At 42.9% G+C, this 288358-nt stretch overlaps 2 protein-coding genes, 1 long non-coding RNA gene and 1 other non-coding gene across 4 annotated transcripts in view; 1 reads left to right on the top strand and 3 right to left on the bottom strand.

Annotated features, from left to right (window-relative positions):
• The window catches only part of CKAP5 (cytoskeleton associated protein 5), a 124713-nt gene extending 25785 nt beyond the window's left edge, over positions 1 to 98928 (bottom strand). Inside the window, exons 1-36 of the mRNA XM_054971137.1 lie at positions 98877 to 98928; positions 73855 to 73971; positions 72089 to 72282; positions 70493 to 70699; positions 69055 to 69226; positions 61650 to 61782; positions 61332 to 61435; positions 49397 to 49510; positions 48524 to 48628; positions 42054 to 42143; positions 41804 to 41968; positions 40854 to 40982; positions 40213 to 40395; positions 39053 to 39166; positions 38371 to 38481; positions 37544 to 37636; positions 37198 to 37383; positions 36863 to 36957; positions 35900 to 35957; positions 35687 to 35812; positions 34566 to 34705; positions 33351 to 33525; positions 31219 to 31332; positions 28964 to 29092; positions 26007 to 26201; positions 25499 to 25631; positions 23950 to 24038; positions 19237 to 19362; positions 16273 to 16422; positions 15694 to 15897; positions 15404 to 15539; positions 14115 to 14308; positions 5290 to 5462; positions 3251 to 3424; positions 2159 to 2279; positions 1 to 84 (exon numbers count right to left, since the gene is read on the bottom strand). The exon at positions 1 to 84 is cut by the window's left edge and continues 96 nt beyond it. Of these exons, the coding sequence (XP_054827112.1) occupies positions 1 to 84; positions 2159 to 2279; positions 3251 to 3424; positions 5290 to 5462; positions 14115 to 14308; positions 15404 to 15539; positions 15694 to 15897; positions 16273 to 16422; positions 19237 to 19362; positions 23950 to 24038; positions 25499 to 25631; positions 26007 to 26201; positions 28964 to 29092; positions 31219 to 31332; positions 33351 to 33525; positions 34566 to 34705; positions 35687 to 35812; positions 35900 to 35957; positions 36863 to 36957; positions 37198 to 37383; positions 37544 to 37636; positions 38371 to 38481; positions 39053 to 39166; positions 40213 to 40395; positions 40854 to 40982; positions 41804 to 41968; positions 42054 to 42143; positions 48524 to 48628; positions 49397 to 49510; positions 61332 to 61435; positions 61650 to 61782; positions 69055 to 69226; positions 70493 to 70699; positions 72089 to 72282; positions 73855 to 73911 (4773 nt within the window). The 5' untranslated portion in view covers positions 73912 to 73971; positions 98877 to 98928. The remainder of the gene's footprint in view (positions 85 to 2158; positions 2280 to 3250; positions 3425 to 5289; positions 5463 to 14114; positions 14309 to 15403; positions 15540 to 15693; positions 15898 to 16272; positions 16423 to 19236; positions 19363 to 23949; positions 24039 to 25498; positions 25632 to 26006; positions 26202 to 28963; positions 29093 to 31218; positions 31333 to 33350; positions 33526 to 34565; positions 34706 to 35686; positions 35813 to 35899; positions 35958 to 36862; positions 36958 to 37197; positions 37384 to 37543; positions 37637 to 38370; positions 38482 to 39052; positions 39167 to 40212; positions 40396 to 40853; positions 40983 to 41803; positions 41969 to 42053; positions 42144 to 48523; positions 48629 to 49396; positions 49511 to 61331; positions 61436 to 61649; positions 61783 to 69054; positions 69227 to 70492; positions 70700 to 72088; positions 72283 to 73854; positions 73972 to 98876) is intronic.
• On the bottom strand, positions 1986 to 2097 carry LOC129325373 (small nucleolar RNA SNORD67). The gene has a single exon (XR_008596619.1). It is a non-coding gene; the product is annotated as a small nucleolar RNA SNORD67 (small nucleolar RNA).
• Positions 98929 to 120882: 21954 nt separating the features above from the next.
• Positions 120883 to 278177, bottom strand: LRP4 (LDL receptor related protein 4). The gene is made up of 38 exons (XM_054970370.1): positions 277868 to 278177; positions 219934 to 220080; positions 190918 to 191034; positions 190395 to 190508; positions 189643 to 189759; positions 175249 to 175377; positions 174507 to 174626; positions 174228 to 174353; positions 172334 to 172459; positions 169534 to 169668; positions 169085 to 169210; positions 168111 to 168341; positions 167726 to 167882; positions 167148 to 167365; positions 166490 to 166666; positions 164967 to 165092; positions 160001 to 160209; positions 159304 to 159385; positions 158455 to 158560; positions 153122 to 153323; positions 149886 to 150075; positions 149514 to 149645; positions 149029 to 149169; positions 146218 to 146304; positions 145799 to 145970; positions 145515 to 145677; positions 143288 to 143513; positions 141928 to 142231; positions 141556 to 141774; positions 140738 to 140872; positions 140410 to 140518; positions 139858 to 140002; positions 139120 to 139233; positions 136604 to 136727; positions 135950 to 136017; positions 134811 to 134898; positions 132931 to 133072; positions 120883 to 128684 (listed from the first exon to the last, which is right to left on the bottom strand). Exons 1-38 carry the CDS (start codon positions 277944 to 277946, stop codon positions 128352 to 128354), a joined length of 5736 nt encoding a protein of 1911 aa, XP_054826345.1. The 5' UTR covers positions 277947 to 278177; the 3' UTR covers positions 120883 to 128351.
• Positions 278178 to 278302: 125 nt separating this feature from the next.
• Positions 278303 to 282034, top strand: LOC129324800 (uncharacterized). The gene is made up of 3 exons (XR_008596559.1): positions 278303 to 278454; positions 278603 to 278938; positions 280521 to 282034. It is a non-coding gene; the product is annotated as an uncharacterized LOC129324800 (long non-coding RNA).
• Positions 282035 to 288358: the final 6324 nt, after the last annotated feature.

Below are 288358 nucleotides of genomic sequence, written 5' to 3'. Positions count from 1 at the left end.
TTGCATGAATGTAGCTATTAAGAACTGGTCAATGTGGCCAGACATAGCTTCTGCTTTATCCTCTTGTCTCAGAACTTCATCAATCTGCAGACAAAACCCCAAACATTTTTCCCCATCAAACTGCAGAAGTTTGTAATAGCGGTATAAGTATGTTTTCACATAAAACAGTTTTAACTTCCATTCCAGTAGTAGCACTATTCACTTTCTTAATCTACAAAACCAGACTTTTAAAGGCAAGCTCACTGGCACATGTAAATTGCAGCAGTTGCTGTACAGAATTTTAACTAAGAGCCCACTACATTATCTTGCTGTGTTTCATTTTCTCCATCTATAAATGTTGCTACACAATTATCACACATGGTATTTAATTTGTTCATAGCCTGTTACTGAGACTCAAGGAAGATTTTAAAATATGACAGTATGTGACCACCCCAATGGGAGTCTGACTTTCCATAATACATTTATAGTCTGAAATAGAGATGGGCACGATCGGAATCACGATGTGAAACCCCCCCCCCCGATAATGGCGTTTGCGCCATCGGGACTCAGCTAATCGGTTCCGTCCACGGCAACCGATCCAGAGTTCGGGGGGGGGGCGGGGCTTGATCGGGGGGCCATCGTGATTTAATCTGAGAGCCAGACACTCAGGCGCCAATAATCTATTCCCCTAGCAATGGAGCCAGGGGAATGCCTGAGCTGTGTTTGCCCTCCTTCTGTCACTCTGGAAAACCGAATGGAAGCCCAGCTTTCCTTGATTAGCAGGCTTCCTTCCAACCATGGAACAGCGACCCAGGGGAGGGAGGGGGAAGGGGGTGTTCTGAAGCCATGGGCACAAAGTTTTTTTGCTTTTTAAAAAAACGGGGTTTGTAGGAGGAATGGGTGTTTTTCTGTCTGTCACTCTCTGCAAAAGGCAGCGCAGGTGGCTGGGAGCCCGTCTGCGCCGTTCGTCTTTCCCCAAGACAAGGGGCACACGGGCAAGCCAGCCACCCCTTGTCCTGGGGAAAGGCAAAAGGCAGCACTGATGGCTGGGAGGGCCGCCCGCGCCACTGGACAAGGGGCGCGCAGGCAAGCCGGCCGCCCCTTGTCCTGGGGAAAGGCAAAAGGCAGCGCGGGAGGCTGGGAGGCTGCCCGCGCCGTTTGCCTTTCCCCAGGACAAGGGGCGTGCGGGCAAGCCGGCCGCCCCTTCTCCTGGGGAAAGGCAAAAGGCAGCGCGGGAGGCCGCCTGCGCCGTTAGCCTTTCCCCAGGACAAGGGGCGCACGGGCAAGCCAGTGGCCCCTTGTCTTGCGGGGCAGGTGAACGGCGCGGGCAGCCTCCGAGCCACTCATGCTGCTGCCAGCTCCGCAGCGCACCAGCACAGCCGGCTTGCTGCGTGAGCGGGGGGCAACCCATTAGCGCACGTGCACAAGAGCCTGACTATGGTTGCCCTGGGCGCTGGCAACTGTAAATCCAGCCCCAGTGTGAACGTCCCCTCCCTGAGGGGAGGCAGCTCGTTGCTGGGTTAAAAACTCCCCCCGCTCTGTGTGTGTGTGTGTGTGTGTGTGTGTACACGTCCCCTCCCTCCCCATGCCCGCTGGGCCTGGCAGCCACTGCCACCAACCACCGTTCCTATATCGCTGGAAACAGTGGGGCGCCCTCCCGCTTTGGCCTCCCCGATCGGAAACGGGACTTGATCGGTTAGAATTGGTGACCTGGGTTTGGCGGCAGCCTGGATCCACGAACGGCTTGATTGGTATTTTTTTTTGGATCATGCCCACCTCTAGTCTGAAACATCACTAAAGAGGACAATAGCAGATAGAGAGTAAGTGAACTAATTTTAAGAACTCCTATCCTAGAAGTACAGAAAGTGTCTTCCTACCCAGTCTTCCTCTCAGGATGAAAGAAGTCTCCCCTCTCTGCGGCATGAGGGGAGGAACTAGGTCTACATGGAAATGGAAAGTACTATCCTATCAGCACTTAACATCCTCCTACTTTTCTTGTTGACAGCAGCGAGTCAGATGGCCCCTGTGCACCTTGTTGTGTCATCAGGGAGGTTCTGAGTGGTGCTTGCATCACCTGACACTCCAGCTCCACCAAATGTGCAACTCATCATTCTCGCAAGCTACTTGGCTGGTCCTTTTCAATGGTGTGTACTTGCCAGCCAGAAGTACCTCCACTTACCTGAGCTAGAGCTTGGATACTTGTATTGATATCACCACTGGCTACCTGAGAAATAACGAAGTTGATGGTAGATGCTGTGTTACTGTGCATATCATCAAAGTGTGGAGACACAGCACGCATCCTGGGTGGCAGGAGGAAAAAAAGATGTTAGTGCTCTTCAAGAAGCAGCAGTTTCAATACGCATTTACCTGATGCCTTTGAATTAAAATTTTAAAATCACTAAGGCAGCCAAGAAATCATCCTCAGCCCTTTCAGATCCAAGTCTTATCCCTACTTTTTACACAGTAGAACAACACAGTGATTTGTGGGGAAACAGGCACACACCATAGATCAGACTGAATGAACAGCTCATGGCTTTGGAGTAGATTTATCATTGTAGGAAGATATTCAGGTCTCACCTGTGGCACAAAGTGCCAGCTCCATCACTTCATCGGAAACATATATAACCACAGTTATTTACGTTCTGTCCACATCTAGATTAGATTTATATGGGATTGCCTAGAAAGATTGCTTGGATACTTCAACTGGTAAAGTATGGAACTGCAAGACTACAAACTGATTATTACTGACTAACATCTTCGCTAGCTTTTAACTGCTTCTTTTACTTTAGCTTTTGTTGCTTCTGTTATGTGAAGTGCACAAACCAGAAGCAGAATTTTGAAAACCATTCTAGTTTGAGACATAGTTTAAAAATGGTGGAGCATTTAACTGCCTCTTCCCGCAACCAGTGGAGCTTAAAACTTGTCTTATAACAATAATAATAGCAGTGTGCTTATATACTGCCTTTCTGGACCTGAGAGGACTGGCTTACCCAAGGCTACCTGCAGAGTTCATGACAGTAGTGGGAGTCGAACCAGCAGAGTGCTGACTTGGACTCTGCTGGTTCGACTCCCACTACTGTCATGACCTTGGGTAAGCCAGTCCTCTCAGGTCCAGAAGGGCAGTATATAAGCACACTGCCAATTAACTGCACTGTGCTATAGCACTATGCTACAAACAGCTTCTCCATATGGGAGGAGGAAAAGAAATACTTGAACATAAGCAGACTCACAACAGCCCTAGAGTGCTGCCCTCTTAGTTAACTTTACTCACTTGGGTTCAGGGATCAAGACTGGTTCCAAGATATCATCCAGTTTGTGCTGGACAAGTGCTGGCATTTCACACCGAACCGTACCATTATCATTTTCTATCTCATCTAGATCCAGCTGGAACTCCCGTGGAACTGTGTGTGTTGCTTCAGAGTGGCCGCTCATATTACGGGCTTGGCTATGGAAATCAATGAAGACATTATTGTTGTTGTTACGGTTCTCCGAGCCATGTTAACAGTGGCATCTGCTTCTTCCCTCCCCAGACAAATACTCCTGCCATATATACTCAAAGAACCCTTCCTTGAATTCTCCATGAATTGCAGAGAACATAGAAAGAGAAGGGTGGTTTCTCCTCCTTCTTGCTGGGATTTTACAGAAGTAGCACCTGGTTTGCTTCCACCATACTCTGCTGTTCATGGAGAAAAGAGAGAAGGAGATGTCACTCCTTTCCTGACAAGCTTTTGCAGTACTAAGAGGGGAGGTAACCACAAATGATACCTAGCCATTAAGCAAAGCCTAAAATTGTGCACTTACTTATTTGTAAATTTATTACAGGTGGAACAATCCAAAATAAGAACACTAGTATCCACTGATACTCTCTCATAAATACAGCTGAAGAATTTTATTTAGCCCCCTTATAAATTATCCCCAATGTTGGTGCAGTGCACAACTTCTAGCAACTTTGCCAAGGAGCTGCTAGTTTCCTTCTACAATTGTGCGCCCTTCAGTGGGTGATATGTAAATTATGTACTACGGGAACGTGTCAAACTAAAGAAAATCTGAGCCATATTATTGTCACATTATACAAATCTTTTTTCATAGCTTTCCATAGCTTCACATCAAGCAATAATCCCCAGGGTTCAAATACATCTTCTGTTATGCCTATTTTGCTAGTCCTATCCTACTCAGAAGGCAGTTTAGAATGGCACTGGACACAACAATAAACATAGTTTCCAGAATTTCAAGATCAGAGTCATACCTTGATTTCATTAGTGTGGTTAAATTTTTAAATATCTAGGACTTGGGGTACTATCATATATACTGCCTTTATTTCACACTATTAAGCAACCTTTGTTTTATCTTCGTAAGAGCCCTGAGACAGGTAACTTGCCACCATTTCAAAAAGATGAGACATAATAACTTGCCCAATACCACATAACGTTTTGGTTTCCATGGAAACTTTGTACTAAGGAAAGGGGGAGGAGTCACCAACTCCCCCCTCATGTTGTTTCTATCCTATTATGACCAGTCCCCCTGGAGCAAAATTAAGATTTGTTTTAAGCTGTGGGGAGGGGGAATGCAAGGCAATCCTGTTTCACCAGCAGAAATCCCTTCCAACAGCAGTCACTTACTACAGATTCCAGATCATTCAAATCACTATAGAAATAAGAATCTGAACTAGACTCCTAGATCCAATTTGAACCCTTTTACCTGGCTTTGGAATCTGAGAGCCAGTGTGGTGTAGCAGTTAGGGTACCGAATTAGCAGTGAGGAGACTGAGGTTCATTCACTCATAATTTCACTGGCTGCCTTTGGGAAAGTCACTGTTTACTCGCCTAATCAACCTCATAAGCTCTTGGTGAGCATAAAACCTAGAAAGAGAAAACCACATATGCTACCCTGAGATCCCCAAAGGAAGGATGGGATAAAAATGAGACAGATCTGAAGCACACCTAGTAGATATCGCTTCACTTAAATCAATGGGACTTATTCCCCAGCATGAGAAACCCAACTCCATAATAGACTTGCTCCCAAGCATTTAGTGGTCAGTACTTACATCCTATAAGTGCGATACATAATTCTGTCCATGGAGAAGCAGTGAAAAAAGGCACAAGACGATTTAGAAAGCATTAAAGCCACAACAAAACAAATGAAGCAAGGTTCAAACATTTTGATTTGCAGTATTTGCTCTGAGGGTTTGTGATAAATGCAGACACTGATGATTTAAAAAAAAACACGCACACACAAAGAAAATAGCAAGGTATGTTCTTAGCACTCACTGTGAAAATGTCAGACACATACTGCATATTTTTCATTACATACTTGAGTTTGGAAGACATGTCTTCGGCTGTTCCCTTCCGCAGCATATTAGTGTTGGCACTGACACTCTGAATCCGCTGTGGTTTCTCTTCTACCTGCCTTGCCAAAGCAGCATTTGGCCTCTTAGCAGATCGTTTTATTCGCTCTTCCAACATGCTCATGTCTTTTTCAGAAAGCTGTGCAAATGGACCAATTATTTAGTCTGCTGTGATAGTTTTTTTGTTCCTAAATTAAAGACTCCAATGACAATAAAAGGGCTCCAAAGCTGCACCATTATTGCATATCCTAAGAAGCCTTCAGACTCAAATCAACAATGGTCTGTGCATAAAAACAAGCCTCTGAAGTCCTCAGTGTCGTGGGCACCTCTCCACTGCTGTCTCCCACACTTTGATACTGATGCTTTTCAATTCTCAAGAAACCACCATTTGGAATCCTGATTTGTAGGCATGAGGACACAAGTTTGTTGTTTCATCTGACTCTGATGTCATAACAAACTACAGTTTCTTGGGAACCTAAGAACCTTCAGTACTCAAGTCGCTCATGAGGGAAGGGTAAGAATAGCATGATTACTTAAAGCTTGTCTTCATAATGAATGCAGTTCTAAACTTAGTTCAAAGACTAGTTGCTATGTTCTGCAATGACTCACATTGTGGTTCTTTTGGTATGCTATGATCTTCTAAACACAAAGTATGATTCAGGAAGAGTATGGCATTTAATATCTTTTTACGTTACTAAGGGGGCAATACTGTAGAATGGAAAACAAGTTAAAAGAAGCCAAAAGAGGAAGCCACAGTATAAGACTACTTAGATTCCAGGGACCACTGCTTACTGAAGGTCATAGAGTTTGAGCCAATGAAATAAGTCAATTTTTCTCTGGCTGAACCTGCAGCCTACAATTGGCAACAGTCATATCTAAAGGGACTGCTTCTTTATTGATTTTTTAAAAAAACCCAATGCTCACTTTTTCCAAAGTTAACCTCATCTCTCCTTTACCCCTTGTGCTGTAAATGCTTTAGACTAATCATGCAGTAAATAAATATCCACAATAGAAAAACAGTGTTTCGCTTACCGTAACTGTTGTTCATCTAGGTCTTCCATGCAGGCACACATGGGACTGCACACGTGCAGGCCTGCCGATTCTGGAGATTTTCATAGTTCAATATCCATAGGGGGGGCTCTCGCCTCTCAGCGCGCATGCGCGGCCGCTTTCCCGCCAAAACGGCCGCTGAAGAGACGGAGCGCCCCTAACATACCCTCAGTCCTCTTTCGCCGCCCTACAGCAAGGTAAGTACCAAGAGAGTTAGCGGGGAAGGAGGGAGGGCATGTGTGCCTGCACGGAAGACCTAGATGAACAACAGTTACGGTAAGCGAAACACTGTTTTTCATCTACGGTCTTCCTGTGCAGTCCCACATGGGAAGATTACAAAGCTTAATACCTGGATGGAGGTGCTGCAGATGCATCACATAAAAATCGAATGTAGAAATGCTGTGCCCACTGCTGTCTCCTTTCTATCTAGGATATCCAGTGCGTAGTGCTTCACAAAGGTATCTGCTGAGGCCCATGTCGCCGCTCTGCAGATGTCGTGGAAGAGGGACACCCTTGAGAAGAGCCGCTGGTGATGCCTGGGACCTGGTGGAATGGGCATGCACCTCCAGAGGACAAGGTAGGTTAGCAGTAGTATAACATGTCAATATAGCCTGGACTACCCATCTCGATATACTCTGAGATGTCGCCCTCCTACCCTTCTTACGTCCCGCAAAACAAACGAACAGGTTGGAATCTAGTCTAAAAGGCTTTATCCTATCTAAATAAAAAAGGATAGCCCGACGGACATCCAGAGAATGGAGGGCTTTCTCTGCCTCTGAGGTCTGAGCAGGAAAGAAAACAGGTAAGGCCAGTTCCTGTGACAGGTGAAACCTAGACACGACCTTCAGCAAAAAATCAATTTTGGCTCTAAGAACAACCTTCTCGGGATGGAGTTTCAAATAAGGGGGCTCGCAGGACAACGCCGCTAATTCCCCCACCCTCCTAGCCAAGGTGACAGCCACCAGGAAAGCCACTTCCATGGACAAATAACGTAAGGGACACGTGGCCAGAGGTTCGAAAGGTCTAGACATTGAACGAGTTAACACCAATGGTAGGGATCAATGAGGAACAAGAGCCTGTACCGGGGGAAACAGGTTATTCAACCTTTCAAAAATAATTTTGCAGAATAATGGGGAAAAAACGACTTTCTGTCTATAGGTGGGTGAAAGACAGAGATAGCTGCCAGATAAACTTTAACAGAAGTTAGCTAACCCCTTCTGTTTGACCTCCCACAAAAACTCCAGTATCTCAGAAAGGGAGGAAAGAAAAGGGTCCAAGTACCTCTGCCGACACCAAGCAGAAAATTTATCCCACTTAAAAGCGTAGGACTGTCGGGTGGACAGACGCCAAGCATTCAGTAACACATGAGTCACTGCTGAGGAGAAGTCATGACCTGTCTGATCAGCCAAGCTGTCAGTCTGAGTCTATCGATGTTGTGGTGAAGGACCCCTTTCCAGGATAGGAGGTCCGGAGCCACCAGGAGATTGATCGATTGACTCTGCAGCTGCAAGAGGGTGTGGAACCAAGGTTGCCTCGGCCAGAACGGGGCCACCAGGATAACAGATGCCCTGTCCCTCTGGATTTTGCTGAGGACTCTGGCCAGGAGAGGAAACGGGGGAAAGGCGTAACACAGGGGTCCCGACCACCTGAGTTGAAACGCATCCCCACGAGATTTTAGGCCTACTCCTCCTCTGGAGCAATAAAGTCGAGCCTTGCGATTCTCCTCAGACGCAAAGAGGTCTAGGTCCGGGAACCCCCACCTGGAGAAGATCGGGATCAGATATTTGTCTTGGAGGGACCATTCGTGATTGTCCCTGTGGAGTCTGCTCAGATGGTCTGCCATGGAATTCTCTACCCCTGGGATATGCACCGCTTGGAGCCATACGGAATGTTCTATGGCCCACTTCCAAAGTTTCAGTGTTTCAGTGCATAGAGCAATAGATGCCGTGCCACCCTGTTTGTTTATATAAAACATCGCTGTCGTGTTGTCCGTCAGGATCTGGACGGACTTGTTCCACACGGCATCTGAAAAGGAGATCAGTGCATATAAAACGGCCCTCAACTCAAGAAGATTAATATGCTCCTTGAGTTCCGACTCGGTCCACACACTGTGTGCATAAGACCCTTCACAATGAGCCCCCCAGCCGAATAGGGAGGCATCAGAAGTGACAGACAGGTGAGTCTGCTGATGACCAAATTCTACCCCTTTGAACAGGTTAGAATCATCCAACCACCACTCTAAAGAGGTCACCACCCTCCTAGGGACCGAGAGCCTCTTATTTTGGGAATCATGGCCTGGGGAAAAAGCTGAATTAAACTACAGTTGTAGCGGTCTCATAAACAGTCTTGCCAGTGGAATCACTGCAGTCGTGGAGGCCATGCAACCTAGAACAGTCTGGATAAACCGGACAGACTGGAAGCGACACCTCCTAAGTTTGGTAACGAGAGCCTTAATTTTAGATGCACGTTCAGTGGGCAAAAAACGCGCATTCCTGATCCCATCCAAAACGACCCGTATAAATTGGATGGATCACACAGGGACCAATTTCGATTTCTTTTGGCTAATGAAAAGTCCCAAACGGAGACACAATGTTAGAGTGATGGACACCTGTCTAGAAACATCTGCTGGTGAAGTGGGCAATAAACTTTCATAAAGAAATAACAATGGAGGCATGGGAGTACCTATGGAAAAATACAGTGAAGATTTCAACTTGTATGAACATTAAAGAGAATGTGTACAAAATGATTTACAGATGGTATTTAACACCAAAGAAAATTGTGCTAGGAAATACTAATATGTCAGACAAATGCTGGAAATGTAAAAAGCATGAAGGATCATTTTATCATATGTGGTGGACATGTGAAGTAGCTAAACAATACTGGGGAGAAATAATTGAAGCAATAAATGAGATTTTACAAATACAAATAAACAAGAACCCAGAATTGTTGCTACTGAACTTGGGAATGGAGGCAGTTCCAACGCAGTATAGAACATTGTTATTTTACATGACTGCAGCGGCTAGACTTTTGTATGCGCAGAAATGGAAGACACAAGAAATACCAACTGTAGAAGACTGGATTTATAAATTGCTGTACATGGCAGAAATGGATTAAATGACAAGGAAACTTAAAGATCTTGACCTAGGGCAATATATTGTTGATTGGGGGAAATTGAAACAATTTTTGGAAAAAAAGTGGGATGTAAAAGGAGAACTGTGGCAGTTTGAAAATTTTTAAAAAAACAATGTTGCAATGAGAAGAGAGAAGGGATCTTACCATTTAGGGGGAATGTAAGTATAATCTAAGCTAATATAATATTTAAGGGAATTTTACATTGAATATATGAGATAATGAGAAGGGGTAAATAGATATCTCAATGAGATATACTATATATGATATATAACATAAAGGGTTAGTGGATCAGACTTTACATTATAACATATTATGTGGTTATGCTATATGGTGTTGTGTGCTGTGCTACATTGGTGGCATAGCATACAATATATATATATATATAATATATTACTATAATATATACTATATTGATAGTGTATTTGATGGATTATATGCCTAGAAGAAAAGAAATAGAATAAGTTTAAAGTAAGAGATGGTGCAATCCCTGCTATATATTATACTATATTGTTATGTTATATTGATATGAGATATACTATATTGATAGTATGTTTGATAGAGTTTATGTAAAAGAATAAGAATGCGCTTAGAGTAAGAGATATTATGATTCAAAGTTGGTAGGAAAATATAAATGAAATAGATTTAAGTAATAAGAAGGGTTAAGAGTTGGAAAGCTGTTGGAAGTCAATAAGGAGGGGGGAGGAAAAGGGTAGGGGACAGAGTAAGGGGAAAAATGGGATTATATGTGTTAAATTTGGAAAATTTTCTTTTGTTTTTCCACTCACCAATAAAATTTTATTAAAAAAAATAGAAACATCTGCTGCAGAATTGCCAACAAGTAGCCAATCATCTAGATACGGAAATATGCAGCACCCCTGGAGCCTCAAATGGGCCACCACCACTGCTATGCATTTAGTAAACACTCTCGGGGCAGTGGCCAACCCAAAAGGTAAGACTCTATATTGAAACACCTGCTGACCATAAACAAAACATAAACAAATTTTATGTTCAGGGAAGACAGAAATATGAAAGTAAGTGTCCTTCAAGTCAAGGACCGCAAACCAGAAGTGTAGGGGTAACAAGGTCAACACCATCTGCAAGGTGACCGTTTTAAATTTTCGAACCCGAATAAACTTGTTCAGGCCCCTAAGGTCTAGGACAGGCCTAAGCCCCCCATCTTTCTTCTCCACCAAAAAGAGATTGGAGTAAATTGCCCTTTTCTGTAAAAGAGCAGTAAGCTCTGCCAAGATCTCCGTTCGTGAAGGTTCAGAAGGAAAAACAGGGAGTCGTAAATAAGGTAATTCCAAAAATTCAACTTTATAACCAAACTGAACTATAGAAGAAACCCAAACATCAGAACAAACGGAACACCATTCACTCCAGTATACACTAAGCCTGGCCCCAAATGTGGGGTCAGGGCCCAGTAGTTGTCAGAATTGTTTGTGCATCTGGGGTTGGTCCTTAGCCTGTTGTTGTTGAGAGCCAGGCTTGGGACGTTGGCCTTGCCTCCGTCTGGAAAAAGCAGACTGTGGGCTCTGGTAGCTCCTATGGGGTTGGTAAGCATACCCTTGATAGGGTTGGTACCATTGTTGTCTGCCGTGCTGAAAAGACCTATAATACGGTCTAGAAGAATGTTGCGGAGCTTGATGGAGAACCCCATACGAGCGTGCAGTGAGACGATCAGTTCTCTTTTTAGAGAGGTATTCATCAGTTTTCTCCAAAAAGAGTGTGGCTCCTTTGAAGGGTAGGTCCTCCACCCGGTTCCTCGTCTCTGTTGGGAGAGCTGTCATACGAAGCCACGCATATCGGCGCAGAATAACTGCTGAGAGGAGTGATCTAGCGGAAGTGTCTGCCATGCTTCTGCCAGCGATAATCTGATGACGGAAAAGGCGGGTCGCTTCCTCCTGTATAACCCTGAGAAGGGTTCTCTGATCTTCAGGGAGCCTCGGGAGGAAGGTCGCCACCTTCTTCCACAAGAAGAGCTGGTAGGCAGCCATCACAGCCGTGTAATTTGCCACCTTGATGCCAAACGTGGCTGAAGTGTAAAGTTTTCTCCCCATGGCATCGATTTTCCTGCTGTCCTTGTCAGCAGGGGTAGACATAGATCCTTGTCTGGGTCGCGCTTGCATTTCCTCCGTCACCAACGAGGACGGAGGTGGATGGGCTGCAAGAAACGGATGAGCATCATCCTTTGTGCGGTAAAGGTTCTCCACCTTCCTGTTGGTGGCTGGAGCTGATGCGGGTCTAGCATTCAACTTGTTCCATAGACCGATGAAGCCTTCGATCAAGGGAAAGGCAACAGAGGGTGTAGATCCCGAATAAATGTGTTGCAAGATTTTATCCGTAAATTTGGACTCTGTGGACGTGACTTCCAGGTCCAATGCCTTAGCCATGCGCTGGAGGAGCTCATTATATGCCCTGAAATCATCGGTGGGCGATGCCTCCTCCGAAGAGCCGATTTCTTTCTCAGGCGAATCAGATAAAGGAGATTCGCTATATCTAGCCCGGTTCCGACTAAAGTCGACCTCAGACGGGTGTGGTGTTCGTTTTAACTTGTCATAGGAGCCAGCCTGAGGAGAAGGAAATAGAGAGACCCTCCTATATGGGCCCTTCCGAGAAGTAAGAGACTTCTCTCTCATAGTATGGGATGGCCGTGTCGTCACCGAGTTGGCGTTCCCTTGAACAGCTCTGATAGGAGTACGGGCTATAACGGCGTCCAGATCTGCTCCGACGGCTGCTAGCGGAACGTATTGAGCCCAATTCATAAGATGCTGATCGTGGCCTACCCGATGGAGTGGGGGGCTTATCGATCAAGATCACATCCTCCTCCTGCATCGCCCTCGAGGGGGGAGTCTTAAGAGAAGAGCGTTCCGCGGATTCCTTCCATCTCTTATCTGGAGGATCGGAACCAATCATCTCCGTCAGAACCGACGGGGGAGCCGAGATCAGGGTCTCCAATACAGCTTTATCGTGCTTAGCTGAATGTTTACGCTTTTTCTTCTTCTTTTCCAGCTTGGTCACCCACTTAGAAATCGAAGGTGGATCCGAAGTCTTCGGATACGAAGTCTTCGGATCCAAAGAAGTTGCGTCCTGAGATGACGGCGGGGTCGCTTTTGGAATCGAGGGCGTTCAACTCCGAGGGACAGCACGTTCCGGTGAAGAAGGAGCGACGGACGAAGTCGAAGGGGGTCGACTCAAAGAGACTCTCGGAAACAAAGGAGCCGGTTCCGACGAACTCTGTGCCAACGCCAACTTTCCAGGTCTCGACTCCGAGCGCCTTGGGGACGGCTGGGAACACGGAGTCTTGGATCCTGTAGATTCGGGAGCAGGTCGAGAGGAAAAGCCGGATGAGGCAGATGGTGGTGCCTTTGCCGGGGGATCCGTCATGGCCATCGCGCGCTGCCAGAGGGAGGCATGTAAACGACCCGCCCACTCTGCTCTGGCCTTGGAGGTAAAGCACGGCAATGTTTGCACGCTTGGGTATTGTGAGTCTCTCCAAGGCAATACAAACAATTTGAATGGCCATCTGACCTTGTCATTTTACGATCACAGGTCTCGTATCGCTTGAACAACGCAGTTTCCGACATCGCGTCTCGAAGAGAAGAGCTATAAACCTCAACCATCGGCAGTGAAAGAGAAACTGAAGGTATGTTAGGGGCGCTCCGCCTTTTCAGGGGCCGTTTCGGCAGGAAAGCGGCCGCACATGCGCACTGAGGCGAGAGCGCCCCCTATGGATATTGAGCTATGAAAATCTCTGGAATCGGCAGGCCTGCGCGTGCACAGTCCCATGTGGGACTGCACAGGAAGACCGTAGATGAATAATAAAATAGAAAGTAAAAATAAAACAAACAAATAAATGTCCCCAATAGAGTAATACTCTCAGTACACTTACACAACTGGAAAGAGCTTATTTAAGCAAATCTTTCTGACCTTCCTCTTCTCACAACAGAGTCAACTGTGCCTCCAAAACCAAGCACTGAAGGTCATAGGACCCTCAAAAAAGCTCTACCACAGCACTGGAGGCCAGTGAGGAGAGGAAATCAGGTGAAACTGTATCTTTCATTAGTGTAAAAAACTTGAGTTTGTGCAAGAGTAGGGAAGACCACCTGTATCCCTATGCAATGGTGTATTTGTTAGCGAGAGTCCTAACCCTCTGCCCCCATTTTTTTGGAATGCATTGATGACTGCTGTAGAAAGGGAAAGGCAAGTTCCTTCTGCATACATAAGTCTAGACCCAGCTCACTGTTAAGAGAACAAACAATGGTTATGGAGTAGTGAACCCAACTCAGAGGACATTCACTTTCTCTGGACACTGACACTCACTCAACAGTTCTCTCTGGACAGCATTTGGACACAGCTGAGAACTGGCTTTTGCAGTACTATGCCATTCACAGCCACCACAACTAGGGATTTTATAGTCTGGAATTAACTAGTGTTTTTGAAGTGGCTATGTTATATAATTCTTGACAAATTGAGTAGACTTCCTGTCATTCACTCCAGCTACTGGGCAGGTTTACTGCGGTTGATGATCAGTCCCATCATGAGAGAGTGTGTTATATTTAAATAAATATTATTAAGAGTTTTAAATATGCTATTTCCATTTACTCACATTTCCAATCAGCTTGAACACCTGATCCCCATGTACATTGTAAACAGTTACAATGGTGTTAAGTGCAGCATTTCTGACAGTGTTGTCCCTGTCACCAATGTGAACTGCCATTTCCTTTAAAGCTTTGCCAGGAGTTGGCTGACACACATTCATACCATAGGATTCAACAAGACACCCCAATTCTTCCAAGCACTCTATAGAAAGAAAGGAAAAAGTGGAGGCACACATAAAAACCAAAGGCTATGCCCATCAGATATAAAATGTATTGTCTCCTTTATTATAATTCATTCAGCAAAGACACTGTGAGGGCAAGCTTTCTTCAAAGGGACAGTGGCAGCCTCTAGGAATGCTATGCTTGATTTGTTAATAAAGAATTGAGCAAATAAGGGCTGCTTTAAGAACACGATAAGCACTGATGGCCATGAGCAAAGATGGCTTTAAAGACAACATTATTAAGACTCATGGAGGAGAGGTCCATCAATGGCTACTAGCTATGGTGATTAGAGGGAACCTCCACATAAAGCAGCAGCAAATCTCTGAATACAAGTGCTAAGAGGCAACATCAGGTCTTGGCTTCTATGCCCTGTTTGCTGGCCGTCAAGGACAACTAGTTGGCCACTGTTTGAAACAGGAAGTCAGACTATATGGACCACTGGTCTGATCCAGCAGGGCTCTTCTTTTGTTCACATATATTGTGGTGTGCCTTGGAAGAGCACGACTGGAAGCAGCAACTATTCTCCCCACCCCAAATCCTCTGCAATGATACCAGGTGACAGATCATACAAACTGCTCACTCTGATGGTCTCACTAATCTATCAGTTATGTGGATAGGAAGCAGCAGGCATTTATAAGACTGGAGTAACGCAGTGGTTAAGTACTTGAGCTGTGATGCAGCATTTAGTTGGTTCAAACCTCACTATTGCTATGAACTCACCAGGTGGCCTTGAGTAAGCCACTTCTCTCAGCACCAGCTCCCCAGCTGTATTGTGGGGATACTAATAACACGGATTTTGTTCACTGCTCTGAGTGTGCACTGCTCTGTCCAGAAGAACAGTATATAAATGAACATTAATTATTATATGTCACCAGTAACAGAACAGTAGTCTCACGACATCAGCTGAGGTGTCTGCTGGCATAGTGTCTTCAAGTTTCTGAAGGATTTCAAGAAAGCATTCTGCTTGTTTTACAGCGCACCTCATTCAAATGACTGGCAAAACTGCATGCTAGATATACCATAATCTGACCTGAAGCACATTTTAGTAATCTGTAGTTCAAATTGAAGTTCCTACCTGCCCGCTGTTTTGAATTCTTTGATTTTGTCCCTTCCATGATAAAAGTAAACATCTTGCTAGCTGGATATACAAGGCACATCCTATTCAGAATGGCACGAACATCCCTGCGGATAACGTCTTTTGGTTCCCCAACCTGGAGGATAAAAAAAGGAAATACTGGTGGAGACTTATAAAAGCTTGAAAGAACCACCAGAATTCTTAGCCTGCTGGGCATAATACAAGCTACATTTAAGGCAAATGCTGGGATGAAGGTAAAGCAGACATTCAGTTTTGTCAGATATGAATACCTTTAATACTAGATAAGGGATGAAAGAGGTTGCTTCATTCTCAGTCAGATGATATTCTTCTTGGTTCAACATAATAAAAAGCAGTTTGAGATACTCCAAGGCCTTCATGAGGACACTTGTGTTGGTGTCAAAGAACCTCAAGGTGAGCCATTTTAGGATAAGGTCCAAGCAGCTGATAACTCCATCCTTTTCACTTTCCAAGTGCTTAAGAGATAAAGCAGACCTCAGTGTCAATTTTGGCCAAAAAGGCAATTTTAAGTAAAATGAATAAAGCACAGATCCATCTGATTAATCAAACTAAATACCAGCTGGTATTCCTAGCACCACAAGCATTGGAAGATGGCTGTTTCATGCATGCATAATAGCAAGTTGCATCATCTCCTGCAATTAGCTTCATTTCATAGACCTATTGTCATTGCATTGATGGGAATACTAGGAGGCAAAAAGTAATTGCACTGTTCTTAAGAGAATACAGCATAGCACTCTAAACTGAGCGTGAAGTTTTCAAATTTGTTTGCTCAGGGAAACTTCGTCACCAGTGTTGCTGCTGTACTCACATCACAAATCCATTCCTCTCACCTCAACCATTACAGCAAGTGCTTTATTGTGGTGTTGAAAATCTGAATGAAACATCTCATCTTGTAACCACTTGGCAACACAGCTGGACATCTGAGTCTTCAGTTGCTCAATGTATTCATCACGAGGAGTAGTAAAATTCCATTTCAAAATCTGAGAGAAACATGTGGAAGCAGATCATTTTTTCTAACATACACAGATCTCTTGATTTATGTATGAACAAAATACCGACATTCTTAGTGCAATCTGGGGAGGGCGGGAATGGGGGACACACTCAGGGAGCAGACTAGCCTAATGCTGACGTATCTTCCACATATGTCAATATAAGTTGGTTATTCCAGCACAGCACCCCATTGGCACCCCATCAGTCACCGTATACTGGTGCTGCCAGACTGCAGCTACCTGCTGGCAGCCACAGGCAGAAACCCCTACACTAGCAGGGAAGCAGGCAGGCTGGTGGTTATACCAAGAGTTAGTTGGCACTCAAAGCTGCTGCAGCCTGGGAATGCCTCACAACAGCATGGAAAGTTATGCCATGGAAAAAGATGTTGTCGCCCATAGCTGCCTGTGGAAAGGGATAGACAACTTCCCACACACATGTGCAGCCCTACCCAAATAACCCAGGGAGCACAGGATGCTTGCTGACCACAGCCACAACCAATCCCCTTACATCCCTGCAGCAGCCAAGACCTCTCCCCAGCATCTAATCACAGCCTCCCTCCGCCAGGATGCCCTAAAACTCATTAAGTAGGTCATGAAGTATGGGATATTCTCTGTCTCAGAACTTCCTGTGAGGCCCTTTCAGTGGGGGAGGGGCAGCATAGAATGGGCACTGAGCAATACTAGGCAAGCACTTTGTACTAACACCCCAGGGGAAGAAGCAAAGTCCCAACTGTGTAGCTAACATCTCTCATTGCAGACCCCTAACAGACATCCCATCTTTGGAGGCTCTGCTTGAAGAGGCAATGAGGCTCCAGCCCAACAGTTTACATTCTATGCCTCTGTTCCCTAAAGGGGCCAGGCACCCCCCCTCCCCCAAAAAGCGCTGGCTTCCACAACAAAGAGATCAATCTCTGCAGCACCCTATTAGCTAAGCCATCCTGTTCTTATTTTTTTCCTGTTTGCAGGGTACAAAAAAATCAACTCTGGCCTTTAGGAGACCTTCACCTTCTCTCCATATGGGAACTGAACCAGGAGCCCCAACCATGCTATCTCAGTGCCTTTCCACTGAGCCATGCCTATCTGTATGATATTTGCTGGCCAGCCCCATGTGGCTGGTGGTGACATCAGGGATGCAGTGGGTTGTCAAAAGTCTGCTACTGTATCTTCTTGGAACCTCCTCTCCTGGTCCCAAGGTTAAAGGACAGTGATTTGAGCCTGGTCAAGAGTAAGTCTACTTTCTGTTTTTACTTTTCCAGAGGAGAGGTGTGTGACTCAGAGCAAGGGTGTTTGCGTGTACGAAGCACTTCTGCTGCCAGTCTGTGTGGCTAACATCTCTGGCCCTTGCTAAGAAAGGGATGAGCATCCTGTCTCCTACTGGAGTAGGTGTCTCCCACAGGCTGAGGAGGGACCCCTTGAGCAGTGTGCTTCTGTTGGGGTGCTGCTGTTGCAGGGTCTTTCTTCTCTGTCTGCTGGCTCTCCACAGGGAAGAAGTAGCATTGAGGGGCAGGGACTGGATTGGCAGATAGTGATTGGCTGTGCCTGTGAGTGCTGCTTAAAGGGCTGCCATCAGCTGCCATTGCATGACTGGTGGATGCTGCTGGTGTTACTTTAGATTACAACTCACTTGCTCTGCTGTCTGTGCCTGGGAGTGGGGCATGCATTGGCGTATCCCCCTGTGGAATGTCAATACAGAGCAGACTAGCACGGCCATACTTATGCATCCAGTCATACCCACCCTCGGGGCCCTCAAGATTGCACTGCCCATGTTGCCTTTTTGTGTATATAGTAATTCAGATCAGATCGCAGTATTACACCCTCATAACCACTTTTTAAAATGCTGTAGGCCGAGCATATACCAAGTTATTTGTAAATCAGTCCCACTGAGGTTAACAGGACTTCTAGCAAGACCCATACCACATAGCAACTTTCACTGAGATCATGTGCTCCATTCAAAACACCTCTGCTTACTGTATGCTACAACACTGATAGAAATGCGCAAGTTAGGTAAACCTATAATTACATTAATGTGCACAGACAGCTCTATATTTAAAATATTTAATAAAATATTGAATAAGTAATTATATTTTAGAATCTTCTACACTTAACTTTGATCCAACATTAAAGAAATACTTTCACAACAAAATTCACTTCTACAATTATAGATATTTTAGCTTTTTAAATGTAAAATATGCCAAAATTACTGTGTGAGATCCTATTAATCACCAACATAAGACAATCATGAAAGTAGATTTTTCTCCCCACCACTTCCTTCCACCAGCAGCCACCGATGTGCCTCAAAACTATTATGCCAGAGGTTTGAAGAGCTTCAGGGCTGAAGCGTCATATATACAACATGGGTGGCTACACTAAGGACAAACATGGGGACAACTGCCCTTCCTTGTCTATACTGCCACTTCTGTTTGGCACCAGAAGATCAGATTACAGGAAGAGCAATATTGCTCATTTTTCCCTCCTCAATGCTTCTATCCATGTTTTGAGGCTTTTCATCGACACCATCGCCTCTACCACCATCCCTACTGTCAGCAACTCAGCATTGTCTTTTCAAGGCTCACAAGTGGTTTCTGGGAAAGGTAGGGAAGGTCCACTTTACCACTGTCATCCATTGAAGCTGCACAAGATCCAACCCACTGCTTACAAAAGCGTATATTCTTCTATGTATTGCCACCAGGAATCTAAAGATCTCTTGTCACTCTCACAAATCATCATCATAATAAACTTGAGCTTAAAATAGTTCTGTTTATTCAGTACAACCCTGGAGATCAAATATTAGCTAGTTTCCCTCACCTTCAATCCTTTTTCATCTTTCATCCTTTGCTCTTTCCCACCTGGAACGATAACAAAAATTGGACCAGAACGATCATCATCTTCCTTCAAGTTGGACTTGCTTGGTACCTTCTTCCCCTGTATACCCTAAAAAGCAAAATAATACTGAGCACATTCCTTCAAACCAAGTTTAAATCTCCAGCTCTTGTAATTTTTAGTTAAGAATAAATCACTATTCTACTAACATGCAAAGAACGATCATGACTCATCTAGAAGTGATGTTAGAATGTGCACTGAAACAATCAGGTGTATTTTAGTACTGTGGAGAGAGAGCCCACAGTGCACAATAGCTTTTAGTTCAACAAGATCTGCTGCTTGGTTGTCAATGTGCTAGTCATTATAAATGGTACCTGTTAGTTACCTGTTTGGTAGGCTTGACCTTTGTTAGACTGCTATGGTCTTTGATGAGGCCTGTACTAGTATCTGAAAGCTGAAATAAGTCATAACATGCTCAGTGATTAACAGCTACCTTTAATCATACTACTCAATCTAGAGACCTCAAGTATATTGTATATGCTGCAACACTTTTTTTCAATAACCCCTTCTGAGGGATTACTGCAGCATAAAGGACAATATGGAGCTTTGCTTGTGACATATATAAACATGACATCTTATAAATTCACTATCAAAGTTACTGTAATGTAAGAACAGTAACACATCATCATCATCATCATCATCATCAAGTTCAACTAGTCTCACAATATCAAATGCTCTCTTCCTCCTCTGATTACGCTCACTGCCCACCAGATCAGAATACTGGACCTGCTTTGACTGTTCATCCTACTAGGATACATCATCCCTGAAGTCCTCCTCTTCTGAGAACAGAACCTTCATCTCTTAGAGGAATGGAACTCTGTACATTTTAACTTGACTGTTTCTGAAAGGATAAGCAGATTGCTCGACTCTCCGTCCACTAGTTAACGATGTTCAAAACCTGTTATTTACCAACAACTAATTCACCAACAACTAATCTTCTTTGGGATGTGCTTCTTTATCTATAGACGTCAAGTTTCACAACAGTCTCAAGATCATTAGAGACTAATCAAACAATATGTTCTTTTTAACACCTTTAGCTGATTTAAACTACAGTTTTCTTCTCAGCATCAGGAGGGTCTATGGGCTTTTGAAACAGGTTGGCTGCAGCTATTCCTTCAATACCTTTCACTGGGAGACCAAGAAGCCTTCAGGACCTGCCCAGCTCCACTATCCACCAAGAAAGATGTTATTAGAGCATGTCAAGTAAGATTTTAAGCACATTTAAGCACATTTTGGCCCTTCAGAATCAGCCACAACTTATTTCAAATTAGCCTCTTTTTTAAAAAAGCTACACCTTGGGGGGGGGGCTCCTCAGTCTCCATTACAGGTTTTAGCAGCAGCAATTCTAACTTACTTTTTTCACCTCCCAAGCTCACAGTGAGGTGGCTGAATCCCCTAAAAACTCCCATTAATATCAGAAAACAAATAGAGGTAGATACCACAAAACAGGGAAATCATCAATGACTTTTTAAAAAGTAATTAATTTGTTACAGCTTTGTAAGCTACCTCAGGTGCCAGTATTAGAATAGTTTCTATCATCTAAACACACTCTTGCACTACTGGAACTAACCAAGAAATAGTGGTAGCTTTACAGGTCCTTAGAGAAGCAAGGATGACAAGGAGAGAGATAAAGCATTACAACCAGAAAGAACTGGATCTTAATGCATTAAAAGGAAAAGCTTTTGGATGAGAACACACTCAGCTTTTGTTTTCAGATTTTCCTGTGGATCAATGCAGCTACCTATCACTTGTCTACGTTGGGGAACATTTAACTAGCCCTTAATAACGAATTGCAACCCAATTGCAAAATTTTGGCACAAAAAAAAGGGGGGAGGGAGGGAGAGAAAAGGTTGGAATATTAAATGCTGTTAGGGTAGAGGTAGTACGATATGAAGTTTGACCAGTGTGGTCTCTGCCCCAACCTCCACCTGACAGTCTGAATTCCATTGGCTTTTAAATGTAGTTATTTCAGATGAGAATTAAAGTAAACAATAAAAAATAACCTTTATACTTTCTTGCTGGAACAAAGTTGTTCAATAAAGAAACTTGCAACTATTTACAGGTATAGCACAGTATTTGCTGGGCTCATATGGTTAAAGTGTTTCAGCTGTCAAGTTGGGAGCACAACAAACAGTTACCAGCAAAGCTTTTATCCTTGAGGTGAAGCTTTACCCTGTCCCCAGCCTTAAGAGTTTCATAGTATTAAGGTACCCCTCCTTTCCGAAATTCCAGTTCTTCACCTACCTTTCCCTAGTGACTAAACTCTGAGACAACACAGTCTCGAGACAGGATCCCTCCCCACTCACTCTCTGAAAGGTCAAACCCTACCTGTCAAGAGCTGACAGTGTAACTGACCTTACTATTTCACTCCCCTCTCCCCTCTAGTGAGTTCAGCCTTCCATAGGTTCTGTTTAGTAAGTTAGATTTGAAGATGCCTCCTATCTCCCTCTCTGCTAGATTTACAGAAAAGCTTCCCATGAGATAGGTGGCCAAAAATAATGTTAAGGAAGGACATCCTACCTAAGTGCACACCCCTCCTCAAGGATCTACCAGAAATAATGTAACAACTAAGAAAGGTTTCCTGGTCAGACAGAAGAAGGTATAAGTCTGTCATCTCTCAATATGAGCAAGAGCTTCTTAGACCAGGACAGTAAGGAAAAAGCAGTTACAGATGTTAGTAAAATTCTGCATAAAAGGAATGATGTTCCTCCAAATCTTCAGATGCTAGGGAGACGGAAGTACAGGAGACTTCAAAACAGAAGAACTCAAAACATTATAGTCCTGTGCATACCTTCTTTCTGAAACAGCATACTTAGTCTATAAACCCTCAAAAATACACTGAACCATTATGTTGTTTCCAAAGAATTTTGCCAACACTTCCTAAAGTAGCCAAATCTTTTTCTACAATAGCAAGCATTACTAGTAGATTAAGAAAATTATTGGATAGTTCAGTATGACAAAAGGTTTGATAAGCGTATTCCTGAAAGCTTTCTGGACATCGCCTTTAAGAGGGTGGTTGTATCAGCTTTGATGTAGGTTCAAACAGTTACTATAGAAATCCCAACATCCTTTAGGGAATTCAAGCCAATAATCAAAACACTTCTCCAAGTTATCTAGAAATGAGACTACTTTGGAAAAGTGCAAAATGTTTGGAGTTCTTTGGAAAAAGTGCAGGATATAATAAAACAAGCCCCACTTCCTCTGAAACCCTGGGGGCTTCATTATTGGGATCCCCTAATCAAGATGACAGCAAAGAAATGTTGCTCTATCCTCTCATATGCTAACCAGAAGAAGAATTTGAAAAAATCCTTCCATCCATACAAATCATGGCAATGAAAGTTAGCCTTTTTTTGGTGGTAGAAACATCAAAAACCTTCAAAAATGTGGCTCAAGCTGTCACCCCCAAGCAATACTCTGCGAGAAGAAATTTAGATCTGGGGATAGGTGGAATGTGGCAGTGATTTTAGAAGCGCAATCCCAGAGAGTAGAGTTTAGATAATAGTAAATCCCTGGACATAAATTTCACCAGCAGCTGCCAAAAAGATTCAAGCTCCCATCAAGTCTCTGTAATGCGTACTAAATCACATCCTTCTGTCTGCATTAGTAGATCAAGTTCCTCCTTCTTATTGCTCAAGCTTTGGGCATTGGTATATAGGCACTGGAAGCCCTGCAACATTTCCCCTCTTTGACCTGGCCATCCCAGGTAGGCCTCTGCTTTTTGCTCTCCTCCTTTCTTGAAATTCCTCTGTCAGTCTCCCTTCCCCTGTGATGTCTGTTTAAAGCCCTCCCAAGGAATCTCCCCAGGTTCCTTCCAAACACATTCTTTCTGTCCTTGACAGGTGGAGTCGATCGCATGCAAGAAAATGTAGTCCATGGTCAATAGTCAATAGATGTAAACCTACAAAAGCCAAGTATCTGATTTTCCATTGTCTTTTCTCACTTATATTGGCTGGTATTCTACCACCACAAAGAGCTAAGGACAGGCTGTACCTGTGGACTTTATAGTGTTTACATTAGCAATATCTGCCAACAGGACACAGGCCTTGCAATAGGATACAATCCATACTTAAAACTTATTTGGATACTTTCCCCAGCTTTTCTCCACTGAGTGTGAAAACAGCTTACAGCATGAAAAAACAGCCCATAAATACAACAAATCTACCTGGCAACAACTCATTTATCCACAGGGTAAAGAAAGGGAACAGAGTAACTTGTAAAAGCTCTTCCTCTGACAGCAACAGTGCAACTCCCTTCAAGCTTCTAGGAGTGGAGGAGAGGAGCAGAGCAGGGGATAAAATATTCGCTTCATGGCAACAGTCTTTCTTCAGGTTGAGCCCTTTCCATACTATACAGAAAGATGGATTAAGTAAACCCTTATCCGTGCCCAGACTGCACTAAACAGCTCCAAATGCCACAATGACGTGAATGCTACAGAGCTACAGTAGAATAAAATGTATTTTATTCTACTGAAGTTTGCTAATAGTAATAAGAGTTTTTCCCACTCATATATAAAATGCCCTCATGACTGAAGATGGATGATAGATAGTACATAATTATGTTACCTGGCATATCATAACTAAACAACTTTAGAGAACCAATCCTGTTCACCACTTCCATTGTGTGAAAGACATGCTATACCTTGGTTTTAGGGGCAGTTCCCCCTGTTTTGGCCTTTTTGGGATCAGGCTTGGTCTCCACAGAACCGGCCATAAAATCTTCACCAGAACCTTAAGAGAAAGAGATGCAGTGCGATAAGATCACGATAAAAACAACAACAAACAAATAGTTCTGCAAATCCAAAGGAACTTCAGGCTTCTGTTTTTCCAACAGCTTGTCCTACCCCTAACTGCAAATTACTTCTGAAACGGAAGTGACTTCCAAAAAGAAGGCGTGACACAACAGGAGATATGGTTTAAAAGGGGGGGGGGAGTTAACAGAACTACTGGCATGCTGAAGCACTCTGTCATGCCTGAAGTAGTCATTCTGTTCCCAGTCCATGTCTAGTTTCATTAATCTTCTCAAAAAAGGAAACAATCACATGAAGACAATACAGCTTCCAAACACACTGCAGATTAGAGATGGGCACGAAACGAACCACGGAACAAAATTCTGTACGGAATGGCTAGTTCATTTGCACCAAAAAATATCCGAATTTTTGCAGCCGTTCTGTAGCCGGGTTCGGAGTTGCACAGACCCCGTGCCCGTTTCAGCCCATCAGCTGAACCCAGCACAGGGTCTGTGAAACTGATAGCCTCTTTCTCCTGCTGCCCTGGCTGTCACAGACCCCCGTGCTGAAACAGTGCGGGGTCTGTAAAATTGACAGCCTGGGCAGCAGGAGAAAGAAGCTGTCATTTTACAGCCCCCATGCCGATTCCACCATAGGGTCTGTGAAATGACAGCCTCTTTTCCTGCTGCCTGGGCTGTCAGTTTTACAGACACCCCAGGCAGCAGAAGGAAGGGGCTGTCTGTTTCAAATGCCCCACACCAGCTTCAGCAGCCTGTGCAGGGAGGTTGAAATGCCACAGAATCACGAACTGGGAAAAGGTCGGAAGTTCATGGTTCGAGGTTCTATGGAATGCTACGAATCATGAATCACGTGGTTCGAGGTTTTTAGTTTGTTTGTGCCCATCTCTACTGCAGATCTGAAGTAATAAAAGTTTATTTAACAGGCACGTCAATAGCCAGCCAATGGTATATTTAAGATTGAAACAGTGCATTAAGCGTCCTCACACAATCCTTATCTGAACCCAAAGCAAAAATTTATAATTCCTTTGGCATAGTTTAAAGTGTTAGCGAGAATAAGCTGGCACATTCCCATTCTTGGCAAATCAACTCTATCAAAATCAAGTAGCTTACAGTAGCACTGAGTATATGAGTGCTTTATTCCTCCGGCATATATTCTGGGGAGACCACTGATGTATGGCATTTGTAACTTCCCCCTTGTCTTCTGCTCAAAGACTCTAGGTAGGAATAATAGGCTAAAAGGATTAAGAGGAGAAGGGGAAGAAACTCTCACACTGAAAACAGGCCATTTCAGGCTTTTCTTCTACCAACCGTTAGCTCAGTGTAGTAACTGAACTCAGATACTACTGCTTACCCTCAAATTGTGCATGTAGTTATTAAAACTTCAGTTCATTTTACTTTTGATATTTTAAAATGAGACAATTTAGTAGACGAGGAACATTACCTGACGAAGTTTGACATTTGGCAGGAGCTGTTCCTATGGCTCTGGAAGAAGTCTTAGTAAGCGGAGCAGGTTTGGCAGGCATATTGGCTTTGGCTTTTTCAAGCATGGCCAGTACTTGGTCTTTGGAGGCTGGCTAGAGAGCAAGAGTAAGAGCTTCAAGGCATCTGTTGAAGTCCATTTTAACAAGTTCAATTACTACCTGCCACATTTCATGTAGCAACTTGTGAAACAGAAGAAGAGTATTCCTGAACAATCCTGTAGCTATCAATGTGGGATATCCAAGTACTACCTATATATTTATCATAGTCACTCAATACCCAAAAATATATGATGCAAGTTGTTAATTCATTGTTATTTATAACATTTTGAAAATTGTTCTACTATTCTGAATTGTTTCAAATTTCTCAGAAACTAACTGCTGAAATTTCTTATACATAGTATTACTGCATTCATATTATCTCTTGGTGATAATCAAGGGGAAAAAATTAATTCACAGCATTTGCAATACCTTCAGCTTCCCTGTGGCTTTGGCCATCTTCTCAAACCCCAGATGCATCATAAAGAATGGCAAAGCATCCTGGGCCTTTTTACGGACATCTCCATTTCGATCCTCCAGGCAAGAGTACAGGTGAGGGACACAAAAAAACAGATCTGAGGGGACAGTACGGAGAGTGGGCAACTTTTCAGCCAGCCAACCTAAAAGCTGAAAAAAGTATAAATCTTATGTTTGGCAAAAGGTAAACATTTTGGATATCACAAGACTCAGTCTCATAAGCAACTGAAATTGTACATTTACATTCATAATTCATCACACCTGTATTCTAAAACAGAATACTAGCAGTTTACCAACAAGACATGCAGAATTTATTATCCTACTATATAAAAGGCAAGCTGTATTGGCGAGGATTCACTTTTTATCGTCATGCAAGCGCACTCTGGCCTTGAGGCCGCTGCGAAGCACCCGCCTGCCGCCAGGAGGGGGCACACCAAATCGACGGCCTAAGCACTCCCCCCTGCACCTCTCCTCAATGCCTTCCCGCTCTGGCCTCCAGGCTGCTACGAAGCACCCACTTGCCACTGGGAGGAGTGCTCAGGCTGTCAATTTGCCAGGCCCCCCGCAGCGGGAAGTGGGTGCTTCGCAGCCACCCCCAGGCCTGAGCCGGAGGGCGCCAAGGGGAAGAAGAACAGAATACAAATTAATCTTCATGCAGGCACATGCTGGGAGGGGACCCACCAAATTGGCAGTCTAAACACTCCTCCCTGGGCCTCACCTGAGGGTCACTGAGGAAAAGACGGAAGCCCAGCAGTGCTGGACACCAGTCCACGCTTGCCTAGGAGGGGTCCCTGCTGGATCCTGTGGAGCTTATTCTCCCCCTCCCCCCCAAAGAAGCCTGGCAACAATCCTGAAGGCAGTTTCCTCAGAGTAAGCTCTACTGATTGTTACGTTTCATGAAAAATAAAAAAGACCAATGATTTTCTAAAGCCCATTGTATTTTTTCACACAATGAGCTCCATTGCTACTTAATTATAAATTTGATACACAAACACCTACTAGCCAGAGTTACAAGAATTTCTATCTGGGAAACCAAGAGATTTTCTATAATCCCAAGATTCTCAATTTATTTTAGAGTAGAACTTCCAAGTCAGGACTCATGTTTTATGAAAACATTTCTCAAAAGCATGCTCTGTGCCAGAATGCAGCTTAGTCAAGTTGTGGAACAGATTTTAAGAGTCAGGGAACAGTGAGGGCACCATAGGGGAGGATCCAAAATCCCTCCCCCAAGACCCTTGTCTTTTGTACTCTGAAAGCCTCTTGCCTTCCAAAGTCAGACACAGATGATCTCTAGATTAAGGCATGTGTTTCTCCAGGTGTTTTGTAAGAGGATGCAGCTCAACTGCCTGAATATTCCAGGGGGACATTACTCAAGAATCTTTTAACTGACCCTTCAAAACTCCTCACCCTCATGGCCATGAATAATAACCCAGGCATTCAGGATAATAATGACAGGAAGAGCCTGGCCCTTGTACGAATGGGATCTTCAATCCTAAAATTACACCAATCTCATTGCAACCTAAATTCCACCAATGGGAAACTGAATTCTGTGCTTTCGGTCCAATGCCACTGCAAATTCTAACTCTCCAACCAATTTGGCCAATACCAGCACTTTTCCTATTTGTATCCAGCAGCATAGATCCAGGGGCATAAGGAAAGCCCTCCATTTTGTAGCTGGCTCTTCTTCCAAGCAGCCTTCTACTGCTGAAATCACAGGACCCCATCCCAATCTGGTAGAAAGTTCTGTTCACTGGGCTTCAAGATAGGCAAGAGTACATTTTTCTTTCTCAGCTTCACCATTACCTCGTTCTCAGTAAGTCTGTCCCATAGCACCCTCACCTGGCTAGGGACTCATTTCCCCCAAGATTCTTACCTGTTTATCTCACTGCACCTTTAGGGGCAATCCTTCACTTGTCTCTATACTGGGGGGTTGGTTCCTCTGGACTAGCTAGCCATGTGGAAGAAACATGGCTTGAACTAAAAGTAATTTTAATTTAATTATTTAGATTAAAGTAACATAAATGAACACTAGGATTGTACTCAAATGATGATTTTCACTGGATTGTCACACGTAAACTGCTGCTGTATTGTTGCCATTGAATAGCTCAGTTTCACTGTCTTGTACTACTGTCTTGCTCCTCCTCATTCTATCCCGTACTTTGGACCAGATAACAGTTATTTGCTAGTTGTGTATTATCATTGCTTCCCTGACAAATAAGTGTACAACTGCCTCAAACAATCCCCTTTTATCCCAGAATGAGTGTCCTAATTCTTCATGAGAAGGGGGTATGCTTTTCACATGACAGCCATGACATGGGGACTGATTTTGGATAACACTAGCACTATTCAAGTTACCATGAGAAGTAGCTTCCAAGGAATAACGAAAGAACACAGAGGTGAATGGTGGAACACAGAAGGAACGAGAGGCTTGCTGCCTGACTGCACTATTCAGCAGCCACCAACCAACAGAAATGAGAAAAGAAAGCTCAGTGCAGCTACAAGAGTTTGTCTATAAGCTAGGGCACAGGGGGCCAAGGATGCAGTTATCCAGCAGATATACAGGCTATGTCGAGCACTACACAAATGCTGTTTGGGTGGTATGTTGCAACATCTGCATTAAAGGGTCCCAGATGAGATCTCCAGTAATGATCCTCAGTTGCCATTCAGTATAATCGCACAACACATGCCCTGATGGTTAGAAATTATGAGATACACAAACAAGGAAACAGAAGAAATGTGACTGAGAATATACATAAATTGAGACAGTTGTGAGCACTATATTTTAGGAAACTCTTTCCACTACTTTTGAAAAGCTAAGCTAAAAAAAAAACCCTTGTGACACATGTTGCTCCTGCAACGGCTACAGAAAGGGGGGTTGAAGGGATCCATTTCTCCACACAGAGGGGGATTACCTCTTGCCTTAGGAAAGGATTCTCTTTCTTGAGCTCTTCAGACAGATCCTCACCTTCCAACCATTCTTTCATGCCAGTTTGTTCTGTCCAAGCATTTACAGTAGCTAGGGAAGCTGCTCGCACATTGCTCTGTAGCAAAAACAACACACATATTCTAATTCTCAAGAGGGATATGAAAAATCAATTGTGAATCTTTAGAATCTTTCAGTGTTCAAACTTACAATCTGAAATGTCAGACAATCTTGTGTTGACTGCCTCATGCCAATTTAATGTAACAAGGAATCCAGGAGCCTTTTTCAAAGTATTTTGTCTTTTATTCCAAATATATTTTTTCAAAATTTGTTGTAAAATTTATTGTTACCTGTTTATCTCACTGCACCTTTAGGGGCAATCCTTCAAAAAAGTGTAAAGGCACAAAGGCTTCTCAAAATAGATAGAACCATAGATCTACTTCATTCTCTCCACCCTAAACTAACTAGAGATATCTGGGAACAGAAGTAGCCACTTGAACATGCATCAACTGCAGGATGTATTTTTTAAAAAAACGTTTTACGCCATTTATAGTTCACCTTTCTTGCCAAAAATCAAGACAGATTACATAGAGTGAGTACAATCAATATCACAATATTTCAATATACATGTAACACATGCTATTTGCAAGATTTAAAGAGAAAGTAAGAAAGAATGAAAAGAAGTCCCTCATTATTTACAGCAATAGTAGTGAAGTCTGTGATCCCTCTTTATCCCTTTACTGATGGATCTCTTGAGGCCACTTTTTTACAGTACAGCCTTCCCATCTGAGCAAAAGCCCCTCTTGAACATTTCGGTTTTGCATAGTTTATGGAAAGCCAGGAGAGTGGGAGCATTCCAAACCTCCTCAAGTAGACCATTCCGTAAAGTGGAGGCCACCACAGAGAATGCTCATATACAGGCAGCTGTTAATTTTGCCCATGTGAAGGGGCTGTTCAGCCAAAGAAGGCCCTGTTCAGATAAGTGAAGTTGCCATGGTGGAATATAGAAAGAGAAGCAATCCCATAGATACAATGGGCTACAGCTGTGGAGAGATTTATAGGTGATAGTTAATACCTTGAATTGGGCTCGGTAACTGACAGGAAGCCAAAGAAGTGACACTAGAATGGAAGTAATATTCATGATTTTCCTAGTTCCCAATAATAGCTGAGCTGCAGCGTTCTGCACCAACTGGAATCCCCGCGTTAATTTAGAGGGGAGACCAATGTACAGTGCATTGCAGTAGTCAAATCTTGATGTTATCATGGCATGGATCCAGGTAGCCAGATCAGCCACGTAGGGGGTCATCTTTCAAGCTAGGCTGAATTTGTGGAAAGCATTTTTTGCAGCCACCTTAATTTGCTTTTCTAGCAGAAGCACTGGAACCAGAATAACCCCTGGGCTCTTGATTGAGTCTGCACAGGTCAGATGAACTCCTGATGTGTGTTCAAATGAGCTTCTGAGTATGAATGCAGTCTCTCCAAACTTAATACCATTGCTTTCAACAGCTTTCTAATACTGCTTCCCATTGAAAGCAGTGCAAGGCATGAGTAGACTGCATGTACACTCAGATATACAGATGACTTACCCAAGTTCCTAATTCTGCAAGCAATAAATGCATTGGAGCTTATTTCTACATGTGGATCTCCAATCTTTGATGTTACTTGCACCCTGCTCTCTCTTGACAGTGTTTGAAGGCAGCACAAGACCAACAATGCTTGTCCAACTTCAATTCTTGCCATTTTCTGGGGGCCAGAAATTGAGCCTTGACTCTCAAAAGCTTGTAACCTGGAAATCTAGTTGATCTTTAAGGTGCTACTGGACCCATAACTTGCTCTACAGTATGTCTCTCCATTATGCAAGAAGCCCCCCTGACCTTCATAAGAATACTTCTGGTGCCCAGCATACATGCGCACAGAATACCTACACAAGGAAGCAGCACTCAGTTATCTGAACATGCTGCATTCATACAAGAATGTTCCTTCAGAAAATTGTTCTGAGAGGAATCATACATAAGATTGAATGCAACACAGGAGCACCGATATAAAAAAGACTTGAAGCTTGTTAGGTTTTTTGAACTGTTGAGACTGCAGAGCTTAGACTTTGAACACAATCTTTACCACTAACAGGCTTACCAAAAGGGACATCAATGTTGCTTATAATGTCTTATCACATGCATATATTTAGAAACTGGGAACATATGCATTTCACTCCTCAGTGCTGTCTTGAGAAGTATGTCAACCAACCTTGCTGTCTCCAAGGACTGTGATGATAGAAATGCCCAAATTTTTTACATGTTGCTTGATATTTGGGCCCATTGCAGAAGCTAGTTGCTGGAGAATGGACAATGTTTGTTGAACCTGAAGGGAAAATGAAATATTAAAAAACTGACTACCTTTGCACAACATCTACAGTTTTAAAGTAGAAAGATAGATGATTCAAGCCTGCCTATTAAAGTTACCATAATTTCTAAAGTTACCATCTTCCAACCCAAGTAGTAGTCTGATTAATTTTGTAGATGTTTAGTCCTTCCTGGAATTCTTAAATGTTAAGTTGCACTGTCTAGCAGATGCATGAGTAAGTCAATTCTTGCTTTATGATTTCCATCTTACCCAAGTAGTGAAAAAATGTGAACTTTATTTTGCTACTTTAAAGTTATTTAGCTATATAAGCACATTATTTAAAAACTGTTCTGTCCATTGGTATCCACGTTTTATGCAAGAGATCGTTCACATGCTTGCTTGAAAAGGGTTTTATATCTTGGGGAAACTAGAATGGGCTCTCCTTCCTATGGCAGATGATTACTCAAGGCTTTCAGCCCAGCCCATTTTTAAGGCTCTGCATCCAAGACTGTCTCCCACTCGAGGCAGGCTAATGACATCTATTAAGGAACAGTTCTTGGCAGCAAGTTAAGACATGCAGGTTTGCACTGATTTACTGCTGAGTAAAATACTAGTGAGTTTAAGGGCAATAAAAAGCATGAAAAACCATTACACAACAACTAAATGATAGCTATTCCAAAGCATGTAAGAAAGAAAGCCTGTTTCTACGACAATTAATAGCTCTGTCAGCTTTTCTTTCAAACATATGCTATAGGCATATGGACCAAACCACAAACATTTTAAGGGAATTTATATTCAAACTACAGCACCAGCTTAAGTTTCCATTTGTTTTAAACACAAAAGGACTATTATCTGTAATGGGCTTTCAGGAAAACAGAAGCGCCATTAACATGGAGTTCTAAAATCTGCCCAGCTGTGCTTTGGAGCACAGGCCACAGTGCAATTACAAAGCCTCTTTGTGCTCTTGTTGTGATTTCTGCAGTCGAGTACATTTCTTTTGCTTTGACGGCGACAAAAGATATATCTCTCAGGTGCACAGTCCACCTTTGGCTCTACCAGTTCTCCTCTTTACCTGGAAAGATCACACACTAATAGACAAACCAGAAATGGTGGAGATGTAGAGCTCTTTGTTGCATAGAACCATTAGGAGACATTAAATCCCACATGTGAACAAACTACTTGCTTTGACCAAAGTTCTCTAAAAGTTCAAGCCTGCATTGACAAGAGTCTAAATGCATTATGGGAATCCTTGTTAATTCTGAGGGAGCTTATTTCCAGAAACTTGCTGAGATTACTTATCTGCCCCAGGTGCAAATATGAATCAGTTACAGTGGGAGGATGGGAGAGCCAATGCTGAAGCATTCAATTCAGTTAGCTTAACTGGATTTAGTTTCAGTTCTCAAGGGAAGCTGCTGCAATGGTATCTGGGCGTGACACACCTACAGAGTGTGATCCTCATGTCATTGCTGAGCCCTGATTGGTCAATCAAATTTCCCAATGCTGCTGGTCAATATGGGATAAAAATGGTCACTTCAGTTATGCTTTTATTTTGAGCCAAGGGTCCAGCCTGGATCTCTACTCTTGGCCCCTTGGATATGTCACTATGCCATGAAACCTGCAAACTCTGATGTTATGTTAAACTGACAAAGAGATTCTGTCAGGAATGTTTAGGTTATCTAGCTATTTTATTTATCCTTTTCCCATGATCTCTAATAATTAATATTTTACGTACCATACTAATAAGCAAAATATTCCTTACAACTGTGTGGTTTTTCATGGGCTTATGTCTTCAATCTGAAATAGTGTCTAGGCCAATTCTGGCCCCTGCTACCTTTTTAACTTTTGTTTGGAACTCACCCTACTTAACTCCCATTCTGTTCCCTAACTTCTGGTTAGGACTTAATTATTTACACCACATTGAATAATACAATTGTTTTCAATTCTGCTTACAAGATATAAAGGGAACTGGAATGGAGGGACTGGGAGGTATTGGATTCAACAAACTTATTCTGAGTTCTGCAACTGAATTAACGTACCAGGATTTTATTGGAGTCATTAAGACGACTCTTTAATGCAGGTGCAAGCTCGCCTATGTTTGGCTGTATGAATTTGGCTTCATTAATGATGCTTGTCACTTCATCTAGACCCTCCTTTCGGATCTTCCAGTTTTTATCACCAATCTTGGACACTAATTCAGAGGTGATCTTATCACTACAAAGAAGATGCAGAATTAGCAACATACACCCTAGCTTCTCTTTAAAGAAACCACCGTACAGATTAACAGTAAATTCAGGTAAGATATATAGCTGTCATTATTCATTTGTAAGGTATTTACAAGTTCGCAGAAAGCAAGCAGAAAGAAAGTAGGTCCTTAGTAGACATGGGCACGAACCGAAAAAATTTAATGAACCAGCGGTTCGCAGTTCGGTGCCGACGACGATCCCGAGATCGTGAACCGCAACTAACATTTTCCGTTACCGAACCGGTTCACCGTGCACAGAACGGCCCCCGTGGCACTTAGAGAGCCCATATTCCCAGGGAGTCTTTTGCAGGCTCTCCTACAGCCATCACCCAAGTTTGGACAAGATTGCAAAAGGGATCTTGGAGTTATACCCTTTCCAATCCAAGGCCCCCAGGAAACTGCCACAAAAATCCAAGCTCAATTATACTCTCAGTCTCTCTCCCCAAAGGCTAGCAAGTGGCAAGCAAGAGCTCTGTCCCACTCCACTGCTCGCTGAAAGTGAAACCCAGCCTGGGAGCCCACAGCTATTCAATAAACACAGGTCCCATTGAGCAACGCAGGAGGTCTGTTTGGCCATCAGAGCTGCCTACCAGAGTTTGCAGGGATGAGATTGGAGTGCCCGTGGCTACAGAACACCCCTTCCCCCTCCCTCCCCTGGGTGTCTTCTCCCAACTTGTAACCGCTTTGCAGCTCCGTGGTTGGAAGGAAGACCTGCCGATCAAGGTAAGCTGGGCTTCCATTCGGGTTTCCAGGGCGACAGAAGGAACACTGACAGGAGTTCAGGCATTCCCCCGGCTCCGTTGCCAGGGGAATTGATTGCTGGTGCCTGACTGTCTGGCTTCCCGAACCGCGGCCAAATGCACCGAACCAGGCCTTTCCTGAACGCTGGTTCGTTGGTCATGGACAATCACGAACCGCTGGATCGCGATCGCCAATTTCGTGGGTTTTTGAAGTTCGTAATGCGGTTCATGCCCATCTCTAGTCCTTAGCATGCTGAACTCAAACATACCTGATATCAGCTCTTGGCAACAGATCCACTACATCATTTCCTGCTTCCTCCTGATCTTCTCCTTCCTCACCATCATCTCCACTGCCAACAGTGTGTCTGGAAGTGCCTCGAGTTGGAGCAGGTGGTGTTTGTCCTTGCATCTAAAGTGTAGAAAGAGGTCAGATGACTGAGGGAGAAAATTGTAGTCAGGTATTTCATATAGAGGCTTGCATGTCATGCAAGCTAAGGCCAAAATGCAAACCTGAAAGAAATTTGTCACATATGCAGCAAAGCAAGGCACTAAATGCCTATGCATTCGAAACTGTTGCTAACTCAATTTGGTATATCCAAATGGAGTCATCCAATGCCTTCTACATTTGGTGACAAATTAACTAATTAGCAAACATTTTGACTCCTCTTCAAATGACTAATTGCATTTTTTTTTTTTACAAAACTCACTTAAACAGTTATCCTACTTCACACTTAACGTTCAATTTAGTTTGAAGTGCTATAATTTCCTTTGTTTGAGAGCATGTGTTATTTGTATTTTAAGGAGACCATACTCATCCTAATTCAGTAAATAAAGGGTAAAAAACATACTAAAAGCACATCACTGATGTGATGACAGAACATAGTGAAAACAAAGTACATCTCTTCCCTGAGGACAATCAGTGATTCTTATTTATTTACAGTCTGCATTTCTCACTGAGACCCAAGGCAGATTACACAGTTCATGACATTATGAAGTTAATGCTGTGAGAAGATAGGAAATCACATACCTGTATAAATGAAACAGAGCAACTAATTACATGACATAGAGGAAGACAGAGGGATGTTATACTCCTAACTTGTCTAACCACCATGCAACACTAGTAATGGTTGTTGTGGGTTTTCCGGGCTGTATTGCCGTGGTCTTGGCATTGTAGTTCCACAGCTGCTGGCAAAACGTCAGGAACTACAATGCCAAGACCACGGCAATACAGCCCGGAAAACCCACAACAACCATCGTTCTCCGGCCGTGAAAGCCTTCGACAATACATCGAACACTAGTAATATTTATTAAGTTGTTGATGATTCTACAAGCTAGTAAGTGCTCATCTGCATCAAGTAAGAAAACTATCAGCACCTTGAGAACAGCTTACTTTTTCAAATTCTGCATCTATTTGGGACAGAAGAGCAGGTTTCTCATCCTCAAAGAACATTCGCAAAGAAGGACCCACATAAAGATACAGGACACCCAATAAGGTAATGGCAGATGTTCGCACAGCCTATTATGATAAGAAAGAAAACAGTTTTATTCCAATCTAATCAGCTACAGTTGAGATCTTAACTTGAACAGAGATTTTATTACTCACTGGATTTGTAGCTGCAAGAGCAGTCTTAACGTTGCTGATGAAAGCCTTTACATTCAATCTAAGAGAGAACACACAAAGTTCCTTAGCTGAGAATGGCCCAGCAAGCAGCTCAAACACTGCATACAGCAGCAATACTTGCTTATCCTGGAAAAGACAACTAAAACAGAACCTAAATATAAAATAAAGGCATTTAATTTGATGTCTCGTAAGACCAGCGCAAGGCACTTCTCCTCCAATGTTTTCAAAGGTACAAGATTTAGGCCTAGTTCTCAGTAGGTAAAAGGGCACTGAGTCATTACTGACCCATGGGGGGTGTCACGTCACAACGTTTTCTTGGAAGACTTTTTATGGGGTAGTTTGCCATTGCCTTCCCCAGTCATCTATACTTTACCCCCAGGAAACTGGGTACTCATTTTACTGATCTCGGAAGGATGAAAAGCTGAGTCAACCTTGAGCCAGTTAGTTGAACCCAGCTTCCGCCAGGATTGAACTCAGGTTGTGAGCAGAGCTTGGGCTGCAGTACTGCAGCTTACCACTCTGCGCCATGGGACTCTTAGTTCTCAGTGAGATGGTAAATTTATGTCTGAGCTGTACAGTTTACATTCCTTAATGCTCTTTGAAACAAAAAACAATCATTAGTATAATACTATTCCCTATTCAAACTTCTCAGAAGTAAAATATCTACGTGTCCCATTACTGTGTTTTTATATTAGAAGTTAGATATGAGCCAAAACGTGTACATCCAGCAAGTCCATTAACACCAGTAACAACCTTCTGCTTTTTGAGCCACATTTTCCCTATTAAATTGTCCATTACTTAATCCTCTTCCCAATACTAGGGGGTTGAGTATAAAATAATGGCACACAAGTGAAGGCAAAAGCTGTTTCAGCTGAAAATTATGTGCTGTCATACCACGTTGGCTCATACTATAACAGTGGCTTACTCCGTCACTTTGAGACTCACCCTGAAAACCCAAACTCCTTAATTGCATTTGAGAGCCAGTTCAGGGTTTCTGATTGGTTCTTTGGATTCTTCTGAGAGAAAGCCATTGACATTATCTAGAATGAAAACAAAAGATTTTAATTCTGCCTGCAAAATCCAAAAATCAAAAATGTGCAGGAAGCTGAACTAGAAAGCAGACAACATATAACATTGGAAGATAATTACTGTTAAACTGAAGCTTTAAAGACACAGCTACTTCCCCTAGACACAATAAATAATAAATAAATAAAACCCAATTACATAATAATTAATATGTAATACAATTGCTTTTATTGTACTGCAAGTATTTATCACACCTGTTCAGCAGTCCAGGGCAACTGACACGCCTCTGCTATTGCTGTCAGTGCTTCTTTAGCATTGTTTCCGCACTTCACATCACCCATCTTATCCACAAGTCCATCCAGAACAATTTGTGCTGATGTTTTGGAGAAGGTTCCTTTCTGAGCAACCAAGGCAACAATGTGAAGCTTTATCTGCATCACCTGCAAAAGAGAATTACCAAACCTTAGCAATAAGCTTATCTAACCCTTGAATACACTGGGCTTTAAAGATTTAAATCATGCCATGTTATAGCATTTATAGCAACAAATGCTACTGCTTTTGCTACTATTTTTTCAATAGCCAAACAGACTGGTCAATTACCTGAAAGTTGGTCTCCTTCCATCCAGGTTTCTTAGCCAACATCCTTACTAGAGCCTGGCACGGCATTTCAGTTTTATCCATCAATTCAACAGCCTTAAAGATTAACACAAGACAGTTAACTCCAGAAAATGAAGAGAGTCAAACAAAGCTTCCTCGGTCTCAAAGCCAAAGGCAATACGGGAACTCTTGACAGTCTGAAATTTTGAAGAGTGCTAAGTCAGGAAAATGACTTACAAAACAAAAATTCCTGAGCGTTTGCAAAATGACACTGGCAAAGGATAGGGAAGCATGCTCTTCTTTTGGGAAGAAACAAGACTAGATAATGGTGTGTAGTTAAGACAGAATATTGGCTTTACCAGTAACAATACACAGGACTGGACTACCTTTGGCTTTCCACCAGCAGAACTCTCTGCCTTCCCCAGCAGCACCCTTCAATCCCCAGAAGCTGGTGCTGTAGGTCATAGGACCCTCAAAGATAAAAAGTCACAGGGGCAGCAGGCTGAAGTAAGAAAGGCAACTGGGTAAAACTTTCTCCCCAATATCAGCAGCTCATCGACTGCATACAACTCTCTTTGCATTTTCCCAGCATTCAATAGATTTCCTTCCCTTAGCTAATGTATTTGTTCAGTTATCATAGGAAGCCCAAACAAGGCCATTCTATGTTTTTATGGCTTGTTTGTGGTTGCAGTATTAAAGAGAAACCTGATAATATCCCCATGTATAGTTTGTTATCACAAGCTTCTTGTGCATAGTAGCAGTTTCAAGTAAGTGTTTTACAGCTGTAACAGAATACCTTTCAGATTACCTTCCATGCAGTTATGACTTACTTTTTGAAATTCTTCCATACAAGCCAGCCTCTCTTTCCAGTTGCTGCTATCTAGCTGCTGTACACAAGAAGCTGGCAAGACAGCTGAAGCTTTCTCTTCACATACTTCTATCTGTTAGCAGAAAAGAGTTCATCTTTTGGGACCTATTCTTGTGGTAAACACACGTTTTGATCTGTGCTAATTAAGCATTCGATATTGTTCCATAAAGAAAGTATAGATAAGGACAGATATAGATAAGTTAGAAGACAACACCAGATGTGAACAGGAAGTACATAGAGAGGAAGAGGGCATAAAGATTAACATTTCACAGTGGAACACTCACAAGTTCTGTTTAAACTGACAGATATGTCCATTTTGTAGGGCAGCTATAAAACAGCTCTTTCTAATAATTGTTGAACTGGAGTTCAGTTGCCCTTTTTTAAAAGCAACTTAAGGAGACAAACTCATGAACTTAGTACAATAAGAAGCTGCAACATTACCCATTTTCTGTCTCAGCTGAAATTATTCTCCATCTTCTCATCAACTCTTTAAATATAAAAGTGTCTCCAATAACCTGAGTTTTTGTTAGAAAAAAAGGCAGGCCAAAAATGTCCTAAATAAATAAATATCAAACTGAGTGACACTCTGATTGGTTTTAAAACAGCATTTTATATTAGGTTCCAACAAACAGCTGAGTATTTACCGAGAGCTCAGGTTCAAATATCTCCTTTGTTTCAGCTCCTTTTTTGCCTTTTGTTCCAGCACTTCCTCCACCTCCAGCTGCAGCTTGTTTGCCCTTCTTAGGGGGACCACCAGCCTAAGTAGGAGGAAGAAAGCAGGGCAAAGCTTCATGTGTCAATTAGAATGCAGAACTAATTTAAGCATGCTTTTAACACTGGCCATGACAAAAGTATCTTGGAATTAAACATGTTTTTCATAAATATGACCATAAAAACTAGCAGCTTTCTTTTTTTACAACTGAGAATAGAATGAGAAGGGAAGATAGAAGTGTTACTGCACAGGTTTTCAAAAAACTGTTTGTGCAAGAGAATTAGAAAAGATGTTGTGGGTATGGGGATGCTTGTTTCCTGGGTGCTAAAGTAAACAATGACTGAGAGGAAAAATTAAGTCCATGCCTCTGACTTCATCTCTAACCATCAGGATGCTACCATGATACTGCCCCTGCTGTTACAGGGTACTGTGTAATGGTGCCCTCCAATAAATGGTTTAATTTCTATCAGTAACACCTGCATTTTAAACACATAAAATGTGTTTTAACTGTCTGTTTTATACTATGTATTTCCAAAGCTTGTTTGGTTGAAAGGGAGTATAGATATGTTTAAAATAAATAGAATAAACACATCTTGGAGCCTGTATTCCTATGGGCAGTCACAAACCCTCTGGGTGATAGAAACTAGTAGCAGCAGATGCTTCCTGCTAATTAACCAAGTGTGATCCAACTATCATGTAAAGAAACAACAGCAAAAAGTCCAAAATATTTTTGTAGAATTTGAAGATCTTTAAAAATTTCCTATCATAATCATAAAAAATGTTAAGATAGCATTAAAATTGCACTTTTGACCTCCTAAGGTGCTTTCCAACAGAAACAATTTTTGCACAAAACCTGATTTTCGTAGAGTTTGACCTTTAAAATTTCTGTTATAATGATAAAAAGATAAGATTGTATTAAAATTGTACTCTTGACTCCCTGAGGAGTAGCTTTCCAAAAGTAACAGATACCATTTTTGCACTCATACTGCACTCTTAAGGATATACAATAAACTGGAAGATCTCAGTATTAATGTGTCACTGTTTGTAAGAATGCAGTACTACCACTACCACTTTAGATACAGTTTCCCTTACCTTTGCAGCAGGTACTTTTTTCAGTGGACCAGATTTGACCACATTTTCTTTTGTATCTTTGTCTCCTGCAGCCCCTGAAAGAACAGGAGCCTTCCCAGCCATGGGTCTGTTCTCTTTTCTATCAGGTCCTCCACCAGCTTTACCACCAGCAGCCAACTCCACTTTTTCAGCACACTCTTTAATCTGGTGGACACAAGACGACCAAAGATGTGTAAGTAAATGTTCAGAATGTAACCACTAATCCAATTTTATATCCTCTAATCACTACAGGTCTGAAGTGCTTTATAAGCATTAAAAGTTATATTACCGCCAACATACAGAGCCACTGAACTCTAGGAACTAAATTGCTCATATTTCAGTATTTGTTTTAGGTCTACAACTAACATCCTAAAGAAAATCAAAATTAAAAATATAGAGACACTTATAAAATACATGCACAAAAGGTTAAATGACTAAAGTCAATACCAATTTAAAAACATGTGCTTCACTGGCCATGCTGTTTACAACAGAACTCAAAGCCTGTACCAAAATTACAAACTAAAGTTCAAGCTCCAGATGCTCAAGAAAGCAGCAGCCAACCCATTCACACAACTCACTCAATGCTGCTGTTCAGAAGTTCGGTATGAAACACTGAGGCTTACCCGATCAAGTTTCAGTTTATCAACATCTGTTAGGAAAGGGTTCACAGCTTTCTCTCCTGCCACCTTCAGGGCAGTAGCCAGGGCTTCAAATGCAGCATCTCTTACTTCAGGTGCTGAGTCATTAATATGCTGTAGCAAAGCAAAAAAAAAAAAACCTGGCTGGGTCAACAAACATTTAAGTTTATGATCTAACTAGATTTCTAGTTCACTTTAAGTTTCTTCTAAAAACATTATACTGGTAATAATCAGTATTTTGGGGGGTGCGAGGGGATGCGAGGGAATTATTTTGACTCAGTTTGTCTGAAATGCTAGGTTGTGTGTTTAAAAATCAAACAGAATGAGTCGAAGCACATAACAAAGTAGCCTGTATAACAAATAGGTATCGCAATATGAGCATATGAAAAGTTCAGAGACTTAAAAAAAAACTTTGTATACCATATATTAAGAAGAAAGCTATAAAATGAATCAGAATTTACATATGGTATAAAATAGTTTGGAAAGCTAGTTCTTTTTGAGGGGAAGCAAAATAGCAACCACTTCTAAAACATCTTTCCCATCTTTACAGGAGAGTTTACTGTATTCTAGAATCCAAATTGACTCTCAACATGTTTTCCAGGTTCAACTATGCATCAAACTTAAGAAGCAATTATAGTAACTAACTACAACTGAGATTCTTTACCAGGTTACTTGAGCTCTTCTTACAAGCATGAGAGCAGTAGCTCTGTCACTACGCTTTCCTTCTTCCAGTTTCCAAGGACATGAAAACTTCCTGCACTCCTTCCTGGAGGAACCAAAAGCCTTCCACAACTCTTACTTTGTTTCAGTACAGCACAAAAATGGCTATATTACTACCAAAAATAAGATTCCTTTAACCTAATGCAAGATTCCACAACATTATTCAGAGAGCGTGCCCCACTGAAGAACCTTTTTGGGGTTTGTTTGTTTTTTACCTTGAGTAGAGCAGCACAGAATGGTTTTAGCAGGCTTTTGGGAAGGGTAGATGGAGTACAGTGACGAAAACTTCTTGCAATGAAGAGAGACGTCTGTTGCTTGATGGTTGGGTTTTTGTTATCCATCACAGCCAATATATCTTCACTAAGGTTTTGTAACGTTGTCTGAAATAAGAGAAATAAACAAGGTTAGGTTTTGTTAAAGAAGTCTGCTGACCTTTTTTTAGAATACTGTGAACCACACACTTACTGTAAGGAAGACTGCGTCAATGGCTTCTTGCAAGGCTTGTACCACCTGAGACTTTTTTTCCTTGAACTTCTCTAATATTGTCGGGACAACCTATGAAAAAGTAATGAAGCAGTATCACAAAAAAGTTAGAACGCTCTGTGCTCCAAGAATGTGTGAAGAAAGAAATTATCACCTGTGCTATGTGCAGGTGAGGGAAAGTAGTTATTACATGGACTTTGTGCTATATTAAGCAATGCTATGAAGCTGGAGGTCAAAGAACCCTTTAAAGCAAGGCCAAATAGTAGAAGTGACCTCTACTCTTTGCTAAGGAAAGAGGATCACCTATTTCTTCCAAATGTCCAGAAATCCATCAAATTTACTGGCAAAGCAACAGATGCTTTTCTTCACTTTTCTGTCAAGATGCTTAATCTCACTCCAAAATCCCTTTCAGTTTTAACAAAGGAGCAAAACATGGGACATACTGTAAAAAAGCTGTCAGCCCAAACCCAGGTTTTGGTGAAAATGGCTGAACTTATGTTCAGAATTGTAGACATTTTCAGGCTCTGGCCTAGTTCAGATATGATTAATAGCACCTGTGAAGCTTCTCAGTTCACCCACAGCCCCGATTCTTTGCCACTCGGAAGATGCAAATATGCCAGAAAGAAGCTGAAGGCAGTATGCTTTTATCACCTTAGCATGTCCGTATGCTAGACCAGCTAGGCATGGGAGAGGGCTCGCGTTCTAATGAATGGGTATGATGAGCAACAAATGGATGCCAAACAGAGATGCTAAGGTAGACACTGCTCTCAAGTTTTTAGATAGGCAGATTTTATGTAGCAAGGTTTTCTTGTTTTAATGTCTGTTGCATGTGTAAGAGTGCTTTATGCTTTTTGTGAACACTCCTTAAGCTAATTAGCCTTAACTTTTATTTAAGCTGAATCTAGAATTCATGACTTAGGTGTAGGTCCACCCCAGAACATACTCAGAGACTGGAAAGCAAAGGCCTTCAGAAAGGCAGAGCTTTCAATCTCACAAAAACACATACCGCCTGCCTGACTGCTGAAGTGGCTGTGATCAGCACTCAGAATTAGAAGGTAGAGAGGAAGCATTCCCTTCACATACCACAAGGGTTTCTTCTCATCCATAGATTAAAAGATTTCCTTGATTGTGCCTCCTGCTTGCTGTGTGGGTAGGGCATATGCAAATTTTTGGAAAGGCTTCCTCTATCCTGAAGAGGCCTCAGGAAAATGGATTCACCTCTAGCATCTCAATTGCAGCTGAAGACTGACTTTTCCATGGAGACCAGTAACTAGAGGTACTGAGAGTCTGAATCCACTAATGAGAAGAAACACAATAAATCCAGTATTTCATTCTCCATTGATGGAGGAAAGTATCCTTGTATGAGATACTGAAAAGTTCTATTATCCTGAGGGGGCAACCACAGAGAGTAGAGGAATTACTGATGGACTATGTCTTGGAAGACTCTTCTGCCAACTACCTCAGCTGAAGCAAATGTGTTTATTCTACACAAAGGTAGAGCTGATGTTTAAATAGCTGCCCTACAGATTTCTGCAATGATGGAGAGGGCTGCAGAAGCAGTGGTCACTCTTGGAGAGTAGGCAGTGACCTTTAAGGGCAGTGGAAGATGCTGTACGTCTTATGCCAAGGAAATGCACACTTGGATCCACCTGACTATGGTCAACAAAGATATCTTCTTCTCCATGGTACTGGGTAAAGAGAAGACGAATAAGACTTCTCTGCCTTTGGGCTAAGCAAATGTAGTATCAAGAAGAGGGCACATAAAGATCGCATAGCTGTTGTTCTCTTAATATAGATGCAGCAAACTCTCCAGACATCTAATTTATGCCAGTCACATTCCTTTAGATTGCTTGGATGGGGACAGAATGAAAAAAGATGGATCTCCTGACCCCTCTGGAACAAAGAATTTACCTTCGGTATAAAGGAGGGATTCTTAAGCTGCTGCTATGTTCAACTGCACTGTTGCACTTTTTGTAATCAACGGTATTGCCGCCATCAAGAAAAGAGTGCTGCTAATGTTTTAAAATGTTTTATATGAAATGTTTTAAATGTTTTAATGTTGTTATCCACCCTGAGCCTGCTTGTGGGGAGGGCAGAATATAAATACGATAAAATAAAATAAATAAAATTAGTGTGCAAGGTCACCAAATCTTCCAGAAAGGAACACAGTTAAAAGGCAGCAACTTCTGAAATCTTCCTGTCTATGGCTATTAGAAAAGCTACTTTGAAAGATGAACTTCTCAGTGGAATTGACACATCAAGGGTTCGAATGGAGGTTTACATAGAACTCTGAACACCTTGGGGAGTTCCTACAAGGGAAAATGATGCTGGATTGGAGGACTGGATAGCACTGCACCTCTTAGGAAATGCTATATATAACTACATCGGGAAAGAGGCTGTCCTGTGGCAGACAGGTGATAGGGCTACCACTTGGCACCCAAAAAACTGTTGAGTCTGATGATCCAGACCATCCTGGAGCAAGTGAAGAATCTGTGGTATGTCTGCTGCAGGTGCACTGGTTTTCTTCTGTGGCACCATATGTGGAAAACTTTCCATGTGGTTTTTTAGATTCTGTTGGTACTGGGTCTCATAGAAACCAAGAACACTCAAATGACCTTTTCTAGGTAGCCACAATAGTCTGGTGCTCTTTATCAAGATGCTACACCATCACCAAATTGGAGAACCAGGTTCTCCTTAGCTAGCAGAGTGTGATAAAAGTGACCTCTGCTGCATCTTTTCAAACCCTGTTTAGTGTGGTGGCTACAAGCAGTGTTGGGGGGGAAAGGCGTAGGACAGATCCTTTGGCCAGGGGGCTGAAATGTCTACCCCGCCCGCCTCTTTCAAAGGAAATTTGGACAGGAATCTCAGTACCTTACTCTTGATGCAAAGTGGTCCAGGCAAGGGGCTCATCCTCCTGGTTACCACACAGAAGATCCTGAGACTGATAGCCCATTCGCCTGGATCCATGCCCTGCCAACTGAACCAGTCTGCCTGTAGGATGTATACTCTCTGCTGATGTCGAACTCAAAGAGAGGCTAGATGGGACTCTAACAGCTTGAATAGAAGAGTCACTTCCTTCTGGAGGGAGTGAAACCTCATGCCTCCCTGATGGCTGACATGAGCCTTTGTCATCATGATGTTGGTGAGAACAAGAACACGAGTGTTCTATCAACTGTGCGACAAGATGGTGACAATGTGGTCCCCAGCCAAAGTGACTGGCATCTATGCTGGTTTCCACTCTGGGTGGTTCTAGAAAGGGGATGCCTTCCTACAGACAGGAGCTCCTGAGACACCACTGGAAGGAGTGGTGTATATTGGGTGGAACAGTTATGTCCTTGTGAAGACACTGAAGGATGTCCCTTTGATAGGGCAATAGGAGCAATTCAACAGGATGAGAACGGAACTGGGCCCATGGCACAATTTCCTGGCAGGAGATCATGAGACTTAGCACATGAGTCTGAGCCATCAGATCTACTGCTGTCACATGCGGAAGGGGAACAATTGCTGTCCATTATTCTGGAAGGTAGAGAATGGATCAAGCAGTGTTGAGCAGTGTCCCTAGATGGGTGTCTGTGAAGGTGTGAGGATGCTCTTCTGGTGCTTTACCAGAAATTTATGGGAACTGAGGTGCATGGATGTCCTAGAGGCCATGTGATATGGACAGTGACCTAATTAGAAAGTCACCCATGTAAGGATAAATGTGCGCACTTTGTGCCTGGTGCTGGGCCACTACTGCATCCATTAGCTTGGTGAAGACTGAGAGGGCAGGGTACTTCCCTGTATTTAAAGTGTTAGTGATTGTGGGCAAAGTGAAGGTATTGTAAGGAGCTTGCTATACAGGGATGCATAAGTAATAAGCCTCCTGGCAGTCTACAAAGTATTCCCCTGCCTGGAGAACCTCTACTACAGATTGGACGGTCCCCCTGTGAAATTTCCTTTTTTCTAATAAGCCTATGCCTAGAACTGCTGTCCAACTGCTGTTTTTCTTGAGCACAACAAATAAGATATAGCAAGTCCCAATTTTTTTTCCTCCTCTGGTCCCTATTCTATGGATTGGATCTCCAGCTGATGACTGGTAGTTTACACTGATGTCATTGAAGCTTGTTGGATCTTGGGAAAGGCAGAAACCTGTTCTTTGGGGAGTGGCGGAAGTCTATGAGATACCTCTGACTGATAATCTGGGGCACCCACCTGACCTGAGTGGAATGAAACCAAGTGGGGCTGAAGGCTTTAAGTCGGCCTCCTACTATGGCATCTGGAATTGAAGGGCTTATTTCCAGTTTGGTTAGCCTGATATACAGAGGTGGTCTTGGAGGTAAATCGGGCTCTGTTCCAGGTCTACTTGTGGAATTTGGAAACTCTGGAGCCGCTGTGCTCAAATGATCATCCAGAGATACAAAAGGACCCTTGACCTGACCTGCTGGATATCTTCTTTGGATGAGGATGCTGTAAGCTTTCTTCTTTTCCTTGTTCTCCACCAGGATTTCATTAGTGCTGTGTTCCCAAAGAGTTTCTCTCCCTAGCTTCAAAGGGAGATTGCTGAACTGGAGTTTATTCACTCATTTAGAACAATGGATACCCTGGGGCTGAATAGGAACATAGCATTCTTATCTCACTATAGAAGCTAATTTTCTGCATTTCCTCCACTGCTCTAATCAAGCAGCTCTAATGAAGCTGATTTTGCATTGTACCTTTGCACCCTAACTCTCTTCTTTGCAACACCTCTCCCTCCTTCTGACTGGAATATAAGAGCTCAGGGATCTCCCTGCTTGTATCTGACAAAGGGAGCTTGACTCTCAAAAGCTTATAACCTGGAAATCTTGTTGGTCTTTAAGGTGCTACCAGACTTGAATCTTGTTCTTCTACTGCAGACCAGCATGGCTGCCCATCTGAAATGATCTCCCTGGTATGGGACGTGAGAGCTTATTCTTGGAAAGGTGAGCCACTTTCCAGTGTTTCAGCCATAAGTTACAGCAAATGATGATGCTGGAGACGAAGGAGCATGTGGAAAATTTGCACAGCATCAAGGCTGGTGTTGCAGAGAATTCAGATGATTTTTAGGAGATTTTGCTTGGGTCTGACTGAGCCAGAAGTTGAATCCTGTAACAGAATTCAACTTGCTCAGAGAGTGGAGGCTCTGGAGAAGATCAATGAAGTTGTACTTGCACTGAAAGTGAGAGCTAAGGCCTTGAGTACCTTCTTGAGGGAGAACTTGTATTTTCTATTGTCCTCATCCTTGGGGATAATAGCCCCTGACACAAGGCAGAAAACCAGAGCATCCACTAGAAGTACCATAAGCACTTTCACAGTGGAGAAAAGGTGTATATTCTCTTCACAACCGAGGTTAAGCCTCTCCCCCTTCAACTGTGGAGGCCCACTTGCTTCTGAGGACCTTGTTCAAAGGAATCTGGAGAAGGAATGAGGGTGGGAGCTAGAGTCAGGTAGCTAAATAGCCTAGCATGTCCTCTGTTAGAGGTATCTTGATGAGCTTCTGGGGCAACTTGTCAAGAAAATCTTAGACCAATGCAACCTTCCCCAGAAGGCATGGAAATTGCACAGCTTTGTAGAGGCTGAGCAGGGAAAGAAGACCAACCCTCTGAGGGTAAATGAACTTGGTTCTCCCTTCTAGCAGCAGAGGCAGGAGGTGTGAGGGAGGGAACAAGCCCTTTCAGTGCTGGTACCTGCCAGTTCTTACTGGCCTTGCAAAGTTGACAGGATAAGAGGCACCAGCTCAAATGAGTTGTGTGTGTCTTCACTGAGGGGCCTGTCCACCACTAGTGCTTCAGAGTTGGAGGGGGCCTGCTGTCTACTCCGAGGCCCTGCCAGTGCTTTGGCAGGTGAGAGGAGAGCAGCAGCTGAGAGGCATGGTTACCATTGCGGAGGCTTGTCCAGAGGCCTTGGACAGCAAAGCTGCCATGTTCTGCTGTAGTGGTTGCTCAGTTCCAGTTGCTGTCTTGGGCCATTCAATCCAAGACAGATTCTTTCTCTTTGTCCCTGCCACCACTGCTAGCAAACAAGAGGTAGAGGAAGCTGCTCTGATTTCTTCAGATGTTTCAGTATTTTCTCTTCCTTTATTTACCTATGAGGCAAGAGAGCTAAAGAAGCTTATCCATCCATCCATGGAGCAGAGAGGGCATGGATTGTTGGGAGAGGGCAGGTCAAGCACCTCCTTAGGACAGTGGATGCCTTTGTGAAAAATTTACATATGCCTTGCCCATAGAGCAAGGAAGAGGCACAACCTATACAAGGATACCTTGCTCCACTGAAGAACCACCCAATGTTCCCAGAAAATTATGCTGATGTTACTTCTAATGATGTTTAGCAAAAGAAAGCTTCCAAATGCAGGAAGTAGAAACTTGTACTACCCCATTACCAAATCCTATCAAATCTAGTCCTCAGTCAGTAGTTTTAAGGCTTGTTGAGCAACTGAGTATATGAACATTACTACTTACTTGACTTGCATATTGCCCAAATTTCTTTCTGAGACCAGTAGCCAGTCCAGCAAGGCATTTTGCAGCCAAAGCGACCAACATTACATTGGTATCCTTTCCAACAACCTATAAAGGAAAAAAACACCTTGTAAGCTAATGCATTAGAATATCAATATAAGATACATACACAATTCTTTAAAGATTGCTCATGGCTAAAGTGCAGCAAGGAACTTCTCTAAACTTAAAAAAAAAGAAACTGAGTGCTTCCCCACCCCTTAACTCAATCTCAATCTATATCACCTATGTAAATAGTACTTCCATAACCTCAGAACATGTGAATGCTATTCTCTAATTTACTGGAGCATATTGTTTTGTATGCATAAAAGGCACCAATACTTATAAAATGACACTATATTCCCATGAAGACAATTAACTAAGTCAGAGGTATTTACTTTGCTGTTTGCAGAAAGCAATATTGACTATTAACTCAACAAAAGCAGACACATTTACTTCCACGTTGGCATGAGGCTTGCTCCTCAGGGAGTCTCATAGCTTAAACATTCCTCTGGAAGCAGCTGTTTCAAGGTAGAAACCTCCTGTCAACTCCAAGCCCCACCAGGCAAGGGCCCTGCCAACTTTCCTGAAACTTGGGGCAGATGCCACATTGGGGAACAGTGCTCAGAAGACTTACAGATGACATGTCAAAAAGCCACAAGGCTCTCAAGTCACTGAGTGTGTATCACTGAACTAAAACTTCTGCCATGACCAGCCCCCTCACATCTTTGAATAAACTTTTTATCACACATAATCAAAACTTCCTTTTAACGATTAAGTCCAACAGTGAGTTCCCAAATTTATATCTAAAAGGTCCATTGGAATGGTAGAGTTTCTTGCCTTCTTAAGTGCTTTCACCAAGTCTGCATAATCTCCAGCTTCTAGTTTGGGATTTTTTACCAGTACTTCTACAGCTTCTAAAGCTTCTTTCCTTTCCTGCCATTTTTTGGCCTCCTAAAATTAAGCAAATATTCAAAGTTAAGAGATTTTGAAAAAAATGTGTAACATAAGCCAAAATGTAAGAAAACAGACCTAGAAAAATAGCCAACTCATTACATTTACAACATGTTTTTTACAACATAAACTGGCATGATGTGACTACTTCTGAAAAACGTGCCTCCAAAACCATGCTTTTAAGTGACATGTCTTCATATCTATGTTTTAGGTAACGCACTGGGACATGACTCACCTTCATTTCATGAAGGGGGACAGCATCCTCATGATGATGAAAATAATAAACCAAGAAATAAACAGGTTGTTTACTTGCAGCTGTTTTTCCAATGAACCTCTATGCATTTACACTGATGGGCTCTATGCCAGTTCAGAACAGTCATTCAGAAACTCCAACAGCTGTCATAACCCCCTCTGACCAGTCTAGCAACTCAGAGTGCTCAGAGGAAGAGCCCGAGGAGCCAAGGCTAGGGAACAAGGAGTTGCAGCAGGAGCAGGGAAGACCTAATGCTGCAGAGGCACCTCCTGACCACGCTCCAGCAGCAGCAGAGGCCATCATGCCAAAGGCTGCAAGTGAGCCCTTGCCACCAGCCCCTGAGAGGTCCACTAGGCCTCAACCAGGCAGGACAAGTATTTGGCCCCGTAACCCCACAGGAACCTCAACAATGGAAGACCTAGGCTGAGGTGGCACAAAGGAGAAATGCCAGACTGGCTGTACATAGCCTCCTTGTAGATCCAGGGCAGAATGCTGAGAGTGATACCTACTTGCAGGATCATAGCCAGAGCACAGTGAAGTCTCAAGAGGTTCTGCACCTGACAGCAAGTGCAGCTGAGCCTGATTAATACCCAGCCTATTTAGGCTGAGGCTTGAGAAGGCTGCCTTGCAGCATCAATTAGTCCACTAGGTGCAAGCCCTCTGCTCCAGCTTCCATCCCTCTGCTGCTCTATGATCCTGAGCCTAGCCAGTCAAGCAGTTGGCTCTACTCCAGAGAACTCAAGACCTAACCAGGCTGCCAAGCACAGGACAAACTCTTAGGTATGAAAACCTCCCTCTTAAAAATGCAGACTTGGACTACAAATGTTCTAAAGGGGAGGAATCACACCTTCCTGCTCAATTCCTTTCAAAATGCAAAAGTACTCCACAACAAGTAAAAAACACCTAATGTGGGGAAGGCAAGCAGATAACAGGAATGCATAAACAACCACTCAAAGAACAGTTACAAGTAAGCAATCAGCTTTCGCTTATTTAGGGTCTCTATGCATCACCATAATGGGTACCGATTAGGAGCCTGAAAGTGGGTATGGTGCTTCAGTTGAAAAAAGTGGAGAATTGTCTTTGTACAGACACCCACAACATAAAGGGGGATGACTGGGCCCAGGTAGCTGCTCAACACATTTCTGAGAAAAGCACCCATTTACAGAATGCAAACAATGTGTCCAATGCCCTGGTGCAATAGGTCTTGACTCTGTGAGGAACAGGTTTGAGAGCTAGCTGGTAACAGCTCTATGGTCTATGTGACCCATGGCTCTTTCCACCTCAAAAAGGGAAGTAGAAAAAAAAAGACCAAGTCCTGATTTAAATGGAATGGTGACACTACCTTTGGTAGGAAGAACAGATCTGGTGCGAAGCCCACTTTCCCTTTGTGGAAACACAGAAACAGTGGATCAGATTTGAGTGCTGCCAACTCAGATATCTTGCTAGCCAAGCAAATCATTACAAAGAATACCATTTTCAGGAAGAGCAGAAAAAGGTCACAAATTGCAAATAATTTGAAAGTCTTCTCCATTAGTTATATCAGGAGAAGCCGAAGAACCAAAACTGGAATAACAGACTGGAGAATACAGCTGAATGTGACCCTGGAATAACTGCTTCTCCACAGGTTAAAAGAATGGTCATGTTCTTAGAGGAGGGGTTGAAAAGGAGAGATGATAGCCAGATGGGTCCTAACAGATGATTGAGCCAATCCTAGGGACTGAAAATGAAAAAGGTACTGTAAGATGGAAAGCAGAGGAAAGGTGAGGGATCCCATCTATGCTGGGATGAAAAGGTGGTAAACTACTTACACTCAAGGGACCGCCTGATGGATGGCTTCTAACATTGAATAAGATCTCTTAGCAACTGGTGGGCTGACTCCTCCAGGCCATGAGGCGGTCTTTAATGATGGGAGAACAGGTGTTTCAACTATAGCAGGCTGCTGTATTGGCTTCAGGACAACTGCAGGACCTTTGTAAACCACAGCCATTCTGACCACGCTCAAAGGAAAGTATCTCCCTTGGAGCACTGACCTTTGCCTGCTCTGGAGCAGAAGCAGCTGCATTTCCTGTTGCAGCTGGTGGCAAAGAGACAGATACATTGCTGGAACACAAGACATTGATACGCATCCTTGCTTTTTCTATCCATGTTCTCTGACACACTCTGATGTTGTCTTCTCCTGTAACATGGACAGTGATGGGTGTCTTGTTAAAGTTGATCCATCTCTCCCACAGGCAATGTTCAAGATGCATGAGGTTATTCCACCCTACTCACTTGTGCAGTAAACAATGGAAGCACTATCAGCACCATTTGCACTACTCTGCACTGCATCTTAGGGAGAAAGGCATCAATGGATTAGTACACTGCCAGAAGCTCCAAATGTTGATGCAAAGTTTCCTTCATAACTCATTCATGGTCAGCTGATCAAATCCATGTTATAGTGGGCACCCAAATTCCAGAAGAAGTGTATGTTGTCAGGCTCTGAGCAGAAGAGTGAATGGACCATTGGATATTCACTGTGAAGGGTCCTTCTCCTCTGAGGAAAGGAGGGCATCTTGAGGGGTGATTCCCACCCTCTAATCACGGAGGCAGGAAAAAGTTTTCTACTTACTGTCTTCCTAGTGGGAGTCACCCTTTCTTTCAGTTTTGGCAACTCCAAAAGCAGTTATAGCGTCATAATTATGAATATGACACTCTAGAATTGGATAACAAGGAGAAAGGTGAGAACACACATGTTAAGGGGAAACATCAAGACAGGAAGTAAATTTGTCAGGCAGAAGAGAGTAAAGAGAGGATGACTTCGGGAGGGACAAGATGTCCTCCTTTCCTCAGAGGAGAAGGACCCTTCACGGTGAGTATCCAATGGTCCATTCTCCCTCTGAGGCAGAGGACATCTTGATGGGACCCCCCAGAGCAGTGTCCCTATTTTCTGGGTGGGTCATTGTCATCTGGTCATATGTTGTAATACTCTTCTGCCAAACGCTGCATCAGCAGAGTCGTAAGTGTTCAACTTACAGTGTTTAACAAAGGTAGATACAGACGACCAAGTAGCTGCCTTGCAAATCTCTTAACTGTGGCATGTCTGACAAATGCTGTGCTGGTGCAGCACTTCATATAGAGTGAGTAGTAATCCTGGCTGGTGTATCTAGTTTTTGAATTTTGTGTGTCTCAATAATGCATGCCTTCAAGTTACTGCTAATGGCAGATTTAGACATCCTCATTCCTTTATTTGGTGAGGATATAGAGATAAATAAGGAAGTGGTTTTCCAAATTTGCTCTGTTCTATAAAGAAATGCTTTTAGATTAAGTCTTATGTCCAGAGTATGCCACATTTCTTCTGTGGGATGAAAAGGATTTGGTGAACTGATAGTAGACTTAATTCCAGTGATCTGTGGGAGAGGTCACTTTTGGTATGAAGGTAGGATCTGTTCTCAGGACCACTTTGTCCTTGTGTAAGATACATAGCTCAAGCTAATTAACAGGATACCCAGTTCCAATACCCTTCTTGCGGATTTAACTGCGGAGAGGGATAAGGTCCTCAAGCACATAAGAGGAATTTCCTTGACAGGCTCTCAAAGAGGTGTCCAGTAACAGCATACAGAACTGTATGCATTTTCCAAGTCAGAAATTGGTGAACCTGTGGCGGATCCTTCAAAGTATCACACTAGAGAGAGCTACATACATGAGGTGTCTGGACAGACTCAAACTCTAGTACCGTGGCAGTACTGTTGTTAAGACTGTGACCTGACATCTTAAGAATGAGGCTCTGAGACTGCTTGCATGACCAACTGTAAGAAGTATAGAATGGATCTAGTTTTGGGTTTCATGACATTAACCTCTTTTTCTTTTGCATCTCCTCTGAAGGCTTTTTATGATGCTTTATATATATCCTGTTAGTGGACTGTCTCCTAGAGGTCAGTTGCATGTTGTTTACTTCTTGAAAGTAACCTAGCCAAGAGAGTCTCGGTCAATCTCCATGCAGTTAAATGTAGCTATTCCAGATGTGGACGCGGAACTTGGCATCGCTGGAGCATATCCAGAGATATTGGAGAAGTCAATGGTGGAAGTGTTGACAGCTGTTGAAGAGCAGAGAGCTGTGGAAGCTGAGGGCAGTAGGATGCTACCAATATGATTTCTGCTTTTTGTTTGTTTTTTTTCTCTTATCTTCCTATTGGCTTCAAGAAAATCAGAGTGGTTGGAAGGCAAACAGCAGAAGGCTTGGCCACTGTGAAGTCAACACTTCAGTTACTTTGGCCTTGGGATGGAAACACCTGGTAAAATTGGTCGATATGCCCTCTGTTCTGATTAGAACGTGTTTGTCTAGTATTTGTGGTCTGAAGTGTAGTAGGGCTAGATAAATTGCCGAAAGTTCCAGTAGGTTGACAGAGGGCCTCATCTCACTGCTGGACTACCAACCTTGCACTGGTGGATCTTCTAGTGCAGCTCCCCATCTGGATAGGCTGGTGTCCATGGAACCTATTCCATTACTGGAATGCAGTATTGCTTTCTTTGCAGAAGGCTGGTCATAGTCGTCCACCATACGAGGCTTTATTTATTTATTAAATTATTGTTATTATATTTATTTTTACTGTGAAGGAGAACTGAATGCAAAGACCCTTCTTGTTCATAATTTGTAGTTGGAAGGGTCTCAGAAGTCTGTAAGGGTCTTGTATGTAGTCGACCTCACTGGATGGCGGCGATACAATCAGTAGACCCATCAGTTTTGCAAATGTCATCAATAAATACCTGGCCTTGGCAATCCCTTGTGACATCTCCTATCTCTTCTTTGCCACTGCTTCAGTTAGAAACAAACAATTGTTTGTTGTTCTAATAGGGCTTCCAGATGTTCTAGTCACTGTTTGGATTATAAAGAACTTGTCTGTAAGTTGATCAGGAACTGTAAGCTTGTAGGCATGCAGAGCTTAACCTGATCAGCAAGTCATCCAGGTAAGTGTGTAGATTAATGCTTTTCCTCCCTTAGCTTTACACTTCATTGATCAAATTCTTTGTGAAGGCCCTCGGTGCCCTAGAGGGGCCAAAATGGAAGTACTCTGAACTGTAGATGGAGCCCTGTTGCGCAGAAATGGAGGAGTCTTTGATGCCTGGACAAGATCCATTAGATCTAGTATCATAAGGTACTCCTTTGGTGTAGATCGGCCCTGAGATCCATGAACAATTGACGCCAGGATCTGAACCTGGGTCCTTCTGTATGCAAGGCTGGTGATCTGCCACTGTGCCATGGGCCCTCCATTAGTAGGGATTCTGTGATGGATCTCATTGTCTTCAAATTGAGATGCCTAAGTCTTATGAACTTGTTGACTATTTTAAGCCTAGTTATCACCCTCCAATCTCCGTTCTTTTTTTCTTGGCACTATGAAGAATATAGTATACATGCTTTTTCCTCTTGTCCTGGAGGAGTGGAGGCATGAGAAAGGAGGGATGCACTTACCTGTAACAAGAGTGCTGTCTATTTGGACTAAAGAACTCAGAGTCTCTGTAAGTTCACAGCAACAGTCACTATGAAACACGCAGATAGCTGAAAAGGTAAACTGAACTCACAAAAAACACAGCAAATAAACGTTAGTTCTTAGGGAGCCACTGGGCTTTTATTTTTTCCTACAAGGATGTAATCTGCTATTAGAGATTATCAATGGCCTCAATTCAAAGCACTTTGGCCCATACCCTGTATGCCCTAGGATAGGGTTAAACACGTTTCATGCTCCCTTCAAGGGGATGGCAGAGAGATCATAATGACCTGTTCATCAGCATCTTAAAGGAAAAATTGCAACAGGTAATTCTGGTTCTCACATAGACTAACAGTTTATAGCATTTGCTGTCTAGAGAGAGTGAAATAAGAGATGAGGTGCAGTTTAATCTGTAGATCGTCAACACCAATAATAATGACCACTGGAACTAAGAATATATTTGCCAAGGGTTACAGCAAAGGCCCTGCCAGGAGCCAATTCAATGAAAGTTTGTTCATCAAGGACTTCTTGGCCCGGGGCACCTTTCTGAGCATAAAGATGGTTGTGTTTATCTAATCCCAGCTTTCAGCCCCAGTGGGGGCTCCAAGGTGTATACAACATTTCATATCTTTCCATTCTAGCCACACAACAAACCCAAAGGTGAGCCAGGCCTAGAGAATGCCACAGGCCCAAGGCCACAGCCAGGTCTCCCAAGGAGAATGGCACGAGAATCTGGATCTCCTAGATCCCAGCCCAACACTCCAGCTATAACACCAAACTGTCTCTTGTTAAAAATGATGTCATACAGGAAGATGCCAGAGACAGGATGAACACAATTGCAGCAAGAACTCTCTCAGCACAGGCAATTGTAATGCTGTGGAGTCTGTTTCATGTTTTATATTGGTCCCAGGATACTAAAAACTGGAGCAGTTTCACTCCAGTCCAGGGTTTACTTTTGTCTGCAATAGCTGGCTGAAGGCCTGCTAGGCCTCTGAAGGCCTGCTAGGCCTTGTGCTCTTTTCTTTGTTTCTACAGAATAAAGTTACTCTGTGCTGATTAACAGAGATTGAGAACCCTGGAGAGAGCTGGCCCCATTCCCTGAAGGAAAAAAGGGGCGTGTGGGCAGATATGGAACCAACAGGGAGGAAAACGTCACTCTCTGCATAAGTTTCACTTTCCCTTTCTTTTTCTGGTACAGGTTTCCTTTCTAGCTGCCTCAGAGGGCCTGCTAGGATTCCCTTTGTAAGAAATGGCCCCTTCCACAGTTCCCTGTTTAGGGGGTGGAAGGCCTGGAGGAAGGCCCAGAGGGAGGCCTCTCTCTTCCGGGAAGAGAAGAGGCCTCAGCACTCTGACAAAAATTGGCAGTCTCACTTTATGTTAATCACGTTTAGGAAATCTGGGAATAGCACTGCAGTGCCTGGCCCAATTGCTTTACTCACAAGTAGACCATCAGCAGCACTGGGGCCATTGCTATTTGGAGCTCTCACTGGGTCTTGCGCCTATTGACTGCTTTGGATGTAGGAAACCACTCCGCAGCCACTGGTCTGTTGGCAAGGTTGCCAGCTTTGGCAAGGCCAGAAATGGCTGCCGTAGCTTTCTGAGGTAAGATTTTTTTTTTAAAGCTACTTTATCTGTCTAATGACATTTAGGCATTCCTAAGGTACTACCACAAGTCCCGATCCCATCGCATTACTCACGAGTAGCCCTCCTTTGTTCGCCATGGGCTCTGGAGGCATGAATGATTGCTGAATCTCAGACCGGCTTGGCTGCCCCGCACTGGGTCTTACGCCATTAGACTGGCTTAGGGATGTGGAGAAATCCACTCCATAGCTGCCTCCCAGTTGGTGGGCAATGTTGCTCTCATTTGCAAGGCCAGAAATGGCTGCCGTGTTTCCTTTGCCCAGGGAGGAATAGCGCCTTTTGCGCTTCTGGTCTCTTCGCAATATGAGTGGCCACAGCTGCAGCTTCCTCGCAGTTTTCCCCACTGTCTCTGGGGTTGTTGCCAGGAAGCAGCGGTGAGGGGGGCTTCTGATTCTGTCTTGCCATGAAATGGCTGCCACAGCCAAAGGAAGGAAGGAGAAAGCTTCCCCTGCAAGCCTTCTACGAGGCGTGCAGGGAGAAAGAGAATAGCAAGGAGGTAGAGTAGAAAGAAGTAAACGAGGCAAGAATCAGGTTCTGAAAGGCAGAAGTGAAGGAAGAAAAACAGTAGAAAGGCAAGGCAGTGCACGGAAGAAGCTGCTCTCCCTGTTGAGGCAGGAATGAAACTGAAAGAAAGGGTGACTCCCACTAGGAAGACAGGAAGTAGAAAACTTGTTCCTGCCTCCCTGACTAGAGGGTGGGAATCACCCATCAAGATGTCCTCCGCCTCAGAGGGAGAAAGGCATAACCTAGACCAGATGGTGCAGACAGATCCACCACAGAAGCAATTGTAATACTCTTGGAAGTAGGCTAAGAGGTTTGTCTTGTGATCCACAACAGCTGGAGAGCTGCAGAAACCAATGCTGTAGTGGCTCCATTTATACTACTGATAAGGTTGCAGCATTACGTACCAATAGACTGTGAGAAGATATTTCAGGTCAGATTGAACACAGAGTAAACACGAGAGCCATTACAGCAATTCTCCAATCCGGTGGGAGGTATGCCATGCCAGTTGCGAGAGCCCAGTACACCTCCAATGAATTAAAGATGACTTGAAAAATACTAAGTGTGTGACCTCTCTCATTTAACACACAGACCCAATAAAGGTAAGGTAAATAGGATTGCACTTACCTGTAACGGGTGTTCATCAAATGGTCTTCTGTGCAGTACCATACTGGGACTGCGCACACAGAGGCCAGCCATGGAGAACATTTCCAGAGCTTTCTAGAAGATTAGGAGTGCCCCTCCTCCTTTTGGCACTTTTCCACCAAAAATATCACATGACCAGGAGGGGCATTATTCCCTCGGTTCTCTCCATGCCACCACCAGAGACTTCATCCCCCAGAAACTAAGATTCTAAAGACTTCACAGCAGGGCAGGAGGAAGAGATGTGTCCCTGCACAGAAGACCAGAGATCTGTTATGCTATTCCTCCGGGTGCCTCCCTCTCAGAGCTGACACAGCCAAAGAGGGAAAAGGACTTTATCCAGGCAGGCATATAGGCAAAAGCTTTGGGAAAGTCTTGGAAAAAGTCAGGCCCTATTTCCAGGTTTCTTCCCTCAGAACTGAGGGGACAGATGCCTTTAATAAGGCTGGTGTGCCTCTACAGCCTTAAAGGAAGAGCCACTGTGAGAAGGCTCTGACAGGACACACCTCTAGACTTAATTGGGATTTACCTTTAATCAGGCTGCCATTGAGCCACAGCCTTGGAGAAGAGCTGTTGTGGGGAGGCTCTGACAGGCCACACCTCTGGACTTAGCCCTTTGTCCTCAAGGGTGTCAGGGTAACAATCAGGCTGGCACAAAGATACAGCTTTGGAGAAGAGCTGTTGTGGGGAGGCTCTGACAGGCCACACCTCTGGACTTAGCCCTTGGTACTCAAGGGTGTCAGGGTAACAATCAGGCTGGCACAAAGATACAGCTTTGGAGAAGAGCTGTTGTGGGGAGGCTCTGACAGGCCACACCTCTGGACTTAGCCCTTGGTAATCAAGGGTGCCAGGGAGGGAGCAGATGCCTTTAATCAGGCTGGTATTTTTCAGTATATTGAGGAAACCTCTCTTGAGCCATAACAACAAAGGGAAACACAGAAACTTTTCTTCTTTAAATGAAGCACCAAAGGGAGCACACAAACATGGCTCACAGTGCCAAAAGGGACAGGGTGGAAGCCACAGTCATCACTGAGAACTTCTTGGTCTCAATAAATCCAATGATGTTCCTATAGTTGATGGAGTGGAGACCTCCATCTTTTTTCAGAACACTGAAGTACTGAGAGGACTCTTTGGGAATGAGGTTCTATCACTTCTTTTAGCAGAAGAGAGTTTAGCTCCAGACAGAAAACAGGGGAAAGAGGGCTAAACAGAAACATTCTGAATGGGAAAAGAGAACTGAACTCATTCACATATCCGAGGCTTATGATAATCAGTGTCTGGTGGTAGGTTGATATCAACTCCCAGATAGCCAGCTACTGGCGGGGATAGGGGGTGATCATGCAGCCCTACTGGATCAGAATAGTGGTCCATCTCATCCAGGATCCTGTTTCATGCAATAGCCAACCAGTTGCCCTGGAGGGCCAATGAACAAGGCATAGAGGCCAAGGTCATCCCTGCTGCTGCCTCATAGGGCTGGTATTCAGAGGCTTGCTGCCTTTTATATGGAGGTTCCCTTTAGTCATCTTGCCTAGCAGCAATTGATTGACCTAACTTCTATGAATCTGTCTAATCCCCTTTTAAAGGCAGCTATAATTGTGGCCATTGGTACCACTCACTGACAGTAAATTCCACAATTTAATAATCTGTTGAGTAAAGAAGTATTTCCTTTTATCTGTCTGGAACCTATTGCCCATCGACTTCATTTGCAGATGATACCAAATTATTAAGGGTGGTGACATACCTTTAAAAACATCATTTTGATCCCAAAGAGGCCTGTGATTACAAAGAGTGTTAAAACCATGGAAGAAGAACTTGCGGGAAGAGGACTTGTGAAACACTGAAGAGCAAGATGGCCTGAAGCTCCGGAACCAGGGTTACTGTTTGAGGCCTTGCACTTAGCCAAAGAGAAACCCACAAACCTAGCAACTGATCTGAGCTTCTGCAGATGCTTCAGCAAGCCCTCCTCCTCAAAAGGCAAATCCTCAATCTTAATCACTGGGAGGCAAAGATGTACACCTTAGCCAGGCATGATGTCTCAAAGTGATGCTTGTGGACATCTGTTTGGATTCACATTTGGAATAAGTTTTGCTGTTAAGACACTGTTGCTTAAATGATCCAAGCACTTGTTTTCTGAATGTGGGGGCAACAAGCTTAACAGGTGCTGTCTATGCTGAAGATAATAGATGAAGTTAATACCAGGGAAGGCTGTATTTTTATCAGTACTGAATTAGGTATCGGAAGAGGACATCTTCAAACTCTTTCTTCAAGAGAGGTTCTACAAGGCACCTCTACCAGTAAGTGTGGTTCTCAGAATTGTAGACAAGGTCACATGAAAGTTAGGTTGTCTATCAATAGAACTTCAGGATCTCCAGAATCAGAAAACCACAACTCTCTCTGGACAGCACTGAAGTCAGTATCAAAACCACTGATTTTATGCTGTTTCTGTAGTTCTTTTGGTCTCTCAAATTTCAGTGCTTTCAGTTTCTCAAGGTATGAACAACAGTTCTGTCAGAGGAAGAACAGCAGACAGTCTTAAAAGAACTGGAATCCACCTGCTGAGCAGGATCAAACACACCAGTAGCAATGTGGGCCCCTGAGTTGGTGGTCTTTCTCCCACAAGAGAATGCCAAGACTCCATTGCTTATTTCTCCTTGTCTGAATGGTGATGTGAAGGCAACGGAAACAGAATTCTACCTAGTGGGTCTCTTCCAAGTGCAAAAGCTTGGGCAAGTGGCTGTGGCAAACAGTGAATGGAATTTTGCTATTCCAAGACCTATACAATTTAATGGTGATCAGCTGTACCGTGGGCACCATGAAAACTATACACAACCATCTCACTACTATAGCAATGTTTTAAAATAAAAGACGTTCAACATTGCTCTGAACAGTGTGACATATAAAGAAGGAACTGCGCAGCAAGTCACAACTCCCTCCTCCCCCCAAGCATCTGTACTCCAAGGCTGCATTTCTAAGGGAGAGGTCTTTGCACCAAAAAGCTAGCTCTAGAATCTAGTGCCTGACTTGTTACTCTGTGCAGGTGAAAAGCCCACTGGTCTAGTGCATGGAGACCATGAAGTAGGAACAAAATTAGTTTAATTCAGTTGTTATTCAACAATGAACTGAAAAATTCTCCCAAACATTAAACTGTCTGTAAGATATGAAGCCATTTTGAATCAGACAGCTGAAAAAAGTGTGGTTAATTACTAGACTTCTATTATAGAGCAGGACCATTGATCGTGCAAGAAAAAACTGTACAGAATACAGCAGCTATGGTTAAACAAAGATTACAGAAAATCTAAGGATTAACTGTATTATCACTTACTATTTTGTCATAGAAGTCTTTAGGAAGCTTGGAGAGAATTTCCACAGCTTCCAGGAGTTCATAAGCATCTACCTGAGGAACAGCTTCATCACCATCATCTCCTCCTGCAGAAAAAGATATAGCCAGATATGGGTGAGCTGTACCACTATTTTCACTTTATTGTATGAATCATCAAGAGTCAGAGAGGAAAGAATATTAATTACATAAATAACATTTCTGGAATAACAGTGTTTTTAGGTCTTCTTACGTTTTGTGACAGGTTTAATCTTAGCCTAACCAATAAAATTATCAAGAGTAAAGTTTCACATCAAACATTACCTCCATCTGCATCTCCACCAGCAGCTTGTTGCTGCTCAAATTTTGCTTTCATTTCTTGCTGGGAACGGAGGAATCTGGTCTGCTTGGGAACAGATGATGGTAGTTTGACCCATTCTTCTTCCAGGTCTTTTAACTGCAAGAACCAAAACAGACTGTAAGCTGCAGGAAATACAATTAGGGGAGTGTGATTCAGGTTTCAGATTTGGGTTAAATACTAGATTCTGACACAATTTGGAAATCCTGAAGCAAAGTTTTCCAAAGCAATTCAGACTGTTTTGGAAAGCTTCATGCAAACAGCCAGCAAAGTGCTTTTGATTTTAAGCTTCCCGCCTTTTTTTTTACCAGAGGGGAGGGGGAGTGACTCACTACTCTTTCCCCCTCCCATCTGGTTAAAAAAAAGGTGAGAAGCTTGAAAGCAGTAGTTTTCTTGCTGCTTACAAAGTTGCAAACAGCAAGAGCTGCTTTCAGAAATCACTGCCTCTTTTTACTTGAGGGGAGGGGGAGGGAGGGTTGACAAAGTACAAGTGGGAGGAGGATCAGAGAAGGGAGGGGGGAGTTAGGAGTGTCCAATCTCTGCAGCTTCTCTCCTTCCAGCCCATGGGGATTCTCTGGAAGGAGTGTACCTTTCTTGAAATGCTGCAAGGATTTAAATTGGAGGCTTGGTCTTTGGTCAGCTTCCATTTTTCTCTGGCCTAGAGAGGCATTGATACTTCCTGCTGGATTCTCTGTCTTTGTGGCGGTCTGGGACTTGTCTGGCTTCTGGACTCATCTGGACTGACTGCAAGGATTGGTGACTCACCGCTGGACCTGTGCTTCTGGACCTGAGTTGACTTGCAGCTGAAGACTGGTAAGGAGAGTCACTGACTCACTGGATTTTCTCTTTGGGGGGAGAGAGTTGGTTGGTTGTCTTGGTGGGGGGAAGGGAAGGGAAATTTTTTAAAGCTTTTAATTATTCTTTAATTTTTTCTGACTGAGTTGTTTCTTGCTGCCTTGAGTGAGTGTGTGTTGTGGCCTTCTGTCTGAGTTACTGCTGGCTAGGGCATTTGTTTGCAAGGGTTACTTGGCTTGCTAGGGGAGTGCTCTTGCTTGGCTACAGTTTGTGTGAATTTGGTTTTAAACTGGTTTACTTTTTTCTGATATCTGTGCTTTTTAAGTTTTCTGTGTCTCTGGGTTGTTTGGAGGTGGCTTTCTGGATTTGTCTGTGCTTGTCTAGAGTATGTGAATTTGGTTGAAAACTGGTGTTTTGGGGTATCTGTGCTTTAAGTTTTCTGTCTCTCTGGGTTGTCGGGGGTTAGTTCTGGGCCTGTGTGTTTGGGGGGGGGATGCTTGCTTTGCTGATTGTTCCTATTTCTTTTGGGGGGAGGGGTTTGGTGAGTTGTTTTTTGGGGGGGACTGCAGTGGACTAGTTTGGAAGTTCTTGTTGGGGGGCTGTGGGCTGGCTTTGAAGTTCTTTTGGAGGGATGTTCTGAGCTAGTTTGGAAGTTCTTGTTGGGGGGCTGTTGGCTGATTTTGAAGTTGGACTTTGGAGACTTGGTGTTTAGAGTTGTTGTTCAGTTTACAGCTGTGTTTTACAATTTGGGGTTGTTGTTAATTGTTGTTTTGTTGGATGGGGGTAGTGTTTGTAGGTATAGTGGTGTTTGGGTAGTGTTCTTTGGGTTTCTGAAAGTTCTGTTCTCACTAAGTTTTAAATAGTGTTTTTATAAGGTGGGCTAGTTGTAGGCCTCTGTCATTGTACATTTATCCTCCAAACTAAATTGTTAGGAACCAAAGGCTACTTTTCCCTGTTTAATAGGCTTGTATAGGAAAGGATTTAGTGAGAGTTCAGGTTCTGGTCATATTATATTCATAAATAGGCTGCCCCCTTAGTACTCACTTAACTAGAGTTTCCCTGCTCACCTCTGGTACCCTTGGAACCAGGCCGGGCACATTTTTTTTGTTATAGGCTTACCTGTATATTGGGGTTTATGGTGAGCTTGATTCCTGAAGAGGAATTCAGCTGTTTGCTACAGTAGGTACACAAAACTACATTGCCCAAATCCAAAGCTAAATTTGGCCTTTTAAAAAGAGATTTCTGTGACAATCTCCAAGAATAGAGCCACAAAACTAAACAAACTCTACCTTTTGGCTGAATGGGGTGGGGGGTTTAAAAAGTTACCGGCTGGTAGTTAGTGTAGGTTCAAGGGAGCATAAGAATGAGTGACAGGAAAATCAAATGAGTGAGAAAGGCCCCGAGGGAAAGGCCAGGGCTAAGACTATAGGGGTGGAGGGGAGGGGGAGTGCTGCGGCTATCCCTCCATCTGAGCTGAGGAGGCCCTCCTCAGCGCTGCTGCCATTCACCAGCCTGGCTTTTAGTGACAGCAAGAGGGTTCGCAAGGCCCTTTTTGCTGAGGTAGCTGCTGGAGTGCCACCTCCAGCCCAGGTGTCTGAAGTAGGAGCTTGCACTGGGAGGGGGCCTGCTGCTGAGTCTCTCACTGCTCCAGCTGATTAAACCCAGCAGCTGGAAAAAGGGCAACATGAGAAATCTTTTGGGATGGGTGTAGAGAACATGACTTTTCCATCCCTCACGCTCACCCCAGGGACCCTGAGGATGTTGGAGCAACTAGCGGAGAGCCCCACCATCAGTGGGACTTCCGCAGTGTTCTCTGAGGCCAGCAGCAGGCCTTTCATGGCTATGCAGGAGGAGAGGGTGGTGGAAGAAGAGGAAGAGACTGTGGTGGAGAAGCCCACATCTCTATCACTTCATCCTCAGCCATCTTTGACTGCCAAGCCGAGGCATGGTGTGTCTGCCCTGAGCAGTTCACAAAAGGTGTCTCCTGCGGTGGCCATAAGTGCAGGCCCTGTATGGCATGGGGCCCCCATTACCTCCAATATCTGGGAGCACTTCCAGAGAGTGACCCCACGGTTTGCCCAGTGCAAGCATTGTAGGGCGTAGATCAGTCGAAGGAGGGATGTGAACCATCTCTCCACGTCTCGCATGAGGAACCACATAAAGAGGCAACACCAGGTGGTGCTTCTTTGGGGGGAAAGATGTAGTGGAACCACACGGCTGGCTGTCAGCTAGCCAGCAGGAGGCAGGCTCCTCTGGTGCTCTCCCTTCATGGTTTCCTGTAGGGCAGAGACGCCAAGCCTCTCTTACGGAGAGGCTTGGTACGCAGGGCACTAGTGTGCCCAAAGGGAAGATCCAGAAGGTGAGCACCTGATCTTGGACATGATTGCCATAGATGGGCAGCTATTCTCCATAGTGGATGACTTCGACTTCCAAGGGCTACTCCATGATGCCTATCCCTGGTCACGATCCCTACTCGCACAATGTTGAGCATGACCATGGTGCCCTCATTTACGGGGCTGCCAGGGATTACATGAAGGCACAGTTGTCCCGTGCTGCCAGGAGAGCTGTGCACTTCACATTTGACATATGGACCTGTCATAGTGTGCAGCATACATACCTGTTACTTACTGTTCACTGGTAGCAACCTGAGCTCGTTCAGGGTGGGGGTGGGATGCCCAGTGTTAGGAAGGGACAGATGGGAGATCACTGGGCCAGCTACTGCAAGGCTCTGCCACATGTCAAGGTTCTCCGTGTGTCGCACACAGTGGAGATCATTGCAGCCACCTTGAGGAAGGAGTTAGAAGACTGGGTAGGCCAGGGTAGTGTCACCATGGGATGCATGGTGACAGGCAGTGGTGCAAACATGAGGGCAGAGGTGGCACAGGTGGGCAAGGAGCATGTTTACTGCACGGCCCACAAACTTCATCTCCTGGTGAAGGGTGCGCTTGGTTTGGGCTCCTCCAGGGTACCCCAGGACCCCACAACTCGTGACCTCCAGTATCTCCCGCAGATATGTCAGAGACTCACGAGTCACTTCTCGTGCAGTGTGAGATCCACTCATGAACTTCACCAGAAGCAGGACAGGACAGGCGTGCCAGAGCATCACCTGATCTCTGACATCGTCACTCACTGGAACTTCACCTGTGTCATGCTTGAGCGCTTGGTGGAGTAGCAGGCTGCCCTCAAGGCATGGCTCACAGAGAATGATGTTTGAAGGAAGGAAGAGTTCAGCCAAGAGGACTGGTTCACTATCTCCCAGACAGTGGAAGTCCTGAAGCTCTTCAAGAACTTCACTGTGGAGGTCTCGTCTGACATGGCGACCCAGGGTCTGGTCATTACCTTGGTACATATGCTCCAGAGTTCAATGGCCTCCTTTGTGGACCCAGATGCACCACGTGCAGATTTGGTTCCAGGAGTGTGTACACTTGTGAAAAGACTGCAGCACGGCATCGCTGCCAGGCTAAAGCCTCTCACCGAGAAGGAGCCATATATGTTGCCGACCATGTGAGACCCACGCAACAAGGGCACTTTTGCCGAAATGGACAGGAACCTCACAAGCACCAGAGATGTCTGCGGGTGAGGCGTAGGCAGGCCAAGAGGGGCCACCTGCCAACAGAGGGGATGGGCAGAGGGCCCAGCTCTTTGGGTCCCCCTCACACCCCTTCTGAGCAGGCTCCCCCCACAGCCACCACTGGGATGTCCGTGGAGATGGAGATGCTCCGGCGGGCCCTTTGGCCCTCTGGAATGAGTCGTGTGAGACAGGTTCGGCGGAGGCAATGGTCAGGGACTACCTTGCAGAGCCCTGCAAGTTACTGTCCACCGATCCGCTGAGCTACTGGGACAAGGAGAAGACAGTCTGGGCAAACCTCTCGCTTGAAGCACAGAGGCTCCTCTCACGCCTTCCAACGAGCGTGGAGAGCGAGCACCTGTTTTTCTATGTGGGCAACATTGTCAGCCCACTTCACGCTCGCCTTCTCCCATGGAGAACTGAGCAGTTGGTCTTCCTGAAGGTCAACATACAGCTTTTAGATTTCTCGGGATTGGACTTCCAGAATGCATGAGATGAGCCCTCCTTGTGGCCTGCATCCTCTGAGAGTCTAGGACCTGGGAAATAATGCTCTTCCCCAAAGTAAAATTAGGTAGAACAACAGCAGGAGGAAAGCGGAACTCAGTGGCAAAAGGAATGCACCCTGCAATTTGGCCGTCCCCAACCACACACGCACACAATGCAAAACTGCTCCAATCCCTGAGGGCACAAATTTAGGCTACTATTTGAGAACAGAGGCAGAGAGGTACACACAACATGTGTCAGAGGAAACCCAGAGAAGTAGCCAAACTGAGCTATGCTGAGTAAACTTAAGTTTACTCACTGTATGTGTTAGAGCATGTTGTTAAGCGCTGTTGCGTTACTGTTAAATGTTCTCATTGCAGGGAGGAATAGTGTGGGCACTGGCTGATGATGAAGGCTAGATCCCAACATTGTCTCACAGACAGTTTCAGCCTGAAGCTAGCAAGGGGTGGGGAGACTTCTCTGCAACTGTGCTCCGCAAATGCCATTGCTGTTAAATGTTCTCACTGCAGGGAGGAATAGTGTGGGCACTGGCTGATGATGAAGGCTAGATCCCAACACTGTCTCACAGGCAGTTTCAACCTGAAGCTAGCAGGGGCAGGGGAGGAGACTTCTCTGCAACTGTGCTCCGCAAATGCCATTGCGTTGTGCTTGTGGCTTGGTACTGTCAGGTTCTGCTTTGTGGTGTTTCCTCACTGACTGGACTCAGAACCTGGCAGCAGCAAATGACAATGGTTCTACTGGACTAAGTTGCAAAGAGAGTCCCTTACTTCAAAGATTTCAATTCTTTGCATTTTGTATTTGTGTGTAATCAAGTAAATGTATGTTGTATGCTGTTACCCACCCTCAGCCCACATGTGGGGAGGGCGGGCAAAAAATCTAAAAAATATTTTTTTAAAAAATTAACTTTGTTGTATGTGTGATTCTCTGGTGTGATGGTTGGCCCTCATAGGGAAGAACAGAGAGTGACTGGCCAGCCTGCTCTGGGAGTGCTGGGGAATTTTGGAGAGTGAATGTCTTGGTATTGTTGTGCTTTCTCAGGGATTAGCTTGCATTCAGGAGTGTGCCTCTACTGTGGCACCCTTGGTCTGTGCCTAAGTGCCTCTCAGAAAGAAATTTTAAAAGTTCTTGGCATAGAGAACAATGGAGAGTGCCTGGCCAGCCTGCTCTGAGGGTGCTGGGGGAATTTAGGGGCATGTGTGTTTGGTTCTGTTCGGCTGTTGGGGGGTAGATTGTAAGCAGGACTGTGGCTGCGGCCATTGGCAGCCACGATCCATGCGTTTCTGCTGCGTGGGAGTCTTCCCCTGCAGCAGAAATAAATGGTGTGGCAGGGGAACCACCTTTGGGGGGGGCATAAAATGGCCCCACAAAGTCCAATCTCCCTGAAACTTGGGGTGGCATGGGAGGACAGGAATGAGTAGGTCCACTGAACATTTAGTGCATTTTGCTTGCAAAATGCCACCCGAAGCCACCTAGAAAGGCCCCTTGTTTTTCGCCATTGGGAATAATGGAGAGTGCAGGTGGATAAGGGCACGTTTGGGGGGGGCTATAACATGCCCCCCCAAGTCTTATTGTTCTGAAACTTGGGGGGGGGGTCATTAGGGAATAGTTAGGAGAAGGTCCCCACCAACTTTGGTATGATTCAGAAAGAAGACTGCCCCCCTCCCAGTCCAGGCCCTCAGAAAGCCAGGAGCAGCATCCCCATTGAAAATAATGGCCAAATCTTTCCGGATCATATCAAAGCAGCTTGTTTCCAGATCTTTTCCCCACTTTGGAAATACTGAAGCGGGAAACCCAAATCTTTCTGGCACTGCACCTCCCTAAATACAATCCCACATTGCAAGTCAATATTGTTCCTAAGGCCATAAGATGAGTTGCAGACCTCCCAACCAACTGCAAAGTTAACTAGAGGTGGAAGAACAACATGGTTATGCGGTTGCTAAAATGCTTTCAATCGATCACATTGGGTGCAGATGATACTAAATACACGTACTGATTGAGAACTTAACAGCAGCACTCTTTTTTGACCATATATCAACAATAATTTGAGCTGCTCCATGTACATGTCTAGCAGTTGCACTTCATACAATTAGTATTACTTGCTAACCTGAATATACAAAACTGCTACCACACATCATTTCTACACCATTTTATCAAATCTAGGAAACAACAAAGAAGCAAGCTAAATGTGATGTCTTATTATGAAACTGCTATGATTTCAATCGAATGTGTGAATTCGTTATACAGTTAAAAGATGAAGGCACTGATTCAAATACTTCATTACATACAACTGATTTTTTTTTGCTTGTGGATAACATCCCCACTAGCACAATAGTACAAGCAGGAATTAAGTAAGCATCTAAGTTTTGAAGGCTGACTGGTTGGAGCTGGACCTAGAAATTATTCTTCTGGGACAAAACTTTCATTGTCACAAGATCATGAGGAAATGTATGGCTTATGACATCTTCTTGCTAAGAATGGCAGAGCAGGAAACTTGCCAAGCTTACCTGAACAGAGTTTATATTTTGTAATGGGGGTCTAAGTGCATCTCTTATCCATCGATAGATCTCTACGGCAAGAAGTTTGGCTTCATCTCGAACTGCTTTCTCTCGAGATTCAAAGAGTTTTGGCAACACTTTGATCATTGGCTTCAATGAGATTATTTTTGAACCAAATTCACTGAAATGTAAATAGATTTAGTTTACCACTGCACAATTATGGCACAAACCTGCTTTGTCTCAAAGTCAAGTACTGGTAATGCATTAAAATAAGCTGTCATCAGTCTGAAGTGGCTTGTGAAATACTATTGCACAGAACTTGAAAAAAGAAACAGTGAGCCCTTGGTATTTATTTTAAAAGCATATTATCCAGCTTGTTATATAAACAGCTCTCTGTACATCCCTCGCTTATGGAACTTTTAGGATGACTCATTTTGGGTCACACTAAAATCTCAATTGATTATCATTAGCAAAGCAGTAATATTTTCTTTGTGCTATAAAAAAGGTATGATGCAACATAAAACTTCAACAACAGCTTGGAAATAAACTGGTAAGAGCTACAAAACATACAGAATATCATGATACTCTTATAATCAATTTTTCATTAAAAACTACAAGATTTGTAAACATGTAACTAAATTTAAATTTGAAATAGGTAACAAGATGGAAATCATTATCTCATTAAACATTACTCTAGCACAGATTCACTCATTAAACACTATACAAATGGAAACCTTTTTATTAACAAGATTTAAATTAATTTAAATTAACTGAGGCTCAGTTAATTCAAAGTTTCAAGCAGCAAGGGCTGCAGGGCAAAGGCTCAGGGAGACAGTCCGGCATGCCAGAGGCAGTGGAGAGCTATGAGAGAATCTGTCACCTCTGGAGCGATCTATGCTGGCTCTGACTTTTAAAACTACACTTCTCAGCTAACCCTGCATCTCCCAGCACTTGAACTTGTGTCCAGGCATCTCCTATAGAGAGACTAAGTGGAATTTGATTCCTTTCTTTAATCAAAATGTCTCCACCAAAAATCAACCTGAAAAGGGGTGGGGAGAATTGGAGCTGATATGCTGCCATTTTAGAAACAAATGCAAAACTCTTGGGTGTCTGTAACTGAGATGTAATTTTTTTTTAACCATGGCCAAAGATTTTACAGTTCCTGTAGCATGTCATTTCAACTCTTTCCATAATCTGAAAAGCAACAACATAAGGCATGCAATCTCTGAACTACTCTGCTATTATTAGGAAATCCTTTAAGATATCCTTGCCTTGGCAGTACAACAAACTACTATCGAATCTGATGGAGTAATAACATCAATGATCTGTTTTCTAGAAATCAGAGTGAGTGCAATTTTACTGCACTTTAAAATAGACTGCAATACCAATATCCATTAATCATCATCTCCTCCCCATGAGTATGGCAGTTTCTTCCACATGATCTTACCTTAGTGCTCTCCTTAGTGTCTCTATACATGCTACTATGATCTTGGGGTTCTTGTTGTCTAAGCCTTTAAGTAGCTCTTCTTGTACCACTTCCCCTTTTTCGATTTCAACAAACATAAGACATATGTCTATACCTAGCTCCTTGGCTCTTGCTTTAGGCTGGTTGAAAACTTTATTTACAACTCCAGAGACCACTTCTCCTGTTGTTCTTTTAAAATAAGAACAGTATGCAGTTAGGCAACACTAGTTTATATCAAAGTCAACAGCCCTATTATTTACTTAGCACATTTAAGAATGTCCTCTTTTTCCAAACATCTTATTTCTGCTGCTAATTTCCATGTATATGGGCTTCTTTTAGTGCTGGACTTTTGTAAGCATTGTTAAAAGGCCTAAAACATATACTTAACTATATATTATGATGATGATTGGTTCTGTGCACAACAGTACACAGTTTAATGGAACCTGACCATACAGTTTTGAAATTCAATTAGTGAGTCATACCCACCCTAAGAAATATGCGAAAGATCTTGAAATATGGAGTCCTTTTATATTTTACAGGTTCATAGTAAGGGCTAGTTCACACACATGCATGTGCATCACTGACAGGTGAATGTATGAACCAACTCCAGTGAAAAATACTGCATCAGAGACTTGGAAGTTCAGTTTCCCAAGGCCGATTCAAACATTCATGCTATATCTTTATGTAACAGTCATTAAAATGCATTTACGTAAATGAGATTATGTAAATACCACCCTTTATATTACTGTTTTAATTAACTACTTTAATTTTGTTCTATTTTTACTAATAATTTTAACTCTGTAATTTTGCAGTATTTCTTTTATGCTGGTCTTTGACCATATAATAAATTTGAATTTAACTGACTGCGTAACTTCATTGCGTCAACCAGCCCACACACATGAAACTACTTCCAGAGAGGTAGCTGGATTTTGTACCCCTATTTTGAAATATGAGTTGTTATAATTTAAAAATTTATAATTTAAAAACTCCAAAGATACTATGCTACTCTAGAACATACAACATGTTATTTTACAGGTCAAAGAGTTAACCAACTGCAGTTTGATCTGACATATGTATAACAGGATAAAGTAATTATCTGCTTGAGGCTCAAAAGACACAAGGTGCAACATGCCATGATCAGTTACTATTCGATATTTTATTTAGAATTTTTCAAACAGATCTTAGTTCCAAAACAGCATGTCAAGAACCTAGTTACCTCAAACAAATCTAGATTTTAAATGTGACCTGGTTATTTTCTATAACCCTGAGAATGTCTGTTTCATTTCAAAATTTTAATCTATCAGGGACTAGAAAAACTCTTCAAAATATGGCAATAACATGAAGTCTGAGCAATTTATTTCAAGCATAAATGCTCAAGGCACTGAGCAAGAGAAGTAAACTCCTAGAATAAAGAGATAAGGGCACAAAGTCAAAACAAGTGTTTTGCAGGAATATTTCGTGAATACCGGAAGTGTTCACCATTTAGTTAAAACTTCCAGTCCAGTAATTTATAGGCAAGATCAATGCAAAAGATGGTACAGTTCCCTTCAAAAGAAACATATTGAATGATAAACTTACTTTCCTGCTACATGAGCATTTTCAACATAGGCAAGTGCTGCTTCTAATCCTTTCAGTTGAGCTACTGCATTGGAATCTATTACAAATTTCTTTATAAGTCCAAGGTACTTGGACCATTCAGGGCTCTTCTCATCATCTATTTTCTCAAACAGCTTCAAGGCTTCTTCATAGCCATTTAACCTGGCTTTCCACAACTAGGAAAAGAAGATTAGATCTCTGCTTTAGTCAAATAACATCTTGGCAATGTTGATTTTCTTTCATTCAAACAAGTATAGAAAAGCAGCGACTTAACTGATAGCTATGGATATAAATGCCAGCCATTCTCTTATTGCCTTCTACCTCAAAACATTTCAGTTTGAAGCATTAATCATTTATAACACAAAAAGTTAATTTTGTTTATAGCCTCAAGAAAACAACTGAACAGCGGGTCCCAAACTGCCACAGTACAGCAATATGGTATAAGTACCAAAAAAAGAAAAATCATAATGTATCTGAGAAGCCATGCACTATATCATCATTCATTTTATCACCTCCAACAATTAGAATGTGTATAAAATTATTTTGAAGTTATCCATGAACAAATAAACAAAAAGCAGCTAATAAAACAAAGCAAATGACTACTTGGAATAAATGGCCATTTTTAAAGGGAGAGCTTGCTTGCTTAGCATAAGACTAAAACTGTATAGAAAAAGCACAGTATAAGTACACCCAGACCTCATTCCTTCCAATACCACCATTGTAATTTATACCACCTTCCTCTTACTCCAAAAATATCAGACCAAAAGGTATTCAAGGAGAAAGACATAATGCATTTAGAATTTGCTCAGAAAACCTAAGAAGCATCCAAGTGCTTCTGCATATTTATATGTAAAGCACTATATCACATCATTATATCACCATATCACATCACAAATGCTTGTCTGGGTCTCTTGCGCAGCTGCAATACTTGTACTCAAACCAGTATCAGAGTCAAATTTCTCAACTCTAAACTATCAAAACTTTACCTAGATTTTGAAAACAAACAGAATTTGGGGGAAAAAACTTTACCTAGATTGAATTATAATCTTTACATTCCACATGGGAATTATTTGGACAGAAAACATCTAATAATCTACGGACAAGGGTCCCCAACTTTGTTGAGCCAGTGGACAGTTTTGAATTTTGAAAGGAAGCAGTGAGCACCATCACAAAATGGCTTCCATATAGCCAATCACAGAATATTGAGAAGTTTCACGAAAAGTTTCCTCATATGATAGAGGTGACTGTTTCCTAAATGGCAACTCCCTACAGATAAAAGTGATGGTTCTTCTGAAGCATCATACTAGCTTTTTGTTTTGGGGAAGGAAAGCTTTCAGGGAGAAGGAAGTAGACTCACAGGCACCACATTGGAGATTACTACTATAGATGAAGCAGAAAAAACACTTTTACCACAAATAAAAGTTACAATGAAATACTGTGTTGTGTATAGCAGCTGCCTGTAAGAACAGCTTCGCATCTCTCTGTTTCCTAGGATTTGATCAGTTTTCTCAATCTATGAGGTTTAACAGGCCAGAAAAGTTCTTCTCAAGTAATTGGGGTGTATTTTGACCCTGGAAATCATGAGAAAAAAATGATTTACCCATTTAAAACTTTCTACAAACACTACACTCCTGATATGATTTCTCCCTTATGAGGTGAAGTTCTCTGAAGTGTTTCTCGCACATCCCCAAAACATTTTTTTATTTGAGATTTATTATTTTACGTGTTGGGGTCATTCTAACTCTTACCTTGTGTTCACATTTCTGATCAATGGGTAATTTCATCCATTCACTATCATCCCCCATGATGCTTCAAGCTTTGTTATAAAATCACAGTAATTCCTGAGAAAAGAAAGGTTAAATTTCCTAGAATGAGAAGAGCAAAGAAAACATAATTGATTGAGAATGAGATAGTCTGAAGGTGTATAAAGACCAATCCTTCCTTCATCACCCTCCAAACTGACACACAGCAACAACATTTAGATGCAAACTGACTCATAACAACAGAATTTAGATGAGGTGGAAATTTAAATAAAATATTTTAAAAAGAGAGAGAGAATTTAGATGAGGCTTGGCATATTCTGCATGCATTTTTGGCATACTCCAAGGGAAAATTCTAAGCTCAAGTTCACTCTCATTTTTATCCCATCTTGCCTCCAAGGAGCTTGGGGAAGTGCACAGAGGATTCTCTTTGTGTAAATTATCCTGATGAATCTGCACTGAACCCAGTGGGACGCTGGACCCACTAGTTCAAGTCCAGGCCACTATCTACATTACAGGACAGGGTCTGATATATATTCTGATGGAAATAACTGTCACTTCATAGGACTGAAAGAAATAAATGAGACAAAATGAAAAGTAGGAAAGAGAGAGAATGCCAGTTTGCAAGAACAGAGATTGTCCCAAGGCACTGAAAAGAACATAAAAAAAGCTGTGTGATGCCAGCAAACAGTGCCACTATGTTTAATGGCAAAGTACTAGGGGTGTGGAGTTCAGTTCACAATTCAGATTAAAATTCCGAATTCTGGCTGATTCAGTAAAATCCAGGTATTCTGAATCAAAAATCAGATATCTCTAATTTTTACCCAATTCCCACCCCCAAAAAAGGGGGGGATAAAATTCAGCCATTGTTTTCTATGAGAAAAAATCACTCTCAAAGTTATCTGGTGGGCTAGATGGGTCATTTTTCAACCAAACTTCACCAAATTTGGTGGGAACCTTCTCCTGGCTATTCTCTAAAGACTTCCCAAGTTTCATGAAGATTGGACTTTGTGTCAACCCCCCACTAAAGTCCATTGTTTTCTGTGCCTCATAGTAGACTACCTGTAAGATAAACATTGCTTGTGAAGCAACCTGAAAACCCCTGATTTAGCTTTATATAGCTCTTTTCTGTGTAAAAGTTCGTAATGTAACAGACTCACCTGAATGTTTTAACAGTGAACATGTAAGAAGTAATTTTGAGAATGTTCTCAGAGACACGGAGTTATATTAATATAACTTGAAACTTGACTCCAAATCCCCAGATGATTTCTCCCATAGGTTTCATGTGGATGTTAAATAGCAAGAAAGATAAGAGGACTCCATAATACACATTCCAAAGGTCCAAGCAAAAATGTTCTAACAGCATCTTCTGATACCAGCTAGCTAGACAACCTAAATCTGGAATAGACCTTTGGACAGTTACCATGAAGGGTCCTTCTCCTCTGAGGTCAGGAGGACATCTTTTTTTTTTTTTTTACATTTTTTGTTTTTAGGTTTGGATCTGTCTAATTTTGGGTTTACTATGTAGTTCAGGTCTCCTCCCAAGATCAGTTCACCTTCCTGAAAAGAAGTCAATTTGTTTAAACTGTCTTCCAAGAACACAATTTGATTTGAATTTGGGGCGTAAATTGAAGCTAGGGTGTAAGTTTGTGATCCTATTTTGCCCTTTACAAAAATGAATCTACCTTTGGGATCACTTAATGTGCTTTGATGTTGAAAAGAAATGGTTCTAGAGATTAGGATAGCTACTCCCCTCGCCTTAGAAGTGCCTTTTGCATGGTATTGAAGGTGTATCCAGCTTGCTTTTAGATTTTGACTATTTATGGGGTGGAGATGTGTTTCTTGAAGAAAGATGATGTCTGACCTTGTTTTAGCTAAGTTTGCCAAAATGCGTTTTCTTTTAATGGGGTTACCTAGACCACGAACATTAAAAGAGGTGATTTTAATATTTGATGACATATTGAATCTAATGAATTGTTCAGATGAATTCCCCCCCTCTTTTTAAAATGTATTTTAATTAATTATTTGGTAATAGCACTATCTCAAGGTAGATTGATAAAATCGAGAATAAGGGTTTAATTAATTGATGATGTGGTATTTCTCCCCCCAATCAATTTTCTTCCAATTATGGCAATTAATTTATAGGTGGTAGTTTTGTACTGTTTGGTAGGATTCAATTTATAGAAGAACTTGCTAGCTTTATATGAAGGATCTTTAGTAGCTAAGATGAATTGTGGATACTTAGTATTAAAGGTTTTAATAGATTAGTAAATTCCTGTTCACTTGAAAAGTTTTATTTTGACTTGTTAAGCTTGGTGTATATACTTTCCCTTCTAACCTTGTCTGAAGAGATCACAGATTGCTGCAGTAGTGACTATATCAATAGGATCTATAAATAATCTTTAGAGTGTTCTTTGGTACAGGTATCAAGTAAATTTAAACAAGTAAAAGTTAAATGATTTTCTGTGTTTATAACTTATGAAGATTTTTATTAACTTGAGCAATGAATTCAGCTTTATATAACTTAGCAATTACCCTTGAACGTTTCTAAGCTTTGCCTCTTTCTCTTTTCTCTCTTTTGTTTATTTTAAGACAAAAATAGGCCAAAATAAAATAAGAGAAATGATTCTATTGGTGAAGTGTTTTATTCACACTTCAAATAGTTATTGAAAATAAATTGTTTGATTTCCTTTCCACTGACCTCTTACCCTTTTCTTTCCCTCTTTTTTGCAGTGTTGTAGTTTCACACTAAGTAGTTTGAATGTAATATAGAAGGATTTATTTGATTTTCCCTAGCTGTCCACTCCTTTTCTCTAACTCCTTACTCTGTTCTATTTTCTTATATCCTTTGTTTAGATAAATCAACTTATTTCGTTTAATTTTCCCCCTTTCCCCCCTCCTTTCCCACCTCTCTTTTCCTTTCTATTCCCTCCTCCTCCCTAACCCACCCAACTTTGCCCTTTAAGTCTGAATTAGCAATACAAATGAGCTTTAGAAATTTCTCCCCCTCCCTTGATGTTTCCCTTTCCCCTTTCCCTAGTTATCTTATCTTTCCCTCCCACGGAACTCTTGGTTGATTAGCTCTAAGATCACAATAATGGGAGATCTATTTCAAATCCTTTCCCTCCCACAAATCCCCTGGCCAGTTGTTACAAACTGCACAAAAATAATAAGATTTGTTCCCCAAAGCCCTTTTAGCTAGTGTGTTCTATTCACACACTAGTTTGGTATATACCAAAACTTACCAGGCTTAACTAAAAAAGGAGTTACATTGAAAGGACCGAACTCCCCCCTCCCTTTCTTACCCCGTTTTGAATCTTCAATAAAGAGTATTATGATAACGCTTCCCTTAAATTTTAGCATTGTGGCTAAGTGTCTAAATCAATTGTCTCTTATTGAAATTTTACTTCCCTTCTGAGGGGATGAAGATGTTGACTGAGAAAATTTTCTTTTTTGACTTGGTTTGCTTGTTTCCATCGGTTCTTCTAGGTTCAGTTCATTTAACATTGATGCTGCAGAGTCGTAGTCCGAAGCAATAAGACGATGTCCTTTGTGATAGACCAGTAGTTTCGTGTAATTCCACCATTTGTATTGTACTTTCGCTCTCCTCAAAGTCTCGGTTGTGGGTTTAAGTTCTTTTCTCTTTAAGAGAACTTCATTAGGCAGGTCACTGTATACTTGTATCTGGGTGTTATTGAATAATAGAAAGCCTTTGGATCTTGCTTCATTGATTATTTTCTTCCTGATGTTAGTATCTGGTACTTCAATAATGATATCTCTCGGCATATTTCTTTTTTTCTGCTGGCTTAAAGATCCGATGCGATAAGCTTTTGTTATGAGTTGGTTTGTGCCTTCCTTAATGCCCAGCAGCTTAGATAGCCAAGGTGTTAATGTTCTGATTATATTTTCATTTTCTATAAGGGACTCTTCAATCCCACGGAGCTTGAGATTTCTGTAACGAGCTGACACTTCCAGGTGAAGAATTCTTTCCTCCTGCTGTTCTAGTTTATTATATATTTCTCTTACGTCTCTTTGAGACATGATACTAAGTTCCATAGCACTTTCAGCTGTTTGATTTGTCTTTTGAAGTTCTAATTTGATTTCTGTTAATTGTGTAGATAGCGGTTGGATGAGCAGCGTCATTTGCTTGAGCAGGTTTTCTTCAAATTTTGCGAACTGTGCCTCGAGGGAGTGGTTATTAGTTTTTGCTGCTGCATTTGTTTCTACAAGTTTCCTGTCGGCCATTTTGGATAGCTCAGCCTTGCTGCGTTCCTGAGGCATAGTTTGAGTTGTGCTGTAAAAGAGCTGCTGCAAATTTCTTGCCGATTTTGGATAGATCTTCTTTTCCCTCTGCGTCTGCTTTCTCAAATATATAATGCAGGGTAAGCGATATCAGCTGTTTTCCGGGGTTTACAGGGAGGAAGGAGACAGAGATCTTTCAATGTGCGTCCATACCCGAAGGCTCCGACGCCACGCCCCCAGGAGGACATCTTGAGTGATTCCCACCATCTAATCATGGAGGCATGAAGTTGAAATCTTCCTCTTCCTTGGTGTGTGGGACCACCCTCTCTTCTCTCAGTTCGGGTGACTCCCCACAGCAGTGTAACTTAAGACCTTGAAGCCCAACCTGAAACTACAACTATGAACTACATTCCTAAATGGAACTGTTAAAGAACAGAACAAACGAACAAACAAGCAAGATTAGAATAGAAATGTAGTCAGAAGAAAACAGGTGAAGATCTTGGGAGGGCAAGATCTCCTCCTGACCTCAGAGGAGAATGACCCTTCATGGTAAATGTCCAAAGGTCCTTTCTCCCTGTGAGGCAGAGGACATCTTGGGAACTCCCAAAGCAGTTTGCTATGATCTGGGTGAGATAAGATCTTCATCTTCTACTACGTGCTGGAGCACCCTTCTGCTGAAGGCTGCGTCTGTCGATGCATAAGTGTGTAGGTGGCAATGTTTCATGAAGGTAGACAAGGATGACCATGTGGCTGCTTTGCAAATATCTTCTACTGACGCATTCTTATGAAGAGCTGCGTTGGTCGCGGTGCTTCTGGCCGAATGTGCTGTAACAACAGATGGAATGGTAAGTTTGTGAGCTTTGCAAGCCTCTCTGATGCAAGTCGTGATACTGCAGGCAATTGTCGCAGAAGACATACACTGATGTAGTTTTGGAGGAGCAACACTGATGAGCAGTGCATCTGTCTGTCGTATATTCTCTGTTCTAATTAAGTAGGCTTTCAGAGTTCTCCTCACATCTAGGGTGTTTTGGATTTGGGCAAAAAAACGGCACGACAATTTCTTGGGAACGATGAAATTTAGAATATACTTTTGGTAAGAAGGTTGGATCTGTCCTCAGTATGACTTTGTCCTTACGGAAGACGCATAGATCTGATCGAATAGATAGAGCACCCAGTTCAGAGATGCGATGTGCCAACATTATGGCTACTAAGAAAATAACCTTCAGTTTTAACCATCTCAAGATGTCCGTTACTGGTTCAAAAGCAGCTTTTTAGTAAGGGCTGCCAGAACTACCTGCAATCGTCATGTAGGAAAACAGTGAATTGATGGTGGATTCAGTAATGAGGCACCTTGAAGAAATTTCCAGACATGGGGATGAAGGGCGAGAGGCTCCTTCTCCACATTAGGAACGACATTACTGATTGCCGTTACTTGTTTTTTCAGTGTGGCAGGCTTAAGTCTTCTGTTTAGTCCCTCTTGTAGAAATTCTAGAATGCTTCCCAGGGATGATCTCAGTGGGTCTATCCTCTTATATCTAGACCACTGGGTGAAGGCTTTCCAAGTTGAATTGTATATTTTAATGGTGGATTTCTTTCTGGAGGCTAAGATGGTATCAGTGATCTCTGTTGAGTATCCCTTCCATTGGAGACACTCCCACTCAATCTCCAAACTGTCAGAGCCAGCCACTCGGGATGCAGGTGCCATATGGGACCCTGAATTAGTAGGTCCTGTTGAATTGGAAGACGAAACGGAGGGGTGATGGACATTAGCTGTAAAGTTGAGAACCACGGCCTCCAGGGCCACCATGGAGCTATCAGGATGACCTCTGACATTGTATCTTCCAGAGTAGCCTGGAGATCGTTGGAATAGGCAGGAAGGCATACAGTACTCCCTGTGGCCACTGTGAGGTTAGCGCGTCGGTGCCTTCTGCCTTCAGATGAAAATACATTGAAAGGAACCATGGAACTTGATGATTCATATGTGAGGCGAACAGATCCACCTCCGGTGTCCCAAAGTGGTTTGAGATGAGACAGAACATCTCCCTGTTGAGAGACCATTCCCCCAGATGGAAAGACTCTCGACTCAGCCAGTCTGCTTGGACATTGTGTATTACCCTGATATGTTCCACCTGAATCAACAGAAGGTTGGATTCTACCCAGTTGACAATCCTGTGTGACTCCTGCTGTAACCGTGAGGATCTGGTTCCTCCCTGCTTGTTGATGTAGGTCTTTGCAGTGAGGTTGTCTGTACGAATCAGAACATGGTTCCATGATATCTGTTCTCTGAAGTGTGTCAGTGCCAGGTAAATGGCCCTCATTTTCAGTACGTTGATCGGTAGCCTTTTTTCCTTTATAGATCACCATCCCTGGATCAGAGTCCCGTTTAGTGTGGCACCCCATCCTATCAAGCTGGCATTAGTAAAGATCTGAGTAAGACGTGGTGTGAGGAAGCTCTTGCCCTGTTGAAGGTTGGACTTGACAGTCCACCATCACAAACTGTCCTTGACTGGTTGTGGGACTTGTATCCTGATAGTTTATTTCTGTCCTATTTGAAACTGCAAAAGTCTTAGCAGAGGCTGCAATGGTCTGATGTGAAAACAACCCCAGTATATGGCTTCTGCATTTGCTACCAGTAAACCCAGTAGCTTGGACAGTTCCATGAGGAGGGAGGAAAGCTGTCTGATAATTGTTGACACTAGATGTTTGGTCTTGAGAGCCTTGTCCTTGGGCAAGAAGCATCCCTTCTCGGTATCTATTAATAGGCCCAGGTGTTCCAATCTCTGTGATGGTTGAAGAGAGCACTTGGTCGTGTTGATCAGGAAACCGTGCTTCTCCAGAAACTGGATTATGAACAAGATGTTTCGAATAGAGGCTTCCATGGTGCTCGATCTTATCAATAAGTCGTCTAAGTAGGGAAGTAGGTGGAGACCCATTTCTCGAAGTCTGACTACTAGAACTACCAGGAGCTTGGTAAAAACCCTTGGGGCAGTCAACAACCTGAAGGGCACTGTTTGAAACTGGAAGTGTTCGTTCTCCACTCAGAAACACAGGAACTGTCTGTGAGCTGGGGCGATGGGCACATGTAGGTACGCCTCTATCAAGTCTATGGAGGTCAGAAATTCCCCTGGCTGAAGAGCCTCGGCTATGGATCACAGCGTCTCCATTCTGAAGTGACATAACTTGATGAAATGGTTCACATACTTCAGATCTAGTACTGCTCTCCAGTCCCTGTTCCTCTTGGGAACCGTGAAGATTTGAGTATACACACCTTCCTCTTTCATTGTAGGGAACTGGTTTGACAGCGTTGATATCCACTACGTGACGTATGGCCTTGATAGTAATCGCCTGTCTGTGAGGATCCTTTTTGAGGGGTAATCTTAGGAATCGCTCCAGTGGAAAGGAGATGAATTCTATGGAATAACCACTGGATACTACCTCCCTGGCCCAGGCGTCCGCTTTGGACTCCACCCATGTCTTTTAGAAGAGAAGTAGTTGCCTTCCCACTGAAGCGTTTTGCGAGTCAAGGCTTCTGCCCTTTGTCATCTGAGTCGAGCCTCCTATTGTGATTCGCTTGCTGTCTGTGACCCCTGGGATGGAAGAGCCCTTTTCGTGTATGGGTTCTCGTGAAGTTCCAGAAAGGCTTTGGATCCTGATGTGTTCTGGGAAGTTTATGCTGTGACCTAAAGGGCTGAGATCTGAATGTTCGCCTCTTGGACCGCTTCAGAGATCTTCACATGGTTTTCTTCTTGTCTTTGGTTTCAACTAGGATTTTTTTCAAGATGTTCACCAGAGTCTTCCTCCTTGAAATGGGTATGACATTAGGATGACTTTCGCTTGGATGTCTGTCGGCCACAGTAGGCATCTGGCCACTGTAGTGGAAGCCATGGCTCTGGAGGAAAAAGATAATGCGTCCAGGGTGGTATCAGCTGTAAAGGTGCTGGCTTTGAGAATTCTACCAGCCCCTTCCAGGAGGTGTTTGTTGTTCCCTGGAAGTAACTGTATCAGTCTCCTGGACCAGACCACTGAAGCTCTCGAGACGATCCATGCAACAGCGGAGGCCTTGATAGCTATGGATATTGCTTAATGAGCTCTCTTTAGGGACACATCTTTCTTGTCTAGACTGTCTCTGATAGTGCCTTGTCTGTCTTCGGAGAGTAAACCCTGTGACTGCAGTGCTGTCACCGGAGCATCAATGACAGGTACCTGCAACAACTCATTAACAAAGTTAAGTAAGGTGTACTGTTTTTAAGAACACTGGGAAAGTGTTTGCATGCTGCTGGCATGAACCACTCTGCCTTTAGTTGGCGCTCAAAGTATTCTGGGAATGGGAACACTTTTACTTTTTCCTCTGATCTAGGGAAAAAATTCCTATTCCCCTTGGGTCTACCTTTGCATCTCTCTGCCTTGGACTCCTCCTTGTCTCCCAGTCGGACCTTCTGAAGGTCTAGGGCTGATAGGGTTTTTGATAGGAGGTATTGATAGTCCTCCACCTGAAATAGCCTATTAGACTGTTCAGCATTGGGAACTTCCTCCTCCTCTGACAAGAACTCCCCTTCGTCTGAAGCTTCACTAGGTGAGGAATCCTCCTGGGCCCATCTGAGAGACTTATCTAGGGGTGAGGTCTGGGGGTTCTTTCTGGCAGCTTTGGTTGGCCATGGACCTCCTTGGTCTCTACTTCCCCTTGAGGTTCCAGGTACTGGTGAGGAGGAAGCATTGTTAGACAAGGGTGCCTCTGAATTACAAAGGGACAGTATCTCCTCTCTCGTCTGGCCGATGGCAGATAGGAATTCCGGAGGCAATACAGACTGAGAAGCACTTACGTGGACTTCCGGTGCTGTACGGCTGGAGCTCTGCGTGCTCGGGTTGTTGTTTTACCGATCTTATCCCACTGGGAGGTTGGCAAGCACGTCATTGCTCGCAGGTGGGAAATCAACAGATGCGTCTTCTATTCCTGCTGAAATTGAGCTCCGCCAAATGGTGTTGTTCTTAGCCAACTGGCTGTAGCGTGCACTACTAACGGTCTCCCTCTTGGAAAGTCGGGACCTTTAGAAGGCCGAGAATCTGTTGCTGCCGCTTGTTAGCCAAGAAGATGCTCAGCCCTGTTAGGCATGCCGGTGCTGGCTGGGTCTGTTCTCGCTGTTGGAAGGATGGCTCCCTGGGAACAGCCCGAGGCCCTCTCCATAAAACTCTCCTTGGAGTCCAATGACTCCCTCGAGTCCATCGTCCTCTTCTTCTCCCCCCCTCCCCAATTAGAGAGAAGAAGAAAGGAGAAGGCAGGTTTGAAAGAGGAGAAATGAGAACTAGGAATCAAAAGAGTAAGAAAAGATTAGATGAGAAGAATGAGGTAGCAGAGCTAACCCACTAACGAACTGCTCTCCCCAGAGGCAGGAATAGAACTCTGAGAGGAGAGAGGGTGGTCCCACACACCAAGGAAGAGGAAAAAGATTTCAACTTCCTGCCTCCCTGATTAGATGGTGGGAAACACCCAAGGTGTCCTCCGCCTCAAAGGGAGAACATCATACTCCTGATTCCCACCTCAACCAACTGGGTCAGAAACACCATGCTCAATGGGTATTAAACCACCAAAGAATGTAGAATTATCAACAGAGTACTATTATTTCCATCCTTTCCCAAGCAACAACTATCTACCAATATTACAAGGCAGTTGCAGTTCTAAGATCAGGCAAGAAAATAGATTAAAATGTCCACATAATAAAAGTTACTGAAGAAAGACTGAATTGTTTAACTCACCTGGATCCATAGATGGCTTTTAGATAGCCAACTTCAAAGCAGTCAGCGCTTTCTGACCCCTACCTTTAAAAGAATAAACTATTCTTACAACCTAGCCAAACAATCACCTTCCTCTACTTGTAATTAGTAGTGACAGACAAGGGCTGATTATTGGTGAGGTAGGTATACTTGTCCAAGCAACTTGTCACACTAACACACATACAAGCAGCAATGATAGTCTGAACTCTGTTAACATTCTGATATTGAACCACTGAGATGGTAGAGTCCAGATCTTGATGGAGACTCAAGTGATTTTATACATGCTCAGAAAATAAAGTATTGCAACTATCCAAGTTCACATGCTCAGGAGACAGATGTAAAAGCCCCCCTCAGCACCTGGAACAGCTCAGTTTAAAAATTCTTCACAGACCCAATGACCATATAGAAGTATCCACATTTTGCTCATACAACTAGTACAGATTAGTCAAAAAACTGTACTCAAGCCTGTGTTTAGTCCTGGTTATTGTGAATTTTACTTGCAATTTAAGTTCAGATTGCTTGTCAATTTGTATCCAATCTTCTTAAAAAGTCAAGCTTACTGGGATCTAGGGATGTGTGAATTGGGTTTCCAATTCGGGGAAATCCCCGCCAAGCAGCTGATCCGTGCTGACAGATGCAGCGAAAAAACCCTTTAAAGTCCATCTGGGTCACGGGGGGATTCCCCCCATAACCAAGACAGAGTTTAAAGAACCATTTCTCCGCTGGAGAAATGATAAGAGTTTAAAGGGCCATTTGCAAACAGCGGTGACAGGGCCCTTCCCTGCTCCACCTGGGTTGCGGGAGAAGTGTTTCCCCTGTGACCCAGATGAAGTTTAAAGGGTCTGCCACAAACCCCACCAAGCAGCTGATCTGCACTGGTGGGGTTTGAACTCCCCCCTCACCGTTTATTTCACCCGATGGGAGGGGGAGGAGGGACAGCAGACAGAAGGACCCCCTCCTTCCCCTCTCATTGGGTGAAATAAGCAGCGGGGGTGGGGTAGTTTGTCAGTGCTCCGAATCTTTACAGCGCACACTGAAGCGGGTCAAGCAAGGGATTCCCGAAGCAGCTTGCCGCTTCGGGAATCCCTTATTTCTGATGTTTTTTTCTGCTTCGGGTTTCCCAAAGCTGGGAACCTGTTTTTTTTTTTTTTTGCATACCTCTACTGGGATCTGAAGAACAAAGTCAACAGTGCAAGTCACTTGATTCCAGAAGTCAACCAGGGTTGTAAAAAGAGTATCAGTCATATTAGAGGGCTACTGCCTGAGGGCCTTTGGAAATCCTTCCAGATCAGCCTGTGGGGCTGGAATTGACGAATGAGTTCTCCACTCTTGCACATTTTATGATGGACCCCAATTCTAAACTTCAACAAGTAATGGTCAGTTCAAAACAAAAGGGTTGCTGAAACTTCCCCTGACAAATCATAACCATCCTGAAATCAGAGCAAAAGACCAAATAGATATATCACATATGCATGAAAGTGTTTTGCAACAGACCTATAGATGACATGGAAGCCCTGAAGTTCAAACTAAGGCAGCCTCAGCATAGATGCAGAGGGCCCACAGAACTAAAAGCCTGAGGCCCAAATTACATTTTTCATTCAACACATGGTCCCAACAGGACTTGAATAAGGATGCCAACTGGAAGTACCACCAGATAACTCAACTTAGAAGTACCACACATGTCTGACTCTGGTCAGGCCACAGTGCAAGGGAAAGACGGTCTCCTGCTTCCTCCCATGCCATCTTCCTGATCTGAAATGACCCAGGGGTGTTATCTGTCTGTGTAGGGCTGAACATGTAAGAATCCAGCACACATGCAGTCCCTTGATGGGGCAAATAAGGCCACTTTGGGCCATTTCAGATCAGGAAAACTGCATGGGGGGAAGCAGGAAACACCTCCTGCCCAGGCCACAGTCCCATCAGAAACAGGGCTGTGCAGCACGTCTGAAATGAGTTGCCACGGTGACCTTGCAGCTGTCATACGACTGTAAGTACCTATGGTGATTACTGGTAAAATGCAATGTGTAGCTTGGGCCTCAGACCTCACCTTTAGATCTGAGACCACCTTGAGCATCTCAAGGCATGGGAACTACTAAGCAGTAGGTGCCCCCAGACTTCCAAGCCCTCTCTTGCCAACTCCAAGGATATTCAGAGGCTGCTCTCACCTGAGACAAAATCCACCACAACTCTGGGTCTTCTATTCCAGGAACCCAAACACCACAGAAAAAGCCAATCTTACTCACAGACCCATATGCACGTAGCAACCTAAAATCTCCCACACAATTCTGAATCAAAATATTGGGGCTAAGCTAGTTCACAACCTGCTTCTAAGACAGCTCTTGCCTCCAACACTGAAATTCCATTTCATTTCACTTAATGTCTGGTGAACAGAAACATGACATGGCATATCCATGCATCTCTGCAATCATTAAGAGGCTTATGTTTATTTTTACAAACTAAAGCAAAGACGTCTTTGCTTGTAACAAGCACTTCAGTTGCTAAGTAAATATGTGTTGCTTTGGATAACCATACAATGTAGCCTTAAGAAAATCCAACAGTTGTTGTTTTTATCAGAAAGCATAACCATGTATCTGTAGATCATTAAGTGGAATATGGAGGAAATGGTTTCAAGTGCTCCCAAGTTTCAAATGCTGAATGAACATCAATGCACACTTCCTTTTCTATACCTTGTATGGGGAAGTTCAAATGCAGCCTAGGTTTAAGTATTTCTCCTCCAACCTTACAGATTTAAAGTAAATCAATATTGCATGAGCCATATGGAAGCATTTTTTTGCAGACCAATGGATTAACCCCAGCAGGGAACTTCTCACTTCTTATACGCTAATATACTCAGTCAATATTGGCCAACAGAAATGGACAAGAGTCCAGTAGCACCTGTAAGACTAATAAAATTTGTGGTAGACTATGACCTTTCGTGAGCCACAGCTGACATCTTGGCCAAGTTTGCCTTCTCTTACTCAGAATTCTCACCACACTAGTCAAATGCATAGCAAAATGAAAGAACACAATATTCCACAACTATTATATAATGTGCCATTCTTATGACATACCAACAGCAGGGGGGTTGCATTATTGTTTTCTTCAGTATTTAAAACTAGCAACAGTTTTTCAGCTATTTTTTCAGCTTATTAACTAAACTCCGTGCTGTAATCAGACCCAAAGGTTGTGGATGACTTGAATCAACATAATATTCTATAATTTTTAAGACTTATACATTAATTCTATTTTAGTATTCTAAATAATTCCCTTTTCAAGTGAGCCAATATCAAATCAACTATACCAGATCAAGCTGGTGCAATATGAAAGGCAAATTATTCTTCTGATTAATAGCAGGTCGAATATAAAACCACAAGAGAAACTAAGCCAGCTACAGTGTAGTTAAATAGCTTAATAACTACACAGTTAATCCATATGGCCTTTCTAACCACTACAGTCATTTTCAAGGGCCCTCTTCAGAGAACCCTCATCACCTGAGGCTAGATGTGTGAAGACTAGTTGTGGCACTATATCCTTCTCCAGGGAGATTCATCTGTTCCCCATATCACTGTCTTTCACCAGAGTAAAAACGTTTTCTCTTCCATTTAGCACTCCCTCACTGATCCTTCTTTCTGTTTGTTCTGTTTAACTGTTGCACATGTACTGAAAACTGGTTTTAATGTTTCTGATTGTTCACCGTCTGGGGGGTACAAAGTTGGGTGGAAAGAGAGCATTAAAATGTTTTAAATAAATATAAAACTAATAAAATAGCTAGTTTGCACTGCCCTGACTTTCTGCAACCTGTTTTATTCCCTCTGCTCCATTCAAGAATCTATATTTTCACATACCATACAGTTCCACAGCACTTTCCTTCTTCTTTATTAACAGTAAGTTCTTTCGACCTGAGGTCTTAAACCAAACAGTACAATATTTATAAAATCACAGATCATATACCAACAAGCAGAGATTAGCAAAGAAAATTGTACTGGCAAGACATAATTATCCCATTAATACATAACAATGTCTCAAAGATACAACAATAGACAAAAACTTGGCTGCAGTTCGCACAACTAAAGGGTTAACATCAGCCAACAAAAAAGATACTACTTGAGGCTCCACAATTCCACAGCTCTGCTGCATTATTTCATACAGTCACAACACTCACAACCCAACATACATCTGAGGCACATCTGAAATTCAAAGACCACACATCCAAGCTATTGTCCAACCACTAAAAATGTTTCTATTAATGTTGGGAATTATGACTACATTTATTTGCTAATGTCTTCAGTAAATATATTCTTAGCTGAATAGGAATTTTATCTGCAAATGACACTGATGTAGAACCATAAAGAAGCACAAGAAAACACTCTATTAAGCTGTTTGCATTGCTACAGAAACAGTAGCTAACTTAACCTAGAATGTGCTTTTGTATCCAAAGCTATGGAAGACTGCTTAAGATGACTCACAGGGCAATCATAAGCAATACATTGATTTCAGTGGACTTAAAAGAATGTAACTGTAGCAGAGGAACTGTGGCTGAGTGGTGCAGCATCCGTTTGGCATGCAGAAGGTCCCAGGTTCAATTCCCCACATCTCCAGAAAGGATCAGATCTCAGGTGATATAAAATACCTCAGCCTGAGACCCTGAAGAGCCACTGCCAATCTAAGTAGACAGTACTGCTTTTAATGGACCAAGGATCTGATAAGGCAGCTTCATGTATCAAACACTGCTTAATACTACTGTCTACTGGCTTTAATATTCAGAGATCATCTGTTACTCTACATGTCCTTGGGCTAAACCCTGGCAGCAAACAGTTCTGGCCTGGGATGTAGCAAAACCTATCTCAAAAGAATGGGAAGAGACAATGAATTAACTGATTCTTACCTCTTTATCTGTGAATCCCTGTACAGTTCAATTACAAATATGTGCCAAAATGTTTAACTGCCCAATCAATAAAAAGATCACATGCAACTGTGGTCTTTATGTTCCTTTATGTGACTTCACAGTGATAAAGTTTTTTTAAAAAAAATTCCGACAACCTAAAAATTGCTGAATGTGATTTCTAAAGTTCTGGGATTTAGATTATAGAATGTAATAGTCTATAAATTCACATATTTACCAGTAAATGGGCAACTATTTTTCCAGGCAAGTAAGTCTTCGGATTTTACTTTTCATGCTGCTGTACCTATGAATACTATTACGTTGACCATCTAGTTGCATATCAAGAGACTAGAATATTTTGCAAGCAAGGGCTGGTAGTTGCTATCAACAAAAGGATTGAGGGTGGGAGAGAGATAAAGAGAGCAGTTGTTCTGCAGGCAGGCCTGATCTAGTCTCCCCTGAAGTAGGGCCACAGGCTTGGCTAGTGAGCCCTGGGAGGCTCCACTGGAACAAGAGGCAAGGAGCAGGAGCACAGGGCCTAGAGGAGCAGCTGATCCAGCAATGCAGCCTTCCAAAGCCTCAGCCAAAATAGACTGGAAGTTGATCTGGCTCAGCTGCACTTGCTGGCAGGTGTTGAGGCTCCTGAAACTGGGCTGTGTCTTAGTCAGCATCCTGTGAATCCATACTACTCTCGGAGCATTGTTATGGATCCAGGTTGGGGTTGCATCCTGCCAATCTGGCACATTGTCTCCTTTGCGCAATCTCAGTATGGACCTTCCATCAACACTGCTCCTGTGGAGTGGGACTGGGTCCTGAGGGGCTGTGGCCCCATGATTGCATCCTACCTAGCAGAGGCCTGGTGGCTCAGAGGCCAGTGGCAAAGTCTCCCTTGTGGGCTCTGCCAGGGTGGCCTCTGAAAGAATTTAGTTAGCCAGTAGGTCTTCAGCATCAGACCCTCTCTAACCTCTCTAGTATTCTTGGTTCCCCAGCCTTGGCTCCTTAAGTTCTTCCTCTAAGCAGTCAGAGTCACTGAGTTGGTCAGAGGGGGTCATAGCAGCAGTAGAATAGAAAATAAACACTAGCATTTCCCAATTATCTCAGTAGAGAAATCGGACCTTTGGACACTTACCATGAAGGGTCCTTCTCCTCTGAGGAAAGGAGGACATCTTGGGTGATTCCCACCATCCAATCAGGGAGGCAGGAACTAACTTTCTTCCTCTTCCTGTCTAGCCTGTGGGACCACCCTCTCTTCAGTTCAGGTGACTCCACAAAGCAGTAACATTGAATTTATCATTCAGCAACTGTCAATACTGAGAGAAAAAACACCTGTTGCATTAACATGTACTGTAAATAAATCATAACCCGGAGGAGGTAGAAGAATGAGGCAGCAGGGTAGAGAAGGACGGAGACCCGGGGAGGGCAAGATGTCCTCCTTTCCTAAGAGGAGAAGGACCCTTCACGGTAAGTGTCCAAAGGTCCATTCTCCCTCTGAGGCGGAGGACTTCTTGGGTGCTCCCAAAGCAGTTTCCAGTTTCTGGGTAGGATGTGGTCTTTGTCTACGATCATGCACTGTAGTACTTTTCTACTACAGGCAGTGTCCACTGAATCATATAGATTTGATTTGTAGCATCTTAATAAGGTCAAGACTGACAACCTTGCAGCCTTGCAGACTTCTTCTACAGAAGTGTTCCTGTGTAATGCTGCACTGGTAGTAGCATTCCTCAAAGAGTGAGCTGGTATTCCACAAGGAACCTCTACGAAGAGAGTTTTCAGGAGTTTCGATAGTGTATGTTTTGCTATTGGCACCTACCGCTGCTGAAGACATTTTCTTCCCCAAATTGAAGGGAGATATATTTAAGAACATTAAGACTGACTTTCTAGTTTGCACTATTCGGAGCAGATAGGCCTTGAGCCTCCTTCTGACATCTAGGTTGTGTCAGAGCCTCTCCCTAGTCTATTTAGGGTACAGGTAGAAATATGGTAGCCTTATCTCTTGCAAACTATGCAGTTTGGAATACGCTTTTGGAAGACAGTACGAGGCATCACCTTACCATTGGGAAAGATAGTGTTTTCAGGTCTGACTAAATCTTCTGGCAGACACGAACATAATAAGGAAGATAGTCTTCATTCTCAGCCTTCTCAGGGGAACATCCTTGACCGGTTCAAATGGATGTTTGGTCAGGGCTGTATAAAATGTCTACTGAGTGAGGGCTTCCCAATAAGAGTTGTAAATTCTGAACATAAACTGTTTTCTGAATGCTAGGAGAGTGTTGGCCACCTCTCAGGAATATCCCCATCTTAGGAAGGTGTTCCTTTCTATTTCCATACGGTTAACCAGAGTAAGTCTAAATGAGAGAGCCAAATCGGTCCCTGCTGTAACTTGACTGGAGAGGTCAGTAGGATGAAAGGTGGAAATATCACCATCTGTTGGAGGATAGAAAGGCATGGTCTGTTACTGGTAAGGGTAGTAATACATAGAGGATGCCTAATGGCCACTGCAATGTCAGGGCATCTGCTTGTGGATAGAACAAATCTTGTCATGTACCCCGGTAGTTGATGGCTGTGTTGGGACGCACACAGGTCCATGAGGTGTTGTGAAGTGCAATATTATGAGATGTTTCTTAAGGGACTATTCCCTGTTGTCCCGTCAGCCAGTCTGCCTGGGAATTGGATATGCCTTTGATGTGTACAGTTCTGACCGAAGCTAGGTGACCATCCAACCGGGTAAGTATCCTGGCTGCCACCTTGTGTCGCCTCGAGGTCTTGAATCCCCCCTGCTTGTTTATATATGTTTTGTCTGCAACCTTGTCCATACAGATCTCTGAACTGGAACAGGGCCAGACAAATTGCTCACCTTTCTAAGTCATTGATAGGAAGGCATGCCTAACCTGATTCTTACACCTGTAAATATTGGTTGTTCTTGAGGGGTCATGAATCTTTTGCTTTGCATTGGGTTGGTGACCTTGGCTCAGATGGGTTTTGATCTAAAGTGGTATCTGAATGGGAAGATCTGTCTTCTCCATGATCTGTTGTTAATGAGATCTAAGAAAGGTCTGAAGTGGTCTTGCCTATAGACGACCCCAAAGGTATTGCATTGTAGGTGGCCACTAGCAAACCCATCAGTTTCAGTAGTGTTGTGAGAAGTGATTTTGCACTCTGATGACAGTCTCAATCAGCAGTTTGGTCTTCCTGACCTTTTCTTTGATGATGGACAGAAAAAGCCCTTTTGGAGACTGTGATCTAACCCAGGTGTTCAAGCTTGTAGGAACTGAATGGTGAATTGAGTGTTGTGGCGAGATCTTCTCTTGAACTGATCAGGAGATCGTCTGGGTACAAGTGAACATGAATACCCCCCGTCTCTGAAACGTATGATGGGGTTGATCATTAATTTTGTGAATACTCTTGGTGTGATGGACAGGCCAAAACAGGATGGCTCAGAACTGCCAATTGTTTTTTTTTAAACAAAATCTTAGATATTGTTGATGGGCTGTTAGAATTGGTACATGGAGGTACATTTCTGTGAGATCTGTAGATGTCATGTGTTCTTCTGATTGGTCACTGTGACTGACTGCAGAGTCTCCATTCAGAAGTGATACAATTTGATAAACTTGTTCAAAAAACTTGAGGTCTAATAACACCCTCCAGTCCCTATTCTTTTTAGAGACTGAGAAGATTAAGTAGACCCCTTTCTGGTGGGCAGCTTTCAAAATGTATGGAATAGCCTTGTGAGACTATTTGTAAGGCCTGCCTGCTTGTCAACCTAGGCTTGATGGTAAAGAGTAGTTGGCCTCTCACAGGGACAGCTAGCAAGTCCTGTCTTAGAGATCTGGGTATTAAGGCTGGATCTCTTTCCATGTGTGGAGAACTTTCTGTTTGATCTTGGGACAAGGTAAGCATTATCCCCACAATACAGCTGGAGAGCTGGGACTGAGAGGACTGGTTTCTCCAAGGCCATGTGGCAAGTTCATGGCAGCAGTGAGATTTGAACCTGCAGAGTACTGCATCGCTGTTGTTACTTAACCACTATACTACAAGTGGGGTCTTGAAAAGACCCCCCTTATTAAAGGGCTGCCTAGATTAACCCCAGGATGGCCATTTGGAATCTTGTCTGGACCTTAGTAGTGTGTGTTGTGAATAAAAGGCTGAGGGCCAATGGATCTCCTCTCAGATGGTTTGAGTGTTTTTGGCAACACATTCTTCTGTCCTAGGTCTCAATCTAGATCTTTCCCAGGGCATCCCCAAATAGCTTGTCTCTCTGAAAGAGGTAAGCCAGGACGATATTTTTAGAGTGTGAATCTGCTGGCCATGCTCTTAGTCAAGCATGCCAGCTTGTTACTGCTGTCAAGACCATAATCCTGGAAGAAAAAGGTAAATATATCCAGGATGACATCTCTCTTGAATGTATTGGCCCTTACATTTCTGTTTGCCCCTTCAATGGGGGCAGCTATTGTTGTACAGGAGGAACTGGATCAGTTTCCAGATCCATACTCCTGACACTCTTGAAGCAATTGAGACAATAGCTGTAGCCTTAATAGCCATGGTCATGGCCTTGTGAGCTCTTGTTAGCATGGCCTCTTTCCTCTTGTCTAAGTGGTCTCTGACTGATCCTTACCCATCTTCTGACCAGAGCCCAGATGACTGAAGTGTAGCCACTGGAGTTTCCATCGCAGGTACCTGCAACAACTCATAGCAAAGAAAGGTAGTGAGTAGTTTGTTTTGTTTTGGGACCAAGTTTGGGGATTATTAATTGGTTTATGGTTTAGACCACTCAGCCTTGAACCTTCTCCCCAAATATTCTGGAAATGGGAGGACCTTTTCTGAGGAACCTTCACTAGGAACACTCTTGTTTCCCTGGGTTGGATTTGGTATTCCCAGTCTAAGGGTCCTACTCCCCCAAGGGTAATTTCTACAGCTCTAAGGCTGAGAATGTCTTAGGGTAGTAAATACTGGTAGACCTCAGATTCAGACTGCCGGGCTGACTGTTCTGGTAGGGATATTTCCTCCTTTTCCACATCTGAAGGAATTCATCCTTCTCCCTGTCATTACAAACTATATGAGGGCGATCCCCCTGCTCCGTGGGGATCCCTGACTGATAAACATTACAAACTGCCTTATTCTGACTCAGACCATTGGTCAGTGTTATCTCCTCAGACTGGCAGGAAGAGGTTTTTCCCCTCATCTACCTAATCTTTTAAACTGGAGAACAGTTTAATGGGGAACAAACCTGGATCCTTGGCATACAAAGCAGAAGCTTTTCCACAGAACTACAGCCTTACTCATGGAGGGAGGAGGCAGACACCACACCACTATTTCCTCCCTCCTGGTTAGTCTTAAGAGTTAAAAGGTTCAAAGACACCAGCAAGTTTGCGCCCTTTATACATTACCCATCTGACAGGGATAGGCAGGGCTAGATCCTGTTGTAAAAGCAGGGCTAAATCCAAAGGGGAAAGGCCTGCTGTAAAATTTCCAGCCAGGAGATTGGCATGGGCACATTCACATGGTGCCAGGGCTGAGGAGATTTCTGGAATCTTTATAGGGCCAAGGTGCTTCTGACTGGCAAAGTGACAGGATTTCCTCCTTCACAGTCTAATTGCTGACAGGAATTCTGGAGGTAACATGCTTGGGGGAACACTTGTGTGGCCCTCCTGGGCTTGTTGGCTGGAGCTCTGGGTGTCTGGATTATGTTTCAACCGTGTCTCTTGCCAGGAGATTGGCAAGCACATCTTTGAGAATAGGCGGGAAATCACTCATCGCGTTGTTTCCCACCAAAATTGAGCTCCGCCAGGTGGCGCTGTTCTCAGCTGGCTGACTGAAGCATGCTGTTTTAACAAGCTCCCTCTGTGGAAGAAGGGGCTGTTTTAGAGGCCTGTGTCTCTTCCAAGGCCATTTCCTCGCTGGGGAACCCATACAGCCTAAGAGGCATGCTGGTGCCAGCTGGGCCTGTTCCCGCTGCCGGTAGGACGGCTCCGTGGGAACAGCCCATATTCTCCTCGCCAGGGAACCCATACAGCCTAAGAGGCATGCTGGTGCTGGCTAGGCCTGTTCCCACCGCTGGTAGGACGGCTCCATGGGAACAGCCCATATTCTCTTCCATGAAGCTTTTCCTCAGAGTCCGATGACTCTCTAGAGACCATCTCGTCCTCTTCTTTTCTTTCTTTGGCAAGAGGAGTAAAAGAAGAGGAAATAGGAGGAGAGTAAGGTAATGAAGTAAGTAAGGAGTAAGGTAAAGAATGATTTGAGGAAGAAAGATAAATAAGAGATAGAGAGAGAAAAGGCAGCAGGACTAGTCTGTCCTGGAGGCAGGAACAGAACTGAAGAGAGGGTGGTCCCACAGGCTAGACAGAAAGAGGAAGAAAGTTAGTTCCTGCCCCCCTGATTGGATGGTGGGAATCACCCAAGATGTCCTCCGCCTCAGAGGGAGAATAGAGAATTCATAAATTAGCTACTGACTCTCAGATAGACTGGAGCAGAAACACACAGGATGAATCCAAGGGTATGTTTAAGGGAAGGCCAGGTCAGGAGTGAAAATGCCCATCCCATTCCACCATTTACCTCAACAGGCACTCTTCTTTAATATACGTTTCAAGACAGGAGCAAGGCAGTTCTCTCAGCACAAAGATGAAAAGCTAGTAATCTCTACTAAATCCTATAACTTCAGATTCAACATAATAGATACCTTCAGTTTGAAGTACTGATGCAGTTATAAAACAGAAGTTGAAGAGATTTTACTTTGTAAATTCTTTAGCACTCCAAAAATGAACAACAACATGGTTGGAGGAACGGGTTGGAAAAGCAATCTAGAAAGCTTTTCAATGCCCAAGATCTTCCCCCTTCAAGATTATCTATACTTTCAGAGTCTTGAGCAGGTGTCCACCACCACTTTTTCCTCCCTTTAATCTACTCAACCTTTCATACCAACTGGAATACTTTCAGACCTCATCAGTTTGTTTTTTTGATATTTTTCTTTCCTTTTTCACAAGTCAATAAATCATATTTTTCTGCATATCTGGGGGGTGTTCAAGTATGTAGGAACTTCTAGAAACCTTGTATGTGGGGTGGCCTGGTTTTGTTATTTTTCATGTTTGGCATAAATCACCCATTTTATTATTAGATACCAGTAATTAAAGAACACACAAAAGCCACTTTTAAATATATTTTTTAAAAATTATGGCATCTTCCACAGCCGGCATTTTATGAAAACTGGTTATTTATACAGCACAAGAATACAAAGTTTCATAAGCAAAACCAAAATAAACTGGGCTGAATTGGGCTAGAACGGACTGCTGCCGCACAGGGGAACCTTCCCCCGCACGGCGGCAGCCCAATCATGGCCGTTTCAGGCCCAAATTGGGCCAAAATGGGCCCTAAATGGCCGAAACGGGACTGAAACAGCCCAGATCAGGCCCAAATCAGCCTGAAACAGGCCGCTGCTGGGGCAGGGGATCTCCCCCACCCTGGCCGATTTGGGCCTGAAGTGAGCCGAAATGGGCCCAAAACAGCAGAAATTGGCCAGATTGGGCCCTAATCGGCTTGGAATGGGCTGCTGCCAGGCAGGGGAACCCTCCCCTGCCCTGAAACAGCCCAATCCTTGCCATTTTGGGCCCATTTCAGCAATTCTGGGCTTAAACAGGCCCCAAATGGCCAAATACCCACCAGTCACGTGGGTATTTTTAAAACATGCTAGAACGCAGTTCCACTGTGTTCTGGCTGAAAAAAATCCCTGGAGGCAACTCATGATTAGTGCTAGCCAAAGTGTTGCTCAATTCAGACATTATTACAAATTATGGAAAGGGGAGGAGGCAGATCAGGAGTGACCCAACTGACCAGCTGCAGATTCCTGATCTGAGCTGTGGTTCTATGACATCTGAACTGAACCAATGATAAAGACATAGAGAGAACAGAAGGTGAAACAACGGTAGCAAAAGATACATAAAGGCACATTCAATTTACAAGCACTCAATTTGTATGGAGCTGACAATGCTAAGTACAAGATGAAACAGTCAAGTTGAATCCCATCAACTCAGCTTTTTTGAAAAAGAAAACTCATTTTTCATATCATTTTCATAATCATTCTAAAGCACATTCGGAAGAAAAATAATTATTCATTCTGGCCCACCCAGCAAGTTTCCGGGGTGAACATGGATTTGAACCTGGGGTTTGTACACACTTCCCGCACCCATTGTTTCTCAATGGTATAAATCAATCTCCTACAACAAGCCACAGATGGAGGCTTGAGCACAATTTAGCCACATAGAAAGAGATGCTTCTGTATCCCAGCGCAGTTTCTCAAGCAAAAAGATGTTTCCAACTATATTGCTATTAGCTTACAGTTGTGCGGTGTGACCCTAAGCATATTTACTCAAAATTGCCTAGCTACTATCCTGTATGCATATACTTAGTAGTAAGCTCAGTGGATTCATCCCAAGAAAAATGCTTAGGGTCAGTATGTGTTTTTGCAAAAAACAGCCATAATACAGCAGTCCAACAGGTCAATTAGCTTAAATCAATAGGAGTTAAACAATTGCAAGGTCTAGTTTTGGAATAGTTTATAACATTTACAGTTTTAAACTGTGAAACAAGAAATTGCCTAAACAGAAGGTTACCTAAGAAAATATAAATAATTGGGGCATTCTGCTTAGTATTCAGCTGCAAAGGCTGTTTAGAAGTTGTTCAGAAACATGTAACAAAATCGCAGGAACTAACCAAGAACGTACTTAAAGTAATGCTTAATTTTTAGGCTACCTTAGGAAATGCTACCATGCCAGGAAAGAACCTATCATTAAGGGAAACATTCACATTTCCAAAGCAAACTAATTATGTATTAGGAGTACAAATTAAAATCACCATATTCTGACAGGTCCACCAACAGCAACCAAGTAAAGCGTGGTGACTTCCCTGATTATTTAGTCCTCCCCAGTACTTTTTAATCATATCTTCTTATCAAAACCTTACAAAAGCTGTTCAACTTGATTAAACTTGCATTCAGTGCCAATCAGATGCTCAGGCCTAATCTATCTAGTCTGACAGTCAAGGCCTTAATACTTAATGCATTAGAAGTAGTATGATGTCCATACAGTGACCGGAACCTTCTTCTCTATGAGGTTCCCAACTAAACCTCTAAAAAGTACAAAACAGTGCTCAGTCCTGAATTTTGTTCTAATGTAGTACTGCTTCTATTACATTTATTTTAATTTTTGAATATTTAAGAGAATGGGGAAATGCAAACATATTCTGGAAGGGGGACACGTCATGCTTCTAAGTTTCTAGAACTCTGCAAACCACCATCAACATTGCTTAGGTAGGAAGCTGTATCGGTTTGCAGTAGAACAGATGGACTTGAGTCCAGAGGCATCTTAGAGACCAACAAAGCTTCGACTAGCGAAAGCTAAATGCTCTTAAAGCCTTGTTAGTCTTTAAGGTGCCACAGAACTCTAATATCTCAATCAATACTGACGATACTTTTAAATAATAATACAAAAAAATCACAGGAAAACTCATGAGCAAGTAACCTAATGGAAGCTAGGCAAAATCTGAACTCAGACTAGTATCATCGCCCACACTCACGAAGTATAGCATCACAAAAGAAAACCTCCCTTCCGCTGCTGAAGGCTAAATGTCTAGAATCACTCTGGCTCACGGTTTTTGACTCGAGGACGCCTTACTTCCACCCCCTACACGAGACTTCCACGGCCAACACAGCGTCGTCTCGGAAAGGCGTTCTTTCCCAAGATTTCATCGCACGCCTCGGCCTCTAAGTGGCCCTCATACCCTGCCTGATGGGGGCCAGTTACAACAACCCCTTTCTCTGCGACAGGACTTCGCATTGTTTCGCGCCCTACTCTCAGGGAGGAGCCATTTCCCCAGTCGCTGCAGCTCGGGAAAGGTCGGCTCGGTCAGCTACAGCAAAATCCTCCTCCGCCGAGGATTTCCAGCTGAGCCAAGAGCCGCTGCCCGGGACTTCTAGGTGACTCTATGGCACCAGTTCGAGCAAAGCAGAAGGCCGCTTTACGGCACAGTTTATGGCAGCGGGCCACCTAGCGGGCTGGCCCTTCTCTGGCCTTTAGGCCTCGGCAGTAGTGCTGCCGCCCACCCCAGCCACCGGACAACGACGCCTTACCCTGGTCAGACTAGGCCGTACTCTCCCTTACTCAGCGACGGCGGGCGGGGAGTGGCATCTCGGACCGGCAGGGAAGGAGGCACCTCCTCCAAGGGCGGGGCGAAGCGCGCAGCAGCCGGAGACACCTACCTCCACCGCCACCACTCCTGAGAGAAGGGCCGGCCCGCGGCCACGTGACAAACAAAGAGAGGGATCCCGCCCACCCCCGAGCACGCGCGCACGCCGCTCCCTCGCAGCCGCGTATGGCAAGACTTTCCATTCCTGACCGCGGGTGGGAGGCCGCCGGCACGCCCCTCGGCACGCCCCGCCGCCAACTAACCGCCTCTGGCCGCTTCGCGTTCCCCGGCCAGACTCTCCGCTGCACAGAAGGCTGGCAGCAAGGGCGGGCAGAGGGAGCCTGCACAAACTACCAATGCTCGCGGGCCGCCCGCTTTCCACATCTCATAGCCGGCTTGGCGAGTGAGTCAACTATCGAAACTATCCCATTTGGCCCGAACGCACTGTTGTCAGTAGAAAGCACCCGAAGCCAGCTTGGACAAAATTGCATCTTAAAAAGAGTTCCACATATGGAGAGAAAACCGGAAGCCCACGCCTGCTTTCCATAAGCGCTCCGCATGTTTATGCTATGCATTCACCAGCACCAGCCATTCTGCCAAGGTAGAAAAACTGACAGCGCAACGTGCGTCCACATCGGCATAGCCTCTGAAGTCTCCTTAGCTCGTAGTAAAGAAGCATAGCTTCCCTCAATGAGTTGCCAGGCCGCTGGAAACGCAACACCTTGCCTCGGATTTATTCCTTCATTCCAGCCAGATGAAGACGTGTATAAACGCTGCTTTGGGACATGCAGTCCAAAGAAGAGACATATATAAAGCCTGGTTTTCGTATCGTGTTAAAATTCTTTACCCTCACAGAGAAAAGTTAAGGTTAATGTTTGTTATTGTACTTAAAAGCACCCGAGCTACACTAGCCAAGTGAAACTGATTCTATCTCAGTAATTGTAATGAACCAGGGATAAATATTGCATCATCTGTGCAGTACTTGATCTATTCCATGACTGGAGGAGTCAATTCAACATCATCCTTAACATTAAGCATGTAGAAACAACAGAATTCTTTGCTATAGAAATCAAGAGGAAAAATGCAGACACCATGTAGCTCACTGGGTAACCTTGGGCCAGTTGTTCTTTCTAACAGGTTGTTGTGATGAGAAAATGAAGGTATAATGAAAAACATTAACCTACTATAACTGCAGGGTGTTTGGGGGCAGGTGGACACGTGCATTAATAAGTATCCTCCAAATTCATGATTGTTATTAAGCAACTCTCAACAAGCATTCCAGCATAAAAAAAAGTACAAAAAAAGTATTTTTAAGAAAAAAATGACGAGGAAGCAGAATTAATTTGACATGTCAAGAGAAAACAAAATAAGCCACTATATTTGTTTAAAAGGAAGAAGCCTAAACAACAATATATACTGCAACCTAATTTTAATGTGATGCAAGAAAAGAAAGCAAGGAAGAAATTCAGGGCAGAGACACCAAGATGTTTTGCATCATACAGTTTCAAACCTTTTCTGTATTTTTAAGCTGTCTTTGAAGATTCAGATGAAACATTTCAGACAGTAATTGGTCTACTTGCAAGCACTAGGTGCCTAATAGCATCTGTATCCAGAGCCTTAGAGCAAATAACCCAAGTCCAACCTTAAATATGAGCTTAGTCAATTATTCCTAAATGATAGGCAAGGAACCGAGCAGATATCTCACCAAGCTGCAAGAATGCAGCACAAAAGCATACAATAGTAACATCTAGTTAAAATATTAAAAATGTGTGTATTGAATTCTACAGAGCAATAAAGATCAAGAGTGTTGTCAAATAATGAACCCATTATATTCCAGGGGTTCAGGACTTTCAAGTTCTGGAATTAGACACACAGTTCAATGCTCTGCAATCTAATTCTGTTGTTTTCAAGTATCTAAGCCACCTGGACATCCAGGACCTTTCCACCTCTCATTAAAACATAGCACCCTAATGAAAGCAGGTTTCAGATCACAGAAGTGTAACATTTTCACAGGTGATCCTTGACTTCAACAGAAATTTCACTTATATTTTCAGTTTCAGGGTGCTAGTATCAAATGGCTAAGCACCTGGCCAACCAGATACCTTGGACTTTTCTACCCCTTCTTGAAACAGCTGCTATCTACATATAGGAGTCTTGTATTCCCTGCCTGACAGAGGGGGAAAAACCCAAACGTAGAAAGTACAAACAACAGATTGTTTATGACCCTCAGCAGATCCCTAACAGCTTCCACCGGGGAGGGCTAATAACAAAGGGACCCCCGCCGCCCACCAGAGATGAGAATCCTCCCATCTCTAGTGCCGCACCAAACTCATCATTCCAACAGCCGCCCGCCCCACGAGGCTCCACTGGATCCGCAGCACGCAACCAGGCTTGTGTTTCAACAGAAGACAGCGGATCACAAACAACAGAGCCCGAGAAACAGGGATGAAGGAACGAGAGAGGCGAAGCTCGGCCGACTGAAGGCAGCGGTCCCTCCTCAGGCTCAACCCCGCCCCCCCCCCCCGCAAGCCTCGCCCAGACCCTCGCCCAGCTCCTTGACGCGCCAGCCAGGCACTCCCGGACCGGTACTCACCTAGGCCAAGTCTGGCCAAGCGGTAAACCTCCGGCCGCTCCTCAACAAGGTTTGAAATCACCAACGCAGGCCGCACCTCTCAATATCCTTAATCCTCATTGGTCCTCGCTCAGCCCGTCTCCATGCCGAATCTTGTACCTCATTGGGCAGTTTAAATCCGCCAGCTGCGAAGCATGGCTGTATTCCGAAGCAGCCCCCACTGACAGCCCGGCCTCCAGCAATTGTCTCTCCTGTACTTGATCACTGAGCGACGGCGGCCGCTTCAAGCCGGTGCTTTAGCTGGCGTGCCCGTTAATCTTTCCCGGAAGATTTCCCGCCGATAGCCATCTACTTGCATACTCGGGCAGAGAGACCCAAGGGCCAGATCGACGGGGGGCGTGGTAGTCTGCCCCCAGCGCCGCAAAAGAGAGGGTGCTGGGCGCAGTTGCCACATATTCAACAGGTAGAGTGTGTTTTTACATGGAGATGCAATCGTAAGAAATTGTGGATTTCTGCTTGTCCTGTCTCTGTTAAAAGACCCAGAAGTCCTAAAGCAAATACACTCACACGGGAGGAAAGTAAGAGATGGATCTAAACATATTCTCAGGGGTCCTCTAGGTTGTTTTTTAAAACAACACCACAAATCCAACATTATATCACAGCCAGGGCCATAGACTGAATAGTAAACTAACAAACAAAAAGGGGGGGGGTTGGAATCCAACACTTTATGGCACCACAATAGTGCAAAAACAGAACTGTGGCGTGGATCTTCATGAATTCGTATGATTTTTTTTACTGAAACCAAACCACCACAATACTTTACCTCATTCTGCTTAATAGGAAGTGCAATAAAAATCATGGATCTGCCACTCTATAGCATCTTCATGGGGTAGAAACATATAAGGTGTGGATCCTCAGGATTTCCCCACAAAAATCAGATATTCATCTCCTTGTAGCAGTGCCATAGTGTAAAAACATGAATCCAAGGCATGAATCTATTTTTAACTTGGGGTTGCCCAAACTCACCATTATATCACATTCCATGTTCACAGATTACACCACAAAAATGACATATCCACCACTCCATGGTATAAAGATGTGGTTCCAAAGCATGGATCCTCAGGATTTTTACATAGGCTCATCATCATATCACTCAACATATCCAAGGCTATAGACCACCACAAAATTAGGGATCAACCACTTTGCAGCACCATGGTGATTTGATGGGATCTTCGCCATCAAATTATGTATCGTGTCCATACACACAGATTGCACAAGGAGAATTTTTTACTTCCCTTCCTTATGATCTTAAAATTTATTTCTGGCCTTATGGTAAACTGACATTCGGTACTGATGAATTATTTATTTTAGCATTTTTCAGGACGGGGCAATGTGGCACAAATGGTAGTTCTACTTCCAGCTCCAGCAGTCTTTTACAAACCTAACATTATGACCAAGCCTGAAGGTGAAAAATCTCTGTAATCCTCAAATTACTCCAACTGAAAGCAGCATGGAAACTATCAACAGAGGGTGCCTCCTGATAGGTGGTAGGTACAGCCTTGTCAACTATGGACAGTTGCTAAGGTACAATAAATAAAACCACTTTCTCCATCTCAGTTGTGGATGATATAGCAAAAGACAAGAATAATGGGCCCATTGAAACTACCCAGAATGGACCACTGCCAGCCCCACAGCTGAATTCTGTTTTTGGAAATTAGAAGCACTCTACTGTTCATGCTATGGAATCAGTCAGACAAAAGGATGCTTGTAAAGTTGAGTGTGAATTGCTTCTAATGAGACAACATTTAAAGTGGAAGAAAGGTGTACTGTAATCAATGCAAGTTGTAAAAGTAACACTTTTCTAGACAATAGGGAACAGGGTGGGTTGATTTAAAGCAAAGTAATTTAAATAAAACTTCTCATTTTGAAATGAATGTATTTCCTGAACAAGTGCACATACTGTTCTAACAATTTATATGCATTGGGTTGGATCTTTTACTTGCGGAGAAGGCCTTTCCCACTTTCAACTGCATTCTACACCACTGTAATGCTTCCCCAATGGTCAGCCCCCATCAGTGGGGGTGTTCCAAAACAAGAAGGAATCAGTGAAAATCACATACTCCACTCCAGCCGGGGAGCATCCAACACATTGGTGTGCAACTAAAAAGGACATTTACAGTGCAATCCTAAAAGACTTTACATCCTTGTAAGCCCATGGATTTCAACAGGTTTAACTCTTTAGGACTGCACTGTGAAGTGAGCCCTAGAGCATAATCTTAGTTCTTTGGCCATTCAGCTCAGTATCTTTTAAAATGCAGTAAGACCTGCTTAGAAACAAGATACAGGTTTCAATTTAGCTAACTCTGTGCACATTCACATAAGATCACTTGAAACAGCTGTGCTCATCCCCTGCAGCACCCCGCTGCTGCTGCTGCTGCTGTTATGGCAGATTGCAGCATATAAATAAATACAATAAATAAAACAGTAAAATCATAGAATCACAAGATCTAAGATCAGCAGCATAAAACATAGCTCCACAACATAAATTCCTGGTGTTCTGGGATGAGATTCCCTTCACCCTTCCTTGCAACCCATATAAGGAGAAGAGAGGGGGTGGAGACATGAGTTGATGCTCAGTTGGTCACTACTCATATGTGGGGGGCAGATGGTCATATTGCCCCCTTGCTCCTAGGAGACCGGCAGAGAGGCTGATTTAGTGGCTCTAAATGCTGGCCTCAACCAAATGCCGGTTGGAACATCTCTGTCTTGCAGGCCCGCCAAAAGGACACAAGGTCTTGGTGAGCCCAAGTGTCTTCTGACAGAGAGTTCCACCAGGTTGGGGCCAGGAACAAAAATGCCCTGGCCCTGGTCAAGGCCAGTCGAGTCTCCCTGGGGCCAGGGACTACCAGTAGGTGTTTTCCTGCTGATCTAAGGGCTCTCCAGGGTACATATGGGGAGAGACAGTCCCTCAGGTACGCTGGTCCTAGTCAGTTTAGGACTTCATAGGCTAAAACCAGAACCCCATGGGAAGCCAGTTAAGCTTCTGCAGAATTGGAGTCACATATGCCCTGTATGGGGCACTCGTCAGGACACATGCAGCAGCGTTCTGGACCCGCTGCAATTTCCGGGTCAGACCCAAGGGAAGCCCTGCATAGAGCGAGTTACAGTAGTCCAATCTGGAGATAACTGTTACATGGATCACTGTGGTTAGGTCATGAGTTGAGAGATAGGGAGCAAGCTGCCTGGCCTGCCAAAGATGGAAAAAGGTAGACTAGGCAACTGCCATGACCTGGGTCTCCATTGACAACTCAGTCCAAAACTCTGTACCAGGTGGGTGAGGGGGCATATATAAAAATTGAATAGCAGGGGGGGAGAGTATTGCCCCTTGAGGGACACCACACATCAGTGATTGGCGTGCTGATAACCTCCCCCCAAATGCCACCCTCTGTCCCTGACCATGGAGACAAGCCACTGCAAGGCAGTCATCACATTGGCAAGGCGGTGGGTCAACAGTTCATAGTTGACCATATTGAATGCTGCTGAGAGATCTAACACCAGCAGTGCCAACCTGCCCTGATCCAGTTGCCTACGGAGATCGTCTGTGAGGGCGACCAGCACCGTCTCAGTCCCGTGACCCAAACAGAAGTTGGACTGGAATGGGTCCAGGATTGATGCATCTTCCAGGAAAGCCTGCAGCTGCTCCACCACTGCCCGTTCAATCACCTTACCCAGAAATGGGAGGTTTGATATTAGGCGGTAACTGGACAGATCGGTGGAGTCCAGAGTTGTTTTTTTCAAAAGAGGCTTCACCACGGCTTCCTTTAATGCCCTGGGAAAACCCCTGGAGCTCAATGATAAATTAATAATTGCCTCCAATGGGGCCCTCAGCCCATCTGCGCTGGCCTTAACCAGCCATGAAGAGCAGAGGTTCAAGGAGCACATAGTAGGTCTCACTAGCTGCTGGATCCTGTCAACATCCTCCTGGGAGACCAGACTGAAGTGATCTAAAGTCGGACCTGAAGATGGCCAAGGGGTCTCCAGTTCCCTTACTGTATCAACTGTGGCTGGTAGGTTGCGATGGAGAGAGAGGATTTTATCTGCAAAAAAGCTCCCAAAAGCCTCGCAGCTTATAGCCGAATTTTTAATTTGTTTTTTTTTTTTAAATTTATTGGATGGGTTCACAAACATACACAGAAATCATTAACATTATCTACCCCATAACAATTTCCCCATCCTTTCCCCCCACTTTTCTAGTGACTCCCAGCAGTTTTCCATACCCAACTTAATCTAAAAAGTATATCATATAGATTCTTAAAGTCTATACTGTATATCTATATTATGCATACTAATCAAATCTCTTTACTCATCTTAACTATCTACACTTACTATATTACTTATTTTAATTAAAAATATAAAAATTATATAAGTATATAATAAGTACTACTAAATATACTAACTAAAAAAAGATACATATATATGTGTAACATACTATTCCTTAAATACCTATTACTATAACACTATAACTCCATACTAATCCAATAAAATACAATAAAATATACCCCTTTTTGACCTTAAGTTTCTATCTCCCCTTTAATTCTCCAAAGACCACAGTTTCCCCTTCATGTCCCACTTTTTCTCCACATATTTCTTGAATTTTTCCCAGCTTAATGTATAATCCAATTCTCCTTGTTCTTTCAATTTCCTTGTTAATTTGTCCATTTCTGCCATATTCAAAACTTTCAAAATCCAATCTTCCATAGATGGTATCTCCTGAGTCTTCCACAACTGTGCATAACACATTCTGGCCGCCGTGATCATATAAAACACCATAGCTCTGTCCATTTTATCAAAATCCTCTAGGTTCATGCATAACAACAGCAATTCCGGGGTTTTATTTATATTCCTTTGTAAAATATCTGACATAGCTTTTACTATATCCCCCCAGAACTGCTTAGCCTTATCACAAGTCCACCACATATGATAGAATGAACCTTCATGCTGCTTACATTTCCAACATTTATCAGACTTCTGGCTATTACCATTGGCCAACTTCTTCGGTGTTAAATACCATCTATACAACATTTTATATACATTTTCACGCACAGTGGTACATGCTGAAATTTTAACTACATTTTTAATTTTTAATTTGGCAGTCTTCCTGTGAGAGGAAGACCAAGAACCGAACTACCTGGAACAATTTCGCTGGGTGTGAGCTTGCAGATGCAATGGAGGCAGCATAGTAATCCTTCTTTGTCACCTTCTGCCACCTCATAGGCCTTCATAAACGCTCTATAAGATGATCTTGCCTCTCCATCCTAGTTCCGCCGCCACACTCGCTCAAATAGTCTCAGTTCCCGCTTCATCTGTTGTAGCTCCTCTGTATACCAAACGGCCAGTCTGGAACGGGGACAGAGAGAACTACGGGGAGTGATTTTGTCAATGGCTTCTGAGAGACGGCCATACCAGTCCTCCACCAGCTTAATCCAACAAACCGCTAGGAGGCATTGGATCCCGCAGAGCATTCTGGAAACCAATTGGATCCATTAGTCTCCATGGGCAAGTATAAATTAGCTTTCTGCCTATGCAGGAGGGGGCTGGTGCTCCCAAACGAGCCTTCAGGACAAAGTGGTCCAACCATGGCACCGCTTCAATGGCATCAAAGTCCACTTGTGTCTCCATCCCAAAGATCAGATCTAGCGTGTGGCCTGCTTGATGCGTGCAAACTGAAACAACTTGGGAGAGTCCCAGTGCTGCCTTGGATGACACCAGGTCCGAAGCCTGTGCAGAGGTGGCATCATCGACGTGGACATTGAAGTCACCCAGGACCAATAACCTGGAGTGCTCCAAGGCCCAACCCACCACCACTTCCAACAGGCTTGGCAGGGTAGCTGCTGGTACGCTAGGTGGTCAGTACACCAGACAGCTAGTCAAACTCTCCTCAGTATCCCACCTCAGGCCAACACAATCAATGCCAGTAATCTTTGGTGCTGGGAATGGCCTAAAGGAGAAAGATTCTTGAATAAGTATTGCCACCCCCCCCCCACCTCCCGGCCATCCATCCAGGCCTGGTAAAGAACCAAGAAACCCCGGGGCGGGGGGGGGGAGTTCTTTCAAGGTGACTGTTTCGCTGTCCCTCACCCAGGTCTCGGTCACACGTACCAGGTCCACATTTTTTGCTGCAATATAATCTTGCAGCATTTTGGTCTTATTATTTATGGACCTGGCATTACACAACAGCAGTGGCGGAGGGAGGCATTTCATCCTCCTAGCCGCACAACCAGCATGCCTCGGGATGGAGTTGGAAGGACACCAAGCCCCATCACATCTCTTTGGCCTTCCTTTACAACCCCACACCCCACTGCCATATCTCCCTCGACCTCAGAGCACTGGGATTCCCAGTCTCACTCCAGTCTCCACCGTCACACTCATGGACCTCCCCACTTTCCACCCCATCAACTAATACATGGCAGTATAACAATCGTATACAGTCTGAACCCACATTTGGTCCTAATTACCCTCAAAACTTTCCCCTCCCCTATCAGCTACCAGGCATAATTCCCAATACAGCCCCAGTTAATTATGACATAACATAGCATATAATCAATTTGTCTCTCCAGTTAGTATTGGCACATTATACAATCGTTTCATATCTACAGTTAACAATAAAACATTTATTTCAGGAACAGAGAATACCATCTCAGCAAATTCGTTCATACTCTGATAGCAAATCTCCAATGGCAACCTAGAGATTCTCAGCTGCAGCTGATGGTCATGCCACAACCCAACCAGATTTATATTGGAGATCAACAGTTTCGTTCTGGTCCAGCAAACAGGGCAGGCCACCCAGTTTCCAGAGACTAATCAAACAAAGTGGAACCCCACAATTAAGGAAAAAAATTATTATGCACAATGGTACAAAAGACTTGTACTGAAATAAAGTGAACAAGTGCTCGATAAATGTGCTGTAACAATAACATTAAATATCTTATATAGACTATATGCAATGTCCAAATCCCAATACAAAAATATTTTTCTAAAGCATACCATATCTGTATGGTTTAGTGACCTGTCTACTCAAAATCTAAGTTATTGTTAGTTGTTACTGGTCAGTTATGAAATGGTGTGTTCTGTTTTAGTTTTATTGTTATGTTATGTACAAGTTATAAAAAATCAAATAAAGTTGTAAATTAAAAAAAAATTATATCCATGTACATTCATGCAAATATTGGCAACGACGATCAAATTCATATATAAGTCCAACTACACCTTCTGATGTGTCTTTCTTTTTCTTCTAGGTGCGTGGATCCAGGGTGTTCCTTGATCCACAAGCTCCAATTTCCTCCAAGCCTCCAACAGTCCCTAATCATCCTCATGGCTATTTGGGTACCCTGAGTCCATGAAAATGATCCAATTTCAAGAAGAAAGGTAATTAGGCACCAGAGGGCTATGCATCTATTGCCCAACCACCACAAGCCCAGTATCAAGTAGTTTGTTCCAGCATTCAAGCAGGCAGCTGTTAGTAAAATGATCAACTGCGAGGTATGCAGCTGGTTTCCTCCATGTCTCTGTGCCTCCTGCACACCGGCTCCAAACCTCCAGCTCCACCTAGGGGGCTCATAGCCTCCCGGGGTCCAGGCAATCGGGTAGCTGGTGGCATATGGATTGCCAGTCACTCTGCCCTGCTGCTGTTGCTACAGCCGGCCCAAAGGTCACCATACTGTGAGGGTTTATGATGTAACATGTCTCTGCATTAGACAGCATCCTAATGCTATGGGGGCTGGGTGCCAGCATAACTGCAGTGCAATTCCCTGCGCCAGCGGACAAGGGGGCAGGCGGTGAGTTAGTTGGCTCCCTGTTTTGGGCCTGAGAATGCCCCCGGCAGTGGTGCAAAGTTATGCCATGAAAATCAATGGTGTAACCCATAGGTGCCCATTGTATGGGAAAAATCAACACCCTGCCCCTGGCACCGTAGCCTCACAGGCCTTAGGATTTTGCTGTAAGTGTCCAGAATTTTTAGAAGCAAGATTTGATTGTTACTGAGCATAATCGTGTTTCTCCATAAGATGGAAAGTAATACTGTGCAGTTAGCAAAGTTATAAATATTCATCATTTGATAACTTGGTGTGCTTTACAGAAAATAATTATGTAGTAAGCTATCACGTACCATTTAATATGTTTGTTTGTATTTTTTTAAAAATGCTACAATTTATTTTTATCAGTTTTTCATCATCTATTTTTACCTACCCTATTCAAGAATGGGACCAAGTATTAGGATATTGGAGTTGTTTTACTATCTTTGTTGGGGAAATTACTTCCATTTTTTGTAATTCATAAGGACAATTATGTCTGCATTCCTGAGGTGGTAAGTCCTAGTTGATTTTAAAATATTTTAAAATCAAGCCTGAGTTTTGCAAGTCACAGAGTTGATATTTCAAGATTTATATACACACTACAAAGGACTGAACATCTCTGATCTATTTTTGTTTAATTAAAAAGCTATATAATTATGGACATGTCTCATAGAAGAAGTAAACGAACAGTGATTTCTGTCCCCTTCTTAATTCCAAGAACAAGACATATTAATCACAACAGAGGAAAAATATAGATTTAAGAAATTCTCCTCTTGTAGGTCACAAAAGAGGCAACAGGTCTACCACATCTGGATATAGAGCTCTATATAAAGTCTATGAGGACTGTTTTACAAGTAATGCTTGTGAAAGCTGGTAAGCATTGTAGGCTGGAGTAGGCATGCCACACAGCCTCCATTAATTGCTCTTTACATTTCTACATTCCTGATCTCCTGGTCAGTTGGCATGCCACACGGGAAGACTCAGGGAGTAGTTTAAATGTGTAACATTAAGTCTCTCACCATTCACAGAGCACGATACTCCCATACGCTCTAAGTAACATTCTCCTATGCTCAGAGGCTCATGATGTACCTTTCTTTCCGTCATGCTTCCTAGATAAGACAAAAGTCTGAACACAGCATATTTTGCTTAGTTGGCTGAGAATGGAATGTGTAACTTGTAACTGTTGTAATAGCCATATTTGGGCATCTGGGAGTTCCTGAATACAAGTGAATAAAACTCTCGCCTCCATGTTGGAGGGACAGACTTTGCATCCAGACCTTGTCTCGTGTCATTACTACATTTGGCGCCTGAGCAGCCAGTGACCCTCCCCCATCTACCAGCGCCTGGAATAGGCCCCATATCAAGTGCACTCCGTCATTCTACATGGCCCCTTATTACTGGTAAGCATGGGAAGTTCATTAACGCTGCCTCAGCAAAGGCATGTGAAAGAATTGTGTTTTTTAGTCAAGAAGTCTGGCAGGCCCAGCACTTCAGCTCAGATAGCAAGTCTCATTCAACATCTTCACCTCCATTGCCCGGCATATCCGGAAGGAGGTTCCCTGAACCTACGGGACTGGGAGAAAGTAGGGAGAATTTTGCACATGGAGCCACGAGCTCCGGTGGAATTGCTACAAACTTGGCACCAATGTCGCTATGCTGTGGAGTGCTTTAACTCACCTTCAAAACCTCCAGCAGCTTCCCTTCTAAACGTCCCCCCTTCATCTTCCCCCTGAAACTTTTCTTGGTTAAGAATATAAGAATATTAAATGAAAGATGGCAAACTTACAATACCTGGTTCAGCGGTGAATGCCTAAATAAGAATAAGGAGTTAGGCACACTCTCACAAGAATAAGAAAAAGGAGCTAGGCACACTCTCACAATGTATAAGATGGCTTCAAATAGTTGTTTACCAAATTCTTTTTAAAAAAAACTTCATAATAATTATAAACAGCTTCTTAGGAGTCAGAATCCAAGACCAAACATCCCAAGAGGACAGCCTCTACTCCTTCTCAACACCGTCATCACCATTCCTCGGGCTCGACCCCTTCATTGATTATGGAGGAGGAAATTATTGTGGCCTGGTCCACTCCCTCACCTCTGCCAATTTCCACCTTATACCTGGCAGAAGAAGAGATGAGCCCTACAGAGGAATTGCATTCTCTATTTACAATTAACCCGAACCTCTTGATTCTATCAACATTCTATCAACCCTCTTGGCTCTGACAGTCCCAGGTCCAATGACAGGTGCTTCTGGCCAATCTGAGATGGCTCAAAAACAGCCTGATCAGGCCTTAGCTCAGACATGGAACCTACCATTGGCTCCAGCAAGCATATCACCTCTGCCTATGCCATAGTTGCTGGGCTTGTCCTACCCACTGCAGATAGCAAAATGGCAGGAATTCCTCTTGTGGTTACAGGCTGCACCTCTCCTTGTATCTTCTTCAAATGTTTTGGTTCCAATGTCATTGGTTCCAATCAAAACTTCTGCCCCATCCCACCACTTTAGTGAGCAATCCCCGACGCCTTCAGATTAAGAGGAAGCGGAAGAGGCCACTTATCACTCAGACATTACTTTTGAGCTAGCTTCAGACCCCTCCCCCAAAGAGGTGGTCAGAGAGACAGCTTTATCTTCTTCTAGTGAAGATTTCCATCTTTTCTTGGAGCAGATGCTGAGAATGGCAAGAGCCCTGGAGCTGGATGTCTCTGCTGTGACACCTAAGTCTAACAGCAAAGTTCTCCAGGCCCTTTACTCAGACTCACCTGCTTCTGTGGCCTTCCCTTTTGTAGAGGACCTCTTGAACATTGCCCATGGAATTTGGGAGAAACCGGCATTGGTGCCTACTACTTCTTGAAAAATTGAGAACTATTACAAATTGAAACAACATGACTGTTGTTTAAATTCCTATTTAACCACCCACGCCCTTCATCACTAGTGGCAGAAGAGATACAGTCCAAGTACCACTTCGGATCCCATTTCTCTCCTGTAGATAAGGAGGGACGCAAACTTGATGCACTAGGATGAAAGCTTTACTCTTCCACGACCCTGAGCTTTCGAATAGCCAACTATTAAGCCATAATCGGATTCTACAACCTATTCCTCTGGGAATGTCTTTCTGACTACATCCAGGACCTACCTGAAGAGAGGAAGGCACTGGTCAGGGAACTTTAGGATGAGGCCACTAGACCTGCCAAGAAACAGATGTCAGTGGGCAAACATGCCACCTACAGCTCCGCTAGATCTATGCATTCTTCCATAGTCCTATGTTGCCACTCTTGGTTACACTCCACCGCCCTATCTCAGGATAAGTGCAAGAAGATAGATTTGTCTTTCGAGGGCACTTCCCTATTCTCTGAGAAAATGGATTATTCCTTTCTCCAGATGAAGAAGAACCATCAGACCGCCTGCTCTTTGGGTGTCATTGCTCTCCATCAGTAACAACAACAACATACCAACCATCCAAGTACACTTACCAAAGCTGTCAACCTTACCAACAAGGTGCTCCAAACCCAACGAATCTACTCCAACACTCATGTGTGTGTGTGTGGGGGGGGGAATGACCTAGCAAGATGAAACCTAGACAACCTCAACCTTCATTTCCAAAGTCCTCCCAGGGACAGAATTCTCTCTTCTGACTGACCGTCCCTCAACAAATACACTCCTGCTCCTTTATGGACAGATTGGCCCCTTTTCAATTTAATTGTGGCATGATTACACATTACTCCTGGGCTCTTAGTTGTTAGCCAAGGTTATTGTTTATGTTTCTCAGAACTACCTCTGTTATCCTCTCCTCCTGGAAACATCTGTAAGGATGCCAGACAACTCTCAAGAGACTTCACTTCATGAGTAAGAGTTCTTTATTGATAAGATGCTAGTATCATACACTTATGCTATACTTGCTAGGACTGGTGGCTACAGATAAATATCAAGCAGATACAGGTTCCCCAAGGCTACTCCTAATCCCCCGTTTCTCCTAACAGTCCTCTAACTCTGCAGGCAGGAAAACAGGCTGTATGATTCATGGACTGCTCAAGGTCAAGCAGGCTCCCAGACCTGGAAGAGATGACAACAGGAACAAACATCTCCCATTCCCAGTCCCCTCCCCCGTGTTCAAATAACAGACTCAACCCAGCAGCAGCAGCAGCAGCAGTAGCCGGGGGGTGCTGGATATGACGGGTGATCCTGAACACCTGACAACACCTCTACTTGCTCTGATAAAGAGTTCTACCCTGCCATCTCAGAGTTGCTCACCAAAAAAGCCATACAGAGGGTACCACAGGAAGAAACTCCCCAGGGAGATTATTTGAGATATTTCTTTGTAGACAAGAAGGATGGAGGGACCTTTTATTAAAGTTGAAAAAAATGTATGGTAATGTTAACTAGTGAGATGCAGTATCTGAAGTCAGGCACCTGATTTGCTGTAATTGACCTTAAGGACACTTACTTCCACATTGCAATACATCCCAAACACAGGAAGTACCTCAGGTTCTTGTACCAAAGAGAAACCTTCCAATACACTGCCTTTTCCTTTGGGTTATCTTCAGCTCCACATATATTTACCGAATGCATGGCTGCTGTAGTGGCGTTCCTTAGGTCCAAGAGTTGTTCTGTTTATCCCTCCCTTAATGATTGGCTTCTGGTTGCCCACTCAAAAGACCTGCTCCTTGACCATGTTCACATCACCGTAAGGACATCCTTAGGTCTCATCATTAATTGGAAGAAATCCTCCCTCTCATCCACTCAAGACATCCAATTTATAGGGGCTAGGTTTGATGCTAAGGTCGAGAAAGTTTTTTTGCTACTAGACAGGGTAGGTTCACTCCTGACCCTCGTTCTTCAGTTCCAGTCTAATCAGTTCCAGTCAGCTGTGTTCATTCAAAGGCAATTGGGACTTATGGCAGCCGCTATCAGTGTCATACCATGTGCCCATCTCCACATGAGATCATTACAAAACTGGTTCCTCAAACACTTCAAACTGGTCATGGAACATAGGAGATTTTCCACCTCTAGAGTCCATCTTTGTAATCAGATCACTGAATTAGTGGTCTCATAAGGAAAACCTCCTAAAGGTGTACCCTATTGAATTCATTTACCAGACATTTCCTTAACCACTGACGCTTCCCTTATAGGCTGGGGGGCTCATTGTGGGGACCTTTCCGCCCGAGGTACTTGGTCAGAGACAGAATCTAATATGCACATAAACATTCTAGAATTAAGAGCAATCCAGTACTCCCTTGCTTCTCTTGCAGATCTCTTGTGCAACAAAAAAGTTCAGGCACACACTGACAACACAACCACAATTTACTACCTGAACAAAAAAGGGAGAACAGCTTCGCTGAGTCTATGTGCTGAGGTATCAAAACTGTGGCAATGGACAATACAAAACAACATCCTCCCACAGGCAATACATGTAGCCAACATCACAAATGACAAGGCAGACTCCTTAAGCAGGGTATTCAAGCTGCACCATGAATGATTGATTAAGGACAACTACTTAAACCCCATATTCCAGAAATGGGGGTTTCTGGACATGGACCTCTTTGCCACCTTGGCCAAGACCAAGACCAGATTTTTTTGCTCTTTAGCAGGAATGGACTCCGACTCTCTGGGGGATGGCTTCCAAAACCCCTGGAACCAAGGCCCCTTCTATGCCTTTCCACCTATACCTCTAATATCCAGGGCATTGTGCAGTGTCCAGTGCTTCTAAACACAGTGTATCCTCATCACACCTTTCTTGCTTTGGAGGGATTGCTTCCTGACCTTGTGGGACATGACCCAGGGCCAATTCATCTACCTGCCAAATGTTCCACGCCTAAATCACTGGTACCAGATACTCCACTATGATGTATCTGTCCTCAAACCCATAGCGTGGTTGCTGTTCCCCAAATCTCCTCCTTCTTAAGGGAGGTAACCCAAATATTGTTGAATACACATAAATCTTCCTCAAAGTCCTCTTACAATTGGAATTGTTTTACATCTTGGATAGCTCACACTTCTTTTCTTCCTTCTCATGCCCTCTGACAGTCATATTTGAATACCTATTATGCCTTCTGAAGCAGGGGTTGGCCACTTCATCAATTAAAGTTCACCTGGCAGCCATCTTGGCATCCCATGAAACTATAGATGATAAAATAGTGTTTTTGCACCACACATTCAAGTAATTCCTTAAGGGTGTCATTAACATTTTTTACCCTAGAGCATTTCTAGTACCCCAATGGAGTCTCTCCCTAGCATTGGCACAGTTCATGTTACCTCCTTTTGAGCCACTGGCACATTGTGACTTCTTGTTATTCTCCTGGAAGGTGGTCTTCCTTATTTCAGTTACCTCTGTCAGAAGGGTTGGAGAACTAACTGCGCTCTCTATAGACCTCACACCTTTGTACAATTCTTCCCAGAAAAGGTCATTTTGTTCCCAAGTATAGAGTTTCTTCCCAAAGTGGTCTCTAGGTTTCACCTACAACAGAAGGTAGTCCTGCCAGGTCCCTTTCTCAATCTGACTTCTGAGTCAGAACACTCCCTCCACAGGTTGGAATTCAGGCCCAATGAAGTGTATAGTTCTACCAGGGGTAGGAGTAGCAATGCAGATTGCGCTACTAATAGCCATTCTTCCCAGTAGGGATACACCTAGCAAACCCTGGATTGGAGGAACAGGACTACCACTGTCATACACTCGGTAAACACATGAGGTGCAGAGGCCAAACTGAGGGAAGGCACCATCAATTGAAAACATTCACCATATATAGAACAAACATTCCTCATGTGGTTGGGATGTATAGAGATGTGGAGTGTGCCTCCTTTAAGGCTGACAAGTGCAAACTCCTTGTAACAAACAAACAGTGGATGAGGTACACATATGAACCTGTGAACTTTAAGTTATTCAGGTATGGAGGCTTAAGTAACACCCCTGTCCAGTGAACTATAAATAATCTCTTTGAAGGTAGGAGAACAGGCTGCTGCTCGAGAGGAGCCTATGCAAGGGTGGTCACTCAGAAAACATATCAATAGTCCTGTCTCTATAAGCAGGATCAAAGAAGAAACAGTGACAGAATCTCAAGAGAAAAACAAAGAGGTGTAATCTATCTGGATAAACAGAAGGGTGCTAGACCCAGCATTTGTTAGTCGTTCCTTGTCTCACTATCCCATTGGTAGTGTGACATGGAGCTGAGGGATGGGGTGTTTGACTCTAACATCGAAGGCAGAAATACCTTCTAAGTGATGGGGGCACGTTTGAGGGGATTGCACGCAAGCTTGGACAGTACCCAATGGGCCAGTAGCAATGACAGCAAGAGACTTTACAGTCAGGTAATTTTCCTGTATCTGCTTAAAGAATGATATGTTGTTCCCCAAAAGGACAACAACAGGCCCTTGAAGGGAACGTTCTCAATAATCCTCTTCTTATCCAGGGAGCGCTGTTAAGCGTAACCAGGTTCAACACCTGATAACCACAGCCAAAACTCTGGTACCTGGCTAAAGATTCCATAGCGCACCTTTCAGCTTTCCTCTGTTATTTGGCTGATTAATAGCCTTCCTTTGAAGGACCCACAAAGGGACTCTGAGTTCATCAGAAAAAAGACATGAGTATAATTTGGGAGCTCCTCCTATGAAAGGAATTGCCTGAGCTTTGAGGGTTTGAGAATGAAAGTCACAGATGAGTATAGTTGCAGTCAGCTGTATACAGTTTATTTCCCTCTCAGTCCAAGGTGACAAGAGGGCATGACAAAATAACAGACGTAAGCAGGAAGGATGTGCATGGGAGGTAAAGATGACGGGGCAATCATGTTGTTTTAAGTCTGTAGCGTTTCTCGGTCTTTCAAGTAATGGTAAAAATGGAGAAGGGGTTTTAGCACCAGCTGTGAGCAAAGTGAAACAGGTCTTCTGTTGGTAGGAAGGGCTGTGGGAACAGGAGAGACGGAATAAAAGCGTGCAAAGCTTTATTTCTAGATCTTGATAAGAGGTTGAAACAATGTGGGATCATTTTCCCATCGTCATCTAAACTCAGAAAGTAGGCGATTGAGAGGAAAAACTGACCAATGGGAACGGCTGGGGTAGGGATGGCACTAGGACTTATGAGGATGCGGATGAAATGGCTTGGTGCCAGTTATTTACAGGCACCAGGGTTGCTGTAGACCGAAGTGCACATGATTATGAGGACTCTAAAGTTGAGCCCCCTGAGAAAACTGCAGGAATCAGTCAGTTCCATAGTGAAGTTAGGCGCAGTAAGATCATCAAGTGGCGCGCAATCACCCTCATCCTTCCTGAAATGGGATGCGAAGGTGAGGAAAACTTTAGGTGGACTAGTGTCCCCTACCTGTACAGCAAAGGGTAAAGTTAGGTTTTTAAGCAGGCAGAGCATTCCAGATGAGTCAGACCTGGTGTGACGCTCCCTGCGCTCCAGAGAGAGGGAAGGTGGGGAATTGCTCATCATCTGATGAGCATCCAACAGGGGTTGGTCGGAACCGACAGGGAGTAGTCAGAGCCAGCGGTCAGGACCTCCTGTTCAGATTAAAAATGTGGCCCTCAGAACCAGGTTTGATGGTTCGAAATGGGTGGACTGTTCCAGTGTAGCAGATAGCTTTGCAATCGGTGCAGCCCTCAGGAGTTACTTTTCAAATTGGCGACAGCTTCATCACAGCAGAAGACTTTGCTGCAGAATCTGTCCCTCGGAACCGGAATTAATGGTTCAGGATGGGCTGGTGGCTCCACCGAGGCAGATAACTTGCGGCCAGATCAGGCCCTTGGAACCAGAGTGGACGGTTTGGATTGGGCTAGTATTCCATCACGGCAGATATCTTTGCTGCCGGATCTGGCCCTCAGAATCCAAGTTCATGGTTCAAGTGGGCAGGCAGCTTCAGCGTGGCAGATATCTTTGCTGCCAGCATATATGAGCTAGGGAGAGCCTTCTCCCATAATAGTGTTTGAGCCAAGAAGCTCCCTTACTTCTGGCTTAGGTGTGAATCTCTGGCAAAGTCTGCCTCCTGAAATATTGTGGGTTTTCACCCAGACGCAGCAGACAATGATCATGTTTCACAGCAAGAGGCGTCTTTATTTCATGTTGTAAACATTTCCTTAAAAATGAGTCATGACGAGATCACACAAGAAATTGCAGTAAGTAAGGAGTAGAGCTAAGGAGAACCTCTCCTAATGGTGGCAAAAAAAAGAACTGAGGGGAATGGGGGCACTCCACCCCCTACTTGCGTTCAGCGGGAACTCTTCTCATGCACAGTAGGGGCGGAGCACCCCCTTCTGGTCATTTAGAGCTAAAGAATCTTTTCTGGTCAGCAGGCTTGCACATGCGCAGTCCCAATGTCGGACTGCACTGAAGACCAAAGATGAACAACAGTTACAGGTAGGTGCAACCTTTTTTTCCTGGTCAGTACATATGACTGGAGAAGGCAATGGCAAACCACCCCATAAAAAGTCTGCCAAGAAAACATCGTGATGTGATGTCCCCCCATGGGTCAGTAATTACTTGCTGCTTGCACAGGGGGACTACCTTTACCTTTACATATTAAACATACAAAGCGGAATTTTGAAAAGGTCGTGTTTGGTAATCTTAGATTTGACAGAACAAGAGGAGGCTATTTGGTGCCCCCAATACTACATATGTAAAGATCAAAGGTACTATCACAGCTGTTATATGGAGCCCCAATTTGGGAGTTTGGAAATTTACAACAATTAGAAGTTATTGTCGAAGGCTTTCACGGCCGGAGAACGATGGTTGTTGTGGGTTTTCCGGGCTGTATTGCCGTGGTCTTGGCATTGTAGTTCCTGACGTTTCGCCAGCAGCTGTGGCTGGCATCTTCAGAGGTGTAGCACCAAAAGACAGAGATCTCTCAGTGTCACAGTGACACTGAGAGATCTCTGTCTTTCGGTGCTACACCTCTGAAGATGCCAGCCACAGCTGCTGGCGAAACGTCAGGAACTACAATGCCAAGACCACGGCAATACAGCCCGGAAAACCCACAACCATCAATTAGAAGTTATTCAAAATAAATTTACTCATATGTTATTAGCAGTCCTAATTCAACAGCATCGGTTATAGCTAGATCTGACTTGGCTTCGATCCCAATATTGTCCTTAGTCCCTAAAGCTGCCATTGTTTTTTGGTAGAAAATTCTCTTTGGTTCAAGTTCAGTTTTCTTACAGTGGCTTACCAGGATATGAAAGCAAATTCATGGCAAAGTCATATATTAAATCTAGTAGCCAAATTTGGATTTTCAGAAAAATATTTAAGGAACTTGATTTTTTTTTGCAGTGAAACAATTAATAAAACAAAGATTGTTGGATATAAGTGTTCGGGTGAATGCTGCATTATTGGGTACCCTTAGAACAGCCTTTGCCTATAGGCATTCATTCCTTTAATCCTTCCATTTTATGATTTATTAAATTATGAGCACAGAAAGGCATTTACTAAAGTACATTTGGATATTTTCATAGTGTCAGGCTCTGAGACAGGGGTGGCAGAGCCAGGGGGATTCCGACCTCCAGGTTAGGCTCTAAAGTGGGTCAGGCTGAGGGCAGGTCTCAGAATAGGGGAGGAGAGGTGTTTATAGCACCCTCTCACCCTCTACCATCGGCTGGGCGGCAGTCCCCCTGCAAGGCTCTTCCTCTCACCCTCTCTTTAGCCCAAGCAGTCTGCTCGCCTTCACCAACTTCCTCCCTGACCTCTTTATAGGGGCTCATCTGGGCCAAGGCTTGCCCCTCCCCCAGGCTCCAACACATGCCCTCCATCTCCCCTTCTGTGAGAGCCTCCCTGCCCAATCGGGCATCCGATTGGGGGTGTTGCCCGCCCCTCCCCCTCGCCTAATGGAGTGAGCCCCTCAGGGTGGGGCTAGCTGGGGTGCGGCAGATGCCCAGGTGCCCCCCTTGGCCTCTTGCGCCTTCCGCTCCAGGGCCAGCCTTGCTTCCTTGGCATGATCTCCGGGCGGCATCTCTGGGGAGCGTGGCTGTGGCTCTTGAGACCTCCCCCCCACCCCGCTGGTGCTTTGTCCGCTGCAAGCTGCGCCGGCTTGGCGGCCTCCCCCACCAGTGTTGGAGCGACCTTGGTTCCTTGGCGGCCTCCCATCTCTTGTGCCTGGGAGCCTCTTCCCCCACAGCCGCTGCTCCTGCCGCTTCGCCCGCTCGTCCCAACTGGGGGCTGCTGGGGGCGCCGTCACCATCGCTGCCAGGTTCTCACGTGGGCCAGGAGCCTCGTCCACCTGCCCCTGGACGGGTAAGGGGGGGGGGCTGCCGACCCTCGGACACACAGAATCGGAGTTGAAAGGGGCCTTATAGAGCACCTCATCCAATGCCCTGCCCAATACAGGAACAGTCTAAAGCATCCCCAACAAGTATTCATCCACCCACTCCTGTCAGTGATGGGGAACCCACCACCAGATCCCTAAGCAGCCGATTCCGCTTCTGGTAATGTGAAGAGGCTGTTATAATGGTATCCTATATAACACATGTACCTGCCCTTGTGATCAAAGATCTATTGAAGACCTGATTCATGTAATTTTTTGCTGCCCAGGATTCACAGTAAAACATGAAATGTATCTGAGGAATATTTTATTATGGTATCCAGAGAGGTCAAACCAGAATGAACTTGTGATATTGCTTGCTGACAGAAATAAATGGGTAACATTACAAATGGCAATTTTTACCACTTTGGTTATAAAGACTGTCAAAATCCTGTTGCTGGTTTGGTTAACAGATAAATTATGAGTTCTATATTGGGTCTGATGTGTTTTTATAGGAACAGCAAGTTACTATTAATTTTGTGAAAAGTATTAAACACAAAGTGAAAGTATCCAGCAATGCCTTAATTCGTTTATTTCATACTTGGTGTGGGAATTTTATACATGGCACAATTAAAGCGTTTAATGCCAAAGTAATTCCCCAAATATTATATGGTATTAGGGTTTTGATTGACACTGTAGATGAATCAATTGACTAACTACTAACATTATTTCTTTGCAGAATATCAAGCATGCCAAATTGTCTCCGGGGTAGCCCTTACAGCAAAGCTAAATCAGAAATCTTTGGAAGTTTTAGTGTGGCAACGATCATTTCTGCTATTCAATTCATCCCTTTTAAACAACACTTTCCATAAAATAGAGCTAATCCACTTTCCTTTAACAAAAGTTTTACTATATATCCAGAAATTCTAGAGCACTAAATTGGTGCCCACCATCATGTCACCTTTGAAATAATTAATGGAAAAACCTCTTTTATGCTAGTAATTTGCTCAACTTTAAAAACAACATGGACTTACACCTGCTTGAAAAAAACGGTTGAATTAGGGCACCCTGTTAACAGTGAAAAAATGACTTTTATATTGTAAAGCAGAAATATTCAGGCCATCAACTCAGGCCTTTTATTACCATCTCAACAGTTTTAGAACAGGCCTCATGTTCTCTTAAGTCCATCTGAACATCTAATATAACAATGTAAAAAAAAGACGACGGAGGTGGTTTCTAGAATGTATGAAATTATAATTTGTTAACTCTGTGCTTGTTTTGAAAGAATTACTGAAGAATGAACTTGACATTAAAATTCTCAATAGATTTCCAAGCCCTCAGTGATAGTGGAGGATCCCCCGCTTCCAGATACCTTTGCCTGCCGTGGCTCAGAGTGGTGACGGAAGATTTTTTTTAATGCAACCTCATTTGGGCTTCCAATCCCCTGCTGCCACTCACCTAGCCAGTGGAGGAGGGGGAGAGGAAGGCCCCAGGGAACAGGCCTGGGAGGCAAAAACCTACTGGGCCAGCATGCAATGGGCAGGCTCCCCACAGGCAGGATGATGTCACTTCCCAAAATGACATCATTATGCCTGCTGGAAGCATGCACGTGGGAGATTACCAAGTAAGTGTCAGGCATCTCCCTCTCCCAGTGAGAGGTTAAGGAGCCCTGGCAACTCTAAGCCTCATGTACTTACTGCAAGTGACAAAGGGTGGCTCTAGGAATGGTTGGAAAACTCTGGTAAAACCATAGAATTTCTAGCAGTTTCTAGAGCTACCCTTTGTCACTTGCACTAAGTACACGAGGCTGCCTCTGCCCCCCAATCCTCCAGCCAGTTGCCAGGCACTACCTGGCAATCCTAATTCCCAATGAGTTTTTGAATTAAATTTGGATTCAAGTGCCATTTAAAACAAGCAGAATGGGGAAATTTCCTTTACAAATACATAGATGGTACATGAAACCAGTAAAACTACATAACATGTTGGCTATTTCTTCTCCTTATTGTTGGAGTGGCTGTCAGTTGCAGGGAGAATACTGTCATATGTTGTGGTTATGTAATTATGAAGGAAAACAAAGGAGACTGATTTCCACAGCAGCAGAAAACAGAAGTACTCACTGGAGGAATAATGCAAAGAAAATTAAAGTGTGTGTAAATAAGATTTAGAGTAACACACAGTTGTTCATAAACAAACAACACTGGTCAGAGACATGGGATTGGCACAGCAAATATTCAGACCACTTACAGTTCTGTGGATATAAAATTGCACAAATAATACAAATACAATTTGAATTCTTACAAAAACAAGGCAGCCATTTTCAGTTACTCATGCTCACTGCATCAGGTACGAATCAACAACAAATAAGTCCTTTTGCTCTCATACCTGATGTAGTCGGTGTGAGTAACTGAAAATAGCTGCATAACAACTTGAGAGCTGTGTTTTTGGCTGAATGTGTGGCTTGCTGTTGTGAGATACTTTTTGATCATTGTAAAATTGGCTGAAGACATTGTCATATTTTTGCTTATACATTGTATTTTGTCATCCATATTTGTAGTGCTATGTTGATATGTTTTATATTAAATCTTTTAACCATTTTTGATGTGTTTTTGTATTATACATAATAATAATAATGTTTGATTTATATACCACCCTTCAGGACAACTTAATGCCCACTCAGAGCGGTTTACAAAGTATGCCATTATTATCCCCACAACAAACACCCTGTGAGGTGAGTGCGGCTGAGAGAGCTCCAGAGAGCTGCGACTAGCCAAAGGTCACCCCAGCTGGCTTCAAGTGGAGGAGTGGGGAATCAAACCGGGCTCTCCAGATAAGAGTCCCGCGCTCTTAACTACTACACCAAACTGGCTTAACCACTGACACCAAGCATGAGCACTTCTGTTTTCTTCTGTTATGTAATTATGTGCAGCTGTTTTGGATTCACATCAGTGAAAAAACTAGACATGTCTATCTTTATGAGACTTTTCAAGGACAATATAATTTTTTAAAATATAAAATGTTATATTCTCCCTTATCTCTATGACAAGAATATAAAGTGCTAGAAAATGGAAAGCAGCAGCCACAAGCCTTTGAGTTAAATTCTGGTATAAGAGAGTTTTAGATATATCATTGATGAAGTTAACTTTCCATTTACAATGTATGAATGGTTAGTCAAAGTCTGATAATTCACTGAAAAATGCTAAACTTTTTTCTATGTTAAGGAAAGTCAGAGGGAAGCAACAAACCAGAGCTTATCTCAGTTGAGCTTCTGAAATTCCTAGTATTAGACTTTAATTAAAGTTTTAGTGCCATAAACAGAAATATAGAATAGTCACATCAGTGAACTCCCATTACTCTTCTAGGCAAGGGCTGTGGCATAGTTGTAGAGCATCTGCTTGATATACAGAAAGTCCCAGATTTACTCCCCATTGTCTCTGAGACCCTAGAGAGCTGCTACTAGTTGGAGTAAACAATACTGACCTTGAGGGACCATTGGTCTTATTCAATAAAATGTAGCTTTGTATGTACATATGCTATTACATTAGGCCAAAGTTAATTATTTCTTAAAAGAAAATGTGGGTTTATATGGTATGTTTCTTCAGGAGATATGCTTGTGCAACATTTGAAATTCACAACTCAAAAGTCCAGCAGAGTGATTAAGAAAAGCTAAATTTATATTAAATTATCATCAGTTTCTAAAATACTGAACATAGTGGTTAAATAACTTCAGAAAAATCCAATCTCTCCAATGAGTAATGTTAAAACCATTACAGAGGAATGCAGGGGAATTACTGCCATTAGCTCAGGACAGACAGGAGAGAAACTTCTTTTTTTACACAGTAAATCAGTGCTCAAGAGATTGCCCCCACTTCTGATCTTTCCACATTCTATAAAGTCCAAGTGCAATGAGAGATTTTGCTTTTCAGCACACAAGAACCCTTTAACCTGTGGCACTAGCCAATACTTGCTCACATGTATCAGAATACGGAATCTCATCTTTGCTTATTTCACATGTGGACTCTGTTGTAGTGCCACTGATCCAATCCCCTGCAGCCATTATGAACGCCACTGGGAGTGGAACGGAGTCAAAAGGTTTTGACAAAGAAAGTTGAAATAGACTCGGGACTGGAATGTGCAATAGCAGGCTCACTTTCTTAGACAAGGAGAGTACTTTCTAGTGAAAGTTATTTTAAGTAGCTAGGAAAAACATATAACCTTCAGCTTAAACACTCATTTCTATTATTCCACCAAGGTTCTGAAGGGATGGGTAGCTTTCTGTTACTGTCTTCTAGCCTCTATCTTAAAACTCAACATTACTGCTTTGGACAAGACCGCCTGTACCTTTTTTTAGCCATATTGCCCTCACTGATGTTAGAAGCCTGGCTTCATCCTTCCTAGATCTTTTCTACAGATGCACAGGTCCTCAGATTTTGCCCAAGTACAGCTATACTCCTTGCTAAGACTTAACTGCCACCTCTCTTAATCTGAGAAAGTTTCAGTGGACAAGAGCTTGGTGCCAACTAAAATAAATATAAATCTAATTTTTTTCTCCTAGAAGTAGAGAAAAATTCTCATGAAACAAAAATAGCTCCAAATCTCAATCTCTACCATTTTTTCATAGGGATGCACATCAGACAGGGTTTGGCAATTTAACCTATAAGCCTCACACAATTGAAAAGGCACCAAGATGTAACAAGCAAGTTTTCCACAGTGTCCTTTTCCAAAAGAGACAACTGTAAATTCTGCCCAAAGAAAGAAAACTTTCCTTTTTATGTTACCCTTTCATGGAACACTCTCCTCCACTGCTGCATTTTTATGGGAATGTGCAAGATTTTCTTTCCAAAAGGACAAAGGGAAACAGGATTGGTATTGTGTAGGTGGTATGTGTGGACTGTTTAGAGAGCTAGTGTGGCAACAGAGCACTGGACTTGCATTGGGGAGATCTGGACTTGGACCTGGATTCTAACTTCCATTCAGACATATAATTTATTACATAAGGTGGTCAACTTTGGGTTTAAAAATTCCTGGAGATTTAGGGGTGTAGCCTTTGGGAAGATAGGGTTTAGGGAGGGAGCTCAGTGGGGTATAATGCCATAGAGTCCACCTTTCAAAGCAGCCATTTTCTTCAGGGGAACTGATCTCTATAAGTCTGGAGATCAGTTGTAATTTGGGAAATCAGACCCCACCTGGAAATTGCCAAGCCTTTTTCCATGATGATATCTTACCACAGATGAAACACAGGTATATTTTGAGTTAACACCACGGTAATCTGTTTTAAGTTGCTTAGAGGAGGGAGTGGAAAATTTGTAGCCACTTGCTATATGGATTCATGTATATTCATCATTTGATGGGGAAAAGACTCCAGAGTTTGGATTTAAAACTGCTATCAATCAGTTAAAAGTTGTGAAAGGTAGTGTTAATTAAAACTGTCAGGCTGGCCCAACTTGCCTGAAGACTGGTTGCCCTGAGGTTGCCCTGAGGTTGCCTTACATACCTGCTGCTCTCCGGACAATTTTCCTGTTCTTCAGGAACACCATACATATGCCAAAAGCCACTAGCCAGTATTTCCTCAAAATACGAACAGGTGGAAACACAAAAGGTAAACTATGATGCTTTGGGTTGGGAGGAAAAAGGCATGGCCGGTCTGATGTAGCCTGTGGACCACTTAGAAGGAACAAGGATGTGCCGCATAGGGCTACTTTGAACTCTGCACCACCAACACATTTATGTGTGTATGGTAGAAGCTCTGGCAAATCTCTGCTCTCTAATATATGGACCCATATGATCCATATGGCTGAGAAAGTACATTTGAAAGCTGATGTGGTATAGTGGTTAGGATGTTGGACTATGATCTGGGAGATCCAGGTTTGAATCCCCACTCAGCCATGGAAGCTTGGCAGGGTGACCTTGAGCCAGTTACACACACACTGCCTAAATTACCACACAGAGTTGTTAAGAGGATAAAATGGAAGACAGGAGAACAGTGTAAGCTGCTTTGAGTTCCCACTAGGGGAAAAGTGGAGTATAACGGAAGTAAAATGTATTTAAAACTAGTTTTAAAAACTATGTGCACATACAGTATTATGCTTCGAGGTGTATATGTACATTTTATCCCACAGGATGCATGAGAGTGAATGTGCCCTTGATGATGGAAAAATTATGCAGAAGAGCAGTCATGGATGTGGGGGAGGGGGAGGTTTTAATTAATGGGCAGCTTTGATAAGGAAAAGGGAATTCCCTTGCAAATGTTCATCACTCCTTTCTTTTGAAATAGCATACTTCTTCCTTCCCCACTTGAGAAAGGAATAAGAAATCACAGAGTGGTACAGGTTCAGAGGACTTGTGCTATTAATCACAATGATATCTCAGACATTCGCACAATCTCAGCCCATGCAGTACTTCTTGAACCACAGCACTTGCAAGTTGGAGCATGAGGAACTGTTGCTTTTTCCCTGGAGATTAAATACTGCACAGCCAACAGGTCTGGGCAAATATGACTTCCTTGCAATGGGAGTGCTATCTTGCCCAGTGAGGTTTGGTTGTACATACCCTACCTGATAAACACATTTTCTGGAAAGGGTTTCAAGATCTCCTTTCATAGCATGGGAATAACAGGAACATTTTACCTAGTTCTAAGAGATGGTGGAAGGCATGTTACACAGCAAAACAATTAACAGTGTACCTCCTGTCTTGTTATACATATGTTCTCTCCTATCTCCCTACGTTCATTACCTTTCAGTTGCACACATCCACTTTTTGACACCACACTCCCACTGTTCAACCTACATGGCAAGCACCATTCCACCTCAAGCAGCAGCTAGGTTGAGGCTGAAGTATGCATTTGGCATTTGATTACACTTTGTTTCCAACTGCATTCTATAGGCCAACTTGTTTTCAGAACTACACATTTCCAGAGGATGCTCCTGTGTGAATTGACTAACAAAGTTATGATGCATAAATCCAGTTGCATCCAGCACTTTCCTTGCTAATGGGAAGCACTGTAAAATTAGCCCCTCCCTCCTGAAACAGATATGGAAGCTTTATCTTCAAAAACAAGAAATGGGTTTTAGAAAGGGAGTAGGAGTTTGGCACAATGAACTGGACTCACACCAGGACCAATGTCTATTGCCAGCAACAGACTGAATGCTTTCTCCCTTAAATTCCTCACACCTTGGTTTGAATTTGGCAACAGTCCCCCAGCTTCCAGCAGAAGCTGGAAAAGATGGCAGTGATTTTAGTGGCCCCTGCAAAAATCAGTTGTTGCTCTCCCTGAACAAGTTACCTGCAGAAAAAACTGGCTGTAACATCACCTCCTTGCTTCTGAAATCACCACCTGGTCCCAACACTTTTGCCTAAAGGTAGAAAGAGTGCAGTGCAAAATCTAATTAGTGCCAATGGTCTCTGAATACAGGTCACAGGTATCAGGAACTGATATAGTCCAGAAACGTCACTCCAATATGGCTACTGGTGGCACAGAGTCCTTGACCAGCTTGTGCACTGAACCAAATGAAAGCTTCATCAGAGACTTAGCTGAGAAAACTTGCTGTTGAATTTAACACCACAGCTTCTAGGGGAAGGAAACATATAAATAAAGATTAACAGTGAGCCAAAAGGGTCTCTGGATTGCATCCAACCAGCCACACGAGCACAGTCTTGGACAAAGTCAGTCTCAGGGCTCCAAGTAACACAAGTCTCTGAGTTCCTCCTTGAATAGCAGGCAACATACTATTTCTTCACTGTGAAGGATGACAGAGAAGGTGGGACAAATGTCTCTGCATGTGCTTTAGACCTCACTCTCTGTTGAGGGTTTGCGTTGGTGCTTCCAGCCTGTATCTAGGAGGGAACCACGACGCTCCGGAGTAGCTGCTGCACTGATGCTGCTGCATTCAGACTGCTCCTCCTGCAACAGTTGCTCAGTTTCAGTGTCATCCAGTGAGCCAGAACTGGCTTGGATTGAGACCGTGTCAGTCTTCATACAAACATGGTCTCGGAGAATACACCCCCGAGAACTCCGTATCTGTTTTAGGTCGTCCCATTCAGACTCATCACTAGGCAAGAGGCATATCCCTTCTACGATCTTGATCTTTTCCTTGGTGTAGTCATGATCAGGACCCACCTACAGACAGAGACAATAGCATGAAATGTGCTTAGTTAAACAGCAAAGCAGAAGCTGGAACAAGAACCAATGAAAGGCTGACTCCTGCCATGCACTGGGAAAGAATGAAAGACCACGGAGCACAGCCTCCTAATATAAGACAGGACCACTCAGCTCCGTTAGAAATGTGAAAGCCCAGAAAAACTCTGCAAAGGGGGCAGGATCCTTACTTTTCCCCCTCAACGTTCGTTTTTAAAAATTTCTAGTCACAAAATTGGAAATTGTGGCAGCACAGAAAAAACTCCTAGGTAATTATTTTCTTTTTTAGAATCTTGGGGGATTGTTTTAAAAGACAAGGTTTTACTCACTCAGAATATATAGTATCAAGATTTGTATGGAAGATAATCTACAGCATTAGATAATGAAAATATACTGTATATATAGCCTATATTTTCAAACTTCAACGGGTCCAGAATGCTGTTGCACGTGTCCTAACGGGAGCTTCGTGTAGGACACACATTACGCCTATCTTGCAGCAGCTTCACTGGTTCCCAGTAGAATTCTGGATCTGGATCAAGGTGTTGGTTCTGACCTATAAAGCCCTAAATGGACTGGGACCAGCATACCTAAGGGACCGTCTCTCCCTGTATGGGCCCCAAAGAGCGCTTTGTTCAACCGGAAAACATCTACTGGTGGTCCCTGGCCCTAGGGAGGCTCGGCTGGCCTCTACCAGGGCCAGGGCCTTTTCGGTCCAAGCCCAACCTGATGGAACTTTCTGTCTGAGGACACTCGGGCCCGCCTTGATCTTGTATCATTTAGGTGGGCCTGTAAGACAGAGATGTTCCGCCAGGCATACGGTGGAGGCTAATTTTAGTCCATCAGTGCCGAGCCTTCCACCGGTCTCCTTCTATGAGGGGTTATGGAGGGTCCACTGCTGGCTGCCCCAAAAAGGGGTACAGTAATCTATCTGTCCACTACTACCTCCCCTTTTTGGATGCTGACAGGCAGGAGTGCAGGACTGCGCGTCTTGGAATGGTTTTATTGATTGCTGTTTTTATGCTGTGTTTATTGTTTTTATGTTGTATTTTAATCAATGTTGTACCTTGCCCTGAGCCCGCTTGTGGGGAGGGCGGGTTAAAAATATAGCAAACAAACAAATATATATTTGTTTGTTGTTGTAGATTTTCCGGGCTGTATGGCCGTGGTCTTGGCATTGTAGTTTCTGACGTTTTGCCAGCAGCTGTGACTGGCATCTTCAGAGGTGTAGCACCAAAAGACAGAGATCTCTCAGTGTCAATGTGTGGAGAGGATGTTAGCAGGTAATTTATATCTACTAATTAAAGTGGGTTTGGGCTGTAAGCGTTTCCCAGGGTGTGGAATGCTAATGGGGGGAAGCTTCACTGTATCTTGAGGAGGTTCTTTTGCATATGGATTGGTGGTTGATATGCTAATCTTATTTGCAGGGCTATTGTAAGATGTAGAGATTTTGTTAGTCTGGTATTTTTCAGGACTGGAAACCATGCCCTATCCATTCTTAAACTTTCTTCTTTCCTGTTGAAATTGTGTTTATGCTTATGAATTTCGATGTCTTTCCTGTGCAATCTGACAAAGTAGTTGGATGTGTTGTCCAGTATTTTAGTGTCCTGGAATAAGATACTGTGTCCTGTTTGAGTTAGGCTATGTTCAGCTACTGCTGATTTTTCAGGTTGGCCAAGTCTGTAGTGTCTTTCATGTTCTTTTATTCTTGTCTGGATGCTATGCTGTGTGGTCCCGATGTAACCATGGAAAAAGAAATCGAGGGTAAACTCCCATTTCTAGATACCTTGGTCATCCACAAAGCAAACTTTCAATTAGGTCACAAGGTCTACAAGAAACCCAACTCACACAGACTGGTACCTACACAAAAACTCCAATCACCACCCTCGACAGAAAAGAGGCATAATAAAAACATTAGTAGACCGTGCAAGACAGATATGTGAACCGCACTTTCTCAATGAGGAAATTAATCATTTAAACCACGTACTTCAAGCAAATGGCTACTCTGGAAATGAAATCAGAAGAGCGATTAAATCAAGGATAAATCAAACAACTAAGGAAAAACAGTCCCCCACAGGAAAAGTGTTTTTGACATATATCAAAGGAATCACTGATCAGATGGGAAAACTTATGAAAAAGCACAACCTACAAACAGTGTTCAGACCCTCCTGAAAAATACAACAGATGCTATGATCAGCAGAAGATAATAGAGACCCTCTCACCTCTGCAGGAGTATACCACATACCCTGCAGCTGTGAACAAGTTTACATTGGGACCACACAGCATAGCATCCAGACAAGAATAAAAGAACATGAAAGATACTGCAAACTTAGCCAACCTGAAAAATCAGCAGTGGCTGAACATAGCCTAACTCAAACAGGACACAGTATCTTATTCCAGGACACTAAAATACAGGACAACACATGCAACTACTTTGTCAGATTGCACAGGGAAGCCATCAAAATTCATAAGCATAAGCACAATTTCAACAGGAAAGTTTAAGAATGAATAGGGCATGGTTTCCAGTCCTGAAAAAACACCAGACTAACAAAATACTCTACATCTTACAATAACCCTGAAGATAAGATTAGCATATCAATCACCAATCCATATGCAAAAGAACCTCCTCAGGATACAATGAAGCTTCCCCCCATTAGCATTCCACACCCTGGGAAACTCTTACAGGATGACTCAGCCCAAATCCACCTTAATTAGTAGATATAAATTACCTGCTAACATCCTCTCCACACATTGACACTGAAAGATCTCTGTCTTCTGGTGCTACACCTCTGAAGATGCCAGTCACAGCTGCTGGCGAAACGTCAGAAACTACAATGCCAAGACCACGGCCATACACCCTGGAAAATCTACAACAACTAACATTCTCCAGCTGTGTTTTCACTGTTATACTCAATAATCAAATATATAGCTAGTCCCACTGTGACTATATGAAACTGTTTCTGTCCAAATAGTATAGTTTCTTTTCCTTGCTTTTTCAACTTTTATTTTTTCCTTTGTCTCAGAAGGCAAACACTAGATAAGGTAGCATACAATGCAGCAGTTTGCAGAACTCTTTCTTTAGTATTAGGTATATTTTCAGTTTTGCTTGTAGAAGATGAACAGTACAATTCTAAGAAGAATTATGCCCTTTTCAATACAAGAAAGTTCACGGGTTTAGGAGAATCACAGGTGGAAACAGATAAAACATTAAAACAGGAGTGTATCTTAAGGTACAACTCTAAAATAGTTAGTGCACACTGGATAACTAGAACACAAAGGCTTCTTAAGAAGGATCAGCTTTTATTACAGAGTTTTTAATTGCCAATAGGCAACCAAGAAACCAAATCTGGTTAATACAACATAAAACTCTGATGAGCATAAACCATTGAGAGGAACAGTTCAGGTCAGTTATACCAGTAATGATTTAAAAATATGAACAAGCATGAGACTTACAGGGAGGAAAGGTGGCTCAGTAAGGTATACAGATCCTTTTAAAAATGATGTTGTAAAAATGTAACAGGCAAAGATTAACGGCTAACCACTAGGGTAGTCTTTCCTAGCACACAAATACAGCAGATTTCAATGGTGTGCACATGCACATGTATGCGCGTGCACGCGCATACACACACACACACACTCAGGAAGCCAGCCAAGCAGTAGGTAATATAGGTCAAGATTAGGCCACTCAGCACTGTAGGAATAAGGTTGCACGAACACCGAGCAGTGATACCTGATGTGAGGCTGAGGGCAGAAGTCAAAAGAGGAAAGGTGAAAGGCTATCAGAGGGGTGAGAAAGATGCTGAGGAAGAAAGACAAAGGAAGGACTAAGTGATATAAGGATCATGGCCAAACAATTGCCCTTCATTCCCATACTGAAGGGCTCATAACAATTGCAATTGTATTGGTTTTCACTCCCACCCACTGCCAAACCTTGCAGTATACAAGCATACACTCTACCATAATTACACTTCAGACTGCAGATGGGAGTGTGCTGCCTTCACTTCCTTTGGATATTAGGTGAAACCAGGAGCCTCGGATACGAAAATACCAGAAGATATTGCTAGTTAAGTAACGGGCCATGTAAGACTTCTGGCACTGTGAGGAGAGGAATAGGGTTTTGGGGCGGGGGTGTAACAGTGATCTGCATAGGATGAAGGAAAAAAATTGTCTAACTTTAAACCAGAGTTTAAAACTTGTCATTGGCTTCTGGAGTTCTGAAACCACCCCTTACCTCCTTCTTATAGCATAACTGATTATACATAGCTGGCTTGGGAACAGTTTCAATCTTCACCTCCTGGGTAGATGTCCGGTAGGATGGATTGCTATAGGTAAGATTACCCAGACCAGGTTCTGTGAACTTGGACTTTTTATGCCTATAGGAATATAACATTAATCAGAGTATCATTGCCACAGCTTGGAGGTTCCACAGCCAAGATACCATCCTAGACCACTGGAGAGAAAATAATTGTATTTATTTATATATTTATTTATTCGTTTATATTCTGTCTTTCTCACCAATGGGGGCCCAAAGCAGCTTACATCATTCTCCTCTTTTTCATCCTCACAACAACCTTGAGAAGTAAATTGGGGTAACAGTGTGTAACTGGCCTAATGTCACCCAGCAAGCTTCCATGACAGCATAGGGATTTGAACCTGGATCTCTAATATCCTAGTCCAACACTCTAACTACTACACTACACCACACTGGCTTGTAACTAACTGTGTTTAGTTGTATACCGGTCTTAATTTGCTGGATGCTGATGATGTCTGTGTCCTGTAACTTTTGCTGTTTTGTTAGCTTCCTTCTGTTTGCTGAGATGAAGACTTTAAATAAATAAATAAAATAGAATAAAAAACTAAACCTACACTAAACTAAACCTGTGTTTATATTAATCTAAGCTAGGATTATAGTTAACTATAGGAGGGGTAGAATTTATAACTGATATTTAGAAGTGGGATTGATATATTAGAAAAAGTAATATAGCATACATATAGTAAGGGAAGAGGAAATTATTTAAAGTTAGTAAGTTAGAATATTAACTTAGTTATCATTAAGTTTGAATTATGGTTAAGTATAAGATATGAGAAGTATGCTGTTAATTATGGGAAGAAGTATTAATAAAATTAATTTGATAAGTATGTTATTAATTTTGCGAAGAAATATCAGTAATACTAATATAGTATGTATAGATTATAGAGTAATTAGGGCTTAGAGTAAGGATTGTTATGTAGGGATGCTTGATTGTTTAATATAGGATATGTTAAGTAATAAAGGGGGTAGAGGGTTGGAAAGCTGTTGGAAGTCAAGAACGAGGGGGGGGGAGGGGGGGGTTAGGTTAGATTTAATCAGATAGGGTTTAATTGAAATATTGTTTGAAATTATGCTCACCAATAAAATTTTTTTTTTAAAAAAAAACTAAACCTACACATTTACCCTCCTCAAATCACAGGGAAGTCTATTACATTAGGTATAAGCTCCCTTAGGTTGCCTGTGCATTCATTAGCACACCAATGCAATATGACTAAATCTTCTGTAATGTGCATTATGCATTTATTCATTTATATCCCACTTTTCTCCCCAGTGGAGACCCAAAGAGGTTCTAATTTGGCTTTTCCTTTATTCCAGAAATAACCTCCCCAACAATAAACAAAATCAAATGCATATAAAATGTATTGAGTGTAAAAGGATCAGTATGCAAGATTCAACCTAAGGCACGTGCAAATTTCACTGTATTCCTATGGATGATTTCCTGGCAACATATAAAGGTAAAAGAATCAACACTTTTTACAAGAGGAAAATGTGAGCTTCTGTTACTACTGAATGTACTCTTCATCATCCATGTGATCAATACTGGGATTTTTCAGAGGCCAACAGAAAACAAGAACTGCTTGCTGCCAAGAGCACTAGTAAATGTAAATTTGGAATATTGGCATCTTAATATTTATTTTCCGAGTTTCTAATTTTCCTTCTATAGTTAGTTTCTAAAAATACAACCATTTTGCAAACTAACATACCTACTTCTTCTGCTGAGGCACTAAGCATTGTTGAAAATGAACTCATCAGAGCAAATACAGAGCGGCAGAGAGAGGGAAAGAAGATGAGGAAATTACCTGTATGTAATCACAGCACCAATTAGCAAAAGAATGATCAAGATGCTAAGAAGGCCTCCAATAACATAACTCACATGCAGTCCTTCTCCTGAAAGAAAACAAGGGGAAGATTAAGGATGATGGTCTTTTGCCAATACACATATGTTCATCTTTGAAAAATATTACAACACAATATTTTTATCGCCCTTGCAAACAAAGCCTCTTTTACAAAAACAGCACACCAGTGACAATTCTTGTTGTGATTCTGGAACACATTAAACTGTCCCAGTTGATCAAGGAGCAACTAATCTCATCTGTTCCTTCCTACAGACGTTTCTAAAAGATCGTCTCATTTGCCAAACACTCTGCAGCCATTCCTCATACTGTGGGCAATGTTCCATTGTGTTGCAAAAAGAATAGATGCTGTTATAAACAAATTGTTCACAAGAGCTTTATGTATTTTCAAGGTATAAAGTTTCAAGATGCCCGGGAGAATGACCGAAAGGTGTAATGGCATAATGGAACCTATTCATCTTTCTAACAGTGCTCTTCAGCATAAACTGCTTTACTGTAAGTCCATCATACAGGCAGGAAAGCTGTATTGTCTGGATTACATTTTCAGTAAATATTTTCATACGTATTCTTAGTTCTGGATGGAAAAAGTCTATCTACAAATTGGTTGTTCTCTCCTGCATGTACTCTGAGTGTCTGAAATTGACAACTACAAATTCTTTTATAATTTATTCTTATAATACTACAATCTCCATCACAATCAGCATACTGAATCCAGAGATTCCCCCCCCCCACTGGTGTAAGTCAGTTCTGCAGCAGAATGAGTGTGTGTGTGTGTGTGTGTGTGTGTGTGTGTGTGTGTGTGTGATTTTTAGTTAATTTCCCCCTCCTGCTGAAGCTCACTAAGCTTCTCAAATTGCTTCTCTAGGGGAACAGGGAGCTCTCAAGATTAGTAGGAGGGGTCTGTAGTGGGAGTGACAAACTAGTGAAAACTCACTTACATTGGCTGGTAGAAAACAACCCTTGAATCTAACCTCAATCCATATTTATGGCTTCCTAAATTTATTGTTGAGAAATTGATCTTGGGTTTGTTTCTCCAGTATGTTACAGTGAAAAACCAGTGGAGGAGCCTGGAACAAAGAACTCACCTGTGGTTGCTAGCACAGCTTCATTTGCATGAGTGCACAGACCTCGGCCAGCCTCTTTGTTAGAGCAGCTATACAGCAAAAAGGTACAAAATGGTCACTTTCAAGACAAAGTACAGCCAGTTATTTGCCTGTAAAGGATTGAATCAACCTGCAGTGAACTGAGGGAGATTCGCAGTGGAATCAGCTGCCTAGGGATGTGGTGGGTTCCCTTCTCATTGGCAGTCTTCAAGGAGTGGCCGGACAATGCTTTAGGCTGTTCCTGCATTGGGCAGGGGGTTGGACTAGATGGTCTGTAAGGCCTCGCCAACTCTACGATTCTATGATTAAACATGGATTCCACAAAACCCTCTCTTCCCCACCCCAAACAATATTTCATACAGATAACAGAATATTTTTGAATCCCAATGAATTTATTTTATGGAATTCAGTAACCTCTTTTAAACATCAGAATGACTCTAAATAGTTAAACAACGGCACAACTCTACTCCCACTTATCTTCATCCTACATAGTAGTGAAGGAACTCCATTTTATGGTACCGAAAACTGGGCGGTTTCCTTCCACTGGAGTGGGGGGGGGGGATGGATGAAGGAAAAGAAATTGGTAACCAACTGCTCTTGCTTTGCATTCACATTTTAGTCAGCAAAGCCACTCACTTTCCTTCAGCTGTTTCCAAGGATGTGTGAGGCTTGGTTGTTGTTGAGCTTGGTCCACTAGTCAGAGTTTGACTCTTCTTAGTTGCACTAGTGGTCCCAGGAAATGGTAGCACTATGCCAGGAACTACACATGAGAAAGGAAAACAGAATCTGAGGCAGGGAAGATAATTAGGCCCTACAGTGTTTCAGAAATGGGGAGATTAGCAAGTTTCATGATGAGTTCTGCAACAGACAGATAAACCAGGTAAGACCAACCAAACATATTAGAAAACACTAAGATTCATTCTATGGTTAAACAGGCCTAATAAAAGTATTGAAAACTGGAAAATACATAGGATGTTCTTATGCAGAAGTGATTTACTAGACTGTTAAAGTTGTATGGAAGCAGCCATAGATAAACTGGAGTCTTCTTTTATTAATTTGTCCAATCCAAAATCCATAATCCAAAACAATATCTCAATGTTAATATGCAGGTGCGTTTTAAACAGTACTGCAAACAGTGAAATCAAAAGCCACTTTGAATTGTATTCCTGAGACCAAGTGTGCTGAAGTAGGCAATTGAGATGTGGGAGAGAATTTCAAATGCATAAGGAGCTTGACAGACAAGATGAGACATTTCAATAGTAAAGCATCCTTTGCCAAGGAGAAAATCTACACTACGTACTAGTTAATTATCTGAAATTGTCTTGTTTAAGAGCACAGCACAACAATGTTCTGGTTAAGCAGGAATACAGATTAGAGATGTGCGCTTTGGGTATTTGATTCGAGTTTTTAACCCGAATCGGGCCCGATTTGGAAAGATTCGGTATTTCCGAATTGGGGCCAGTATGCGGGAAGCTTGCATTTGCTTGCTTTGCTGGCTGTTTGCAATGAAATGCAATGAACTGCAAGCAGCCAGCAAAGTTAGAGATTCCCACCTAATTTACAGGTTGGGAGGGGTGAGTGACTAGACTAGGAGTACAAGGGGGAGGAGGGAGGGGGATCAGGGAAGGGAGGGGGGAGTTAGGAGTGTCCAATCCCACTGCTGCAGTATGCTGGCCCCGATTCGGAAAAACTGAAGCAAAGCTTTCCAAAGCAATTCGGATCACTTTGGAAAGTGTTGGGGCAGCCGGCAACAGCCCTTTGCTAGCTGTTTGCATCTGCAAACACTCAGCAAAGTTCTGCAGGAAGTTCAAGCTTCCCGCGCTTTCTTAGAAGAGGGGAGGGGGAGAAGGAGTGAGTGACTCACTACCTCCTCCTAACCCCTCCCATCTTGCAAAAAAAGGCGGGAAGCTTGCATTTGCTTGCTTTGCTGGCTGTTTGCAATGCAATGCAATGCAATGCAAGCAGCCAGCAAAGTCAGAGATTCCCGCCTAATTTACAGGTTGGGAGGGGTGAGTGACTAGACTAGGAGTACAAGGGGGAGGAGAGAGGGGGATCAGGGAAGGGAGGGGGAAGTTAGGAGTGTCCAATCCCACTGCTACATTTTCCTTCCAGCCAATGGATTCTCTGGAAGGAGATGCAGCAGGGAATTTAAATTAGAGGCTGGCCTTTGGGCCAGCTTCCATTGTGTTCTTGGCCTAGAGAGAGACTTTGAGAGAGTGCCTGTGGATTCTCTCTGTCTCTGTGGTGTGGCCTGGCCTTCTGGACTGCAAGGATCTTTCTGGACTGAGGATTCCCTGTGCCTTGACTGACTGACTCACCGCTGGACTTCAGGAGACTGGTAGGAGAGTCAATCAGTGACTCACTGGGTTTTTTCTTTGGAGGGGAGGTGGTGGGTTTTTGCTTGTCTGGGTGGGGGGAAGGGAAAGGAATTTAATTACTCTGTAAATTACTCTGTAAAGTTACTATTGGGGCTTGATTTGTTTAACCCCGGGGGGGAGGAGTTAGTGCTGTTTGTAGTTTTAGCTGTGTTTGGGTTTCCCGGAACTGTTCAATTTAGTTTTAAATAGTGTTTTTAAAAGGTAGGCTAGTTGTAGGCCTTCACTGAATATTTTCCCTCTGAACTAAACTGGTAGGGAAATACTGGTAGGGTAGTTTTCCCCAGTAAATTAGTTAGAATTAGGTTCTGTTCAAATTTTATATAGTCGTGTGAGAGAGGATTCGGCGGAGGCAGTGGTCAGTTACTACCTTGCGGAGCCCTGCGAGTTGCTGTCCACTGGTCTGCTGAGCTACTGGACCAAGAAGGAGATGGTCTGGCTGGACCTCTCCCTCGAGGTGCAGCGGCTCCTCTCATGCCCTCCAATGAGCATGGAGAGCGAGTGCGTGTTTTCTTATGTGGGCAACATTGTCAGCCCACATCGCTCTTGCCTTCTCCCATGGAGAGTGGAGCAGTTGGTCTTCCTGAAGGTCAACTCTCGGCTCTTCGATTTCTCAGGAGTGGACTTCCAGAGTGAATGAGGTGAGCTCTCCTTGTGGCCTGCATCCTCTGCGAGTCTAGGACCTGGGGAATCGGGAAACCCGAATCACCCTGGCCCTGCACACCCCTAATACAGACTGTTGATCATGCACAGAAGCCTACACCCCACATAACTTACCAATAGAGCAGGGCCGTCCATCTGGTTCATCCGGACATGCACAAACAAAGTCAGAAACCCTGGCAAAGCAAAGGTGGGTACAACCTCCGTTGTTCACTCCACAAGCATTTGTACCTAAAAGATACAGACTAAAGTTATGTTACAGAGTATCATTTTCTTTTCCCAACCACAGGGGTTTCATAGTTCTCTCACCAGGATACACTCACTAACCAGATTATCAAGTACAGGGATCATTATCAAAGCCCATCACCTCAAGAATCACTGCAACTTTGGCAATTAAGTAAGGAAATAGAATCAACCAGCAAAAAGAAGAACTACATTAATGTTAAAAATGGACACACTTGTCTTGTCACCATATTTAGTATGAACCTCTGTACACACTTGCATCTGATTATACAAGTATGATTTATCTTATGTGTTATAAGCAAAGCCTGAATCATTTCTGTACAGCCAATCTCATCTTAAAAAGTGACAACTATAAATAATCTATAAATAAGCTACCTATAAATAAATCAGGGTATGTGAATTGGATTGCCATTTACTTTGATACAGTTTTTAGCAGTCTCTCTTCCCTTTTGGGGGTTCCTTCTGTGCAAAATGAAGCACTCATAGCATTCAAAAACCTACCTCAAACATTCTCAATACTAAAATCTTTTCAGGACCTATTGGAAGATTACTATATATACAAGCTGTTTGGCTCCAAGTTCACCATGAACAAATTAAGATTGTTGCATATACCTGTCTGCCTCTGAGGAGAAACTACAATGATGTCCATAAGCCCTTCAACATTGGCCAAAATTGTCTCCTTGTTCCGACCAGAGTATTTGTCCACTCGCTGAATAGATTTGGTTTGCCAGTCAGTCCAATAAAGCCATCTGTCCTGCTGCTCAAAAAGCAAAACAAAACAGTCATAGCATTAGGAAAATGTACCAACCTCAAAAGCTTGCTCATAGAAATCCAAGCAAAGAATGAAAAAGCAAAACACCACCTTCACAAAATTAAAACATGTTACTTCTTTGGAACACATGCACACACTTGAAGCCACTGTACATTGATTCAGACTCTTGGTTTCTAAGACAATATCGTCTATCTTAACGGCAGCAGTTCTCCAAAGTCTCAGGTTGAGATCTTTCACATCACCTACTACCTGACCCTTTTAAATGGAGATGCCAGATTGGAAGTTAAGACCTTCTGCACACAAAGCAGATATTCTCCCACTGAACCATGTCCCCTCCTCCAAGTCCTATTACCTAATGAAACCCCAGTATTTGCTATCAAGTTCCTTTGTACCTGGGTCAAGGCAAAGGGATGAGCCACTTGGCTGACTAACACTTGACGCAGTTTTCCATGGAGATCAGCACTCTCTATGCGGTCTAGGTGAGCATCTACCCAATAAATTCTAGAAAAGAAAATACAGAAGTAAGACCAATTTCCTCCCAGTCCCTAATCTCTGACCCCATTCAAACCTATTTTTCTCCCCAGCCCCCTCCCCCCCTTAGACACTGCAGTTTTGCATTGGCCTCTGGTTGTCTTAAAAACAAAAGAAACACTTATGCTGAATTGAACCCGCCCAACACACACCTCAAATATACTAGGTCACTTGCAATTTTATACCCACCTCCTGGTATCATAATCTAAGGTCAGACCATTGGGCCAGCCTAAATCAGCGTTGATCAATATCTTGCGCTCGGAACCATCCAAGTTTGCACGCTCAATTTTAGCAATGTGCCCCCAGTCTGTCCAGAAGAGGTATCTGATGGGGGGGGGGAAATCAAACATAGGATGAAAGGTGCAAATGTGCAAGTGCACACACACACATGCACGCTATTAAGGTGTCTTAACACCAGGCAGTTCTGTCCTGACACCAGCTGCTCTTTTTCCTCTCATTCTGCTAGTCTTATTTGTTGGTATGTAGCTCACACTTGTATATAGCAGCAGGGCTACTAATGATTAAAGCCCAGTGGAGCCAAGCAAAGGATTCCCTCCTAATTAACAGAGATGTTGTCTAAGAGGATTCCTGTCTGCCTCTTTCAAGAGGCAAGAACCTCCTCCAGCCAGTTGCAGCCCACTGAGAATAGAAGATCAGCTGACTGTGAAGGACTTCTTTCAAGCATAAAACAGCATTGCTCCCTGCCTTTGGTCTAGCAATCCCCTCACCCTTCACTGTCCAGGGTCTTAGACATGAACAGAAACCCCAGGCAGGAAGAGTTCTAGTCAGCTGCTTGAACCAAGCCCTTCCCAACCAGCCATACCTGAAGATGGACTGCTTGTTCATGAACTGATCTACTGGCAAGAGGAGGCTTTCTTAGCAAACAGATGCTCTCAGAAATCTCAAAGCGGGCCTCCATTTTTAGGGTACTTCCCTCCTCTGTTCTCTACATCTTCTCTGTGATCTTATCCTCAGAAACACCTACCTTCATCTAACCCCAGACTTACCCCTTCCTGGGAAAGACAGCAATTGCTCGAGGTTCATCCAAACTGTTGTTAATTAGCACTTTTCTACAGCTGCCATCTAGCTTTGCAACTTCAATTGTGTTGCGACCTGTGTCTGTCCAGTACAGGTTTCTAGCCACCCAATCCACTGCTAGGCCATCTGTTGTCTTTAGTCCCTGGCCAATAACTGTCTCCATATGGCTACCATTCAGGTCTGCTCGCCTGGAAGAAAGATAAGACAGAAAATGAGGAAAAGACTCCTTAGTCTACTCAACAATCCCATTTCAGGAGAAGCTTCATGACATACACACCAATCAAGCAAGTAATTTTAGGTAATTACTTAACACACAAACAGGGGAGCTCAAGAGTACCTACCTGATAACATCCAAGAAGACATCAGTGTAGTAAATTTTGCCATCCACACTGTCATAGTCCAGAGAAATGACATTGTTCAGCTCTGGGACAGGAACATGAACATCAGTATGATCGCTAGTATCTAGAGAGATACGCCGGATGGAGCCACGACTGGAAAAAAGCAGGTATGTTTCGGGAGAAGGGTCACAAGTCTGCTCATCGCTCTTTAGCTGGATACCAGTAGGGCAGGCACAAGAGAAGCCTTCAGGGTGCGGTAAGCAGAGATGTGAGCATCCTCCATTCCTCATGCCACACTTGTTAGCACCTTAGGAAAAAGGAGAAAGGAAAAGCCAATCTAAGAAATTTGACTACATTACTGTTTCAACTTCTTTTTCTGCATAGTTTTGAACATGCATTTCCTAGGCAACAAATCTTGCTCCTTAAAGTCTGTAGGTCTTTATCAAGGCTACCTAACTAGAAGTTAGAGGGATAAGTGGAGTTAGGAGGGATAAGTGGAGTTAGGAATTCAGAAAAGAGAGCCAGTTTGGTGTAGTGGTTAAGAGCACAGAACTCTAATCTGGAGAACCGGGTTTGATTCCTCATTCCTCTGCTTGAAACCAGCTGGGTGACCTTGGGTCAGTCACAGCTTCTAGGAGCTCTCTCAGCCCCACCCACCTCACAGGGTGTTTGTTGTGGGGATAATAATAGCATACTTTGTAAACCACTCTGAGTGGGCATTAAGTTGTCCTGAAGGGTGGTATATAAATCAAATGTTGTTGTTGTTATTAAAAAGAAGTCCTAAAGATTCTGAATATCTGAATCCTGCTGTAATCTCAAGGTGCTTAACAGCTAGCTGGAAGAGGATCATGATTTTATACTGTTATTTGCCATCTCAATGGTAGCAAAAATACAATTCTAAATTGTAAGAAAATCCCATCCCATGGGGAACAACAAGATCAGTGCCCAACCTCTGAATCATAAAACAGAGTAACAACAGGATAAAGTTAGGAGTGTAAATAGCTTTAATAGATTAAAGGTTTTCAGCATTTTAGTAGTTTGTATAAAGAGGGTCTTTAAAACTTGAATAGAAATAAAGCAATGAAGGGAAGTTATGAACACCAAGTAGGCCCTCTGACTTAAGAATCACAAGCCATAAAGAGAAAATTTCAAGAATTAAGTATGTAATGTATAACATTACATGCGTCACAACAAGAATGGGCATGGCTTTGGGAGAGCAGAGGAGAAATAGTTCTGTTTCATATGCAATTTTCCATACTCTCCTCTCAAATTCCAAGAGCTGCAGTAGTGGCTGCTTCAAAAAGGAATCCCAAACCAAGGTCCTGGGACTTTTTTCAGCATGCATGGAAACCTGGAAACTTACCAAGAGAACGCCCCCTGTCAATAGCCTGGATGTCCATCAGACCAGGCAGGTTTGCCCTGACCATGATGATATTGGCACCAGTATCTTTGTCAGCTCTGTGAATGCTACGAGTTTGCCAATCAGTCCAGTAGATGTAGGAATCCAGTAGAGTGAGGCCGTAAGGATGCTGCACTGGTGAGAGCAGGGTGTGGCGGTTTGCACCATTCAGGTCCGCAGCCTCAATACGCTAAAGAGGAGAGCTATAATGAATTTCTATTCCTTCTCAGAGACTATCTGGAAAAAGAGGTGGAGTCTTAAAAAGTTATGACTCCAAGTTGCCATATGCAACGTAGTCTGGACTTGCATATATGTCTGGAAGTTGGACCTAATGCCTAAGATTCCAGAAAGAATGGCTGAGCATTGGTTCAGTGTGGGTTAATGTAGTAATGCAGCTGAAACATGCTGCCTTGTCTAATCAACAACACCTGCAAGCTGTCTCTGAGTGTCTAGTGAATGACCTTGAAAATCAGTCTCAGAGAGTTTTATCCATCCTCCCTGAATGTTCTCATAGCAGTAATCCCAATTAGTTGCTTTGCCCTGATTGGCTCCTGAGTTGCCTGGTGACACACTGAGGGCTAGAAAAGATGGCCCTTTCAGTATAGTTTTTCCCACACCTACCATTCTTTCTTCACCTGGCAAGCCTCCATGCTGCACCAACTCAGCAAGGAGAGAGCCTACATGCTACCAGATGGGTAAGATAAATAGCTATTGGATGCCAACCAGAGAAGCTTAAGTGAGTTAGCTCTTAAAGTTTTAGATAGACAGTTTTAGTTAGCAACAGAAAGGTTATTTGTTTTGGTATCTGTTGCCTGTTTTGTCTGAGTGCTTTCATGCTTTGCAACACTCTCTAAACTTAATAAAATATATTTTATTCAAGCAATGTCTGGATTTACTGACTGAGACACAAGTACACCCCAAAGACGAACCCAGACATTGGAGAGTCAGGGCCTCGGTGAAGGCAGAGCTCTCAGCCTAAATTAAGTAAAAAGGTTGCTGTGGCTGTTTTCAGCACCCAAATTAGGAGGTGAGGGGCCATGAAGCTCACCATATACATATATATCACTATGGTATTGCTTTATCTGATGATTTGTTGTGTGGCATCATACTGTGCCAAGCATAGGGCCATGTGACTCAAATAGTGCATCTGGGGGGCTGCAGATCTTCAGACATGAGTGCCCAGTTCAAAAAAAGCCCAATTATGTTGGTTGTATCTTCTAAATGGCACAGAGAAGGAGAACCATTCACTCATGAATGCTTGTTCTGCTGAGAGGAGCTAACAAGGGGGAAAAATGACTCTGTTGCAGGGGAGGAAGCTGGAGAACATTTTACTAGAAGCAGCAGAGCAAGATCTGGTCTGAGTTTGTTTCTTCTATATCTGCTGGTATTTAGTTTGTGCACAGCCAGAAGCCTTGAAGTGAGGTGGGCCAATGGATCCAAGATCTGACCAAGATTTACAGTGAAATCCTAAGCAGAGTTCCTCCAGTCTAAGCCCACTGAAATCAATGGGCTTAGACTGGAATAACTCTTTAGGATTTCACTGTTAAGAGTATTCTGTGGAAGAGGGGGTTGTCCCTTTTGTTTATTTAAACTGTAGTTCGTAAGCCACTTTGGCTTCTCATAGGAGAGGAAAGCAGGGCAAAAAAAAATTCTTTTGAATAAATCCGATCATAATTTTGTATGCTGAGTCACAGCTGGACAAGCAAACAGCCTGTACCAATGGTTGTTGTGGGTTTTCCGGGCTGTATTGCCGTGGTCTTGGCATTGTAGTTCCTGACGTTTCGCCAGCAGCTGTGGCTGGCATCTTCAGAGGTGTAGCACCAAAAGACAGAGATCTCTCAGCGTCACAATGTGGAAAAGATGTTGGCAGGTCATTTGTATCTACTCAGGAGGGGTGGGGTTGAGCTGAGTCATCCTGTAAGAGTTTCCCAGGGTGTGGAATGCTAATGGCGGGAGGCTTCACTGTATCCTGAGGAGGTTCTTTTGCACCAACACAGCATCAACAGTAACATCAGATAAAGTGAAAGCCTTGCCTTTTGATCCATGATAGCTGTTTTACATAAGCAGGGCATCTTGTGATTAACACTCATAAATGAATTTATATTCAGGTTGCAAGCACTCTTTAATCAGTCCCATGTCATCCTTAAGCGACCTCAGGCACCACTCTATTATTCCTCATAGGAATTCTAACCTCAGTGTGTGCATCAGCCCAAAGTAGCTGTGATCCAGTTTTATCCACTGCTAGGCCATTCGGCCAGCCCAGGTTGTTGCTGATAAGCACCCTACGATTGGAGCCATCCATCCCAGCTCGCTCCAGTTTGGCATTCTCACCCCAATCTGTCCAATACATAAATCTGCAGAGAGGTAGGAGAAAGCCAACCAGTTATTAATAGAAAAACCAGAAGATTTAATATTCCTATGTCTTCCTGCCCTCTGCCTTTCCCTTGTCCAAGGCATTCCACTACCAGCACTTACCCCATCTCATGATACAGTGCAATGGCTCTTGGGCTGTCCAAGTTTTCCCAAACTAAAACTTTTCTCATTGACCCATCCAGGTTACCCACTTCAATTCTATTGGTTCCAGTATCCGTCCAATACACTTTGCGACCAATAGCATCCACTGCTAATCCATCTGTGGTCTGTAGCCCTATAAAAGAAAGCATAATTATTGCTGGTTTTGGTACCCACCCAAAAGTTTCCCCACTTTAAAAAATTCACAAGACGTCCTAGACATTCTTCACCATACATAGTTCTGGAAACTCCACAAATAAAGTATGAGATTATTATACTACAAAAAAAGATTGCCTTCACACCAGCCATACAGAAAAGTAATAGAATCATTTTCTGAAAGCATCCTGGAAGGGAAGGAAGGTTCTGGTGAAACATTTTATTACCTGTAGTAATGATATCTTCATACTGGGAGCCATCCAGGGCAGCCCTGCTGATTTTCCGCAGTGTACTGTCTGACCAATAAACCTTTCCTGTTAAGAAAACAGGATAATTTCAGCAACACCTATCTAAACAAAACTCCTTTTGCAAATCAGACACATCAGCCTGGTTTAGGCATAACACAAAACCATGATTTAACTGGCTAGTTTGTGAAGCCAGGATTTAGATCAGACTCTCACTCCTAGCTTGTCTTAGCAAATTCTAACTTCAGAACTTTCTCATCCTCCTAATAAAAATGCCACTGTTATTTCAGCATGCCTTGTGATGCCTGACTGCATGAAAACTCTGCAGTGTCAACACCTCTCAGAACTGCCCTGTTGCAACCCTACTTTGGTGGTGAAACAAATAACGCTTCATGTCACTATGGCATGTCTTGCTTCTGCACCTTTAAGCATCAGCACAAAGAACTGCTTATGAGAGGCAAAAAACATAGGATAGTTTTGATACTGAGTTGCTCTTGTCAGGCATATCTGTAGCTAAGGCAGGCCCAGAACATCACTGAGAAACAAGCCAGGATTAGGGTTGGAAGGAAGTGCCTTGTCCCCTGGAGGCTTAATGTGTGGAAATGGACTGTTGAAGCTTTTTATGGTGTGGAGATAAACAACATCGCCTAGTAAATAACATTTCATGAAACCTCTATTAAAGGAGCAAGACATTTTTTTTCTCCAGGCAGTTGGCAACCCTTGTTAGTTTACCATGTTTGTACATACTATAAAACCATAGTTAAGATTAATTGTGATTAAAAAAGCAAGTTCAGATACTGGTTTCATGTTTCCTAAATAACTATAGTTAATGTAGTGGCCCATGTTCAAATTAATTATGGAAAGTTTAATTAAACATAGTTAAGTTAGAATTCAGCATAATTGGAAGTACAGTTATTCATTTAATAACATTTCCTTTTATATTAAATAATACAATGGTCCAGAAGAGATTAATTGCAGCATACAATGATGTAGCAGGCATCGTATGCAAAAAAAAAAGAGGTCTATCACTAGCAGGAGTTTTTCTTGGCATGGAGGAAAAGTGGTAGGAAAATTTCATCTGTTATGTTTCTGCCTGATATCTTAGACATTAAAAATAGGTAGCAAAAAGGTGGCATGTTACCTGTCACGGCAGCAGACAGGCTTTACTACAGAAATATAACAGCCACAGGTGCTGTGAAACACTCGTTGTCCAAAAAATAAATTCCTTACATGTTGTGAGTGTTGTGTTCTTCACTGGGGTAGAAGATACAATATTACATGAAAATTTATGTCTAAGATATAGAAACTCAGGATATTTGAGTGGGAACATTTCATAGCATTTGGCTAAAGTTTAAATAGATCAATTCTCAGCCTACATTTGCATGTCTTAGAGCATTTTATTATAATCATAATCTGTAGTAAGAACATGTCTCAGAGGAAACAGGGAGGCTGGGTTCAGTTACACTTGCTGCCTAGCAGGAATCACACATGCATTGTCTAGGGAAGAAAGGGAAAATCTGTAGCATACTTTCTGAAAATCAAACAGTAGTATCTACTGTATTGTCGGAGGCTTTCACGGCCGGAGAACGATGGCTGTTGTGGGTTTTCCGGGCTGTATTGCCGTGGTCTTGGCATTGTAGTTCCTGACGTTTCGCCAGCAGCTGTGGCTGGCATCTTCAGAGGTGTAGCACCAAAAGACAGAGATCTCTCAGTGTCACAGTGTGGAAAAGATGTAGGTCATTTGTATCTACTCAGGAGGGGTGGGGTTGAGCTGAGTCATCCTGTAAGAGTTTCCCAGGGTGTGGAATGCTAATGGAGGGAGGCTTCACTGTATCCTGAGGAGGCTTTGTGGTCCTGATGTAAACTTGTCCACAGCTGCAGGGTATACGGTATACTCCTGCAGAGGTGAGGGGGTCTCTACTGTCTTTTGCTGATCGTAGCATCTGTTGTATTTTTCGGGTGGGTCTGAATACTGCTTGAAGGTTATGCTTTTTCATAAGCTTTCCCATCTGATCAGTAATTCAGTAAAAGACAGTAGAGACCCCCTCACCTCTGCAGGAGTATACCGTATACCCTGCAGCTGTGGACAAGTTTACATCGGGACCACAAAGCGTAGCATCCAGACAAGAATAAAAGAACATGAAAGACACTGCAGACTTGGACAACCTGAAAAATCAGCAGTGGCTGAACATAGCCTAACTCAAACAGGGCACAGTATCTTATTCCAGGACACCAAAATACTGGACAACACTTCCAAGTACTTTGTCAGACTGCACAGGGAAGCCATTGAAATTCACAAGCATAAGCAAAACTTCAACAGGAAAGAAGAAACCTTAAGAATGAACAGAGCATGGTTTCCAGTTCTGAAAAACACCAGGCTAACAAAACATTCTATCCCCGACAATAGCCCTGCAGAGAAGATTAGCACATCAAGTACCAATCCATATGCAAAAGAACCTCCTCAGGATACAGTGAAGCCTCCCTCCATTAGCATTCCACACGCTGGGAAACTCTTACAGGATGACTCAGCTCAACCCCACCCCTCCTGAGTAGATACAAATGACCTACATCTTTTCCACACTGTGACACTGAGAGATCTCTGTCTTTTGGTGCTACACCTCTGAAGATGCCAGCCACAGCTGCTGGCGAAACGTCAGGAACTACAATGCCAAGACCACGGCAATACAGCCCGGAAAACCCACAACAGCCATCGTAGTATCTACTCTTTCACTGTCACTAGTATCTCTAAAATAACTGATACTAAAAATGGTTACATTGCAACATATTCCACACCTTCCAGAGGATCCACTCCAACAGCAATGGTGTTTTTCATGGTAACATTGACTGAGACAACCACATCAGCAAAATATGGGATGTCAAGAGAAACCAGGCGAATGTCTGACCTTCTGGCAAAAATCAAGAAGCTGGTCATCCCTGCAGAGTTGGGGGACAAGATTAATACAAGTGTAAAAAAATGGTTTAGACAGCAGGATCAGGATGGAACTGACAGCTTTCTCTCCTTGTGTGCCACAGTTCAAAACCTTATTGGGTTTCGAACTAACCACAATTTGTCATGCCATCCAAATTACGCACTTTTACAAATTGTGGTTTGTTCTTTGCCTATCAAACAGGATTCTAAACCAGAATCAATCCATAGTTTAGAATTCTGATTGGTAGGACAAGAATACTGGACGTGTTGTGTTATATGTTTAAAGATTCTGTAACCAGAAGTCTGAAAGGAGCAGGATGTGGGCTTCAATTAATGGGAAGCTACATACCTGGTGAGCAAGTCTTGCCATCTGGCTGTAGGTTGATCCCGGTGGGACAAGTACAGCTGTAACCCTTAGGGAGAGGGGCCAGAAGGCAAAGATGACTGCATCCACCATTATCAACTTTGCATGGTGTGTATGCTGGAGGAGAGGGGGGGGGGAGACGACAGAATGCATCCAAATGTCAGACTCATAGACTTAAAAGATCTCAGGAGCAGCAGCACCCTCTAAATGCTATAAAGGTATAAATATGAACATGTATTGGGTAATGGAGCTATTTCCATTAGTTATTAAGAAGTCTCTTTCACATGGGTCAGGTGGTGAACTCAGTATGTAGTGAGGAAAAAAGTCTGGGTAGGCTCTCATGGTAATCTTCCGCACCTGTAGGCCGACGCCGATGAAAGACATGGATATCCATCAGGTTTTCCAGGTTGTCCTGTAGAGTTTTACGATCCTGCCCTGTCCTTTTATCAGCACTCTGAATGCTCTTCACCTGCCAATCAGTCCAGTAGATCTGACCTCCATAAACAGTAAGTCCAAAGGGGTGAGGGAGATTGCTTCCAATCAATACCTGTCAGTAATATCCAGAGGGCATTATGAGTCCATGTCAGGAACACCAGCAACTAACCACTAGAAACCCCAAACAACCTTAAAATAAGAGCACATAGCTGTTGCAGCAATCATGAGCAAAATGACTAGAAAGTGTATGGAGGCTGCAAGAGTCTCAGCAAGGCAACCTCTCACTCCTCACAATCTCTACTGTGTTTTCCCTTCAATCACAAATAAGTTCTCTTATTGAGATATGGGCCGTTTTCACACGTCCAAATATTCTGCTAATTTTGCACTATGATTCCAGTAGCTGCGACCCCACTATCATGACGCATTGCTTTGACTTGTTCCGCTTCGTTGCAATTTGTTGTGCTTCCAAAAGTTCATATTCCACAGAAAAAGTGCAACAGTGGGCGGTGGATTTGCTTGAGTCATAGTTGAGGAAAGTGTATTCCTGCCCATTTCCCCCCTTTTTTAAAACAGGCACTGAGATTTGCGCTATTGCGCGCTCACTCGAAGAATTTTTTTTAAAAAAGGGGTGGTGGTGTTCAGTCATTTGCAAAGTGCATCTTTAACAGTACACATTAAACTTGGGGTGTGCACGGGGTGTTTTAAAGTAGCAATGCTGCTTTTAAACGCCCCATGCGGCTGGCCACTCTTTCCAGCCATGGGAAGGGGAGGAGGGGGTCCCTCCTCTCCTTCCCATGGCTGGAAAGAGCGTCACGGGGCGTTTGACAGCAGCAATGCTGCTTTTACACACCCTACATGGCTGGCTGCTCTTTCCAGCCATGGGGGGGGGGAGGGACCCCCTCCTCTCCCTCCCATGGCTGGAAAGAGTGGCGCGGGGTGTCCATTTAAAAAAAAAACGTTGGGCATCACTGTTGCAAGAAGCCTGCAAAGGCTTGCAGGATTCCTGGTCTTGGGTGGGAAAATTTTTTCCTAGGGTTCAGAAAACAAATAAGGAGGAGGGGCTGAGTGGACAGTCTATGGAGAAGCATCACCAAGCGTTACCCAGCATTCTCATGAAGGTGAAAAACCACTAAAGAAGCATCACAAAGTGGAATAAACAGAAAATTGCTTGTTAGAGGAGAACACAACGATTACGGGAGGATAACAGGTATTCACGGGTGGATGTGAAAGTATAGTGGAAGACTGTGACACAACAAATTAGTATGGCACTACAACTGGATGTGTGAAAACAGCCATAGTTGCATAAGGTTTTTCAGAAGAAGAAAAGCCAGCACTTTACATTTTCATTGTTTGTATGTCTTTTTAAAATTTAATTAACTTGAAGATTACAATGTATCAATAATATAAAGCAAAGAAAACATTTAAACTTTAAACACGATTTCTATCTATCCATTTAATTAGAAGAGACCAACTTCATTTAAGATCTTTAACATTTCTATATTTTTCCTATCTCCAAAATCTGTCAAAGACCAAACATACTTCACTAACTAAATATTAAAAAATCACTCAAAGACCTTTGAAACACCTGGGAGATAATTTAATAATAAGGAATCTGATCTAAAGAGTAGATCAAAACATAGGCCTGGTTTTATAATATATGCAATTTGTTTCTAATACTTTATTGCTCATGGGCATTTTGCACTACATATGAATATAATCTGCATTAAGACTCTTGCAAAACCAACACTGACCAGTGCCTGATTTATAGATTTTTACTATCTTTATTCGCATTAAATGCCACTGATGAATCATCTTCATCACATTCTCATTAAATGGAAGAGAAACTGAAAATTATGAACTATATTAAAGACTGGTTTAGAATTAGAGTTACTCCTAATCAAAATAGTGTATATAGTAGAAAGCATATGCTTTCTGTCTAATAATAACAGCTTTTCAAAAATCAGTATACACTCTTAAGATTTCTCTTTTAGCAATGTGATTTGATAGGAAGCTTTTTATCTTTAAGTACTCAAAGGCTGAAATCTGACCACCGCTTAAAATAGAGACTTGGTAGCAAGTAATAATATTATTATTAACTAATAAGTATCTATACATAATCAACTTTGGTTTCTCCCATTTGATTAATGACCTTGGAGTTTAATCAAGTTTTCTTGCTGTAGAAGTGAATGGGGATGGTCCCACTGACAGCTTTGTACTAAACTTATTTTTTATTATAGAACTTTCTCCCTTTCTGTATCCACAGAACATTTTTAAAGGGATATCCACATTTACTTTTTCAACTGCAATTTCAGAAGGATCCTCAAGTTCTAACACTCATCTGCTGGCTCAAGAGAATAATGCTGTAGACTGATGTAATTGAATATTAGGTATATTGAAACCTCCACATTCCCACTTTTTGAGTAGTAGACCACTTATTTCTAGGCTTTTTTCTCCAAATAAAGCCATTTATCTTGCTTTGCCAGGACTTTAGGATCATCCCAAGAACTACAATGGGTAGATTTGCAAAAAGATGAATAATCTTTGATATTACCATCATTTTGACAGCATTTATACGGCCAAGTATCGATAGACCAAAAGACTCTCACAAAGTGAGTTTACTCAATAACTGATATTACTGGTTTAAAAGTATTTTCAAGTAAATTAGCATTATCCTGGCCAATCTTTGTATCTAAATATGTAACTGTTTTATTATTTAGGTTTACATTTGATAGCCAATTTTGAGAAGAAATTTCAGTGCTGCTCATACTGGGCAAAAGAGCTTCTGTTTCATCAATCTTTATTGTATAAACTCCAAATCATGAATAGATCAATAATATTTTTCAGCTCCTGACTTAATGTATCTATCTTGGCTAAATACAATACTTTATGGTTTGTATGTCTTATACTGTTTCATTATATGTAGCATACTGTTTTTAGTATGCTACCCCCTAATTTCGTAATCCTGTTTTATTACATTGTTGATAACATTATACTGCTCTGTTTGCAATGTTTTAAATGTACAACCCACCTTAAGTCAAGGTGAGAAAGACAGACTATAAATGAAGTAAAAATATAAATTCTATCCCCAAGTAAGTTTATGCCTCTCCTATTTATTACACATTTTACAGAAGCCTTTCCCTTCAAGCAAGCTCTCTTACCCTCCTGTCAGAGCCATCCAGTCCAGCAAACTCAATAGTCTTCATACCAGCATCTGCCCAATAAAGGCGCTGAGACTCATAGTCAATGGCTAGTCCATTGGGCCAGGTCAGGTTAGAGGAGATGATCACCAAGCGACCAGAAGCATCCATTCCTGCACGCTCGATTTTCGGGCTAGCCCCCCAGTCAGTCCAGTACATGAATCTGCACATAAGACCAAAAAATAGTGTATGATTCTGATGATCCGTACAATCTTATCAAGCTTACGCCATCAAAACCCACAATCAAACTGGCCCAGTGATTCCAAAAGTCAATTTTGTCACTATTACATTCAACTAGAATCTGCAGCCTCTAGGCAGACATTCAGTAAGGATTCAACAGGCTCTCATATTGCGTTTATGTACATACTGCCTGTTTAAAATTAAGTTGAATTACTCCAGATTTACATTAACATAGGAAGCAGAGGTGGCTTGTCAGTGTGAAAGAGATCCAAGACTAAGGTGGTATGCCACCTGCATAGGGAAACTGCTTCACATTAAGTTGCCCTTCAGGCAGTGACAACAAGAAATATTATAAGAGATTTTCAGGGGAAATGGTGACCTGAATAGGAGAATTTTTCAGGCTCCAAACTTATCTCGCTGCAAGGCATACATATACCAGGATAGAGAAAATTTACCCCTCTATCCTTACATCTCTATGGGAGAGATCCAATTGATAAGTGAATCCATTTGTGTGTGTGTGCACGCACACATGTGTATACATGCGTGCGCCAGCAAAGGTTAACACACACACCCTTTTCATTTATATTTGCTTTTTTCTTTTCTCTTTTTAAAAATTTGTAATCTTTTGGCTCATTTCTAAAAACGTACCATGGAAATATAACTTATCTTGGAAGGCTGGAGACTCTCAGCAGCATTTGACTCCACTGGTACACAGAACAAACAAGATATATGACAGTGCAGAGATAAACTATTGAACTGTGCATAATTCAACTATGTCCTTTAAGAAGGCTTTAATTTAAATAGAGCAGAAATCAGAAGCAGATGGAACAATCTGTATTCCTTCCTATCTTTCAGATAAATTTTATAGCACTGCACATATCTGTGGATAATCTTCTCTGTGGACTAATAATTGGCTGCTTCCCCCCTCTTTCTTTTTTTGTTTGGTGAGGGGTGTTTATTGTATATTGAAGGGATTAGAGCTACGGCTTGGGAGTGATGCAGTAAAAAAATAGCAGCCTACAGATTTGACAAATAGATGCTTCAATAGGAAGATATAAATCACTCTCTTCTCTTAAATATTATTTAAGAGTATCATCTCTCATAATTTCCAGCATATAAAAATAACAAGAAGATTTTGGACCTTGGATTATCATTTTTTTCTTTCATTTCAGATGACAGGAACCACAGAGGAATCAGCATAGTAGAAAATAAAAAAATAGCTGCTGGGCAAATCCCCCTTCTCTTACTTTTTATTTTTATTTTTTGACTGTATATGGGTGAAGCATAACAGATTATTATAGACTTTTAGGAGCCTTCTGATTGTGTTCTTTTTTGTCTTCATTTTCTTTTTTCCCCCTCTCTCCCCCTTCCTATTCCCTCTTATTAGTTCTCTCCACCCACTTTTTTCTTATTAAATTAAAATTTCAAGAGAAGATATGCCATGTTTTGTTGGTGACACAGTTATGATCATGAAATAATGATTAGGAAATAAGTCATGTTTTACCCTTTATTTTTCTCATTTTTATTTGTAAAGGTTTAAGATAACATTTCTCCCTATTATAACGAGATAATATTTCCCCCTATTTTTCCCTAATACCTACTATAGTTTGGTCATTTTAATAATATGAAATGTGGTAGTTGTAAATTCCTATATTTGCACAGAAAAAGTACATAGAAAAAGTATACGGAAAAATTGTATAATATTTTTAGAAATAGAAAAGCAAGAAGAAGAATGGCATCTGGAATTCGTCAAAAAGAAAAAAAGAAAGCATAAGATACTGATGAAAACCAAAAAAAAATGAATTGGTGGAAAAGCTATTGCAAATATTGGTAAATCAAATACAACAGTTAGAGGAAAGAACTCAGAAGAACATTATGAGTATCCAGAAAAATATTCAAGAATCTGAGGAAGGAACTTAGAAGAAAACAGAATGTTCAGAGTAACATTCAATAATTTGAAGGAAGAACACTGAAGAATATTCAAGAAGCATGTCAAGAGTTAAAAGTTGGACTGTCAGAGATTAATGCAAAACTACAAGATCAAACACAAGAAATCTTAAAAATTGAAAATAAGCAAAAAGAAAACAATATATATTTAGAAAGACAAGACTCCTGGATTGAGAAAGCAGAACAAAGAATTGAAATCTTGGAAACCCAATACAGAATCAATATCCTGCATTTTAGAGGCATGCCAGAAGATCTGAGGAGGTTAAACTTGGAAGAGAGCTTTTGGGAACTGCTGCAAGACTACTTGAAGATACAAGGAGATTTTGCCGATATTGACCAGATATTTAGAGTGAATTCAAGATATATATTCAAGAACAAGCTACTTCAAGATATACTGGTTTGCTTCACACATAAGGAAATGCAAAATGCAATATTAAAGACACAAAGAGAATCCCTATTTAAAATAGCAGGAAAAGACATGCAGATCGTTCAAGACTTACCAACAAGTACATTAATGAAAAGAAAAGATTTTGATTTTTTAAGAAAGACCCTCAAGAAAGGAAGTAAAATACCACTGGAAAACACCATTTACACTAGAGATATGCTTATCAAAAAGAAAGAAAGTAATCAAACAGAAGAACTGCAAGCGAAGGATCCACGTAGAGGAACTGAAGGGAAATTTTCAAGTAATTTAAAATAAAGAGGAGAAGAAACAGCTGTGGCATCAATATTGGGATAAAATGGATGAATTAAAAGTAGTACCAATTAATATTAATGGACTGAACTCTCCTATGAATCATACAAAAATTTTAACCCACTTAAAAAGCAACATGTAGATATCTTATGTCTATAAGAAACCCACATTAAAAAGAAATATAAGTATATTTTAAATAATAAAAAATTAGATAAAGTATATCTTGCTTCAGCAACAAACAAAAAGCACAGAGTAGCTGTTTATATAAATAACCTACAACTAGAAGTAATAGAAGAATTAAGACATCCAGAGAAAAGATATTTAAAGATATTTAAAAATGAGACTCCTGGAAGGCAAGGTATGTATGCTAGCGACAATATATCTGCCAAACAATGCTTAGTTAAATTGTTGAGGGTTTTTTTCCAAATTATGCTAGAATTCTAAGACAGAGATTTTACATTTTATTCTGATAGACATCAAACATATTCATTAACAGATGTGTGTTGGATATCAAAAAGTCTAACAGTGAATCTAGATAAAGCAGAGATCCAACCAAAAACATTTGCAGAACAAAACCCTATAGAGGTAGTTTTGCAATGGAACAGAAAAAGAAGAGGAAGATGGGAGATTAAATGATGCTCTTTTATTACAAGTTGATGTAATAAATAAGCGTAAAAAAATCTGAAAGAATTTTTAAAAATAAATAATACAGAAGGAATGTCTTCAGCTATAACTTGGGCAGCAAGTAAAACTTTTATTAGAGGAACCCTATTAGCAGCTGCTGCCATGAAGACATGGCAAAAAACAGAACAAACCAAGAAATGAGTAGAAAAAATCCAAAGATTGGTGTAAAAGTACAAAAAATACTCTAACAAAAAGATACTAGTAGAAATCAGACAATTAAAAAACAATCTATGTTAGAAATGGAAGAGATATAGGAAAAAAATTAAAATTTTGGAAACAAAGGCATTTTGAACATGCAAACAAACTTTGCAGATATTTAGCATACTGTCTCAAGAAAGAGAAAGAAAGAAGAGTCATAACATGTATAAAGAAACCCATATAAGTAAGTAGAGAGCGTCTTAAAAATTTAATGAAGGGGATCTTGGGGAGAAACACTGTGTTTTATATATTCTGTTCTATACAATTATTTCTGATTTACACAATTACGCTATACAATCCCTTTTTGATTTTCTGTATCCCCTCTTATTACTATTTTGTTTTTTGAAATAAAAAATACATATAAAAAAGAGATATGGCAAGAGAGATAGAACAGAAGGCAATAAATGGACCTAAGCTAAAAAGCTTTTAAAAGTTTTCTCTTGGGGTAAGAATTCAGTGGCTTAAACCATGTTTGCATTTGTGGTCAGGAAAAAAGTCTGAACTCCAGAGTGATACAGTTGAAAGACCATTCCCGTTTTAGGACTTTGAAAGGATACCCCTCTTAGAGCTAGGCCCTGCCACAAAGAATCAAGCCCCATAACACAGAGGCGTTGGTCCTTTTCGCACTGGGACTTTAAAGCACTTCAGTATCTGTTCTGCTTCCCATGTTTGCAGGAGTTTCATACTTGCAAGGTAGTAATGGGACGCAGCACTGATGTTTGTCCATGGTATTCCTGATTTCCCCCCCTGCAGACATACCATGATTTTATTTTGAAGCTGCTGTCTATTTGCATCTGGCCTGATTAATGTCAGTGTGAACTCTATACTCCCCTTCTGCTTCTCTTCTCCCCCCTCTCCTTTCCCCCCGGAACTGATTGGTCTGTGTGGAATTAACCACTTCCACCCTCCTCAGCTCCCTGAACTCCTTTTCTGCCATTTTTATCAGGAAAGCGAGGTAAGGATCATAAGGCTGCTTCTCCATTGGCTTCCTTCTTCCCGGGTATGCACGCACTCTCTTATTTTTTTTTCTTCAAAGCCAGGAATGTTGTTTTGTAACATTACTGCTTTGCTGTAACATTGCTGTTTTGTAACATTACTGCTCATTTCTCTTGGCTTTAAAAGCCAGGAAAGGTTTAAATGGCTGCTGGAGGGGATGAAGCAGCAACATTTTAACCCTTTCCTGGCTTGGTTAAAAAAAATGAGAAAGGAACAAGCACAGAAAGTACATATTTCCCCCCAAAACTCCACCACCAATTGCCTCTTCAGTGGACACAGGACAGCCCAATCAGCAAGTATGGGGGTGGGGAGAGTAGGTTCCAACATTGCAATGTTACTACGCCAGCTCAAAGTTAAAAAAAAAAGTGACATGAATTGCAAAGCCCCCAAAGCTCAAAACTGTACCGAGGCTTTGAAGTCTGCCTAAAATGAAAAACAAGATGCCAAATCAAAATTGCCTTGGACAGTGTGGAACATGGGGGTGCCATGCTGAAGCCGTTGCAATTGTGGCGAAAGCTCATAAATGGCAGTTTAAACAGTAAATGCGAAAAGAGCCATTATCTCTGTGCAATCTCCACAGGAAGAAATTTCTTACCCTCCAACAGGGTCTACCACAATGTCTCTAGGTCTGTCTAGGTTCTCCCATATCAGCACAGTTCGCATAGTCCCATCTGTATTGGACACCTCTATCCGGTCTGTCCCTGCAGTGAAAAGAAAAGGAGGAACAAGAAATTATAAACCTCTATAACCATAGGAGACATCACAAAAAGGAATCACCTATGTAGTCTCCACTGCACTCCCATCCCCTCACTGCCCCAAATACTCTAATACACTCAAGATTACTTGCTCAGCAGGCCCAGAAATACACTCTCTTTAATCCCACATGTAAACCCTTCAAGTTATTGATAAACTAAGCTGTCAGTTCTCAGCATTTTTATTTGGTAGTAAGTTTCATCAAAATCAAGAGAATGGAGGCACACAGCTGGCAGAATCACTTCTGGACTTCAGGTTGCATACTGGGAGATTTCATGTTTGAATACTCACCTATAGGGTGGAAAAAAAGAGCCTTTGAAAATGGAAAAACAGTTTCTTAGAGAAAGTATAGGCTGAATGACCTTTCTACATCAACATACTAATTTTCTATATGTAGAAGTTACTTTCTCCTTTGGACAGGAATTAAAACCCACAATCCCCAACCTGCAGCCTGTAATGGTATAATACAGGGAAGTTTTACCATTGGATTTCTATGCATACTTCTACCAGAGTACTGTCCATTGGATGATTTACTATGAAAGTCTCATGTTGCCTATAAAGAGCTATTTATTATTCATGATTTCAAAAATACATCTTTGGGAAGTACTAGTTATAATTTCATAACAAGCTTCCAGATACTATTAACAAGAGATGGTTTTGTTCCATTGTATGACATAGAAGGGTTTAGTACCTGCATCAGTCCAATACAGCTTGTTGGTGACCCAATCAATAGCCAGACCAGCTGGGCTTTCCAGGCTGGTGTCCACCACAACCTAAGCAACAAACAAAACCAAGAAAAATTCTTAAAAGGAATCATCTTGCAAATGCGTCTAACATCAAGCTATAAAAAAACGTAAGAATAAACTAAACCTCTGCATCTGAGAGATACAGAACAATCTGAACAACCTGAAGCTCTGGTAGCCATTTTCTGGCTCTTTCGATGATAAATTGGGGGGACACAAATGATAGTTAGAGAATGTGTTATTTCCCAAACAAGTTTTTGTAATTATTATTTTTAAATAATGTTTTACACTTTTTACATCTGATTATCTTGCATAATTTAACTGTATATTGTTATACCATGTGCTGTCTCAAACGTCTTTAGGCATAGAAAGTAGTGGATACCATCTCACATTAAAATGAGAGCACTTGTGTCATAGTATAAATTAGATGGATGCTTCTTTGTTTTCCAACAATCAGTTGGAACAAGTTCAGTTAACCTGTGTGTGTTTGCAGATAATCAAAATGGACATTAAGAAATAAGCCCATTATACACATCAGTATTTAGACATCTTCAAGATGTATTTAGATTATCTATGCAGATAAAAGTAGTTTTTTCTTACTAGTACCCATCTAGATGGATGCCTCTTCAGTTCAAAAGTCATTACCTCTTGTCCTGTTCCATCCCATTTTGCCCGACTAATGGAATCAGTGCCAACATCTGTCCAGTAGACATATTCATCCTTTGCATCCCAGTCCAGAGCCACAGCACTACGCACATCAGCCAAAGGGATAACATCATCAGACAGGTCTTCTGTGTCGAAGCTGATACGACGGATGTCCATCCTTCGGGCAAAAAGCAGGAACTTGTCAAGACCTGATCAAAGGTCGAAAGGTTCTTCTTTTAATTTCTCTAAGTTCAACAACATGGTAACAGACAGACAAATTCTCTCACATCTAACCTCCGCTGCACTAATGCCCCTCTACATGGATTTGTATATCTGGCTCATGGATGGGAGCAGATCAGGGTACCTAGCAAAATAAGTAGAATAGGAAAGGGAAATAAGCATATATTGCTAGGAAAGAACTCTTGGGGGGACACTAGAGGAGAACATATTATTGGGAAAAAAACTATCCAAGTGGAGCAAGTAAAGGTTTAAAAAAGCAAGTCAGCAGTTCTGTCATTCTAGAAGTGGAGGAAGGTGAATTCTGTCACTAGCCTCCCCCCACTCCAGGAATAAGAACTTAACAAGAGCTTTCTTAGATCACATCAAACATCTATGTATTTCTATTGCCAATGTTGCCAGTCAGATGGTTCCAGGACCTCATACACAGGCCATGAAGGCAACAGCCTACTACCATTGTTTGCTCCCAAACTATTGGTATTCAGTAGAAAAAAAAAGGAGTCTTATAGCACATATAAGTCTAACAAAATTTGTGGTAGGGTATGAGCTTTCATGAAGTATCTAAAGAAGTGAGCTGTGGCTCACTTTAGATACTTTAATGAAGTATCTAAAGAAGTGAGCTGTGGCTCATGAAAGCTCATACCCTACCACGAATTCTGTTAGTCTTATAGGTGCTACTGGACTCTTGCTCTTTTCTACTGCTACAGACAGACTAACATGGCTGCACATCTTGATCTATTGGTATTCAGACTGCTTCTAAACATGGAAGTTAAACTTAGCTAATGAGCAGGGCTTTTTTCTGGGAAAAGAGGCGGTGGAACTCAATGGGTTGCCCTTGGAGAAAATGGTCACATGGTCGGTGGCCCCGCCCTCTGATCTCCAGACAGAGGGGAGTTTACATTGCCCTTCGCGCCGCTGAGCGGCACGGAGGGCAATCTCAACTCCCCTCTGTCTGGAGATCAGGAGGTGGGGCCACCAGCCATGTGACCATTTTCAAGAGGTTCTAGAACTCCGTTCCCTCGCGTTCCCCCTGAAAAAAAAGCCCTGCTAATGAGAGATGACAGACATATCTACCATGAATTTATCTAGTAATTTTCACAACCTTCTTTAGCCAGTGGCTATCTCCACATCTTGCAGCAGCGAATTCTGTAAAGCAGAAAGCACTTTCTTTTGTTTATCCTGAACATTCTTCCAAACAATTCCACTGGGTGAACCCAAGTTCAAGTATTATGGGAGGGGAAAATACTCTATAAAGCACATATAGTTTTTTTAATATATATATGACGTGGTTAATTTGTTTCCTTTTATCACTCTTCTGGTCACTGAACTGCATGGCATATTCCCTCCCCCCACCCAAAAAACTCTACCTCACTTCCACTCATTTGTAGCCCCTTTCAAGCTCTAAAGTCTGGGCTAGAGGTGGGCACGAACAGGAAAAAAAACCCCCGAACACGATGTTCGTTGCCATCCATGAACAGGGATTCATGGACATGGACGGACATGACATGTTCACAGACATGTTTGTAGTTGGAGGTTCATGGGAGCCAGAATGGCCCCCTTGGGACTTAGCTGAACTTGAGCTGGAAAAGGCATGATCCATGGGTCTCCCCCTTTAATGTCACTTTCTCTTCACAGTGGCAAAAACTGGAAGCTACTTTGAGGGGTTACAAACTGACTTTCCCAATGTCCAATACCCACCAAAGCTGCAGGGGAAACAGTCCTCACTGTCCTCTGAAGACCCCTCAAGTTTCAGAGAGAATACACCCCGGGAAAGGCATGATCCGGACTTCCGGAACGGCAGAAGTGAGAGTCAGTTGTGTCAGGGGATAGCTCCTCAAGACATAGCTGATCTGCCCCATCTAGAGGTGTCCAGAGGCTTTTGGACTCCTAGGGGGACTTTGGAGAAGACCCCTGAAGCTTTGGATGCTATTTGGAGAGAGGTCCTTGGATGCAGCCGAGGATAATCTCTCCAAAACAAATCCTTCAGCTCAAGACAGAAGCAGAGCCATCATGGTGATTAGCTGGTAGCCTCCGGTAAGCCACACTCTCTCTCTCTGCAAAGACTTTCTGCTTACAACTGCTACTGACAACCTCCTCCACTGGATGTGTGAGTTTCGTTAATTAATCGCGAATTGCTTAGGAAATTGACTTTATGGCTTAATTAGTAGACAACTCAAAATTACTGATTGGGAAAAAGAAGACGCTGGGATTTCAACATCGTTAACCAATAAATATCCCTACTTAGAAGTATCGTGGATAAAAGCTGAATACGGAAAATAATTTGGTAAAATGGGATTGCTAATATAACAACTAACTGAAAATTGCTGGTGCCTGTTATGATTTACGGTCTTATGATCTCCTTTGTTACTGCCTCTGCTGTTATCTGTTCCACACATTGAGTGTGCAAGTGAGTGCTGGAGGGGTAATGGAATCAATGACCTAGGTGCAATGGAGATATGAGTGTAAGGAAAATGAAGTTTTAAGGACTGCTTTAAAGGAAAACAGAGTGAAAAAAGGAAAATCCTTTCTGTCTTTCTCCCTCTGGAGAGAGCTCCGGACCCCGCTTTTCTCTTATCATGGGGTTAGATAGCAACTCTCCAAACAAGAACTGTGTATGTAGAGCTGACTCTGACTGATATTAACCTTACTAGACTGGATTTATGGTTGTCTATTGACACCTACTGGAGAAGGAGTGATGATGGGGATGCTACAAAAAAACAACTGAGGATTCTCTACAGTTGACTATACTATCAGTTATGGAACAAGTAAACAGCACATTGGATCAAGTCATCAACCAAGTTGAAAACGGAAATTGTAGAGCTGAAGGTTATAATGAATGGCAAGCAACTGCAGCCTGTTGAAATCCAAGAGGTAGCAGATTTGAAACAGGGGACTGGTACACAAAGACATGAAGCAATAGCTCATCAACAAAAACTTAAATGGAAATATGAAAAAGAATGGAATGTAGAAAGATCAACAAATAAGCAAAGACCACAAAAGGGACCCAGAAAACAAAGAAAAGATATGAAGAAGAGGACAGAGGAGCATTTGGAAGACATAAAGGAAGACAAGTTGGAAGATATTCTGCTACACTACACACTTCAATTTCAAGCCAGTCCAAGCTACATTAACCAATACCAGTTTAAGGATTTGAATAAATCAACTTCAAAAGTTAATTATCAGCAAAAAATCCGAAAATCAAACTGAAAGCATATTGGAAAAAAGTGGGGGGGGGGGGGAAGAAAAGAGTACAGCCAGGACATCCAGCTTTGTAAACATTAAGTTTGCTGGAATGATGACAACCGATAACCGAACTCGAGGTCTTGAAAACGGCTAGATATATATTCATGGAATATGATAAAGTTGGGATCTAGAAAGATTTTGAAAATTAATTGAAGGAATTCTATCCTTTCGATAGGGAAAACTGGTAAAATCAATAAAGGGTGGAACAATGTAAGAATAATAACTTGTGTGATATGCTTTGGATGAAATGATAAAAAAATGTATTTACATTAAGGTAAAGAATGAAAAAGGTGATGTAAAATGTGTAAGACTATTTCAAGTAAAGGTTAGAAAAAATGCAAATTATATAGTAAGTTGGTAATAGAAGGAGTAAGTGTTTAAGGCTCCAGACAATTTTCTAAGGTTTTATATATTGGTTAGATATTATTAGATCATATATATATTAGTTTATATTAGAGTATAGACACCTATATTTTTTAAGATGGATGTGTTGGTTACTGAAGCTTTTCCCAGATGTAGGTAATAAAGACTATGAGAGACGGAGGAGATTGCTGGATGGTAGAGACTACTCTATTGCTGGAATGATAACAAATATGAATAACAATGATGAAGCTCCTTTTTTTAAATAAAATATAAAAGGAACTATATGCGTTATTATAAACAGTATAATGTACTTAACAAGAATAATGAAAGATATATTAGATGCTATTGTGAGCAGATTATGAAGACATTTCCTCTCTTTTCCTTTTTTACCCTACCCCCATTCATTCAGTTTACCCCCCCCCATACAACTTGTTATGTCTCCTCTCAATACCTGTGATTTGTATTCAAAAACTAATAAAAAACTAATTTAAAAAAGGCATGATCCATAGGTCTCCCCCTTTAATGTCACTTTCACTTCACAGTGGCAAAAACTGGACTGTCTGCTGGAAGCTACTTTGAGGGGTTACAAACTGACCTTCCCAATGTCCAATACCCACCAAAGTTGCAGGGGACATAGTCCTCACTGACCTATGAAGACCCCCCAAGTTTCAGAGATATTGGACCCTGGGAAAGCCATGATCTACGGGTACTTCCCTTTCCTGTCATTTTCTCTTCACAGTGGCAAAAATTGGACTGTCTGCTGGAAGCTACTTTGAGGGGTTACAAGCCAGAAGGAAAGCCAGAAGGAGTTCAGAGAGAGTTCGGACAGTCCATGCCTATGTTGCCAGAGGAATTGATTGAAAGGCGACAGACTGTCTGGCTTTACAAAGGGCTGATGAATGCTATGAAGAGGGCTTGGAACGAATACATGTTCGTCAGGAACGGTGCCTCACGAACAGCTTGCTCGCGAACAGCTGATCGGGCTGTTCATGGCTATTTTTGGTCGTATTGCTGTTCGTGCCCACCTCTAGTCTGGACTATAGATTTCAACACATTCTTCCTAGCCTGGAGATATATTAAACAATATATTCAAAGTGCATAGACTCTTCTCTATTACACTTACTCTGGGCACAAGCATGGCTGCTGGTCTTCCGAAAGCCTGTGGGACAGGCGCAGGAGTAATCCTTGCTGTTTGGTAGGCACAGATGAGTGCAGCCCCCATTGTTAGTTCCACAGCGATTTCTCCCTACTCAAATAGCCAAAAAACAAACAACATATAAGGAAGCCAATAAAGAAAACAAAGACTTTTGGGGCATGGGGAAGAGCAAAGGCTTTTATCCTCACATGCACACGTATACACAGAAACATATGAACTAGATTCCCATTACACAAACTCCTGCCACTGGTAATTCTAAAAATTAAGAGTTTGTTACGTTTCCAAGGAAATGGCCAAGTTTTATTGGTGCGTTTTGTAAATTTTAAATAAATTACTCTTTGCTTATAATGGCAGAATAATAATATTTGATTTATATACCACCGTCAGGACAACATAACACCCACTCAGAGCGGTTTACAAAGTATGTTATTATTATCTCCACAACAACAAACACCCTGTGAGGCGGGTGGGGCTGAGAGAGCTCCTAGAAGCTGTGACTGACCCAAGGTCACCCAGCTGGCTTCAAGTGGAGGAGTGGGGAACCCAGTTCTCCTGATTAGAGTCCTGGACTCTTAACCACTGCACCTAACTGGCTCTCTCAGAAGCTCATATACTGGATGTTTCTTTTTTTATTATCTTAGGATACTAGTATTTTTCCTTAATTTCTACTACAATATGAACAAAAAAGATGGCCATTAATATTATGACTACTTATTAAAGTAGCAATATGTCTCACCTCTCCTACAGCCAGCAGAGGGACTCAAGGTTACAGTTAAAAGTTATTCAAGGATCATTGTCCATAAACATTCCTCCAGCTTCAAGCCTCAACAAATAAGATTTACCAACGACAACACCATGTACTGCCTGTGAGCTTCCTAAGATATCTGGCAGGCCACTGTTAGGGCCAGTTGGTCAGTTTTCACAAGACAAGGTTCGCCTATCTGTGTCACAACTGGAAACATACAAGTTGGAGGACTGGAACCAATGTGTATAGTTTTTTCACATTATTAGCTTCAGCACAAAGATTTCCATGCCACTGAAAATGAACAAGCATCATTCTCATTTGAGCATTCTAGTTCAGCAAGCCTAATTAAGATCCCTAAAATTGCTTATGTTGAAATATTAAAAAACATGATTCTGCCTCTAACAGTAAAAGTCTTGAAATCAGTATAAATGTGCAGTCCTTATATGTTTTCTGCTTTTCACATATGATGTCCTGGTTTTTTGTATATTATTACCACAATCATGGAGACTAGAAACACTGGGGACGGCGGGGGACGGGGTGTTTAAAGATGAAAACAAATATACTCAACATTCGAATAAGTCTAGTAGGATTTCCAGAAGTATTTCCTGATTATGTGGGATCAGCAAACTGTATTTTCCATCCAATGACTTAGCATTTCCTTACTTTTGGGACATGGCAAATCAAGTCTACCACTGTTTAAATAGTGAATGGAAGTCCTTGTGTCCCCATGTACCTCTGAAGTTACCTGCTGGTTGACGTTGAGGGTGCAGCGTATGGATATCCATGGGGAAGTGAAGCTTGTTGCGAATGATCTCTTGATTCTTGCCAGTAAATTTGTTTGCACTGTTTATGCTCTTGGTATGCCAATCAGTCCAATAAAGGCTGTCTTCGAACACTGTGATAGCAAAAGGATGTGGAAGGCCTGCAGCGAGAATTCAGCAAAAACACATGAATTATTCCAAACATCCAGAAGGGTCAGGATATGTCTTTAACATCCAACCCAGAGGTGTTTTCTATTAGCAGATTAAGAACAGCCGAATCTAACTTATAACCATGAGAGCTGCACTTATCTGACTGCATAGAGCCCACTCTAAGAAGAAGGATGACCAAGCTCAACCCTTGCTAATATTGAGCAGTGAAGAGTAGCTAAGAGAAACAGTTTAGATAAGCGAGAATAACTGTGAACAAACTGCAGACAGTGTATTTTATTACCACATTAAATAATGGTGCAAGCCTCAATTGTCTAGCTTAGGAGCTGAACAGTAGCTTCATTACTGCCTGAAGTCTTTGCCCACTACGCTTAGGCATAGGTTACGTAGGTGGGATGCAAATCATATATATTTTTGCTGCTTCTCTTGATACTATGTACACTGTTATCACCATCTGCATTTTTTAAATCTCACCTTGGCTAATAACAGCTTTCCTGTTCTGCCCATCCAAGTCAGCCCTCTCAATGACATGATGCTTGGCATCTACCCAGTACATCCGGTGTCCGGCATAGTCAATGGTTAGCCCATTTGGCCAGAAAAGATGTGTGTCAGCAATGATACGCCTATTGGAGCCATCCATATTTGAGTATTCTATGCGAGGAGTATTTCCCCAATCAGTCCAGTAGATGGTGCTATTGAAGAAGAGAGAGGACATTCAGACAACCTGTGATCTTCTTATGAGTAATCTAAAGTCAAAGAACTGGGAGAGGGCATGATGATCAGGGATTCTCCCAACACCTAAATAAGATTCTCTGCCAAGCTTGTACTATGAGCTGGAAGCCCTTGTCTTCACAATACAGGGGGTTATATTTACAGAAACTGTTAATCTACAGTTAACGTCCAACTACAGAGAGGCATTTACCCAGGCGTACCTACACAGGAAAGTAGTAAGACCTTCATTGCTCAGAAGGATGTACCTGGGCCAGTTTTAGCCCAACAAGCTTCAACACAGAAGCAAACAGAGTAATCTGTGGTCATCATCTTTCACTCACCCTTCCATGGGGTGAAGAGCAATTGCTCGAGGCTTTTCTAGGTTTTGCCAGAGAAGCACCTTCCTGTGGGTCCCATCCAAGTTTGCCACTTCAATACGAGATGTCCCAGAGTCAGTCCAGTACAACTTGTCATGGATCCAATCAACAGCCAGTCCACCTAGGATGCAAAGGAGAAAAGAAGCCTCTAATGAGTGCAGGCTGCGCCACTAGTATGATTTTCTTTTCAATGAAGGAACACTGAAGAAAGTACTCAATTTTCCCTTGTCCAACAAAATCAACAATACTCTACAAAGCAAATAAGCCTAGGTATCCATCGGTCTCTGTGCCTGTATACATTTCCTCACTTTCCTTATCCCGTGACTCCGCACTCATTAAAGACACTCACCTGGACTCTCCAGCCCTGTGGACACCACCTCTTCTACATTGCTGCCGTTCAGGTTAGCTCTCATGATGCGGTCTAGCGTGACATCAGACCAGAACACTAACTCTTTGCTGTGGTGGAAATCAAGCGCAATGGCATTCTCTAGGTTGTTCAAGAGTAAGGTGTACTCTGAGCGGTGGGGCAAGACCTGCCGGATATCAATACGATTGGCGAAAAGCAACACAGGCTCTGGCCCTGATGGACACATATAAACAGAATTGAGGGGGCCAGTAAGACTGCACATCAGGCTTATAAAAGCAAAAACAACAGTGCTCATCAGCACAGTAACATTATTCAAGAAAAATCTTCAGAACAATGGTTCTAGAACATATACTTCCTATACTATGATCTGCAGTGAGCAATATCTTTCTTAACAAGTTTACTATGTTGAACAGGTTTTGCTCAATATGCCCTTAAACGGACTGTACTACCCATGCCAATACTATGATTGCTTTGCTTTGCTGTTGGCACAGCAGAGAACAGTGCCAGGCACAGACATTGCTGCCATGCGGCTTGGGGAAATCAGATGATTCAGCAGATCCAAGCCTCAACAAAGATCTTGTGAACATGCAGATCTCCTGGCTCAACCCTCAGCAGCCTCAAAGCATTTAATTCAGTACAAATTAATCAAGTACAACTTTGTTTCAAGGTGTTTGTCTTACCTGACATACAAAGACCCTGCTATCAGGTACAAACTATACTAGTAAAGTTCCACCATTATCACCACCAATGAATAAATTTTCAACTGCATGCAGGCAGAAAAAGGACAAAGAAAGGGAACAGTGCAGGCAGCAACTGATGATTAAATGCCAAACGCTGACAGTTTTGTACAAAGCCAGCAAGTACGTCTTCAGCCAAAGTTATAGCTTCTAGGTAGTGATGTAATGACCATGCCAGGAAATCAAATCAGGCCACAGGAGCCAAGAATTCCTTCTTACCCAGGGCTTTGCAGCGGCGCTTGTCTGGGCGAAGTTCATAGCCTTGTTCACACCAGCATTGGAAACCACCTTCACTGTTGGTGCATCCCTGGCTGCAATAACCTTCCTCTGCACATTCATTCACATCTGCAACAGAAAAAGGGAGGCAGTTAACATGTCTTCAGATGTTCAAAGGAAGACCAGCCGGATCTTCCTTCAGTTCTGGATTGCACTGTGCTCTGGACATTCCATTCCACTCTGGATATTATTAACATAAAGAAGACACGGAAATCTCTTCAGACTAGTGGGCTTTTCAGATGTTCAAACATTACAGGGACATGTCAGAATCTCCCAAGTAAATACAGAATTGTCCCTGAATTTGCTTAGCCCCATTTATGGCAGACCAGACAGTGAGCATGAACTATTCATAATTCTACCAACAGGCATATGCTGTGCTTCAAGATGTTCACCTTGACATGATCTGCCATCCTCCAGGAGCCTGTAGCCAGTGTGGCAGGTACACTGCACCGTCCCTCGAATCATCTGGCACTTATGGGCACAGCCCCCATTGTTTAAATCACAGTTTTCCTCTCCAGTTCGAGGACCTGCAAAATGTATACAAGTAGGAAGCAATGCTCACACTCACGCAGAACATCAGAAGTGTAGAAAGCAATGCTCACACTCACGCAGAACATCAGAAGTGTAGAAAGCAATGCCCATACCGACGAGTTTGTGCCTCATACTGAAAAGACACCTAACACCATGTGAGAGACACAGTGTGATGTAGTGGTTAGAGTATCCAGATCTGGAAATCTGGATCTGTGCTAGGATCTGAAAGACTCAGGTTAAAACCCCACTCTTCCATGGAAGCTCGCTGGGTGACCTTGGGCCAGGTACACATTCTCAGCCTAACCTAGGACACAGAGCAGTTGTGAAGATAAAATGGAGGAGAGGAGAACAATGTAAGCTGCTTTTCATCCCCATTGGGGAGAAAAGCAGAATATAAATGAAGTAAATAAATCAATATTATAGGGAGAGGACTGTTCCTACTTTCTTCAGGAAATGAAGAATTCCTCTTCCAAAAAGCAGACTTAGCCTGGGTTCTCCTCGGGGTATTGCCTCCCATAAGCAGGTTGCTCTTTACTTCCATAAGGCAATCCAGAGAACACCCTATGGATCCAGGGGCTGCTAAGGCCACATGGGATTCCTCCTGCTGCTGCTTCTTTCAGTGTCTATTCTGCCCTGGTCAACAGCCCTGCCATTTCCTCCTGATGCTACCTTTCTGGTCCCTTTCCAGCAACTGTCTTGTCCTCCCTTTCAACGACAACAACAACAACATTCGAATTATATACCACCCTTCAGGATGACTTAACACCCACTCAGAGCGGTTTACAAAGTATGCCATTATTATCCCCACAACAACAAACACCCTGTGAGGTGGGTGGGGCTGAGAGAGCTCCTAGAACCTGTGACTGACCCAAGGTCACCCAGCTGGCTTCAAGTGGAGGAGTGGGGAATCAAACCCAGTTCTCCAGATTAGAGTCCTGCGCTCTTAACCACTACACCAGACTGGCTCTCCCTTATAACAACTGCTTTCCTTTCTTTTCTTCAAGATGATCATCACAAACTGCTGCATTTTGGATTACTCTGGTTAGGCCTGATTCAAATAGAAGCATGCCCTAGGTGTCTAATTACTTTTCCTTTTTTAGATCAAAATAGTAAACGCTACTCCTCAACAACAATTTGGTTTGTACATAAATGAAAATATTACTAGAGAATCTTGCCACTATCTTATCTTTTTATTAAAACATAATGATTTATTTATACTTTTCAAATATACTAACATAGAAGAATATTATAAAATGATCAATTGATTTCACATAGCTAATTAAAGGACAGCAACTATTTGAGCTCATTAATTATTTCTCACCAAAGGTAAGCACATTACAGGCAAGGTGCAAGGAGTGTCTTCAAAGATGACACTCCAGATCAATTCAGTTTCTCTTATTTATACGTTTTCAAAAAAAAATCTTCAAAACCAGCTAGTTGTCCCATCTGATCAGGCTCACGTTCTTGGCTAACTAATTATCTGATCACTTCAAACACCATCAAAGCTATCTATACTCAAATATCTTCTTAAAGGATATTTTTATTTATTTATTTGTTTGTTTGTTTGATTTTTAGCTCGCCCTCCCCATGAACAGGCTCAGGGCTATTTTAGTTCATTTTTGCTGCTACTTATTATAGCAAGGAGTATCAAGATAGTGATTTCCAAGTTTTTCAAGCATACGACTATCCGCTGGATCCCAACCAACAAATCCCATCTTTAAACTGTATCTTCACTTCTATATTTAGTTGGAAATTCTTGGAATTCTCAGTCACTTCTCTCTCCTGGGCCCAGACACATATTATGTCAATTGATATTAATTATATTATTTCTAATCTGTGAGAGGCCGTATTATTATGTTAATCCCTTGTACCTTATCCCTCTGTAAAGCTGTTCTGTTTGGGTGTCCTGACTCCCTATTTGGACATGTTTAGCTGAGAGACCAGGCCAGTCTTGTTTCTTGCCTGCTGAAGAATCCTCCATGATTCTTTAGTTAAGATCAGCTGGCTCTACCTTGCCTTACTCCAGGATCTTGATTTCTTAGCAGCGAGAAACAGTAACATCACAGATTAAGCAGATGAGCCCAAATGGTGCCCTCTACCATTACAGTACTGTCCAACGGCAATATAGTTTGGGTCAGCACCTGAATGGGAGACCTCTTGGAAACCACCTCATGCATTTGCCTTGAGTTCCATGATGAAAGAAAGTCAGGATATAAACATATAAATAAATCTTTGATTCCAAAGATCTATGCTCAGACACTTAGAACTGATTTCTTAAAAGCTTTAACAGGATATGATTCCAGAAGTATGGTTGTGTTATTCTGCTACAGCAAAAACAAACCAGTGTCTTGTGGCACTTCACAAACTAACAATGAAGTCTCTGAATTTGAAGGCTGCAATCCATGAAGGTTTATGCTAGAATAAGATGTTGTTAGTTTCCAATATGCCACAAAACTGCACATTTAGGGGGATATCAGCATATCACTACTTTTCTTCTTGGTACAATTTCCTCAGACATCAGAGCTGAAGCACTTTTTCCCACCTCCAGCACAGAACTCCCACTAACATTCCTGGAATCTTTTCCAACAGACTTTGATGCCAACAGGATCAACTCCAAAATCAACCATGAGCCTTTGGGGATGGGAGGGAAGAGAAACTTACGGCAGTTTTGGTCTGGGCTCTCATCACTGCCATCTCCACAGTCGTTTGCACCATTGCACAGCTTTCTTTGGCCAATGCAGCGCCCATTTCCACACAGAAACTGGTCAGAGGCACATTGTGGGCTTCCTAAAAGGGGCAGAAAGGGAAAGTTATAGATAAGTAAGTTGGTAATCTAGTTTCTTTCAGACTGATCAAGGGACACTAGTGTACTTCCTTTTGTATCCACAAGATTCTAGAACTTCTCGTTACTATTTAGTGTTGCTCTTAGTACCTTGATGAAGACCCTGCACTATATAGTCACAAAGTATTCCATGCATACTGAATACTCAAAGCCTTCATTCAACACTAATCCACTGTTCCTTTTTCTGGTGAAAAATCAGATTAATAAAGGTCTCCTTTATTTTATTTTCCATGATTATATCATCACTGACATGATATGTAAAGCCTTTAGGAGAACTCATTCATAGCTATGAAATTGGATGCCATCAATATGCAGATGACACCCAGCTCTATATCTCGCTATCCAAATCACCACAGGATGCAGTAGAGATCTTGGATTGCTGCCTGACAGCTGTGGTCAAATAGCTAAATGCAAAGAAATTGAAACTTAATCCAGACAACGTGGAAGTGATGCTGGTTGACAAGGCAGAGATCTTGAAGAACACTGTACTCTCCATTTTGAAAAGAGTTTGTCTGACCCTTGTAGACTTAGTTAAGAGCTTAGGGGTTATACTGGATCCAGCAGTAGAAAAGCAAGTTAAGGTGGCTGCAAAAAATAATTTCCACAACCTCAGTCTTTCCTGGAAGATGGTCCCCTACCTTGACGTGGCTGATCTGGTCACCTGGATCCATGCCATTGTTAACATCAAGACTTGGCTACTGTAATGCACTGTACGTAAATCTCTCCTCTAAGTTAACTCGGAGATTCCAGGTGGTGCAGAATGCTGCAGTTCAGCTATTATCAGGAGCTAGGAGGAGCCTGAATATTACCCCCATTCTGCAGGCACTCCATTGGCTATCAGTTACCAAGCCCAATCCAAGGTATTGGCTGTCACATACAAAGCTCTTCACAGCCTTGGTCCATCATATCTACAGGAGCACCACTCTCCCTATGTTCCACAATGGAAACTTCACTCCTCTGAACCAGGCTTGTTGCAGATAACACCTTGCACACAGGCAAAATCAACAGCTGTCCATACACGTGCATTCTATGCTATAGTCCCCACCTTATGAAATGGCCTACCTAAAGAGCTCAAGAAAGCTCCCACTCTCCTGACTTTCCACGAACGATGCAAAACAATTATTTAAGAGGGCTTTTCACTCAAATACAAGGAATATAGTCTCAAAATGATGGGTGGGAAATGGGTAAGTTTAAAGGGCCCTGCCGCTTGCGACAGGGCCTTTTAAACTTACTCCCCGGAGGCCCCGAAGAATTACAAATGCTTTGGAAGGCTTTGCTTTGGGATTTCCAAATTCGGAAATCCCAAATTCGGAAATCCCGAAGCTTTCCAGATCAAGCCCGATTCAGGTATTTTACCCGAATTGGATTCCCGAAGCACACACCGCTACCTATTACATGTTTAATGAAATGTCTTCGAAATTGACTGTAATGATTCACATCGTGTAATCCACTTGAGTCTAACTGAAACTTTCCAGATCAGGGACAATTTTACTCTTGGAGGATCAAAATATATTGCTTTGATATATCCAATAACCACAACCAATATCTGGGCGCTCTTTTCCTAATTTTGGACATTATGACATTCACAGCACAATCTTAAATAGAGTTATACTCTTATAAGACAAACTTTGCTTAGGAATGCACAGTTAATTACTGAACTTATGCAGGAAGGCTGGCTATAAAAATGCAGCAGCTTGTTTTCAGGGTTTTCACCTGTATCCTCACAGTTTTCCTCATCACTGTTATCAGAGCAATCATCCTCTCCATCACAGCGCCACGACAGGCGGACACATCGGCCGGATTTACAGCGGAACTGGTCAGCTGTGCACATGGATGTAGCTGTGGAAACAAAAATGAAATAAATTTAGCCAGAAAATGCAAATTTGACTTGTTGCTTTCATACCCTTATTGTCCACAGTTTCCTATCACCAATACCATCACCACCAGCTCTCTCTTGGTCATTCCATCTGCCACAACCTCAAAGACACTCACTGCAGTTTTTTTCATCTGACTGGTCATCACAGTCAAAGTCGCCATCACATCTCCACCCAGCATTGATGCATAAACCACTGTTGCACATGAACTCCCCTGAACGGCAAGGTTGGTGAGAGGCTGCAAAAGGAATACAGCGCATTATAATCCATATTCAACAGCCCCCAACTGTCAGACCAATTAGAGTAACAAGCCAAATGGGCTGAGTTATATGTTCTCCTCTGGACTGCTCCACAGCAGCAGAGTGTAATTCTTACCAGAGTACTTGCTGCTGGGAAAGGGTAGTGGATACTACCCAAAGAAAGCAACATGGGTTCCTGAATCACAAGTTAATGGTACATCACAATCATTAATCTAGAGTCTGAATTTAAAATAAAAACCTACTTCCTCTCCCTCCCTCTCTTCCTTAACTTCCAATCCAGCAACCAAGAAGCCAATGACACTATCTAGGATTTCAGAATCTGGAGGCATCAATCCTGGTCTGTAGCTTCTGGTCCTCAGAGCTCTTTATCCCACATATACCTACTCACTCCTGTTTTGCCTTACAACTCAAATATTTCAAGAAAATCTAACATTTCCAAGAGAGTTGCTAAAAGTAAATAAATGGCAATTTTGAGATTTTGAATATAGCGTTTGAGTCTTCTTGATACAGCATTTTCATTTTCCTGGAGAAGAATCTGAAATATTTTACATCTGGATATATATCAGCCTGTCCACATGCCCCCAACAGTGGCTGACTTACAGCAGTCAGATTCATCGGACCAGTCCCCACAGTCATCATCTCCATCACAATGGTAGATGTCCAGGATGCAGCGGCCGTATGCACATTGGAACTCCTCCAGGCTACATGTTGGAGCTGGGATATCTGACGCTAATATAAGAAATGAAGAAACAAGGCTAAAACAAGATAGCAAACAGTTTTCTGCTTCTGGCATTACAAATAAAAAGAAACCAAGTAGATACAGAGGTTACATTTTTTTGGGACGGCATTACAGAAATTACATGTGCACTTACATAGCTATCTGGGCATTTTACCAAAATGGTGTCACACACCTTCGGGGAAACCCAAGTGCCTGCAATTAAGAAGCCTTGTTTCTGGACAGAGCATTCACTACTTCACAGACATGCACATCAGTAATGAAACTTTGGTGCCTCAATATTAGGTACCAGAAAAAAAATTCAAAGAGAGTTTTTGCGAGCTTTTTTACTGATAAGATCTTGCTTCCCCGCCGCGACTTACCAGCCACAGTTGATACAGTAAATGAACTAGAGGCCCCTTGGCCGTCTTCAGGACCCATATTAGATCATTTCAGACCTCTTTTCAGGGAAGAGGTGGACAGGATTCTGCAGGTGGTACGGCCTACCACGTGCCCCTTGGACCCATGCCCGTCATGGCTGGTGAAAGCCAGTGTTGACAGGCTTCGGAATTCCTTGGAAGAGATTATAAACCTTTCCTTGAGCTCTGGGGTTTTTCCCAAGGCACTGAAGGAAGCTGTGGTACGGCCTCTTCTGAAGAAATCATCATTAGATCCTGCTGAACTGCTCAATTACCGACCGGTTTCCAACCTTCCATTTTTGGGGAAGGTGATTGAGCGGGCAGCAGAGAAACAACTGCAGAATTTCCTGAAGGAGACCTCGGCCCTAGACCCCTTCCAGTCTGGTTTCCGCCCAGTACATGGGGTCGAGACTTTGCTAGTCGCCCTCACAGACGATCTCCGCAGACATCTGGATCAGGGCGGATCAGCACTGCTGATTTTGCTGGATCTGTCAGTAGCGTTTGATACGGTCGATCATGAGCTTTTGACCCACCGCCTTGCCGCTGTGGGGATTCAGGGGACAGCACTGCAGTGGCTGGTCTCCTTCCTCCATGATCGGGGACAGAGGGTGGCGCTTGGGGAGAGAGTGTCATCTCGTAGGCCACTGGTATGTGGTGTGCCATAGGGAGCAATACTCTCTCCATTATTATTTAATATCTATATGCGCCCCCTCACCCGGCTGGTGCGGAGTTTCGGGCTTGGGTGTCACCAATACGCGGATGACACCCAGCTTTACCTGCTGTTGGACGGGCGGCCTGGATCGGCCCCTGATGCCCTGGAGCGTGCTTTTGAGGTTGTGGCTGGTTGGTTGAGACAAAGTCGGCTGAAATTGAATCCCACGAAGGCGGAGGTCCTGTATGTGGGTCGTGGGGAGATGGCTTTGAGACCCCGGCTTCCTACACTTGATGGGGCAGTACTTACACTGGCCCCGAGAGTTAGGAGCCTGGGGGTGATTCTGGATTCCTCCCTGAGGATGGAGGACCAGATCACTGCAGTTGCCGGTCTTCCTTTTATCATCTTCGGCAGGCCAGGCAGCTTGCCCCTTATTTGTCTCCCCGTGACTTGACTACAGTGGTCCAAGCAATGGTCACCTCTAGGTTGGATTACTGTAACGCGCTCTACGCTGGGCTTCCCATGGGCCTGATCCGGCGGTTACAGCTGGTACAGAATGCAGCAGCGCGGGTCATTGCTGGAGCACCGGTGTGGGAGCATATTACACCGGTGCTACGCCAGCTGCATTGGCTGCCAGTGGAGTACCGAATCAGGTTCAAGGTTTTGGTGTTAACCTACAAAGCCCTACGCAGATTGGGACCAACGTATCTGAAGGACCGTCTCTCACCTTATGAGCCCCAGAGGACTCTCCGCTCTGGTGGAAAACATCTTTTAAGTGTCCCTGGCCCTAGGGAGGCCCGCCTGTTGTCGAACAGGGCCAGGGCCTTTTCAGTCCTGGCCCCGGCCTGGTGGAATGCTCTGTCATGCGAGACAAGGGCCCAGCAAGATTTGCTTGCATTTCGCCGGGCCTGTAAGACAGAGCTATTCCGCCAGGCATATGGTTGACGCCAGGCGGTGCCCCCCCCCGTGGAGGGGGGGTTAGACCATCACCCCTATGCAAACACAGAGGCATGTATGAACTACTATGCAGTATGAACTGTAATATTTAATGCTTTTAAATGTTTTTAATGTATTATTTAATGCTTTTAAATGTTTTTAATGGTTGGGTGATGTTTGTATTTGTTATCCGCCCTGAGCCTGCGAAAGCGGGGAGGGCGGAATATAAATATAATAAGTTAAATTAAATTCATATGCAAACTGCTCACCTATGGTGGTACGGCCCTTATTAGTTCTATCTTCCTACAGCGCCTATATTGGGGTGTCTACCTGATATGTAACAGGCAATGATCTATAGCCATCCAGCCTATGATGACCAAGATTTATGGCTTTATACATCCAGAACAGAATTACACATGGAGTTAACATGCTGAACTATTTTTTTTTACTACATGTATAATCTTCATTGCACACAGGTGCAGCCAGAATATCCTGTCACTGAAATGTAGTCTCGCAGCTGCTTATCAGTGGTTCTACTTCCTTATGAATTCTGTGAGAAATAAAACAAACCCCACTGTGCAGGTAGGACATTAATACACTGAAGCCTTCAGTCTGTGTGAACTCACATTCACCCTCAATTTTGCCAGGCGCTGGTTGCAATTAAAATGTGCTTAACATAGCATGTTAGCTCACCCACCATGAGCCTCCAATATTTCAGGTGCTTATCAAGTGCTAAAAACACTAAATTATGCCATTCTCTGAAGGACTAAGAGCAAATTAAGGTATGAGCTAGCTAGAGGGAATCACACAGGTATAGATTTCCCTGTGCATTGAGCCACACATATATATTTAGCTACACCAAGGTTTGAAGTTAGCCAAATTGTATAACTGGAAACTGGAACTGTTCCTTCAAGGGTTTAGTCTTGCCAAAAAAAAACTGCAGAGCAGAATATGCCACCATCAGTGCCAAGCCTTTGAAGAGTACCATTTCTCCCCAGAGAAGGTAGAACAAGTATCTCCTTTTGACATAAGAATTCTTCCCAGACACATTCAGACCCTGTACAGGAGGATCCACCATGAACTAAGAGAAAGGTTTTACAGTGCTGCTCTGGTGCTCACTAGGCAATAGCTTATAAAACAGAAAAAAGCCCTCCAAGAAACAAATGAATGGGAGGACAACATTCTTTCTATGGGACAATGAGGTCTACGTGCAAAGTCCAAGGATATAAAAATTATTACCATAAAATCATTACCAAAATTAACGCAAAATTATTACCATAAAATAATAATTACCACAAAATAATAATTACCATAAAATAGTTTGATTTGCTAGGAAACTCAGAAGAAATAAAGGTGACTTTGAGATGAAGACTGAAAAAAGCTGTAAGTTCAAAATACTGAGGGTCAAGCTAGATGCAACAGAGATCACAGGATTCTATTAGTCTTTTAAACTGCAGCCATGCGTGGCCCCAATTCAGACTGGGCTAGGAAACAAGGTTTACCATTTTCATCCCTGCATGATTTCACTAATGAAAAATGTTGCCCCACACTATTATTAGTTGTTAATGGGAAGTGGTGAGCATACACTTTTTGCCCAGCTTATTTTTTCAAAGTGCTTTAACAGCATGGGATCCCAGGTTTTTATTGTCAAGATCATGGGCAGGTAAAAATTTTCAACCCCCGTTCCTTCTATTTCTCATCTGGCCTTGATCTGAATGGAGACCATGTGCAGCTATAACTGAGCTTTAAAACATTGCTACAAAGATCTCTGAGCCCCTCAGCTGTTTTGATCCTCAGTTACAAGTGAAATATAACAGCATTTTACAGAATGTGACAGATGACCACTGAGGAGTCTAATGCACTGGAATCCAAACAAGTTTGGGTACAACTTGCTGGCTATGCAGCTTCATCAACTGCAAATACTAACTAGCAAAGGATACGAGGCTGCAATGTTTGTTCTGAAGAACAGACAGGCTACACTTCAAGCCTGTAGCGTAGGAGTTGAGGAGCAACTCATTACTCAAATTTTTATGAAGATATTAGACAAACATTTAGATATATACAGATGTAAAGGATAGCTTGTTAATCCCATTTTACCCTGTAACTAAACATAACAAGGTTAGACTATCTGTTTTCTCCCACCCCTGAGGCAGGCATGTATATTAATAACCCACTGGAGAAGGCACAGCCAATGGAGAGGAGACAGCAAGTTTGGACTCTCTGAGCTGTTTCCTGGCTCATAAATCTTTGCAGCCTTGGCTCTCTACCAGCTTCCATTATCTGGAGAGATAAACGGCACTCCCCCCTCCCTCCAACACACACAAAACATTCGATTCCCACCTTTGCCCTTCAGAAGCTGGCTACCTAGATTCCCCCCGCCTGCAGCCCCATACACACCCAACCTTTTTGAAGTTTCCTCCTATCTAGAACAAATTCTGTAAAATGCCCTTGAGACAGAAGTTTGGGAGGAGAATGCTGCAGATTCCAAAGACATTACAACTGTTCAGGTATGCTGCAGATGCACTAGCGAAAACAGAGACTTGTAGAAAGTGACCCATAGAAAGAGGGCAGTCCATAAAGACGAAAATGACTTCTCCTAATATTCCATCACCAAACTGCAAACTCTTTAACTGACCAGATAAATTCTTAACTAGCTAGTAGGGAGAAAATTGGCAAAGATGTGCACAGACTGGGGAAGTGGGGAGATGAGCAGCCCAATCCTGAGGCCCATCTCAATGCTGGCAGCTGGGCACTGGTGTAATTGCAACACCACTCATTTGCTAAGGACTTTCATAGGAGAGCCACACCGGCGGGCCAAGACTGGCAAGGTGTGGCTGGGAGAGAATGCTCCATAGTTCCCTGGGCAATGCTGGTAGAATCTAACAATCACAGGATGGTTGGCGTTGACAGCACCATGAGTGTCAGGGAAAGGCGTCACCAATCCGTGGGCCAGACCACGTTTGCCATTGCCAGCTGCCAATGCTACTCCCCTACCCCGCAGAGAACGGGTGCACAGGGCAAGAAAATCCCCACAATTGGGCCTGCCACACCACAACAGAGGTGCCCGCCTCAAGAGGAGTCCTGTCCCTTTGGAACACTGCAGGCGCAGACAGGCTGTGTGCCCACCCACCCACTCACCCAACTCCATTTCCAACAAGGGCCAGACTGTTGGCAGAAGCACCACTTGCGCACCCCATGGCCACCACTGCCAAGAAACATGTACACTGTCTTTGAACAGTAATATCAGAGAAGCAGTGGGACCCAGCAGGACACTGGGCATGTCTGGAGTCCTTGGAAGTTAGGAGTAGAGGTGTGTGATTTGGGTTTCCGATTCAGGAAAAATACCTTAATAGGACCCGATTTGCAAAGATTCGAGATTTCTGAATTGGCCCCCAGCATGCCAGGCCTGTTTCGGAAACCCCAAATCAAAGCTTCCCGAAGAGATTCGTATTGCTTTGGGAAGCTTCAGGTCAAGGAGTTTAAATGCCCTTTTCCGTGCCGCTGCACAGTTGCACAGAAAAGGGTATTTAAACCTCGGCTTCAACTGCCTGACAGGGACTTCCCAGCCACGCAGATGAAGCAAGCTGTCAGGGGTTTAAATGCCCATTTCTGTGCTGCTGCGCAGTGGCATGGGAACAGGCATTTAAACCCCGGCATCAGCTGCCTAGCAGGGACTTTCCAGCCACACAGGAGAAGCAAAATGCTCAGGGTTTAAATGCCCCTTACCGGGCCACTGTGCAGCAGTATGGAAAGGGGCATTTAAACCCCGGCTTCAGCTGCTTGGTGGGGAATTCCCCGCCATGCAGGTGAAGCAAGCCGGCTGGGGTTTAAACTACCCCCCTTCCGCTTATTTCATTCGATAGAAGGAGGGAACCCCTCCCCCTCCCATCGAGTGAAATAAGCAACTGGGTGGGAAGTTTGTTGGTGTGCTCCAAATCTTTATGGAGTACAGCAAAGTGAGTAAAATAAGTGATTCCCAAAGTGGCTTGCCGCTTCGGAAATCCCTTATTTCCAATGTTTTTCACCGTCTCGAGTTTCCTGAGGGGGGAAACCTGATTTTTTTTTTGCTGCACACCCCTAACTCAGGAGCATCCCCCCAAATCCCAGAGAGGAAGCTCCTCAGAGGCGGGCAAGGGGCAGGTTCTGAAACGAATAATGAGAATGCCTATTGGAAACCACAGGAGGGGATGGAAGGCCTATTGGATGTGATGCCCATCAACCAGCGGCACCTCCTTTGAATCACATCACTGCATTGAACCAATGATGTAAGGAGGAGGAGAATGCTAAGTGGACCTTGAGAACCACGCTCCAGAGCTGGGGTAATGGCTCTGAATGAGATTCCTCTGTGGCGCCCCACAGAGGTAACTCAGGCAACATTCCAAGTCCCACCACGTTGCCTGCAGTGAAGTCCAGTGACGGGAATGGGGAGAGAAGCTGGACGGGGCTTGAGCCTCCAAGGTGCTACTGGAAACCTGCTCCTCTTGGCAGCAGAGCCACACAAAGGAAAGGAGGCACCACTCCGTCCATATTGGCCCATGACCAAAGACCATTAGCTGGGATGTATGAAAGGGCAGACCATGGAGAAGTGGAGGGAGGGCTACTGCCATGTACAGGCAAGCAAACAGATAGGGAGGAAGTTGTTGTTTGATACAAACTTTATTGAACAGCCAAAAGGGAACAGCATATCTTGAAGTGTGCCCTCTGGATGCCTGGAACTGTGCCCAACTGTCCTTGTCCAGATCGAGAGTTGTGCCTGGCAGCACGGAGGTCAGAGCCAGGAGAGCCATCCCCCATGCTGCCTTCTTTGGAGCGGGATGCATACACACATGCAGAGAGGGACTGAGCCTCGTGCAAGCTGCGGGCGAGACTGCCAGGTCCAGAGAATCTGTTCCTTGGCAGGAGGGGGGGGGCACGGCAGCTCCATCATCACAGGTGCTGCCAGCAAGCAGGTGCTGGATGCCCCTCCGGCAAGCAAGTGCTCCTTGTCTATATCAGGTTGTTCCACCGCTGTGTGGCTGCTTGGAGCTCTGATCCTGTGAGGGAGACAGTCAAAGGATTGTGCACCCTCTTTCACAGGGAAGTTATGAGACCAAGCACCCAGTCACCCTGACCTGCAGCTGCATTCTCTCCTCTTCTGTGGGGGGAGAAGTCCAGCCAAGAGAGTCTGAACAGAGTCCCAAAATGAGCTACTGGAAGCCCCCTGCCCCCCGCCCCTGTGGAATGGCTGTTTTTAGCAAGGCTCCCTGAGCAATTGCCTCCGTGGCAGGCATAGGCCACACCAGCTCACAGGCAGGGTCCGCATCCCCTTCCAGCAAGCCTCGACTGCAGAGGCTAGCATTTGAGAGGGCGCGGGGGAGGGGGACCAGAAGGCTGGTTTGAACGAGTGAGACAGAGCAGCTGCCTCCCCAGCTCTTTCTTACCTGTCAATGCGCTCTCGCCCCTCCCTGAGCCGGGACTTGGGTAACCTGCAAGGGAACTTAGGTGATAGTTGTTAGTCAGATATTCTGGACGTAGCTCTTCTCCCCTAGGTGAGTGCAAGGTACAACCATTTCCCACAAAGTTTCTCCAGCACACTCTTGTTTCACCACTATGTGAACTCTCTCCCACCTCATGCTCTCATGCTCTAAGTTCCCACAGCTGGGGGCTCTCATGCAAAGCCTTCAGCCACCTCCCTAATTACCTGGGGTCATGGGTGCCCTGGCCAGAGATTATGTAGGGTGCCTGGGGAGCTGATGGGGCATAGGAAAGGGGGCTCAGCCACTGTGGGAGTGGAAGTGGATGGTCCCCGTGGTAACTGGTATCATATGCTCCTCCAAGCTGCTTGGGCAGGGGAGGGCAAGCAACTTTTCCCATTCAATGGGCACCTATGTGCTACACCACCAATTTTTTGCAGCGTGCCCAATCCCAAAACAGCTTAGGGAGCCAACTAATGCACTCCCTGCCCTCCAGCCACCCCCCTTGAGCTCTAGCTCACAGACGCACACCACACTTATGCCCGTGCTCAGCCACCACAGGCGGGGGATCTCAGTGCAGCGGCAGCATGACTGGGCACAATCATGGGGAGGGTTACACCTGTGTAAGTCCAGGATATGCATAACCTTTAGTCCGCTCTCTGAGTGCTTTCAGCCCCCCCGCATGGGGCTGAAAGAGTCTTGGGATGCTAGCTGAAGCAGGTTGTCCCTTCCAAGGTTTCCTTTATGATTATAGCCACTTTCCTAAGCTCACAAAATCACTGTTGAAAATCAAAGTTCCAGTTGCCAGAAAACAATAACAAAAAGCCGCCCCAGACTATCACAGATATATATTAATTGATTGACTGATTGATTAATTAATTATTGTCATTTATAATCTGCCTTTCTCACTGAAACTCAAGGTAGATTACATAGTATGAGATTAGTACAATCAGTATCAAGCACATTTCAATACAGTATCAAGGACATTTCCATAAACATTAGACAATATGGAGCACTGGTTGTACATAGGAGTACATATTTAAAGCAGCAGATAATATGTAAGGCAATATAGTGATGAAGTCCATGGTCCCTAACTCATTAGCGAAGCATCTGAGAACCCATCCCTACAATACAGCCCTCCCATTTGACCAAAAAGCCTTTTTGAATAGTTTGGTTTTTGCATCGTTTACAAAAAGCCAGGAGAGTGGGGGCTCTTCTGACTTCTTCAGGCAGGTCATTCCATGGGATAGGAGCCACCACAGAGAAAGCCTGTGTATGGGCTGCTGTTGACTTCACCCGTGTGCAGCCTGGCACCTGCAGGAGACCCTGTTCAGATGAGTGAAACTGCCATGGAGGAACATAGGGAGGGAGGTGGTCCCGTAGGTATGCTGGACCAAAGCCGTGAAGAACTTTGTATGTAATAACTGAGCACGGTAACTGACGGGTAGCCAATGGAGCGACTGTAGGATGGGAGTGATGTTCATGCTCCTGCTCACTCTTGATAACAGGAACAAATATAGAGGGGAACACTGTGTGGTAACAGAGATAATGAATCAAAAGACCCACAATAGTAAGGACTAGCAACTTAACATAAAGTCTACAAAGTACAGCACACACTTATGGTGTAAGTTACTAACCACTTTTATGAACAATATTAATCACAAAGGCCACTAGCCTGTTCCTTTTCAATACAAAATGAACACAAGGATTGCACAAACAGAAAGTCCACACTCCCCTACGGGGAAGATGTCCCAAAATTGTCTCTTAATGAAGCGAGTCACTCCTTTTTACTTAATCACAGTGGTCAAATGATGAACACATTCCAATGACCAGCCCCCAGTCGGGGGATTCCACAAGGAGGACGCCAACCCTGCAGGGAGGATGGAAAGCCACCCTGCGCTCGCTGAACTCCTGTTTCGTATCTTCTTTATCAAGAGCGCTATATACTGGTGGTTGTGCGGTTCCACAAAGCTGCACTCTCTCCTCTAGCTCCAAAATGGATATCAATTGTCAGGTGACAATTGTGACTAGCTTCATTAAGAGACAATTTTGGGACATCTTCCCCGTAGGGGAGTGTGGACTTTCTGTTTGTGCAATCCTTGTGTTCATTTTGTATTGAAAAGGAACAGGCTAGTGGCCTTTTTTTTTTTAAAAAAATATTTTTTATTAAAGGTTATCAAGCACATAGTCCAATTCAAGTCTTACTTTTACATTCACATAACAATAACTTATTTACAAGTTTACTATTAACATTTAAAGTTTCTTTTTCTTTAAATGGTTTTCCTCATATAGATCCATAAAAGTTTTGTTGTTCTTCAATTACTTATATTTCTATTAATGACCGGTAGATTGTGTTCGTAGATTGTATGTTGCTTGTTGTAATGTAGTCAAGAAATGGCTTCCACTTACTGTAAAATTCTGTTGTCTTTTCTTTTTCTGAGGATTGCTGAATTCTTTCTATAATTTTTTCCATAATCGTTTGGTCCCACACCTTACTAAGCCATTGGTCTATATTTGGTGCTGCCTTAGCATTCCATTTTATTGTGATTATTGTTTTTGCTGCTACAAATAGACTACTTATGAGTTCTTTTCTAATTTGTGGAACTTTATTGTCTTGCCATAAGTCTAGAAATATTATTGTTGGTTGCAGTTGTATTGAATAGGTAGTTATTTTATGTATGATCTCTATTACTTCTTCCCAAAAGGCCATTATTTTTGGACATGTCCACCAACAATGGCTATAGGTTCCTGTACCCCCACATTCCCTCCAACACAATGGCGTGTACTTTGCTGTTAGCTGTGCTAATTTCTTTGGTGTGTAGTACCAATAGGATATTATTTTAAATGTTTGTAATTTAGTAGATATTATCGACGAATTGAATAATTTCGATGACCAGACTTTCCCCCATTGCTCTGATGAGATTGTTAATTCCCATTCTTGTTCCCACTTTTTTTGATACATATGTCTTTTTACGTTTCCTGATTCTAATAAGATGTTATAAATCTTAGATAGGAGTCCTTTCTGTTTATAATCTTTTTGTTCTGATAATATCTCAAAATCAGTTTTTTGTTCTTTAAGGATCTCTACAAGACGTATTTGAGATGCCATATGGTTAATTTGAAAATATGTAAACCATGGGATTTGTTGGTTTGTTTTTTCTTCAAGTTCTGCCCTTGTCAAAATTCTCTTATTTGTTGTTATATCTATCAATCCTGTTAGTTTAAGTTGTTTCCGGAATTTGTTTATCTGCTGCTTTTTACCTGGGGGAAACCAATCCTGTATTGTAAATGAAGCATATCGAGAGATATTCCCTTTTGGGTATCCCATGTTTTGAGGATGTCTACTAAGAATTTATTTTGCTTTATATTTGTCCATTGATTTCTTTTTTTATTCCATATTATTTCCTGAGTCGTGTAGGGATAGTACATTGGGATCAATATTTGTATCCAATCAAGTTCTTTTTTATCTTGCAGCAACTGTAGAGCATTAACTAATCTAGATGCAACTGCATATATCTTTAAATCAGGGTAACTAAAACCCCCTTGGTGTACTTTTTGTCTTAAAGTGGCAAACGAGATTCTTGATTTCTTTTTATTCCATAAGAACTTATTTAATATTGTTTGCCATTGTTTAATAATTGCTTGTGGTGGCGTTATAGGAATTGCTCTTTAAAAAAAAAGTATTTTGGGGAGAATAAAAGATTTTATAATATGGAATCTATCTATCCAAGTGTACTGTTGTCTATTTCTTTGCTCCAGTTCGCTAGTGGCCTTTGTGATTAATATTGTTCATAAAAGTGGTTAGTAACTTACACCATAAGTGTGTGCTGTACTTTGTAGACTTTATGTTGCTAGTCCTTACTGTTGTGGGTCTTTTGATTCATCACTCCTGATAACAGTTGAGCTGCAGCATTTTGCACTAATTGGAGCCTCCTAGTTAACTTAGATGGGAGACCTACATATAGAGCATTACAATAGTCAAGCCTTGATGTTACCATAGCATGGATCCAATGGCCAGGTCAGCCGTGTCAAGATAAGAAGCCATCTTCCAGGCTAAAGTGAGGTTGTAGAAAGCATTTCTTGCTGCTGCCTTAGCTTGTTTTTCTAGAAATAACGCTGGGATCCAGTATAATCCCTTAATCAAAAAGAGTCCAGTAGCACCTTTAAGTCTTAAAGGTGCTACTGGACTCTTTTTGATTTTGCTACTACAGACTAACACGGCTAACTCCTCTGAGTATAATCCCTTGGCTCTTAACTGAGTCTGCAAGGGTCAGACGAACTCCATCGAAAGTGGGGAGTACAATGTCCTTCAATATCTCTGCCTTTCCAACAAACATCACTTCAGTCTTGTCTGGGTTCAATTTCAATGTGTTGTTTTTCAACCATTTACTAGAACAACCTAATGGCTTTTTTGTTCTAAGAGAATACACATGGGCTTAGATTTTTTTTCCAGGCTTCATTACACAAAATGGAAAAATAGCTGGAAAAGGCAGGGAAAATTTGTTTACCTTTTCCTACCATCGATGCAACAATGGTCTGTATATTGGAAGGTACAAGTTACTCAGTGGGTTGCTGTCACCTTAATCTCACAAAATGAGGAATTCAGGGACCCTTTAAACCCATCCAAATACAACAAGAGTTTTGTGAGATTTTTTTCCCTGTGAAAATGAAAAAATGCCTTCTCAAGCAGGTCTCTTGGAAAAGGCAGCATTCACGTTTTCTAAATAAATAAATGTTTTTCAAATAACATTAGCTTAGATAGATTCTAATCTATCTAAGGCAACAGATTCACAATGGATAAAAGTAGTTTATTTACTTCCTCAATTATATCCCACTTTTCTCCCCAATGGAGACCACCTTTCCTCCATTTTATCCTCACAAAAATCCCATGAAGTAGGTTAGGCTGAGAGGGTGCAACTAGCCCAAGGTCACCCAGAAAACTTCCATAACAGAGTGGGGATTTGAACCTGGGTCTCCCACATCCTAGGCTGACACTCTAATCACTACGCCACAATGGAAGTATTTTACTCAATGACAAACTAAATTGTAAAATTCACTGCCAGTGGACATAGTGTTGGCCATGACAGAACAGATGGCTTGAAGAGGGAATTAGACAGATTCATGGAGGATAGGCCCATCTATGGCTACCAGCCATAGAGACTAAAGGCAACCTCAATATATGAAGGTAACAAACCCTCTGAATACCAGTGCTAGGAGGTAACATCAGGGAAAGTCTTGGTTTTTATACCCCGTTAGCTCGTCCTCCAACTAAAAGTTATACTGAATTCTTTCCTTGAATAGAACAGCAACTTCATGCAAGTTTGTACCCACGGATCTTTCTTTTAAAAATCAATGTGAATTTTCAATTATAATCCATTTGTTTGCACTTGCACTCCTCTATGAGAACCATTCTAAAAAGAATTACTGTGGGAGAAAACATTATTCCTTTTATGGAATGAGGAAAAATAATTTTCGGGGGGCGGGGGGAATCACGCCAGACTTCTCTGACGGAGATGCTTGGTACACAGGGTGTGCCCAAAGGGGGGATCCAGAAGGAGAGCAGGCACATCACACGCCTGATCTTGGACATGATTGCCGTAGATGGGCAGCCATTCTCCATAGTGGATGACTTCGGCTTCCAAGGGCTGCTCCATGATGCCTATCCTGGGTACACAATCCCTGCTCGCATGATGGTGAACAGGACCGTGTTGCCCTCGTTTTACAGGGCTGCCAGGGACCACATGAAGGCACATGCTGTTGTGCTTTCCCAGGGATGAGCTTGCGATCAGGAGTGTACCTCTTTTGGGGCACCTTTGCCCTGTGCAAAAGTGCCCCTAGGAAAGAATTTTAAATGTTCTCGGCATAGAGAACAATGGAGAGTGACTGGCCAGCTTGCTCTGGGTGTTCTGGGGAATTCTGGGGCATGTGTGTTTGGTTCTGTTGGGCTCTTGGGGGGTAGATTGTAAGTGGGACTGTGGCTGTGGCCATTGGCAGCCACAATCCATGTGTTTCCACTGTGTGGGACTCTTCTCCACAGTAGAAAGAAATGGTGTGGTGGGGGGAACCACCTTTGGGGGGCCATGAAATGGCCCCGCAAAGCCCAACCTCCCCGAAACTTGGAGAGCATGAGAAGACAGGTAGGAGCAGGTCCCCTGAAAATGTGGTCATTTTGCTTGCAAAATGCCACCCCAAGCCACCTAGAAAGACCCCTTGTTTTTCCCCATAGGAAATAATGGAGAGTGGAGGAGGATAGGAGCACCTTCTTTGGGGGGCCATAACATGGCCCTCCGAAGTCCAATCGTTCTGAAACTTGAGGGGGGGGGTTAGAGGAGAGTTAGGAGAAGGTCCCCACAAACTTTGGTAAGATTCAAAAACAAAAGCCCCCCCCAAGCCCCTGGAAAGCTGGGAGCAGCATCCCCCAAAGAAAATATTGGCCAAATCTTTCCAAATCACATCGAAGCTGTTAAACAGGTGATTTCCAAAGTGCCTTGCCACTTCAGAAATGGCTTGGTCTCAAATCTTTTTCCTGCTTCAGAAATACCGAAGCGGGAAACTCAAATCTTTCTGGCACTGCACACCACTAATTTAGATGGGATTCTAATTAAAGATTTAGAGAAGTTTAATTTGATCAAAATAACAGCACGTACTTGCACTGTTAATCTTCTATTATATTAACCTCAGCTAAGTGATAATAATGGGTCCTCTATGGAAGGGCATTGTATCCTGAAGTATTCCAAATGTTTATTTCAGATAGTCCTGAATTATGTGCAGGACAGACAGCTTAACCGCTAAAAGCACCGAGGAAGGAAGGATACTTACGGCAGTTTTCTTCATCTGAGCCATCCTTGCAATCTGTATCACCATCACAGAACCAGTGTTCAGCTATACAGCTGCCATCGCTGCAGCGGAACTCTTTGTCTGAACACTTTCTCATATCTGCAAAACAGAGCAAGAGATAGCTCAACTGAAAGGTCACACACTCTACTTTCTCAGGAATCAGACTGCATTTGTGCAATTTATCTATCAATCTGAGAGAAGCTTAGCATCCCCAAACACACAAATAAGCACATTGTACAAACAAACCATGAATTGCTTGCTTCCTCTTCTTAATACTAGGTTCTATATTTAAAAATTGGAATGATCAGGAATTTTAAATAAATGTAGTATAATGTAAAACATTAAAGTTCCAGCGAAGTGATGACATCACAATGTGATTTTGCTTGGAAAAACATATAGCCCCAGCTGTAAAGCAAGGGATTTTAGAAAAAAGCTAAATGGTATGCCCTGAATTCCTCAATCCAGCAAGCCAACAGCGTAGCCCTGATTTAAGAGTTGGTTGGCCTAGCAAAAGTCTCAAACTTATTTTAAGTAGGCCTAAGCACTTAATATTTATCTTTGTTCTGGGTCCATACAGTAAGCCAAAATAACTAACCAACTGCCTGCAAGTATCTTGAATATATACCACCACTGGATTAAAGCCCATGAAAGCACTTTTAAACATAATCTGTTAAAATGACTGTTCTATAGAATTTGGCAGTACAACTGCCTAGTAACACAATTAGGCTACTAACCACATTGCTCATCACTGTTGTCCCCACAGTCGTTGTCACCATCACAATGCCACAGACTACGTATGCAGTATCCATTCTGACATGAGAATTCATCCTCCTCACATTCCCGTGGTGCTAAGAGTTAAAGGCAAGCAGGAAAGAAGTCAAACATAATGTGGGGTTTTGTTTATTCAGTACTACTCTCTGTGCCACTCAACATCCTTTGAATACCTCCTCCTTCAAATATGGCGCACACTCATGTTGTGAGAGTTCAACATCAAGAGAGAAGCAGTAAAAGAATTCCTAAGGGCTTATGGAAGTATATCTTTTCCACAAAGAACAAGGATGCCAATAGCTCACAGGAGACCATCTGATGTCCTTAGTCAGGAGTCAGGGACTACAACACAGTAATTACAAGAATTGCTAATAACTATTGTAGTGTTTAATCACATAAAACACAACAGGATTCAGCAACGCTGAGAATATAGTAGTAGTGCTACAAGATAATAATGTTGTATGTAAGACTTGTGATGAGGCAACTTACGGCAGTCTTGCTCATCAGAATCATCTTCACAGTCATTGTCTCCATCGCAGACCCATGAACGACGGATACACTTGCCATTGTCACAGTGAAAATCCAATGGGGAGCAAGTGGGCAACACTGAAATACAAAAAAGAGAGGCTAACCCTCGCATGTTTCAATCAACTACGTTTATTTTTGCAATCCTGCACATTTATACCAAAACCATTAGTGACAATAAATAAGTTCTTGCACATTACAAAGTTACTAAAAAGCAATAAAGACAAGCCCAGGATATTTGCAACTAGGCAGTGCTACTCGACTGAGAGTTATCCTCATCTTCTCCCAAAAGGTGCTGGCTTTAATGCTTAACTTGGTTCTTCCTAAGTAAAGTTTCTACCCTTGAAGAGACATGAATGTGACTCCCTACAGTCTTATGCTAAGACAACAGCTAATTTCCCTTTCTTATTAATTTTGATTTCCCCATCTTATTGCTCCCAATATTAAAGACTAAACATTATTGATATTTATCAGTATAGTGATTATTGGAAGTCATATTAACAAGACAGATGTCCTGCCTGCCTGATTGCTGGAGCGACTGTAATCAGCGCCTGGAATCGGGATGCCAGGTGGCAGGTCCCCTATAGCGGGGAAGATGCTCCAGCCACAAGACTCTACAGCATCATCACAATGCACTAAATCTTCTCCCACCCACCCCATGTCACTGCTCAAATATTCCTCCAATCATAGCATGAAGAATGAATCCGGCTACCTCAGACAGGTGGCTTTATATACATTAAGGCAAGATTTGGGTCTATTATGAATAGGGAACTCAGTTTAATATAAAAAGTTATTATAAAAGTTCAAAGTTCATTATATGTGATCCCCTGCCCTCATTTACAAAGTGGTAATCTGTCAGGTCTGACTATGTTCCTTGTATGATCTAACCAAAGAGACTCCATTTTTATCCTGTCAGTGTTTTAAACTCTTCTTTTGCAGGTGACAAGCAGTCCAGTAACAGTTATCTCAAAGAAGGGGAATGTTATGACTACTGCCTTTCCAGCCATGGGAAAGTTTCACTCTCTCAGCTTCAAGCCGTTTGTTTTGAGAACTATGGGGGGAGGATGGGACTTGCTGGGCTTTGCTATTCTGTACCTTAACTTTTGCCTGTCATTAGTAACAATACCCGTGTACCAGCCAAGATATTGCATCTTGGTCAGTGGACTATAATGGTTGTTTATATTCAGTAAAATCTTTTGAAACCAATGGACTCATGTCTAATTGCAAGAGAGAGGCTGGATTGCAACTTTTAGTAAGCCACAGTCTGACATTTAGTTACGAATCACATCTGTTCCAATGCCTAAACCGGGGCAGACGGATATCAAGGCCGCTCCCAACAGGGACCCTTTGTTTGATCCTTATACCTCCCCTGGTTCGGAAGGACTGGAACCTCCAAAACCCGTTCAGGGAGGAACGGAGTCCAGACGTACTGCGCTGATTACCCTCGCACCTGATAGAGCTGAAGCTAGGCCCAAGGCGGCGGCAGAACCTTTGATATCCCTGCCTACGCTGAGGCAGTGGGGCTCGAGGCCGCGAGAGACGAGGGAAAGGGGAGCGAGTGCGGTGTTTACTAAGTCACAAATGGACGGGAAACGAAGTATCAGCTCGATACCAGAGCATCCAAGTAGCCAATCGTGGTATCCCTGGAATCGAGAGGCCGATCAAATTGAGTGGGACCGAAGAGGTTCGGAAAGTACCCAGGTGTGGGAAACCTCCCATCGCGACGTGATGAGTTGGGACTACGCGGAAGTTACCCCGTGGATGGGGCAACGCGAGCCAACTGAACAAAGTTGGATACAACTACAGAGCCGAACTTTGGCGGTCGATGCTGGAATTTCGGCGGTGACCGGATTAGCGAAAGGAATCCTGGCGGGGATATCGGAAACAGAACAAGGTAATGGGGCCCAGGGCATGGGAGAAATTCGTCCTTGGCCTCGGGCGACGGCGTCCTATGCGGAATATATGGAAACTACTCAAGTTCCCAATGAACCTCCTCAGGAGTATGCTGAATCGGTGGGGGCCACGGCGGCCCCAGGATGTGTACAAGTATTAGAGGAGAGACTTTGTAGTATGGAGGAAAGCTTAGCACATGCTGTTCACCTGCTCTCCGTACTTGTTGTCGGAGGATCAGAAGAAGGCTCCTCACAAGGAGAGGGTGACCGCAGCTGAGTTGTAGGCCAAAGTCTGGCTGCCCTGCAGGCCATGATCCCGAGGGAGCAACCGCCAGTACTATTAGACGGTCGGCAACAACTGGTACAGCCACCGGGACAACCTCAGGGGCCAGCAGATGAGAGACCGGAGAAACTTCCCCCTGATGCGCCAGGAGGACCTCCGGAAGGAGAGGAAGAGGCACCGCAAGAGCAGCCCCAAGAACAGCCGCAGGATCAGCCACAAGAGCAGCCACAAGAACAGCTGCAGGAGCTTCCGGTACTTCCAGGAGAATTACCACTACAGCCGCAAGATGGCGGCGGTTGGTACTCCCACCGCCGCCGAGGGGACAGCCGCTTCTCCCACGACTCCCAGCACCTAGACTTCCTCCGCCGCCACGACCAAGAGGTCCACCACAAGGCCCTCCAGCTCCGCAACCGCAGAGACCACAGCCGAGGCCACAAGGTCCTCCAATACCGAGACCCTAAGGGATCCCGCAACCAATGCCCCAGTATCCTCCAATGCAACTGCCTCCGCGCCGACCTGACTGGCAGCCAAGGCAGGAACTGGTACCTGTACCATATTACCCACTCCCAGCACCGGTCGCCAGACCTCAAGAATTACCAATGGGATGGGTAAAACTGGAAGCTACTTTTGATGGAGACCCCTCGAAGTTGGGATTTTTTTTAGTACAAGCACTACAATTTTTCAATCGTTGGGGACATTTGTTCGAAGATGAGGCTAGTCAAATCGAGTATTTGGCATCCCGTTTGCAAGGAAAAGCAGCAGAATGGTATGTAGCCTTGTACGATTTGGGGGCTCCAGAATTAGATTCCCTACAGGGTTTGGTAAATGCGCTCCGAGCGCAATACGAAGACCCATTGGAAGAGAGCAGAGCCTGAACGGAATTACAATCGATCAGGCAAGGTAGCATGTCGGCTAGAGACTATGTTACAAAGTTCCGACAGCTAGCTGCCAAATGCCCAAGGTGTGAGGAATCCACCAAAATAATTTTGTTCAAGCAAGGCATGAATCCCAGACTGTTGGATCGGGCCCTTATGCAAGATAATCCCCCCACACTCTTGGGTTGGATTCAATTAGCTTGTGAAGCGGAGAACCGCATGCAAGAAGTGCGTCTTGTTGAACAACAACAATCGGCTGGGCACCGGCGAACCTCCATAATTGTAAGAGGGGGCAGGGGAGCAGGATATGCAGCTAGAGGAGTGAGAGATGCTAGATGGCAACAAGGACTGTGTCTACATTGTGGCCAAAGCGGTCACTTCGCGGCACAATGTCCACTCCAGCCTGTGCAGAGAACTCCGTTCCCACCAAGGCATCCAGCCCCTGCCACCCTTCCTCAGCTGTCCCGCCCAACGCCCGCTCCGCGAACTTCGAGAGGGAGAGGTACGTTCAGAAGAAATCCTCCCGAAAAAGGATTAGAGCTAGAGGAAGTTATGGACTTTGATCCAACCGCTCTAATCGGTGAAGAAGCACCCGAAAGTCCTAATTCGGGAAACGAGATGGATCTGTCGTGAAAGGACCCAAACGGCAGATCAAAACTCAGTCAGTTCCCATAGTGGATAACTCAGTCAGTTCCCATAGTGGATAGACCTCAAGGGTCCATACTATTCATGCCTGTTACGTTAATTAATCCTGAAAGAAAGACTCATATTCGAGTACAAGTGCTTATCGACTCTGGATGCTCCAGAGATATAATTGCACCAGCTCTAGTGAATGGATTAGTGCTCCCAGTAAAAGAACTTGAAACTCCGGTCATTTTTGAACAAATGGATGGCACTAATATGAATCCAGTAACTACCGAAACAGTACCTGTCATCACAGGCATGGGACAACATTGGGAGACACGATCGTTTGTAATTAGCTCTACAGCGAAGTACCCGTTAATTTTGGGATGCAGATGGTTGAAGGGACCACAACCCAGACATTAATTGGGCAGCTGGAAGCATCATCGTCAAAGGAGATAGCTGCAAAAATCATCGTTGGAACCAAAGTTGGGGTAACAATCCTACCCTCATAGAGCAAGCACTCCTGACCCAGGAGGAAATTAATCAAATACCTAAACAGTACAGAGCCTATTTACAAGCCTTCACCGAAGAAGAGGACGACACTTTACCTCCCCATAGGAGGACAGATTGTGCAAATAATCCCTGGAGCCACATTGCCCAAAGGTAGACTTTATCCAATGAGCCCAAATGAAAGAGAGGAGCTCAGAAAATTCATTGACACTAATCTCCAAAGGGGGTTCATTCGACCTGCAAATAGCCCTCATGCTGCACCAGTATTGTTTGTTAAAAAGAAAGATGGAGGGTTAAGACTGTGCACTGACTTCAGAGGACTTAATGCAGTCTCCTCCACAAACGCCTATCCCATACCTCTCATCAGAGATCTACTCAACGTCGTGGCCCAAGGTAAGATCTTCACAAAATTAGACTTAAAAGATGCTTATTTCCACGTTCGTATAAGAGAGGGGGATGAGTGGAAAACGGCGTTCAATACGCCCTTAGGGCAGTACGAATACTTAGTTATGCCTTTTGGCTTGTCTGGGGCCCCTTTGGTTTTCATGTCCATGATCAATGAAGTACTGCACAAATTTTTGTATAAAGGAGTAGTTGTTTACCTGGATAATGTATTAATTTACTCTGAATCCGAAGAAGAATATGTTCGCCTAGTGCAACAAGTATTAACTACTCTCATGTGTAATAATTTGCCCATCAAATTATCTAAATGTGAATTTCACAAAACTGAACTTACTTACTTGGGATATTGCATCTCAAAAGATGGGTTAAAAATGGATCCGGGCAAGGTGAAAGCCGTTCAAGACTGGCAAACCCCCACAAATCGTAAAGAACTGCAATCCTTTCTGGGGTTTGCCAATTTCTATAGAGAATTTATACAAAACTTTGCCCAAATAACTCTCCCCCTCACTGAACTCTTAAAAACTAAAGACAAAGGGGAGCAAGCTAAAAAAACCAAAAGCAAAATTATTATGGACACCACAATGCCAATTAGCCTTTGATCGGTTAAAGCAGCAATTCATATCCGAACCAGTGCTGCAACACCCCGATGAAAATCGCCCATTCATAGTACAGGTGGACACCAGCGATACCGCGATTGGGGGCGTCCTCCTGCAGCGGGGGACGGACAATATTCTCAAACCTTGTGCATACCTTTCATGTAAATTTTCTGAAGCCGAAAGAAATTGGAACGTTTGGGAAAAGGAAGCTTTTGCTGTAAAAGCGGCGCTCTCCACTTGGAGACATTGGCTGGAAGGGGCCCGCCATCCTTTTGAGGTTTGGACGGATCACAAAAATTTAGAAGCATTACGCAGTCCTCGGAGACTCAATGCCAAACAATTGAGATGGGCAGAATACTTTTCAAAATTCAATTTCACCCTCAAATTCTTGCCCGGCAAAACTAATTTCCTAGCGGATGCCCTCTCACGCATGCCCCAACTCAAAAGCAGGAGGGAGGAGACAATAGACACAATATTTTCGCCTACCCAACTGGGAGGTGTGGTTACTACGCGCAGCCGCACAATACAACCTCCTCACTCAGATCATGGGTGGAGACAAAAACTGAAAAGTGAAGTCGAAAAGGAGGGGGAGAATGTACCCAAAGAGAAATTAATCCAATCTGCACAAGGGGAATGGCTTTGGGGTGATCGATTTTATGTACCAAATAGTTTAAGAAAAGAAGTACTACAACGCTGTCATGATGCCCCAACAGCTGGCCATTACGGATATTTAAAAACTCTTCATTTGATCCAAAGACAATTTTGGTGGCCAGGCATGCGCAAAGACATTTTGCAATATGTAGCTTCGTGTCCCATTTGCCTCAGTGCCAAAACGCGAAAAGGCAAGCCTCCTGGACTTTTACAACCCCTTGAAACTCCAAGTAGACCGTGGGAAATTATTTCTATGGATTTCATCACAGATCTTCCCCTTTCCAAAAATCACACCTGTATTTTGGTCGTAGTGGATCTATTTTCAAAACAAGCCCACTTCGTTCCCTGCACTACTATGCCTTCGGCAAAAAGGTTGGCAGATATTTTTCTGAAATATATTGTAAAGCTTCATTCTTTTCCATCAAAGGTGATATCCGACCGAGGCGGACAATTCGTTGCCAACTTCTGGCGGGAGCTTATGCAACTCATGGGAATTGAACAAGGTTTAAGCTCCGCCCACCATCCGCAAACCGATGGACAGTCGGAAAAAACTAATCAATTATTAGAACAGTTTCTCCGTTGCTACATCAATTTTCAGCAAGACAACTGGATTGATTTATTGCCTCTAGCAGAGTTTTCTTACAACAACAGTGTACATGCATCCACCAGAGAAACACCATTCAAAGTAGTTTATGGCTATCACTTTAAACCATTTCCTTTTGAAGCTCTTCCCCCCGTAACAGCCTCCAATGACGTTTCTGAATGGTGGGGGGAGGCAGCTCAACAATGGACTCTCATTCAACATCTTAACAAAGCTAAACAGGACTATAAGAAATACGCTGATCGCCATCGTGCGGCCGACTGGGAATTACATCCAGGAGATCTTGTTTATTTGTCAACAAAACATTTGAAAGTCACTCAAACCAGCCGTAAATTAGCACTAAAGTATTTGGGACCTTTTCCTGTTCGTAAAATCATCAACAAAGTGACTGTAGCACTTGATTTGCCAAAAAACCTCCGCCACGTCCATCCTACTTTCCACATCAGCTTGTTGAAGAAGGTCCCCCCAGCAAATCAATGGCATACCCGTGCTCCTCCCATTCCAACTTTAAAAGATGACCAAATCCATTACGAAGTGCAACAAATTTTAGACTCTAAAATCAAACGTAATAAGCTGTTTTACCTCATCAGATGGAAGGACTTTGATTCTGGGTTTGATGAGTGGGTGGAGGCTATTCATGTTCATGCTCCTAGATTAGTGAAATCTTTTCACAATCTCTACCCTCTCAAACCTGGGGGAAGGACATTTTAGAGGGGGCAGAAATGTCAGGTCTGACTATGTTCCTTGTATGATCTAACCAAAGAGACTCCATTTTAATCCTGTCAGTGTTTTAAGCTCTTCTTTTGCAGGTGACAAGCAGTCCAGTAACAGTTATCTCAAAGAAGGGGAATGTTATGACTACTGCCTTTCCAGCCATGGGAAAGTTTCACTCTCTCAGCTTCAAGCCGTTTGTTTTGAGAACTATGGGGGGAGGATGGGACTTGCTGGGCTTTGCTATTCTGTACCTTAACTTTTGCCTGCCATTCGTAACAATACGCATGTACCAGCCAAGATATTGTATCTTGGTCAGTGGACTATAATGGTTGTTTATATTCAGTAAAATCTTTTGAAACCAATGGACTCATGTCTAATTGCAAGAGAGAGGCTAGATTGCAACTTTTAGTAAGCCACAGTCTGACAGTAATCTACTCTTTCTAAAGTGCTCCAAGAGTAAGCACTGGAATTCTCAAGGTATGAGTCTTTACACTTCCAAGAACCCAAGTTTCCATTCTCATTGCAAGTATCTCTCAAAGGAACTGGGGGTGGGGGTGGTGTTAGCATGTGTGCAATGCAAATACATTATTTTAAGACTCACAGGAAAACAACTTAAAAGGTGTTCCTTTTACCCCATTGGTATTGTTAAATGTGTCAGAGAGAGGTACTTCAAACACACTTGCTGCAGGTATCAGACTTCTTGATGCTATCTTATTGGGGGTGATAATGAATCAAAGCCCCCCCCCCTCAAATTCCTTCATTTCCCCATCACATTGGGGTTCAGACCAATCATGATCTGAATTAAGCACCCCAATTCACTCAGCACTGAGACATATACAAAATGTCCATATTAATTAACCACATTTACATGAAGCACTATCTGTAAAGGTATAAAGTTAACCCAAAAAGAGTTAGTAGGTATGCATTCTTATTTGGTTGAGTGCTGCCCTTCTTTGTTATCTTTCTGGGAGCCTTTCCCAAGAACTTTCCTTCCTTCTTTTCATGTGGGTTTTTTCCTCCCCAATTCCCTCTTCTTGAGGAATTTTCTCTTTTCTTTGCAACCTTTCTAGGGTATATCAGTTAGCTTCTTGCCTTGTTCGTCTGCTCGTCTTCCTCTCCCCATCCCCCTTCCCAGTTACTGTTCTCGTTGTCTCTTAACTCCTGGTTTCTCTTTAACTTTTAATAACTATCTTTATGGTAATTCCACCTGTTACTTGAACCAATTAAGTAGTTTGAATTTGTGTATATGTGTGTGTATTTTCACTTTTTTTAAAGCATCCAGTGCAACTTCAGTATCCTGCACCAGTTATGCTAAGCTTTCCTTTCTGTAATATATAATCATCACTGGGATAGTTTCACAGAAGGATTATGGATGCAGGCATCCTATCATCATTTCAGGAAAGGTCGTATGGTCTTATTCTTGCACCCACACCCATGTATTTGGGTAAAAAGATATACAACATGAATCCACAAATATCCTTTGATGTACTTCCTGGAATGCATCAAAATTAATGTCCCAGTCATTTTATCATATTTTTATTACTTTTTGCATTATCCATGTTGTATATACTGCTGACCAAACCTCATGTAAGATCTTAAAGACAGTCAAAGGTGATTACATCTGCCTAAGTAAATGGGAACCTGTACTTTTGATTTTCATCATTTTTCATTTAGTGTGGATTGCAGTCATTGCATTCATTATCATTCCTGCTTATGTCTATTTTAAGCTAGTCAACATTTTCTTGATTAAGCCTCAAGGGTTGTCTACGTGGTTTCTTTGAAGTTAGCCAGATGAAGTTAATTCTCCATAGTTCAGAGTGTAACTGTTTCGAGTTATGACATCTCTGTCTATGTTTTAAATGATGGTTCTCGCAGAAATCAGGGATAACCTCTGCCCACTGTACCTTGCTATAGGAAAAAAGATCCTACTTAGCACTCAGTATGTGTTGTGTTTGCACTTTGGACATGCTCAGAGAGACACCTCTAGAGGCCCTGGGGCAAACTAGGATAACATTCTGTCAAGACCCTGGCGCCCCCTGGTGGTGCTGGTGGGTCCGGGCCCGGTGATGGCGGCGGCGGCGGGTCCATCCTGGGTTCCACAGCGGGTGGCTCAGCGGGTTAGAGCCTGAACGCCCCAACGCCCCCCCCGGGGGCTCCTCCTCAGGCCTCAGAATGGGGTTGCTTGCTTGGGTTAGGCTCCCTTGCACTCAGCTTCCCCTCGCTGGCCGTCCCTTTCACAGCAGGGACTGACTCAGCATTCTTCCTCCCTGGCCGAGGGTTGGAGCCCGCCCTAAATAGCCTCTCCACTAAGGCCAGCTCCACCCTCTTTCCCTTGAACCTGCCCCCATGGCCATACTTGCCACCTGGGCCAGGTGCGGCCACACCTTCCCTAGGCTTTCCCTGTCCTGCCCCTCCTTTCCCTGTCCTGCCTCCCACCCCCTAGGCTTTCCCTGTCCTACCCCTCTCCTGACAGGCAGGCAAGCCTGCCTTTCCCTGGTGAGGCTGGGCCCATCCCTTCCCCTATGTCCAACCCTCCCACCTGCTCCGCCCCCTGGCGTGCCTGCAGCCTGACTGGGCGGGGCCAGCCTCAAGGTGCCTGAGCCTGGCCGGGCCGCTGCCTCCCTGGCCCTGCCCGCCCAGCCTTTCCTGAGGCCGCGGCCTCCTGCCGTGGGCTGCCTCGCCTCGCCGGGTGTCGCCGCCGCAGCTGCGCCGCCACACTTCCGCCTCCCCCGCCCCCCCGCGGAGAGGCCGCGGAGGCGGCCACGGCGAGCACCGGCTGCGCCACCACCCTCCCCGGCCCCAGGAGGCCACGGAGGCGGCCACGGCAAGCGCCAGCCACGCCACTGAGCCGTCCGCCGCGCCCCCAGATCCCTCGCCGGCCGCTGCCGGTGCAGGTAAGCCCTCCGGCACCTGGCTGCTGAGGGGGGGAGGGGGTGCGGGCCGGGCAGGCCAAGGGCCCTCAGGACTGGCCCTCGGACACATTCAGGTAACAATCTGGCCATTGAGTTATATAAAAAGCTAAATGAAGTTTAGATTATTATGTTACTTTCAGCAACCTGTTTAGAAATCTCATTAGAAAAATTCAGTGGGTTCTTTGGGACATGGGAGTTAACAGACACAGAGAAACTAGAGTTTTAAGTAACATTATCTTGAGGCTTTGTAACACCAGACTTTCTTAAAATAAAAAGCTATTGTACTTTAAATGATGCCCCTGATGTTGTTAAACCACCTTCATGCTATGAACTGTTTTGGTTAGACTCAATGATTATATAAAGACTAGCAGCAGAGCCCGTTGTGAAAAAATACAACAGGCTCTAGAAGCAGGGCCTGGGCCAGCCCGGGCCGGGCCGGCCTGTGGATCAGCTGGGCAGGGAGAAAGCCCAGCACCACAGCAAACCGTTTTGCCCCCACTCAGTTCTTATCCCCGTTCAGTGCATGTGCAGGGATAAGAAGTGAGTTGTCGACAACATGGTTTGCCTTTTATGTCTAAAGATTTTACTAAAGTTCATGTTTATTATTTTTTTTATTAAACCCTCTTTTATTAAAATAAAACAAGTATAACATACAAACTAACAAACAAACAAACTTACAGCTGAACAAGTAATAAAACTATTTTGATACAGGAAGAGAATTAAGAAGAAACAAAGTTAAGTAGTTCGACCAATCTTTAAGACTACAGAATGAAGCCTCCAGAGTGGGTTATTGCTTGAAGTATTTTTGATTTGGGTTGGATATTATACCTATCAATGTATTCAAAGAACGGTAGCCATTTTTCCATAAAATTAGAGCTTACAGGAAACTGTTCTGCTATATAAAGACTCATTATGAGTTTTTTCCAGTATAAAATGATTCCAAACTTTTTCAAACCAAGAGTCTACAGACGGTGCCTTTTCTTTTTTCCATTCTAACGCTATCTCATTCTTTGCCACAACAAAAAGTGTCACAATCAGCTCTTTCCTGATCTTTGGGATAGCTAAGTCTTCTCATTGACTTAAAAAAATGATTTTTGGATCCAAAGGGACCCGGTACCCTGCAATTTCCCTAATTGCTTCAATGACTTCTTCCCAATTTTTTTTAATAAATTTGCATTCCCACCAACAATGGGCAAACGTGCCCGTCTTTCCACATTTTTTCCAACAATGTGGGGATGCTGATGAAAAAATGTGAGATAGTCTCTTCGGTGTAAGGTACCATCTACGGATGATCTTAAATGTTTGCATCTTGGTTTGAATAACATTCGATTTAAATATATCTGAGGACCATATCTTCTTCCATGTCACTATAGACTGATCTACATTGCAATCTTTGGCCCAGCTGGATTGACAGGGTATTTGTTTTTTATTCTGTGTGTTCAATAAGATGGTGTAGAGTATAGAAATCATTCCTTTTTTCTGTGATGTGTATGAGTGTAAAACCTGTTCAAACTCAGTCAGGGGAGTTTTCATTATTGTTTTCAAATTTATTTGATCAGCCATATTTTTATTCTGCAGGTATCTAAACCAAAACAGTTTTTGATTTAATTTATTTTCTATTTCTGCTTTCCCCAACAGACCTGAATTTGAGGCTATATCGATTAGTCTTGTTATCTTGGCTTGTTGTAACATTGAACTAAATGATGGATCTTGGCCTGGGAGAAACCAGGACTGATTAATGAAAGAAGAAAATCTAGATTTTCCAGGAACGATTTTATCTTTATACTTATCCCATGCCTGCAAAATTGATAATAAAAATCATGTTTATTATTTAGAAATTATTAACTAGAAGGTTTTGTTAATTTTATATCACTATATACTCTAGATGCACCACAATGTAATCTATGCTATCTTTTGTCATGTATTTTTTGCATATTATATAAACACTCAATTTGAAAAAAAAACCAATAATCTAAAAGAAAAGAAAAAGAAAGATTAGAAGCAAGAGAATTTCATATAAAGTTCTGGTGAATTCTGGGATATAAGAACTCTCTCTGACTTCTCTGACAAATGTGCCAGATTTCTTCTGTCTGTATTCACACAGAGGAAAACATGTTTCTATACATAAATAAGCAATCTTCACATATCTTGCTGATGTGATGTCTGAAAATCTGCCACCATTTATAAATAATATTTTCTCTGCAACTGGAAATATATTTCTAATCTACTAAAACAACTGAACAGTTTCCATGTTATCAGAGACCAGTATTTTCAAGAAGTCCAGCAAAGAGCATGAGACAGGTAGAGGTAAATCCCATGCAACTAGGCAGACGCAAAAGGGGAAAGATTAAATTCATTTCCCAAATATGGAGAATGGCATACGCTTTCGAGAATCACAGTTCTCTTCGTCAGATGCATGGAGGGCAAAAAGAAACTGGTCAGATATAGAGGAGGAGAGAGCTGTTTGCATCTCCATATCAGAAGGAGCTATTTGCATCTACTCCTCCCTCCCCTCTCCTCCTCTATATCTGACCAGTTTCTTTTTGCCCTCCATGCATCTGACGAAGAGAACTGTGATTCTCGAAAGCTTATGCTACAATAAAATTGGTTAGTCTTAAAGGTGGTACTGGACTCTTTTTGATCCCAAGATATGTATGGCATATACACATTTCATACCTCAGTTCTTTTCCGCTCCTGTGGTCAGTTCCAAAACATGCAGGGTCTACTCTAAATTAATCAACTGTCCATAGGCACTGCCTATATTCTCTCCTTCACCCCTTCCTCCCATCTGCTGACCTTCTTCAATTCACTACAATTGTGTGGGAGCTTGGGATTCAAGCTAAAGTTATTCTTTCTGATCTGACTGGCCTTCCAAGAAAAACACAGTACTTCTTTAGCTACTTGCAGAGATGCAAATAATCTGCCTAGCTGCCTGTTGAAGTATTCACTTTGGAAACAAAGGGCTCTTCTGCACGGTGAACTTTACATCGGGCTTTCTGAGTATTCAACCCATGAGGATCAGATACACTTTATTAATCTTTTCTGGCCCCATTCTGCTTCAATTCTTTAATTCTACACTTTGAGGAAGTCGAACCAAAATGGTGTCTGTTTTTATATCTATTTTTTATTTCTGCACTGCTGGCTTTGAGGTCAGGTCAGTTTCCTCAGTTAATTGCTGAAGAAACTTACAGGTCTCTTTTTGGTCTTTTTTTCATGGTACCAATGTTGCTATGGTGCAATTTTGCTGTCTAGTTTTTTAAAAAAAAACAAAAAAAAGAATGGACTAAGAAGTACAGGAAGCACAGGTGAAAACGTTAAAATATCAAGTGGGATTCAGGGCTCTGCAGTGTTTTTGTGTTCACTGCATTGCAGTGCCCCGTGCCCCCCGCCCCCCAACACAGTTGCAAGGTTTTTCTTTTTCTTTAAGGCACCAAGGTTGCAACTTTGCTATTTAATTTTGTAAACAATTTAGGAAAAAACCTGGATTGGTTGCTGTTCAGCTAAACAAGGTGCAGGGGAATAAAGGGGATGGTGAAAGGCTGAGTCAGGGCCAGACCTCACACCGAAAAAAGCGTTCTGTACTTCACCAAAGCCCCAGGTTGACTTTGCTGGGGGAAAAAACCCATCAGGGTATGTGTGAAGGGAGAAAAGCTGCAGAAGAGCTGAGAAAAGATTAATTCTGTGGCAGATGCAGCCTTTCTCTATACAGAATGCACAAAAGTCTGGGAAGCAGTTTGCAGAATGAATCAGGATACTCTGACTGTGCGTGCAGAACTCTGGAGAGAAATCAATGCAGTATGGGGCCAGAACCGATGAAAAAGCCCTGTGTGGAAAAGACCACTGTTAAATGCTGAATATGCAGGAGTGCCAGATATTTCCAATATGACAGATTGCGGGGAGAAAGCTCCCCAAATCCAAGCATTCTTATCCACAATTATTTGTATTGATCGCTTGCTTAGGTAGCAGGCACAAAGGGGTCACATCCCTCAACAATGTCTACCTCTTCTGGGAAGCTCAGAGAGCTAAGCTACAAGTGACGCCTGACACAGGTTGGACACTTGTCAGCTTCCCTCAAGTTTTGATGGGAAATGTAGGCATCCTGGTCTTGCAGCTGTAATGGAGAGCCAAGCTGTAAAACCAGGACGCCTACATTTCCCATCAAAACCTGAGGTAAGCTGACAAGTGTCCAACTTGTGTAAGGTGTCACTTGTAGCTTGGCTCTTAGTAGGGCACTCCAGTGCAGTTAGCAAGTGAAAGAGAAACAAAGAGATGTAGTTCAGTGATGTCATACATCATATTACTAAAGGAGAAATATAATTTCTTTCTCCTTTTATATCCGACAGGATGGTTGAGTAATGAAAGCAGTGTGGATCCTATGAATTATTAGAGCAACCATTGCATATTTATTGCTCTATAAACTGTTTATTGCCAATGGGTAGTAACGGTAATAAAAAGGTTTAGTTAACTATTTTTAAAAGCCTTTTTTCATATCATTTTTTCATATTTTCATCACTTAGCTGTCAGGAAAAAAATCCCTCAAAAAGGTGAAGCTGCCATTCGTAAAGGCTGGTATTCAAAAGGACAGCATAAATCAACCACAGCCCAACCTCTACGCAAGGATGAAAGAAACAGTCTTGTAAGGGATGTACTTTCAAAGGCTGCCAGCTATGACTAGAAGGGAACAGCACAAGATTTTGTTCCTGACAGGTGCATTCTCCAAAAGGAACAATAATGTTACCTCAACTATTTTAAAAAAAAAAACAGAAAAGCAAGTACAAGGAAAAGACTGAGATTGTAGAAACCTTTCATCCCTGCCCTGTCACAGCCGATACCATCTTCCAGTTGTCATCAAATGAACTTCCTCTCTACCACTGAAGGGGAGTGAACGGATCAGTAACACAAGAACTAGGAGGAAAGGTAGTTCCCCTGAAGGCAAGAAATGATACTCTAAGTGTTCAGTTTTCCTTATTTCCCAATCCCCAGCACCCAACAGCCTAGAATTACCACCAGTGTCTATTGTAATCTACAGCGCCCACACAGAATTGTCCCCTTTCCCTATAAAAGCCCACTGTTCCTTAAAACACTGTAATAACACTGTTGTTATTACCACTAAGATTATCAGCAGGGATCTTGGCTTAGATCAGGCAAATTCATGGAGAATATGTCTAGCAGTATTAGCCAATAGCCATGATAGCTAAAAAAAAGTCTCTATGTCCATAAACAGTATGTGTATAAATACCAAATACAAGCTGTGCAGGAGGGTTGTTTAATTCATGCATCCTGGCAACACCTTTCTGGAATGAGGGTTTTGAACTAGACAAAGCTGTGGTCTGTTCCAGCAAGGCTAATATGTTCAGCTTTGTCTTATATATCCTCATAATTTTAGCAGTGTCATTTCACTCTATCTCCTTAAAGAATTTGGGATCCTACCAAAGCTTCTAAGTTTTAAGTGCAGTTCTACCCCAAATTTATCTTAAGCAAAGCAACCAAATAACTTGATCTTGTAAATCACTTTCTACTTTCATTCCAACCCTGCAACAGCAGTGCCTTCAAAACGACATCAAAAAATTAGCTCAAGCTATATGAAAAAGGCCTCAGACCTGGATAGCTTAGGCTAGGGTCTTGTCAAATCTTGGAAACTAGGCAGGGTTGAACCTGTTTCGTACTTGGATGGGAGACCACCAAAGAAGGCTGGGATCACTATGAAGAGGCAGGTAATGGCAAACCACTTCCAAACATCTCTCGCCCTGAAAACCCTATGGGGTCACTGTAAGTCGGCTGTGACTTGACAGCACACACACACATATACACACACACACACACATACACACACACGTGTGTGTGTGTGTATATGAATATATGGATGGATGGGATAGGAACATGTGCACACTCAGTGCTGGGAAGCAAGTAACCCAAGACAAATCCCACTGGAACCTTCAAGAAAACAAAGATAGCCAAGGTACATCTTCCTTAATTTGGGTTAGGGAAGCCAAGCAGTCTCATCTTTCTACACACTAGAGGGCCACATTATAAAAACATGACCACACTGTACTCTCAGAGCTTAAGCACACAGAGATGCCCATATTATGTAAGATGAATTGCAGTTATGAATTATGATCATGCATTTTTAACTTTTCATTTTTATTATATGCCATCTTTCTACTGTTCACAAGCCCTCACTTTAACAATACTCACCACTTTTTGGTTACATAGCACTTTACTAACAATAATAATAATAATAACAACATTTGATTTATATACCGCCCTTCAGGATAACTTAATGCCCACTCAAAGCGGTTTACAAAGTATGCTTTTATTATCCCCATAACAAAACACCCTGTGAGGGGGGTGGGCTGAGAGAGCTCCAGAGAACTGTGACAAGCCCAAGGTCACCCAGCTGGCTTCAAGTGGAGGAGTGGGGAATCAAGCCCGGCTCTCCAGATTAGAGTCCACTCTTAACCACTACACCAAACTGGCTCTCAGTGTTTAAATAAACACTGTACATGGGTTAGAGAGACTGAGCGCTTACAGGCAAAATTAGTCATCAAGTCATTACAAAAATGTGTTATGTCTTTCTGATTAAATGCATTATAGTGAATAAATGCTTTGTGATTTTGTCATTGTCTACCCAGATATGCATCTGTTACTTTTTTTTTCTCTATCAGATTCTTAACTACCTTTTGATCCTGTCCAACAAGAAAATGGCTATTACTAATTTTACTTTTTAATTCCACTAATTTCAAGAAATACTGTCTTCACAGAATACTTTCCTCACAAAAAAGGCCTAAGTTCTAAAAAGATAACTCAACATTGCTGGTCCCTCCCCAACAAGTAAGCCTCTGCACATAGACTAGACTCCTAGGCCTCAGCCGCAGCTTCGAGGCTGCACCCCGCCCCCCCTTTTCCCAACATATGTATTGCTGTCTGCTCTCTTGAGCCCCAGCGTGACTAATCACCAAAGGCCTGTGCAGTAGCCGCCTGGAAGGGAATTCGCATGCTAGCTCTCTAGGGGAGAATTCTTCTGGCTCCCACAGGGTTAGACCATTAGCACTGGTTCAGAGCAGATACCATTATCCCATTGAACTGCTGCTACTCTCATGGGGCAACTGCTTAAAATGAAATTCCAACCCTACAGGGAGCAGTTCTTCCCAATTTAATACTCCCCTTAAATATGAAATATGAGCTTCAGTTTAGAGCAGGGGGAAGGGAGAAAATGACACAGAGAAAAATAGTTAAACACAAAAGGGGCCCTTATTCCCTCTTCAGCAGGCAACTAGCACGTCTGCCACTCCAGCCAGAAGCCAGACTAGGCTTACACTAGGGCCACTAGCATTTTTGCCACTGTCACAGCTATAGCTGAAAATGATCCATCCTATTGCTGCAGGATGACAGTTAAATCTGACCTGGATATTGGTACAAGCTCCAATCACAATTTTGAGCATACCAAAAGAATGTCTAAGGAAAGACTATCTAGATTGACCAGAATTAACTTCTGTTGTCCTTCTGAACAGACACTGTGGTGCAGCAGCAAGATTTCGATTTGGGTGACAGTAGTTCAAATCCCCACTCAGCCCTGAAATTCACATCAGGCAACTTACTATTGTTCAGTGTAACATCGCAGGGTTGTTCTAAAAAGGGGTCCTGTACCCTGGCCTGAACTTCTTAAAAAAGAAGCGGGTAAAATAAATAATACAGGCAGAACTTAGGATCATCCATATTTCCTTGCTTGTTGTAAGAGAATAACAGATATAACAGATAGTCGCAATGTTTTTTTTAGTTCAATGGGCACAACCCATTGTTTTCTCATACTATTCAGATAGTCAGGAAAAGGACATGTTCGTATATGTGGCTCACGAGAACGTGCCCAGAATCTGCCAGGGTTGCCGTAGGACTTGTACAATGCAGCACACTCCATGGGGCAACCTTATGGAAAGGCCTCTTTTCCTTAAACCAGGAGCTCAGACTCCTCAAATAATGAACCTAAATCTTTAGCTCTGTCATGTCACCAACCACCCAAGGCCCCTATTCCTTTATAAGATGAAGAAATAAGGCACATCTAGGCACCATTCAGAAGTAATTGTGTTTTCATGGCTGTTGGGCCTTTGTCCCTTTATATTCTTGCCAGCTCACACCTAAGATGTGGTGCTGAACACCGAACTGTTTTGGTCACCTGAGCCTTGATCATTTTAAAAGCAATACATGGGCCTACAAAGGCCAAGTTTGGTCCTGTTCTGTCCTGAGTCTGAACAACTTCTGCTAAAGGCATGTCCTCTTTCAAAATTTGCTTAGAGTTACGCAGACTAACAGCATGCTTGGAATAAGATAACAGAATGAACTGGGGAGAATGAAAAATGTTTCTCCACTACTCCTGTGCGTATATACACATGTCCTTTCTACTGCCCTGGAACCTGCATTCAGAATTGAGAGGAAAAGGCCTGATTGACAATTAATGCAGTTAAATTTACATGCTGGCATGTTTATCTGCCCTGAGCCTGCCTGTGCAGGGAGGGCAGAATAAAAATCGAAAACAAACAAACAAATAAGGCTATTTGTGTAGTAAAAGACGGATACTGAGCATATATCCCTTTCTGTATGAGGAACTTTTCATTCACATGAAACTTTCCCTGAGCTAAAAAGCCCCATCTATATCATAGATGCAGAGGAGTTAGCTGTGTTAGTCTGTAGCAGCAAAATTAAAAAGAGTCCAGTAGCACCTTTAAGACTAACCAACTTTATTGTAGCATAAGCTTTCGAGAATCACAGTTCTCTTCGTCAGATGCATCTGATTTTCCATTATATATTATAATCCAAATCTGATTATAGATTTTCCATCTATATCACACTCTTAAAAAAAAAAAGTACCCTTCAATTATATAGAAGTAGGTCTGAATTCAGATCTCAATTTTCCCCCACAGCCTCCCCTCCAAAAGAACAGAATGATTGACAACAATCTGACTAAATGGACTTGTCAGCCTCAGGATCATCTACAATAACAACTGCAACATGGTGCATTGAGGCCAATATTAATTTTGTTCCAGGGCAGTACAAGTCCTACTGGATTGATATGACCCAGGAGTCATGACATGCCCCCATCAGGTGCATACCTTGGAGCAGAGGGGCTTCAGTTTCCCAGTAATGAGCCAACTTGAATTGAGTTGCCAAGAAATTGTTTTATAAACGGTAAGTGCAAGTGCTACAGAGCATTGACAGGTTAGTACCCATAACATCATTAGTATCCAGCAATACAATCCCCATTCCCCAAACCTTGTACCGCTAGCAAGTACTATTTCTCAGACTAGTCTTCTTAAATGCCTGAAAACACCTGATGTATAAATAAACTACAAGAAACTAAAACCTGTACATCAAGCCCTTCCTAGCCAGATAACTAGCATATTTGACACTCCAGGGCCATCAATGGGAAATGACTCAACAGATGCAGAAGCTATCCAACTAACCAGAAGGCACTTTGGCTTGCTGTCACCTATGTTTACTGTTTCAGTGCATGGCAGATATTCAGTCTGATTTCAACACAACTGCTGTGTTTTTAACAGATACAGCACTTCAATTCCTTCACTGATTAGCTTTATAAACAAATATAACAAAATATTGTTTTAAAAGTGAAATTTACATGCTGGCTTGTTTAAGTTCAGCACTTTGTATCACTGCCCCAATGGGTCCATCAACCCCAGCTGCTATGTTTTTGTGCAATTGCAAGACAAAATCTTGTGATTCCTTTGTAATCATGAGAATGGGCCCATTTGCAGCAGCCCAGGAAGGCTGTCTTGGGCTGCTACAGACAGACCCATTCCCAAGTTCAATAAAAAGTCTACAGTTGCTGACTCTTACAAAGGCATCATAAGATTTGGTCTTGATAATTGCACAAAAGTAAACCCTTGAAGGCTAGGTCTACCACCTATAGAATATAACTGAGTCAGGGCTTTTGCAGTGTTATTTTCTCCCTAGGAAATGATCAGATATGTAAATTTGACTCAGTCAGGCTGGGATTGAATAGAGACTTATGAATGGTTATCTCATTATCAGAAGTAACTGACTTCCTTAACAGAAGGAAACAGATCTCCATATCAGAAGCTACTGTTTGCATCTACTCCTCCCTCCCCTCTCCACCTATATATCTGACCAGTTTCTTCTTGCCCTCCATGCATCTGATGAAGAGAACTGTGATTCTCGAAAGCTTATGCTACAATAAAGTTGGTTAGTCTTAAAGGTGCTACTGGACTCTTTTTGATTTTACTCCCAACAAGATAACTATATAGGCATGTCTATGATATATACATGCAGTACACAAATCTTAGATATTCATTCAATAAAACACTTGACAAGGCCCTTCAACCTACTGAATGTTACATTCTATTTATTTTGGGCCTCATTTTATAAGGGCCTGGGGCAGAAATCTTGGATTTTATCCTCAGGGCACAGCAATATAGAATTTTTATCTATTGATGGTCATAAACCACTCTAATGGGGATTAGGGGCTGCTTAAAATTCCCAATGCCTCCAGGAGTTTTGAATGCCCCCAAAGATTTCTGAAAGAAGAAGAGAGTATCTCAGTCCCTTTAAAATTTTAAAGGTACTATATACCCAAACAGCTGTCAGAGTAGACCTAGCCTTGGAGGCTAGGTCTACCACCTATAGAATATAACTGAGCCATTATTTCCTATGGACAGTAGCATGACCAGTCTACTGCCCATAGGAAATAAGCTACCCATTCTTTCCTATGAGGAAAAGGCCAAGTCTACCTATAAGTTACTAATAAGACCATTATTTCTTATTGGTAGACCTGGCCTTTCTACTACCCATAGGAAAAAGCATATATGCTGCTATCTGCAAAGTGGGGTATATTTTGCTTCATGGATAATGCCAGTGTGTTGTAATGGTTAGGGTATCACAGTGGGATCTGGGAGACCCAGGTTCAAATCCCATCTCACCTATGAAGCTTGATGGGTGATCTTGGACCAGTCTCCCTCTTAGCCTAACCCACTTTATAGGGGTGTTGTGAAGATAAAAAATAGTACATGAGAATGATGTACACTGCCCTGAGCTCCCTGGAGGACAGGTGAGATAAAACTGTACTAACAAATGTTAATGCACATTTCTCTCTGTGGAACAAAACGTCCCACACATAAAGATTTTTTTATCGTGTCTCAAAGACTGAATGAAAAACAATGCTAGTGATAGTTAACTGAGAACAGGGCCGATTCCAGATGACTAACCTTAAGGCGCTTCATGCCGCCCTCTTCCGGATCGCGACGGGGAAAATGCGAAATATCGCATTTCCTCGCGCGAGTTTTGCGCATCGTCGCGCAAAACTCGCACGAGGAAACGTGGTATTTCGCATTTTCCCCGTCGCAATCCGGAAGAGGGCAGCATGAAGCGCCTTAAGGTTAGTCATCTGGAATCGGCCCAGGGCTGACTGGGATTTCAGAAGGTGGCACATCTTATGGAAGCAAAGATCAGTTCTCTGTTCTTTGTAGTCTGCTTTGATTAAGCACAAACAAACTGAGTGGGAGACACTGGGAACAAGCTGAAAGGAGACACAGCCAAATGTAATATTACTACTATTATTATTGTACTGGAACTCCAACGAAGGAAGCAAGTATGGACTAATTGGCTCATTTCACAGCAGGGAGCCAAGCACGGAGAGGAAAGCAATCTTATCATAAGTAGGTAGGCAAGGCAACAAACCCAACTAATAATCAAGAGAAGATGACTTTTTGCCTAGCCTCTTCCCAAGACATGAGAGGATCCTTGCAAACACAAACCCAGCACAATGAAGTAAAATAATGAAGGAAGCAAGACCACAAGAAACTTTGTTGGAGAAAATAAACAGAAGAGCAACCATGGGGAAACAAAGCCAAGGGTGAATTAATGAGGAACCCCATATGATTACATAAGCACACCTACGGGACCGCCTCCCTCCCTATGTTCCTCCACGGCAGCTTCACTCATCTGAACAGGGTCTCCTGCAGGTGCCAGGCTGCACACGGGTGAAGTCAGTAGCAGCCCGTACAAAGGCTTTCTCTGTGGTGGCCCCTATCCTATGGAATGACCTGCCTGAGAAAGTCAGAATAGCTCCCACTCTCCTGGCTTTCCGTAAACGATGCAAAACTGAACTATTCAAAAAGGCTTTTTACTCAAATGGGAGGGCTCTATTGTACGGATGGGGTCTCAGATGCTTCACTAACGAGTTGGGGATCATAGACTACATCACTATTTTTGCCTTATATATTATCTGCTGCTTTAAATATGTACTCCTATGTACAACCAGTGCTCCATGTTGTCTAATGTTAGTCCTAGAATTGATTATGTTTTGCTCCAGTATTTTTTCTACTCTGTCTTGGACCCTTGCAAATGCTACGTCTTTTAAACTTGTATCTGTTTACCTTATGGTATTGTATTGAAATTTACTTGATACTGCTTGTATTAACCTCATACTGTGTAATCCGCCTTGAGTCTCAGCGAGAAAGGCAGACTATAAATGACGTAAATAAAATAACAAATAAATGATTATTCAATTCATATCAAGGATTAGAGTTAGGTTTGAATTATAATTATATCCCCCAAATAGACAAGGCTTGAGCTTCTTGGTTTACCCTCTGTATTGTCAGTGTATCCCTCCTTCACCTCATACAAACCCAATAATTACTACCCAAATTGTTTTTGCAGAGTGAAAATGAGAACCAAAGCAAAAAGTGGTGTGTGGGGGAAAAAAAGAATAACAGTACAATCCTAAATAGAGTTACATTCTAAATCCATTTAAATCAATGGTCTTACAAGAGTGTGACTCAGCTGAGGTTTGCACTGTGAAGATTAATAGTGGTCATTATTCTGCAAGGAGATGAAGTTCCTGTAAAACATAAAGTTTGCTTATGAAGAATCAGCTTATCTAGCATACAACTATTTTTCTATGAGAGTGAGAATTCCTAAAGGAGAGTGGCAAGAGGATTTATAGGAAAAACCAATAGCTGAAAATTAAGTGCCAGGCTGCAAGGGAGATTTGTGAACAGCTTCACATGGATTTTTTCAACAATCACCAGGGCCAGGCAGCATGTGTGTTTAATTAAGAAATGACAGCTAGGAGCAAACCCACATTACAGCACTTGGACACCCCAGACACAGCAAAGGACATCTTGGGCAGTTATCAGAGGTGAAAATTAAATGGCACTATCATGTATGTAACAAAAGCTTGAGATTTGCACCTGGTACCCAAGTATTATGATTACCCTGTTTTGCTGTGTGCTTCTCAAAAAGGAACCTTAGAATCTGGTCAGCACAGTTTATCCCATACTTAGTCCCCTTTTTGCTGTTCAGCCATTTCTGGTTTCTTGTAATTGGCATGCTATAGGATGGAATGTGTGTCCCCTTCACACAAAAGACATGCCCTCTCTTTGCCCAGTTCAGAGCACTGTTTCCCTAACAGCTTGTGAACACAAGACAGATCCTGCCTTTACAGATCTAATCGATTTTGTCCTGCAACCCTAAAACCATTTTTTGAAACTCCACTGGGACTTAAGGGGGAAGTTGTTAGCATGAAAAAGAGCAAACACCACAAAAACATAAAGCTTCACTGGTAGAGAAGTGTTAGTGAGAAGATTATAAGGAATAAGTTAATTCAAGTTTATCACTACTTCTGTTTAAGCTTAGCATCCAATATTTTAATTTATTCTCCCTTTTTTACTTTTCATGTCCTCTGAGAAATCAGATTTTATTTTGCCTCTGAGCAGTTGTTGCAACTTGATCTAAGCCATCACTTTTTCTATTTGCATTTAAAGGGCCCCTTACACTAGAAAGATGTGCTCTGACTGCTTAGCAAGAAAACATACCCAGAAATTTAATCTTGATGTTCCAACGGATATTAAAAATACCTTCCTGATTGCTGAAAAAGAATATTAAGTTGCCCCAGTTTTGCTCCACAATCATTGTAATAAGAGCCACTGTGATAAGACATGGAAAGTTTGTTTGTGAAAACAGACAAGATATAGGTATTTTAACTATACTGTAGTATGTTGATACAGAACTACAGGCCTCTGGAGGAAGGCTAGGTCCTTTTTCTGCACTGTTAAAATTCAGCTTTGAATCATCTGACGTATCTGCTATGCACTGAGTAGCATTACTGAAGCTTAAAATATACAAGTATCTTGACTTTATGGATTTTGACAGCCACCTTAATAGGCAGCTTGAACCATGGTTGAACTTGTCTTTAAGGGAGGATTGTTGCTTTTTGACATATCTTCACTGGATAGGAGGAAGAGCATCTTTTCTTTGGTTATTGGCTGTTTTTACAAACAAAAAATTACAAGTTTTATGAGAAACTGTTTTGATCCTTGTTTTACTGGGGGATGATGCTCATTACCCCATATCCTGGGGCATGGTCTGGCCTTCCTTTCAGACTATGGGGTTTTAAGCATATGGACCTGTGCATAAATTATATGGGTGGTAACATCAGATGTCAGACAATCCTACTGAAATAGTTATATGAGTGGCACAGAAATGCAGCACCCAAAGTCTGCCTTCTCTACCTATCACATTTCAGGAGAAGACAAGCATTGGTGACATACAACACCAGAAGCAAGAGAGGAAACTGAAGGCTGGAGATACTTGCACCACCTCACACCTGCAAATATTTGTTTTTTGCATTTGTTTGCTAAAAGTGTGGGACAATCTATTGCAAAACTGGCAGCTATCATGTTCAACAAATACCACACCTGCCTCCTAAGAACACAAAACATTTGGAGAAGGGACATGTTGGAACATGTCTCAAGTAGAGATGTAAAATTTCTAGAAATTTTAGAGCCGGGGTAGGGAGAGCTTTTTCCTAGTTTTTTCCCCAAAGAGAAAATGTAAAAATTTTGAGGAAAATGAAACATATGCCATACTTCTTTCTTATCAAACTTAAACTTATTTCACAACAAAGCACATTATTTATAACTTACTTAGCATATAAAACAGTACTATTTTGCAGGGCCGGATCTGGGGGGGGGCAGGGGGGTAGTCTGCCCCCGGCACCGTCAGGGAGGGGGTGCCGGGAGCAGCTCCCAGCTGCCAGAGCGCGCAGGCGGCAGCACAGGCAGCCTCACAGTTCCCCGTGCTGCCTTTTGCCTGCCCTGGAGGGCAGGGGGTGCCCAGCAAGCCAGCCGCCCTCTGTCCTCTCCAGCGGGGCAGGGGAAAGCAGCTTGGGCGGCTGCGAGGCCGCCCACGCCATTCGCCTGTGGGGAGGCAAATGGTGCGGGCGGCCTCGCAGCCTCCCGCACTGCTTTCGCCTGCCCTGGAGGGCAGGGGTGCGCAGCAAGCCGGCTGCCCCCTGTCCTGCGGAGCAGGCGAAAGCAGCGCGGGGGGTTGCGAGGCCCCCTGCGCCATTCGCCTGCGGGGAGGCGAATGGGGCAGGCGGCTTCTCAGCCCTGCACGCTGCTTCCGTCCGCCCTGCATCACCAAAGTGACGTCATCACACAGTGTGGGGAGCGCGTGCACACACTGCGCGCGCGAGGCAGTCAGCCAAGGGTTGCCCTGGGCATGGGCAACCCTGCATCCAGCACTGCTATTTTGCATATGAATGGAATTGGTAAGTATGAATGCCTTAGTTTTCTACAAGCAAAATTGTGAATATACACCACAACGGAGGGCCCTTGTTAGAATCACAGGGTGGGGGGCTTCCCCCTGGCACTTGCCTATTTGTTGCCTGATGGAAGAGGAGTTAAGTATGTTTTGTGTGCATGCTTTTGTTTGAGGGGGTGTAAAACCACACTGATTTTTATAACTTTTTAGGAATCCCCCAAGGTTGCAGAAGCATCTGGTTTATAGCCAAGTGGTACCAGATCTTGGAGTTACGCATCCACATGCAGGGACTACTTGGCTGTTAGATATATGACAAATGGGGACCCACAAGGACTTGCAGAAGGTCATCTCATTTTCTCCTCCACCATGTTCTTTCTCCCTTCCTTGCCCCTCATGGCACCTTCCGCCTTTCCTACTTCCTTCTCTCCTTCCCACCCACCTTCATAAGCCCCTGTCTTCACCTCTCTCCTTCCCTCCCAGGAGCCTCTCTCCTATGGCCCAGTTTCATAGTGGAGAACCTGCAGTGACTTGCAGAGGATATTTCAGTTTTCCCTGTATCCCCTTCATCTTTCCCTCCTCCTGGCAGCCTCTATATGCTCAACCTTTCCCTACTTCCTCTCTCCTTCAAACCTACTTAAAAACTTACCTTTTATCTGCCCCCCCTTTCATTTATATTTATTAATTTACTTCATTTATATACTTCCGTTCTCCACATTGGAAGCCCAAAGCAGCTTACATCATTCTCCTTGCCTCCATATTACCCTCACAACAAAACTGAGAGGTTAGGCTGAGAGTGTGTGACCGGATCAAAGTCTCCCAATAAGTTTGTCATGTATGCCTGCCTGCATACCTGCCATTAATGTGTTTTGCATTTTGTACTGATCATCTGAGAGTGTGTAAACTACTAACATGAAATGTTCCGAGCCGGTGGGGGTTGTCTGTTATCTGTTGAAGGTATTTACTTTCATTTCTGCAGTGAGTGACCTTGGATACAAGCTGCGGGCAGCGAGCAATATATCTTTTCTCAGAGACTGAGATGATTTCATTCTGTACTATGTCTAGTCTAAACTAATCAGTTCCCATGTAACTCTTTGGGGTTTTCGAGCCAGAATGTCAACAGACCCAAAGGGCGGGAAGTTTCCCTATAATTAACACTACCCCTTTTTGAATAGTCACTTCTGCCAATGCATTCGTATAGATCACTTGGACTGTATAGATCTCTAATAAAAGTTACTTCAACCAATGCACCTGAGTGCTTGCTGTGAGGGACTTGGGGATCTCTCTGCCAAGGACTGACAAAGTTTCCACAGCAGAATGGTGATTTGAACTCAGATCTCCCACATCCTACTCTGAAACTCTAACCATTGCACTACAATTACTTTAGGGAGGGGCCTGGGTGAACCATGGATATAATGTGGTATTAAGTTGCCTGGTGGTTGCTTCTGAGCCTGGCTCCAATGAGTCCTCCCTCAAACGCCGAAACTGCCATAGAAAGGGCCCTCCCCCTCCCCCTGCCTTTTCCTGTCAGAAATCAAGTCTGGAATACTGGCTAATGGTTGCCTAGTAACAGACACTGAAGGCATCTGGTTAAAGCTACAGGTGCTTCTTTTTCATGTTGGGTTTTTTAAACCTCCCAATGTATTTAGATTTCAGACTTTTCTGCACACCGGGTCATTTTTCTGCTGCATAGGAAGATCTGACTTGTTTGTTCATGGCTCCAATTTCCAGATTTAAGTATATCCTCAGATCAGGGCCACGGTATTAGTATATAAGATACCTGATAAATAAAGCTGCAAAGTGCTGCTTGCTATACTATCTTCACATGTATCTCAGTTTTGGTCACATGATAAGTAGACAAAATAGAAGTTGCAAATAATAATACACTTTCTTTTGTTTACTACATGTTTTCTATCTCATACAGTCACAATAGAAAGCAGCACATTTGGATACTGAATTACACTTTATAAAATGGAGAACACGGAATTCTTTGATAGTATATGCACTATATCTTATGAATTGTAGATAAAATTATAATACTGAAACAATTAACATTTATTTGAAAATATGATGCCTATGCCTACAGTATGTCCAGTAATTATCTATATATCTACTTCTGAACATGGCCCCAGCATGTAGATTTTTAAAAAACAAAATGATGGGGCCAGGAACAGATTGAGATGTTTCTGCAAAACCCGAGAACCCTCAGGTTTGCAGAAAAAAATTAAATTGAAAAGGGAGACAGAAGAAAATGTTTAAAATTCCAAGATTTTTGCAGCCATTCTGGATTGCTTAAGCAACTGTGGCTGTATAGAAAATCCAAAATGCTCATATATGCTCACTTAGAAACTGGAGGTGAATGGGGAAAAAGGAGGAGTGGGAATGCAGGAAAAAAGATAGGGGCAGTGAAGCTAAAACAGAGGCAGAAAGGGAGGGGGGAAATAGAGGTAAAACGGGAGCTTCAAGGAAAGGGGAGAAACCGCGAGGGGGACTGAAGGTAAAGTGACAGGTGAGGCAGAAACTGGGCAAGACAGGCAGAAGGGAAGGAAGCAGAGATAGTGTTGGTAGAAGAACCAGCAGGAGAATGAGATTTCCTCCCATGAGTCCTAGTAGTCTTCCATTTGTCATTTTCTAATGTAGTACATAGTTTTACATAAAATGCTCATACTATGAATAATACATTGTCTTAAAAAGTATTTCACTCATTCCAAAAAAGAAAATACTTCATAAGGAGTTCCCTCAGAGGTCAGCAAAATTTCCAACTTTTTCTGCTGGAATAACTGGGGTAAAAAAGGAGCCCCATGGCTCAGAGTAGTAAGCTGCAGTACTGCAGCTCAAGCTCTGCTCACGACCTGAGTTTGATCCTGGGGGCAGCCGGGTTCAGGTAGCCGGTTCGGTTCAAGGTTGACTCAGCCTTCCATCCTTCTGAGGTCGGTAAAATGAGTACCCAGTTCCCTGGGGGTAAAGTGTAGATGACTGGGGAAAGCAATGGCAAACTGCCCCATAATAAAAAGTCTGCCAAGAAAAAGTTGTGATGCGATGTCCCCCCGTGGGTCAGTAATTACTCGGTGCTTGCACAGGGGACTACCTTTACATTTTTTTATCTGGAAAAAGGTCCTTCAAGTGAGAATATTTCTGGGTTTTCCCTCAGGTTTTCTTATTTCTAATGCCAAATAAGCAACATGTCCCTTGCCTTGAGATACTTTTGCAGACTTTAGCTATATGATGGTAAAACTAAATCTGTGGATTTTTTGTCTTGGTAGCTCCAAGTATTAGAAAGGGTTATGGAAGTCTTCTTCAGCTGCAACCCCTCCCTCCTCATCACCCGTCTTAATAATGAGCTATTTACTTACTGCAACCGTCTTCATCACTATGGTCCCCACAGTCATTGTCACCATCACACTGCCATTGTGCTGGGATACAAGTGCAATCACCAAAGGCGCTGACTGCACAGGTAAAGTGGTTGCGTCCGCAGGAACATTCAGCACTGCTACGTACGCCTGAAAGAGGAAAATAATCAGCTTGGCTTAGAAATAAGAACGGAAGAAGTCACAATTTTTTTTTAAAGACAAGAAAGCAGAAAGTTATTGAAACTGTGTCCCATATGTGCCCTACCCATACACCACCACCACAGTAACAAGAAAAACCCACCAGGGTTATATTCCTGAGATACAACCAAAGGTAATCATTTGGGGGGGTGGGATCTAGGGCTTGGTACAATGTCCAAATATTTATGTAAATATCAATATCCTATTTCCAAAAACATTCATCTCTACTCCCTGCCATACATCAGCACTGTATCTGTTCAGCTCTCAGAGTTCTCTAAAAATAGATGAAGATATAAACAAAACACAGGAAGATCTGTGGATCTGCATTAAAAATATTAGTTCAGAAATGATAATCACTCAGAATGTCTATTTTGGCCAAGGATGTAAGAACTCCAGAATGTAAGAGCTGGAAAAGCCATTAACTAGAGCAGAAATAAAACCTAGCCTCAGCCTAAAGACAAAGGCCGTTTCCATGCTGCTTACCTTCCCTCGGAACGACCCAGAACATCACGCAAAAAACGCGGAAAATCGCGGTTTTTGCGCGATCTTCTGGGTCGTTCCGAGGAAAGGTAAGCAGTGTGGAAATGGCCTTCTTCTCCAACACTTCAGGTGCATGTAGGGATGCTAGACCCCTGGCGGGGGGGCAGGGGATCCCCCGCCCTCACCCCTCACACCCCACCCCCACTTACCTGGCCAGTGGGGGAGTGCACCTTCTGTGCGCGCTCCCCTGCAGTGCTGCGTGCTCCCGTGCACAGCCGCTGCTGATTGGGCCTGTTTTGGGCAGCTGTGGAGCACAGGAGCACTCCTACACTCTGCAGCAGCTCAAAACGGGCCCAATGGGCACCCAAACAGGCCCGTTTCAGGCGCTGTGGAGGGCAGGAGCGCTCCTGCACTCCGCAGCGGCTCAAAACGGGCCCGTTTGGACAAGTGATGTCATTGCGGTTGTGGGAGCATGCGTGCACACTTTGCACGCATGCACCCCCCCCCATCTTCACAGGTTAGTGCCAGGCCTCAATCCCCCACCGGGAGGTTGAGGGGGCCTGGCAACCCTAGGTGCATGGCTTCATCTTCCTTAAGGTGCTGCACAAAATAGCTCAACTATGTACCTCTTACAATCTGTTCTGACCTATTCAGAACATGTATATTTTTAACGGTGATGTATTGAAGCAGCTCCCCACAACCTAAAGGTACAAAACCAAAGGATATTATGCAGAAGTATGCAAAGAAATTCCATCCCCAAATCCAGAGCACATACTGCCATTATGCCTGCTGTGCAAAGAAGCAGCTCTACACACTGCATGCCAAATATTGATTTCTTTTTCTTCTTCACGCCTACAATTTCATAATGCTATTCTAGCTGAAACATATATTCAGTGTTTTTTTCTGAAGATATATAACTATACCAAGAGAACAGAACAAATACAGGTACAAAGAAATTCAGTAACATCTAATTATTTGCAAGTGAGCTTTGCTTTTAAAAACCGAACATGTGTGGTGTGAAAGGATAGACTAACCAAGTGTTTCTGAAACCCAGGACAGGTTCCACGCTTAAAATATGACTCTTACTGTCTCATGTTCCAGCCCATGTCAGCTAAGGAGATCCGGAAATGAACAGGAAGTGGACACGTGCCTATGGAGCCAGCAAAGAGGGAAACATTCTGTTAGGTCATACTGTGCTATTTGACCTAGTGCAGATTCTAAATCAGGAACAGCAATGGTATCTCTTCTCTGAACGTGAAATATTTCACTAGTATATTTCATCTTAGAAGAGGACAAAGGAGATTATCCATGTACTTGTCTTTTAGAAGAAAAAACAAGAGGCTTTATCTTTGCTCTTGTATTACAGGAGATTCTGTTTTTCTCTTCCTTTGATCAGTTATACAGTGAACTATTAAGTGTCATTACAGCAAGATAATATCGCTTGCTATTTTCTAGTAAGTCTCTGGTACATCTTCCTAAACATACCTGCCACATCCAACAAACTCAGTAAATTAACTTCTTGTACTCTCATGCATGTAAGGCCAATCGCCACCTTGGGGTCAGGTAGCAATTTTCCCCAGGCCAGTTTGGGTAGGGATCCTGACGGTGTTTTGCCATCTTCTGGGCATGGAGCAGAGGTCACTGGGGGTGTGGGGAGGGAAGGTAGTTGTGAATTTCCTGCATTGTGCAGGGGATTGGACTAGATGACCCTAGAGGTCTCTTCCAAGCCTATGATTCTATGATGTTCTTTCAGCTCTGACTGAGCTGATGGAGGTGGTGTTGGTCTTTCTGCCAGGAAACCAAGGAGGACTGTGCCAAGACAGCTCTATTAGGTTAAGTTCAGGACTTCATGGCTGTCAAAACAACCATGGAACTGTCTCAGATTGTAATGGTGCCAACGCATGAAAGAAGACACATGCTGGACCTTCTTTTATGCAACAAATGGCTCACTGGTGATCTGATAGAGGTTCAAACATTGTTGAGGTCAGATCACTACCTTCTAAAGGCAGGGTTGAGCTTGTTACCTCCTTTTGGTAGGGACAGTTGACTAATTTTTAATTATTATTATTTATTAAATTTACAGTCTGCTCCAGTGGCGTAGTGTGGGTTGCAGACACCCGGGGCAACTCCTGGCAGGTGGCGCCCGTCACCACACACGTGCACACTCTCAGAACCAAGCGATGACATCATTTTCGGCAAGTGACAGCATCGTGCAGGACACACCCACCCCCCAGGAGTGCTCCCATGATTCAGGCCACTCACCTCCCCACGTGTTGCCAGCCTCCCCAGCCACTGCAGGAGCCAGAGGGCCAGCTCAGCACCCAGCAAGCCAGCTGCCCTGTCAGCACAGCAGGCAGCCAGGGTGGTGCAGGCGGCCTCCCAGCCCTCCCACGTAGCTGCCTGCACTGCTGCCACCAGCTCCATGTGCTCCGGGCCAGCAGCCACTGCATGAGGGCCAGCTTGGCAGTGCCCAGTGAGCCGGCCGCCTCCCAGGGCACAGCAGGTGGCCAGGGCAGCACAGACAGCCACCTGCACTGCTGCCACCACCACCAGCTCCGCACGCTCCTGGCCAGCAGCCGCACCTGCCAACCTCTCTTTGGTGGAACCTGGAGCAAGCAACCTCCCTGCCCCCCCAAATATGGCCCTGGCCTGCTCTCCCCACCTTCAGGAATCAATGGATCCTGTTGGTTTCAAGGTGGCACTGGGGGAATTTGAGAACTTCCTTGGTAAACCCTGTGGAGGCGTTTGAAGCTGCATTAAATGATAGGTTGGCTGGCGCCTTAAAAGAGTTGCTTCATAGTGTCCTCTTCCAAATTCTGCAAGGGTCCCACTCCCTGGTTTACTTGGGTGACATGAAGCAGACTAGGAGACAACTAGAGGAATTTTTGTAGAAAACTAGGGACAAACTAGACAGAGCAACTCATACAGCCCATTTGCAGGCCTATGAGTTGGCAGTGATGGTGGCAAAGACAACTTTCTTCTCTGCCACCGTTACATCAGCATAATCTTGCTCGTTTGCTTAAAGTGGTTCATAACTTGGTAACACCTAAGTCTGATTCTGCCAGTCATGAAAATTTGTCCCCTAGATGTGATGTTTTTGCAAGGATCTTTGTTGACAAAATCTCTCGCTTCTGTTGCAACACAGACATCAGGTTGAGAGCAGATCTGATACATGAGGTGTCAGAAGCACCTGCTTGTTCTTTTGTTATAGATAGTCATAGACTCATCCTATCTACGGATGCTGACAGGATCCTTGGAAGCATTAGGGCCACCACTTGTGCTCTGGATCCATGCCCATTCTGGCTTTTAAAATCTTGCTGGGACAAGATATTGGAACCACTGGTGAAAATTGTCAACTCCTCTCTGACTAAGGAGATTCTCCCTAAACCTCTGAAGAAGTCAGTTATTAGATCTCTGCTCAAAAAACCTTCATTGGCTAGGGATGAGGTGGCCAATTACAGGCATGTCTCCAACTTACATTTTCTAGGGAAGGTGATAGTGTGATGGCAGAGCAGTTCCAGGGCTTCCTGGATGACACATCTGCCCCTGATCTATTTCATATTGGTATCAGGTCAGGGTTTGGTACCAAGATGGCTTTAGTTGCATTGCTGGAAATCTTCATTTTGGAGATCTTCAGGAGGTACTGTAAGGCCTGTCTTTTTGCCAGGCTTCTGAGGGAATTGGAAGGGTAGTCATCTTTTAAGGAGTGTGTGTGGCAGAAGAGCCCCACTGACCTGGAAGCACTGACCTTTAATGCCTTTTGAGGTATCTGGGGTTAACCAGTGCTAGCACAAGTTTCTGCCTGGCCCCCCAGGTGCCCCCTAACTCTCAGATGGGCTTTCTATCCTTCTCTCTTTAACCCGCTGCCACCACTTGGCCTTTGTGGGAAATGCCCATGGGGAGGGCATTTCTTACTCTCCTGTGCAGGCTTGCCACTCTGAGCCCTGCCTTGCTCCCAGGCTTCTGCTACCCACACCTGGTTACCTTAGGGATAGCTTGCGGCACTTATGCACCACTGGGAGGATCAGCAAATTGCCAAATCACCCCCTTGTTGTGGCACCTGTCTTATATAGCGTGGTTGAGCAGTGAAAGTCTATGTGGTACAGAGAACACTTTCAGCATTTAAGAATTTTTAAAAGCTTTTATTTTAAAAGGGAAGGGGGAATGTTCACACTCACACTTTGAAGCTCAGCACCAAAGCAAGCAAGCGAGGGATCTCAAAAGAAATATGTAAAAACACAATGCTTATGCCCCTCATTTTTATGCATGTCCTAATTAGATGTAACTCTAAGGCTGGCTCTTTAATTTTAAAGGTTACAGCATACTGAGAAGTCCCCATACCTTGTAGTCCTGGCTTAGGCCTTTCAACCATCCACATGGCCAATGGCTGCCACCTGCAAGGAGCCAGGTCTAAGTCATCTCCCTTTGCCTACCCACTGGGCAGATCAGAGAGGCTTTTTCTGAAGGCTCCAGAAAGGACCCTTTCTGGCAATTTAGTCCTCCAAATCTCTGCCCCCCACCCCCCAAGCAAGTCTTCTGGTCACTCCTTTGTCTTCAACCAAGTGGGGCATCTGCATAACTAATGATTGGGTGTGACTTAGAAAGCATTCCCTCCCCCGCTCAAGAGGAAGGAAACACTTTTTTAAACTACAGGTTTAAAGTTTTGGGAACACTCCAAACCTACAACTAAAAGCTTTTCTCCACAGGGGGGATTTGGGGACTGTTATTTTATTTGGTTTTAACTGTAAATGTTTTTAATCTACTCTTTTAAGATGCCTTGAATCATGTAGAAAAGTGAGGTAAAATGTTTTAATAATAAATACAGGTTAGTTAGATGGAAAAGCCTTTCTGGTATTAAGGATGCTTCTGGCACAAATGGGCTTCTGTAGCAAATGAGTGCAATTTTTTTGCTTGCTGGTCTTGAAAGAGACAGAGAACCAATATGATCCACAAGTAACAATTTCCCACTAATGGAAAGTACAGCTAATCCATCCTTAATAGAAGGATTTGCTCAGCAATTACTTAAACACAGAACTCTTCTGGAAGAAACTAGGAATGCCACACTGCACTTGTATGTTCTGATGACAGAAGAAACATCGCTCGCTGCTACAGGCCACCAAGATGTGTTAATACGAGAAGAGGCAGAACTAATTTCAACTGGGGGTCCTTTGACCTCCAAGGAGCTAACACTTGATTAGAATTCAAGCTATCTAAGAGACATAAAACTGTGCTTGTAGACAAAAGCTTCATGAGTCATTGATTCAACCTCTTCAAAATATCAAGATTTAATCATCTCAGTAACTTTCGTGTAAGATTTTGCTTAGCTCCATTCACAGATACCCGAACTGAAAATGGATGCAAAGACTCCACATGTTGTCATAATAGGTAAAATAGGGTAAAATCTTCAGTTTATCATTTCTGAAATACAAGCATGGCATGCCAAACAACATGGTAGGAAATCATAAATCAACTTAATCCCTCAGTTTTGAAGGCAGTGGTAAGTAGGTAGGCAGGCAGGCAGGCTGGCATTTATTTATTTATTATTTTATTGCCCACTTTTCTCACTGAGACCCAAGGTAGATTATTATAATACATAATTATAATAATACATAATTAATCATAACAACACATAATATATAATTATAGTACGCAGTGCAAAAGTAAATATGATCAACAGCTAGGACATATAATGAACAAACAGAAAACAGTATGGATTGCAGAAATTTTAAAACAAGCATAAATCCGAAAACAGAGATGAAACATTGCTGAAACAAAGCATAAGTAATTAAACATGACGTTTTTAATGACACAAACATACATCAACAGGAAGTACCTATTAGAATATTCTATGGTCCCAGTCCCTTTACCAAGGAATTTCTCTGAGCCATTTCTTACAGCACAGCCCTATTACTTGAGTAAAAAAAGCCCTCCTGAATAATTCAGTACTGCAGTTTGCAGAAAGCCAGGAGACTGGGCACTTTCCTGACCTCCTCGTGCAGACCTTGCCGTAAGATGGGGACTATTACAGAGAAAGTGCAGGCACATGAAGCTATAAGGGCATTTCCACAAGTCATTAACGTCGCGCAACACTCACAGAACACTAGTGTCTTTATGGTGTGATTTCTGATGTCAATGCACCATGAAAACGGAATCACGACAGGGTGACGTCAGAAATCGTGCCATGAATACACCACTGTTCCGTGAGTATTGCACGATGTTGCGCGACGTGTGGAAACAGCCTAAATGTTGTCCAACTGCAGGGTGATATCTGCAGAAGGTCCTGTTCAGATGAGCAAAGCTACCATGGTGGAGCATAGGGCAAGATGTGGTCCTGCAGATATGATAGGCCAAGGCCATATAGCAGATTCTTCTGACTCGCAAATTCATATCCTTATCCACTAGCAGCTGGGACAAAGTTTCTCCCCCTTGAGCTACTGCAGAGGAAATGCTAATGGGGTAGGAGATAAGTTTATCCCTGCATACTGAGGACTTTATATTCTGGACTGGACATTCCCTGACTAGAGTGGTACGTCAGGTTATTGAACTACAAGCACTTGTTCATTTGGTTTGAGTATGGTAGATCCCAGAAGTCATAAAATAAGCCCCTGATGGAGGAATATGACAGTTTCACATGAGAACCCAATTGTCTCAGTATGAGACAGCATTTTATTCTTAACATGATTATTTGATTTGATCCAAGATAGGAGTGTGCTTACACCTTTCATTCTATAGTCCTCAACAGTGTGTGTGAGGAGATGGAGGTTTTATGGGGGTTACACATTCCTTATGTCAAGGACCAGATAAAATAATCGGCCCTTAACCTTCTACCAACATATGTAATACTACTGCAGAATATGATGGTGTTCTAAAAAAAATTTAAAAATCCCTTTTTATTTGTTGAAAGCTCACATAGCCATGACAGGCTAATTCTGTAGGCCTAATGTATGCACATGAGGAAAAGAAATGCACAGGTCAGATAAGGTTTATGACTTGAAGAAGCATAAGTGGCAGCAATCACATATACTATAAAGATTAAGTGGAATCTGAAGAAAGTGCTTTTCATGATAAAAGAATGGGATACAGAAAGCAATAAATCTCATTTTGGCAAAACTAAAGAGGGAAGGATAAAACAGAAAGCAGAGCTTCTAAGAATTTCCTTAAAAGCAAATGAGACTGTCGTACTTTTGACAGCACCCATTGAAAACTGCTGCCCATTTCAGTGAAGTCATAACTAATCAATACATACACACCTTATTTTGATAAAACAGTTGTTTGTAATGCATATTCCAATTACACTGTATTATGCAGAAGTTGAAAAACCAGCTATTCTGAAGAAAGAATAGCAAAAGATCTCTTCATTTAAAAAAGATGAAGCCTCCAATAGAAAACAAGACTGAAACTATGGCTTCCCACATCTACACTCCCCAAATTACATGATGCAATACTTTGAGCAGTTTGCCTTTAAATATCCCAAACAGAGAATCTTTAAGATTTAAATACTACAGTGTCTTGAAAGATCTACCACATCTTTGAGAGAACTTTGAAGTTGAAAGTTTGTCTCATGACATGCTACTCAGAAAAGTATTTATAATTTGCTTGGATATAAACAATTGAAAAGCTGGTCAAGGAACCATAAACAAGGGGTAATAAGAAACAGCAATGTACCAAGCTGAGGGAGGGATGGGGCTATTATAAACTACAGGGAATCTCTGTCAGGTCCACCCTTTTCAAATATCTTCATTAGTGATCTAGAAAGTGGGAATAAACAGACAGAGGATTTCAGTAAATATCAAAATAGGAAATGCAACAAATACTTATGAAAACATCCAAAATAAAGGCATCAAAATACAGATAAAACTAGACAATTATTTTGACACATGCATGGGAGTTTAAAAAAATGATTGTGTTGTCCACTAAAAACCACCATTGTGTAACTTCTCTAGGTATTTAGTTTCAGAAAGGAGGAGACATAAGTAGAGTTCTATGAGGGATGCAACAACAAGTAGGTATTACTCTTGCAAGCAATTTATGAACTGCAGTTAAATATATTAATTCACTGCTGGAATAAAATGAAACTCCATTTCAGAACAGTCATTGGGGATAAGAGTTCATCCCAATGGGAACTATACTGTGGGGTCCTACAGGGATTCCTCTTGTCTCTGATGTTTTTTAATATATATGCACCCTTTACCAGATTTGTTAGGAGGTTTGCGGTTGGATGCCACCACTGTACTGATGACACCCAACTCTACCTTCTACTTGATAAGCACCCAGAAGCAAGTATCTCTTCCATGGCCCAATGCCTGGATGCCATAGCTGAGTAGCAGCTGGCTGAAGTAGACAGACAGACAGACACACAGACACACGCCAGTACCAGCAAGCTACTACTTCTCCCTCAACTGCATTTATTTAAAATATTTTTTACTACCTTTCCTCACACAGTGGGCACATAGTTTAGCAAAGAATGCAAACAGGCATATGTAACATTACAACAATAAAAGCACATAAAACCGTCATCAAGAGTAAATCATTATCTTCAAAATATCACCCACAAAAAGTATCTTCAGTCCAGATCCACAAGCCCCACAAGCTTATTTAGTTAAGTATTTTCAACCTCTCCCACACAGCAGGCTCAAACAAATGGTATTGAAAATCAACAGAAACCTAGAATAAAAATGCATTATTAGTCTAACATGCCACAAGAGTTCTATTTATGGTATTGCAGGATCTCTGAAACACAGGTAAGGAGGCAGCAATCCTAATCTCCATTTACAATCTACCCCAAAGTATCAAAAGCAACCACTGAAAAAGTTCTTGAAGAGTCAGCTATATAAAGCTCTTTGTGAGAGTAAAGGGAACAGAGAGAAGAAATTGGTGGAAGAACAAAGACGGCAAACATGCTCATCTACCTTTCTGTACTTACAGCTAAAAACAATCATTAACGTTCCATTAATGATTTTAAAAGAGGCTTAAAAAGTGGTCACCTGAATAATTCTTATGCAAGGTTAAAGCTTTAAAATATTTGTTTCAAGTGGTAACAGCTCCACATCCATTACATTTTTGTCAAGATTTGTTATGGAACTGACTAATACCATGGCTTTTAGACAAGACAGCTTGCTGGGAGACTTAGCTAGTGAAGAAGAGGCATTTTCCCAGTTCTGTTGGTTGTTATCATGCAAAATTATGTTATCTATGACAATGCATTCCAAAATGGCTCTTGTTACTCTGCCTCCCTTGATACAGTAACTTGCATCAGCTCTGGTATTTTGATACCCACTTCCAAGGCATTGGCTTCAATCTAGTCCCAATGACACATGTATCATCATTACACATGACCCCTAATCCACAGAGGTTAGACTTACCTGATTGCTGAATGTGATGTAGATAGGCTAGAGTTACAGGCAGTGAGGACAGCTTACTTCCTGTTTATCAAATGGATTTTCTGATACTGGAGGTATATATGGATATGATTTGTTGATGCTTTAAAACATCTCACAGTATCACATTGCAAGCTGCCTGGTAACTTTTTAAGGACAGTAAGAGAAAGAGTCCAGTAGCACCTATAAGACTAATAAAATTCGTGGCAGGGTATAAGCTTTCGTGAGCTATACCCTAGCACAAATTTTGTTAGTGCTAGTGGACTCCTGCCCTTTTTCAATGCTACAGACAGACTAACATGGCTACCCATCTTGATCTATCTTTAGAGACAGTGTAAGAGATTAAACACATCTAATCTTGGGGTGATGTTTTCATGTTTGCTTATAAGTTCCTGTCATAGGCAAACAGGAATAATTTTCTAACACTTGTCCTCTCAATACAGTATTAATCCTAAATATCCCACAGTACTATGAACACTTTCATAGGAGTAAGACTCACTGAATAGGTTTGAGTAGAATGGTTTAGGATTGCACTGTTAAGGGCTAGACCTCCAAATTGATGTATGGCTTTCCTCCAGAGGATTCCATCACACACATCATGAACTGTAAAAACTATTAATATATTTTTCTTCTGTATATTTAAGTTAAATTAAGCTATCCCTTAGCAATCTGCAAAAAGCAGAATGACAGAATAAGTGAAATATACCAACCAGCCACTGAATGCCAACTTCCATATTCATTGAAATTATATGTAAAACGACAATGGACAATTGCCTGTACCTAAATATTATTCTGGCTATCATACCATTACATACTTGAACTAAGACACTAACAATGCAATCAGGGCTGGCGCGTCCATTGAGGCGGGTCCGGCAGCTGCCTCGAGCGCTGAGGTGCCGGAGGGGGCACCGGGGGTGGGGGCGCGGACCATGGAGATGGTGGCGGCACCGCTCACAGCTGTGCGGGAGGGCTGGGAAGCTGCCCACCCACTGCCCTGGCCACCTGCCATGTCTGGCCCGCAGCTGCTGCGCCCAGCCAGAAGCACATGCTGGCGGCAGCAGTGCGGGGCAGTCTGAGCAGGCAGCCTCCCAGCCCTCCCGCTTAGTTGCCCCATGCTGCTGCTACCGCCACCAGCACACAGCTGCAGGCCAGGCATGGCAGATGGCCAGGGCAGCGCGGAGCAACTAAGCAGAAGGGCTGGGAGGCCATCCACGAGCTGTCCAAGCTGCCTGTCACGATATTCGGTCCTCCACCAGTCCCGAATAGTAGGTCGGGGAGGGAGGGGTGGCAATCCTTGCCTGAGAGTCTCTCTCCTTCAGGCCACTCCCTGCCCCTGAGATCTCTGACATTGAATGTGTAGGCCAGGTGTGGGGTGCCGAGCAGAGTCTGGTGTACCGACCGCCTAGTGCACCAGCAGATACCCTGTCGCGCCTGCTAGAAGTGGTAGCGGGGTGGGCCTTGGAGTACTCCAGACTGATGGTGCTGGGGGACTTGAACATGCATGTCGATGATGCCTCCTCTGTGCAGGCTGCAGACCTGGTGTCTTCCATGGCAGCACTGGGACTTTCCCAATTTGTATCGACCCCTACACATCAAGCAGGCCACACGCTAGATTTGATCTTTGGGATGGGGTTGAATGTAGATCTGGAAGTGGTAGAACCAGTGCCATGGTCAGACCACTCAGTCCTGAAGGCCCAGCTGGGGATACCCCCCCCCTGCAAGGGTGGTGAGCTGATTTATGCTTGCCCGCAGAGACTTATGGACCCGATTGGGTTCCAGAATGCTTAGCAGGATCCAATACGCCATGGCAGTTCATTAGATGAGCTGGTAGAGAACTGGCAGTGCCGGCTCTCCAAAGCCATCGACGAAATGACCCCCCCATCACCCTCTTGTCCCTGTGCAAGACAGGCTCCCTGGTATACAGAGGAGCTCTGACAGAAGAAGCAGGAGCTAAGACGGCTTGAGCAAGTGTGGCGACGATCTCGGGATGAAGAGGCAAGATCATCTTATAGGATGTTTATGAAAGCCTATGAGGTGGCAGTGAAGGCTGTGAAGAAAGAGTTTTATGCAGCCTCCATCGCGTCAACTAGCTCACACCCTGCAAAATTGTTTAATGTGGTTTGGTCATTGGTCTTGCCAGAGGGAGGCCGTCAAATTTTGAATTCGGATATTAGCTGTGAGGCTTTTGGGAGCTTTTTTGCTGATAAAATCTTGTCTCTCCGCCACGACTTGCCAGCCACAGTTGATTCAGTGAATGAGCTAGAAACCCCTTGGCCGTCTTTGTGGCCAATATTTGATCATTTCAGCCCACTCTCTGGGGAGGAGATTGACAGGACCCTGCAATCAGTTAGGCCCACCACATGTCCCTTGGACCCATGTCCATCGTGGCTGGTAAAGGCCAGTGCTGAAGGGCTGTGGTCCTCACTGGAGGTCATTGTTAACCTATCCTCAGGCTCCAAGATTTTTCCTGTGCCATTAAAGGAAGCTGTGGTGAGGCCTCTTTTAAAGAAACCATCGCTGGACCCCACCGACCTGGTCAATTACCGCCCGGTTTCAAACCTCCCATTTCCAGGAAAGGTGATTGAGCAGGCAGTGGTGGAACAGCTGCAGGGCTTCCTGAAGGATGTCTCGGCCCTAGACCCCTTCCAGTCCGGGTTCCATCCGGGACATGGGACGGAGACGTTGCTGGTTGCCCTCACAGACGATCTTCGTAGACATCTGGATCAAGGCGGCTCAGTGCTGCTGATATTATTGGATCTGTCGGCAGCATTCGATACAGTCGATTACAATCTTTTGACTCACCACCTCACCGATGTGGGGATACAAGGGACTGCCTTGCAGTGGCTTGTCTTTTCTCTCCACAGTTGGGGACAGAGGAGACAACTGCCCAGCTGCCTCAACAGATAGTTGTCCAGGGTGGAACAATCACAGCACCCCAGCAGTAGAGTCAGGGGGCCCAGAGGCTCCAGAGAAGGCAACACAGCCAGCAGCAAGTGCGGGAGGGGAAGAGCCAGAGGGGGAAGCCAGCCAGGGAAGGACAGCCACGCCCAGCATCAAGGGACAGGCCAGCATCAATGGACAGGCAGCCCAGATGCTAGCTGGGGTGGCACTTAGTGAGCAAAGGCAGAGACGGCCAAGGCGCATCACCTGGAAAGGCCCTGCCAGCCCAGTCCTGCAGGAAAGACTGAAGGAGAAGGGGGGAGGAAGAAAAGGAAGCACACCTGGAGGAAGCCTCAGCTGGGACACGTTCACATTCAGCCCCACCCTGCTAGAAAGGCAAGGAAGGCCAGGAGGAATTAGTGAAAGGGCAGGAACACCTGAGAGCATACACAGATGATCAGCATCAGGAGAGGGAAGGAGCTTGGAAGGAAGGGCGGAGGCAGCTAAAGGAAACCCAGCGGCGTACACGGCAAGCCCTGACAGGTGTGCGGGATCCCACAGGGAGCAATATTCTCCCCATTATTGTTTAACATCTATATGCGCCCCCTTGCCCAGTTGGTGCGAAGTTTCAGACTTGGGTGTCATCGATATGTAGAAGACACCCAGTTGTATCTGATGATGGATGGCCGGCCCGACTCAGCCCCAGATGTCCTGGAACATGCTTTTGTAGCCATGACTGGTTGGTTGAAGCAGAGTCAGCTGAAACTGAACCCAACAAAGACAGAGGTCCTGTACTTGAGCCACGGGAGATTAGGTTCGGAACTCTGGCTCCCAGCCCTCGATGGGGCATCATTAGTGCCAGTTCCGAGGGTTAAGATCCTGGGGGTGATTTTGGATGCCTCCCTGAAAACGGAGGCACAGGTCACAGAGGTTGTAAGGTCCTCTTTTTTCCATCTGTGTCAGACCAGGCAACTTGTCCCTTACCTGTCAACCCGTGACTTAACTACAGTGATCCAAGTAACGGTCATCTCTAGGCTAAATTACTGTAACTTGCTCTACACGGGGCTGCCCTTGAGCCTGACCCGGAGATTACAGCTGGCACAAAATGCAGTGGTGCGTGTTATTACGAGAGTGCCAAATAAGGCACATATAACACCGATCTTACGCGAGCTGCATTGGTTATCAGTGGAGTACCGGATCAGATTCATGGTTCTGGTATTGACCTATAAGGCCTTGTGAGGACTAGGACCAGCATATCTACAGGACCATCTCTTCCCATATATTCCCTGGAGGACACTCTGATCAGTGGACAAACAGCTGTTGGTGGTCCCTGGCCCCAAGGAGGCCCACCTAGCCTCGACTAGAGCCAGGGCCTTTTCGGTCCTGGCTCCCACCTGGTGGAATGCTCTGTCTGCTGAGATCAGGGCCCGGCAGGACCTACTATCCTTCCGCTGGGCCTGCAAGACAGAGTTGTTCTGCCAGGCATATGGCTGAGGCTGGGCCTCTGAGGCCTGAAAAAAGGGGTGTATAAAATCTTAACCCTCCCTATGAAGGCTGTCCACCATCCTGTTTTAAATGTGTATTAATAGAAATACACTGCTGTTTTAATGTAGATGAATTTTTATTGTATTTTAATATGTTGTTATCCGCCCTGAGTCTGTTGAAACAGCGTGTTCAGCATGACTGCACCAGCTTTAGGAGAATCCAGAAAGAGTCCACACCTTGCTTGTTTGGTAAAGGTGTATAATACAATTTATTTACAGGTGGATAAAGAGCAATATACAAGTTATAGTCCAGAGAGACAAAGTGCTTCGCCTACATCTGGACTTGAAAGAAGCCAAACCATAATGTACACAGTAGCAATTTATACATATAGACAACCAATCAGATGCATGAGTGAGTTTAGCGGAGTCATTCCCTCATGGTCTCCTGACTTTGGAACTTGACCACCTGACTCTCAGTCACCTGATGTGTCTAACTGTCATACAGATCGTTTTGATCTAGAGCCTCTGCACACTGGCTTTTGACATTTAGATTACAACAGAGTCCACTTGTGGGGAGGGCAGAATATAAACAAACAAACAAACAAATAAATAAGGCTTTGGCTGGAGTAACTCTGCTTAGGATTGCACTGTAAGGCTGATAAATTAACTTTCTCTGCCATTGAACATGATTATATTTCATTCTCTACGGTATATAATACTTCAGCAAATTAGCATACCCTACTCAAGAAAAGAGATTTCCTGTCTAAGTCACAATAAAACCATTCCTCTTATTATTTCCTTTCTAAGCCAGAAGTGCATATGATGCTGTTTTATATTAAATCAGACCATTGGACCATCAAGGTCACTAATGTCTACTCTGACTGGCAGTAGCCTCAAAAAAAGTCCTCACACTTTTTCATTTTGAGTGCATAAAGCCTTGTCTGAAAAAAGTATGACTCATTCCGTGGATGGGAAATATTTCATAAAAGGTTTTTTCCAGTCCTCCCCAAAATTTCCATAAGAAAAACTGAAAAAAGCCCTGAGATGTCCATGCTATATGAGGGAGTAAAACTTTGTCTTTTAAAGGTATTTCACCAATTTCAAAGGATAAAAAAGTCACAGGGTTTTCCTTTTTCAGTGTTCCTCAAAGTTCCCCAGTGCTTCCATGGGGAAAATGGGAGGAATATCCCTGTAAAGAAATGGGAGTTTGTTCTGATAAATCTATTTTTTTATTTTTTCCTGCAAACATTCACATCTCTAAACATGATTTTTGAGTCAACTTCTCTCTCCTGTTTTAAGTCAATAAAAACAACAGATTTTTGAACAACCATGTGGAGCCTAAGGCTATTATAAAATCCTAGAAATCATGTACAGACCATCAGTAGTTACAGCCTACTAGCTCTATTTTTCCCGGGGATCAATCCCAACCATTAGCTGTCAATTTCACAAAACACACTGTTTTTATCTCTGTCCGTGATGATTTTCTAAACTTTTAATCATCACATTTCAGCGCCTCAGGAAACTAACTTCCTTGGGTCTCAGTGGCCTTCATCTAGCCTTTTCATAGGACTCAGATAGGCCTGTCTAGCCAGTCTCTTTTCAATATGGCAAATATATCTAAACTATCAACTTCAGACTGCAGCCCACTTGACGGAATGTTTCTCTGTTCAGAGTTTCCCTGCATACAAGAAACTAGCATGTCAGCAAAAACAATCCTGACTTCTTCTATATAATGGCATCTTTGGCTTGCACTTCTCCAGCTAGCACACTTCTTGCTATCTTTAGTGCAATCCAAACATATTTTGACCCCCAACATCTAGATGCCTCTTCTCTCTCTGCATAGAGTCTCATATTTCCCCCCAAAATTATATCCATGGCATAGAAAAAATAAAGAGATATAAAGAAAAAAGAAGAGGCATTGTCTTAACTGATTAATAATAAGTAAATTTGCTTCTGCCTTCCAATGCTCTAGCCAGTTATCACAAAGGCACTGGGAACACAGATAAATACTCAGGCGCAATATTTCTACATTTTATTTTAATTAATACATTAAATATTACTTTTTTACTGTTTTATACCCCCTCGTTTATCATACTCCCTTGTTGCTGGCAGCATGCACTTAGGCCACCCACTATAACATTTCTGGCAACTGGCCTAGAACAAACCCTTGTCTATCTTGAAAGGAAGAACTCTATTTACCAGTGGAACTGTAATTGACAGCCGCCAGAGGATGAAGAGAGGACAAGAACTCTGCCTTAATATGGCATTTTTGAGGCCTGAAATCTGACCTATTTCATTATTGTGGTACAACAGAACCAGAACCTTTCTTCTAAAGAGTCAGCAAAGGGGGTTATTTTGGTCTAAGAGACCATCAGCATCAACAGTGAAGCATCTGTGCTGTGCAGCTCCCCTGCTGTTCTCTATTGCAACACAGACTGGGAATCAAGCCACAGCGGCCTAATGTGGGGTGGGGGGGCGCTCATTGGGGAAGAAGAGAATATAAGCTTTGTGGCCAGAAAGCCATTCTGGCTTTGTGGCCAGAATGAGGCAGAAACTTTTTACTTTGCAATTCCAGTCGGAGGAACTTCAAAAGTAGAACCACAAGATAAATGCAGCTATCTTGGGAGAAAGAACTGCTCTATAAAGGTTTTTAAAAACATACAATACAACCAAAACACAAAGTTTTATGTTTCCCTCTGAGGACGAGCAAAATAGGGGAATTATTAACTGTCCAAGCTGAGCTGACTATGGAAGAACTAAGCTGAGCCCATCAAATAAGAGGTGCCACATAACCACAATGTCACCATGGAACCCCCACGGCTTACCAGCAAACTGGAAGAAATTAAGACTTGAAAGTAAAAGGAATCTGACCAATTCTGGGGGGGGGGGACCAACAACAAAAATTACATTTTATGTATTCACAGAAGTTTCCACTGATAGTGCCAAAAGGAAAAACAAGTTGAATGGTGAAGTTGCTACATAGTAGACTTCTACACAGGAAGGACTAGCCCCTGTTCAGCAGATCTAAACGTTCCCTTGCTTTCAAGGCAGCTCACCCACTGTTACCCTGTAACTCCAATAGCTCCTGTGCTCCAGCCTCCTATATCTAACTTAAAATGCACTTATAAAAGTTTTCCTCGGTTACCAAATGCAGCTTACAAAAAAAAATCCTAGCCCTCACTGATAATCAGGATTTTGAATCTATACACTTGCCAGGATCTATAGTTCATTCTTACCCCTTACTTCAGCATGTAATCAACCATGACACCAAACATATGTTTGATTCTAACAAGACATTACAGAAGTTCAAACAGGAGAGAGTAAGGAGAACATAAATCACTTCAAAATGTACAAATCTGTTCTAGATATGACCAGATTTTAGAGCCTGCTTAATTATTTCTGAAGCAATGACACTAATAGATGATTTTGTATTTACCCTTCACCCCTAAAGCTCAGATCTGCATGATATGCTTGTGGGCACACATACCTGGGCCATGGGACAAAGCTGGAAAAATGAAACTCTTTTCAAGTCACAATCCCAAGCTTAAGCTGCAAGATCATTTTTGTCCTTTCCTACCCTCACCAATTTCCTCTGCTCCTAAACACATCATTAAATACACACTATGGAAACCAACTCAGTGTCACACTTAATGTCAAGATTTCTACACTTCAACTCAGGAAATCAAAATAAAGCCTCCTGTTCCACTTCAGCAATCAAAGACTATCCCCCTCAGCCTTTGACCTGAATGAAGAGCAGTCAGCATCCTGTGTTACTGGAAAACAAAGCCCAGAGGCTCTGGAGACACTGATGGGGACTCCTAGTCGCCTGTACTAGTTTTTAGATTAGGAAAATACTAACCTTAAAAAGAAAAGCCAGCCTCAAAGCAATTGTTGACACTGGAATTAGACTGCTGCTCTATGAAGAGACTGCCCGGCTCATTGGCCCAATTCCAAAACTTAAATGCTACTGTTACTCACAATCCTGAATTAGTTTTGGATTTCGGGAGTTTGGGTTGATCCAGAGCCAAAGGAAACAAAAACTGGAGAGAAATTTGTTAAATGTTGACAGACCTACAGGAGGAAAGCTTCAGCAAAGCTCTCAAAAAACGCAGGATATTTCTTTAAAAATGTGAGAGAAAGGAAACCTTCATCCAGATGGAAGAACTGCTATTGCAAACTCCAGTGGATATGCAAGCAGGTTTGCTTAGGGCCAAACAAGCAGAAAGGGAAACATCCTACCAACCAGGAATTACAGGAGGTTCAGAATATCTTAATTGGGTATGGATGGATATGGATAAATGAGTATGGGTATGTATAAATCACCTCTATATTGCAAACACACACAGTGACAAAGTAGTAAATCCTTGCTAGACAGTCCAACCTCACTCAATGTATGCTACCACCTCCTCCACCTAATTACCTACCCAACAAAACAAAACTACTGCTTGAAGGTTATGCTTTTTCATAAGCTTCATCTAAACCATGCAATTCAGGCAAATGGCTACTGAAAAACACCAGGCTAACAAAACACTCTATACTCGACAATAGCCCTGCAGAGAAGATTAGCACATCAAGCACCAATCCATATGCAAAAGCACCTCCTCAGGATACAGTGAAGCCTCCCTCCATTAGCATTCCACACCCTGGGAAACTCCTACAGGATGACTCAGCTCAACCCCACCCCTCCTGAGTAGATATAAATGACCTGCCAACATCTTTTCCACACTGTGGCACTGAGAGATCTCTGTCTTTTGGTGCTTCACATCTGAAGATGCCAGCCACAGCTGCTGGCGAAACATCAGGAACTACAATGCCAAGACCACGGCAATACAGCCCGGAAAACCCACAACAACCACAGGCTACTTAGTTTTAGTGAAAGTGGAAGAATCACTCAAGCAGCAGGTATAGTGTAATACAGAATCAAAAAAGAGAAAAAAGAGGAAGTAGCAAGAATGGTCAGCAATGGACTGCTTCCACTGATAAAAAGAATAGTCCACATATACTCAACAAATGTGCAGTCCCCAAAGCCCTTCATTAACCTTAGCTCAGTGATTCTTACAGCAACGTATAAGGTGGACTAATTACCCTCATCTTAAAAATACGGAGAGGAGAACCTAGTAGACAGTGATTTAGGTATACATGTTGGTATGCAGCAGAGTCTCTTGAAAGCTTGTTGGTCTTTAAGGTGCCACTGGACTCATATTCTGCTGACTTGCCTTAGACTACTTAGCGCAGGGGTTGTTACTCTTGTTGAGCTAGTGGGCATTCTTGGAAGTTTTGACAAAGGGTAGGGGCACCGCCGCAAAATTGTTTCCATGAAGCTGCAATCTCAAATATTGGTGGTTCCAATCCAAGTATTTTCCTATGATAAAGACAGCTGCTTCTAAATGGTTGCTTTATGCAGACCCATACTTGATGCTTCTTGGGCTCTTCTGCAGGACTGCTGAGATTCATCTTGGATCTGCAGGTGGAGACAATGGGTAATATGCCCACGCTTGGGACAACAAACACCTTCAAGTGGCTCTGACCAGGGAATTCTAGCTCAGAGACTATATAATCCCCACCACCACTCCGCCAAATTGCCATACTAGGAAGTGCTAGAATTCCATCTCTTTGCAAAAGCCATTTCACTTCTTACTAGCTGCTCACTTTTGCTCTTTCTGGCAGACAGGTCAGTTCAAGATGTACTCCTGTTGTACCTTTGTAGTTACAATAAAGTTGTCTGTAAGCTATGTGCTTTGTGTGGCTTCCTTTTAATGATACTTAACTGTCTATGCTCTTAACTTCTTTTGTATGCCAGTTCCATTGATTTAATCAAACAGCCTTAATATTTCACTGAATGTTAGCCTCCTGTTTGTGTGCAAAGCTCTCTCTCACGGTGTGATGGCCTTCCAATTCAGGCAACACTGTTTCTGGCCAAATGAGTGAAAGTCTCGTCACTTTCTTGAGCCTCGATATTAAGTTCTATATGCTATGCAGTTCGGCAGAAGTTTCCTCTCCAGAAAAATCCAAAGCAATTACTAAGTCCAACGATGTTGCCCAGGAGTTTAAAAAGTTCTCACACTGAAATTTTGAATTCATGCTGGGGCCAAGTTTACAGTATACGAAAGGCATTGGTGCACTACACTTATGTGCTTGAACATTCCTTTTCCTGCAAGCCTCAAAGAAGGAAGCTGGATAACTGCTACCTATGTAATTGGTCAATGAGGAACAATGAGCATTGCTGTTCCCAGCTGAGAAACAGGGAAGATGAGCAGTAACATCATCCACCTCCAAGGCATGTGTCTGACCCCACAATTTTCCACCCTCCCCAAATGTGTACTGGACTCTGAACAAACCCATTAAGAATGTTCCCAAAGGCCTACAAAGGATCTTTGTTCTCCTTTCAATTGTGTCCTGCTCTTTTCACTTCCCCAGAGAAACATTTCCAAGCCAGTAGGCATACAAGTGTGGGGATATCGCTTGAGGGAGTGCAAAGTGGCTAGAGTACTTTCCTTCAAGTGTGTCTATGATTGCATCTTTTAGTATACTTCTCCCCACAAACCACATTTCCATTTGGAAAGCAAAACAGTACTGGAAGAGGAGAGAGGTAAGAATGGTCTTCCCCTGCTCCTTCTTTGTAGTTCACTGATCTTTTTCATAGGCCTCTGACAGCTTCTGTGAAATCATCAGCAGCAATCCCCAGCAACAAAAACAACTGAACAAGAGCACATTAAACAAGAGGCAGAAGGAGAGATACAGCTAAAGGTCTGCAGTTTGCTTCAGAATTCAGATTAAAATACCAAATTTTGGCTAATTCAGTAAAATCCAGTTATTTGGAATAAAAAATCAGGGATCACTTTTTTTTTTTTTACTGAATTTTCAAAAAAAAATTCGGTAAAATCCAAAGTTGTTTTCTATGGGGAAATCACTCTGGAAGATATCTGGTGGGTTGGAGGGATCATTTTTTAACCAAACATCACCAAATTTGGGGAAAACCTATTCATGACTGTTCTCTAAAGATCCCAAGTCTCATGAAGATTGGACCCTGGGGCCATTTTTATGGACCCCAAAGAAGGTGCCCTCACCTAATCATCACTATTCCTTATGAAGAAAAAATATCTGGGAGCTATACAGGGACTGGGGGTGGCATTTTTCATTAAAACTCTCCCAAATTTTCAGGGGATCTACTCATGAATCCATTCTACCCAAGCGAAATTGAAGTAAGGGGCACTGTTGCAATTTAGCCCAACAGAACCAGTGTCATTCATAGCAGCCAGATGCTGGGTTCAGCCAGTGTGGAAACATCAAAGAACAGAACTAAGAAGTATCAAACCACAAGGAATTCCCCTGCTTCAGTTTGAAATGGATGCGATTTTCTGATGTGGTGCTGGTCCCCTTCCTTCACACTTTGATTCTGGGGGAATTCCATTCCTGTGCTGCAGTTTGGTTCTATTGGGCTTTCTCTAGGATTGGCTCAGCTTGCATTTGGGAATGTGCCTTGGCCATGGCAGCCTTGCCTCAGTTGTTTCTGCAATAGGATTCAGCTTTGACTTTTTCCTATAGGAAACAATGGATTGGCTGGGGGCACCTTGTTCATGGGCTCATAGAACTGGCCCTGGGGGTCCAATCTTCTTGAAACTTGTGGAGTTATTAGAGGACAAGCAGGGGTAGGCCCCTTGAAAATTTGGTGGAATTTGCAGAAAAAATGTCACAGCTCCCCCCAGGTACCTCCCAGAGTGGTTTTCTCATAGAAAACAGTGGCTGAATTTTTTGAAAATACCAAACCAAATTAGAGAATCAATTCAGAATTTGGGGGAATTGCAATTTTTTTCTCAAATTCAATTAAAAAAACATTTACTTTTTGGGGGGGTGCACACTCCTAGACACAGCAACAGTTCACAAATAAGCTACTTAGAACAAAAGGGCAGATACAACAAATAATAATAATAATAAAAACATTCGATTTATATACCGCCCTTCAGGATGACTTAATGCCCACTCAGAGCGGTTTACAAAGTGTTATTATTACCCCACAACAATCACCCTGTGAGGTGGGTGGGGCTGAGAGAGCTCCAGAGAACTGTGACTCGCCCAAGGTCACCCAGCTGGCTTCGTGGAGGAGTGGGGAATCAAACCTGGCTCTCCAGATTAGAGTCCCATGCTCTTAACCACTACACCAAGAAAAACATGAACCAGTATATTCCCCATCTTCATTATAGAGGCCAGGCATGAATATATTATCTCAATGATGTAAAAATCACCCACAAGCAAGTCCTTAACACCCCCAAAATTGAATTTTCAAATGAGCTGGGAATTCTTCTCTATAGCAAACCCTTCTACCCCATATTTTTATTTTCATTTGATAAAAAGTTTCATTCTGTTCTACAAGGTATGTTCATATGTATGTAGGATCTTAACACAATGTCATTAATTAACCCCCGCTCCCATCAAGGAAACATTTCCTAAATATCTGCATAGGCTTCCATGACTGTTATTCCAGTTCTTCACAACTTCCTGCTATGCTAAGGGGATATCAAACAGGCCTCCAGATCTCAAGCTAGCCTTTATTTCATCTTCCGGACCAAGCCTTGGATCTCTTCTCAGAACAAAGGGCACCATAAAGCTGGCAAGGCATAGCCCATTTGCTCAGTGTGATGTCTGTTATAACTGTCATCCTGTGGTGGAGAAATTGATATCTTTCTAAGCCTTTTAGTCCATCATAAAAACCAGCTCCATGTGAGAAGTCCTAGGGAATACCCCCTCCAAGGAGAATATTTAAAAGGCTCTGCAATCTCATGTGTTGTGTGGCTCATCTACAATGCAGAAAGAGGGAAGTGTAGGGAAGCTTGTCTCTACTCCGAGTCTCTAACCCAATGTGCACCCACTCTTAAGGAATGCTAAGGTATCTTTGCAACTCTCAAGTTTAACTCTCAAGTAACTTTCTTATCTTATTTAAGATGCTAGCCTAGTGTGCTCTATCTTCCTACATACCGTGTCCTCTTTGTATTTTATATTCTACTGTAATACAATAAAGACCTTTCTTTGGTTAAGAGCAAGCTGTGTCAATATATGTCCTCACCCAACTGCCTACACTCAGCCATTTGCTAGTACCTAGCACATGCTCAGAGGTCCAAACAACTGGTGAGGGTTGGAACTTAAAAACTGTTTGTTGTGGGAAACAAGGGGATTAACAGTTAAGAGGGAGTGAGAAGTCCCCCCCCCAGTCATAATACTTCTATCTCAGACTGAGGTTTCATCTAACACAGTACTCTGCTTCCAGCAATGACCAGAAAAAGACTTCCAGATGTACTCACAAATTCGGTGCGCATGTAATAGCCTTCATTTGACATTTGCTCCAGCACCTGGTGTTCTGAGATCTCTTGTTTCTGTGCATGACTATTCCAGTTAGCTACCTTTCTAGATCTAATAACCAACAACAGATACCTATCTTCACATCTTTATTGTCAGCAACATATTGTTTAAGTGATACCTCTGCAGCATAGCTACAGCAATGTGGCCCGCTCTTGAGCAACCATTGCCAAAGGAAGATGACTAGCAGTGTTTGTAGATCTTCAAGTAATTTGTCATAGACTTTGTTCCATGAACCAGACGTGCCCCCAGTTTTTTTTCTTCTCGACAGCAGGAAATCCTACAGCCTACAAGGAGTTAAGACCTCTTTATTACATGTTAGTAACATGATGTGTGTAATAGTTTACATGGTTCTCAGATTCTTCCTTTAATTAGGTTCTATTGTAGTTAAATCAGTGAGGTGCTTTTTTTTAAAAAAAAAGCTTAAACTTAAACAGACAGAAATCTATTCAGTCCAACTCAATCTGGCCAGCCAAATCTCATGTCCAGCTGGAATGCCCCTTTCCTTGCCTGCCCAGCAGGATGCTCCAAAATGGCGTGTGAACATTTCCCTCTGCCCCTGCTGCAGCATTAAAATGAACAATAGTCTCTGCCAGTGTCATTCATTTCCTCACAGTGCCAGACTGTTTTGTTCTTTCTTGCCCCTTCCACCTTTTAGAAGGTTTTTAGAAACCCAATGTCTGGCAGCAATACAAAAAAAATCATATTTATTTTTTCACTGAGGTTTATTAGAAGAGAGGTGAGGTGAAGAGACGAGACCCTGCACAGCATGGAGAAGGCAGAAACCCCTGGAGTTCTCAGGCCCCAGCTGACCCATTCCATTCCACAACTGGTTTGTCTGTTTCAGCAAGTGCAGAATTTGCTGCAGAGTGAGGGTCATGAAGAAACAAAACTCTTTTCTTCTATAGGAAGTTGCAGCTATAATTGCAGAGAGGCAGTTTCCTGGTGGAAATCAACATGGATCCCAGCTCATACTCAGTGCAGTTTTGTGTGCAGGCATGTGGCCTTTCATCCTCTCCCTTTCTTTCATCTCAGTTCATTGAAAAGGAAGTAGGACATAAGTTCCAAGCCACCAACAGTTCAATGGTACTCTACCCCTATCAAGTGGTTCAAATAAAAAAAGCAGTTGCTACAACACAAAACTAAACAGGAAAGGGAAAAAAGGAGGATTAGAAAGGAGAAAACAGATTCATACATGACCCTCTCCATCCTCCTCAAGAATAGGAACCTTGCAATCAGCTGTTGCTTCACTACAAACCAACTCTGTAAGCAGGTCACCTGTATCAGACAAGGTGGCAATACAAAAGAGGGAAAATGGCCCAGGTGCTCTCAGGACAAACAAGGTTTGCATGCATCATATCAGGACCTAACTATATATCAAGCATAAATGAATGAAATTTGAACCTCATGGGTTCTCTTTTTCTACTAGGAAAAGCACTCGGGGATAATTTTGAGTAGAGAAATAGCAAGTGCTTAACCCTTTCCCTGCCCATTCAAGATTCTTCCTCAGCTTAAGTGGCTTTTTCAAATAATGACAACAATAGCAGCCACTACCATCAGGATTTGATTACATGTGTATAACATGGAATCAGGCCCAGCAAAACACAGGGATAAAACTATGCAGGCTGATTTCTAGGTAACCACCGAGTTCAAAAGCCCTTATTGTGGATCACAACAGCATAGGTTAATTAATTCAAGTGCATGGACATTTTAAAATATCCATTTGCTGAAGATGGGGACAAACTTGGTTACATGGCAGCAAGGAAAAGGAGAATGAGAAAAAGTGAAAGCCCCCAATTATAAGCAAACAAATTAAGGTGGAAGTCAGGGTTTCATGAAGAGAAGCTATGCTGTCTGTTACATGTGTTCTTCCTGAATTGCTGAGGTGTCTTCAGATTACTGGCATGACTTCTATAAGAGAACTTTTCCCTCAGATAAACGTTCTTGCTCTGTGACTTGCCCTAAACTAAACCCTGAAATGTGTTTATCTGAAGGATGGTGGACCTCAAGAACCAGTGGTCAACAATGAAATGGCAGGAAGAATTTTAATACTGCCCACATGTATCACCTTCTTATTTTACTCTGTCCTCAGTTTATTACCCAATTTGGCTCAATGTTCTAGAGAAGTCTGTACTTTTCCATCAAAGCAGAAACAGTTCTGCATAGGGCCAACCAATATTAGCTACATCCTCATATATTAAAAGTTTTGTATTTGCACCAAATAGTTTGGCTAATCTCTCCACTCCCATGGTTACTTTGAAGGCTGTCCAGGTGTTGATGGGCTGTGAGGGGAGGGGGGCAGAAATGGTATATGGGCAAGCCCGAGGACAAAGTCTGCGAACCTCTGCAAATATTCAGGACTCTAGTCCACAGTGCATCCTTCTTTTTAAACTGCTCATCATTTTCCTGCTTGTTTTGCCTGTGTAGCATAAGAGCACAGTAGCATACGAGGATGGGAAGCATTATGCATTCAGCTAAAGCTGTAATTGTAGAGCGGAACAGAAAGATCAGTTACAGGTGAAATCTGGCTTAGCCCTTCAGCTCTAGATTTAAATACCTACACAGGGACTTTTATAGTCAGTATTAAGAAACCTCAAAGCTTATATCTTGTTTAACAGTTTTATCTGTTGTTAGATGGTCAACCAGATGTCATGCTGGATACTCTGGCTAGGGCTCTGGAGGCTGTGACTGGGTGGTTAAAGCAGACAGAGGTCCTGTACCTGGGTTGAGGGGTTCAGGAATATAGCTCCTAGCCCTGGATGGGGCACTGCTGATGCCTATGCTGATGGTAAGGAGCTTGGGCGTGGTCCTGGATGTCTCTCTTTCAATGGAGGCTCAGGTCACGAAGGTTGGCAGATCTGTCTTTTTCTATCTTCATCAGATGGCAGCTTGTTCCCTACCTCTCAACTGGCAACCTGGCCACAGTGACCCAAGCAATGGTAATCTCCAGGCAGGGCTGTCTCTAAGACTGATCCAGAAGCTACAGCTGTTCCAGAATGCAGTGGCACGTACCCTCACTGGGACTCCTGTTAGGACACATATACGACCTCTTTTGTGTCAGCTGCACTGGCTTCCAGTTAAATTCTGGGTCCTACATGATGTAAAACAAGTTGTTTCCATGTAATTTACAAGAGGGACTCACACAAAAATGGCTCTTGCAGCAACAAACATGCACTGTTTAACAGGGTTCCAGTTATGTGTAAATGTTGTTCATCTAGGTCTTTGTGCAGACCCACACTGAGTACTGTGCTTGTGTAGGCCAGACGCTCAGAACACAAATTTCTCTAGCTTTTAGGCATTTGCGGGGGGGGGGCGACCTCCCTCAGACCACTCTGAAACATTTTTCCCACTGAAACAGTCATGTGATACCAAGAGGTCGCCCTCCCCCTTTCCCCTCAATTTGTTTTTTCCACTGCTTAGGACAGACTTTTTTTCTCTTATGTTTGCTGAGGCTTGTTCAAAAAAGGTTCTTCTTTTTATAGTTACAGTTGTAGTTAGTTCGTTGTTTATTATAGTTAGTGTTAATTACTTAGTATAAGGATCGTCGGAGAGTGGAGAGTTCCAGGTTTTCACTGGCCGTTCCTCCAGTCCTGGCCTTCCCTTTGAAGGATGAGGGCTTTAAGCAGGTGAACAGAGCCTCCACTGCCATTGTGCTGACAATGCCTGGGGAAATTTTCAAGGAATCTCCCAGGCTGGCATGCGGGAAAATGTTGAGGCGGTAAACACTGCAGAGGAGCTGCCACCAACCTCAGGGTCAGCTGGGTTGGGGAGGGAAACATCACCACCTCCACTGAGGCGTGAAACATGGAGGCAAGTGGGTGAAGGGGGCACCATCACTGTGGCACCAAGCTGTAGTCAGCCAAGCTGGGGTGACACCACTGCCAATGAGGTGGAAAGGCTGGGATTAGCCAGGATGGAGCACGGGAAATCCCCTCCCTATGATTATTGTAGGGGCCCATTTTATTTACTGCATACACTTTTTTCCTTAAAGCTTTAAAGGGTTCCCAACTTATTTGAAACTGCAGGCACATTTGGAACTCTGACATACTATGTGTGTGGGGGGCACAGCAACAAAATGGCTGCCACAAAATGGCTGCTGCAGGAGATGGAGCCAGCCACAAAATGGTTGCTACAGCTTACCTTCAGTAACACAATGAAGATCCTTGTGCGCGGGAACAGTTTCTACCAAATCAATGGTCTTAAAAATCTGTACAAGCAATCAATACTCCATGATTTGCCCCACCTGACCCCACCCACTTTCTAAAAATGCTTGGCGGGCACCAGGAAAAGTGTCCATGGGCACAACTGTTGAGGCACCATGTTGGAGACCTCTGTTTTAGACTAGAAGCAGAGAGAGTTAAGAACTGAAACACAACTTTTGAACAGGCAAAAAAAAAATAGAAGAATGGGTCAATATAGTGCTTAAAGGACACAGCACACTCTTTTTCTCTTTTAGTATAAAGTCTACTATGCAATGAGTGTATACCCAACCTTCTAACAGCATGTCATCACTAAAGCTGGAAGACCAAGAAGACAGAATCACTTGGCGCTAATTCTACTCCTTTGCTAACTTAAATCAGCATAAAATATCCAGCACTGGCCCGCAAAATGGGAGATGCTACAGTTTCCAGCTTTCACCCCCAACCAGTAGTTACGAATGCAAAGAGGGCTAGCGTACTTGCCAACTGTCTTCAAGTGACAATCAAGAGCAATTTATGCAAAATCTACTGACACAATGCTCTTGTGCATTCTATTGAAAGCCTGTGTAGTTCCATGCTGGTGCTGGCTGTTGCCAGCTTCTTAAAGGTACAGCATGGCAACACATGCACACCTGAAGAAGTATGTCTCAGAAAGAAACCAGTGTTATAGCAGACACAAGTCCAATTCATGGCCAGCAATGCCATTTTAGATGAGAATTTAGCCATTTAAAAATTGCTGCAAGGGCCTAATCCTGATCAAGCCCATGACATAGCAGCACCAAGAGATCTTGTGCACCTTTTCAAGCACCAAAACAGTCTTGGGGGATATTTTAGCACTTGGAAGACCTGGGGTGGGAAATAAAATTGTATGGAGCCACTACAGTGCAGGCCTGATCAGAACAGCGTCCTTGTGGAAATTCTTAAACAGCTAAATTCTTCTAAAATGGTGTTGGCAGTCACAGGTTGGACACATGTCTACCATAATGTCTAGTTTGGCCCTCACTCACCTTGGTCACAGCTCAGTAATAGCAGCAAGACACACACTCCAGCAACATTTTGTGACAGAAAATGAGAATTTCAGTGCACTTGCAGAACTGAAATACAATACTTCATAGAGCTAAGACTGGGCTTCAGAACATACTTATAGAGTCGGCATTTAGAAAACTGTAAAATCATACAAAAAAACTCCTCTGGGTACGTGAAAAATACATTCCCCTCTCATTGAGAAATCATCCCAGTGCACAGCCATATGGGTAAGACTTTTGCCCTGATACCTTAGAAATTAAGCTATGACAAAGCCCAAATTAACCAGCCAGGAAACAGATAGGACCCTCCTCTACTCATTTATCCTTTCTATACACACACAAAACATCATCCCCTTGCTACCACCATGTTCCCTGCTCCTAAAAAGAGCCATTAGGAGAAAGCTGTAGAAATATTTGCCCAAAGCTGGAGACTGTTGCCCAGTCTCACTGTATTGTTGAGGGGAATACACACAGCAAACATGCACTGTGAGGAGCCCTGCGGGATTCCAGCAGCTTCAGGGAGGCTTTGTAAGCCCAGCTCTGCATGCACTGGCCAGACCATTGTGAAAAGGAAACAGAAAAACCATTACGAACCCAAGCCCTCCCCCCCATTTCTATTTTCCTTCTTTAGCGCCTCTCCCTCCCCTCAATCCACCATCATCCTCAAGACAAATTGAGACAGGAGGGGAGGGTTGCTTTAAAAGGGAGTGAAAAGGCTTCCTCCGTTAGATTTAAGGCAACAAGTCAGAGCTGCAAGGAGCCTTTTATCCACCAGGGAAGCCTCCCACTGCTCCAGGCTGAGCTGAGCTGAAATCCTGGGGCCCAGTTTTCTGAAGACTGCCATTGATTTGTCACTGGTGATAAGTGAGGCCAGAATGGTTCCCACAATCCCCTGCAGAGGGGAAGATTCTCCCACAATGCCCAATGGGGAGAAACAATTTTAAAGACAGCAAGTAAGAGAGAGAGAAAGGAATACAGAACTTAAAAGGTCAAAAATTCGAGAATGTTTCTTTTCTCTAACAACCAAGTAAGTGACTATTCTGCAGCTCAGACAATGGTTCAAAAAAGGACAACATGGTAGCTATGTGAATCCTTCCATACCTTCTCAATAAGAAAGCAACACAGTGGATTTCTTTAGTATCCTTATGCCCAGCAGGCTTCTGTGTGCTAGCCCCGTACAACAATATTCTTGTACCCATCTGCAGCTGTTCCTATGCCAAATCTACAGTCTTTAAAAATATTCTTTACTTAATACATGGACATTCTTTGCCCTCTCCCAGAGCAGATGCAGATGAAGGATAATTCTTTTGGGGAGAGATTTTTCTTACAAATAAACAAAAAGAGTTTCCAGATGAAAACCTGGATTATTAATTAGAACATTAATGACAGGACAAACTCAAACATGGAAAGCAAGTAACAATAGCAAATGTGTGTGATACTAAATGCAAGTTTTAATAATAAAAGTAGGAAAGAAAACACCAGCAGCTTTTTACCTGATATGCTCAGTAACTGCTTCCTCACCATCAACCTGCCATGAACCAATCCACACAGGTAGTTTATTTTCTAGACAGCACCATATAAATTTAATTTTAATTTAATTTATTAAATTTCTTTCACCCACTCCACAACTGGGCTCAGGGGTTACAACAGTACATAGTGGTATAATAACTCTCTCTCTCTCTCTCTCTCTCTCTCTCTCTCTCTCTCTCTCTCTCTCCCTATATCTATATATAAAGACAAGTGTCCGGACTGACTCATCAACGCCCAGCCCAAACCCCTGGACGTAGAAACCTGAAATTTGGGAAGGACGTTCCTTTTGTGATGTAGAGGCTCACTAAGAAGGGATTTTAAGAAATTTGCCCCCTAAGGGGGTAAAAAGGGGTAAAATGTGTTTTCCCATAGGGATACAGCTTCCCTGTGTGGCTGGCAGGGTGCTCCCCCCACCCCCCCACCAACTGCCAACTCAGCCTCTCTGAGGTCATTTACATATGCAGCCTTGATTGGTCATCTCCCCAACATTCTAAAGTATACAGTTGCTATTGGGAATCATTGAATGTGTCCTGAGGAAAAAATACACCTCCCAGTCTTCCCCTCTAGGGTTGCCAATCTCCTGTGGGGCCTAGCTTTCCTGTGTGGCTTGCCAGTTCCTGCCTGCTCGCACCCTCCCCCTCCCTGATGAGTCAGCTGTGGAACTCTGTGTTCTGAGGTAAAAATCAGGTAAAGGAAACTACAGACAGCTGAAGAAAGAGAACAAGATTCCTGAAAAGGGATTTTATATAAAAGTCAGTATGGCAACTGAGTTTCTAAATGTTAATGGGAAGATGGTGCACAACCTTTCTAGGGGCCATTTCAATGTGAACCTCTCACATGAACCTGCTGAAGTACCCACCACACCACCCTCCCTCAGTCCAACTGCACCTCACACCGCTTGCAGCAATCATCTCTCACTGCCCCCAAGAAGCCTCCTGGCAGACGTTGTGCAAGATATACCAATGCTAAAAGGAGGAAGCAACTTAGTGATGTGGCAAAGAAATATGCACATCGTACTCCTTTGGTGCACTGAGCAGCAGTGCCCAAGTAACAGCAAGTCATGAGGCAAGGGAAAGGTGACCATCCCTGCAGGCCTAGGCACAGTAGTGACAACCCTAGCAGACCCAACAGCCACGATATACCCTGATATCATCACTATCACGGAGAAGTCTATGGACGGGCTGTGCAAGCGTGCCATTCTAACCCCCAAGAATGACAAGGCTGCCATCATTAATGAAACACAACTTAACTCCCTCGAAGGGGTAGAAATGGAGTACAGATCTGTGGACTCAGTGGTGCAAATGGATGATGCTGTCCACTACCCTGTGGAGTTCCTCAACATGCTCAACCCTCCTGGCTTCCCAGCCCACAAGCTTCTCCTCAAAGTGGGGGCTCCAGTGATGCTGCTCCAGAACATCAGCCCACCCAAACTCTGCAATGGCACCAGACTATGAGTGAAAGCCCTCCACAGGAACATCATTGATGCCACATGGGGGGAAACCACCATGAGGTCTACAGAGACGTCCTTCAGTAGAAAAAAAGGTTGTACATATTTTTCACTTTATTGCACTACACTCTTTTCCTTTTAAAATCTCTTCAATAAATGTTACATTTTGAAATTCACTTCATCAGTTTTCAGCATCAACACGCTTTGCTTTATTAAAACACCTTTGTGAAGCACGGGTACTGTGCTATTATACTACAAAACCAACTCATCCCCCCCCCCAACCAAAAAATGTTACATTCCCATAAGTATTATAATGGGATTTAAAGTAGTTAAGTACCATAGTGAAGCACAGGCATCAGGCTAGTATACAATAAAAGATAAAATACAAAAATTCATAATTCCAATACAAAAATTAAAACCACAATCTAAGATGCAGAATATGATGTTTCACCGTAATACATGATGGAAGCATAAAAACCACCTTATACCAAAAACCAACTGATTGCTAAACATATCTACATGTCCCACTCATCATGCCAAACGATCCACTATCTACAACCAAGCTCTACACTACAGCCACAAATGATCCAATCCCTCTGACAGAAATTCTCACCTGCATGATCTACAACAGAGATTTCTGAAATTACAATACACACTGGATGTAGTAAGAAAACTGATCAACAAAGTCAGAATGATACCAAGGGATGATCTACTACAAGATATGCCCAAGAAAAACAACCACAGAACATCTCTGGTAGTCATATGCAACTCCTAGATCAAACCAGTTCAACGAATCATTAATGTCCTGCAACCTCTGCCGGACAATGAGACTGCTCTCTTACAGGCATCAGGAGGCAAATCTTTTCTCGTCCACACACAGACCCCCCAACCTTAAACAACTCTGCATTCACGACAACAATGCACTTCTCAATATGGACACAAACTCTGGGACCAGGGCTGCAACAAACCAAGATGCTAGCTCTGTCCCCATATTCACTCTAACAACATAGTCACTGGACCTAGCAACAGCAGCTATACTATATCAGGCTCATTTACTTGTTCATCTTCCATTATTTATATATGCCATCAAGTGTCAGTAATGCCCTTCAACTCTATATTGAACAAGTTAGTCCCTTCGCAAAAGAATAACTGGACATAAATCTGTTATTTAAAAAATTACAATATTCAGAAAGCAATGGGAGAACATTTTAAACTTCCATGACATTCCATCACTGACTAAAAAGTAGCAGATCTCAAGCACAGAAACTCCAAAGGAAAATTACAACGTGAGACTGCTGAAACTAAGTTTATTTGCAAATTTGGAATAATGGATCCCCCAGGGTTGAACTAGGACAGAATTCCTCACATTACAGATGCTAATTTTCTGCACTTCACATCCCTGCTCTATCTAGCTAATTACAACATGTATCATAGCTAGTTTCCTGACACTCTAATTTTAAAATACTCCTACCACCCTCTGCCTGAATTATAAAGACTCCTACCTTTTTCCGCACCTCTTATCTGATGAAGGCAGCTTTAACTTGGGAAAGCTCATACCATGGAAATCTAGTTGGTCTTTAAAGTGTTATTGGATCTGGATATTGCTGTTTGACTGAAGACCAACACAGTTACTGACCTGAGACCATCATCATCATCATCATCATCATCATCATCATCATTATTATTATTAAAATTTTAACATGTAACAAGATCAACAATAAATGTGTAGATAGAAGATGGCATTATACATAACAATGCTCAGGCAAAAGAGCAACAACATTCGTTAATACACAATTAGTTAAGCAGTGTACTTCAGCAACGAGATTCTAGTACAGTATAAAGCAAGCAAGCAACAACTCTACTGGGAGAAATATAAACAAGTAAATCCATTATATCACAAAACAAGTCTATAATTCAAATTTCAGGGTTTATAACCGTATAGTAAGGTAAGCTTAGAGACCAGCCACTCATTCTGGGATAGAAATTCCAGAAATGGGTACCATTTTGCGTAAAATTTTGTAGATTTGGAGGGGTTCTGCGACAATCGAATTCTGTCTGTTATCTTTTCCATTATAAGGTGATCCCACACCAATTTGTACCATATGTCAAGATTGGGCAGATAATGCGATTTCCATCTAAGTGCAATCGCAGTTTTTGCAGCTACCAAGAGAGTTCTGATCAAATCCTTCCTTAATTGGGGAACTGCCAAATCTTTCCAAAGATCCAAGAAAACAAGTCCCGGGCGTAAGGGTATTGCATAGATTGTGATACGAGAGATTTCACGGAGAACCGCCTGCCAGAAGGCAGCTACATATTTACACTCCCACCAGCAATGCAGGTATGTACCTTGCCCTCCGCACTTTTTCCAGCAGAGAGGTGATCTGCTAGGATATATTTTCGCTAGCTTTTGGGGAGTGAGGTACCACCTGTGGATAAGCTTATAGGTTTGGAGTCTCACACTAGTGACAGGAGAATTAATCAATGCGGATGCCCAGACTTGCTCTCTATCTACCTGAGACCATTATAAAGTACCAATGTTCAAGTGATGGTTGGGAAAAAAAGAACATTCTCTTCACTTCATCGACAACTTGTCAACCATATCATCCTCCCTTCTTTCCAGTCACATGGGTTTGATAACAGCGCAGTCTACATGATCCTTGCTTCCCAAATTCCACCTAAATTATTTGGGGAAAGGGATCTGTAACTAGGAAAACGTTACCTCAAGGCCCCTTCAGAGAAACCCCATGGCGCAATCCACACAGGGCTGAGGTATATATGTGAATACTGAAGCCATGTGGGCAGAGAAGATATAATCTCTTCACAGTAAATTGTTAAGACATACAGAAAGAAGAAAGTGAGGTAGGGCAACCTGTGAATTAGATCCCAAGATACAGCAGTGACAACAACAGTACATTAGATAATCAGATAAGGGTTAAACAAAAGGGTACAACTGCTCAGAAAAAAGTCTTGCGATTCATGCAGCTTTATAAATCATAACACTCCGTGAGTTTGATGCTACATGAAGTTTTGAATGAAATTCTGTTAAAAGCATTAAAATCTACAGCCCATCAAAAAGAAGAAGCTTATTAAAGCATACCACAGACATTACTCTTGATCTCCAAGTCAACAGGATGAGACACACACATACACTATAGTGATATGCAACAAAAATAATATTGGTCAATATCCAACAGGCTATCAAAATTACACCCAAATTCAGTGTGATCACTTCTTCTGCAAACACTACCTGGATTTCATGCCTCTTGGATGTGGGAAGATTCTTCTTTAAGAACCATGGGAAGGAATTCACATGTTATTAACTGTTTAATCTTAAGATCCAGAGGAGATAGCTGTGTTAGTCTGTAGAAGCAAAATACTAAAGAGTCCAGTAGCACCCTTAAGACTAGCCAACTTTATTGTAGCATAAGCTTTCAAGAGCCACAGCTCTCTTTGTCAGATGCACGTTTAATCTTAAAATGTATGACTTAGGCTTACTCAAAGCTATTTGCTCTGTAGGCATCTTTTGGTAGGTTTATGGCACACTGTTGTTCATCTGTGGATTAGGAGAAGCCATGACTCTGTGACAAAACGCACGGAATATACACACAAGACCCCAGATTTATTCCTTGCATCTCAAGCTAAAAGGGGGGGGAGTAGCTATGACTTTGGCATCTGCTTAGCATGCAGAAGGTTCCAGGTTCAATCCCTGGCATATGCAGCTAAAAAGATCAGGTGGCAGGAGATGTGAAAGACCTCTGCCTAAGACACTAAAGAGCCACTGCCAGTCTAAGTAGACAATGGGACAATGGTCTGATTCAGTATAAGGCAGCTTCATGTGATCTCAGATAACAGGCATTGTACCAGTCCTGCTGCCAGCCAGAGTTACACATGGACACCCAATCTGATTCAAAGTAAGGCAGTTTCATATATTTAAGAGTTATCTGGTAGCTCAATGAGGAGACAGGCAGAGAAGAAATAGCAGAGTTAGTATGAACCCCACTCAGGCAGCAAAAATAATAATCCAGCCTTTGCAAGGCAAAGACTTTTTTCCTGTTTAGAAAGAAGATGTAGTTTTGTGTAGAGCACATGCTTTGCATATAGAAGGTCTTCGCTGCAGTCCCTGGCATCTCCAGTTAAAACATTTCACAAAATAGGCACTGGGAAAGACTCTTCTAAGCTTAAGAATCTGGAGTGCTTCTGTCACTCAGTATAGACAATAATGAGTGAGATAGACCAATGATCTGAATTCAGATTAATTCAGATTGTATGTATATAATCTTGCCTCAAAGAAGGAGTTTAGATTATATGATGTTATAGTCCGCTCCAAATTACTGACTCTGAAAAATCTCAGCAGAGGAAATAAAACACATCTGTTTCACCATCCTGTACTTTGAGGACACAAATGTCCTCAAAGGATACAAAAAGCAAGCATTCTTTCAGGACATGGTGGAAAAGCTGTAAGAACCTACAAACAACCATGCTGGATCAGACCAGAGACTCATTCAGTCCAGCATTGTGTTCACACAACAGGTGACCAGCAGCCTCTAGGAAGCCCAGAAGCAGGATAACTGCAACACCATCCGCCTGTCTATGATCTTCATGCTGCCTCTGGTACTGAAGGAAGTAGATATCCATCATGATCAGTAGCCCCAAGTATATAGTTGGAAGTTTTAAAAACAGAATACAGAACTTTGTAAATGTGATCCCACATTAACGTTTATAGTTAATGCTCTACATTATATTGATATATAGTTTAAACTCGAGATTATGTTTGCATAAACTTCTGTCCTGGCAATCTAGCTACAATAAAATCTAACTGAGATATGGATAACTAGAACAGCTTAGTTTTAATGAGATGTATTTTTCTAGGGACAAGAAACAAGGATCTGTGCTCAGTCATGCTCCAGCACTTAATCTGTAGATGAAAGTTTTCAGGGTTACATATATATATCACCTTTAACTGATTGCGTGTCATGAAATGCACAAAATGCAAACCCAGCCAATGAAAAGGCATAAGTGAAAAAAACCACACACACCAAACCCCAAGGGAAAGGTAACTATAATGTCTGCTATCCATCTTCTGATCTATCACAACTCCCCTGATCCTTCATTTGAGTGGTTCACATTGTGCAAGCGTATGGGCAGGGCACATGGTGAGGCTGAGCAGCTGCTGGGGCCAATGGATTTTGGTGGGGCCCACTGTTGCTGACTCCCTACTCAACTTAGCTACCCGGGAAGAATAGAGGACAAGTACAATACCACTGTTCTTAAAGACACAACCAGAATGGACATTCAGTTGCTGATGTAAATAGATATAAAAGGAAAGTTCAAAGCTATATGACACATATAATAGGAACATGGAATGTGAGAAGTATGGATGAAAGTAAGCACAACCTTGTAAAATGAGAAATGGAACGTTTGAACATTGTAATCCTGGGCATGAGTGAACAAAAGTGGACTGGATTAGGACACTTTCAATCTGAAAATGACAAAACACAGAAGAAATGGTATTTCTCTAATAGTGAGGCAAGATGCAGCAAGATGTAGCACAAGCAATCAGGAGTTTTAATGCAAAGTCTGACCAAACGATATCAATCAGACTTCATAGAAAACCTATCAATCTAACTATCATTCAAGTTTATACCTGCAGGGACAGGGCATGGGATAAGAAAGGCATCCCCATGAGGTGCCCGCGGGCATCATTGGTCAATATGGCACCTTTCCTGGTATCTGCCAAGTGTTTTTCGAAAGTGGGCATGGCCAGATGGACCTTTTTGAGTTTTGAATGATTATGGTATAATGCAAACAGTAGCTTAATGTGAAGTTCTTTACCTGTGCAAAACAATCTGGTTTTTTTGCTATTAAGCCGTGGCCTACTTATGACAACCCCATATGGTTTTTAAGACAAGAGACATTCAGAGATCTACTCCCATTTAGGGCTGCCCTGCTTAGTTTCCATGATCAGGCTAGCCTGGGTTATCCGGGTCAAGGCACCCATTCAAATAGAGTGATGTTTTAAACCCACTGTTGGACTTGCATCTGACTAAACATGACAGGGCTGCTGCATGGCTAAAACACTTTCACTAACTGGAACTTCTACAGAAGTCATCAGATCTTCCCAGTTTTAATGTATTTTTATAATTCAGGTGGAAGTTGATAATAACATCACCACATCAAACTTTGGTCACTTCTCAGAAACCATTTATGTTCCTATCAAAATCTGTCCAAAGTCTCTCCATATTGTACACATGTGCTAGAAGGTTTCATTTGCCCTCCAGCACCAACTGTCATTGTTACAAGCAGTAGTGAAGGTTCTATGGTGCACAGGGCCAGATCGAGGGGGGGCAGGGGGGGTAGTCTGCCCCCGGCACCGCCAGGGATGGGACGCCGGGAGCAGCCCCCCTGGAGCGCGCAGGCAGCCTTGCAGCCCCCTGGGAGTGTGCGGGCAGCCTCGCAGCTGCCAGGAGCAGGTGGGCAGCAGTGCAGGCAGCCTCGGAGTCCTCGAAACTGCCTTTCGCCTGCCCCACAGGACAGGGAGTGCGCGGCAAGCCGACCACCCCCTGCCCTGCGGGGCAGGCGAAAGGCAGCACGGGGGGCTCCGAGGCCACCTGCGCCATTTGCCTGCGGGGAGGTGAATGGTGCGAGCAGCTTCCCAGCCCCGCCCACTACCGCATGCTCACAGGGCTCAGACTAGGGTTGCCCTGGTCGCTGGCAACCATAGATCCGGCCCTGATGGTGCATATCACAAAAATATCAATTTGATCTATTTATCACATTATCATATGAGCTAATCCAGATATGAAAACTGGGAGGAAATCTTTCTTAAGGAAGGCTTGGATAGACAGGGGATTTTTACTCTGGGTCAATTGATAGGCTATGATGATGAATTTTTGTCATTTTCTCAGCTGAGGGCTAGATATGATTTGCCAACTTTTGCTGAATGGTAATATTTACAATTGCAACATTTGTTGGTATTTAAATATGACCCTGCAGCTTTGAGTGTTTCAGAATCTCTGCAACTTCTGGAAAATCTTACTGAATCAACACAGAAAACTACACCTATGGTATTTGTTGTCAGTGGTTGTCAGTGGTATGCAAAGTCTCAGAGATGAATGGACTAGTGAGCAAGATCATCCAATTCTGTCAAAACAATAGAACATGGCTTTAAGCCTTGTATCTGTTACTTCTATGAATCTTAAGCTGCAACTTATTCAACAAAAATTATGTTTAGGGTGTATTAGACATCACAGCACCTTTCTAGTAAAGGATTAAGAACAGTGTACAATTGTTGGCATTGTAACTTACAAGATGTGTCTCCTAAGGATAAGATTTGGACTTCTCCAGTTATTTAGTCCTTTGGGAGGCAGGGCTTTCTTTCAGGGAAAAGAGGTGATGGAACTCACTGGGCACCATAAAGCACGCACGTGCTCCCAAGACCGGGAAGTGACATCAACATGCAGGCTGTGGCCACCCCAGGAGCGCTCCCGCACTCCAGAAGGGGCTTGATTCGGGCCCAAATCAACTTGGAACGCACTGCTGCCAAGCAGGAGAGCGCTCCTCTGCCCAGCAGCAGCCAAATTCTGGCAGTTTTGGGCCCGAATTGGGCCAAAACTGGCCCGAAACTGGCTGCTGCCGAGCAGGGGAACCCTCCTCCGCCCAGCAGCAGCTCGATCCTGGCCATTTCGGGCCCAAATTGGGCCAAAGTGGGCCCAAACTGGCCCAGATCAGGCCTGAATTGTCCTGAAACAGGCCGCTGCTTGGCGGGGGAACCATACCCCACCCAGCAGCGGCTCGATCCTGGCCGTTTCAGGCCCATTTCGGGCCTAAATGTGCCCAAAATGGTCAAATATCTACCAGTCATGAGGGTATTTTTAAGAGATGAAAAATCCCTGGAGGAAGTCATTACTCATATTAATTTTGTATTAGAATACTCATTTTTAAGGATGTTTATGAACTTTTAAACTATTTACCTGTCTCGTGGAACTTAAGTGATGGTCAACAGAAATGGACCCTCCATGCCCTTACAGTCACTAAAAGACTATTTGGAAAGACAAAAGCCCACTTTCTGTAATTCATTGAACTGAGGACCTTATAAACCTATCGACATTTGAACACACGGCATACAGACAATCTGCATATAGATTTATAGATATTTTATAGAAGTCTATGTATAGATTTTCCACTATTGTTATTTTTAATTGTTTTTGGGGGGTTTTCTTTGCATAAATAATTTTTTTTAAAAAAAAACAAGTAACAGTGCAGATTGAAAATGGCTAGGCTCATGAGATAAAGGCTCTTATATAGAAAGATAGTTGGGGGGGGGAATTGTTTTTTTTCCCCTTAGGTGTGTTAGATGCCTAAAAAATGAAGACAGACACTTCCAGACAAGGGTTTCGTAGCTAACTGTATACTATATGTATAAGCAACGAAGTATTTTTAAACCATTTTAAAAGGCATCCCATTAAACACTGATTCTGCTTAAAATGGTATAGACCTACTTTCAGAGTTACACATTACCAGTCTCTGACATTTTATGGTTGGCTCTGCCTCCTGTGGCAGCCATTCTGTGGTTGCGCCCATCACCCTATGTCAGAATTCCAAAGGTGCCTGCAAGCTGGAAAAGTTTGGGGACTCCTAGGATAAGATAAATCAGATCATCCTCTCAGGCATGGAAAGGGACAGAGTCAAGATTCTCAAACCATGAGGCAAATTTTGTCCATGTCTTGAACAGTCCACTTAATTTTCAGCTGGGCAACACAGAACTGTGCATCATATTCAACGTTCCATATCCTGGAGAACAGAAGGGGGACGTGATGCTGTTTTAGCCCTTTGCAATGTTGTTGTTTCTTGTTTGGATTGTTAAAGCAGTCACAACATTAACTTTGATTGCCCTTTCCTCTCCAGGATCTTAAAGCATGCCATGGACCCATGTGACCCAACTTCCTTGCTCTTCCTTTGATCTTTGGAAAATTGTACCTGGGACTAGAATCAAAGCTACCAGCTATATCCCCTGGTTTTTCTCTTCTCTTAGCTTTACTTGGAAAGGTCCCTTTGAATTAAAGAAGTTCACTATGAAAAAAAAAGATTATTTATATAATACAAGAGCCACAAAATACAAAAGGGACTCGGGCTAAACACGTGTAAAATACAAACACCATATCAACTGTTTCCATGAGCAGTCACATTCCTTTATTTCCCTCTGTACTAGAAAGCTACAGCACAGCTAGTATTGTTTGTTTAAGAGAGCCTGTTCTCTGAGCAAATTGCTGGGCGAACACCCAATCAACGAAGAGAAAGGGCACCAAGCACAAGAGCCCCAATAGTATGGCAAGGATAAGGGGGTGGGGGAAGTGTGCATAGTACCTTTTGTCCACTAAGTACCAAGTGCTTCTGAGTGCACTTGTCCATTCAGACAGGCAGCTCAAAGAGGTGTGGGAGTCAGCCAGTACTCAATGAGGACCACTTCAAAATCTGAATAATCTCCCCACTGACCCCCTCCAAACACTCCCCAGGAGTTCTAGACATTCAGTACTTGGCTTGAGAAAAGCAGCCACATTCAGCACAGGAGTTAGTCTGTCATTCTCAATACTTGCCAAAGGCCAGGTTTTCCAACTTTGGGGGACTTATTTACATAATCAGTTACTGTGAAATGACAAGTTGCTTTAACATTAATCAGCTTACCACTAACAAACGAGTTAGCCCCAAGGCTGAACCAGACTAAAAATAAGGAAGCAAGCCACAGCTTCATTTCAGAATAAAGAAGTCAATAAATACTAACATGGTCCATTCTGCAGGTAAGCAGAGGCAGACAGAACTGAAAAATTCATGTCATGCATACACAATGACTTAGTAATGATTCAAGTAGTCAGAAAACTATGTAGCCAACACTTCTGCAGTACCCTGCATAAGAAGTGCTGATTCAGGACAACACCCATACATCAGTCTCTGAAACAATACCATGCATCCCCTAATCATGCAAGCACACTTCTAGAAATTCCAGTACTATATTTTCAACACACCCAAATACTTTAGTGTATATAGTTTGACATGAGCCACAAAGGTTTGTTTCATGACTGAAGGATAACAGTGATATTCCCCAAATCTGGAGGAAAAGTACAGGATGTTGACAGCCAAGATTTTTTTCACAGATCATCTATTATTGTATGAACTTGGAAAAGAGGTGACTTGTATGTTAGAAAGATTTACCTTTGCAGAAGTTCATGCGGTCCAGCATCTCATTAAAGGGTTCTTAAGCAAGAGTGGAAAGAGGAGACTGTGGGGAAAAACTGCTGGATGCAGTGGTAACGAAGTCATCTCCACCCCCAACCCCCCATGCTTTTTAAGTCAAAAGAAAAAGCTGCACTGTGCCTTTAAGAGCATCATAGATCCAGGCCTGCAGCCTATTTTACTTTTATTTTCTGCCCAATGCTGCTCTTCATGTTTTAGGGGTTCCTTTTTACTTCCCTTGCTGTCATCTTTTCAGATAGAAATACAGAATAGAAGAAGGAAACAGTTCACTATGGAAAATACTTCTTTCTGCCCATACTTGTGTACTAGCTAGCATTAGCAAGTAAGAATAAATAGTTCTTTTTTAAAAAAAAAAATGAAATCAGATTGGCTACTGTTTTCTATAAATAAGCTTTTTCAACTCAGTGGCCAGAGGGTTTCAGTGATATTTCATATGATCACTTGCTTTTACTGAGAAGTCCCACAGGTTATAACGGGAGGTATTCACAAGCAATGATGCACAGAAATGCAGCCTTGAACATATGAAGCAGCCTTACACCAAGTCAGGCCAAGCACGGTCTCTTCTGAATAGCAGCAGGGCTCACATATGGGTCTTTATCAACAGATCTTTCCCTGTACGGCTGCCAGAGATCTTTTGACCTGGAGACGGGCAAAGCCTGAACTTAGAAATCTTCTACATACACAGCATGTGCTCTACCACTATCTCCCCTGAATCTGGGAAAAACAGGGAAAAAATCTGAAAAAGGATTGTAATCTATGAACACTTTCCAGCAAACGTGCTATTCTTTAAGGTACCACAGAACTCCTTGTTCTTGGAAAATGTGTCAGTCCTTTTAACTTTTGTAATAAATATCTTTGGACTGGAATTTAAGCAAAATATTGTACTGACTCTTTTCACAGCAAATACTGTGTTTATAAAGCTCAAAAACTATATACATCATGTATATTTTGCGGTATAAACATAATCTAAAATATAGAGACGGTACGAATTGCCCCACTGATCTTCATATTTTGTGAAAGAAATTTCATTCACCTAAAAATGTGTATGCATTTGCACTTGTGTGAAATGTTTGTATTTGCTAACAAAATATTAAGAATTTGAAAGGGCTAACCAGTCACAATTACAAAATGATTCTCAGTTTCAAAGTAAAAACAAATTATATGTGTAGATTAATTCAGCTAAGACTGGAGACAGCAAGCATTGAAGACAAGCAACTTTAATTATACTCAGTTTAAAAATTGTTTTCCTTTTATTAACACAATTAGTGGATGGTTCAAGTCTAGGAATTACCTTATTGCTACAGGTAATATTGTGGTGGGACTGAACACCACAGCTGGCAAACAGAAAATGAAAAGTTGCCTACCAAGCCCAGGCACAAAAGAAACCTTTAAAAGAAATGCCTTGCCACATGGAACCCTGCATGAGTAAGTTCTTTTCACGTGTCAGTTTCACATCTTGTACAAATCAGTCTAGTAGGACAGTCTTTTTAAAAAAAGATCAAAATAAAACTGTCAGTATTATCTCTGATCTATACGGTACAGTATAAGTTTGAATGGCTGATAGTTCTTTGTTTCCTTTACCTTCCAGAAATGGATGTTGAAAAAAGGCAGCTATGCTCAACTCCAGGAATGGGTTCCAATGAACCATTATTTGGTATATTAGAATAGCTCCTTTTGTGCCCACTGTTCCTTTTTTGGACAAGTCTTCAGAAAGGCTCCATTGAATAAAGCAGGCAGCAGCCAAGTCCACTCCTCGAGACCTACCCAAAAGCAGAGATCAGAGTGCAGTACAGTGGTTAAGAGCGACAGGACTCTAATCTGGAGAAGTGGGTTTGATTCTCCACTCCTCTGCTTGAAGCCAGCCGGGTGTCCTTGAGTCAGTAAAAGCTCTCTCAGCCCCACTCACCTCACAGGGTGATTGTCTGAGGATAACACACTTTGTAAACTGCTCTGAGTGTGGCATTAAGTTGTCCTGAAGGGCAGTATATAAATCAAATGGTGTTGTTAGTGCCATTGTTATTATTATAAGAAAATTCAAAGGCATACACTATTTCAGCCACAACTCTAAACTATGGCCACCTCTACAATGTAAGAAATTGAGGAAATCACAGACAATCCTTGGGACTAATAATTTTTTTTCAGTTTTCCTCCCATCCAGAGCTGCAAAGAGACTCTGACAGCTCATTAGTAACTCAAAATGGAAACTAGCACCCAAAGTAAGTGACCATGAAGCTGTGCATTTTTCTACACCAACTTCCAAAGAGACAGAGATGTCACATATCCAATGATTAGGCCAACTACTAAACAGATTTTGAAGTACCAACTTGTGAATCTACAGAACTAGTAAAAAAGGGAGGGGAGGACACCTGTAAGTTAAATCTGTTGGCATATTCGTCGGGCAATTATTCTTTCCCTGAAAAGGTTTCTGTTCATTCTCATTTATAAGATTCCCAAGAGCAGGAAGTAGCTTCCTTTCAACCCAAAGATGATCAAAATGACTGAACCATTACATGCATGTGGGAGTTATTCAGACAGAGCAGGACTGTACTATATATTCATTGTATATTTCAAAGTGTCTCCCCATGTCAAAATGCCCATCCATACAGAATTGCTTTCATATCAGAGAAAGAGCTAGCATGGGTACAGCTTCCTATCTAAATCAAGCCTAAGGATGTCTTATTTCTTAATGCACAATTACTAGTAAGCCAAATGCAGTAAAATTTTAAGGTCTGTGTATGTTGTATTTTTAAGGATTCTTTGTTTCCCATAACAGTAAAATTATTTTCACAGGAAAGGGGATGATAAATGCTTCTTTTTCCATGTTATATATTGTTAAACATGATAGAGGTACATATAAAAAAAAGTTGAAATGTGGTTCATTAAATGTGGATGAGTATGCAACCAAATTAAACACTTAACAAGGCTTGGAAGAAAAGAAAAATGGAATACGAACTAGACTTGAAGGAGGTGACTTTTCCCCCCAAATGATCTTTGATAGCTTCAAGAGACAACAAGATAAGGATTAAAATAAAATTGAAGTCTAGCGGCACAATACAGACTAAAAAAACTTATTCCAGTGTACGGTTATGTTTTTTTTCAGTCACAGCTCATTTCATCAAATGCAAGCAAGGTGTGTACATACATACCAATTATTTATACCTAAGACTTACTAGCAACAGGCAGAAGGAAGTGGGGAACTGTTAAAGAAAGAAGCAAGTGTGAGACCAAACAATTCATAGAGAATCTGAGGGGACTCTCTTAACTGGTCAAAGTAGGATAAACATAAAAGGTCAAGGTGAAATGCAATAAGCAGAACTAATTAACATCTGTAAAGGGTGGGTCATGCTGAGCCATTAACAACCATAGTGGATGAGGAAACTCAAGTTTTGTTTAAGCCTGAGGGAAAGACAGTATTCAGTCTCTTGATAAATCCTGATTTAGCACTTCCTTGTTATATTTTCTCTTTGAAGTTTGTGGGTGTGTGTTTTTTTTTTGGCAGAGGAACAGAAATCTTTAGATCACCAGCAGTATGTCCTGGATGATTAAGATTTTCCCCACTGGTTTCTGAACAGTTTTGCTTTTAATGTCAGATCTCTGTCCACAAAAGCCATTAGCAATATGCAAGATCACATAGACTTGATGTACACATACCTTAATTTCATACCACTGTTGGCTCAAGTTATCCATTCCAAGTATTCTGCAATCCTTTTCCTATGTCCCCACATTCTTGAATATCATCCTTTATGGTAATTTTCTCTACTACAACAAACAGAATGTTAATGTTTTTAAGGCCCTGTTTGAGCTTCTGTCTTTCAGATTCCCCACTGTGCAAATGGCATGCAGGTTCCTATTCTAGCAATGCTTCCATATTTGGTTATTTTTTCTCCTATTAAACTTCTCTCCAAGCATCTGTCCTGAACCCCAAGTATTCAAATCCTTATTTCCACTGACCCTCAGCTGTTTCCTTCCTTGCTTCCCCCACAGCACTTTGCTATGTAATCAGCAGAACATATCTTACACCTGCCACTCAGACCTTGCAGTTTCAAACTTTCTACTCAAGCTCAACTGCTTTTATGCCTGTAGACAGACTGGCTCCTGCTTACCTCTGCTCATTTTCCTTTTCTCTGCTGATGAAGCACCTGTATAATTCCCCACCCCCACCCCATTCTAAAGTCTTTATCTTTCCCCATGGCATCTTCTAGTCTTGAATTTTCTCCAAATTTATACAAAGTTTCAACTCCAACACCTTTCTTAAACTTCAGAGTGTGCATATTTAAGAAAACAGAAATAATCGTGTAAGAACTCCATGCTGACTGAATGCTCCCTCTGTACTCTATATCAAGATGAATGTGTATAAATAGCACAATTTTATCTATTATCTAATGTTGCATGTTCCACTGGGCCATATTAAAAAAAAGAGTAAGGCAACTGTGACACTGAGAGATCTCTGTCTTTCGGTGCTACACCTCTGAAGATGCCAGCCACAGCTGCTGGCGAAACGTCAGGAACTACAATGCCAAGACCACGGCAATACAGCCCGGAAAACCCACAACAACCAGCAACTGCCTAGGCTTATAGATACCAGTTTGAACAAAAGTCCCATGACCTAAAACACACACTGAACAGATCCTGAAAATAATGTTTCCAAGACCAATTTCACTCAACAGTAAAACTGGGAAAGAAGCAAATACTCAAAAGAAAGCAAATCATTTGGCAGGTCAATGACAAAAGTACATCTGCCAAAGGCATTGCCCTTTCAAGTGGAATGGAGACAAGCATAGGCATGAGAAGGAAGGGAGTAGCAGAGGAGAGTTCAAGAAACAAACGTGTTGTTTTTCATCTCTAGAATATTCCTTCAAAAGGGTGCTAGAGAGAGCACAGAAGAAAGTGCTTTCTCTGCCTTTCCAGGAAAAGCTACCAAAAATAAACCCTTGGCGATAAATTATAGAACACTTTTGTAGGATTGCCTCTTTGCAAGATGAGAAATTGTTCTCCCAGTGTTTTTCATGGCTTACTTTGGTTCACACCATTCCCTCTGCTTAGAGGCAAAGGCAGAAAGGACACAGGTCAACAGCTCACTGCAAGTCAGTGTCAGACCCTTCACAGTCTGTCCAGCATTCCCTCCTCCTGCCAAATTATCTTCCAACCCAGGATTGTCCCACAGTGTGAAAAGGCCCTATTAAACATTTTCCAGATGCTTTTGTAGAGAATATATTATTTTGATAGATTCTCAGTATAAGATGAATTTTTTAAATACAAGAAAATAATGGAGTTTGTTCTAATGGTTTTAAGAGATGCCCAGAGGCACCACTGAGGTTTGCTTCTCTGTAAATCAAAACCACAGAAACCCAGAAAATGGAGTTAAACAATTGAATGCCAGGAAGCAGGGAAATTGGGCTCTATTTAACTGCTGCTCTTGGTTACAGCCAACTACAGGCTATTTGGAAAAACAACATATGCCACATCACCAGCACAAATTTAACAGGAGGAAACAAAGAAACAAAGGGGGTCATAATGGGAGTGGTGAGTAGGAGATGGAGGAAAAGTTAGGTCCATACCAAAAGAGCTGGCTCAATTTCCTACAAACACTAACTACATGTTCAATATAAAAAACAGCAACCATATAACTGGGAGAAAGCACTCCACAAAGTAGGAGCAGCTGCCAGTAAGTTACAAAAAGATATTGAAAATCTTGCCTTTGCCATGTCCTTTTTTACCTTGGCATGCCAGTTTGTTCCTTTTACAAGGAACAAACTGGCATGCCAATGATTAGTAGATATGATTCAGAAAACAGCACCATAAGACCATTCAACTAGCTTGGTCAAATGATGACAAGAAAAGGTGAGATAACTCCTCTCATCTAAGGGGGGGGGTGCATACTGTCACTGCAAAGCACATTCTAGTGGAATGCACCTTGTGGAACTTGTTGCCCTCAGCTGAGCAAAATGGTACTACACACTCTTATATCATTAGTCCTGTTAACAGTCTTCATTAGATAATTGTTATTACCTTTAGTGTACCAACAAAAATAAGAATCAGGATTTACATGTACCCAATTACCATAGATGTACATAACATTTGCCCTGAACCTGGATGATCCAAGTTAGCCATCTCATCATCATGGGAAGCTAATACGGATCCGCCCTAGTTAGTACTAGGGTGAGAAACCAAAAAGGAAGTCCAGGAGGCATGTAATGGCAGACCACCTTTGAACATATCTTGCCTTGAAAATTCAATGGAGTCTCTGTAAGTCAGGCATTCTATTCAGATTCAGCTATAGAGGGGAGGGGTCACACCCAGCCTGGATTGGGCACTCCACCTCTTTCATGACTTTTGCAACTGATTTACATCTACCCCCCCTCCCCTCACCACCTATATATCTCTGGGCAGTTTCTTCATACCCTCCATGCATCTGACGAAGAGAGCTGTGGTTCTCAAAAGCTTATGCTACAATAAAGTTGGTTAGTCTTAAAGGTGCTACTGGACTCTTTACTATTCTATAAGTCAGCTGCAACTTAATAACACTTTCCACCACCAGCTAAAATTTAACAACTAGTATCAAATAACAGTTTTGAATGAACTGTTTCAACAGAGATAGCTAGTGGGAGGAAAAACAACCCCCTCCCCCATACCAGATGACAGACAGTCACTTCAGTTAGCCATGGATAATCTCACGTAAGGCAAATGGATGAAGGCTTTTTTAAAAACCTTTGTTTATTTTGGATGGAAGAAAAACTGGAAACTTCATGTTTGCATATTTATTCCAAGTACATACTCAAAACAGGAAAAACACTTATATCAATTAAACAGACCAAGAAATTATGTTACAAGATTGTGGCAGTCTGTAAATTCCACATGTGCTCTTTAAAGAGGCTTTTTAGCCTCTCCTGCACTCTTGATATCCATAGGTATAATAAAGAAATGCAGTTTTAAATGTACATCTATCAGATTCTTAAACAGACTGAGGACCATTGCAGGTGAGTAGATATACAATGATATTACAATCTTCCTGTGGGTTTTGCGTGCATGTGTTAGCTTTGAATAGATGTATTCCATTTAATGCACATATTTAATTATCCACGCAACATTTCTAAAGCACTGTATGAATATGGAAGTGAACCTCCCATGAAACTGACACAATCAAAGAAAAGCCTTGCGTATTCCCTCCCCCTTTAAAAGCAGTGCTAGTGTGCACAATAACACTTAATTTTTTTAAATGTGATAAGCATCCATGACATTCTCAGTTTCATCAGGGACTACAGTGAAAGAACAGTGAAATAGTAGTGGGGTAGGTGAGAAGGTAACACAGAATGTATGATCACACCCTATCAGTCTCTTACCAATTATATCAGGATAGGAATGCATTTCTCCAGTCACAGGAACTTATACGCCAGCATCCAGGGTAAGCTGGTTTTATGTGTGTGTGTGGGGGAGGGGGGTGTCTTCTCCCACATTAACTGGAAGATGTGTAGTATTTATCTGAATTTACTCATGCACCTGAAGGATCACCTCTCTCCACAGGAGCCCATGTGCCTACTGAGATCTAATCAAGTAACTACTGACAGTTCTCTTGGCACCTCTAGATCAGAACTGTGACTGCAAGAAATAAAGCATCCTTCAGATACCACACCTGCCATATGGAACCATCTCCTACAGAGGCAATAAAGGCACTCTCTTTATTCAGCTTCCATAGAGACTTCCTTTTTAAACAAGCTTATAGCCTGTAAATGAAGCAGCACAACATTTTGCAACAGATGTTTTGAGTGGGCTGTTAAGTTTATAAAACTATAAATACTACTTTTAATTACTGAACTTTTAAAATCATATATGTTGATGTTTATTGATTATTTCTGTGAGTCATCTTAAGTGCAGGAAAGGCATGATAAAAATCTCTTAATAAATAAAAAGCAGGACCATCAATATCTAAATACTGATAATGGATTTTACCTGAAGTGGGGAAGATTTATGAATATTAAAGTTGTTGAATACACACACGTGTTGTCATTCTAAAAAGTGGTTACATGAAAACTGCTGACCTTTTACAGAATGGAAATATCTAGTATTATCATTACAATTCTAAGATCATGACTACAAATGTAAATTTTACAGTGACAGAACTTTGTTAGCATAAAAATGTTTACACTTGATCGAATCCAGGCATCTAAAAGCCTTGCATGATGGAATAAAGCAACTTCACTTCAAACTCCCTATACTCCATCCTTTCTTCTATATTATTCACAGATGTTACAATCCAGTACAGAGTTAGGTAACTTTCAACCAACCAAGATAAATGGGATTGTGCAGCTTACTCTCTGTTGGACTGTGGCCAGACTCTTCTTTCACATGCATTTGAACCATCAAAGAAAAATTGTAATAGGAAAAAAACGCCTGATTCACAGAAGCCTGAAAAGTCCATGTGTGAAAGAGACCATTTCACCACTCCCTGGGAAACACAACATAAAAGCATGAAAAACTTAATAAAAATGCGTCACAAGTCTAACAAATAAAAATCACTTTATCTTCACAGCCATATACAAAATTAACAAACCCAGTAACTCCTGAGATTACAGTTTAGGAATGGCAACAGGGGAGTAGGGCATATCTTATTTCAAACTCAGTTCTGTAAAGATGGAGAAGGAGGATTAAATTAATATCCCTGGCACTCAGTTGTTGGGGAGCACAGAAAACAAAATCCCATAGAAGACCAACGCCTAACATAACAACCGTGTCAGTAAACCAAAGACACTGCACACCCAATGGTAAAAGCCGGACCCTTAGACACATTAACTTCATGGACGACAGCTGCGATTAGTGTTCTTTGTCATGATCTGTGTGAAATGCAGACAGCCACTAAATACAGTATGCCAATTAATGCAGTGTGAGCGCGCTGCATGCCAAGAGAAGCCCAACTAAAAGGCTCTATCAGGTGAAGCCAGCACACTTCCAAAAGAGACACTCATATGTTTTATCATATTCCTGAACCATATATCATATACCTGAAAATATTTTATGTACTATTAAAGTAACACTCATGGAACTAGCTGTAAGCAGAAGATCAAAAGACCGTACTCTATTTTCTTAATTACACATACTTTCCCGTCACAGACAAACCAACAAAATGGTGAAACAGTCTAAACCAAATTGTAAGAGCATCTGCTCAATTTCACTCTTTAAAAAAAAAACTTTGTACCACCCTCTTCTTTTTTTTTTAAGGCTATAGGAGCACATGTGTATATGAGTCAATCTTTTCTTTTCCCACAGTAAATAACAGTAATTCCTTTTTTAAAGTTTTAGAATTTCTGGTGGTCACAGGCTGGCCAATAATAATCCAGTAGTCATTATGAGAGTCACACCAAAACATATAAAGTACCACTTTTTCCAGGGTACGAAGCACTACAAAAGCAGTTTGACCAAAGTCTATGGTGGGATGCCGACAACAAATGTATATACCATAGAGAATGACAACTCTACAATATTGCCTCTACGTCTATGAAAAGCCAACACCTTTACGTAGTCACAGCCAGCAAAGTTTCTGTTTATGTAAACCCTGTGAATAACAAAGACGCATAAATGTGAGCTTAAAAAGAAAAACTGGTTACATTAACAGTGACATGAGATCCTGAACAGGTATACGTACAAACAGAATCCATTTTAACCCATTTTCCCATACCATTAATCTCACCATATAATCTGTTTTCTTGTTTAAAACTTAAGGACCTGGATCCTGCAACCCACAAGTACAAGGAGTCTGTGGAGTCTGGTCTTCCTTCCAACTCCCCAGCAATCCCCTGCAATCCACAAAAACCTTCTGCTGAAGAGGGGGGGGGGGGAATCCTCACAGACAAAATTCCATGCACCACAGACTGGGCAGCAATGAGGAGAGGAAATCAGGCAGCCCTCCCCTTTCCCACTAACAAGCTCTCACCCAGTCATCCTTACTGCAATCATAAATTTGTTTTGCCTAATCAAGCCTGTGTAATACCTCCACTACTGTATCTTAAGATGATTACAAACAAACCAAAGACTGCTGGGCATTTCCTCCATGGCTTGAGCCCCCCCTTCCCCACATTTTGTTATTTTTACAGAACATGTAGCCTGAAAAAGTGTTGAGGAACTCATAATTTTGCTTACTACTTAGTGAACTTTTAGTTTGTCCTAATAAACCATATTATACTATTTGTTTTGACTTATTACAAATATCTTACCAGAAATAAGATTTTTATAAACACACACACAAATTAATAAACTGCAATGCCACTCTTCTATATGTTCCAACCTTCGCCCCTTTTATACGCTCTTTGATTTAATATTATAATATTGTTAATCACTTCAGCTTTTTCATTCCTTGATAGCACACACTTCACCAGGACAGACAGTTTCAGCTTTTAAAGGGCTTAAAAGAAATAGTACAGATATCTTTTTAAATCTTGCTTGAGAATAGTAATATATTTGCATTTTTGAAAAAATATACATACTTGTGGATTCAAATTGACCTGACAGTATAATTTTAATGTCTAAAACTAAATGCTTTAAAGAGTAGACAGATCTGTTTCTATGAAGTGCTCCTTTATATAGTACTAATAAACTTGGTTCTTCTATCCCCAAAAATAAATTTTCCATTAGTTACTTACACAAAGGTACAAATTCTCAATACATTTCAAGTAATTAATCCAAAATCCGTAATAATAGCCCATAATCGATCAAGCGACCTCAAGTTGTAAATAGTAATAACAACAACAATGCAGGGACAAATGGGAATTCAGGAGGCCCAAAGAAACTAACAATACAATCCTAAACAGAGTTACACCTTTCTAAGTTCACTGCAGTCAGTGTAAGTAACCCTGCTTAGGAATGCACTATAAGAGACTTTTCCTACATCAAGTAGTGAACAGCAGAAGCAAAGCTCTCTTCCTTGAAAGACAAAATATTAACAGAAAGTTTTACTTTATTTGATTTTATGCAGGTTTTAATTTATAATCGACCAATAAAGCAGGAATGGCATTTTCCTGATAATAATAAAAACTCCATAATATAGACCAATCTATAGGTTAACATTGACATATTATCTGGCTTTCTATGCTTCTAGGACCAACACAGCTTCAACTGTTCAACTGCAGTTGCAGCTAATTTGCAACAAGGTGTTTGCAACCAGTTTTTAGTCCAAGTAGTCCAAGCTTTTGGTGACAGTTCACCCAAGAAATTTTCAGCAGCAGGACATGTTCCTGGGGCACATAAACTGTCTCCAAATGTACAGAATGAGCTTTCCTCAGCAGGGAAAGACAGTAGTTCAACAGGAGAGCATGTACTTTGCATGCAAAGATTCCAGACCAGTCCTTGGCATCTGCAGTTAGAAGGTTTCCTGGGGAGTAGGTCTGGGGATGACCTCCACCTAAATCCTTGGAGAGGCATTTCTAGTCAGAGTAGAATGTATTATGCTACTTCCAGTGTGGTATAGTGACTAGAGTGTCAAATTCCCATCTGCTATGAAACTCTATAGTCACCATCTCTCAGGGCTTAGCTACATGCTGTAAAGTCCTCACCCCTCCCCCATGCATCTGACCCAAGGCTATTGACCAAATGTACTTGCCCAGAACTCAATTCCCAGGCACATGTGAGCCTAATTCAGATCAGAACAACGGCACAGCAGGAGACGGGGCTTAAGCTTTCCTTGTGCACCGCTGTGACAACCTGAAATGGCCCCAGAAGGTGCTGTTTGCCCTGCTGTACATCCAAGCTAAACAGAAGTTTCCCCAACAGGGCAATCAGCAGCTCACTGGGAACACTTTGCGTCAGGAAAATGGTGGAGCGGAAAAGCCTAACTCTCCTCTCTCTGCACCTCCAATCCAGATTTGCCAGAAAATTAAGTTCTGAGCACAGAACTCCCAAAGTGTGTCTGATCAACAGGACCAGCACAGACATAAAGGGGCCATGAAAACTGTAACATTTAAATAGGCCCTCAGTATAACCTACTTGACAGGATTCTTGTGAGGATAAAATGGGGGAGGGCATGCTCACTGGCAATAGCTCATTGGAAGAGCATGATTCTTTAAAACCTCCCATTTTTAAAAAAATATGAACTGTTAATATTCAACTCAAATGTTCATCTATGTATATTAAAAGTCAGTTCCCAAAACTGTCACACTTTAGTTTGAGTGGGAAACAAAGTCCATGGTAGAGGCTACAAAGATGGAAGCTTCATACTCAGCAGCTTGGATTACCAGCAGCAGGAAGCAGGTTAACACCCCTCCCAATGAAGTCCATCTCTATGTGAACCCCTCCACTTTGTCTCACGTCCATTCCTATAGGGGTGGGAGGGGGGAAATACAGTACTGCTGTTAGGAACCCTGTTTCCCTCCATAACTAACAGTGATAGTGGGTGGCTCAGTCTTCCCTAACAAGGATTCTGCAGAGCCACGAACATTTCTGTACACAGATAATACCATCCAACAACCCTTGGAAAAAGAACACACCTCTCCATCTACATATCACAGCCATCATATTGACAGGCATTTTGATAATATAGTCATAATACTGAGAATACTGAGCAACCACAACTAGCCTTTATACACTGGGTTAAGGGAGAAAGGTTTTCAGGCCAGATAGTGCAACTTCTAAGAATTCTTCAGTGCTATCCCAAGCAGTAACACACTTCGAAGTCTGCTGAACTCAATGGACTTAGAAGGGTGCGACTGCTTAAGAATGTACTGCCTGAGTTCCAGATTCTCCTCTTCTTACAACTTAATCACCACACACCAATTTCCTTGCTCTGCTACTACTCATTACATTGTCAAAAGTTAAGTCATATGAAGCATCTGTATTTGAAAGGATGCATATGTGCAGTTCTGTTTTAATGGCTGTGTTACTGCGTGCCAAGGGTGTGGAAGCTTTGTAGATAAGAGAAATCTATGTACCAATTCTGAATGCACAGCACAGTACTACAATCCAGTGATAAAGTTCTTAATATGGAGATGTAGTGGTTTGAGATCTGAAGCCTGATATCTACATCTTCCCCAGAGATACTGGTATAAAGCACTGTATTAAAGCTGCAAATGAATACAGAGACAGCTTCCCTGAGCTCAAAGCAAATAAAGTTGTAGTCCAATCCTAAGAATATTAATTTGTCAATGGCTCATTAAGTTCAATGGGACATACCAAAGTATGCATAGGATTGCAACTCTATATGGAAAAGAGTTTCCCACTCATCATTCTAGTCATTTTTATGCACATGTTATCATGAATAACATTGGGACAACAAACACATATCCATCATGGCACCTTAAAGATGTATTATAACATACTGGAACCTCTGGGTATAAAAGCAAAGAATGATCAACCATGTTCAGACTACTAAATATAGCCTAAAATCTAAACGCAAATTCCAGCATCCTCTCACAAGGGGAAATTCAAGAAAATAACACTAGAATGGGGCATCAGTTGCTTTCCCCAAGTTAATATGGCATACAGTGCCTCCCCTAGACATCAACACACTACCACTTACAAGCAAGCATGACAAATGACCTGCACTTTACAGCAAACCATCCCCCACACAGTCATTAACTGCCAGGACACATTAACTAGAAGCACCTGGGTAACAGCCAAAGTAAAATTCCTCCCAGTCCTCTAGCTAAGCAATATTCTAGTTTTTAGTTCTCCCTCTACTCTGCCACAGAACTAGGTAAAGAAATGTAAGTTCCTAAATTCAGTAATAACAGAAACTGAAATTCAGCTTATTCTATCCCACATTTTCCATCCTACCACCGTTTATACATGCAAGCAAGACTCTGATTAGAAAGGAACTGTTTAAGACCTAAACACAACCTCCACTGCCCCAGGGCCAGTGCTTGTGAAAATGATGGGAGTCAAGACAGAAACTTCTTGCAATTTCTGATCAACATCTGGAGAGAGAAGTGGATGAAATTAGATGGTAGCAGCCAAAAGAAGCAGACAAAAATTAAAGGAAGATGTACTTCTGCAGCTTGTATGACGTCCCTGTCTTTAAAAATAAGTAATTTTATTCATAAACAGCTGAGTAACTTTTTCCAACACTGTTACTACTACTACACCACCGTCATGTATTTAGCACCAGCAATATACTCTGCACCAACTAGTGGACTTTTTACAATTTTGTACATGTCATTTTTAAACATAGCATAGCAAAAGTAAAGAGAGCTGTCTTCTTTAGGTAGAAAAAGTTGCAGGAGGGATTTGTTTAAGTGCTTGACTATTCTCAAACTCATTGTGTTGTACAATGCATTCTCTTCTACAAGTTTTAAGAAAAAACGTTCTTAAGACTACCAAATTTTTAAAAAAGTGAAACAAAAATAAAACCAAAAGAATTCACCAAATCATGGCTGTACCTTTAAGGGGCTTGTCTAGTAGGAAGAGCAGCTGCATTCCTGCTGAGGAAGGGCTGCTGTCCCAACATGCAACAGAGGCTAGAAATAACCTGCACACATACAACCTTCCAGCACCAAATTCTACAATGCTACAATCTCTCACGTACAACTAAGAGAGGTACATAGAGACAGAAACTGGACACAGCGGGGCTAATCACAAAAGGGCTAAATTTATTAGATCAACTTCAGAGGAGGCCGGGGCACTATACACATCAAAAGGGAAGGCTGCCTCTTACAAAAGCCATGTTTCAAGACAAGAACACATGAAGGAAGTCAAGAACCCTTTGCTGTGGCTTTGTAGGGATCTGGCCTGGTTACAAGAACAAAGCTTTTTAGACTTTGATAGGAAAGTCAGATCAAAATATAGTATATATAAACTATGCAAATTGAGAACCAGAATTCCTCAGGAATGAGAGAGAGAGACTCTCTCTGAGAGAGTGAGACAGATGACAAAGACAATGCCAAATAGGGAAGAAAGCAGGTAGTTAACTCGACAGGATGCCCTGCATGCTGGCGCCAGAAACACTCAAGCACCGCTTGCAAATTAGCAGTGCTGCCACTCCACCTTGCTACAACTGGGAGAGGACTTAATCTGAACCAGAGTTCAACCCCAGAACCTATTTCACCATGTTCAATACGGAAATGTGTGGAAGTTATAAACCGTGATTGAGCATGTGCAAAGTATTGTTTCATTCCCGGCCATCACAATCACACCACACATCACTCTCCTAGACTTCGAGCACCATGCCTTCTAGTTTTATAAACTGGGGGAGAGATTGGGGGGGGGGAGAATAAAGAGCAGGCCATTTCTGACCCACTGCGGCCGTGCAGGTGAGCGGGGCCTTGACGAGGAGGTTCTGAACAGCAAGCCGCGCGCTGTTCCACGGGACAACCCCAGGTGAAGCGCGCATATCCCCAGCGAAGGAGCAGCTCAGCCTTGGCTGGGGACTTTCAAGGGAGGCTCGTTCCCAAACCCCTACAATCACTGCGAGAATCGTGAGACTGTGAGGGGAACCACGCTTCATCTGAGCCCAAGAGCGAGTTTCAACGCGCTCGGCTAAAGCCAAGCCCGCGAGTCGGAAGAAGCGGACATAGCGTCCCAGAGCATGTGCCGAGCGCCTATCGCTCAGCCCAGAGCAACAGGCACTGGAGACAGGGCTCGCGGGGGGCTTCCCGGCTAAAAAGGCCACGATTCGGACCCCAGCAAGAGGAATAGACTTTCAATCTACCCAGCGCGGCCCCGTCTCAACCGCCCCCCGCTTGCCTGATCGGCGCCCAGCCATCGCGAGCGCGGGAAAGGGGAGCCGGTGGCCAGCGCTTACCTCCTCCGTAGAAAAGAGCTCCGAACTGCAGCCCCAGCAGCAGCACAGGCGGCGGGAGGGAGCCTCCGAGCCTCCTCATGGTGGCGACCCCTGCAGCAGCCCCGCTGGGCAGGCTCTCTCTTGTTGGCAGCCACGCGAGGGGGGGAAAGTTGAGTTCTCCGGGTCCCCTCGCCGCCGCGGCTGTGGCGCCTGCTGTTTTCTCTCTCCCTTGGCGGAGCCGGGTGATAAGACTGTGGCCGGCGCCAGGACTGGCCAGGGTGCCTCACAATGTCTCGGCTCCGCTGCAACTGCAGCTGCTGCTCTACTCAGCGCGACTAACCTCTCTCCAACGCAGCGCGAGCGGCAGCGAGACTAGAGCTCGCTCCGGCTCTCCGCGCCGCCCGCCCCCGGCCCTGCCCTCGGAGGAGGAGTCCCGCCGGGGCAACCTCCGCCCTCGCTCCTCGGTGAGAACTGCTGCTGCAGAGCCTGGCAAACTTCTTCAAGTCTCCAAACGGGAGAAGTGGGTACTTAGGAGGTAGCAGGGCAATATCGCCTCGTTCTCCCGCCCGCTGCAAGATTCCTCCCTATGCAAGGTTGCTAACCTCCAGGTAGGGCCTGTAGATCTCCCAGAATTGCGATTGATCTCCAGACTTCACTAATTCGTTCCCCTGGAGAAAATGGCGGTTTAGGAGGCTAGACTCCATGGCATTATCACCTGCTGAGCTCTCTCTCTTCCCCAAACCTCGCTGTCCCCAGGTTCCACTCCCAGATCTCCAGGAATGTCCCAACCCAGAGCTGGCAATCCTACTCTTCAGGGCATATCCCTACCTGCACGCCTTAAAGGCACAACACGTTTTTCCAAAGGAAAATGGTCCCATCTTATTCCAACAGACACACACACAGGATATCGGTGTGTGGCGCATCTGAGCCAGAACTTCCACAGGTGCCACCCTGCAAATGAGCAAAATCAAGAACTACTCGTGCACGTGCGTTCTCTGTTGTGCCACACCTTATAAAATTGCCTGCCTGACGACTTCAGGAAGGCTCTCAATCTATGCAAAACTGAATTAACCAGGAGCGCTTTCTAAAAAGGTAATGGGGCTTTATTGTAACAAAATGGCTCTGGAAGGTGCTTGGGTAAGAGTTAGGGGCTGTGCTGGTATGTATAGTGTGCTCTGTTTGGTACTATAAAGTAGTATCCTACTATGTACTTTTTAGCGTCATTTAATGTGTTATGTTAATCTTTATGTTTTGCTTCAGATTTTGGGTTGGTTCCAGATTGCTACAATCCAAATCCTATTGCATTATTTAATAGATGTCCCATCTTGCTGACTATACGGATTTATTCTGTGTAGTCTGCCTTGAGTCCTAGTAAGAAAAACAGACTATAAATAACTCTTAGAAACAAGGTCATTTCACAGGTCCTTATTCATGCTTCCATATTTGCCAGTCCACTACAAATATTGAATATACTTAACAGCTCTGTACCCCAAAATAAACTTTGGGCCACCGCAAATCATAAATCCTTAGACTTGATGGGACCCCTGCAGGAGGGCTTATGGTATCCCATACTCCAAAGCCTGGTTTTAGCCGTCTACTCAAAGTGACTCAAAGTTATGGGGGTGCGGCTGTATCCAGTTTCCTATTTTTCATTTTTCCCAAAGGCATCCTTCTTTGGACTAGTTAGTGCTAAAACTAAATTTTGAACAGGAGAACAGTATGTTTGTGTATTTGTCAAAGTAGAACAGTGGCATGGCATTTCTAAATTTAAAAAGATCCTTCAACTATTTCAGTTTAGCAACTTTCTGGGTGGGCGAAAGAATTACAGTGAAATTTTATTATGAGAGTGGCAAAAAATTAGTCTTGTTGACTTAGCAGAAAGGTTCTTTTGCTCCCCTACTGCTTTCCTTCTCAATTGACTGTAAACACACAAAGACCAAAGATCTGTGAAGTAAATACTTACCCTTGCCATGCCAGGAAAGAACATGGAAAGGGCGGAGACAATGATGGGAACAGTGCAAATTGAAGGAACAGAAACAGGTAGATAGAAGTGTCATTTTCTTTAAATCCTTCTCCCACCCCAATTATCCTACAGAAACCTCAGCAACCCACTGAACTTTTTAGGTGCTCCTCTGTAATGTTATATCAATTATCTGTGATTTTGAGAGCAATCCTAAACTGATCTACTTGGAAGTGTTCTAAGGATTGCAGCCTTGATCACTTTAGGTGGATAGCTGTTTGGGGTGCAGCAGAACAGTAATATTTAAGTCTAGTGGCATCTAAAAGACCAACAAGATTTTTATGGTATAAGCTTTCAAGAATCAACGCTCTCCTCGCCTCATCAGATATAAGTAGAAATGGAGCTCCCTGAACCTTTATATGCCACTCGGGAGGTGGGAGGGGTGTAGCAAATAGTACAGTGGAGCTTGATTAGAGCATAAATTAGCATCTGTAGTGGATAAGAATCATATGTCTATTCAACCCAGGTGGATGTGGTAGGGACCATTGTTCTGAATTTGTGAATTAACTCAACTTCAGCAATCTCATGTTGTAATCACCCCTTGAAGTTTCTCTGCTTGAAGACTGCCACTTGATCATGAAAGCAAGAGAGAAACTCGTGGTCGTTTTTAAATAAGTGATCTTTTATCTTTTCTTTTTTTTACACAATATTCAGATGATACAAAGCAAACTTCCAGCAATGACAACATCCAAATGGAGCAAAACCAACATACATGCCCATATGCATAACTCTTGTGCTTTGGACCCTTTTCAGATTGGTTTCAGGATGGACTATGGGATGGAGACAGTTGTGGTGACTTTAGTTGATGACCACCATCTGAATGTAGACAAAGGCCATGCATCTTTGTTGCTCCTCCTGGATTATCTGCAGCCTTTGATACAGCAGAACATGCAATCCTGCTGAGGCGTTTGGAGGCAGGCGTAGGTATCGGGGGATGTGCCTTACATTGGTTTCAATTGTTTCTCATGGAACAGTGTCAGAAGGTTGCTGTTGGTGACCAGCTATCTTCAGTGCAATATCTTGTGAGATTCCACAGGGTGCAGTCTTATCCACCATGTTGTTTAACATTTATGTAAAGCCTTTAGGAGAAATAATTCATAGCTATAGAATTACGTGTCATCTGCATATTGATGACATCAATATGCAGATGACACCTAAACCTATATCTCACAATCCAAATCCCCTGGTGATGCAGTAGAAGCTTTGAATCGCTGCCTGACAGCTGTGATCAAATGGCTGAAAGCAGAAAAAGTACACTGTGTTCCCACTTCCACTGGTGTTCAGTTGACCCTTACAGATTCACTTAATAGCCTAGGGGTTATACTGGATCCAGCATTGCTGCTACTGAAGCAAGTAAATGCAGCTGCAAAAAATGCTTTTTTCCAACCTTGACACTTCGATCCATGCCACAGTAACATTGAGGCTAGACTACTGTAATGCTGTCTTCATAGGTCTCCCCTCAAAGTCAGCATGGAGACTCTCATTGGTGCAGAACGCTGGAGCTCGAATATGATTAGGATCTAGGTGAAGCATGCATATTACTCTCATGCAGTCATTCCATTGGCTACTCATCAATTTCCAGACTATCGCATACTAAGCCCTTCATGGCCTTGATCTCTCGTATCTGCGGGACAGTCTTTCTCCCACAGAAGATTCATTCATCTGAACATGGCCTTCTGCAGGTGCCACCTGCAAATGGGCAAAATCAACAACTGCCTATATACATGCTTTTTCTCTTGTAGCCCCCAACTTATGGAATAGCCTGCCTGATGAGTTTAGGAGGGCTCCCGTTCTCCTGGCTTTCTGCAAACTTTGCAAAACTGAATTATTCAGGAAGTCATTTTTACACAGGTAGGAAGCCTATACTATAAGGAAACAGTTCGGAGAAACGTTTGGTAAAGGGACAGGCACAGTGGACTACTGTATACTGTATGTTGCTATAATTATGTTCATACTGTGTAGCTTCTGCATAATTTAATATGTCATGTTAAATTGTTTGTGCTTTCTTTTAGCATTTTTCCATCTCGGTATTGGATTTCTGCTTGTTTTGAAATTTATGAAATCCATCCTCTGTTGTGTTGTTAGTGAATGCAGTGATGATCACATTCTCTGACACTGTATAATCTACCTTGAGTCTCAGTGAGAAAGGTGGGCTATAAATAATAAAAATAAAAATATATACTATTATTAATAAAAATTTAATAATAAATTTATTAGAAACTTTATAAAAATTGCCCAATAAACCCTTTAAAATTTCTCTTAAAAATACCAAGATCCTCAAATAGAACAAAATGAAATATACAACTGCACTTAGCTTCACCTCTTACAGAAATGCTACCTGGTTGCATCCACTGAGAGAGCGATGCCCGTTCTGTCAGCTTCTCTGTGTGTGGTATATGCCATCAAGTCCCTTCTAACGTATGGTGACCATATGAATTAACAATCTCCAAAACATCCTATCATTAACAGCCTTGCTTAGGTCTTACAAACTGAAGGCCAGGACTTCCTTTACTGAGCCAAGTCCCCTCATTTTGGGTCTTCCTCTTTTTAGGGTTACTAACCCCCTAGTGGGGGATCCCCCACTCCTAGTCTCCGTCCTCTGCCACCTCTCACCTGGCTGGCAGGGTGAGACGTGCAGGAACGGGCCTAGGAATCCCTCAGCGCTCTCCCACACACTCCAGAGCATTTCCATGTTGTGCCAGGAATGATGCCTTCTCTGGTGCAAAGCGGAAGTGTTCCAGAATGCTGTGCAGAGGTGCAAGGTAAGTCTTCCACTTGCACCCCTATGATCCCCCCCCATTCCCTACTTCCACGCCCAGGGGACCTGGCAACCCTACTGCCTTGCACTTTTTCTAACATTGTCTTTTCTAATGAGTCTTGTCTTTTCATGATGTTGCCAACGATAGCTCCAGTTTTGTCATTTTAGCTTCTAGGAAGACTTCAGGCTTGATTTCATTTGGAACCTACTTATTTGTCTTTTGGGCCATATATAGTACCCTTTGGACCTTACTAGGCTCAAATGAATTATCCTTTCAGAATGTTCCCTTAGTAGCATCAGAAGAAGGTTAGGTAGGGTAGCCAGCCCCCTGCTAGGGACAGGAGATTCCCTGCTGCTGCTCACTTGCCCAGTGGGTTGTGTGTGTCAGAAGGCTGCCTAGAGATCCGAGTGTCAATCAAAATGGTCTGGTGTGCCACTGTCGGCTCAGGTTGTCTATTCCTCCATTAACAAAGGTTAAAAATGCAGCCAAATCTGCCAAAATAGTTTACCCTCCACCAGATGTCCTCTGAAGTAAAACTGCCTTACATGACTCCCTGGCTCTGCAAGTAAAAGCATCCTCTGCACCCAGTCTAGTACACCATTCCAGAGGACTGGACCTACCACAAAACAGTCTGTAACTTAACTAGCCTAAGAAAGGCCACACAAAGAAAACACTACCTGAACAGTGTAGCTGGCACAATGCAGTAGACCAGGAGATGTGGTTTGATATGAGTGCCCTTGGCTGTGAAGGTAGTAAACAATATTTTGAATTGGATCAAGAAGCAAATAGGTAACCCATTCAGTTGTTGAGCGCTGTAGTTGTGTTCTGAACAGATGACCACAGACAGGAGATTTGTTGCCACATTTTGTACAGTTGAAGCTTCTGAGACCTCTTCAAAGGCAACCCCCTGTAGAGTGTGCAGTCCATTCTGGAGGTTATGGCAGCATGGCTAGGTTGGCAGCCCAGCATACCAGCCAGATGTAATTGAAAGAAGGTGCTTCTAGCAACAGGGCTGGCCTATTTATCTATTGTTGAGACTGGGTCTAAAACCAACTCCAAATTCTTAACTTGACCACAGCATCAGGACACTGGCTGAAGAGCTTTATAGCTACTTTCAGGGCCTTAAATTAACAAGATTATAAAGGTGGGTATTATCTGCAGATTGGTGACAACCAAAACTTTCTGATGATCTCAACCAAAGGTTTAAAGTAAAGGTTAAAGGGCATTGGGGAACCCCACACATCAGGTCCTAACTAGCTGATTCTGCTTCTGATACGGAAAAAAGATGGAAACAGATAAAAGCCTTTATCCCAACCATGTATCTTTATCCCAACCATTGATTGTAGTTAATCCACAGAAATATCATGGTCAACTGCACAAAAAGTTGTAGTTAAATCTAATAATATAAGTAGCAATAGATTTCCCTTATCCTATTATAGCTTGAGATCTTCAACCAAGGCAAATAGTGCCATTTCATTCTTGAATTCTGACATAATACTGGATTGACATGGATCAAGAGAATATGTATCATCCAGAAATGCAGTTGCTGTACCACAACCTACTCAGTCACTTTGCCTAAGAAGGGGAAATTGGACATAAATCAATAATTGCCCACATCACTCTTATAAAGGGTGAGTCCTTAAGATCTAATCACAGCTTTCTTCAGCCATGAAAGAAACATCCTTGTAAGAGAGACATATTAATACTGTTTCCCAGGGGAGTTTTCACTTTCATCTCCTAGCATGATTTTAATATCCAGGATAGGCAAGGATCTTTAATGCAGGAAGTTCCCTTCACAACCTCAAGCACTCTGTCTGACTCAGTCAGGGAGACAACATGAAATTATCCAGGGCTTTTTTTTTGTAGTGGTACTTATTTGTACTAAGTACTGGCACCTTTGGTGAGGGTCTCTTCTAAGTCCTGAAGGGGTAATTGGTGGAAATTGTTGCAACTTTATATATGTACTGGCCAGTGATATGGCATGGGTTGCCAGCGCCCAGGGGCAAGGCAAATATTGTGCCCGCCTAACCCGTGGACCATGAGCACTCCCCAAGTCCCTTCCACCAGTCCAGTGTTGAACCCCTTATCCTCCAAGCACGTGTATTGTATTTTAAGAAAATACTGATGTAATTAAAGTAAATTGAATTTAGTGCTAGTATATTCACATTTATGCCTCTATAGAAATGTAACAAAGTACTCCTGCTTTTAAGCAATGCACATTATACTGAGAGCCAGCATAACCTACCTCACTGGACTGTTGTGAAGGTTAAATAGAGGAGATGAATGTACACTGCTGTGATATCCTTGGAGGAAGGGTGGGTAAAAACATAGTAAGTAAAATAAATTCTAGAGCATTATCACACACAGAACACTATAAAATCCCTTAAGTGTGTGTGTGAAAGAAAAAATAACAAACTTACACTTAGTTTATATTTAGAAAGAAATAATAGTTCTTTTTTAGGAACTCAAAACTTTGATAGAAAAGGAAGAGACATAGATCCTATCTACCTATCTAGTCTAAGGATGGACACGGATGAGCAGGACAAGTCCTGCTTCCATGGTGAAGATGGACAGAAGGGATAGAAGTGTGACCAAGCCAGGAAGAGAAGGACATCAGGAGAGAGGAAGTTCTGAGAATAGCAATCTACACATCAAAGGACAGCAGAGCATTAAGCAGTAAACAGGTGCCCTGACCCTGACCTCTCTATCTTTCTAACTCTTTGGTTTGTCCCCCTTTGAAACCTGAGGGAAGGGGAAACTCTGTGGCACAGGGAGGCTCCTGTGCCACTAGCACCCACCTGCCCCTGGCTGGGTGCCAGAGGAGGAGATCATCGGAGTGGCAGTGACTGGGGGACCCACCTGACCTTCTGCCCAGGACTCCATAATCGCTAAGAGGGCCGCTCACTCTGACACCCGGAGTGGCTGTGCTGGAGTTCGGGCCTTCCTGCTACACATGCGAAGAACCTCCATGTTCAGGGGTAGTCAGCCCCCGAAGCACAGCAATCATTATACCATATTTGTATCTTGTTTTATTCAGAGCATGCCTTTCCTTGCAGAGTTAAGAATGTAGTGTACAAACTGATCCTCCATGAAATTGAATGTTTTTTGATTTACTGTTTCAGTTATTACTTCCTTGAGTGATAAAGGAACAGTTCTAGCTTGCGGAATGAGAGTATGTCAATCCACTAGACAAGAGAGACAACAATAATAATACCTGGATGTGTAAACTTATCTACAAGCTTATATATCAACATAAAGGGTTTCAAATCATTTTTCTGACTTTCATTTTGTATAAAACCAGCTTTCCTTTAAAAAAAACCTAATAGAATATTGCCTTTTTATTATTCAATATTTATGTCAAAAGTATGTCAGGGAAAGCTAATGCTTTAAGGGGGTAAGACACACTTGTTTTGAGATGGCGTGGAGTTAGCAGGGTAGGTTAAGAGTTTAGGAGTGCTTGTGGACACAGCCTTGCTGTTTTTAAAAGCTGGCTGTCAGCTGAATTTGGTTCGCCAACTTTCCCCTTTCTTAGACTCAGCTGACCTCTCCATAATAATCCATGCTTTTGTAATCTCATGGTTGAACTTTTGTAATGTGCCGAGTTGCTCTTGAGGATAACCCAGAAACTACAACTATTTGGAATGCAGCAGCCTGATTATGGTCACAGGTTAACCAACAGGAACAGATCTTGCCTAATTTAAAAAAGCTACACTGACTTCCATTTTGTCTCCAAGATCAATTCAAAGTGCTGATCATGACCTTTAAAACCCTCTGTAGTTTAGGACTCACAAATCTGAAGGACAATTTCTCCCCATATACACAAATTACAACCCTTTGTCTCTTCTGGCTCTCCTGTTTAAGGCTACCTGCCTATCATCTCCCAGAGCCCGTTCCTTTTCAATACTGGCTCCCACTTTATGAAATGAGCTCTCTGAGGAGGTGAGGAGAGTGTCATCCATAGAAGATTTTAGGAGGCAGTATGGCTTTTAATGGGCTTTGAGCAGGAATTGTGATTAATCAGGTTTTATTTTAATTCAGATTTGTAAGCTGTCTTGAGCCACAAGGCAAAGGCAGGATATACAAATTTTAATATATAGATTAAAATGTTGTACCATAAGCTTCAGTTGGCAGAGATATATGGGTATAAAGAAAAACATTTGTAAACAATAGCGCCAAAGGCCATGAAACACATGGTATAGAAGTAGGCCTTAACATTTCTATGCCAAGTCCAAATATGTACAAGATAAGATCAGAGAGGTCCATTGACACTAACAATCAATAAAATAATGCTTATCTTTTTAGTTATGCTGTGCAAGCTTAACAGCTACAATGGGATAGGGGCAGGAACTAGAGTTGCCATGTACCCTCCCACCGGGAAGGGGAGAACCTGGCTCTTATCAGCTCCCTGTGCTTACTTCCGAGAAGTGACATCATCACATCGGCAGCAGGTATACTCCCATGCTTTTCATGGGGCCAGTTCAGCCAAGTGGGGGCCAAAGTTGGCTCCTGTGAAGCACGGGAGCATGCACACTGCTGGGCATGATAACGTCACTTCAGGAAATGATGATGTCGCACCCACTGGGAGTGCACCCCGCCATGTGCTTGCCCGGGAGGTTTCTTGGCTCCTGGGCCCATTCCCCCTGCCTTTTCCCCTGGCTAGCCAGATAAGAGGTGAGTGGGGAACAGAGGCTAGGATTGGGGGATTTCCCCACCCCCAGAAGAATGGGATCCCTGGAGGAACAGAGCCTTGATTAAGTCTGAACTGAATAGAATACAATGTTGGTTGATAGATGGATGCTGCTGCAAATGTCTTGAAGCTAGGTAGGTCTGCCTCATGTGAGTGATTGAATGAGAGACCTGGGAACCCCAAGAAAGTCACTTTTAAGTTCCTCAATGAAAGGAAGATGGGAGATGCATGCAGCAAATAATGTTTGCTGATAAAATCTAATTTAACAATTTAACATTGGAGTCTTTGAAAAAAATTGTTGAAGTAGTGTGACAACTTTGAGGTCATTAGAAGAGTATACTTTTAGACTGAAATGTTCTAATGTTTCTGAATGGTTTTTCATTTGATGTCAAATTAGAGTTAATGCAGATAGCAGAAATGCATGCTGGTAGGAGAATCATACATGTGTCCTGAATTTTGGGGAAGAAGGGTAAGATGAAAACAAGTGATAAATACTCAGTTTGATAGTTATCTGTTGTTATATTGAATACTTTAAATTGAAGGATAAATCTGTGAATGAACCCCTGACATGGCTGGTATTAAATCCTGTAATAGTATTGCCTGAGTAGATTTGAGGACAGAATTATTTGTGTTGCTAAACCTAATCACTAAATTTATTTCTCTGTGAGCCAAATGAGACATAATGGTGTCCTTGTAGCCCCCATGAGGATACCATTGCCATTTTAAAGTGATTTTAAAATGTCTCAGGGGCCTTATGCTGAAGAGGCTGGCAGCTCAGTGGGTTGAGGGGCTCTTGTTCTATCCCTGCCTTATCAAGTGCCAGAACGTCTGCCTGTAAGCTTGCCTGCCTGGGGAGCAAACTCCTAGCAATTTGCCTCTGCCTTCCAATTGTTGGTGATAGGCAGGAGGAGGCAAAGAGCCCAGAGATCACCCACCATCGGCAGGTAGCCCAAACAAATGTTTCTGCATACAGCGTCCACTTCCACATAATGACATAGCTTCCGGTTATGTTTTGGGCCAGCGGGGGGTTTTCCACACTTTCTTCT

Source organism: Eublepharis macularius, chromosome 2, assembly GCF_028583425.1.
Source record: "Eublepharis macularius isolate TG4126 chromosome 2, MPM_Emac_v1.0, whole genome shotgun sequence".
Taxonomy (NCBI): domain Eukaryota; kingdom Metazoa; phylum Chordata; class Lepidosauria; order Squamata; family Eublepharidae; genus Eublepharis; species Eublepharis macularius.
This window is presented reverse-complemented; position numbering and strand designations above follow the sequence as displayed.

Bases quoted from the DNA above. Each gene is read 5' to 3' on its own strand.
- LRP4 (XM_054970370.1), bottom strand. From the start codon at position 277,946: ATGAGGAGGCTCGGAGGCTCCCTCCCGCCGCCTGTGCTGCTGCTGGGG. The intron at 174,627-175,248 runs GTAAGTCAGCCA...TTCCTTTTGCAG, and splicing joins GTCCGATGAATCTGACTGCT to CCTCTCACCAACCTTGCCGT. The intron at 169,669-172,333 runs GTAAGTTTCTCT...TACATTTTGCAG, and splicing joins GAGCCCAGACCAAAACTGCC to GTCCTCGAACTGGAGAGGAA.